The 288,358-nt window shown below is 42.8% G+C and overlaps 11 protein-coding genes and 1 long non-coding RNA gene across 32 annotated transcripts in view; 4 read left to right on the forward strand and 8 right to left on the reverse strand.

Moving 5' to 3' along the window:
• The first annotated feature begins 16,712 nt into the window (after window positions 1-16,712).
• LOC149975545 (uncharacterized) lies at window positions 16,713-29,017 on the forward strand. 2 transcript variants are annotated; one of them, XM_090208709.1, is made up of 5 exons: window positions 16,713-16,996; window positions 24,670-24,753; window positions 24,925-25,067; window positions 27,251-27,367; window positions 27,766-29,017. In XM_090208709.1, the coding sequence occupies exons 1-4, from the start codon at window positions 16,921-16,923 to the stop codon at window positions 27,323-27,325; spliced, it is 378 nt and encodes a 125-aa protein (XP_090064835.1). In that variant the 5' UTR covers window positions 16,713-16,920; the 3' UTR covers window positions 27,326-27,367; window positions 27,766-29,017. The 2 variants fall into 2 exon arrangements, with proteins under 2 accessions (XP_090064835.1, XP_090064836.1); XM_090208710.1 differs by lacking the exon at window positions 27,251-27,367 and having other exon boundaries at window positions 16,840-16,996.
• A 10,559-nt stretch (window positions 29,018-39,576) lies between these two features.
• On the forward strand, window positions 39,577-41,232 carry LOC110496935 (cocaine- and amphetamine-regulated transcript protein). Its single transcript, XM_021572940.3, has 3 exons — window positions 39,577-39,887; window positions 40,639-40,728; window positions 40,942-41,232. The coding sequence occupies exons 1-3, from the start codon at window positions 39,741-39,743 to the stop codon at window positions 41,047-41,049; spliced, it is 345 nt and encodes a 114-aa protein (XP_021428615.1). The 5' UTR covers window positions 39,577-39,740; the 3' UTR covers window positions 41,050-41,232.
• A 5,146-nt stretch (window positions 41,233-46,378) lies between these two features.
• LOC110496289 (protein JTB) lies at window positions 46,379-50,900 on the reverse strand. 2 transcript variants are annotated; one of them, XM_021572102.3, is made up of 6 exons: window positions 50,729-50,900; window positions 49,489-49,676; window positions 49,360-49,400; window positions 48,927-49,012; window positions 48,361-48,440; window positions 46,379-48,038 (listed from the first exon to the last, which is right to left on the reverse strand). In XM_021572102.3, the coding sequence occupies exons 2-6, from the start codon at window positions 49,584-49,586 to the stop codon at window positions 47,882-47,884; spliced, it is 462 nt and encodes a 153-aa protein (XP_021427777.1). In that variant the 5' UTR covers window positions 49,587-49,676; window positions 50,729-50,900; the 3' UTR covers window positions 46,379-47,881. The 2 variants fall into 2 exon arrangements, with proteins under 2 accessions (XP_021427777.1, XP_021427778.1); XM_021572103.3 differs by having other exon boundaries at window positions 48,361-48,437; window positions 50,729-50,857.
• A 1,075-nt stretch (window positions 50,901-51,975) lies between these two features.
• LOC110496291 (uncharacterized) lies at window positions 51,976-64,815 on the forward strand. Of its 6 annotated transcripts, none has more exons than XM_021572106.3 (14): window positions 51,976-52,255; window positions 54,707-54,808; window positions 56,575-56,688; window positions 59,389-59,450; window positions 59,537-59,599; window positions 59,682-59,785; window positions 59,935-60,008; window positions 60,170-60,219; window positions 60,317-60,528; window positions 60,626-61,077; window positions 61,223-62,197; window positions 63,165-63,251; window positions 63,387-63,543; window positions 63,996-64,815. In XM_021572106.3, the coding sequence occupies exons 1-14, from the start codon at window positions 52,082-52,084 to the stop codon at window positions 64,175-64,177; spliced, it is 2,808 nt and encodes a 935-aa protein (XP_021427781.3). In that variant the 5' UTR covers window positions 51,976-52,081; the 3' UTR covers window positions 64,178-64,815. The 6 variants fall into 6 exon arrangements, with proteins under 6 accessions (XP_021427781.3, XP_090064831.1, XP_021427779.3 ...); XM_090208705.1 differs by having other exon boundaries at window positions 59,950-60,008; XM_021572104.3 differs by having other exon boundaries at window positions 51,977-52,255; window positions 61,190-62,197.
• On the reverse strand, window positions 64,555-71,455 carry LOC110496292 (glycosylated lysosomal membrane protein). The gene is given in 9 exon segments (XM_090208711.1): window positions 64,555-66,351; window positions 66,572-66,584; window positions 66,634-66,886; window positions 67,089-67,307; window positions 67,576-67,718; window positions 67,721-67,769; window positions 68,114-68,377; window positions 71,338-71,425; window positions 71,427-71,455. Coding segments are annotated over 9 exon segments (1,257 nt in total). The 3' UTR covers window positions 64,555-66,152.
• A 2,093-nt stretch (window positions 71,456-73,548) lies between these two features.
• On the reverse strand, window positions 73,549-82,965 carry LOC110496293 (T-complex protein 1 subunit gamma). Its single transcript, XM_021572107.3, has 13 exons — window positions 82,751-82,965; window positions 81,770-81,831; window positions 81,252-81,302; window positions 81,081-81,143; window positions 80,869-80,965; window positions 79,570-79,687; window positions 78,377-78,563; window positions 78,009-78,291; window positions 77,819-77,900; window positions 77,401-77,581; window positions 76,897-77,142; window positions 76,609-76,740; window positions 73,549-74,417 (listed from the first exon to the last, which is right to left on the reverse strand). Exons 1-13 carry the CDS (start codon window positions 82,776-82,778, stop codon window positions 74,328-74,330), a joined length of 1,620 nt encoding a protein of 539 aa, XP_021427782.2. The 5' UTR covers window positions 82,779-82,965; the 3' UTR covers window positions 73,549-74,327.
• A 1,238-nt stretch (window positions 82,966-84,203) lies between these two features.
• Window positions 84,204-92,371, reverse strand: LOC110496294 (protein disulfide-isomerase A3). 2 transcript variants are annotated; one of them, XM_021572108.3, is made up of 13 exons: window positions 92,113-92,371; window positions 91,616-91,694; window positions 90,682-90,799; window positions 90,497-90,604; window positions 90,152-90,281; window positions 89,777-89,890; window positions 89,476-89,601; window positions 88,913-89,095; window positions 87,205-87,313; window positions 86,935-87,063; window positions 86,638-86,717; window positions 86,445-86,502; window positions 84,204-85,944 (listed from the first exon to the last, which is right to left on the reverse strand). In XM_021572108.3, exons 1-13 carry the CDS (start codon window positions 92,271-92,273, stop codon window positions 85,855-85,857), a joined length of 1,485 nt encoding a protein of 494 aa, XP_021427783.1. In that variant the 5' UTR covers window positions 92,274-92,371; the 3' UTR covers window positions 84,204-85,854. The 2 variants fall into 2 exon arrangements, with proteins under 2 accessions (XP_021427783.1, XP_090064834.1); XM_090208708.1 differs by lacking the exons at window positions 91,616-91,694; window positions 92,113-92,371 and adding an exon at window positions 91,380-91,469.
• A 261-nt stretch (window positions 92,372-92,632) lies between these two features.
• On the reverse strand, window positions 92,633-111,717 carry LOC110496296 (GON-4-like protein). 3 transcript variants are annotated; one of them, XM_021572109.3, is made up of 28 exons: window positions 111,531-111,717; window positions 110,592-110,875; window positions 110,347-110,448; window positions 109,927-110,132; window positions 109,650-109,724; window positions 109,473-109,523; window positions 109,323-109,373; window positions 108,869-108,964; window positions 108,416-108,532; window positions 108,048-108,245; window positions 107,294-107,492; window positions 104,883-104,984; window positions 104,717-104,757; window positions 104,436-104,554; window positions 103,750-103,960; window positions 101,477-101,563; window positions 101,128-101,305; window positions 100,815-100,965; window positions 100,430-100,580; window positions 98,623-98,739; window positions 97,165-98,403; window positions 96,967-97,051; window positions 96,425-96,606; window positions 95,068-95,265; window positions 94,767-94,910; window positions 94,240-94,568; window positions 93,990-94,092; window positions 92,633-93,735 (listed from the first exon to the last, which is right to left on the reverse strand). In XM_021572109.3, exons 2-28 carry the CDS (start codon window positions 110,860-110,862, stop codon window positions 93,613-93,615), a joined length of 4,926 nt encoding a protein of 1,641 aa, XP_021427784.3. In that variant the 5' UTR covers window positions 110,863-110,875; window positions 111,531-111,717; the 3' UTR covers window positions 92,633-93,612. The 3 variants fall into 3 exon arrangements, with proteins under 3 accessions (XP_021427784.3, XP_036808756.2, XP_090064839.1); XM_036952861.2 differs by having other exon boundaries at window positions 109,650-109,720; window positions 111,531-111,628; XM_090208713.1 differs by lacking the exons at window positions 107,294-107,492; window positions 108,048-108,245; window positions 108,416-108,532; ... (6 more) ...; window positions 110,592-110,875; window positions 111,531-111,717 and having other exon boundaries at window positions 100,390-100,580.
• An 8,039-nt stretch (window positions 111,718-119,756) lies between these two features.
• On the forward strand, window positions 119,757-123,010 carry LOC118941168 (uncharacterized). 2 transcript variants are annotated; one of them, XR_016488515.1, is made up of 4 exons: window positions 119,757-121,358; window positions 121,677-121,830; window positions 121,964-122,024; window positions 122,247-123,010. It is a non-coding gene; the product is annotated as an uncharacterized LOC118941168 (long non-coding RNA). The 2 variants fall into 2 exon arrangements; XR_016488516.1 differs by having other exon boundaries at window positions 119,824-121,378.
• Window positions 123,011-123,663: 653 nt separating this feature from the next.
• On the reverse strand, window positions 123,664-129,020 carry LOC100135825 (tyrosinase). Of its 3 annotated transcripts, NM_001124219.1 has the most exon segments (7): window positions 123,664-124,431; window positions 124,581-124,877; window positions 125,152-125,525; window positions 125,713-125,894; window positions 126,161-126,308; window positions 126,706-126,922; window positions 127,970-128,972. In NM_001124219.1, coding segments are annotated over 5 exon segments (1,629 nt in total). In that variant the 5' UTR covers window positions 128,798-128,972; the 3' UTR covers window positions 123,664-124,431; window positions 124,581-124,877; window positions 125,152-125,271.
• A 9,207-nt stretch (window positions 129,021-138,227) lies between these two features.
• Window positions 138,228-167,675, reverse strand: LOC110496298 (integrator complex subunit 3). Of its 8 annotated transcripts, none has more exons than XM_021572114.3 (29): window positions 167,298-167,675; window positions 166,512-166,595; window positions 165,485-165,568; window positions 163,890-164,003; window positions 163,630-163,714; window positions 163,365-163,431; window positions 162,765-162,906; window positions 162,279-162,408; window positions 162,070-162,167; window positions 161,765-161,956; window positions 161,469-161,556; window positions 161,131-161,210; window positions 160,639-160,730; window positions 160,270-160,400; window positions 159,466-159,594; window positions 158,847-158,979; window positions 158,331-158,385; window positions 157,468-157,571; window positions 157,204-157,368; window positions 156,709-156,862; window positions 153,645-153,713; window positions 153,463-153,538; window positions 153,189-153,302; window positions 143,987-144,035; window positions 143,722-143,889; window positions 141,898-141,998; window positions 141,659-141,731; window positions 141,360-141,516; window positions 138,228-141,137 (listed from the first exon to the last, which is right to left on the reverse strand). In XM_021572114.3, the coding sequence occupies exons 1-29, from the start codon at window positions 167,379-167,381 to the stop codon at window positions 141,060-141,062; spliced, it is 3,096 nt and encodes a 1,031-aa protein (XP_021427789.1). In that variant the 5' UTR covers window positions 167,382-167,675; the 3' UTR covers window positions 138,228-141,059. The 8 variants fall into 8 exon arrangements, with proteins under 8 accessions (XP_021427789.1, XP_021427792.1, XP_090064841.1 ...); XM_021572117.3 differs by having other exon boundaries at window positions 159,472-159,594; window positions 160,282-160,400; window positions 167,298-167,663; XM_090208715.1 differs by having other exon boundaries at window positions 160,282-160,400; window positions 167,298-167,663.
• A 12,911-nt stretch (window positions 167,676-180,586) lies between these two features.
• Window positions 180,587-288,358, reverse strand: part of LOC110496297 (atrial natriuretic peptide receptor 1) — a 125,218-nt gene continuing 17,446 nt past the window's right edge. Inside the window, exons 3-22 of the mRNA XM_090208717.1 lie at window positions 258,132-258,319; window positions 245,318-245,431; window positions 235,107-235,242; window positions 202,977-203,071; window positions 202,636-202,771; window positions 201,030-201,114; window positions 198,522-198,642; window positions 197,946-198,020; window positions 196,621-196,701; window positions 196,349-196,453; window positions 195,889-195,960; window positions 194,949-195,108; window positions 192,626-192,781; window positions 185,971-186,139; window positions 185,533-185,679; window positions 185,140-185,263; window positions 184,765-184,833; window positions 184,351-184,525; window positions 184,104-184,202; window positions 180,587-183,991 (exon numbers count right to left, since the gene is read on the reverse strand). Of these exons, the coding sequence (XP_090064843.1) occupies window positions 183,837-183,991; window positions 184,104-184,202; window positions 184,351-184,525; window positions 184,765-184,833; window positions 185,140-185,263; window positions 185,533-185,679; window positions 185,971-186,139; window positions 192,626-192,781; window positions 194,949-195,108; window positions 195,889-195,960; window positions 196,349-196,453; window positions 196,621-196,701; window positions 197,946-198,020; window positions 198,522-198,642; window positions 201,030-201,114; window positions 202,636-202,771; window positions 202,977-203,071; window positions 235,107-235,242; window positions 245,318-245,431; window positions 258,132-258,319 (2,462 nt within the window). The 3' untranslated portion in view covers window positions 180,587-183,836. The remainder of the gene's footprint in view (window positions 183,992-184,103; window positions 184,203-184,350; window positions 184,526-184,764; window positions 184,834-185,139; window positions 185,264-185,532; window positions 185,680-185,970; window positions 186,140-192,625; window positions 192,782-194,948; window positions 195,109-195,888; window positions 195,961-196,348; window positions 196,454-196,620; window positions 196,702-197,945; window positions 198,021-198,521; window positions 198,643-201,029; window positions 201,115-202,635; window positions 202,772-202,976; window positions 203,072-235,106; window positions 235,243-245,317; window positions 245,432-258,131; window positions 258,320-288,358) is intronic.

Below are 288,358 nucleotides of genomic sequence, written 5' to 3' on the forward strand. Positions count from 1 at the left end.
ATAATACCCATAAAACCTAGCGGTCAAACAAGGAAATTGTTCCAATAGTTTTTTCACCATTCATTTTCCCATAGGGGATTTTAGAAATACTTACAATAAGGGCTGTGTTTTGTGTAGGCTTACCCTGGCGTGACGTTTTGATAACCATGTACATCTCTTTAGGACAAGGTGACTTTTATCAAGATATTTGCCTGTATTTACCCCCTAAAAATGAAATGGTAATTAGCTGCTAATGTGGCTATCATAAAGAACTACAAATGCCATGATGATCTGGATGAGACTGCCGAATAGAGGCAAAGGTAAGAATCTCTGGATTAACTATCTAATTTTAGTCATTCATAAATTGGCTACATTTTTTTTTTAAATGACAATTTCTGTGAACTGTCTTGTGCAAGTTTTAAACTGACAATAACTGTTAGCAAAGGTGTCAGCTAGAGATGACTACGGAATTCATAGTCTTGCATTATGTCTACTTTGACTGTAATTAGCATTTTCGCATCTGAGCAAAGATAGAGCTGAATATATTGATTAAAGTCGCCTTGGCCGGGAGAGATTGACATGGTTATCAAAACGTAATGCCAGGGTAAGCCTACACGAAACACAACCATTAAATTCCCTACGGGAAAAATGAATGGTGTAAAAACGATTGGAGTCATTTCCGTGTTTGACCGCTAGGTTTTGTGGGTATATTATGACACCCCCACTGTGGGGCTCTATTGTCAACCAATCATTAGGATGTTTTTGTTTGCTCACGCAAATGTGACCAAAGACATAACTGAAACAGGAACTAACTTCGCATGATTCATGTACACAGTGAATATGTGAATGTGATATTTGAGTCTCTCACCAATTGGTAGTACAACGTACGCACATGTAGTTATATATATTTTAAAACACTACAAAGAAAAACTGATAAACAATGTTGCACTGAGCCGCATCAGTGTTCGACTTTCGGCTGTCACAGATGCATCCCCCCGACTTCACTCCTGGACTTTCGTCTACTCTAGTCGTTTGCTTTTGCCTTACCATTCAAACGAACCCACTGTCTGCAAGATCGAATCATAATAGTATTCTACATAACATAACCACATATTAGGTTCTGTTATGTAGAATACTATTATATATAACAGAACTGAATATAATAGCGTAGTATTACTTTACTCTAAGACAAAAACGCTACCTCATTTCCCCCTCGTGCGTCCAAAATTCAACAGCGCGCGTCACTCGGCAAAATACACAGGTAAACTAATTTACAGTTTAACACCATCTGCTCTAAAATTCGTTCACTCTACATCATTAAAAACAACACTGAAGGCTAATTCGAAACAACAATGTACAACTCAAGAAGATCTAAATGCATATCTCCGTGAAACTGATTTAGATCGAATGGTTGGTATGCAGATGCTGCATGGACGTTTTACCGGTAAAACTTATATTATAATTCACCATTTACAGTGGGAAATGTGAGGGGAAGGAAACCACAAAAAAAAACATGTTTGCGTAAAGTAGAAGTAAAGAAACGTAAGCTCAGAACCTGAAATATCTGACCCACAGCCTTAAACCAGAACTCCACCCACTCTTTGTTCTCTTTGGTGCCTTTATTCAAGAGCAACAGCCTTTAATTCCCTTACGTTTTACGTTTTATGCATTGGTCAGGAACTTGAGGTTTAAGGTCTAGAATGTGAAACATATTCTAAGGCATTTTAAATACAAGGATTTGAGTTTCATAACCCCCCAATATGTTTTTAAATGTGGAGTCCAAGGCAGCCAACATACTTGCTCTACCATTTGATATTCAAGGCAGAATATCCAGTTGAAACTGTAACAAAATGGCTGACCATGAACCACCCCAAGCATGGGGGCTTAAAGAGGACAGGCAGTAAGCCACACCATCTGTGCAATGTTGCTTTGCTCTCATAGACCAAAGTCCTTTGCACTCAGTCTTGCTTCATATCAAGAATGTGGTGTTTTAAAAGCTATGCTTGCACTCTAATCTTTCATTATTGATCAAATGGGGATGGAGACTCAAAATTACATGTCTGTTCGATGGTATTACTATAAATCTGTGTAGGCCTATTTTGTGTATTTGTCTTGATGCAAAATTGCAGGAAACATAATGTATTCCAAAACATGCACATTAGGCTCAAGCTCTATTGATTTAGTATGTCACGTTATCATAAAGTATCCGCTAACTCATTGTCAAAAATAAAATAATAATGTTTATAGAATGACAAAGGATGAATGCAATGCCTCAAGGTGACCACCAGAGGGACAACCCACACTGACCTCTGAGAGGAGTGAATATCCTGAGACTCACTCACTAAGCTGATTTGTTCATCAAGTTACCAGAATGGAGTTTGATATCCAACGTGGCTCTGTCGCCATGAGCGTTTATTTTAAATGTTTTAGTGTCACTTATGGATCCACAGATATTGCACACCAAGTCATGAGAAATGTAATTGTTTAAGTCATTATTACTACACTCGGGCTCCGGAGTGGTGCAGCGGTCTAAGGCACTGCATCTCAGTGCTAGAGGTGTCACTACAGACCCTGGTTCGATTCCAGGCTGTATGACAACCGGCCTTGATTGGGAGTCACATAGGGCGGCGCACAATTGGCCCAACCACACCTCTAGTAACTGTACAGGAGGAAGTTATCTTCCCAAAAAACAGTGTGCTGTACTATCAGTGTCCACAAGATGGCAGACGGCGCAAGGATGAAGTCAAAACCAGATAAAACTGGATATGTGTAATCACAATGCACAGACATTGCAATGCCTTGTAATCCTGGTGCATGCATTTTTAATTGCAAATCGCTAGAGGGTGCAATAATGCTTCAACCAACGAGTTTATCTGCCTTGTCAACTTTGACTTTGAATAGAGGCTTAATAATGCAGTTGTAATATTCACATAATGTTTACCACAATTTAGCCGTTATTCTAGCTACTAAAACAGTGTTTTTTTTCTCTGCCATTCCACTTCTCATTGAGTACTTGTCAATAATCTGGATTGGTTAATATTCCAGCACTTATTAGGGCGGCTATACATGCTTTGTGACCCGAAAATATTCAGAAGTGCTAAAACTTTCAAGGTAGTAAGATGTCATAGACCTTTTGATTTATGTTCTGAAATTATCATTTCAGAAACATAACAGGTCAAGGGTCAAATTCGAGGACTCATTGCTGGGGAATTCCATTCATGGTGGAACCCCAGTGATTCTCCTCCTTGACCCTGATAGTGGACTGTTCTCACATAGTTGCAGCGTTTCCTACAGTCCTTTGTCCGCCGGCAACGTTGGGACCTACTGCTGTTTGTAGACAGTGGGGGTTGAGGTGAGATCCAACTAGAACAATGCTAAACACACACTTGTGTATTCTCATGGAAAACCTCAACAAGGGTCAGCTCCGACAATGACTCTCTTGGGTCCTCAATGGGTTGAAAATGGGATTAAAATGCATTGAGACACAAAGGAATAAGAGGCTACCACTGCATTTCCTCAACTAGAAGTCTTGTCATTGAGTTAATTGAATGTGTATGTTAAATCGCGGGAGGTTAGTGGCACCTTAATTGGGAGGACAGGTAATGGCTGGAGCGGAATCAGTGGAATGGTATCAAACACATGGTTTCCATTCCATTTGCGCCATTCCGGACGCTGTGAGCCGTCCTCCCCTCAGCAGCCTCCTGTGGTTAAAATATGAACGACCCTAACAATGTGATGGCACTTTTTAGCGTTCACTCAGTTTAGGGTGTATGACTTGTCCAGAAGATTTGCGAGCTGTTGTACTGTATGTGTTGTATTTTAAAACCACAAGCTAAAATAGTTTTTTTCAGCCAAACGGCAGCCCTGCCACATTGTTGCTATAAAGCTTTGGGATTGGGCTTGACAAATGTAATCACTCTCAAATGTATAGATGGAGTATGAATGCAGGGCTGACGGTCCATGACATTAACATAAGCATTTTAAGGATATTTCTCCAGTAAGTTTAAAAATGTACTTGTAAAAAAAAATCCTCTGGACTTTTCATAACATGTAGAATTATTGTTCAATATGAATACATATGACCACATTCCCAAAGCTGTAAAACATTCCCCTCCTAAATGAAACTACATGTGTAGCCTAGTGGTTAGAGCGTTGGACTAGTAACTGGAAGGTTGCGAGTTCAAACCCCCGAGCTGACAAGGTACAAATCTGTCGTTCTGCCCCTGAACAGGCAGTTAACCCACTGTTCCCAGGCCGTCATTGAAAATAAGAATGTGTTCTTAACTGACTTGCCTGGTTAAATATAAAGGTAAAAAATAAAAATTAAAATAAAAATTAAAAAAATTTGTATGCTATTTCGGTCAACCAGATAAACAGTCAAATGATTTGCAAATAAAACTGATTTAAAGACTTACTTTAATGTAAATGCAATGCAAAACACAGCAAACAAATGGGGGCGGAAATAAGCAAAAAGTTCAAAGAAGTTGAAGCAGGCCGATACATTTTCAAAAACATTTTGTGGTGGGACTGCTTAACCTAAGGTGATGAATGAGAGTGCTGTGTTTTAGTTCATTCAATCAACTTCCAAGTCTTTCCTTGTGTAGCATAACCAACTGAACATGAATGACAATTGTAGTAAGTTGTAGTGTATACTGACCAGTGCATGCACAGGGTCTTTTCCTGCGCCCAGGGTTCCCCGAGGCAAGAGCTTGGCTGCAATCAGGCAGTTTGTGTAGGCTTGGAACAGGCACGACTGGCTTAGACAGCTCACTAGAGTTGGTGCTACCTGGGCTGCTCAGCAGAGACCAATTTAAGAGTCTGTGCTGGAGAGATGTTGGCAGAGTTATCACCAGGCTTCAATTATCTCTATGACTGTGACATTTGTTAGCTAGGTAGCAGTCCAGAGCATTTAGACCCAGTGTTATTCAAGGTGTGTAAACCCACTCATAGAACCCATCTCATTGTGATAACATAGGCAAGCCAAAACAGAACTCTTTCATTACTTGATAAATCTGTAGGTTTGGGCTCAGTTTGGAAGGAGAGCAGCAGGCTGGGTTTGTCCTCGTGGTCCTGAAAGCAGAGGAAACTGCAGTTTAACAAATAGCATTTATAGCCTAATTGTTGTCCTCTTAGGCCAGCTATGGTATATAGAGCAAGAAAAGGCCTCAAGCTGACACTGGTTAATGCAAGAAAATATATTTTATAACAGATTGAATAACATTTTCCATAAGAAAACACATTTTAGAGAGGCAGTGAATGCTATGAGCTTTTTGTAAAAAAAAAAAACAACAACTGCAGTATCAGGTGCATTGGTGTAGAACAAACAAACAAATTTAGCTTTACTCACCATTGTAGAAACTCCGATTTTTCTGTTTTCTCTGTCTGAAAACAGTTGAATGCTCCGATGTGGAGTACTACTGCACCTGAAGATGTTTACTGACTACAGATACTTCTAGTTACATGGTTACGTTAGTTACATGGTTACGCCAGTTACATGGTTACGCCAGTTACATGGCATAGAAGTCCATTCGAGGATCCAATACCTAAATAAAGTCTGCGGCTTCAGTCAGATTCTCCACCTTTAATCCCCAAGTGTGCACTTGTACACTCCCCTACATGAATTCAGCCGGTCGTGCACCAGTCCAAACCTTTAAATGCATGAGGAGGAGTGACCGAATGCAGACTTCTGGCTGAATGGTAGATCATTGTAATACACAACCTGCATGCTATCATTGTAATATACAACCTGCTTGCCACACCCCTCTCCATTGTAATATACAACCTGCTTGCCACACCCCTCCCCATTGTAATACACAACCTGCTTGCTATCATTGTAATACACAACCTGCTTGCTATCATTGTAATATACAACCTGCTTGCTATCATTGTAATACACAACCTGCATGCTATCATTGTAATACACAACCTGCTTGCCACACCCCTCCCCATTGTAATGTATGATGTCATTTCAAACAATGGCTGTATAAAATGCTCTGGTGCTTAAAAACAAAAAAGGAATGGTTGTGGTTGGCGTGAGCTATCACAGGTGAGTCCAAAGCTCTTTCACTCTGAGCATTTATGTCAACGACTCACCCTGAATAGAAACACAAACCCGGCAGAAAACACCAATTTGCATCAGCTTGACCACTGATTTACCACTGTAACTTTACAATGTGCCAGACAGTGCTGAAAGAGGTACTACAGCTCCCCCCAAAACGTCCCCACACGGTCCCTTTACGCGAGCCTGCTATCAGCTGATTAGTAGTTACATTTTGACAGTCCTTAGTGTTACTGTTTTGAACGGTTCCAGGTGTGGTTCCATGTCTTGTATCCCATGTGGAGAGATCTGTGTGAAGGATCTTAAATCAAGTCAGAAATGAGCAGAGGTCAACGAGATGGCCTTGTCCCTGGAGGTGTGCCATTGTGTAAAATGCACCACTCTTTACCATAATTCACGGAGAGAGGGATTTCTGTACCGCATAGACTGTCTTTGAATCATTCTAGCGTAACGTACAGTACACAGTATGGTGAGTATGGAAGGTGTTCTATATGTACAGTTTGATGGTGACTCAGGCCTTTCAGACTGCCTGTGTTTTTCTTTAACTCTTCCAAGTCCCATCAGCAGTTAGACTGGCCAGGACTACCGCCAGATTTAGAACCATTTTCAAACCTAAATCAAGAGTTCGGCCTAACTTCTGACATATGGAACACTAACTAACTCAAAACAGTGAGTCAACATGCCTTTTGATTTAATTTGTCTGGTTACGGCTCATGATTTGGCAATGGCCATCTATCCCCGGTGTAGGGCAACATGCCAAGGGCAACGTGCCAACGACATGCATTCACCATTACACAGATGGCATACCCCAAAGAGGAAAACATCTTGACCAGCCAAGTGATGTCATTGTCTATACAGGCGCTCTTGCTGTGAATGAACACTGCCATTCATTATATCATAGATAGAGGAAGTGGAGTGATTCATGTACTCAGTTATGGGGTTTGTGTTTAGCCAGGCATGTGTGTGTTTTGTAGGAAGGTGAACTATAAAAAAGACTGCCTGACACCTTTTAGGGTTTTTCATTTTCTCACGCAAAACAGCCCAAAATTGTGGGAAAAGCTGCATAGCACAATATAATGGTACAATCAGGGTTGGGGATGACAAAAAAAAACGGTAACTGTAAACCGTTACGTTACCAGCCAAAATATTGTAATCAGATTACAGATGCTTTTGAAAAACTGGATGATTACTTTGAGGATTACTTTTAATTTCAGAAAGGATGTTTGCGAGAGAAAAAAAATCTTTGATACCACTCTGTTTTCTCAATGACATTCAAAAAAAAGGCGCAAGTTTTTAAGTTTGTTCCACCTGAGTGAGTCTGACCACAAGTCAGTGACCACTATGATGACGCACCAAATGGGTTTGATGGATTGCGGGAAATTAGCAGGAATATGCTTTTGTAGGCTACAGTCCAAGCTATGACTTCCAATGGTACGACTGCTGTTGGCATCCAAAGATTATTCAACTTGAATAAATGCTTGGAGGTATGGATGACAGCAGTGGTGTAGTCTACGGCGATACGGATGTCACTTATTATTGATATCTACATAGCGCATTGATGTGAATCACACTGCTGTTCTGTCAGTTAGCTATTTGCACCTTACCATTGTGGTTGTTGTGGATGGCTGTTCACAAATCTAAATGTGTATTCGAACCCAATAATGGTTGAATTCAAGAAGTTTAAACTGCATATCAATCATTGTTTTTGAAACCAGTGGACAGCCAGTGAAAAATGCACTGTACAGGATCCCATCGTATGGAATACAAGTGGGGCTGTTATTACTCAGTCTAATTCATGCTGATACATTTTTTAAATCCATATGCCTAATGGGCATGTGTTCAAACTCACACACTTTTGATAGACTTAAAGGGGCAATCTGTAGTTGCTACATCCATTTTTGGACATATAAATTATATATATATATATATATATATATATATATATATATATATATATATATGTATATGTGTGTGTGTGTGTGTGTGTATATATATATATCCATTGATTCTTGAGGAATATAACTTAGAAATGCCTCATGAGCTTAGTTCAACTATCACAATCCAGGAGAACCCAAAATATAAGCTTGTTTCTCTCCATTGTTTTTAAACATTGTAAATGTAAACAAACACAGTATAGCCTCGTATCATTGTTAAAATAATAATTTTGATATCATGGATGGTCAGTCCTTGCATCCATAGCTCTGTCTATTAATCTGAGAGTGGTTACATTTCTCCAGGCCCATCCCTCAGCTTTTTTTATCAAAACAGAGGCGTGGCGACCTTTTTGTTATTGTTTCATCTGTGGATTTGCCCTTTAAACAGCTGCATATTATCAAGATATCAAAGTGTCACCAAGAAAAAGTTAAACAATAGGCCTATAGTAAATGCAGCATATGGCATTCATTTTTCACATGTAAATGGCATTTTTTCAGTAGTGCTCAAAGCATGGCATTCCATGAGCGCAGCATTTATTTTTCAGCTTGAATCAATGAGCTCAATCAGTCCTCCATGACAACAAAATCATAAACAACAGAGCAGGGCTGGCTAATAAGTCCTTCGTTTTGGGGTTATGATCAGATAAAACAATTTGGCAAGTCTATACTTCCATATTTCCAAGTCCTATTCTGAAGATCAAGGGGTATAACATTTATTGGAACGACTGGAATTCTGACTGGTTTTTAATGTAAAAATGTAATTTAATCATATTATATGTAGTAGAAAGCGATGGGTTAGAAGAAGCCTACATAACCAACCCATAAAGTCAAATTTAAATTAACATCTGTATATGGCCAGCTATGGAAACTTTAGTATTGATTTATCCTGCAGTTGGTAACATACATGTTTGTCTTCTTCTAATGCCTGTTAAAGGGAAAGTAATCTAAAAGTAAAGGAATGTAATTCGATTACGTTGCTGAGTTTGGGTAAACCAAAAGTTATGTTACGGATTACATTCACAAAGTAACCTACCCAACCCCGGCTACAGCACAATGTATGGTGCAACTTTATTTCATGATGCTCGCGGTGGCAATTTTTTTGTGAACAACAGTTGAACAGTTGTGACTCTCACCCTTCATCGTTCCCCCTCCTCGTCTTATGATGTAATAATTGTATGATCTCCCTAAATTAGCCCTCATCCACTAGTCTTACAGAGACCATGTCCCTGACCTACCATAGGGAGGACAAGAATGTGGCAAGCTTTCATTCCCTGATCCTTGTAGTGGTCACCGAACAAACAATGTTAGAGAAGTGAGTAAGGGTACAAGCCTTTACGGCCCAGCCTGGCCAGTGGGGGATATGGACCTTGAAGGTCTGCCTCGTGGGTAACTGTTCTCAATGTAAGGCCAAATATAGGCTATGATGGGGGATAGCCAACTGTCATGTAGGTCTACATGCACATCTTGGTAAAAGCATAGTTTGTGGTCCGTTGATTGCTGTCTCGCTGACCGCCTCCTGAACTCTGCTTGACTTGTGCTGGCATTTAATCAAATCAGTACTGAAACGTTGTTAAAACTGCACCAGGAATACAATTGTGTCTGTAGACCTTGTCCAAGCAGTTATAACAAAATCAGAGTTTACAATGTCATTACCTATCCAAATATCATGTAAACTAACTAGGTTTGCGGACAGTGGGACCTTTGCAGAATATACAGTGCCTTCGGAAAGTATTCAGACCCCTTGACTTTTTCCACATGGTGTTACGTTACTGCCTCATTCTAAAATTGATTAAATAGTTTTTTCCCTCATCAATCTACATACAATTCCCCATAATGACAAAGCAAAAACAGGTTTTAAGACATTTTTGCTAAAAAACTGAAATAATACATTTACATAAGTATTCAGACCCTTTACTCAGTGTTATGTTGAAGCACCTTTGGCAGCGATTACAGCCTAGAGTCTTCTTGGGTATGACGCTACAAGCTTTGCACACCTGTATTTGGGGAGTTTCTCCCATTCTGCTCTGCAGATCCTCTCAAGCTTTGTCAGTTTGGATGGGGAGTGTCGCTGCACAGCTATTTCCAGGTCTCTTCAGAGATGTTAGATCGAGTTCAAGTCCAAGGCTCTGGCTGGGCCACTCAAGGACATTCAGAGACTTGTCCCGAAGCCACTCTGCGTTGTCTTGGCTGTGTGCTTAGGGTTGTTGTCCTGTTGGAAAGTGAACCTTCGCTCCAGTCTGAAGTTCTGAGCGCTCTGGAGCAGGTTTTCATCAAGGATCTCTCTGTACTTTGCTCAGTTCATCTTTGCTTCGATCCTGACTAGTCTCCCAGTCCCTGAAAAACATCCCCACAGTATGATGCTACCACCACCATGCTTCACCTTGGGGATGGTGCCAGGTTTCCTCCAGACATGAGGCTTGGCATTCAGGCCAAAGAGTTCAATCTTGGTTTCATCAGATCAGAGAATCTTGTTTCTCATGGTCTGCGAGTCTTTAGGTGCCTTTTGGCAAACTCCAAGCAGGCTGTCATGTGCCTTTTACTGAGGAGTGGCTTCGGTCAGGTCACTCTACCATAAAGGCCTGATTGGTGGAGAGTTGCAGAGATGATTGTCCTTCTGGAAGGTGCTCCCATCTCCACAGAGGAACGCTGGAGCTCTGTCAGAGTGACCATTGCATTCCTAGTCACCTCCCTGATCAAGGCCCTTCTCCCCCAATTTCCCAGTTTGGCCGGACGGCCAGCTCTAGGAAGAGTCTTGGTGGTTCCAAACTTCTTCCATTTAAGAATGATGGAGGCCACTGTTCTTGGGGACCTTCAAATCTGCACACAATCCACAATCCAACAAAGCTCAACAGACAATTCCTTCGACCTCTTGGCTTGGTTTTTGTTCTGACATGCGCTGTCAACTGTGGGACCTTTATATAGACAGGTGTGTGCCTTTTCAAATGATGTCCAATCAATTAAATTTACCACAGGTGGACTCCAATCAAGTTGTAGAAACATCTCAAGGATGATCAATGGAAACAGGATGCACCTGAGCTCAATTTCAAGTCTCATCGCAAAGGGTCTGAATACTTACACTACCGTTCAAACGTTTGGGGTCACATAGAAATGTCCTTGAAAGAAAGCAATTTTTTTGTCCATTAAAATAAATGGCTCTAACCTAAATAGAAAGAGGAGTGTGAGGCCCCGGTGCACAACTGAACAAGAGGACATGTACATTAGAGTGTCTAGTTTGAGAAACAGACACCTCACAAGTCCTCAACTGGCAGCTTCATTGAACCGTAGCCGCAAAACACCATTCTCAACGTCAACATTTTGTGGATTCTTACCATTGTCCCTAGGGGGCTATCCAATTAAATGACACTAATATACAGTGGGGCAAAAAAGTACTTATTTTCCACCATAATTTGCAAATAAATTCATGAAAAATCCTACAATGTGATTTTCTGGATTTTTTTGTTGTCATTTTGTCTGTCATAGTTGAAGTGTACCTATGATGAAAATTACAGGCCTCCCTCATCTTTTTAAGTGGGAGAACTTGCACAATTGGTGGCTGACTAAATACTTTTTTTGCCCCACTGTATTTGTATAGTTCATCCCAGTTCCAATTCCATTCATGTGGGATCTGTATGTGGGATCTGTATGCCTGTTAGTTCTCAACAACTTCTGCCAGGGGACCCCATGACTATATTTAGGCAGCTCAATGTCATGTGCACGTAAAACCATCAGCCAGTGGTTCATCAGGAAACCCTTCACAGTATATGCACATTCCCCTTGTCTGATCAACATAATAGGCGTTAAAAGCTGTAGTGGATTTATTTGTAATGAGAGCAGCTAATGTATTAATTCCTAAGAATAAGTAGCTTGTTTGAAATCACAATAAGCCCAGAGGGACTATTGAGTCATTTTCACAGCTGGGGGATTTTGTACACATCCTCAACACGTCAGACCAAGGACGTAAGAGTCTCACTCTTAAACTCTTGGTCAGACAAACATCTGGTCAATTAGTTTCACACTTCCTTTAGTTTATTGTAAATACAGTTGTACATTCATGATTCCAAGTTGTCCTCTATTGTGGGGAAAATGACTATTTATGTCCTGTAATGGATGCTGTACATTGCAGGTTGCTATGTACAGGATACTCCTTTCTTCCCAGAGAAGCCATCAATAATATCTTTATGTACCTCCTACCAATATACTGTAGGGACTTTCATGACGTCCTACTCTGTGTTTGGGGAGTAGTGAACTACATGTAGCTCAACTAGTAATGTAACTACATTTTGCAGTAGCTTGGTGGTTCATAGTTGACCTAAATTCAAATCTAGGTAGTATTTTCAGTAGCCAATTCGTTTTATTTGGCCATGTAGAGGTGTAGCTAACTACTGGGAGCTAACTCTCCATCAGACCTGCCTAAATCTCACTTGAAAATCGCCTTAGTGTTTAATAGGCAAAATTGCATATGACCTCAAAGTGATCTGTCTTGCAATTTGTCGTCTATGACATTTCAGATTTCCTTATGATAATCTTTCCACAAAGTACGTTTTTTTCACAAAGTAATTCAAAGTAACTTTAGTTTAGTAAACCGATATATTTTTTTAAAGCTGGCTTTAGTGTATCTTAACTTCCTCCAGTGTGAAGTAATTGGTAGCTTGGTAAACTATATTTTCAGACTAGCTTCCCCAACACTCTTCCTACTCAAAATATGCTTTAGTCTCCTGTAACGGCATAAGAGGTTGAGAACTCAGGCGTCACTTTCTTCTCAGTTAAGCCCATTCATGATGTATTAAATGTTTTCTTTACCATGACAATGTTTAACTTCTTTTGAAAAAAAAAACGCCACAGTCTACATTTCAAAGAATTAATCCTTGTGCTTGACAGTTTACACTGCAACACATTTCCTGACCAGCATTTGTGGGAACGGGAGGCCTTGTAGGTGCCTGAGTCTGGGATCTCATCCAACTCCCAGTCCCCCACTCTTCTTTCACGTCATAGCCTCAGTCCTTTGCCTCTGTGGGCAGTAATGGGAACAGACATTTCAGAGCCTAACATACCCACAGGCAAAACCCCCTATCAAATTCCATTTGAATCAGATTTTTATCCCACCTAATTATTCCATTAAAATACTGTAGCAATTTCTCCCGGGTGGCGCAGTGGTCTAGGGCACTGCATCGCAGTGCTAGCTGTGCCACCAGAGACGCTGAGTTCGCGCCCAGGCTCTGTCGCAGCCGGCCGCGACCGGGCGGTCCATGGAAATTGGGGAGAAAATGGGGTAAAATTCAACAACAACAACAATATATATATATATATATATATATACTGTAGCAATACTGTAGCAATTGATCTTTATCCACACAATGATTAGAGATTTGTTGAATCAGACCGTATACAAATGTAATCCTGCCACGGTAATGACTGAACCACATTGCCTCAACATTTGGAAATAGTTTCCAAGTTTTTTTCTTCCACCCACATCAGATGTTGGGGATAGGGTTGGATCGGGATGGGCTGAACAATACATTTCAGAGTTTTTTTGTTCGGTTACGTGCTGAGTCCTCCAGTGAAGGGAGTTGCATTCCCCTTCTACATATAGTTGTTTAATATGACCCCATCTGTATAAGTCACAAAGAATTAAAGTGAAGGGTAGTTCCAGTTTACCACCATTGAATCCTGTCATTGTCTTCTCTCCTTTTGTGTTTATGCTTCCCTGGATCTCCTAGATCATGAGTCTGATGGCTATTCTTATCACTGGTGTAAGCCCCCATCCATCAGCTTTAGTTTCAGAGGATGTCTTGAGGATGGCAAACAGGCACTATTATCTGTGGCTAGATTTGATTCAGGGCTCTAAGAAAAGAGGCGGATAGTTGTGACTTCCACTTTATGGTAGTAGCCAAACGTCTGTCCCTAATTTTGAACAAAAATGGCAAATCTGAGCATGTTTAACACTGCAGTCCAGACTTTCTAATTCATGTGTTTGCTTGAAAATATAAGCCTAGTGCTCAGTATAGGTTCACTCTCAGATATCAACAGTTCATTATTCTCAAGTATCAAAAACCCTTTTAGTCTCATTTGAGAAAGCCTTGGCTATTAGATGGGCCACCGTGGGTGTATTACAGGCTCACTGATCTTTCATGTATATAATGAGCATTGGGAAGATTTTATACGAGGAGATGATTGAGAAGCCATGATGGAGAGGGAGTGCACGTATGGAAAACAGTTGCTGGAACCGTGCCCAGATTCCATGCAAATGTCCAATGGTAAACATTCACAAATGTGTTCTCCCGCTGGGTTGGACCCTCTGCAAGCGCAACAGATCCATCACAACCCCACCCCCAGGGGCCCCCTGGAGCCCAGAGAATTATCTTCTGGATGCTCCCACGGAAGAAAAAAAAAGATTGTAGATTTCCCTCACACCCACACACGTTTTTCTGTGGGAGAGAACAAAAGCTGACTCAGTCTTCAGAGAAAGAGCTCTGGTATTTATAGTTACACAGGGTGTTTGGACTTTATGGCAGTAGGAAGTTGGGATAATAATGAATGGGGGCTTGAGTGTTGTGTGGATAATGAATTTTAAGAGTGAATATCATCCAAGTCTCTAAGAACTCGGATCATATTGTCGAACGTTCAATGAATGTCCAACAGGACCATCCAACAACGCACATAATAGATAGGGCCGCCAAGGAAGCCCTAGAAAGGAAATAACACCTCAGACCTGTCTATCACCTGCTACCCAAACACTTCATTAAACTACCATTCCCTGTCCTCCAGGGGTCCTCTCATCTGCCTTTCATATTTGTACTTCATTGGTAGATAGCACTTCAAGCTGGGCTAGGTTACACTTGCTCTAAAGGAGCACACTCTTGCAGGATGCTGACAAGCCGTGTGGATTAAATTAGATTCTTTGGAATATGTATCAGCCTGCAAAGCCGACACAGTGACAACCACAAAAACCAGTCCCAGGACATGGCCTCGAACCAAGTTTTGTCCACTTCATTGAACACTGCCTTACAGCCAGCCTGGGGCATGTTGGGCGTCCCTGCCAATCCCCCTGTCCATGACTATTTTCAAAACCATTTCCCCCCACTCCTGTCCCATATCTCTCCGTCAGGGTGTCAGCAGCGTGAATTGTTTACATGCCCTTCCCCGCCACGTTGTTAATGCTGAGGTCAGGGATGTCACTCTTGCTCTCGGGGCTGGTTTCCCAGACATCCCCCGGTCACCCTGCAGTCCTGGAACTGGAGACTTGGAGAAGGGTGCATTTGTGCGTATTCCGTTCGTACCATCTGCCCCTGGCAGTGGACCATTCACATCCCTTGACCAGCGGTTCTCTGTGTAAAAAATAACAAAGAGGACAGTTCTGTAAAGATTTTTCCAGGCTGCTGCACTCGCCATTGCCAACTCTGCAGGGAAACAGACGAGACCCTTGGGGTTTGGGCATTTGTTCACATGGGGAAATAAAACAGGCCTCAAGGAGAGAGGGAGCAAGAAAAGAGTTTAAGACCGAACCAAACTCTGACCCCGAGATGTTCTTTGGAACTCAACCCCTGTCGGGAGTCGAAGCTGATCTCGTGAGGAAAGTTTGACTTGGCTCTGGGTCGGTGTACTCTAGGTCATCGCCCGTACACTCCCCATATGCACGACAGTGTCCTTGCTCTCGTACCCACACAAATGATATGAGCTTTCATCCCTTGCAGTTTGTGGGGCCTCTTAGTTTACTGTGATGTGATGCAAGCAGATGGGTTGGACTCGGACACCAGTCAGACCCTGATGCTCACTGGCGGCGAGAAACAAGAGCTGCTTGTAGGAGGCGAACGCGATGGCTCACGTATACACTACAGTAGCCAGTCACCTACATGGTCCCACGGTCCTGCTCACAGCCGGAGGTGCTTTACAGCAACAACAGAAACCAGGCCAACTCTCACTGAGTCATAGAGCTGACAGGGGAACACAGCCAAGACACAATCATCAGGAGAGCTGAGAGAGCCATGGGATGGAGGGGGCAGGATTTAGGCATACCCACCCCTCCTACACCTACCCAACCCCCTTCTCTTCCTCATGGGGCACACTTAAATATACCTTACTCCGCGACCCCCCCCCCCCCTCCCCCCCCGCTGACTGGAGAGGATGGGAGGGGGGGGGGGGCAGTCAACCCCCACCTCTCCTATGTAAAACTCAAAAACATCTGGCATTTGGTAAAGAGCATTTCCTCTACTACAGATACAATAGGGAGAGGGTAGTTGCTTGTGTCTTAACTGGCCGGCTCACAGCAAGATGTCCAAACCACAATGGCTTTTTTTTTATAGGCACAATTTAAACACATGTAAAATATGGATGACTGGATACGCGTCGTTATACTATGTTATCTAATGATCATGTTAGAATGTATATTCATGTATTGTGTAAATTATATGAAACACCGAATATTATTCCTAAACTCTCCACTAGTTGTGAAAGGCAGATACGTTTCAGTGCCTTTTGTACTGGAGTCTGTTTAACTGAACACGTTGTTCGTTTAGTGGACCCACTGACTTAACAATTGACCACAACTCCATGTCCTTTATAACCTAAAGTTTTACAACCCAGAATCAGGTCATCCAAATATAATCCCTAACCCCAGCTACAGTTTGTAAAAAAGTGGTGCTGCCTAAAAATCTGATTAATCCTCTGTAATCCTGACCTCAACCCATCAGTGTTAAAAAGTCACGATGGATCCGGAATAATTTTACCTCACCCTAATCCAGACCACAGCCACTTTGTGTGCCACTGACAATTGTTGAGTATGTTTGGTTTACACCCCTTGGCACATTGAGGCAAAGGAGACTTACTACCGCCTCCTTCCTTTCCCTCTTCCCCCACCCCTCATTCCCTCCCCTAATCACACACACTCACACACCACATTCATTCAGAGCCCAGTTTGGAGTCTGATCACTCACTCTCTCTGTCTGGAGCAACATGCACAGGCTGACCCACTACCGCTTTCTCTTGGTCTGCTTGACTGGAGTGCTGTTGTTGCTACCTCTCTGCTGGGGTGAGTACTGCAATAGGCAGGGTGTTTGTTTGCGGGTGAATAGTACGGTTGTCTGTGCGGAGATTGAGTAACATGAACAAAACAGAATGTAAGAATTGAGAACCTGTGGCATGTGTATCTGTTTGCATTGACCTCTGATAGAGACAGGCATGTGTGTTAGAGCATTATTGGGTGATCTAGAACATAGCTTGAGTGAGTACTGAGGGGGGCAGGTGTAAGAGCTTTCCCACTGGTCACACACTGGTTGAATCAATGTTGTTTCCATGTCATTCCAATGAAATTACATTGAACCAATGTGGAATAGAAGTTGAATTGATGTCTTTGCCCAGTGGATTGTGTATGTAGGTGAATTTTAAGAGACTGGGAACTTGCTGCAAGATCATGTCAACGTTTTTTTTTTTACCTGAAGTTATTGCCAGACTTGTACAATTGGAGTTACAGGGTAATAGCGGGATGAGGTATTGCCGACTATCAGATTTACAAATCTAGTTAATTTCCATCAAAATATTTTATCAGAGGGCTACACAGCTAAAATGCTTAAAAGTCTGCGAAAAGTCTGAAAACACACAAGCCAGTGAATCTAGCCGAGCGTAACAATTAACGTTGCGCGGAACAAGGCTCCTCTCTCAAGCACAAGAGAAACCTGGGGGCAGAACAATCAGCCGGCGATGTAATCCCACTCTACTTCCCAGCACAGCTGTTTTGTGTAGACATGTTTGTAAAGTGAGCACGCTATCCCAGCATCCTCCTTCTCTCCCCCTCACACCAATGTCCCACCGTGGGCTGAGCTGGCTTTTAGTCAGTGAGTGGGAAGTTTGATTGTTCTCAGGATATGTCTGCAAGTCCCTGTCAAACCCTCGGCCCAAACGGATAGCAGTTGTGGGTTCAAGTCTGGATGAAAAACATGTTGCATCTTCTGACATGACCGGATGCTACTCATCTTAATGATGATGAATGGCATGTGTTACTTGACGGTTGCCTTTTTGTTTTGAAATCTCAGTACACAGTGCACATAGTGTTTGATTGTTTTCCCCCATTTCATTATGGTTTGAGGCTTAACATGGCATGGGGTTTTCATGAGGCTTGGCAACTTCCTCTTGTGGGGGTGTGACAGATTGTACCGACAGGGATTTTTTTTCTTTTATATTAATCATAAAAGATTAGATTAGAGCGAATGAGGGAAAAATGCCATGTGTCACGCTAACCCTTTTTGCCAGTCTCAAATGTTGTTGGTGAGAATCTTTTCCCCGTGCTTTGCAATGTTCAGGCTGTTTTCAGGCTCCTTAGAATAAATGTTCCTTGACATTGGCCACCTGCCAGATTTAGGAAATTTGATCATCTTGCAAACCTTGGTGGGAATGACACATAGAGGTTGAAATGAAGGCCTAAAAGCCTAACAAAGCTGTATGGGGTGTTAAAGTCCTACACCAGGCTACTTTTCACTGCAATTAACACTCTACTCTTACCACCTGGGGGCGGCCCGTCAGGAAGTCCAGGATCCAGTTGCAGAGGGAGGTGTTTAGTCCCAGAGTCCTTAGCTTAGTGATGAGCTACGTGGGCACTATGGTGTTGAACGCTGAACTGTAGTCGATGAACAGCATTCTCACATAGGTGTCCCTTTTGTCCAGGTGGGAAAGGGCGGTGTGGAGTGCAATTGAGATTGTGTTATCTGTGGATCTGTTGGGGCGGTATGTGAATTGGAGTGGGTCTAGGGTGTCCGGGAGGATGCTGTTGACCAGCCTTTCAAAGCACTCCATGGCTACCGACATCAGTGCCACTGGGCTGTAATCATTTAGGCAGGTTGCCTTCACTTCCTTGGGCACAGGGACTATGGTGGTCTGCTTGAAACATGTAGGTATTACAGACTCGGTCAGGGAGAGGTTGAAAATGTCAGTGAAGACACTTGACAGTTGGTCCAGGCATGTTTTGAGTAAACGTCCTGGTAACCAATATTTGGTCAAACTAATTTAAGTTTGCCTGCATTAAAGTCCCCGGCCACTAGGAGCGCCGCTTCTGGGTGAGAATATTATTTTCTTATGGCCTAATAGAGTTGGTTGAGAGCGGTCTTAGTGACAGCTTCGCTTTGTGGTGGTAAATAGACGGCTACAAATAATACAGATGAGAACCCTCTTGGTAGATAGTGTGTTCCTTAAGCAAGGGGGAGGCTGATGACATCACGTCTCCCCATCAGTCCAACTCAGTGAATGCCCTACTCCTTGAAGTTTGAAGTTGTGTCTAAAACACACTGCTTTGTCCCCAAAAAATCTTTACCCTTTAGTGTGTGTCCTGTACTGTATTTATACTTGCGATTAAAAACATAGATTTTTATTTATTTTTTATTTCACCTTTATTTAACCAGGTAGGCTAGTTGAGAACAAGTTCTCATTTGCAACTGCGACCTGGCCAAGATAAGGCATAGCAGTGTGAACAGACAACACAGAGTTACACATGGAGTAAACAATTAACAAGTCAATAACACAGTAGAAAAAAGGGGAGTCTATATATACATTGTGTGCAAAAGGCATGAGAAGGTAGGCAAATAATTACAATTATGCAGATTAACACTGGAGTGATAAATGATCAGATGGTTATGTACAGGTAGAGATATTGGTGTGCAAAAGAGCAGAAAAATAAATAAATAAAAACAGTATGGGGATGAGGTAGGTGAAAATGGGTGGGCTATTTACCAATAGACTATGTACAGCTGCAGCGATCGGTTAGCTGCTCAGATAGCAGATGTTTGAAGTTGGTGAGGGAGATAAAAGTCTCCAACTTCAGCGATTTTTGCAATTCGTTCCAGTCAAAACATTGATGGAGGACGTCTTTAAGCTGATGCCTAATTAAAATCTCAGACACACTGGTAGGACTGTCAGATGTTTGCCTGCTGACAGTATTTAGCACCTCTGAAAAAAGATTGCAGTCAGAGTGCAGTACACTGCAGTTATTCTGCAATTACTGCGTCCAAAATACCAGTCGACTGCAGTTACTGCACTTTTACTGCAGCTTCAATACTGCAATCTTTTTTTTTGTAAGGGGAGTGTCGGCAGTCAATCTCTTTTGTGTTCACACAGCAAAGACCTTGGAAGTCGTCAGTCACTCACCCTTATTAAAATACTCCAAACCAGAAGGTGGCAGTAGCGTTGTTTGGCAATGCATATCCGTGCATATTGCTTATGGTCTAGATTCCAAGCTATCTGCGCTAATGTTGCTATTTTGTAGAAATCCCTTGTTGGTACTAGCTAGATGGCCACAGCTGGATAACTACCTAGCAAGATGACGAAGAAACAATTAAATTCACCCTCCATAATCCCATAATGCCAGTGCAAGGCCAAAGCCAAATGTTTAACTAGCTAGCTAACGTTAGCATATTCGCTAGCTAGCACAACACTCGGCAGCTAACACAGGCAGCAGTTTCATGGAAACTCACTAGTCCATTGTAATTTAATTATAATGTCGATACAAAATACAGTGGTTAACTAGCTTGGAGGAAGTATTAAGTGTTGTGTGCATTGTGTCTACCATCCCATAGCCTACATTACATATGAAGTGTGACTGGCCCATCCATGGATGTACAGAGAAAATGCCCTACTTTTTTTCTTAATTTGTTTGTTGGCTGCCAGTGTTTCATGCGAGGCAACATTTTAAATGACTTCATTAATGTTCCCTGTTGGAGGGAGACATGAAAGGACCACTCCTTTTAATAATAGGGTGTGTGGAAAACAGTCCTTCCAGACCTTACTGTCTGTTTGCTAATATATTTTCCCCTACGGGCTTAGCATGTGATGTGGTGGGTATTCTGAACTTGTATCTAGTTTGGTATCAGAGCCCACTAGGTGAATCAGCTGAACCTGCAGCATGCAAAGCAGCAGGAGTGAGATTCTCTTCCCACAGTTCTTTCCCTGTACAACACAGACAGTGACCACAATGGGACCTTGTCTTCCTAAACTGGAGGGCATGGTTAAAACAAGCAGCCTGTCTTCTCAGATGAAGCACAGATCCACTTATACTCACTATTTAAAGGGTTGTGTCACTCACGGTTGTGTATGGGAGGGTTTTTCAACACTTGTTCATTGACTTTCATAGAGGTAGCATACATCTCGGTCCTGAGAGGAGACTGTGACTCACAAGCATTGTGGAGGGATTGAATATAGAGGACAGGAGGCCACACACTGCCTCATTAATGATGCATGTGAGCTTCAATGTAGTTAGCCTTGACCCGAGATTCAACGGTTTTCTTAAGTGGTCCACACAATGGCAATGATACTAGTGCATTGATGTTTAGCTCCGCGTAGCACTCCACTGCCAGTGGAGTCGTGGCGTGTTTAAAGAGAATGGGATTGTATATCTGAAGTCACGATGGCAGCCTGCCACAAGCTAAGGAGTATGGTTCATCTCTGGGTTCAACTTTCTTTTTTTTTTTTTTAAGTTTCAAAAAGAGAAGCTAGAATCAAAGCCCATCTGATACTATTTCTTTGGTAATAACATTTCCCACGTGTATCTTATCGTTTTACACTGACCCTCCCCATCAGTCATTGTAATGTAGGCTATCTCTTCTACTTCAAGGCAGTCGTTATGACTTCACCAGAAACAGATGATCCGGGAGCGGGACTGGTGCATGATTTATTGGGGTCGGCTCAAGTAGACAGATTGAAGCAGGAGGATGTTTGGGGCAGTGGTTGCATGTGGGAAACTGGAATGAGGAGGGAAATTAGCACAGAAAAAAAATGACCCGTGATGATCATGATAAGTCTCACTGATGTTGAGAGCAATTGAACACATCTGGAAAAAAAGTTGATGTAAACTTCATAGCAGGGAGTCCCAGTTCAAGCACAGAGGCAGGCTGATACAGTATATATTGTGTCCTCGGGAAAGGCACTCGACTCACAGTGAAACGAATACAGCTGTATAAATGAATCACGTGCAACTGGTGGATCCCTATTTAGATAGACATTTTTTGGGGACAAGGAAGTGGGGGGGTCAGTTCAGTTCCCATCGTCTGTTCTTCAGAACCTCCGAAACACCAGAGGAGGGTCTAGAGCTTCTGTGATTTCTAATAGTCCCAGAACCACCACAGCGTTGGCGGGCAGGGTGGCCCCTGTCCTGAGGTCTCCCATATCTCTCATGCGGGACAGCCTGAAGTTTTTTTTTATTTTATTTTTAGAAGCAGCCAATCATGTCTTCTTTTCCTGAACTCTAGCCCTGGTTCGCATGGCCTAAGTGAAGTGTGACCTTCCTAACCGTTTGATGACGAGATGTCCCCTGGCTGCCATCGTCTTTCCCTGATGTCCAGGTGACTGGATGGAAGTCCTGCAGCTTGAATGCTTGAGTGCTTGAGGATGTTAGGGGTCCCAGTAACTTTGAGGTGGACAGATCGCTGGTGAAAAATGTTGGTGCAGTAAAGAAAAGTGCACACTGCACTTTCAAAGTGTCACTTATTTAATTCCAATGTTTCGGCCTTACAATCTTCATCAGACCTACAAAGCTAAACTAATCATACAAAATACTCTCAACTGAGCGAGACCGATTCGTAACTGTTTCAACACAACATTTGGGGATGCAGTGAAATGAATGACAGACGGATATTCCAACAAAACAATTATGTCAATACTTATATTGGGGTAGTACATTATTTCCTTGAGTGACATCAGTGCTGTCCAGTTAAAAGCTGACTTCCTGTAACCCTTTTGCCACGTGTCCACCATCATGACTGACTGACAGAACCAGCTTTGCTGTGGCTTTTGTTGTCGCTTCCTTATTTATTTACCTGACCCACCTTAATAACCTGAGTTTGTCTCAAATATTGCCTTACCCGATAAGCTGTTCTAAATTAAGTTTGAGCAACAGCTGACAGAACATTTTGTGAAACCACTGCTTTTAGCTGTAAAAGATGCACAGATTTTACATGTACGTACATTTTTAGTAATTTAGCAGACGCTCTTATCCAGAGCGACGTACAATTAGAGAGATGGCATTCAGCACCCGGTATATTTGGACATATCGTGAGAGAGAGAAATTTCCCTCACAGAAACGTCTGTTGGCCAGGCACGATTCATGGATCCCATGCTAAGCTCCACCCTCACACCCCTGCTTGTGTGACAAAACTAAGCATGATTTCCCTTGAGTCAGCTTCTGTTTTTGAGTCGATCAGCTTTGTTTAGCGCTGGATTCTACATGCACGAATCCTCGTAAATTATTACGGCTGTCATTAACGTTCAACAGCCTCTGCTGAATCTTTACTGACCAAATGGCATTAGATTATTCAAAATATAAAGGTTTATCACATAATTTTAGGAGTGTTAATGGGGTGACTGTAAATACTGATTAAAAACACTTTAATAATGCTTGACGATTAAAGAGCTCAGGGAATTTAGACAGAGGGCGAGATGGATTAACCCATTTTAAAGGTTTACTGAGATTTAGGATTGGCACCATGATCTATTTCCAACCTTTTTTTACTGTCCATTTGGGATCATTTACTCTAAAATCACTGTTTGCGAGACATTTTCAGACCTCTGAAGTCCCAAGCTATCGGTTGTATATATACAGCTATATGCCTCAACCCTAAATGAATATAAGATAGGCCCTGTCTAATTTACTGATTTTATTTGGTGCCTATGTTTCTCATTCTTTTGGAATTGAGGCATATACAGTGGGGAGAACAAGTATTTGATACACTGCCGATTTTGCAGGTTTTCCTACTTACAAAGCATGTAGAGGTCTGTCATTTTTATCATAGGTACACTTCAACTGTGAGAGGAGGAATCTAAAACAAAAATCCAGAAAATCACATTGTGTGATTTTTAAGTAATTAATTTGCATTTTATTGCATGACATAAGTATTTGATCACCTACCTGACAACGACCCGAATCACACAGCCAGGGCAACTAAGGAGTGGCTCCGTAAGAAGCATCTCAAGGTCCTGGAGTGGCCTAGCCAGTCTCCAGACCTGAACCCAATAGAAAATCTTTGGAGGGACCTGAAAGTCTGTATTGCCCAGCGACAGCCCCGAAACTTGAAGGATCTGGAGAAGGTCTGTATGGAGGAGTGGGCCAAAATCCCTGCTGCAGTGTGTGCAAACCTGGTCAAGAACTACAGGAAACGTATGTTCTCTGTAATTGCAAACAAAGGTTTCTGTACCAAATATTAAGTTCTGCTTTTCTGATGTATCAAATACGTATGTCATGCAATAAAATGCAAATTAATTACTTAAAAATCATACAATGTGATTCTCTGGATTGTTGTTTTAGATTCCATCTCTCATAGTTGAAGTGTACCTATGATAATAATGACAGACCTCTCTACATGTTTGTAAGTAGGAAAACCTGTAAAATCGGCAGTGTATCAAATACTTGTTCTCCCCACTGTAGCTGTATCTATACAACCGATAGCTTGGGACTCGTCTTAACATTAGACCCCTTTTTAGGTCTGGAAATATCTGATAAACTTTGCATTTTGAGTGGACTATCCCTTTAAGCAATGCTGACGCTAGCCATGTTCCAGTCAGCACATGGGAAATAAAACATTGTAGGTCAGCTTTCCCCCTCTCATCTTTGACCTTGATTTTCGTTAAATCTTTTTATTTCTTCTTTCTTTTTTTTTGTTTGACCCAAACACAATCTGTTCTTGACTCACTGCATTGACATAACCTTCTGTTTCTGCTCCTTCCCTACAGGCCAAAATGAATATGATGACTACGGTGACACAACGCCGACACCGGACTACGACTACAATGCCACCTTTGAATACACATTTTTCAGTATGTTAAAACATTTACTTTTATACATTTTGACCGATGTGTTTATTCCCGTTTGGGGACAACAGAATTACAACAGAAAAAACTTGAATCTGCTTCTTTGTGTTTGTTTAATTATTTTGAATTACAGTAAGTACTGGAAAGTTACCTCACAAATAAAATGTTGTTCACTAGGTAACACTAGTACTGAGGACCTGGACAGGTTTCTAAGTGGGAGTGAAGAGGAGGATGATGAGGGAGAAGATATGGAGGAAGAGGAAGACACAACCTTCTCGACCACTATGTCGACCACAGACAGCAGCATAGTCATGGCGAAGGTATCCCATAATATTGCTGCAGTCGTTTGTGTCTGATTAGACTCCCTTTTTTATCTCCCAAATGAAATGGTCGACCTTTGAGTCATATCTTTTAAGATGGAGGCTTAAACCAAAACCACATACCTCTGCCCCGAGAACACTTATGTCACACTGACCTGTTCCATGCTTGCGGATGTTACGAGGATGGTTACTTGTGTTTTACGTGGGTGTGTTGATTACCCAGGGGCAAACCAGCACTGGGGAATTTTATGGGTTCATTCGAAACAATACATTTACTAAGAATCACAGCAATTTTTAGAGCCGCTTCTCCTGCTATTTCCACCACAGTACTTTGTTTTTGTTCATTTCAAATAAACAGCATTTCTACATCCAAATCTTAACTGACAGCAAGAACAAACTATGGCAACCCACTTTTGCTGAGTAAACCTAGTCCAAAATGAGTGGATAGCTTTACCAAACTGATAACTGTACTTGATTATTGAACATTTTAAGTCCTCAGACAGGCATACTTTCCCTGGAAAGACAATACAACTTAATGATGACATCTGATACATATTGCTTTGAGGGTACTTATTTTAGAAGTACAAATTCAGCCCATTTCAGTGGCTTAGTCAAGATCTCAACAGGTGGATCCTATTATCGATACGGGTCTGTCTGAAAGCCCCATCCGCTTTATATCTGTAAACTCAAGTCCAGGAAACCCTTATCAACAAACACTCTGGGATTTGTCCAAAGCCTCCCAACCATGAGAAAGCAGGTGGACCTTCTGCCAAAAAGCAATATCAATCGCCAACAGTCAGTGTGTGTGTGTGTGTGTGTGTGTGTGTGTGTTACTACTTTGTCACTATTTTATGTTGGTCCTCTTGTATTGCTTTACCATTCATACAAACAGAAATTCCAATAATAATAGTGATGAAAATACTAAAACTCCCTAGAGTTTACATTAAGAGATACCACAAACGTTTATGTGTAAGTTATTACAGCTGGTCACGCACATTCACGCGCACTTATAACATCAATAAGATGTGATCACTTTATTGGTCAATTGCACACGGGGTCCAACCAAAATTTGACTTCCGCTTATAACCCAACCCCTCCGAAAGGGGAGGCACCCAGTGTGGTAGTAGAGCCTATCTAAAACCTGTATATGTACGTGTATGTGTGTCTTTCATAGGGGTTGGGTTAAAAGCGGAAGTCATATTTTGGTTTGACCCCGTGTGCAATTGACCAATAAAGTGATCGCATCTTATTGATGTTATAAGTGCGCGTGAATGTGCGTGACCAGCTGTAATACCTTACACATAAACGTTTGTGGTATCTCTTAATGTAAACTCTAGGGGGTTTTAGTCTTGACATTTAAACAAACACTAGTATCATTGGAATTCATGTTTAGATAGAAACTCTTTCTGTGTCTGTGCAAGAATAAAGAGAGTGTGGGATGGCCACCTTGCTCAAGGCTCATACAGGACCTTTCCAAGAATTGTCTAGTATATATAACACTAAGGTTAAGTAACAATCCAGCGCCCTTCTTTAGTGGGTGTGTGATTAATTCATTTGAGCGTTGCACATTCATATAGAGTAAGCACTGAAGGTGCAGACTGCAATACAAAGAATATAGACACTGAGTATACGAAACATTAAGAACACCTGCATTGGAGTCAACATTAACCAGAATCCCTGTGGAACGCTTTCGACACCTTGCAGAGACCATGCCCCGATGAATTGAGGCTGTTCTGAGGGGAAAACGGGGAAGGGGTACAACTCAATATTAGGAAGGTGTTCCTAATGTTTGGTGTGCTCAGTGTATTGTATACATAGTAAAGTGTTATGTATATACATACATGCAAACACATTCACATAACTGTCTGAATGTTAAAGGCAACTGTTATTATTGCCTTCTAGCCCAACAAAAACATACTGCATTTATAAGACAGACTTGAACCATACAGCTCTCCCACAGTAGATTACGTCGAATCTTTCAGCTGAACATTCAGCTGTTCATGGCACTGGTGGACATCGGTGGCAGTGGTTGCATCTCACTCAGTTCTCGTCTGGTCACCTTGCCACTCCTCAGTTTATAACTCTCTTGCACGGTTATCTTCTGTTTTTATCCTTGGAAGGACTATTTTATCTGGTTACGGTTGAGAATGACTTACATTGGTGTTGTGTATTGGTTTGTCCAGGGCTCCAGGACCGCTCGTCCTTGTTTGCTGCTGGCCGTGGGCTTAACCGTGCACCACCTGGGCCAACTCCTATGAGCGGGTCGGGACCAATGACGTTATAGGACACACACTTAGGAGGTGGGTCAGACCCACGCTAAAATACATGGACTGAATACAAACTTGAACATACAGTATGTATACACATTGGCGGGTCAAAGACACTAATGCATAATAGTGCATGCTACAGATTTAAGTGTGAAAGGTTCTAATGAGTGTGTTCTACAGTTATAATAATAATAACATGGTAGGTAGATGTAGTGATATTTTGATCAAGTTGATGGTGCTTTCTGCACACTAAATGTGGTGAATATGTCTGATTGCTACAGAGCTATTTGCAACCTACGTGTTGATTATGAAGTGGACGCCATTAGTAGCATGCCTCTTTCTCAACCTATGTGCATTACATCGTGTATAGGGCGATGAGTTCATTCTTATTTTGGCGGAAAAACATGACTGTTTTTCCTCGAACATTTCAGATATCCATGGATCGAAGCATGAAGGCAAGAGCGTGAAAGGACAGCAGTGACTCTGGGGGAAATTTCACCTAAATACTGTGAACTCAAACATTCGTATGTAAAAGAACCCCTCAGTCTATGACTGCGCCCCCCTCAGGACCTGAAGCCCAAACCGGGGACTCAAACCACTGCTCCCACTGGACATGTCACTGCAACACATCACCCGTAGTATTCTATAGCAGTCAAGAGACGAAAACCACTACATAGGATAAACCACTTCACATCCTGTTGTTTTTATGTGTTAAGACGCACGCAACACTGCTTATGTAGCAAACGCTACCACCGCACGATATTCATATGGTTTTGCATCATTCAGGGATGTAGCTGATCTGTGAAGTTGGTACAGGCAATATGAAGCTGATAGAAAGAAATGCCCAACCACGATGTATTAAAGGGCAGCAGGTCTTAGAAGAGAAAGGAGGCCAGGTTAGTGAGATGATATTAAAGTGTTGCTCGAAAAGTAAGAAACAGCTTGGAAATATCTACAATACCGAAGCAACGCATTACCTGTTACGCGCTTTGCCCATCAGGATGTTCAATCGTATTTTTCTTCTGTTTTGGAACTACTTTGATTCATGTGGCTTTGTGTTGAGAAAATGTGTCATTCTGTTAATGAAAAGCTCCCAAAAGACCGGTTTGAAAAGATTGTGAATCTCGATACCATGAGCACAAATATATCTGCTGTTCCGTTTTACACGTGTTCATTCCGAGATTCACTACTTCCCGTGTGTGGCGCATTTACCCTGGTTTGTCTGTGTTTAGGATGTAAGAAACATCACACACAAACATGGCACAGCATCCTAATCTGAGCCATGCTGTTGACCACACACACAGGCACTTTCCTTAGAAAATGGCACTTCTGCATCACCAGTCACCCCCCCTCATAAGGGGCCGGTGACCCTCTGCAGCACACTCTTATTACCATGTTGTGTTTTCTATCATTCTTACAAGTGTTTTATAAGTGTTTTATAGACAGTGAATAAATTAACTCTACAGAGGCAGTCATACACACAGGGTTAATCATGTCAACTGGTTAATGGTTTTGTCAATGTAGTGTATGCATTTATACATATTGTTTATATTTCATAATGAATATTTTTGAATACATTTGTTCTCCTTTTTAATGATTGTTATTTGTCTGATGGACCTATTCATTTTCACATTATATAATGCATTTTTGTGTATTCAAAAGATTAAACTCTGTGAAATTCCACTAAGATGTGTTAAATTTTGACTTCCTACATTGAGTAATCCACCCGGGTTTCATGTATTTGTTAAGGGAAGCATTTGTGTACTTTCTCGTATTTTGTGAATTTCTCAACTGATACATTCAGCAAATTTCAGCACCTGGGTACACTTGTGCACTCCACTCATGACAGCTTTATTGAAGAAAAGTGGCAAATAATTGTTTTTCTTGACTTTGTTTTTATGAATATCAGTTTGTGCAATCATGTTACATTTCTTCCCTTGACTATTCCACCAAACTATTGCACCATAAATAGTGTCTGAGGGGAGGGAGACTTGGGCAGGCTTTGCAGGGTAGAACTACAGGTCAAAAGTTTGGACACACCTACTCATTCAAGGGTTTTTCTTTATTTTTACTATTTTCTACATTGTAGAATAATAGTGAAGACATCAAAACTATGAAAAAACACATTTAATCATGTAGTAACCAAAAAAAAGTGTTAAACAAATCAAAATATATTTTATAATCGAGATTCTTCAGTCACTTCCCTTTGCCTTGATGACGTCTTTGCACACTCTCTCAACCAGCTTTCATGAGGTAGTCATCTGAAAAACATATCAATTAACAGGTGTGCCTTGTTAAAAGGTCATTTGTGGAATTTCTTTCCTTCTTAATGCGTTTGAGCCAATCAGTTGTGTTGTGACATGGTAGGGGTGGTATACAGAAGATAGCCCTATTTGGTGAAAGACCAAGTTCATATTATGTGAAGAACAGCTCAAATAAGCAAAAAGAAACGACAGTCCATCATTACTTTAAGACATGAAGGTCAGTCAATACAGAACATTTTAAGAACTTTGAAAGTTTCTTCAGTGCAGTCCCCAAAAACATCAAGCGGTATGATGAAACTGGCTCTCATGAGGACCGCCACAGCTGCAGAGGATAAGTTCATAATTTCAGCAAAACTGAAAGCGCAAATCACCGCATTTAACCATGGCAAGGTGACTGGAAATATGGCCCAATACAAACAGTGTAGTTATTCCCTCCATATGGCAATCATACAGGCAAAACATCAGTACAGAGACAAAGTGGAGTCGCAATTCAACGGCTCAGACACGAGACGAATGTGGCAGGGACTACAGACAATCACACATTACAAAGGGAAAGCCAGCCACGTCTCGGACACTGACGTCTTACTTCCAGACAAGCTAAACACCTTCTTCACCCGCATTGAGGATAAAAAGTGCCACCGACGTGGCCCGCTACCAAGAACTGTGGGCTCTCGAACTGTGGGCTCTACCTCTCTGTGGCCGACATGAGTAAGACATTTAAGCGTGTTAACCCTCGAAAGGCTGCCGGCCCAGATGGCATCCCTTGTCATGTCCTCAGAGCATGCGCAGACCAGCTGTCTGTAGTGTTTACAGACATATTCAATCTCTCCCTATCCCAGGCTGCTGATTCCACTTGCTTCAAGATGTCCACCATTGTTCCTGTACCCAAGAAAGCAAAGGTAACTGAACTAAATGACTAGGGCACTGTAGCACTCACTTCTGTCATCATGAAGTGCTTTGAGAGGCTAGTTAAGGATCATATCACCTCTACCTTACCTGACATCCTAGATGTCATCCTACATCCTGTCCCCCGCACTGTGTAACTGGGTCCTGGACTTCCTGACGGGCCACCCCCAGGTGATGAAGTTAGGAAACACTTTGCTGATCCTCAACACATGGAATCCCACAAAGGTGCACGCTTAGCCCCCTCCTGTACACACGCCTCAAACCTAATCATCCAGTTTGTAGATGACACAACAGTAGTAGGCAGCCTACAGGGAGGAGGTGAGGGCCCGGGAAAATAACTGGACCAGGGAAAATAACCTCTCACTCAACGTCAACAAAACAAAGGAGATGATCGTGGACTTCAGCAGAGGGATGGGACCGCAGTGGAGAAGGTGAAAGCTTCAAGTTCCTTGACGTACACATCACTGACGATCTGAAATGGTCCAACCACACAGACAGTGTGGTGAAAAAGGTGCAACAGCTCCGCTTCAACCTCAGGAGGCTGAGGAAATGTGGCTTGGCCCCTAAAACCCTCACAAACGTTTACAGGTGTACAATTGAGAGCATCCTGCTACTTAGAGACTGCTACATAGGGCAGCAGTCTCTAAGTCTCAACTACATCGCCCGCAACTATAGGGCTCTCCAGAGGGTGGTGCGGTCTGCCCAACGCATCACTGTGGGAAAACTACCTGCCCTCCAGGACACCTACAGCACCCAATGTCACAGGAAGGACAAAAAGTTCATCAAGGACATTAACCACCCAAGCCATGGCCTGTTCACACCGCTATCATACAGAAGGCGAGGTCAGTACAGGTGCATCAAAGCTGGGACCGAGAGACTGAAAAACAGCTTCTATCTCAAGGCCATCAGACTGTTAAACAGCCATCTCTTGCTGGCTTCCACCCGGTTACGCAACCCTGCACCTTAGAGACTGCTGCCCTATGTGCATAGACTTGGAATCCCTGGCCACTTTAACAACGGAACACTATACACTTTAATAATATTTAAATAATGTTTACTCATCTCATATGTATATACTGTATTCTTTTGTACTGTATTTTAGTCAATGCCACTCCGACATTCCTCAATCTAATGTTCATATATTTCTTAATTACATTCTTTTACTTTTAGATTTGTGTGTATTGTTGTGAATTGTTTTTAGATACTACTGCAATGATAGATACGACTGTGCTGTTGGAGCTAGGAACACAAGCATTTCTCTACACCAGCAATAACTTCTGCTAAATATGTGTATGTGACTAATTTGATTTGATTTGGAGTTAACTGCAATCTGAAATAAATGCTTCACAGAGTTCAAGTAACACATCTCAACATCAACTATTCAGAGGAGACTGCATGTATCAGGCCTTCATGGTTGAATTGCTGCAAAGAAACCAAGAAACACAAGCAATGGACACTAGACCGGTGGAAATCTGTCCTTTTGGTCTGGTGAGTCCAAATTCACGATTTTTGGTTCCAACCACTGTTTCTTTGTGAGACGCAGAGTAGGTGTATGGATGATCTCTGCATGTGTGGTTACCACCGTGAAGCATGGAGGAGGAGGTGTGATGGTGCTTTGCTAGAGGCACTGTCAGGGATTTTTTTAGAATTCAAGGCACACTCAACCAGCATGGCTACCACAGCATTCTGCAGCGTTACGCCATCCCATCTGGTTTGTGCTTAGTGGGACTATCTTTTGTTTTTCAACAGGACAATGACCCAAAACACACCTCCAGGCTGTGTAAGGGCTAGTTAACCAAGGAGAGTGAGTGTAGTGCTGTATCAGATGACCTGGCCTCCATAATCACCCGACCTCAACCCAATTGAGATGGTTTGGAATTAGTTGGATCGCAGATTGAAGGAAAAGCAGGCAACAAGTCCTCAGCATATGTGGGAACTCCTTCAAGACTGTTTGAAAAGCATTCCAGGTAAAGCTGGTTGAGAGAATGCCAAGAGTGGGCAAAGCTGTCATCAAGGTAAAGGGTGACGAATTTGAAAAATATATTTTGATTTGTTTCACCCTTTTTTGGTTACTACATGATTACATATGTGTTATTTCATAGTTTTAATGTATTCACTATTATTCTACAATGCAGAAAGTAGTAAAAATAAAGAAAAACCCTTGAACGAGTAGGCGTGTCCAAACGTTTGACTGGTACTGTATGTCTAAAGAAGAGCACACACACACATCACCTTTGACTGGCTAAAAACAGTCAGTGGCCCGAGCAACTGTCTGCCAAAATGGACATGAAAAGTCACACCGGAGAGAATGCCTGACATTGGTCACTTAGAAAATGACCTAGATTCAGGCAGCAATTATAATCATTTCCCCAGCTTGGCTTTTTAATCTTCACTTTGCATGCTGCCTGTTGTCTGACCTGAACTTTCAAGCCAGGGGAACACACTGTGCTACCGTGCCATAAAGAAATGACTAATCTTATGAATTTGTAGCAGTCTCACACTAACACGAGGTTTTGCCCATCTTATTTATTGTGGAATAAAGTTGCCCCATCTGAATTCTGTAATACACTAAAAGACGCCTCCAGGGCACACATTGACTATTCAGTATTCAGAAACACGCCATTTTTGGGCGGACTATTTCCAAGACAAACACCTAAATGGGGTTGTAGCGCTTGTTTTCAGGGCACGTTCACCATGACGTCTATGGAACTAGTCAGTCAACAATGTCTAATTAGTCAAACCTGAGAAGCTATTTAAATCATCTCTTTGCCTGATGGTAGGTTGTACATGTAAAAACAGCCACTACGGTGCATCAACTCACTGTCATAACGTCTATCTTTCTATATACTGTACTATAGTACATAGCTAGTTGCTGCCACTCCAGCTTCTACCCCCAAGCCATAAGACTGCTGAACAATTCATCAAATGGCCACCCAGACTACTTACATTGACACCCCCCCCCCCCCCCCCCTTGTTTTTACACTGCTGCTACTCACTGTTCATTACCTATGCATAATCCCATTACCCCTACCTCCATGTACAAATTACCTCGACTAACCTGTACCCCCACACATTGACTCGGTACCGGTACCCCCTGAATATAGCCTCGTTATTGTTCTTTTGTTACTTTTTATTTTATTTTTGACTTTAGTTTATTTACTAAATATTTTCTTTAACTTTCTTGAACTACATTGTTGGTTAAGGGCTTGTCAGTAAGCATTTCCTGTGACGAATAAAGTTGGATTTGATCAGATAATTAAGGAACAAAACAAATGGGGAAATGGGCATTGAAACTGTCCCGCTGCTTCGGAAATCATGCGTCAGATACTTTCATTTGGGAGAGCATAATATTCAGGACGCCCGCACGGACTGGAGAAGCAGCGTCAGTGTCAATAGGTCAGAGACTGAATAGCGGTGTCAGAGAGAGAATAGAGGTGTCAGAAGGCATTTAAAAACAAACGCACGGTAAGGTCAGCAGAGATGTACCTGGCCGGCGCGTTGATGTGGAGGAGAGATAAGACGGGTCAGCCAGAAGCGTTTATTAATCAGCTCTTTTCAGCTGGATTCCTCTGAAATCTGAACATCGTGAGGAAGCATTGTGCAAATAACTCAATATAAGCTATATTATATCATTCATCTGGAGCTACACCATGTCCCCATTAAGAAGAAAACCAAGCAAGACCTCTGGGTTTACAGAGAAAGGTATTGCAGTCATGCTTACCCAAACCTAATTGTTGGGCAGAACACTGGACCCCAACTGAAGCGAAATGGCTTTCACAGTGTCCCCTCACATTGTCTCATTCATCTCAAGTCTCTCATACAAATATGTGGTTGTCTTATCTGCGGTCTGCAATTCCACTTTTGACACCAATGTAACAAGGGGCTCGTCTTTAAACCAGCAACCTCATTAATTTCCTATTTGAGAAACAATAGTGTAACATAATCTGTTGGTCCTTTTCATTGCCCTGAATGAATTGTCGTATTCCCTAGAACAATTGAGCACGTACTAAAAAAACGGAAACAAAATAGGTACTGTTCTTTGGAGATAAATTAGTCTTTGTCTATAGTAGAACATCTAGACGTCTTTGCTTACGGTAGACACCTATGGTAGAGATGCTAGCCCACAACAGATGTAGAACCTTCCCCCTTTATTTTCACACATGCTAATCATGTCATTATCGATCCACTTTCAGCAGAAAACCTCCCACACACACACATTGGAACGGCACCATGACATGGCAGAGCATAAATTAACATTCGTATGCCATGGCATTCAAACTACAGTACAGGACTATGTTCCTCCATTTCCATGACATTTTTAGAATGCATCTCTACTCAAAAGAAAATCGTTTAAGTTACTATCACTGGCTGATAATGTGAAGAAATTCATTGTAGTTGTCCAACTGCCTTAAGTCAGGCTCCATCAACATTGAATACTCTCGGCTAAAACAGTACATGCGAGTGAACCAACAGAGACATGGAGATGTCCCTCTGATATACTTTTGTCTCTATTCACAGCTCCCAGACCAAGATCATTCCTGAGGCAAGTTCTGGCCAGACAAAACAATACCTAGCATTTACAATAACAGTACAAGGAGGACTGTCTACAAAATGTTTATAATCATCGATACTGCCCACTGTACACTTCCAAAATAACTACTGCCACTACAGTAAACAATGGAATGAGTATTTCCCGAATGTTGTTTATAATGAATAATAAGTGCCTAGAATTGATCCCTGTGGCACACCTGAATGCAGGTGTAAAATGTCTGACTCATTGCCACCTGCTGATACAATGATTTTAATCAATAAGCCCAGGCTTGTTAAAAGAGACCGTCTTTGAGTTGGGTAATAAATCCCACCCACTAAGCACACGTAAATATAGGCTTGTTTACAATAGAATACCATAAAATTCAGAGTGATATCATCCCATGCCCTTGAATTACACAACCCGAACTGTTCATGTAGATGTGCCTCGTCAGATTAAACAGCTCTTTAGGATTTTTCTTTGAAAACAAATACCATTTAATCCACATTTCACTAGCTTCTGTTAGAATACAGTACTGTATTTATGGAGTTCGGAATTAAGGATACATATATTGAGACATGCTTGTGCCAGCTTTCAGCAGCTTTAAATCCCCACCCGACTACATGTGAGTGTGGTGATGTGCAGACTAAATGGCTATGGCAACTCAGAAGTGAAGTGTAGTAAAACATAAGTCCTTGGTGGACAATTGCAGACTTGTTGGGTCAGTTAGTACTTCATAGAACCCAGTCCAGAGTGCAACTCCTTCCGATGTGAGAGGTCCTTGGGAGGCCTCGCACGGTGCCGGTGACGCACTGCCTTTACATATTTCAGAGTGTTTGTTCCTCTGTGAGTGTGTTTCACAAGGTTATTGCGATAATCAGGTGAGGGAATGAAAAATGACCTGACATCTTGTAGACGGGGGACATGGCAGACCCCACACCTCTGAATAATGCAGGGCTGTCTGTCAAGGGCTCACACTCACACATATGTGCACACACAGACATGTCAACAATCAAAATCGACCAATATATGTTGCCAAGTTTTAATTTACACTATGGTCTTGGTGAACAATCTACTTTCTGCTCTTTGCCTAAATGATTCTCTCTTAGTGATCTTCGACTGCAAACATGTTCAGTAATATCTTCCAAATACTTCAGTAAATTACTTCAAATACTTCAACCAATTGCTGTGTGGCATGTTTTTTTTCTTCCCGTATTGCATTTCGACAGGACTGCATCACTGAAATTGAGTAGTTAATTTGTAAGCTGGGTCACTCCAAAAAAACGAGGGAGAGTGAGTCATCTAGTCAGTACAATTGTAAGTCATTCAATAATCAATAAAAGGCTGGGGGAGCGGATCCCTCTCTATTCCCTATACACGAGGATGCACTGCAGGCTAAAGACCAACTGTCCATTCCTATAGTAGTATAATGAGCGGTAGTAAGGGTGGACCAAGAATTTACCTGGGAATCATTATTAGAAACTGGTTTTGAACTGGCCAGCAAGGCCCTGGCCATTCCACATTCAGGGGAAGGAGAGATGGAGTTAGGAATTGTGATAGCGAGGTCAGAATGAACTCACAGACTGCCAACATGGGCCAGCATCCATGTGGAAAGCTTTCAACACCTTGCATGATGAATTGAGGCTGTTCTGAGGGCAACTCAATATTGGTGAGGTGTTCTTAATGTTTTGTACATTCAGTGTATATTGGGTGTTTGAAATGCAGAATTTTAGATTCGATTACAGGTTGGTTATTTGACTTTGTTTCAATGTTGATAGCGAAATGGTATATTTGAATCATCGTTATTGTTTTAAAGTCATTCTGTCAGCCTCAGCAACAATTATTAGAATAATTCAATGGATTCAATTGGATTAATGAAGTGTCTTATTATAGATTTTCAAATCTGACTTCTCTATGTAGTCATCTACGGAGATTGTCTTTCTGGGCCCGGCGTCAGTTAAGCTGCAGTACCGAAGCAAGACTGTAGGAGCAGTCAAAAACGTGCTCCCCTGGCCCCTTGTTCCAAACTCTGGCTCAACCCTAGCCCTAATTATGAGTCTTTTGTTAAACTCTGGCTCAACCCTTACCCTCACCCCTCTTAAACTCCCCCACATCCAAATACCCAATATAATCCCAAATTATCGCATCAAGAACCACTGTGATGAGGCCAAGCGGTTCACTTTGGAATGACTGAATCCTTTCATTACTTACAACTTTACTTGACCTGTCAATTAGTCAACAATGGATAGCAGCAGCCCAAAGGTGACCAAATGTGAAAGTCCACATCACTTGCACAACAACATGTGCCTTTCTACTCAGCAAGTGCTAATTGCATATCACCTGTAGCCACTTTCCCAATGGACGTCCATCATGGCTCAACACTGCAGTCCAGTTTCCACCTCCACTTGTCTGTGGCTGGGGAGTGTCAGGAAAGTAGGAACTTAATTACGCCTTGGTGATGGAGAGGGATCCTTGAGCTAAACCTTCTGCAGTGAATTATAATGAGACGACAGTGATGACAGCTGTTGAACTACAGTGGCAAGAAAAAGTATGTGAACCCTTTGAAATTACCTGGATTTCTGCATAAATTGGTCATCAGATTTGATCTGATCTCCATCTGTCACAACAATAGACAAACATAGTGTACTTAAACTAAGAACACACAAATGATTGTATTTTTCTTGTCTATATAAACCAAGAAGGGATAATATGCTACTTTTGACAAAGACCTGGAGGCGAACAGTGAGGACGAGTCTGTAGATGTCTTTATAACTTCTAGGTCTAATATAGGATGTATCAAGACCCACGTGGTGCGCACCATAGAGGCCTGAGGCTCCATGCACTTTGAGGTCCACGAAGCGCAAGCTGCTTTCTGACTCATCAAAGTCCTGATGCGAAGAGAGGCCAGTGCATGCTTGGTCCCATTTAACGCTCCTCGGGAGTCCAATCCCAACGCGCCTTACTAAATTTGAGAAACGCACAACTTGCCCTCATTCTCTGAAACAAGCTGTGCACCTGACACCGGTGCTCTTCCTTCCAGATTTACATTGACGAAGGAAAAAAATCAGTATTGACTGTAGGCAAGTTGTTTACGGACCAGAAATTGCTCAGATGTTACCTAGGCCTAGGATATATCTGCTGGATACCATAGATTGAGTCATTTGACATTTATGGTGGGCCTATTCTCTAACCGTAGCCTTGATTGCCCTTACACACTAGCAGATACTTATTGGATTCAATCACACTAGAATAACATTAAAGAGAGGAAATTCCACAGAGGCAATAATTCAAGCCTCAAAGCCTAGAGTGATGCCACCGTCTAGCAAGGGAGGCATGCATGAAGTATCCCAGCAAATTACATATGTACCATTTGCTTAGGTACTTTCGGCACTGTCGGCAGAGTCATTCACACAACATTGAGAAACATCCATAAACCCATTTAGGGGGGGCTGCCATAATCAACGTCCGCGCCCGGGGAACTGTGGTGTAGTGTAGGTCATTTTTGACTGACAATGAGATGATCAGTAATCTCACATTAGGCTACATTACATAATCTTGTCCTATTCGTGACGGTATCAGAAGGCACTTTATGTCCAAGTGATCCATAAATGAATTAACGTAATTCATCAAAATGAAACAATTGCAAAGTAAGTTGTGCTTGATATGCATTTGCACAAGGCATGTTGTAGTTTCCTACAGAATGTTGACTTCTCTTATTTGATGTAGCACCATAGCAATATGGTAACATGACACCTTTCAACCTGGACTCAGGGATAGATGTAACAAAGTAAATATAAATCTGTTTCCCTCCATTTAGTATGATATGTTACATTTCCGTATGATATGTTACGAATTGCAATTCGTACAATATGTAAAAAAAAAAAAAAGTGCAATACGTATGATATGTTATGAATTCCAATTTGTTGTGGCTAACGTTAGCTAGGTGGCTAACATTAGCTAGGCTAGGGTTAGAGGTTGAGGTTAGGGGTTAAGGTTAGGAGTTAGGGGAAAGGGTTGGCTAACATGCTAAGTAGTTGCAAAGTAGCTAAAAAGTAGTAAGTAGCTGCAAAGTTGCTAATTAGCTCAAATGCTAAAGTTGTCTGTGATTGGGATTTGAACACGCAACCTTTGGGTTGCTAGACGTTTGCGTTATATGGCGTGCATCCTCCCCGACCAACCTCCCTCTTTTAGTTTTAGCATAAGTAACCTTCTGTCTTATGTAACTATAACAAAGTAACATATCATACTAATTTGAGTGTCACAGATTTACATGTACTATGTTACGTCTAATCTGAGGCCAGGCTGCAACTTTGGAGGCACAATATAAACATCATGGTAATATATGGATAGGCTCCTAAAGTTTCACCCTGGTCGATGAATTCCTTGGTGTCGCGTGAATGTTTAATATCATTGACCGAGATATCCATCTCACCCAATCCATGCAAAAAAAAAAGTCTGAGGAGACGACGGTGTGACGTTTGAGCGAAACGGGAGCAGCACGGGGTTGGTTCTGTATAAATAGCCATCAAAAGTTTCCAAGCAACAACAGAAGCAAGTGCAGTACCCACGAGAAGAAAGAGTGAGGACCTGAGCTGTGAAATAGAAAGGGAGAGAATAATACCAAAGACACGGATAGTTGCCAAGAGAAATTAGCTGAAATTCGACTTGTTTCGCATTCTCTCAGTTCAAGCGCAATATTTTGAGCACCATGGACAGCATCAGGGTTCGAGCACTCTTCTACCTGGGCGTCTGTCTGTCTGTCTTCAGTGTTGTTTGCCAGGGGCAGATGTCAGATGACAACAGACTCTCTTCACAAGAGGAACAATTTCCACTGGGATATGTCACCAGAGATTTGGTAAGTCACTTTACTAATTCACTTGGTTTTGTCCTTTTTGAGGATTTTAGGATAAAGCAGTTTGTTTCGATTCAAACCAATCCAGAACTTGTTCAAGTTTGATCTATTTTTTTTACCATCAACTGATGTGTGACTATTCTTTGATAGAGATGGAGGATAGTCTACTTTTACCTTACTTATTCAAATTAGCTATGTAGGCTATATGTTATCTATATCAGTGGTTCTCAACTGGTTCTCAATCTTATATTGATATTAAATGTAGCAATTATATGACAAGGGAACAACATTCCCACCTCTTTCATTGTCAATAATACAATTTGGCCCATATTCTTGATGAAGAATGTTAGTAAACTCGCTGGTTTGAGACCACAAAATCAACCAAAATAGTGCTGCTCTTTATTGACAATACTGTGATTGAATAATTATTTTCAGAGAATACATTATTTTAAAAATTACGTCAATTATAATTTCTACACACTGGAATTGAAGTCGTTTAACTTCAGACTATTATTTTTTTAATAAAATAAAAAAATAAAACATTTTTTTACTCAGACACCAATGACCCATTCAAAACTTCACTCGACCCAAATGTGGGTCATGACCCACCAGTTGAGAATCGCAGATCTACATGATACATTTGTGCCCATTCTTTCCCAATGTAAAGTAGCCGATTCTATTGTCCCAACTTCAAGCTAATGTCGAAAAATCATGAAGATGGTTCTAATAATCTTTATTGGGGACTTTTTTTCAGGCTAATGCGCTCGAGAGGCTTCTGGAAGGCGTACAGCAAGACAACAGGATAGGTCAATCAGTGGAGAAAAAAGCAAGTCTCATTCCAAGGGTAAGTAAATTAAGTCAAGAACCTTCGTTCTTTCACATCTACCTCATATCTCTCATTTCCAAAACGCAACAGGTTGTACCAGAGCCATCTATTTGCATAGCCTATGGTGCTGTGAGAAGTCTGTTACATTGAAGATGCTTTGATTTGGGAACAGAAATGTGCAAGTAGGACCTAATGAATTTAGGGAATTTCTCTCTTCTCTCATATATACAGTGTGATGTTGGAGAGAGGTGCGCTATGAAGCACGGGCCGCGCATTGGAAGGCTTTGTGACTGTCTGCGAGGCACCGCGTGCAACACATTTTTCCTGCGTTGTTACTGACCCCGGTCACATACCTATACCCTCAGACGCACAACGTTTCCGAGACCCAGGCTTGTGATACTCCCATGCACGCATGCCATTACCAATGTAAATGTCAGTCTGCATGTATGACTGTCTTGAGTTCCTTTGTCTTCTCGAAGTATAAGTAAATGTATTTCTTTGTTTATTAAAACGTCTTCTTAAGCTCCACGCGTCCTCTTGCATTGTAGAGTACTAGCCTTTTGATGACCCATTGAAAAGACAGTTCACTTACTATTTTCCTATTGCATTTGTAGCCCTACACCTACATTTGAATCAGTTTAGGTTAAACTCCAAATGGGTTGCTTATAATGACATTGAAAATCGAAACATTGGATTAAGTTTCGTCCATCAGAAATACTGTCTAAAATGCTATTTTTATTAGGCCTACATTTTTTTTAGGTCGGAATTTTTAACACATTTTAGTTCATGGATAAAATACCAAGGTGATAACTGCACGTTTGGAAGTAATTTTACATTGTTGCAATAGATCCTAGGCCTTAATCTTGCCCGAGAGATGCATTCACTGCTGTCTTGCTGCAGATGTCTTCGCTCCATAATGACTAGGCCTATGACTAATTGTGCTACCATCATAAGACTTTACAATCAAATATGAATCAAGCTCTCAAGAATTGAGTTGACCTGGATGGACAAGTGTTGATCTTTAATACCAGATGGATTTGGAGTCTGTCTCAGTCATTGGTTAAAGGGCCAGTGTATATACAAACATTTATATGATGCACATTTCTATCACCAATAGTTTATATCAACCTGTCTGACCTTTTGGCTGAGATAATATGAAAATAATGTAATAATGCGTGAGATATGAAGATGACCTATGGCCTTTTCAACCAGCAGATTTCAGATATTAAAGGCCAGGTGTCTTCAAAAATGTGATTCTTATGTATTATATATATCTACTTCCACACTATAAGGTTGGAATAATACTGTGAAATTGTTAAAATTATGATAATGCCCTTTAAGTGTAAGAGCTGTTGGAAAAGACCAACTGAAATATCAGCCTGTTTTGGTGGGATGGAGTTTTGGCCTGCCTGGTGACATCACCAGGTGGTAAATTAGTGGATAGACCAATAAGAAAGAGAGTTCCAAACCTCTCTACCAATAACAGCTAGTTTTCAGTTTCCCCTCCACTCTCAGACCACTCTGGCCAAATTCTTTCTAGAGAAATAGCTTATTTCTAAGAAGTTATTTTTGACCATTTTAATTGAAAACAATCACAGAAACCATGTTTCCTTCAAATATTTTTATGAAAATAAAATAGTGCCTTCAGAAAGTATTCATAGCCCTAGAATTAATCCCATTTTGTGTGTTACAGCCTGAATTCAAAATGGATTAAATAGATGTTTTTATCATGACTCAGTATATGACCCAGATGCAGACACGAGAGGCGGATAGTTTGATTCTCAGAATATTTATTATAACAAAGGGGCAGGCAAAAGGCAGGTCCAGGGCAGGCAGAGGTTTGTAAACCAGGTCAGAGTCAGGCAGGTACAGGACGGAAGGCAGGCTCAGGGTTAGGACAGGCAGAAATGACAGAACCGGGAAGAGTAGATAACAATTACTTGAGAACAGGAAAACCGCTAGTAAGACCTAACAAGGCAAACTGGCAACAGACAAACAGAAAACGCAGGTATAAATACACAGGGGAAAATTGGAGACACCTGGTGGGGGGTGGAGACAAGCACAAGACAGGTGAAACAGATCAGGGTGTGACAGTTTTTCATCTCACCTATCTACACACAATGCCCCATAATGACAAAATGAAAACATGTTTGACATTTTTGCAAATGTATTGAAAATTTAATACAGATATATCTCATTTACACCAGTATGACACTCCAAATTGAGCCCAGTTGCATCCTGTTTCCATTTATCATCCTTGAGATGCCACTACAACTTGATTGGAGTCCATCTGTGACCAATTCAATTGGTTGGACATTTAGAAATGAACACACCTGTATATATATATGGTCCTAAAGCTAACATTGCATGTCAGAGCAGAGACTATATACCAAGTCTAATTTACTATCCGTAGAGCTCCAAGATATAATTGTGATGAGGCATATACAGTATCTGGGGAACGGTATAAAAATAATTTGTAGATTGTTGAAAGTTTCCAAGCGCACAGTGGTCTCCACATTAGGAAATTGAAAAAATATTAAAGTACCCAGACTCTGCCTAGAGCTGGCCGTCTGACCAAACTGAGCAACCGGGAAAGAAGGATCTTGGTCAGGGAGGTGACAAAGAACCCAAAGAACAGAGTTCCTTGGCTGAGACTGCAGAACCTGCCAGAAGGACATCCGTCTCTACAGCACTTCACCACTCTGGGCTTCATGGGAGAGTGGCCAGATAGAAGCCACACTTGAGAAAAAGGCACATGACAGCACTTCTGGAGTTTGCAAAAAGATGTGAAAGGCTCAGAGCATGAGGCCAAAAGATTCTGGGGTCTAATGATACAAAAATGTAACTCTTTGGCCTGAATACAAATCTATATGTCCGGAGAAAACCAGGCACAGCTCATCACCCTTCTAACACCATCCCTATGTAAAGCATGGCGGTGGCAGCATCATGCTAGGTGGATGCTTTTCAGCGGCAAGGTCTGGCAGACTGGTAAGTATAGAGGGAACAATGAAAGGAGCCAAATAAAAGCAAATACTTGATGAGAACTTGCTTCAGAGTTGAACATCTGCAGAAAGACTTGAAGATTGTTGTTCACTGCCACTCCCAATCTAAATGGAGGATAGATGCTTGACTGCCGTTTGACAAATAAAAATATTCTAGTCCTTTTGTCCATAATAATCTCATCATGTAGTAGGCTATATCTGCAAGGTGTTGGCTTGAGCGCACGTGCCAAGACCATGGAGGACACATATACTATATAACGCAAAATGTTTGTGCCAAAACCAACAGTAGAGTTTAAAATGTGATGGAAACCCATTTAAATGTGGGAATTTAACACAAAAGTTATGTCCACTACCTCATCGTGCTTTTATAAGTAAATTAGATGGAAAAACACGGCGCATATTGTTTTTATGCAGATTATTTTGACTATTGGCATGAAAATGTCACAAACTGGATGGAAACCTAGCTAGTAAGGTTGTTACCCAGAAATGATTGGATAGTGATAAAAATGATACACTATTTATTGCACACAGTGATTCCATGCAAATTGTGACTGTAGATTAACAAAAATGAAATTGTGTGATTAGCTAATAGGCAATGTTTGTCCTGTCAAACCATGTTTGATTCATTTGAGCTAAACGCCAAGGCCTACAGCTTGTGTCAACCTGTCAAAGTGTCATTGCACCTGACGTGATCATTAATTCTCTAGGCTAGGGGGCAGTATTTTCACGTCCGGATGAAAAGCGTGCCCAAAGTAAACTACCTGCTACTCAGGCCCAGAAGCTAGGATATGCATATTATTAGTAGATTTGGATAGAAAACACTAAGTTTCTAAAACTGTTTGAATGATGTGAGTATAACAGAACTTATTTGGCAGACACAACCCAGAGGACAAACCATCCAGTATTTCTTTTTTTTGAGGTCACTCTCTTTTCAATGGGAATCTAGAATTCTAAGGCAGTTGCTTGCAGTTCATATCGCTTCAAATGGATGTCAACAGTCTTTAGAAATTGGTTGATGTTTTTCCTTTGTGTAATGAAGAAGTAGCCCTGTTCAGAACGAGGGTCGAGTGAAGTGTACTGTTGTGGTTGAGGCGCGTGACCTGAAAGCACGCTCCACTTTGCTTTCCTCCGGTATTGGAACAGTTTATCCCGTCTTAAATTTGATCGATTATTTACATTAAAAAGTACGTAAAGTTTTTTGAAATGTTTGGACAAAGATTACGGGTAATTTGAGATATTTTGTAGTCATGTTGCGTGAGTTAGAACCAGTATTTTTCTGGATCACCGCCAAATAAATGGACATTTTGGATATAGTACGACAGAATTATTCGAACAAAAGGACCATTTGTGATGTTTATGGGACATATTGGAATGCCAACAGAAGAAGCTCGTCAAAAGTAAGGCATGAATTATATCTTTATTTCTGAGTTTCGTGTCGTGCCTGGCGGGTTGAATTAATATTGTCTGTGTTAGTTTGGTGGGGTGCTATCTTCAGATAATCGCATGGTTTGCTTTCGCCGTAAAGCCTTTTTGAAATCTGACCCGTTGGCTGGATTAACAAGTGTAGCTTTAATTTGGTGTATTGCATGTGTGATTTCATGAAAGTTTAATATTTATAATTTAATTTTGGCGCTCTGCCATTTCACCGGATGTTGTCAAATCGATCCCGTTAACGGGATTTGAGCCATAAGAAACAGGAAGATTACTGTGCAGAGGACAGTGATCGTGTCAGTAATCGACATCGAGACAAAATATTGTTTGGGGACAACGGAGTCAAACGACTCAACATTTGACCAGGAATCCGCTCAGCACCTTGGAGAGTTCTCGCGTGTTGTGAATCGTGTGGCGTGTACAGATCAGCAGCGCAACTGTCTGACCACTGTGGGAATTACCATGAAATTCATCAGTGTATCATTTCTGCTGTGTTGTGCACTTTCTGTCTGTTGGAGTAGAGGCAAGATTACCAGACGTCCCGTCGTTGGAAACGCGTGACTCACACAAGCATAAACTGGTAAATTAGGTTAGGTATCCTGGCTATGATTCAAACAGCATAGTCATTTGATAAGGTTAAGAGAATAACTTAATGCTACAAATCAATTGTCTAGTATAATTGTTTAATGGTAAGAGTATGATGATTTTTATTATGGTCTCGGCCCCAATGTAGCTGTCATTTTCACTCTTCTATTCTAGTTCCAAGATAGGGGACAGCTTCAGACGGAATGGTCTTCCTAAGTTTTGAGAAATACGTTCAACTGCATTCCTGGAGTATCTCAACGTTACGCAGAAAGCGAATCACAATTATTGTACATTATGGTCTGTAACTAACCACAGGCTTAGGCCTATCTTATATGCTTCATAGAGCTGCTTTTTTGTTGAGTCGTTTTGTATCAAAAAATATATATAAAAATATGCAGTTTTTAGTAGCCTAACCCTGTCTCCTTTCCTAATTTTTGTATTTTATAAACTAAGGGCCCAATCAAAACCTTTAACCAGGTTCCTGGGATATCCCAGTTAAGCCCACCAGCTCCAAGTTTCTCTAGTTGCCTTCAGTTTGATTCTGTGGTACTAGAGCAGCATCTAGTGGTTACTCGGAAACCCACACCAACTTCAGTGCCCTTGTTTGGTTATTGCAATCGCTCACAAACAAAATCAACAAAGGAATCAACTTTGTCATTTACTTTTCTCTTTTAGTGCAATTGCAACATGGGCAAGCACTGTTCTGTCAAAGATGGAGCTCAACATGGCCACATTTGCTGCTGTCCAAGAGCATCAAAAGAGTCTGGAGCTCAATCTAGATTGCCCATGTCAGTTGTGCTGTTGTGTCTCCCTCAAACCATTGTTAACAAAACTGCACATTTTCAAGTGAAAAATACAATGAATGCTTTCCTGGTACATCAAAGTGTATTGATACGAATACTGTAGGCTAAGTTGACTCTGGGAAGCATCTTTTTCATATTCAACTTGTGTTGTCCCTTATATCCCTGAAAAGTGGACTTAATTACAACAAAAACCCAGATTCCCCCCCCCCATTTATTTTGTAATCTGTCAGCTGCTGAGGTTTGAAAACATCTTACACCTTTCCTAAAAATACATTATCTACAGTTGAAATGTAAAAATATGATAAAATCATTAGTTTGCCAAGATTTTCCAGATTTGTTCAATCACTAAACTCAGAGACCAACCAACATTAAAAAAAAGAGTCACAATCAGTGGAAATCCAACCGTTTTTAAAATGAATGTGTGTCGTGTATATTGGAAACTCTATAGCCTATCAAAAACACTAGTAGTCAAATGTTAGTGTTTGCATTTAGAACCATGTCTGCAATGGAATCTCCAAACACACAAGATTTCACAACATAGTGATTGTAGACTTTCGGTAGAACACCAATACTGAAATGTGGAAATATGAAACCAGCATTGCAGCATGACACTCATGCTCCAGTACACGGTAACACTATGCAAACCCATCCCCCCTTTTTTTTTTTTTTTTTATGTAACCTTTATTTAACTAGGCAAGTTAGTTAAGAACAAATTCTTATTTATGCCCCAATAAGACTTATTTTTGATCCATTCGAGTCACAGACCTAGTTATTAGTCCATGTTTCCAAGTGAGATAGGGCATTTGACACTATATTATATTCTTGGTTCTCTCAGAGAACAGAAACATGTGCCAGAAACTTGTTTGCCATTTGTCAGACAATTCTGTATACAGGCAAAAAAATAAAAAATTCAAACGTAATTAAAGAACCATGTATGTGGCTTAAACGAATCCATCAATTGTCTTCTACTTAGAATGCAGCCAGTTCCCAACATTCATCAATTTCACAGACTTTGTCTAGATCAAAGTACCGCAAGTTCACTGCTCAGAAGAGCCATTCCCTTTAGGGATATTAATTCCATTGACAAAACGCCAGACACTGTTCATCATTTGTCCTTTGGCAGGGTTATAATTAGGGCTGGAGTTTCATTGTCAATCTTGATTTCATTTTCATTTCTTCAATAACAAAATTTAGAAACCGTTTTCCAGTAAGCCTGGCCCATTGTCGGATATACCGTTCTCCAGACCTCCATGCTGTTGAAATTCATTGTCTCTGTTCATTCTTAAGAGTTTGAAATGAGCTGAGCGACTATGTTGAGGTCTATTAGTCTCTTCACTCTGGTGTACTGTGCTAGATGGACTCGATCTGCCTGCGGACTTTCTCGGAGGCAAGCCGGTCCAGCGAACGTTGCCTAGCGACCACTACGAGGGCGAACAGTATGGTAAGGCCCAACATGGCTCCCTCAAACTTCCAGAAAAGGTGTTCCTCCATCAGGGTAGAGCGGCAGCTATGCGCAGGAGGGAAACAAGCGTCTTTATTATGGAAATATTAGCTTGACTGAATAGTATTTCTGATATGTAAAAATCATAAATAGAGCTTCATTCAAACTTAAATCAGTCTGTGTAGTAGTCTAAACATTTGAGTTTGTCTCCTGTAATCTATGATGAGAAAGTGCTTCATAGTGTACTTTTTATTATTAGTCAACTGTTTACTCAGGTTAATTACATTCAATTCACACAAGATCTGGATCCAACCTGTCAAATCAAGAGATCGCTCGGCATCACAGCAACGATCGCAAAGAAATGTCAATAGCAGCTGTAGGGACTCACCTCTTGTACTCGTCTTTATTAGACTTGGTGCAGTTGATCCTCTCCACGTATCCCGTCTGAGTACATGCTGCCCATGACTTCTAGAGTGAGGACAGGATGGTTAAGGGTGCCTAGTCTACCAACTGTCAAATGATGCATCAACAAACACAAAACAATGTTTTAATTACAGTAATGTGTTGGTGGAAGGTGCAAGGCAATTTGATGGGTTTACACCGAATTTACAAGTCCAACAGAAAAGTTGGGGAGAGGGTTCTATTTTGGCTGGGAAGCATCCTAAACCAGATTACAATACCAGTGTTCTCTTTCACTGAGCTATCTCAAAATCTGTCCACTTTAAAATCAGATACGAGTATCTAAGTTTCTCTATAGCTTACAGTTAAAAGGCCTTGTTGCAGCTTGAAGTCCACTGTCATAAGCAACCATTTGGACTGTGAGGTGGCATAAACCATGACTACATTAATGGCATACATTCACATCACCCAACAATAAACTATCTATTAAGCAGAGAACTATTGGAGGACGAAAGGAAGTGTGGGGAGGGAGATGGACAAAGAGAGAGATCTCACCGACTGGAAAGCGTCGCACCGGGAGCATTCCACCGCAACCACAAACTCCTCCATCTGCCAACAGGGGGTGGTTACCGGCCTGGCCACTAGAAGACAGGCAAAACAAAAAGCCTTGAATCAGTATCTGAAAAGGGCTGAGAATAGTTTTGACAGAAATTGTGCTTAATGACAGAAATTGTGCTTAATGACACGAACAGAGGCACACATTTTCTTATCCTGACAGGAGTCAAGCAAACTGGAGCTTCTACTGGAACATTGATATATGTTGCAAATAGTAGATGCACATATCAGCCCCACGCACAAACATTTGCTTCTCCGTGAAACATGTTGCTAACTTGCTATACTAAAAATGTATGAGCACTCATTTGTGTTTGCAGCACCACATCAATCCTGTTCTCCAACTCATTCTTAAATACAGATAAAAGTATAGTACCTGTGGTCTTCTCCTCACTCAGCAGAGCTGCACCAAACACTCTGAAAGAGACAGTAATGACAGTTAATGCGTTATGCTCTGCATTGCTTCAGAGCTTATCAGCAAGAAGTACAACACCAGTACACTCACCTGAGAGACACCAAACCCCAGAAGAGTGCATGCAAAGCCAGGACTCTGGGCCTCAAGCACAACATGGGGATTCTGCAATCGCTCTCCATCCTCCCCATGCAGGTGTGTGAGATGTGTGCCACAATTACAACCAAGGCTGGAAGCTTGTCATAGTGGAATTATCCTCTATGGTCCAAAATGGCTGATACCTGTCACACAATCAAATGACCACTAAGAGACAAACAATGGGCAAGGGCGATGCTCATGTTCAACAACTAAACACCTCTTTATCCCTTTTATAATTAGCAACCACTAAGACACTGTTTAAAGGTCAAAGAAGCTTATCTAGTTGCCACTGTTAATCTCATTACATGTCCAATTGAAGCATGCTGGTTCAAGTTCAACTGTGTCTAGAGCTGGACCTCAGACCTCTGTCTTCCAGCCCCCCCCCCCCCCCCCCCCCCCCCCCCCCCCCCCCACACAGTAACAGCGTAGGTCGACTGTGGACACCTAACGTTACTTCTGTGGGGAAGGTCTGCTGCTAAACAGCTGTAACCGACTTCATGATGAATACATTAGCCAGGTGTGGTTTATCCAGCAATTTATCTCTGAACTCACCAGTGAATGAGACAATGCAGTAAATATTTCAACAGTCAACTGGACTTCAACCTTGATCTCATCTTTCCATTAGCGATATTAGGTAGCTCCTTAACATTGTGAGCAAAGCGGATAACGCGGGTCGCTTTTAGGGAGTGCAGTTGTGGCCAACTAACGTTAGCTGGCTAACAGCTGGAAACAGTTACAACGCTAGCTAAGTTAGTTAACTATTATCAGTTATATAGTGAGAAGATGGCATAATAGCACACTCACCAAAAGCCCTTATACAAATGCTGAAAGCATTTAACGTAAAAACCACGCCTGGCCAATGTATGCATCACGAAGCTAGCTAGCTGTTAGCTAGGTAACGTCAATAGTAAGCTGGGTTCTCTTTTTTTGACAACGTGAAGGTAATAATTCGTTTAGGCACTAACTAACCAAGTTAGCTACATGACATACCAAACCAGATGATTAGCAGCTGGCTATTTTGTTCCAAATAGTCTCGCTATGTTAACTACTTACTCTACGTTAGCTAGTAACAACGTTATAGTGAGAAGATGGCTAGCCAGCATAACTCACCAAAAGCCCTTCTCATACACATGCGGAAAGGATTTAACATAAAAATGTACCCTTAGATTACGATATTATTCGTTGAAAAACAAACCTTAACAGATGTCGAACAAATTGTTGGTGTAATTAGGTTGCTTTTTCTTTCAGTTCCCGAGTAGCCGTCCAGTGGAGAAGAGCACAGCCATTTTGAGTCATGTTGTAAACGCTGATGAATACGCACGTCATCAAATGCGTTGCACCCGGTCCCAGTACCGACAGCGCCCCCTTAGCACTCGTCTTGAAAGCAGGCCTTTAATAACCTGTGTCTAGGTCTGCTGCTAGTGAAAGAACTGGAAAACAATTTATATGACAAATGATGTTGGATAACTGAAATGACTAGGGGCCCAGTCTGCCCAGATGATGACCAACTCTACTCTATTACACTTTCATTCAAAGGTATCTTTTGGGCATACATTGGCCTTATGTATAATATTGCTCTGTAGTATCTAACTTGATATTTGATCATGTCAGATCAAATGTAGGCCTACTTCATTTCCAGTTGACCGTAGCCAATGCACGTCCCCAATACCTGCCCTTATGGGGGAAAAAAAAACTGTAGTATAACTGTATTGAGAGTGCAGTGTAACTGCAGTATGCTTCAAATACTGCTTCCAAAATAACCGTTTTTTGTACTGCATTAATTTTGCAGTGTGTCTGCAGTTACAGTGCAGCATAACTGCTGTTCAACTGCAGTTATTCTGAAATTACTGCATCCTAAATACCACAGTTGACAGCAGTTACTGCACTTTTAACTGAAGTTTCAAAACTGCCATCTTTTTTTTGTAAGGGTGATACATAAGCAGGTACATCAGATTATTGGAGATACAGGTCCACTGTGTCTCCAATAATGTTATATACTGGTAGACCATGGCTGTGTCTATTCATAAACAATGGTAGATACTATAATGGTAGATATAATATATAACTATAATGGTAGAAACAATGGTAGATACTAGATTCTATAATACAATTATACCAGGTTGGTTGTGGCCAATGATTTGGAAATAAACTCACAAAAGAGAGGACTAAGTGATAAAAAAAAAGGACAATTGTTCTATGGTGAGGTTGATATATAAATCTATAATAAATTAGCCATAGTTAACCTGTAAGAAACTATAAACAGGCACTATGTAACAACAATGTAATTACAACGTCGTCACAATGTCATGGGACACAACACTCAAAACCACATATCCCATATCCACAAAGTTGTTATTGTCTGTGATGAAAAAACTAAGCATGGGTCTTGTAGTTTAATTTTGTGGTTTTACACGCCTCCGCTTCTATTAAAGAACAACATATCCCACAAAGCGCTTCGAAATGACGTGAATAAAGTCGTCCTTCTCGGCTTGCAACTTGTTCTCTGGGGGCTTGTGTCAAGTTAATTGTACACTAATTGTGATCTATTATGTTTATGGCAGGTACAGGCAGCGGGGGCTGCGGGGTAGGCCAGGGGCCAGGCTCTAGTTCTGGGTCCTGCAATCCGCGAAAGTTTAGCGAGAAGATAGCACTCCTCACCCAGCGGCAAGCTGAGGACACCGCAGCCTTCCAGGAGGTTATGATGGACATCACTTCCACCAGGGTGAGTCAAGAGTACAGGCCTACGCGCTTTGTGTTGATAAAACTTGAGTAACCACAAAGCCGTGAAAAAAAATCAAACGTCAGTGATGTTGACCACCAGACAGTCAGAGGACTTTGTTTTTACTTTTCAGAGACGCAATAAATTCCAGGCCATATTAAGCAGCGCGCTCGATTTTGCAATATAGAGACTATCACCGCAAATAGTCTATTCCCTGGTTGACAAATCTCAGTTTAATCCAAAGTGTCGATATAATTTAACTTCAAAACACTCTAACTGTAATCTTTAAACATAATATATGCTTTATATATACTTATACCACATTTATTGCATGCTTATAACACCTGTTGATTTGCCATAGAGCTGCATGGAGTGCAGGCTTCCCACAACCTCCAAGGCAAGAATTACAAATTGCAATCTTGGGGTAGCCTGCATAGTAGATTTGAACAATGTAAATATGTTAAGAGTTATGGGCTATGTCTTCACGTTGCTATTCATGGGGGTGTCTATTAGGCTAGGAGTGTGCTGATTTGTTATTGTGTCAATATTAAATATAATTACTATTCTATTTCTATGGGAGTGTGTGTCATTGTCCCAGTACACAGTTGGAGTGCTACAACCTCAGAGTTCAGTGAGTGTATTAAGTAGTGGATAATATGATACTTTATGTTATCGTTTTGGAATCTAATTGCCTTCTGTGAATTTGACTCCAGCTTTTTGCCGGGGGTGTAATACATATATGTTTGAAACATGGTAGACGTATGTGTAAAGTGCGCAAGTTTGCGTTCCCCTATTCTGCGTTATAGAGCGCACTGTCCATGTTATAGCTGGGCTACATTGCACCTCAATCTTCAATGTTGTGAACACAATGCAGAATCCTATCTGGTGTCGCAACCTGGTCTCAGAGCATTTTGTATTATTCTGTATGTAAATCCGGGACACTCCATTTAGTATGATATGTTACGTTTTGTATGAGAATGTATTAATTTGTGGATGTCCATCACCTATTTCGTATGACATGATACAAATTACAATTGGTATGATATGTTACAAATTTGCAAAACGTACAATATGTTATGAATTTGCAAAACCTACAATATGTTACGAATTTGGGAAACGTTTGATATGTTACGAATTCAGGCTAGGTGGCAAACGTTAGCTAGCTGGCTAACATTAGCTAGGCTAGGGGTTAGGGTTAGGTAAAAGGGTTAAGCTTAGTGTTAGTTAAAAGGGTTAAGGTTAGCGTCAGGGGAAGGGTTAGCTAACATGCTAAGTAGTTGCAAAGTAGCTAAAAAGAACAATGGTAAAAAGGTATACCCAAATGCGCTTCAGCACAGCTTAAATGAAAAAGGTGCTTGAAAAAGGTGCTTGACTGAAGGACTTGAAATTCCAAAAAACATCCCTTACCCTATGGGAGAATAAAGAGCACTCTGTTGCTGCATAAACCGGATCAATTTATTGACGGGACAAACAAACAATAGGCCTATGTTTTGGCATGAATTGCCTTCATCAGAGTGGCCGATGAAGGTGAACCATGCCGATGGCGTAAGCGATTCATGCAAAAACGTAAGCCTATTGTTTGCTTGTCCCGTCAAAAAATTTATCAGATTTACACAGCAACTGAATGCTCCTTTTTCTTTATTCTTTTGGATAGTCACCAGTTGAAGTATCCTGGGATAAGGAAAGTTTTTGGATAAAAATAAGTAAGTAGCTGAAAAGCTGCTAATTAGCTCAAATGCTAAAGTTGTCCGTGATGAGATTAAAACACGTAAGCTTTGGGTTGCTAGATATTCGGGTTCCACCCTAGTTTTGTTTTTTCCTTAAGTAACCATCTGTCTTATGTAACCATACCAAATGGAAAAACATATACAAATTTGAGTGTCCTGGATTTACATTTACTATGTTACGTTTAGTCAACGAGACCAGGCTGGGTGTCAGGTGCAATGAGTTGCAGCCCACTGCTCTGGCTTGAAATGGAGGAGCCTAGACTTCATGGCACTTGTTTTAATGTAGATATTTGACCTCTTGCATAGCCTACACTTTACATATCATTAATACCCTAATTCGACATGTTACCTAACCACCATGCAACACAATCCTTAAAATAGAAATAGGAGACGGTAGTCAGCTACACTTATGGTTTATTACACATTGGCTTTTGAAGTATGCCAGGGTATTTCTCCTGCAGTATCTGATTTCCATGTTCATGCCAAGGGTTGGCAGTATTCTTTCCGAGACTGAGCCAACAGTAACCTTGACTCACTCTTATAGTGTCACTATATACGGAATATACTTTGTCTCAGTTTTACAATTACCAGTAATTCCATTATACAAGTGAGACTATTATAACATTGACTGTAAATGCCATTAGCTTTTTCTGGTAATTAACCAAATTAAACTAGTTGTTGTCTTTATTCACTCCTCCTTTATCGCCCAACTCTTTCCGGGTTTCAGATTCAGGTCCAGAGAGCGCGGCAGGCCAGAAGCTTTGGCACCTATTACGGAGGCTCCCTTCCCAATGTCAACCAGATTGGGAGAAGCACCTCAGATGTACAGGTGAGAGTTATTACTAACATATGACTTTTAACTACATGACTTACTCTTTACAACCATTTGTCTATTTATTAGCCTATTTACGTACATGTAGGCTATAGAAATGGTTATATGAAGTACAGTTGAAGTCGGGAAGTTTACATACACCTTAGCCGAATACATTTAAACTCAGTTTTTCACAATTCCTGACATTTAATCCTAGTAAAAAATCTCTGTCTTAGGTCAGTTAGGATCACCACTTTATTTTAAGACTGTGAAATGTCAGCATAATAGTAGAGAGAATGATTTATTTCATATTTTATTTCTTTCATCACATTCCCAGTGGGTCAGAAGTTTACATACAGCCAATTAGTATTTAGCAGCATTGTCTTTAAATTGTATAACTTGGGTCAAACTTTTTGGGTAGCCTTCCACAAGCTTCCCACAATAAGTTGGGTGTAACTGAGTCAGGTTTGTAGGCCTCAAACCTTGCACACAATTTTTCAGTTCTGCCCACAAATGTTCTATAGGATGGAGGTCAGGGCTTTGTGATGGCCACTCCATTACCTTGACTTTGTTGTCCTTAAGCCATTTTGCCACAACTTTGGAAGCATGCTTGGGGTCATTGTCCATTTGGAAGACCCATTTGCGACCAAGCTTTAACTTCCTGACTGATGTCTTGAGATGTTGCATCAATATATCCACATAATTTTCCTTTCTCATGATGATATCTATTTTGTGAAGTGCACCAGTCCCTCCTGCAGCAAAGCACCCCCACAACATGATGCTGCCACCCCCGTACTTCACGGTTGGGATGGTGTTCTTCTGCTTGCAAGCCTCCCCCTTTTTCCTCCAAACATAGCAATGGTCATTATGGCCAAACAGTTCTATTTTTATTTCATCAGACCAGAGGACATTTCTCCAAAAAGTACCATCTTTGTCCCCATGTGCAGTTGCAAACCATAGTCTGGCTTTTTTATGGCAGTTTTGGAGCAGTGGCTTCTTCCTTGCTGAGTGGCCTTTCAGGTTATGTCGATATAGGACTTGTTTTACTGTGGAAATATATACTTTTGCACTTGTTTCCCCCAGCATCTTCACAAGGTCCTTTGCTGCTGTTCTGGGATTGATTTGCACTTTTCGCACCAAAGTACGTTCATCTCTAGGAGACAGAACGTGTCTCCCTCCTGAGTGGTATGATGGCTGTGTGATCCCATTGTGTTTATACTTGCGTACTATTGTTTGTACAGATGAACGTGGTGCCTTCAGGTGTTTGGAAATTGCTCCCAAGGATGAACCAGACTTGTGGAGGTCTACAATTTATTTTCTGAGGTCTTGGCTGATTTCTTTTGATTTTCCCATGTTGTCAAGCAGAGAGGCACTGAGTTTGAAGGTAGGCCTTGAAATACATCCACAGGTACACCTACAATTGACTCAAATGATGTCAATTAGCCTATCAGAAGCTTTTAAATTCATGACTTCATTTTCTGGAATTTTCCTAGCTGTTTAAAGGCACAGTCAACTTAATGTATATAAACTTCTGACCCACTGGAATTGTGATACAGTGAATAAGTGAAATAATCTGTCTGTAAACAATTGTTGGACAAATGACTTGTGTCATGCACAAAGTAGATGTCCTAACAGACTTGCCAAAACTATAGTTTGTTAACAAGAAATTTGTGGAGTGGTTGAAAAACAAGTTTTAATGACTCTAACCTAAGTGTATGTAAACTTCCGACTTCAACTGTAGGCTACTGAAAGTCAAATGAACCCTTGATCTGTCTGACTGTTAGGTTCAGCTCCCCTGTAGTCCAGACAATGGCTGCCCCATAAGACTTCACCCAATGTCAGAGCGGACACCAGGAGAGGGGCGGCTCAGTTTCCCAGTCAGGCCAAACAGGAGACATGTATCCTTTCTGCTCAGTCAAGGGCAGGCAGTGACGGGTCACTTAAAGTGACAAAGTGAAGTGAGGTCATTACTAGTGTAACAATGTCTGTATTGCTTAGTTGATCCCATAGGACAGTGGTCACCAACCGGTCAAGCCAGTCCTAGTCAATCACCAAACATTTCATTAAAAAAACAACGATAAAGCCTTGCGTTTCTATTTTCGTATTTGTTTCGTGCTGTTGACGGTAGGTGCACTTGATTCAGCAGCCCTAGCGCCGGGAAGGCAAGGTGTTCCCATTTTGAACTATTTCATATCTATGAAGGTAGAACTCCGCCTACCCGGCAGGCCCAGCCTGCATAGTAGATAGCAAATCAAGTGCACCTATAGGCCAATCAGATAGCTCAGATCACTGTGTCCCAGCAGTTTCCTCGCGCCATAGACTGTAAAAAGAAGCCTCAAACGCACAGCGAAGTTGATCATGTGAAATTTCAAAGCTTTTAAAATCATGACTAGAGAGAGACTCAATGAATATAGAAAAGAGCTGCTGTTTTCATGAGTAAGTTGTTATTCAGCACTGTAAACACTTTGTTCAAAAGTTTAATAAGCCATAAAATGTTTGTTTCGATAAAATTGCGTTATTATTTGCGGCTTGTGTCTTTTTTAATATCGAGGAATATTTCACTTTCTCTGGTCATAGGACTAACAACATGAATTGGTGCACGAGGCAGAAGTAATGCAGTTCGACTTAAGTTTCGCCATCAGCTGGAATTTTACCCCTTTTTCTCCCCAATTTCGTAGTATCCAATTGTTGTAGTAGCTACTATCTTGTCTCATCGCTACAACTCCCGTACGGGCTCGGGAGAGACGAAGGTTGAAAGTCATGCGTCCTCCGATACACAACCAACCAAGCCGCTGCTTCTTTAACACAGCGCACATCCAACCCGGAAGCCAGCCGCACCAATGCGCCGGAGGAAACACCGTGCACCTGGCCACCTTGGCTAGCGTACACTGCGCCCAGCCCGCCACAGGAGTCGCTGGTGCGCGATGAGACAAGGACACCCCTACCGACCAAGCCCTCCCTAACCCGGGCAACGCTAGGCCAATTGTGCGTCGCCCCACGGACCTCCCGGTCGCGGCCGGTTACGACAGAGCCTGGGCGCTAACCCAGGACTCTGATGGCACAGCTGGCGCTGCAGTACAGTGCCCTTAACCACTGCACCACCCGGGAGGCTACGTGTGCCTTTTTAAAAATGTATGTAGTTCTGTCCTTGAGCTGTTCTTATCTAATGATGTTCTGTATTGTGTCATTCTGTATTATTTTTCATGTTTCGTGTGGATCCCAGGAAGAGTAGCTGCTGCTTTTGCAACAGCTAATGGGTATCCTAATAAAATACCAAATACCAATACCTCCCCTCAGACTGAGCATCAGATGCAGGCCTTCAGTCCAGTAAAAAAAATGTTTTTCACAAGTAATACATTAAGCGATATATTATCAGTGTGATCCTATACCTTATATACCATTTATTTTAAATATAACTTCAAAAGGGTCTGAGAAGAACAACATTGGCAGGGCAATTCAAGCGTCGCCAATATGCAGTGATAAGGTATTGGGCCTATAGCCTACTGCACAAACCTCATTGCTACATAACTGTTTTCAATGGGTTAATGTTGTATAGGCTTATGTTTTTTAAGTCATGTTTTTATTTATTTTTTACATTTTTTATTTCATTTAAATCTGAGCGGTAGATCTCGGCTTGCATTTTGACTTAGAAAGTGATCTTGACTAAGAAAAGATTGGTGAACACTAACATAGGACTGGCTGTGATTCATAGTTGGCTAAAGCACAAACAGAAGCTATTAAGGGTTTTCTAATGGTCAATGCTAACGTTAGCCATTTGCTACTCTAGTAAAGTAAGCACACAGAAATGATGCTCGTCCTCCATGCACTCCAGATATCTGAAGTGCATGGAGGACGACAGTGCTTGACTTGGACTAAAATAGGGGCCTGTGCTCATTTTGGGTGCCAGCACTGTTTACATTTAGGTGCAGGAGCTCCACAATACTTTTGAGCTAATATTCTAGAAGAGGAACAGGAGCTCAAACAGTAGTAAAATGGTGGTGCCAGTACTCAGCACCGGTGAGCTCCTGCCCAAGTCAAGCACTGGAGGACAACCATAAAAGTGAATGTAAAGCAATAGTTATATATTGCAATAAATATATTGCAATAAAGGGGTGAACTATTGCCTTAAATCCACAGTAGCCTACTTCCTGCCTATTGCAAGATGATCAAACATCTATTGTGTGTAAAAAGCAGGCTGGGGTCAAATGCCACACTACTGTTCTTCGGCTGTCCCCATTTTGGTTCCAGGTAGAACCCTTTTGGGTTGTAGGTAGAACCCTTTTTGGGTTCCATGTAGAACTCTCTGTGGAAATGGTTCCATCTGGAACCAAAAGGGTTCTAGCTAGAACCAAAAAGGGTTATTCAAAGGGTTCTCCTATGGGTACAGCCGAAAGAACCCTTTTCGGTTCTAGATAGCACCTTTTTTTCTAAGAGGTTAAAAGTTGACCCACTTAAGAAACAGATGGAGGGGATTAATCATGCACACCGCACAGTGCAGACAATGCCCTGTTAACTTTTCGTACCATTGTTTGCCAACAGTAGGTCTATGCCTAGGTTTTTCTAAGGACACTGTGTGTAGCCTTAACACTCCGTCACAGAATGACAACTCTCCCTACCGCTCAGTTCATCCGTCTCCACCACCCGAGCCCAGCTGGAGAAGGTAACGGATCCAAACTGATATATTTAGTTCACTTCGTAATAAATATCTTAATACATATTTTGACTCTGATTCTGTCACACGAAAAGGAACTGGTCAAGCACAGTGGACAAAAGCCAACAGATGCACCTTCCCATCACAGCACTTAATAGGTGAGCAATGTATCCATGGTGTTTCTCTGCTGTTCTTCTACGCTCTTGCTTTCCCCTCTAAGATGTGTGCTCTCCTCCCCAGAACTAACTCAGACTCGGCCCTGCACACCAGTGTGAGGAACACCCACACAGGGGACCATTTGAGCCCCAACCAGCAGGCTTTAACCTCACGGAACAGACGTGGTGGTAAGTCCACAATGCCTCCGGTCATATTGAAATAGTCATAGCATTGTGTTCGGTGTTCTTGCGTTAGTCCTTAGTTAATTATAGCGAATGCCTTTATTTTCTATGCCATGCGTTAATCCAATTGGATGGTTTCCTCTTTGTCAACTCAGTCTTTCCATATCCAGTGCCTCCGATTGAGGAGAATGTCCTAGAAGAGGGAAAACCATTAAGAAATACCAAGAAGGTATTATTCTCCTTTTTCCTGCCAATGTAACCATCCACAATGCTTCATATTTCCTATGCGAACGAACGGGTGCGATATTTCTCTATTGAGTCTAGCAGATGCGTGACTATTTTTCCCATTGATGTAGCTGATGTTTCCTTGCTAATTGTTTCTCATCCTAGTGTCCTGCACTTCCCACTGGAATCAAATCACGTAAATTCCCTGGTGTAAAGTAAGATCCGCTTTTCCAAATGAATATGGTCAAAAGGAAAGTCAACCCCTGGGCCCTAGCTGAACCTCCCATCTTTCCCTCTTGTGGTTTTCTCCAGCATCCTGTCCTCGCCAGATCAGCAGTTCAGTGCTCTCAACGTCCCGTCCGCTCTCAATGTGAGTGGCTCCTTGCCCGACCTCTCCAGCCTGCACCTCCCCTCCCCACAGCCAGTAGGTGTGGACCCAGACAAACCCACAGCCTGCAGCACTGGCCACCTACCTGGAACTCCCTCTCACCTTGGAGCCAGGGACGATGAATTTCCCTTGCCAGGTGTGTTTGTCTGTGTGCTAAGTTCTTACTGTATGTCGGTGCCAGTTGAGGTATGTTCACATGGTGATGATGGTGTCCATTTATTCTGTATTCTCAGGTTTGTCGTTGTCTCTCCAAGGCTCATACAGTAACCCATTGCTCCAGTCCTCCCACAGCATCCCCAATATCCAATCCTCTCTCAGCAGCCACTCCCTTTCGAGCTCTCTGAGCTCCACCTCCTTGAACTTCTCACTCAGCAACACTTCCCTGCAGTCATCCCCTAGCAACCAATCCCTCCAGTCCTTCCTCAGCAGTTCTTCCCTAAGCGGCCTATCCCTGCAATCCACAACTAGCCACTGTAGCTACAGCAGTGGGATTGGTGGATCCCGCTCTTGCTCCTCCTCTTCGCTATCCTGCTCCCCACGTCCAACGAGCCAGACGCAGGTGCCGCCATCAAGGAGGCGGACTCCCCTCAGCCCACTGGTCGTTCCCACTGGTGGAGAGTCTCGCTGGCTCCAATCTAAACAGTTTTCACCGGTTGGGTCTCCAAAGTTATCTTCTATAACTCAGGTATCTCCAGAAAACTGGAATTTAAGTGACATCATTGTTTTCGTTAATACGATTATTTCATATAATTCCATATTAAGACAGTTTGATGTATTGCTCTTATTTAAATTCCAAGGGAGTTCTCCTGAACACCAACCAATTACCACAGGAATCAAGGCCACCAGGGTATCGTCACTGCCAACCTCAACACGAGGGTACTCCAGCAGCTCAGCAGCCCATGCATAGAGGTCTGCCACAGCGGCAGCATTCTCTGACAGAGGGGCAGCAGCAACCCAGGCAGGAACCGCAGAAAACGCCACCACCCCACGAGAAATCCAGGGATCTACAACAACGAGGTGTACATCAGCAGCAGCAGCAGCAGCAACAACAACATCCTCAACAACACCCACAGCAACAGCTCCCACAGACACACAATCTCCAACGAGTGGAATATCACCATCAACAACAGTACCAACACCCAAATCAAGTATATCAATGCCAGATCCAGCATGTCCAGACAGAAGGTCAGGACCTGGACACAAAACAGCAACGTCAAAGTGTGTCAAACCAGTGTGAGAACTTACAGCAGCAACACTTACATCAATTACAAAAGGAACAGCATCAACGACAACAAGAGCACCAGCAACAACAGAAACAAGTGTACCAAAACCTCCCACAGCAACAGCAAGAGAAGCAAAGGCAACAATACCAGCTGCACCAGCAACACCCACACCAGCAGAACCCACATCAGCAACAGTATCAACAACAAGCATGCCAAAGACAACCTCAGCAACACCGAGCACTTCGACAAGATGAGGTGCTACAGCAGCAACAGCAGCTTCAGCAGTTTCAACCATACCAACAGCAGCAGCGGCAAAATGGCAACCAGCTGCAGCAACAGCAGCAACATCAGTGGCATCTCCAGTGTGCATACCCGCCATCTCAGAGCCTCAACTTGAGTGGGCAGAACATGACAAACCCACAAAAAGTACCAACGATGCAGATGACTCGTAAGCATCAGACCCAAGTCCAGGGAAGGAGCTGGGCACATCAAAAGGTGCAAGGTCAGAAGGACCAGATTCAGTCGACCAAACTCTCCTCACAGATGAACTCCTTCATGGACAACAGTCCGGACCTCTACAATGTGAGAATAACCCCATCTGTTTTCACTAGTTTGAGTTTGTTTATTTTGACTTTGTGTCAGTGTACATTTTGCACTTTTATCAGCCTCTTTGTTTTGTCTGTGATGTAGGCTATGTTTATGGTCAGTTTAGGCTATGTTTAAGGGTCAGTTTAGGCTATGTTTATGGTCAGTTTAGGCTATGTTTAAGGGTCAGTTTAGGCTATGTTTAGGGTCAGTTTAGGCTATGTTTAGGGTCAGTTTAGGCTATGTTTAGGATCAGTAAGAGGCTATTTGATGTTTGGTCTATCAGTAAGGGATGGTAATGTAGGGCCGCAAAAAATGGAATTGCAATTTTTTTAATCAAATTTTGCGGTTTGATGTGCGATATAGATCAAAACACTTTGGTGAACTGTTGGAATAGAATGTAGAAGAAAAGTGGAAAACAGCATCGTTCTTGTTTGGAACAATCAGTTGAATGCATTTGACCTAACATAACTGCAGGCAAACTTAGATGTAGGATTTTAATTTGATAACCCTGTTACAGGAGAACATACCTGTAAAACTTGTATTGTATTTGAGGTTTAAAAAGGCATTTGAAGTTTGTAATTTCCACTTTGATTTTTGATTTATTTTTCCCTTACCATAAATGTATCAACCCCTAGAAACATGTCCATTAATTATAATCCACATAATAATTCAAATGTCCTGTTGCTGCAGGATTATTCTCCTACTGTAGCAAACTGGCTCAAATTAAGATGCTACATCTGTATAGTGAATCTAACTGGGGAACTGTGCTGCTAGAGTGACAGGGGGCGGGCTTGTTGTGTGAGGGAAGCAGCCGCAAGATAGAAAAAACAAGTCAACTATCAAAACGGATGTATTGCATGCGATATCGATCTCTTGCGATATGGGTATTGCACATGTCAATATTGCAATTTCAATGTGCAGCCCTATTAATGGTTCACTTGCCCCCTTTCTGCTTTCTTAGGACTCTTCCATACTGGATCATTTCCAGAATGAGTCCTACATGGGCCTACACCTCACACCCAGCCAGACTCAGGCGCTTTCCCAGCAGGTAACCTAAGACCTAAAACTGTAAATAATCTAACAGTATTGAAAGGACAACTATTTTACCTGTCGATTCATTCAGTGTCCATAGTTTTAATCTAACGGTCTCTAATCTTTGTTGGTTGTCCACAACTCTGCCCAGCTGGGACAACTGAGTAAGGAGCCTCTCTGGGGAGATTCTGGGCCTCAATCTGTGGTTGGGAAAGATGGAGGGGTTTACTGTGGGATCCAAGTACCTCAGATGTCCGCCCACTGCCATAACCAAAGCAGTGTGGACTGTCATAACATCCTTATGACAGGTAAGACCCACTCCTTCCCCCCTCTTATAATTTTTAATCGCTTGCTGCAGTTAAATAGTTAACATTTGGGGGAAGTGTTACCTTATTTTTTAATTTACACAGGGTGTTGTTTCATCTAGACAGTTACAAGTCCATTTCCTGAAATGTTGGACATGGCAATTGAATCATAAGCATTTTTTTTTTTAATTGCCACCGCGATTTTAACCTTTTATAAAGCTTATCTTGTCTATTTTAAAACTTTTGGCGGGATTCAATCCGATTGCGGGTTACAGGCATTGCGGCTTGTAAAGGCAATTTCCGATTGAGCCGACATATGCGTTTACCATGAATGGGAACTCTGCGTACGGGAGCTTACCTTTAAAAGCCACAATGCCTGTAACCCGCATTCGGGATTTAATCCCGGTCATAATCTTTCTCTCTTATCCACTTTATCTTTGTTTCCCACTTAATAGACAAAACAGCTTTTGAGGATTTCTCTGGAGTTCTGCCTATGCTGGGATTTGATGCAGACCCCTTTGCCCTGGATAACCCCCTTCAGATCGATCCCCTAGACCTGGAGGAGCTTAACAAGCTGGCAGATGGAGACATGGTCGAGGACTCTGTGAAAGGACACTGCTCTAACCTACTTAGGTGACCTGGGGAATTGGATGCATCCAGGAACACTATTTTCAACTAAGATGGCGTTCTTGGTATCCTCTGATGGCAGCAATGTCAGTTGTAGATAAATTACAGCCAACTATGCGTTTCAGGATCTCTCACTGCTGGACATAATTTGATTGGACATGGTATTTCTTACAGCATCCTCATGTGATTGGACAGGTCCCATGTCATGGGATTTGAAAAGCATGTCACTGGACATTGACTGCCTCACATGACTGGTTAGCTGACTGCACTTTTTCTTAGTTGTTATTTAAATGCTTGCCTGCAATGGAAAAATGCAGCCAAGAGCTGGCATCATCTGCGTCTTAGTGATAATGTAGTTGAATAATGAAAACAGATGTGTAGTTTGTAAAGAAAAAATATATTTTGTAATACAATTATGTACATTCTAACAGCCTGCCTTTTCCCATCTCTTGTAGAGATGGAAAAAAATATATATATATATATATATATATATATATAATCTAAAACAATATTGTGTATATAAAATGTGGCCAAGAAACCAGTTATATTTAGAGGTCCTTGTTGCTTTTTTAAAACATGTTGACATTTCTGTAATGACATTGTGTACCAGACACTGTTTAACAAAGAAAATAAATGAGCAGTAAATAACTTGCCTATCCATTTCTTCTTTAAAAAAGAAGACAATTGTATGGATTGAGACAATACATTACCATTCAGTTCATTTAAAAGGTAAAGTCTCCTCAAAATAAAATGAACATGACCTGTGTATTAGATTGCATAATAATATTTCAGGTACTGGTGTTTTTGCATTTAGCTCTGAAATTAAGGTAACATATTGTTGCCTAATAGAAAAGCACAGGTAAAAACTCCACAAGGTAATTTACTCTGTGATTACAACCTGATTATGAAGCATGTTTTAAATTCATTCCAAAGGAGAAGTTTGACAAAAAAATGTTGTGTGGCAACAATCAACACTGGGTGTCAAAGTAACATTAATTACAAGATCATACAAAACATTTTCTAATCCCATACCGATTTCTAACTTAATTTAACTGACACATTGAATCTCAAATAAACATTAATCAATAATTTAAAACAAGCCTAAAACATATTTTAGAATGATCACATTTAAGTTTACTTTGAAGAGCACATGGACCCAAACTATGCTTCCCATTTCCCCAAAGAATAACTAACATCCAGGGGGTTTGGAAAGAAAGCAACAAACCTTGTTTCTATAAGGTTCTTCCCTGAGATTTATTTTCCTCTCACTGCTCCAGGTGTGGGTCTCCTTCAGGTGCAGATCCAGGATTAGCTTATCTTCACCAATTATTAAACCATTACAATAAAAACTGACCTCAGATCAGGGTTTGAGAAAAAAAAACCCTGCTCCCTTCTGACTCTTCTAATGTCGTCAGATATTTATATGTGCGTGAGTCGATCATTAGACAGTGGACCCATGTGAGGTCAGTATATCCTATCTTGGCAGTGCCAAACAGACAGCTTCAGTGTAACATGTCATCGTGTACTGTTTGTTGAGCAACAATGATAAGATAATATACTGTTTTACACAGAACTGAAAGTGTGTACTTAATCATGAGTTTAAAAAAATTATAATAATAAAGTATAACTACAGTAAGAAGCCTTTTCACAATTTGCTGTATTCACAAGCAGAAATAAACGCACTCATTAATTGACTCTCGTCCACAGGATGATTCAGCCTATTCCCAAATTATGCAAGTGGTTAGAAATGAGTTTCTGTCAAAGACTTATTGGTTGATTGTGCCAACAATGGATGGCCGTATTAGACAGAGCTCCGTGCAAGTGGTGTATTCCACATGTATCAGTGCACCTCATATTTTTAAAAAGATTGACACCTGCCGGACACTTTCTCTATGCATTTAATCGTATCCGATAGGATAAATCCAGATAGAAAACTTTTGAAAAACTGTGCCCAGAGGTGTCTCTGTTCATTGGCTAGAAAATGGTTAAAGGCGGGACACATATCCTGGCTTGGCCTGGATTGGCTCGTAAACCTGCGTTTGGGGCCTGTTCTTGCGGACACACGCACACACCCCGCCCAGCAGGATGATCAGCATGGGTGTGCCCAGCCCCACCACCATGATGACCAGAACCAGGGGAGAAAACAAGTCCACAGGAGGAGAGCCCAGTCCCACCAACACAGTCCTGAATTAGGAAGAAGAAAAGGTTAGGCAATAAGACAGAGAAAAAGCAAGAGAAGGAAGAATATCATCAGTGATGACAATTTAATTATAATTTCAGGTAGTTGGTGGTGGTGTGAGATGATTGGTTAACAGTGGGGCTATAAACTGCAATTTACTGTATAATTCATTTCAATTTGCTAAAATGCAACATATGAACCAATAGAATGTAAACAGTTACCTACCAGCTAAGGTAGGTAGGAGTACCCTGATATCGGGGAATTTGTGCCATTCTGGAAAAATTGCCAGGTGGTGTTGTAGAATGGGTCTCCAGTGATACTGAAGGTCATGTTGAGCCCGGTGGTCTGGTGCTCACCTCCAAAATAAGCCCGCACCAGGCCGGAGGGGGGAAGCTGGGCTACAGGGACAGGCGTTGAGTGCCGGCAGGGAGTGGTATCCTCAAACACAGGCGACGGCCTGCGGTAGGCCACGGGCTTCCATTGGGCGTAGCCAAGAACAGGGGAGGTGGAGTTGACTGGAGAGGACACCCACTGAGATACCTAAGGGAGAGGAAAGACAAGATCACTGTAGAATCTGACAGCTTTAGTGACAGTCTACAGAGAGAAGGTTTAGAACAGTGAATCAACCATAAATGATCAACCACACAAAAAAAATTGAAATATAAACATCTAAACACTCTGTTACTCAGTAACACTTACTATAGTATAACTGCATGTCTATAAACACACACACAAACATTACCTTGAATATGGAGGGTGTGTATTCGTCATCTATTGACCGGAGCATGTCCACTCTGCTCATGGGCTGGGAGTCTCCCACGGCCTGTAGCTCTAGGGAAAAGCGGGAGCGATTGGACCTCGGGGCCACGACGTCCAGCCCCATCCTCAGCTGGGAGGAGTTAGCGTTGTGGAGGAGACTGGGCCAGCCTTGGTCACGCCCCTCAAAATCAAAGGCTGAGAACTACGTTAGGAAAATAATGGTTGAATACAGGCTAGCTAACATGCAATAAAATGTACAATCTGCCTGATCAGTAGTACTCACTTCAGTAAGTTTAAAATCATAAAATCAAAGTTTGTCAGACATTTTCAGAACTTTAAAAGTGGTGTAATGTAGAGATGAGACCATGTCCCATGCTATCTGTTGAGTGGATCCAGACAACGGTCTGAATCTCACATGATGAAATGTCTAATTTCATCATGCTGGCTTTAGATGATCCAGTTCCACCTACCTTCAGACAGAGCGAGCCATTGCTGAAGCTCTCGCTGGCGTCTCTTCCACAAAGCAGGGCGGTGTGGCCTGTGGGGTCCAATGTCTTGTTCAGGTCGCCCCAGGTGAAATTCTGCAGCTCGTAGGGCTGGAAAAAGCTGGAGGGGGTAGGTGCTCAGGGTCAGCAGTGTCGTTGACATCGTCATACTCCCACAGCTGATGACAGACAAATTAGTTGGTTTAGTGAAGGAGTTACGTATGGCTGCCCAGTCTGAAATCCACCCGTTTTTAAAACCCAGTTGTTTGTTAGAGCTGTTACCATATTGCTAACAACCATCCAAACATTTATGATCTACAAGAAATGTCTAGAGCTAGAATTTGACCATGCAAAAGATTACTTTCCATAACCTGGATTATGGTTCAAAACCTAGCACCTCGTCTTTATGTTTTATGCATTTGGATGAAATACAGTCATGTGACCTGTATCAGCCACCAGAATATCACCTCAACTGACACTTATGAAAACGATGACCATCCATTTAGAACTACTTGTGACTCACCCTGGTAAAGATGAGTGCGTTGCTGTACAGAACACTGCTCTCTGGAGTCACTTTCAGGCTGCCTGTGGTATTTTGCATGAGGAAGGCAGGCCAGTCTACCTCCACCTTGGATGAAATGGAGCTTATGTGCACCAGTAGTAACGCGGGCGCCCCCTGGCTGCAGAGGAGGTAATGCAGTGTGTTGTTTTTGCCGCGCGCCCGCACATGGAGCAAGCCAACACCAGGGGGCAGCGGTGTCAGCAAGGAGTTCAGACCAGGGTTCAGCTCCAGGGATACATGGGAAGAGGTAAGTAAAACAGAGAGTATGTTTTCTCATTTTTCTATAGCGACACAGGTGAGAATCATACAAGCAAACTGAAATTGTAAACAGAGGTGATTCATGAATCAATAACAGATTTGCACAGAGTCCTGCTCAGGCCAACAACGCTAAAAACATACTGATTGCTCCTGACTTGGTAAGAAAGCAGGTCTCAAATGAGATCGTTCCTAATCAATATTTATTCATATTTGACATGCCTGGATTGCCAGCACAGAGTAGTGTTTGGTTTATATTTGTTTCAGCACCATTTGATTTAGCTATCTCAGCAACTGGGACGGCAGGTACCCTCGTTTTTAGAGCGTTGGGCCAGTAACCGAAAGGTTGCTAGAGTATCCCTGAGCTGACAAGGTAAAAATCTGTCGTTCTTCCCTGAACAAGGCAGTTAACCCACAGTTCCTAGGCCATCATTGTAAATAAGAATTTGTTCTTAACCGACTTGCCTAATTAAATAAAGGTTAAATTAAATAAAAAATTACGAAAAATGCAAAACCCAAACATTCAGAAAGTATTCAGACTCCTTGACTTTTTCCAAATGTCTCTCAATCTACACACAATACCCGATAATGAAAAAGCAAAAACAGGTTTTTAGACATTTTTGCACATATCACATTTACATAAGCATTCAGACTCTTTACTACTTTGTTGAAGCACCTCTGGCAGCGATTACAGTCTCGAGTCTTCTTGGGTATGACGCTACAAGCTTGGCATTTGGGGAGTTTATTTGGAGAGTTTCTCCCATTCATCTCTGCAGATCCTCTCAAGCTCTGTCAGGTTGGATGGGGAGCATCGCTGCACAGCCATTTTCAGGTGTCTCCAGATATGTTTGATCGGGTTCAAGCTCCTGCTCTGGCTGGGCCACTCAAGGACATTCAGAGACTTGTCCCGAAGCCACTCCTATGTTGACTTGGCTGTGTGCTTAGGGTCATTGTTCTGTTGAAAAGGTGAACATTCACCCCAGTCAGGTCCTGAGCGCTCTGGAGAAGGTTTTCCTCAAGGATCTCTGTGCTTTGCTCCGTTCATCTTTCCCTTGATCCTGACTAGTCTCCCAGTCCCTGCCCTGTCACTGAAAAACATCTCCACAGCATGATGCTGCCACCACGATGTTTCACTGTAGGGATGGTGCCAAGTTTCCTCCAGACGTGACTCTTGGCATTCAGGCCAAAGACTTCAATCTAGGTTTCATCAGACTAGAGAATCTTGTTTATCATGGTCTGAGAGTCTTTAGGTGCCTTTTGGCAAACTTCAAACTGTTATGTGCCTTTTACTGAGGAGTGACTTCCACCTGGCCACTCTACCATAAAGGCCTGATTGGTGGACAGCTGCAGAGATGGGAGAACCTTCCAGAAGGACAACCATCTCCACAGAGGAACTCTGGAGCTGTCAGAGTGACCATCGGATTCTTGGTCACCTCCCTGACTAAGGCCCTTTTCCCCTGAGCAGCCAGGTCAAGTAAGTCTTAGTGGTTCCACACTTCCTCCATTTAAGAATGATGGAGTCCACTGTGTTCTTGGGGACCTTCAAAGCTGCAGAATGGTTTTGGTACCCTTCCTCAAATCTGTGCCTCGACACAATCCTGCCTCAGAGCTCTATGGACAATTCCTTCAACCTCATGGCTTGGTTTTTGCTCCGACATGCACTGTCAACTGTGGGAACTTATATAGACAGGTGTGCGCCTTTCCAAATCATGTCCAATCAATTGAATTGACCACAAGTGGACTCCAAGTTGTCAAAACATCTCAAGGATGATCAATGGAAACAGGATGCACCGGAGCTCAATTTCAAATCTCATAGCAAAGGGTCTGAATACTTATTTTTATAAATTTGCACACACAACAAAATACATTTTGCTTTGTCATTATGGGATACTGTGTGTAGATGGATTAAAATCTAATACATTTTAGTATCCGGCTGTAACGTAACAAAAGGTGAAAAAAGTCAAGGGGTCTGACAACTTTTCACATGTCCCTAGTTCAAAATCACACCCACCACAACCAGAAGGGATTGTGTAGCCTCATGTCGCTACAGTATGCATTGTTGGCTGGGGTCCAACAATGGGTAAATGATAGTGGTGGAAAAAGTACCCAATTGTCATACTTGAGTAAAAGTAAAGATACCTTCATAAAAAATGACTTAAGTAAAAGTCATCCAGTAAAATACTTCAGTGAAAGTCTAAAAGTATTTGGTTTTAAATCTACTTAAGTATCAAAAGTATAAGTATTAATAATTTCAAATTCCTTATATTAAACAAACCAGATGGCACGATTTTCTTGTTTTTATTTACAGATAGCCAGGGGCACACTCACACATCATTTACAAACTAAGCATTTGTCTTTAGTGAGTCCGCCAGATTAGAGGCAGTAAGGATGACCAGGCATGTTCTCTTGATAATTGCATGAATTTGAATTTTTCTGTCCTGCTAAGCATTCAAAATGTAGCAAGTACTTTTGGGTGTCAGGGAAAATGTAAGGAGTAAAAAAAATACAGCATTTTATTTAGGAATGTAGTGAAGTAAAAGTAGTCAAAAATGTAAATAGTAAAGTACAGATACCCCCAAAAACATCTTAAGTACATTAAAGTATTTTTACTTAAGTACTTCACACAACTGGTAAATTACAGTTTTATAGATGGTTGGTCATCATTACAATAAGGCTAGAGCTATAAATACAAACCCAAACACGTATATCCAAAATGTTAGTAATCACCAACTAGCTAAAATGTATAACTAGCTATCTAGCAGTAACGTTAGTTAGCTTGCTAACTAAATTCTCATAGCGTCAACTAGCTAACGTTAAAGTAGTAATAACGTACTGGTCAGTACTTATCTGGTCAGTAAAAGATTAGCTAACGTTAGCAACCTTTTATAGCACTTTATCACTGTACAACAGAAATGTAAACAACAATGTACTACCCAACTTACATTCCGACGGTAGTTATTACCATTGCCGATAAAACTAGAAGAAAACCGAACCGTTAAAAGCAAAAATAAGACAAACGTGGATTGTGTACAAAATATCCGCCGCCATCTTTCTTTTACGGCATACACATGGAGGAATCACGTGCCTAGTACTTTATTTGATCAGCTGATTTGTATTCAGCTGACTCGTCAGTATCGAGTTCAGCAGTGGTGGAAAAAGTACCCAATTGTCATACTCTGGTAAAAGCGAAAGTCACACAGTAAAATACTTGAGCAAAAGTCTAAAAGTATTTGGTTTTAAATATACTTAAGTATCAAAAGTAAATGTAATTGCTAAAATATAAAACAAATATATAAAAAAGTATCAAAAGTATGAATAATATCAAATTCCTTATATTAGGCAAACCAATAGGCACAATTCTCGTTTATTTATTTATTTTACAGATAGCCAGGGGCACACTCCAACACTCAAGACATAATTTACAAATTAAGCATTTGTGTTAAGTGGACACTGATGTCTAGCTTCCCGACAAGCTAAACACCTTCTTCGCCGCTTTGAGGATAAAACAGTGCCACCGACATGGCCTGCTACCAAGGACTGCGGACTCTCCTTCTCCATGTCTGACGTACAACCCTAGCTGCATCCTCAGAGCATGCGCAGACCAGCTGGCTGGAGTGTTTACTGACTCTCCCTATCCCAGTCTGCTGTCCCCACTTGCTTCAAGATGTCTACCATTGTTACTGTACCCAAGAAAGCAAAGGCAACTGAACTAAATTACTATCGCCCTGTAGCACTCACTTCCGTCATCATGAAGTGCTTTGGGAGGCTAGTTAAGGATCATATCACCTCTACCTTACATCCTAGACCTACTTAAATTTGCTTACCGTCCCAATAGATCCACAGACAATGCAATCGCCATCGCACTGCCCTATCCCATCTGGACAAGAGGGATACCTATGTAAGAATGCTGTTCATTGACTATAGCGCAGCATTCAACACCATAGTGAAATCCAAGCTCATCATTAAGCTCGGGGCCCTGGGCCTGAACCCTGCCCTGTGCAACTAGGTCCTGGACTTCCTGACAGGCCGCCCCCAGGTGTTGAAGGTAGGAAACAATACCTCCACTTCGCTGATCCTCAACACAGGGACCCCACAAGGGTGCGTGCTCAGTCCCCTTCTGTACTCCGTTTACCCATGACTGCGTGGCCACGCACGCCTACAACTCAATCAAGTTTGCAGACGACACTACAGTAGTATGCCTGATTACCAACAGTGACGAGAAACTACAGGGAGGAGGGGAGGGCCCTGGTTGAGTGGTGCCAGGAAAATAACCTCTCATCACTCAATGTCAACAAAACAAAGGAGCTCATCGTGGATCGTGGACTGATCGTGGACAGCAGAGGGAGCACGCCCCCATCCACATTGACAGGACTGCAGTGGAGAAGGTGGAAAGCTTCAAGTTCCTCGACATACACATCACTGACGATCTGAAACGGTCCACCCACAGTGTGGTGAAGGCGGCGCAACAGCGCATCCTGTCGGGCTGTATCACCGCCTGGTACGGCAACTGCACCGCCCGCAACCGCAGGACTCTCCAGTGGGTTGTGTAGTCCGCCCAACGCATCACTGGGGGCACACTGCCTGCCCTCCACGACATCTACAGCACCCACTAGTCACTTTAATAATGTTTAAATACTGCTTTACTCATCTCATATGTATATACTGTATTTTAGTCAATGCCACTGACATTGCTCATCCTAATATTTTAGATTTTTCTTAATTCCATTTTTTGATTTTGTGAATCCGCCAGATCAGAGGCAGTAGGGATGAGCTCTTGATAAGTGTGAGAATTGGACCATATTCTGTCCTGCTAAGCATTCAAAATGTAAGAAGTACCTTTGCGTGTCAGGGAATATGTATGGAGTAAAAAGTACATTCTTTAGGAATGTAGTGAAGTCGATGTTGTCAAAATATAAAATAGTGAAGTACATACAGCCCAAAATAACTACTTAAGTAGGACTTTAAAGTATTTTTTACTCAAGTACTCTGGATTTCACGATGCAGCAAATGTAATGCCACCTTAGCAATTAATGAAACATTTCACCATAGGCTAAGCTACATTGTTAACAAAAGTGGTGAGAGAATCATAATCAAACACACATCATGGGCGTCAAAGTGAATGAAACAAACATAGGCCTGTGTCATTTGTATCCACTTTTATTGGGGTTGATTCTATCACAGGTAACAGCCCCAGGTAAAGGGTAATGGAGGGAAATGGTCTGGTGGAGTAACAGGATTCAGAACCAGAGACACCGTAACTCCAACTATTTCTTGCAGAAAAAAAGCACTCACTCATTGAAATGCAAGACGATCCAATCCATATAATGCAGCATTTAAAAAAGGACCTTCAGAGGTAGACATTGCAGGCTATAAATCATTTGCAAGGTCTATTTTTCTATAGGATCACAGTGCTTTAGTAGTTCATTCAAATGACTTCGTCACATGATTTGGTCACCATCCATTGGCAACCGTTATTCAACTCAAGTCACGAAGGAGCTCTTCCAAACAAAGAAATGCCTCGTGAGACTAACCGAGGTAAACCTTGATCCCAGGAGAACATATTCAGTCACATCTTACACTTACTGCCATAAATACTGCACAAACACACACCACACAAACAAACCAAACTAAACTTGAGTTCCTTGGTACCAAATCCAGTACATTCATACAGTATGTAATACATGCAACAACCCTATCCCAGTCTGCTTAGTGACCATAACAAATGTCATATCTGAGTGAGAGGTTTATAAAACAGTGCTGTTAAGTTATTAATCATATGTACAGGATACACATGGTATACATCGTCCAACAAAATGCTTACTTGCAGGTTCCTTCAACAATGCAACAACAAGAAATAGCTCAGACTGCCTATTCCTCCATTACCCTCTTCCTCCTCTTTGTTCCCAATCCTTCTACCCCTCTACTCGGCGCCCTGTCCTCCTCCTGTCTGCTCATCTCCCTTCTTATGTCCAGAGACGATGTCATCGATGCGCAGCAACAAGATGGCTGTCTGGAGAGAGAAAGAAGGAGTCCAAGAGAATAGAACTGCATAGCCAAACAATATGTACAGTGCCTTCAGAAAGTATTCATACCCCCTTGACTTACACATTGTTACAACCTAAATTCAAAATGGATTAAAAATCTCACCCCATAATGACAACATGTTTAGATATTTTAGTACATTTACACATGTTAGAATCACATTTGTCTTTCTGGGTAAGTCTAAGAGCTTTGCACACCTGGATTGTATTATATTTGCACTTTTTTCTTTTTAATTCTTCACGCTCCGTCAAGTTGGTTTGGATCATTGCTAGACAGCCATTTTCAAGTCTAGCCATACATTTTTACGCCAATTTAAGTCAAAACTTTTACTAGGCCCCTCAGAAACATTCAATGTCATCATGGTAAGCAACTCCAGCGTAAAAACACATTAGGAACACCTTCATAACCACGAGTGGCACCCCCCCCCTCCTTGCCCTCAAAACAGCCTCAATTCATCGAGGAATGGACTCTACAAGGTGTCAAAAGCGTTCCACAGGGATGTGGGCCTGTGTTGACTACGATGCTTCCCAGTTGAGTTAAGTTGGCTGGATGTCCTTTGGGTGGTGGACCATTCTTGATACACATGGGAAACTGTTGAGTGTGAAAAACCCAGCAGTGTTGCAGTTTGACACAAACCGGTGCGCCTCGCACCTACTACCATATCGCGTTGAAAAGGCACTTAAATATTTTGTCTTTCCCATTGATCCTCAATGGCACACATACAATCTTTCTGAAGGCTTAAAAATATCTTTAACCCGTGTCCTCCCCTTCATCTACACTAATTGAAGTGAATTTAACAAGATACATCAATAAGGGATCATAGACTGACAAGGTGAAAGCGATGTCACGGAAAGAGCAGGTGTTCTTAATGTTTTGTTCACTCAGTGTATATTTGGCCTTGTGTTTAAGTTATTGTCCTGCTGAAAGGTGAATTTGTCTCCCAGTGTTTGTTGGAAAGCAGACAACCAGGATTTTGCCTGTGCTTAGCTCTATTACTTAATTTTTTTAGGATAAAAATAAACTGTAGTCCTCACCAATGACAAGCATACCCATAACATGATGCAGCCACCACCATGCTTGAAAATATGAAGAGTGGTACTCTTGTGTTGTGTTCGCACCAAACACAACGCTTTGTATTAGGACATAAAACAAATTTCTTTGCAGTTTTACTTTTAATGCATGTTGATACATCTTCAGTTCTCCTATTACAGCCTTTAAACACGAACTGTTTTAAAGTCACTATTGGCCTCTGAAATCCTTGAACGGTTTCCTTCCTCTAAGGCAACTGAGGTAGGAAGGACGCCTGTATCTTTGTAGTGACTGGGTGTGTTGATACACCATCCAAAGTGTAATTAATAATTTCGCCATGCACAAAAGGGATATTCAATGTGTGCTTTTTATTTTATACCCATCAACCAATAGGTGTATTCTAGTCAAGGCTCATCCTATAAAACTACTGCTGTACACACCTTTTCTATTCATATACTGTCCATAATGTCTATACACACACCATCATATAAATATATATTTATTTTGGACTGACATTGCTCGTTGTGATATTTCATATATATAGTTTTGTTAGTTATTACTGCACTGTTGGAGCTAGAAACAAGCATTTCACTGCACCTGCAAAATATGTTTACGCAACCAACATTTGATTTGAGGTGCCCTTTGTGAGGCATTGGGAAACCTCCGTCTTGGTAGTTGAATCTGTTTGAAATTCATTGCTCAGTTGAGGGACCTTACAGATAATTCTATGTGTGGGGTACAGAGATAAAGTAGTTATTCAAAAATCATGTTAAATTCTAGTATTGACATGCAACTTATTATGGCGCTTGTTAAGAAAATGTTTTACTCCTGAACTTATTTAGGCTTGCCATAACAAAGGGGTTGAATACTTATTGCCTCAAGACATTCCAGCTTTTCATTTTTTATTTATTTGTAAAAATGTCTAAAAACATTCCACTTTAACATTACGGGGTATTTTGTGTAGGCCAGAGACAAAATCTCAATGTAATCCATTTTAAATTTAGGCTGTAAAAAAATGTGGAAAAAGTAAAGGGGTGTGAATACTTTCTGAAGGCACTGTAACTAATGAACACTTGTGTAGCGCATCAATGCCTTCAACATTGTATTGAGCAGGTGGTTGGAAGTCTCACCTCTACTGCAGTCTTGTAGGTCTGGGCCTTGACGGCCAGTGGCTCCCAGATGCCCAGGGAGGTCATGTCAGCCAGGGTGCCAGTCTCTCCATTCACCCCCCACGACACACTGCCCTTCTGGGTGTGCTTGGCCTGGAGTGGGGATGGATCTCAGTGAAAAGGCCACTATAATGTACAGTAAAACCTCCATCTCCTTTTCACACTTGCACACACACGCTCCCATCGGTCTTCCTCCGAGATGGTATGAGGTTCTACCTTTGACTCTCTCAGTCTCTGTCGCTCTCTTACCCTGAGGGAGGTGAGCACACGGATGGTGGAGGCGCCACAGTTCTGGATGAGAGTGCGGGGGATGACCTCCAGGGCCTGGGCCAGGGCACGGTAGGGCCACTGCTCCACGCCAGTGAGGGCCTTGGAGAGCTCCATCAGCCGCTGGGATACAGCCATCTCGGCAGCGCCACCGCCAGGCAGCAGGCTGGGCTCCAGCAGCACATTGCGGGTCACCTGCATGGCATCCTGCAGGTTACGCTCCACCTCCTGGGAGAGAGACGTAAATGGGGGAAAGAGAGATTTCAGAACACAAGTAAAACCTAATTTAGTCATCTTTGCACTGATAACTTGTGACTTACAAAAAAAAACAAAAAAACAACAGGTTCTAGAAGGGGAGTGGGGGAAGCAGAGACTCATCCCATTAATGTCATTCTTTACATTATCATCCCTCTCTTTTAGCACTTAGTGATTGTTGCACAATAAAAAGAGCATATTATTTTGAAAGCTTTATTCTCAGTTTCTCACCGCCAGGATTTCCTTGCTGGCTCCTCTCAGCAGGATGGTGCAGGCTTTAGGGTCTTTGCACTCTGTGACGAAGGCAAAGTACTCGTCTCCAATCTTCTTGATCTCAAACAAGCCCGCCCCCAGGCCCACGTCCCCTTCGCGCAGCTCGTCCGTACGGCTGGCAATGCGTGCGCCACACGCCCTGAGGGGTAACAAGGAAATAGGTTAGAGCAGTAGTTGTGAAGACCATACACCCTGTTAAAGAAGCAGAAATAAACCAATACGCAATGAAAGTGCTCGGTCATTCGCTAGCTATGTACATAGTAACATGACACAGAGCAAAACGGTGAAATGTAAACATGTTTTTGTTTGCGATAATTGTCTCCGATAATTGATGTAACGTCAACAAATTTAAAAAAATTGCTTTCAATTGGCTTACCTGGCGATCCGGTTGTTGTCAGTCTTTCTTACACGGCGAATAGCCGTGATGTTAGCCTTCATTAGGTAGTGCTGAGCCAAGTCTGAAGAAAGAGGCAAAATATAGTTGAGGTAAAAAAAAAAAAAGAAAGTCAGTTGCATCAGACATAGGCCTTAACAAGAACAATGCATTTTGAAGCAGCGTGGGATACCCGAGATGCCCTTCTCTGTGAAGATGAGGTCTGGCTTGAGGCGGATGATGTCTTCACAGATCTGCTGGATGTACTCCTCCTCCATCTGCAGGATGCGGGCAAAGTCCTCCTCACGAGTGATCTCAATATCAGTCTGGCTCTCTCCCTTCTTGTACTCCAGGGAGCAGTCCAACAGCACAATACGAGGATCCTTGATCATTCTGCGCATGCGCGGGTGGGTCACGTCCTTGTTTACCATCACACCTCTGAGCACGCACGAGTCCTCGATGATCCCACCGGGAACCTGGACAAACACATTAACACAGAGGATGAAGCAGAACTTGGACTGCACAGGAAAACAAACATAAAAAATACACTTTGACCCTTACCTTTTCTACTTTGGCGTACTTCTTGATGTCGATCTCCTTGCGTCCGTTCTCCTCCATCTCCACAGTTTTGACGGCGTCCAGGGCGATGCTGCAGGCCATGTCAGACCAGCGGCTCAGAGCCTTGGTGTTGATGGCAGAGTTGATGATCTTCAGCATCATCTCCCTGTCACTCACGTCCACTGGGGTGCTGGGAGGAGGAGAAGAGAGTTGTTAAACAAACGTTATGAGTGTGAAAGCGGTTGCCATCTAAAACAGTGGTTCTCAACCTGGGGGCACGAGAAGGTTTTTGTGGGGGGGTTAAAACTGAATGGGAAAAAATACATATTTTCCCTACAATTTAATAGGCTACAGATACCATATGTACTGTATATTTATACATTTGCCTATTCGATCTGGTTACTAACAAAATTATTTGGTACAATACTGTAGGCCTGTCTCAAAAACATCTCATCTGTGCCTCAGAACCAAAAAGTGTCTTGACTCTTGACCAGTCATCAGCATTTGGCACGCAAAGGCAGGCATGCATATCCAGGTTAATGACCAGAAAGCACTGGTTTAATTTTCTCCAGTTTTTGCTGGCAAAAACATAGTATGTTTAAATAAATAAAAAGTTTAGCAATGTGCTACAGACGCATCTTTGCCAGAATAGGCTTTCTGGCGATTCGTTGATCATTTTCATACTTCAGACAGATCTAGGCCAAGTTTGGGTGGCAACTGGCTATCTGTCTAAAGATAACATGGCTGTAACGTCGCACTGCCTTCAATACTTATGGGATGAAGATGTAATACATTTACCAGAATATGTTACAATATTTGTGAGGAAGAAGGCTGCAGACAGACCATGCTTTCCAGCCGATCCTGCAACATACAACTCGGCCGTAACCTGTTTGCTCTGGACTCCAGAGAAGTAAGATGACAATGGCTGCTAAAATTAATGACTTTCACCTTAAAATGCAGGTCTAAAACATATCTTGCATTTTGAAAGTGGATCACTGTTTGACATGAAACATGCAGTGACCAGAAAAAGTATTTGGGCCAGAGCTCTAGACTTCATATAAAATCACAGATTAATGGCAATCACAGATTTGCATAAGAAGTGAAGTTATACAGATGTCAAGTTTGAATTCAGCCCTTAACGATTAAAAGGTTGTGTGTGTGTGTGTGTGGGTGGGCGGTAGAGGCTGGAACAGTACCTGATATCTTTGAGCAGGTTGAGCATATCATCCAGGGCATGTCTGTAGGCGCTGATGACAACCGTCGGGTGCATCTGCTGCTCCAAGAACTGCTCTGACACGGACAGCATCTCACCCGCTAGAGAGATGCACAAAATGTATGGATGTCTCCCCGGCCATGGCTGTCGATGCCCCCTTCTGTAGCCGAAACGCCCCCTAAAAAAATCCCTGCCTTGCGGCCAAAGTGGCCGGTGTGCCCTTGGACTGAATATAATAATACAAATTCCCTTCTCCCAGATGCCAATCGCCCTGCTCCGAAGCACCCCTCACTCACATGGCTCTCTCAGATATTTATATTCTTATTAGTCAATGCCCGTCACGTGATCAGGGCCTTTTCACAGGCATCGCAGCTCCGAAGTAGACTACTAGTGATGTAAGAAACATTGGGGATGCAACGGCGCGTGCATCCTTACGGAATTCCGAGTCACATATTGAAGACGTTAGATCTGTCCATGTTTACTTTGTCAGCTAACAAGATGAGTAACAAACAGCAAAAGCACTAACCTATGTCAATCTACTATCGCACATATTACATAAGTTGACCTATTATATGGGTCAGCTTGTCGTTCTGTACAAGAAAGAAACATTCCAAACAGACGCTCTGGGACAGTTGTGGGATGATAAGACCCCAAATGAATACTACTACCGTACATCAAAACAACATTTTAAAAGCAATGAGGCTGATGCAACAGATCAGAATTTCTATATTAAAAATGTTGATAACCTATTATTTCTTCACATTATAAGCGCAGCAATGCGCACACGGCAGCAGGCTATAAATGTTCCAACATACTACTAGCAGGAACGGTCTATCAGGTTGCGTGGAAAACACAACTAATGGGATGCAGAAATGTACATTTAAAAAAATAAAATAAAAAATAACATCAATCAGGCCCTATTCATTTCTGCAAACTTTTAACTCAGATCTCGTACATGGACAGATAATTGCGTAGTTGGTACGCAAAACGTGTGCATGTTGGCAGGTCTGCAATTGGCCCAACATCGCCCGGGTTTGGCTGGTGTAGACCGGCATTTTAAACAATTTTTTTTCTGAACAGATTTGCCTAGTTAAATAAAATGTTTTTTTAAAAATCTAAAAAATGGCCTTGCCCCTAAAACCACTAAATTATTGGCCTGGTTGAGACACAGGAGTAATACATGAAGAATAGGCTGGATTGGATTACTAGTGTACTACTACTATGAGAATAGACCTGATGGTGCAGTGTATTTATTCACAGTATTGGGCATGTGGTGACTCACCCAGGATGATGACAGAGGTGGTGCCATCTCCCACCTCCTCGTCCTGAGTGCGGCTGATCTCAATCATGGACTTGGCAGCCGGGTGCTGGACCTGGATCTGTGGAAGCAGAGACAGGGGGAAGGAGGTGGGCTTTGCACTGGGGCACTGAACATTGATATTTTCTGTATGGAAGTAGAAGTATTGGGAATCATAGCAAGTGTGCTCTTCTCACCTCTCTCAGGATAGCGTTGCCATCGTTGGTCATCACAATCCCACCCATGGGGTCCAAAAGCATCTACACACAAAGCATGTTATGGTTTCCCCAATTCAAGTGCTACCATAAAGTATGTTTCAAGCAAAACTGTGACAAAAACCTGAGGATAAAAATAAACCTATAGCTCACTTTCATCATGGCCCTTGGTCCCAGGCATGTTCTGATGACGTCTGCAATCGTCTACAACACACACACGAAAAAAGGTTTATCTATATAGTTACAACAAGCAATGCATCATAGCTATCCTACATTCCTCATCAATTGAGCTACAGAAGCAATGTAATGGGTAGGGATGTGAAGACACCAGTATCGCAATATTTTTTCCATGGCAAAAATGAAAAAGCAGACTCTCTTTGGTCCTTAAACACCTGCTGTATGTAAAATAATGTGTGCTATAGCTTGGAAAATAAATGTGACTCTAGATGACAACATGTTCGTTTCCAACACTAGGGCTGCTTTCCAAAATAAGTTTAGATCGCTTCATGCCCCCCCCATGCTAGCAATTATCACAATACTGGTATCATCCCAGCCCTAGTACTGGGCCCCATAGTCAGCAATTAAACATACAATTATGTTGAAATAACATAGCTAGAAACCATGTTAATTCAACCAAGTACAGTGGAAGACACCAACTAATGGGACCTCACCTTGGCTGCACTGATATTTCCGGTCTGAACCTTCCGTCCAGACTCCCTCTTCATATTCTGGCCTGTAGGGAACATGAGAATGGAGTTAATACTATATTGTGTAAAATATTGCTGCAAAAACACAGCAGACCAAAACATCATTACAGCAATGAGTCTAGTTACCTCTATGATCCAACCAGTCTACGTTTGTTCTACACCTTTTGATTTCCATGTACAAATTAAGATCCCACATCTAGCTCACTAGCTACCTACCTACATCATACAATAGCTAGCTAGGCGTATCGTGTGTGGATTATGGATGTCTCGTATTTTGGAAGGCTGACATTTTACACTGTAATAATATGCCTTGCAGCTAACATATACATAGTTACTAAACGACACACAAATACAGCACCAAAGTTGGCTTAAATCATCTGACATGCTAGCTACTGACATGCAGGAGCTGTCGGATGTTCACATGCCTGGAAGCTCCGACGATCAGGTTCAAATTGCAGTGATTTGAGTCAAACTTTGAGTTTCACTAATGTTGCCGAACAGATGGGCAGGACTCCCATGTTTTTAGCCCCAATTGGTCAACAGCAACCAAACTAGCTCAAATTTGCTAGCAATAATTGTCAATGTGTAACGTCATTGCAAATTTTATTCTTGAGAACAGACATTTTAGTTGAGCACTTAACGTTAGCGGTTGTGTAAAATGTACTGTAACCAGCCAGATAGGTTTTTGTAACGTTACGGCCAAGAAAGTCATACAAAGAGCAAATTAGCCTACTAGCTAAATACCTTGCTAACGCTAGCTAGCACTGTCAGTGGTCGGCAAGGAAGCAGAAGCACATGCTTTGTTGCTGGCTACCTGTGTAGCCGGTACTGGCCGCTTGTCAGGATATTACAAACGACAAAAACATCCAAATGCGTCACATTTCCACCGAAATCAAATTTAAGATGTTACATTTGTCGTTGCTTATGATTTTTCTATCAACTTACTCAGCACGAGAACCTGTTGGCCCATCATCGTGACAGTGTGTGTGGGACAACGGCCTGGAACCTTCTGGGCAGCACAAGAGGAAGAAGATCCAGATGCGGGGCGGATTTCTTCCAGTGTGTTAACCAATAACCTTCGAGCAAATCATAATGTACTGTGACTTCCACCAGTTGGGGAACCGGGGTAAACGCAACAGGATTAAAGGGGAGGCGAGTATGTACAGGCATCATTGTGAGACACACCCTGTACCATATATTAATTGCCCTGTACAAAACCAAGCAACTCCATATTCAGTAATCCAATATTGGCTAGACCTTTTCTGAAATTCAAGGATACCTGTATTACAGGATGTTTCGCTTCTTGTTATTTTATTGAATATTTTTTTTTTATATAATGACAATACCAAACCACTATGTTGTATTTATTTGACCTTTATTTAACTAGGCAAGTCAGTTAAGAACAAATTCTTATTTACAATGACCGCCTAAACCGGACGACGCTGGGCCAATTGTGCGCCGCCCTACTAATGCTGGGATCAACTAGATTCAGAAGCAAGCCATTTTTTCTGGAGCGAAACATAATTACAAATAATTTGTAGACTGCAAATTGACCGCAAGAAGCCCAAACATATATTTGTCTAAAACAATCATTTCAGACCTTCCTTACATTTCTATACGATCACGTCTCTCTATTATGTGTGGGAACACTTCGGAACAGATTTCTTAAAATTAAAATAACTTTGAGCTGATTTCCTAGTGTTTTTAGTTTTTTATACTGAACAAAAATATAAACGCAACATGCAACAATTTCATTGATTTTACTGAGTTTCAGTTCATATGAGGAAATCAGTCAACTGAAATAAATTCACCAGACCCTAATCTATGGATTTCACATGAATTGGAATACAGATATGCATCTGTTGGTCAAATATACCTTTAAAAATGGGCCTCAGGATCTCTTCATGGTATTTTGTGCATTCAAATTGCCATCGATAAAATGCAATTGTATTCAATTGTGTTCGTTGTCTGTAGATTATGCATGCCCATACCATAATCACACCACCAGAATGGGTCACTTTGTTCACAATGTTGACATCAGCAAACCACTTGCCCACACAACGCCATACACGTGGTCTGCGGTTGTGAGGCCAGTTAGACAGAAAGCCAAATGTTCTAAAACGACTTTGGAGGTGGCTTATTGTAGAGAAAGTAACATTAAATTATCTGGCAACAGCTCTGGTGGACATTCCTTCAGTCAGCATTCCAATTGCACGCTCCTTCAACATCAGTGTCATTGCGTTGTGTGACAAAACTGCACATTTTAGAGTTGCCTTTATTGTCCAAAGCACAAGGTGCACCTGTGTAATGATCATGCTGTTTAATCAGCTTCTTAATATGACACCTGTCAGGTGGATGGATTATCTTGGCAAAGGAGAAATACAAAATTTGAGCAAAATTTGTGCGTATGGAACATTTCGGGGATCTTTTATTTCAGCTCATGAAACATGGGACCAACACTTTACATGTCGCGTTTATATTTTTGTTCAGAGTATATCCGACAATGAGTATGTCCAACACAAAAAAACATGTTTGTTTAAATATATTTTTTTTGGGGGGGGGGGCTCGCCAGTTGGGGAACGCTGCACTGTGTCCAGAAAACAAAATATGTATTCACTGATGGTAAGTATGGTAACTGTCTTACTACGTTGTACGACAGTAGACTATTGTCTGACTGTTTTCCAGAAGAAAGTCAAAGAAACAACAAAGACCGATTTTTTAAAAATGGTACCAGAATCTTTTAAGTGAGAAAACGCCAAAGACATATCTCAATTTCTTAGCAGATCAAAAATAAATATACTAAGGATAATGGGTCCTCTGAGTGGAAAACTCTAGCAACATGTACATCAATAAATTATAAGGCTCTGTCCAAAAAGAGACAATTAAGATAGCAAATATCCTTCGTTTTCACACATTATGTACAAAGTATGTTGCTTCCTGTATACTCTATTCAATAAATATGACGACTACACACACACACACACACACCTGTCCTTCATAGCCACATCCAGACATTGTATAGGCCTTTCAGAAGTTAGTTGCTCTAAAAATTCCTGGCAAAATGGCATATAATGATAGAAACATAAATAGAAACCTGAATATTCAAAAACATAGGGTGCAAACATTTGTTTTCAAGAACACCATGGTGGTACTTGTAATTTTTGCCAATCTGAATATTGCCTTTACAGTATTTCCAATATGGTTAATTTGATATTGGCATGAAAAAAAAAAAAAAAAGGAGAATGGGTTGGGATGTTTTGGGTTTTGTATGCAGTCAGGAGGCAGATCAGGAGTGAAGTGGTTGGTTGGTTGGTGCTGTCTGGAATGACACCAACTCAGTAGCTCAAGCGCACATATAAAAAGACCAGCGGGTATATACCCGTCTGAACTTTTTTTTTTAGAACTAGGAAATATGGAGCCATTTTAGAGTATTTTACACAAGCAAGCATCATTGGTGGAATGGATGGTATGGCTTACGATGGTAAGGAAGACGGATGGTTCTGAGATAGAGGAGAGACGATAAGTCAAGATCTATATAGAAATAGATGTTATTACAGTATCATTATACAGCATATATTAATCTCACTGTATTTGATGCATGACAAACCTGCAACACACTGATCCTTGGTGAGTTCATGCCGTTGATGTACATTTTGATTTAGCCTTTATACGAATGGAAATTGGGAAGGTTTGGTTCAGTCTTATGACAAGAAAATCAGCCTCATCTCTCTTCCAGGTCACTTGACATTAGAAGCCTTCAGTCCTCACTCATTGTTTCTCTTCTTCTGTAGAAATGCTATTCCTCCTCCTGATCAATTACAAGAAGCTCTGTTCCTGGAGAGTCAAACATGTAACTTGGATTTCCTTCAAATCTGTTGTTTCAAGGGAAAAAAACTTTGTGGGTAGAGTTTCTGGAGTGTTATTTCATCAGAAATAAAGAATCTCAGCAGAAGTTGTGACTCTTCAGGAACAGCGTATCCACAATCGCAATTCCAGGGGTCTCAAGCTACATTTCCCATCATACACCCCTGCCATCGCCTAACTTCTGTTCACAAGTCTTCTCTCACGCCGCTGACAACGGGGATGTGCGAGGCTTCTCTCTTCAAGTACTTGATGAAGTCCTTCACTTCACGGGCTCCCTGGAATTACAGAGGAAAACATTTTAAGCTCCCTTTGTAACCCGACATATACAATCTTTGATACATCAGTATATGCAGTGTTTCCCCTAGGATTTTTTTCAGCAGCGGTGGCAAATCTAGTGGGTGAAGTAGTTTTGTGAGCCATTGCTTTCAGTCATTGCGCTAACGCCAGTTAGCAACTTCCTTCAAACTGCACACAGACATAAAAATGGTATCCATTAGTTTATTTGACTCGGTAAGTACAAAAAGGGATTCATTGCGAAAATCGTGCACTATCCCTTTAAAAGCACGTTTCGGCAGAAATATCTATAGATGCAAAAAAATATCTCTCTCTATATATATATAAATAAAAATAAATATTATATATATATAAATCTTTTAAATATATTTTTGGGGAGTGGTGGGCCGCCACTGCTAAATGAATATAGGGGAAACACTGGTATATGACTAGTTTGTGTCTGCTTATGTAAAATGGAAATAACAGTTTTGGGAGATTTCACCTCATATCGTTTGGGTTGGTCCTTCTTGTCTGCCCGAGCAAAGTAGATGGTGGGAAACCTACAGAACAACACATGAGAGAGTGAGAGAAACACAATGAATGAATGACCAGAGACAGGGTGAAAATGAATGGAAAGATAAGTGAGAGCTAATAGAAGGGAAAGGATAACCAGGTGATAAAGTGTGGTGTCTCACCCTTGCACATCAAAGCCTTGTGGAACATCATTGGCTGTAGCATCCATCTTGGCAATGACAATATTAGGGTCAGAGTAGAGCTGAGAAGAAAACAGAAGAAATAACCAATGAGAACAAAAGGGTTACTTGGCTTTAGCTCTTTTCCTTAGTTTACTGACAAGTCACAATTTTTAATGCATACAATTGTTCTGAGGAAAGCCATAATAGTAAACAGTGGCAGTAAATAAAATATTCTGTTCTATATTTAAATTACTTAAAATGTGGCATTGGTGGGTCTGTGTATGTAGTCTTTCTCACCTGTTCTGCCAACTCCTTGTACTTGGGCTCCAGGCTCTTACAGTGACCACACCAGGGGGCATAGAACTCAATCAGCACATCCTTCTCAGGGTCATTCACAATCTCCTCAAATGACTCTGCTACCACTACCTGGGAGTGGGCGCGCACACACACACACAATTAATGTGAATTGTCACGACAACAAAATCAGAAACACAAATGTACTGTGATTGAGTATTGAATAATAACACAGAAATACAGACACTCGTTCACATAGACAAACAAACATACCTTGACGGGACCCTTGTTTTTCTCAGGGATGGGCTCCGACTTGATGTAACGTTTTAGTCGTCCAGCAAAGTAATCCTCCAGGAATCTTTCCAGGGACTTCCCATCTCTCCTGTTAAATAGATTCAACAACAAACATAATTAGTAGGGTTGTACGTGGTGGAACTTAAAGGTTAGACTTAGAACCTCAACTAAACTCAGCAAAAAAAGAAACGTCCTCTCACTGTCAACTGCCTTTATTTTCAGCAAATTTAACATGTGTAAATATTTGTAGGAACATAACAAGATTCAACAACTGAGACATAAACTGAACAAGTTCCACAGACATGTGACTAATAGAAATTGAATAATGTGTCCCTGAACAATGGGGGGAGGGGGTCAAAATCAGAAGTAACAGTCAGTATCTGGTGTGGCCACCAGCTGCATTAAGTACTGCAGTGCATCTCCTCCTCATGGACTGCACCAGATTTTCAAGTTCTTGCTGTGAGATGTTACCCCACTCTTCCACCAAGGCACCTGCAAGTTCCCGGACATTTCTGGGGGGGAATGTCCCTAGCCCTCACCCTCCGATCCAACAGGTCCCAGACGTGCTCAATGGGATTGAGATCCGGGCTCTTCGCTGGCCATGGCAGAACACTGACATTCCTGTCTTGCAGGAAATCACGCACAGAACGAGTAGTATGGCTGGTGGCATTGTCATGCTGGATGGTCATGTCAGGATGAGCCAGCAGGAAGGGTACCACATGAGGGAGGAGGATGTCTTCCCTGTAACGCACAGCACTGAGATTGCCTGCAATGACAACAAGCTCAGTCCGATGATGCTGTGACACACCGCCCCAGACCATGACGGACCCTCCACCTCCAAATCAATCCCGTTCCAGAGTACAGGCCTCGGTGTAACGCTAATTTCTTCTACGATAAACGCAAATCCGACCATCAATTCTGATGAGACAAAACCACAACTTGTCAGTGAAAAGCACTTTTTGCCAGTCCTGTCTGGTCCAGCAACTGTGGGTTTGTGCCCATAAGTGACAGTGTTGCCGGTGATGTCTGGCAAGGACCTGCCTTACAACAGGTCTACAAGACCTCAGTCCAGCCTCTCTCAGCCTATTGCGGACAGGCTGAGCACTAATGGAGGGATAGTGCGTTCCTGGTGTAACTCGAGCGGTTGTTGTTGCCATCCTGTACCTGTCCCGCAGGTGTGATGTTCAGATGTACCAATCCTGTGCAGGTGTTGTTACACGTGGTCTGCCACTGCGAGGATGATCAGCTGTCCGTCCTGTCTCTCTGTAGCGCTGTCTTAGGCGTCTCACAGTACGGACATTGCAATTTATTGCCCTGGCCACATCTGCAGTCCTATTGCCTCCTTGCAGCATGCCCAAGGCACGTTCACACATATGAGCAGGGACCCTGGGCATCTTTATTTTGGTGTTTTTCAGAGTCAGTAGAAAGGCCTCTTTAGTGTCCTAAGTTTTCATAACTGTGACCTTAATTGCCTACCATCTGTAAGCTGTTATTGTCTTAACGATCGTTCCACAGGTGCATGTTCATTAATTGTTTATGGTTCATTGAACAAGCATGGAAAACAGTGTTTAAACCCTTTACAATGAAGATCTGTGAAGTTATTTGGATTTTTACAAATTATCTTTGAAAGACAGGGTCCCGAAAAAGGGACATTTCTTTTTTTTTGCTGAGTATATGTCTAACTCACGTGAACTCCTCCCTCATGGTGTACTTGAAGCCCTGTTGTGTTCTGATGGTTACGAAGGGCAGATCTCCTCCGTCCGATGCACCCAGACCAAACTCCTCCTCTAGCTCATCCACAAAGTCCCTGCGATTGGCCACGGCAAAACTCAGGCCCTGGGACGCAAACTGATAACCCACCTTCATCACTCTGAGAAGAGAAAATGAACGACATTTAATAATAATGATAAGAGACTTATATACCACCTTGTATACAATATTTGGAATTCAGGTATTATATGTACTGTATGTAGGATAAAATCAAAATACATATCTACATTACTACTTGGTCACACTTTACGTTGCCCAATGACCATGTAAGGTAATAATAGTCTCTCAATATCATCCCATAAAAAATAAAAAAATTGTGTAACAATTGTAACCAATACAATAATAACATACCTACTATGAATTCAGTATCAAATTAAAAACAGAACTGAACTAAAAGAGAAAGTTGCTATTAAGTGTGGGTCATCTAATATTAGTGTGGTTTAAAGTGTTAAAGTGTTGTGGTATTGGAGGTGTACCAACCTGTTCCTCCAATAGTTGGAGCCTTTGGGGTTCCGAAGGTAGTCCAAATCATAGTACGCAGTCAACAAGTCCTGCCCCTTCAGCTTATCTCTGTTCTCATTGGTCAGATGGGGGCACATTCCGAAACTGACAAAAGGAAACAGGAAGACCAATAACGTTAGACACTCAAGTAGAGGTAGAGAGGGAAAGAGAGATGGGGATATGAAAAAGAGAGAGTGATATGATAGAGAGATAGAGACACTAATGTAACAGACATTCAGGTGATGGATTTAGAGTAAACAGACAGGAGCAGTACTCTTACATGTTGTCTCTGATGAAGCGGCGCAGTGTGTGGGTGGTGATGGTCTCTGTAAAGCGCAGCACGCTCTCCTCAAACTTACCGCTCAGCCTTGGAGGCCTGAACAGCAGAACACTCCTGGAGAGACGCAGGGGAGAGCGATAAGACGATAGTTGATCAGTCTGTTGGTAACACCTTGTACAGTCACACTAGAGCAGTGTTTCTACGTCCATTCCTGGGTGTACACAATTTTGCTATAGCCCAGCACTAAGACACCTGATTTACCTCAACGGGGTTATCTTGATCTCACTCTCTATCACGCTCACTTCTTCCCATTCTCTTCCTATCCCTTCCCCATCTCTCTACACCTTCCTCCCACTCACTCACTCACTCACTCACTCAGTGTCCACCCCGTGTTTGAGGCCCAGGGTCATGTTGATGGTGTGGGCGAAGCGGAAGTGGTCCCTCATGACGCCGGCCGCCTTCAGAAACTCTGCCAGCTGAGCACTGTCAGGCCCAGAGAAGAAACCTGGGAGGAGAGAGATAAGTATGGAGAGAAAGTACATTAGCCCATTCCAACACTGCCAGTGTTAGCTTCCACCATGTTGCATTCACCTCTCACAAGGCTTTTCAGAGCAGTGGACATCAATTAAATGATGGGCAATGTGAAAAGTACAGATTCAGGGAACCAAAGATTCAGTTAAGAACAAACAGGTAACTATACTCTTCTAGAGTATGACGTACCCACTACACTGGCGTCAAAGTGGTTGACAAAGGCCTCGACATCTGCCTCGCTACGCAGGGTAACCGAGTTGGGCCCAGCCTGCTTCTTCATGTAGTGGACAATCCCATCTGTTTGTATGCAGACAAATGCATTAGTAGGCCTACGTGATTAGTGTACTTTAAATAACGCTTAAAATCACACACACCTGCTGAGCGTGGTCCGTCATAGGACGAGGAGTCTTCTCCGTTTCTGAATATCTTGAGCGTGGGGTACCCTGTGACTCCGAAACGCCCGCATGTGTCTGGGCTCGCTGTGCAATCCACCTGAGGGGTGAGAGAGTGAGATGGACAGAAGAGATACAGAGGATGGGGAGGTAGAGAGAGAGAAAGGGATAGATAGTCAGAGTAAAACAATTATAGAAAGCAAAGGAGGAGTGAGAAAAAGTGGGAGAAAGAAAACGATAGGGAGATGCCAATGGCAATAGACCCATCTGTGTTTTCAAACATTGCTGCAGGAGGGCGATATGCACAAGTTGGTGGCAAAACACATTGGAGTTCTTTTTTGGGGGAAAGGCTCTATTTTGGAGTGCATTTCACACTACTTTTGGATTACAATTATATTTTAAGGCTCGCGTGAATGTCCTGCTTAATAATATAGTGTCATCATCGCAAATAAACTGCATTATACTCTTTTTTTTTTTTAAACACTTCAACCAGAAAGATTGCTCTTTGGCTAGCTTTAGCTACAGCCTGTAGCAAAACAACTGCTGCATCCAAGTTATTTTGCAAAGATCAAAACCAAACAGAAACGTAGCAACTTTTCAAGCAAGAATCGAAACATCATTGTAAGCGTATGAGAACCCCGAATAGTGATTTTGTTTAGAAGTAATAAAAACGTAAATACATGATGTTTCATGGGCGCATACGTCGATGCCTTTTTTACTGCAGCCAAGAGTAGGGTGCATCTGTGCGTGAACGTCGACGTCACTGTGTCGTGCACTGGAAAGGGGTCTATATAAAGTACATTAGCCCCTTTCATATAATGTGCCTGGGTTATATAAATAGCAACTGTACCACAAATTGGCAAACAAAATAAATTGGTAACTATTCTGACAAAGTGGTGTGGTAGCTTTATCATACCTTAGCAAGTGGCACTGTCCCTTTCAGTCGACTGGCTGCGGTCTCAAAATCTGGGGCTAGTTTCTTACAATGTCCACACCTGCGAAGCAAATAATGATCAAATAGATTACTGGAGATATAATCCAAGGAACTGAATATGAACTGACAGGCAATACAAATGTTACCATAGTTATGCGTGGGTATAAATGTGTTATACCTGTAAAACTCATAAGCAAATTGGGGTTATAAAGACATAATATTACCAATTTTGAAAACATATCAATAGCTGATACTATTTGCACAGAGCGGCCAACATGCTACTAGCTAGCTTGCGTTGATACAGTAGTTACTTGCCTTGAGTTTGACAGCTGAAACAAAGAATATAGTTAGCTGGCTAACGGAACACGTCTTGGACAGTTGCCTAGAGTAGATAATGTACTACATATTTGCCTTAAATTACATTGCACGTCTATAAATGACAATGGATATAGACATAAGGGAACGTTTCTATTTCTCACCACGGAGCGTAGAATTTCACTAACATCGTCTCGTGCTCCGCTGCCAGGTAATCGAAATCCGCGTCCCCTAGCTCTAGCACATCACCCCGTGCGACTACCGCGCCAGAAAATATTACAACCGATAACATGAAAGCAGAGATGAGCGACAAAAAGGAAGCCATATTTCTAAATCCTTCAAGTGAACAGGATTATCAAATAAAATACAGAAACAAAGAGCACATATGTTGTGGAAAAAGAGGACCCTTGCTGTCACCCTGCGGCTCCTCTTTCCGTAAAAAGACGAGTGGACAATTGAAAGGCGGGACATAAACGGAATATGAAGGAAACTGACCTTGTCATTGGTCGATGAGTACATACATTGATGCGATGTAAGTAGTACATCGGTCCACTTTGATGTCAATCATAGTGCAACCAAGGTCCATATCATCACACATGACCAAATGACAGGCTTCATACAGTTCAAGTACAGAGCACCTGTCCCAAATATACGCCATCAATTTACAGACATCAAATAGTATAAGTAAGAATCACATTCATGTTTTATTTCAACACAACAATAAACTGGAAGGCACCACTGTAAAACAAATGTGCATATTTTATTCAAATATACACAATTGCCCACTCAATACCAGTAGATTCATTACAAAACACAATGGCAAACTGTACAATTGGAAAAAGGGCTGCCCTAGGCAAGAATGGTAAATTAGTCTTGCCAGCCCCCCCCAACCCAATCTAAAAATGGTTAGCTGACATAGCTAATTTAGTGACTGTCAGTAACTGATATGAGAAAAACTGCTGATGCACAACCAAATTTCAAAATTGCACCTTGTGTATTCTACTATTCTAACTCAACAGTAAGTTTAAGTAACAGTAAGTTGAGATCCCAAGGCGACCGAATATGTCGCTTATGCATGGGGCCTGACCTGGTTGTTGGAAATCAATGACCCGTTTTCCCCTTTAACAAAATATTACATATATATTTCAGCTGATCATTTCAACATGATTGTGCTACTGTATATGTGTCCGTTTTCATTTAAATCCCCTCAACAGCAAACTAAATATTATGTGGAGCCACGACCAAATTAACACATTCTGCAATCGGCCTTTTTTATACAATCAAGACAATTGTACTTCACATTTGCTGCACCTCCTCCCACCTACATGGTTCATAGCACCAGGAACCTCATGTGGCCTGCACATGGCACTCATGCACATAATAGTAAAAAATCATCTCATTAGTGGACCCATATAGTGCCATCAAAGGGAGACATGTCTTTGCAGTCCCCTATAGTGTTGAGTCAGAGATTCTTATACAGTCCCAGCCAAGTATTCAGAGATTGTTAAATCAAGTGCTCCTCCTTTTCTGTAGCTTGGACTGCTCCCAGGTCAGTCCAGCTGACTGTTATAACAGTACTCCTCCCCTGGGCCACGCTCAGTATATGTCCATTTGAACGTTCCACATTTTTCCCCGCTGATCGCAGCCTTGGTGTTGGGTCCGGTTCAGTCCAGTTCTGGCTCTCTGCTGCTGGTTGGCTGCTCTGTGTCACTAACGTCCTCATCGGAGCAGACCCGTTGCGTGGAGAAACGGAACAGGCGCATGAGGTCCTGGAAACGGGCGCCAACCTAGAGGAGACATGTTTAGGGAAGTTACAGTAAAGGGATAAAAGGGTAAAATGGCCACCTCCTCAAAGGAAACATCTTAAAAATCACACACAGACCCAATTCCATTTTAGTACCCATTGGTCTAGCTGCTGGCCCTTCACAGATCTAAATAGGAAGTAACATGGTTATGGTTCTATCCTGTTCTTTCAGCCCCATAGTGGGGCTATGGGAAGTGCTATGGGGTAGAAATAGAAGTGGGTGTGGTTCTCGCTCACCTCATTGGCTGTCTTGTTGTCAAGTTGGGTGGAGACAGCCTGAAAGGTGCTTTTATTAGCTCCCTTCTGTTGGCAGGCGGTCAAGATGGCACGGTCCGCCTCCCTGTTAAAACATAACAATAATGAAACCATATTTAATACAATTATTTCTATTGCGAAGCATCTATTTGACAATCCACCAGAATGGTAGAACACACTTTGCACCCCACACCTTAAAACGAGCATACAACAGGAGGACAATGGCTCTAACCTGGTCCAGAGGATGACTTTCTCTCCACTGGGTGTAAGCAAGATGTTTTTAGCACAGACTGGGCGGTTAGAGCGATCCCCTTCTTTCTCCTCGTCCGCTTCATCCTCCCTTACTCGTTTGGCTTTTGGGGTTTTAGGACCTTGGCATCTCTTGGCATTTGCTGCTGATGACCTCTGGGAAGTGGAGTTTGTGTTGGTCACATCACCACAGCCTCTGTTCTCAGTCTGACACTGTGGCGAGGGCCGTATGTGGAGCTCGTTGAAAAAACCCCAGAACTCACCCTGCAGGTGGGTGTGACCTTGGAGAAGGGTGGCCACCTGAGCTTTCATCTGAAAGATAGAGAAAGAGACATCTAATGTCCTAATAAACTACCTTTCGAATCTGATGAATAAATGGACCCTCCTCCACTATGATATTTCACTCCCGTCTGCTTCGCTAGCTTTGATATTATGTTATATTGCCGTTTTCCAAGACAAAAAGCAGAACATGCTGCTCATGTGAAATCAATGTAGCACCCCCCAGCACACCTCCTTGATGCCAGCAGGGCTGAGAGTAGGGCCTCCTTGAAGGACGCTCACTATCTTGCAGTAGTGCGAGGAGGTTTCCCCAAAGCTCAGCTCCAGTTGTCGCAGGAAGCGCCGGCTCCGCTCAAATGCCTGCTGTTCTGCGAGCTACGACAGGTGGAGGAGAAGGAATATTAACACTGACCACTGTCTGTCACACACAAATAACAGACCAGTGGGCTTTAGTTTTGATGAAATTACACACACACGACAAGTTTCAAAGTGTGTATTTACAAAGTGAATAGAAGGCCAAGCCAGCACATACCAGTCCACACTCCTGGGCTTGTTCGAGATGGAGGAAGGCAGCAAAGTCTCGGAGCAGCTCCGGCCACTCATTCAGAACAGGCTTTAGCCTGGTGAAGAGTTCCACAGAGGTGTGCTCATCTCCGTCCTGCTCAAACTCATAAAGTACCTCCAGAAACTCCTTCACACGCCCCGGCACCTCCTGCAGGGCATGGCACACCTGGTCATAAAGAGCAAGAGAGTTATATTTGCTGTAGGATTAAGGATTTCTTAACCTCTTAGCTGTCAAGTCTCCTATATAGGAGATTTTGGGCGGTTCTGGACTGGTTCCGACTGACATTCTGGTGTACAAAGTGCTCTGTGAATGTCATAAGGTCCTGTTCCTTCTAGTGCCAGAAACCCCAATCTGTCTGCTCTGTGCTACCACTCTCTCAGCGGCGCTGACTTGAAGTGTCAGGTTTTAGACCCCACATTTGCATAAGGAGTGATTTTCTGGCCTATTCAGACAAATAATCGATTTGTTCTTCCTCTGAGTGACTGAGCCCAGCCTGGGAGACGGTATATGAAAGGGGACAGTCTAGCGAATACAACAGTTGAGGTTTCATTTCACTGTGATATTCTCAGTCAGATTGACAGCTCTCAACATGAAAATACTACATTTCATAGAATTTAAACAAGACCACTTTCTCTTGGGTCACAGATGGCCAAAATTAATTCCTGCTTAAAGCTGCAGTTGTAACAAATCTGCACACATTTGAATGGCGTCTCTACGCCGCTCAGTGGACGTTTAGGAGAAAGGTCTCTCGTCAGTTATATGAACCTGTGCCAATATTGTACTGTCACTAAGTAGGATCATTCACTGTTCTAAGGTGAAATCTTATAGTAAGTCGCTTAAAATTGGATTGTTTCTATATTTAGAAATCATTATGAAAAATCTGATATTAGTGCAACGTACTTGAACTTGTGTCCTCAAAGTGAGTACACCTCAGCAATTTATAACTCTAACTTTTTTTTACCAGAAAGGTGAGTTCCAGACCTTTCTGAAACTACGCAACAGTTGTTAACAGCCATCTCAGGAAAAATAATCACGTTTGGGTATGTCTATTTAGACAGAAATCTAAATGATGTTGATGAGAGGGTGGCTATAACTGTAAATAGTGCAACAACGTATTGCAAGTGATACACTGCATGCAATCGCAAGCTGCCTTATTCCGATGTAATATCGGATTGAATGCTACCCCAGTCCATTTCAAATGGTTATTTTGGCCAACTTCGCTCAATGCTAGGGGTGTTAATCAGACAGAAATTGTAGCCCAAAGCCTTTTAAGCACTTTGGGTGCGAGAAATGAGCTTTATAAATAAAATTAATTATTATTTACCCTGTTGAGATAATTCTGAGCGAAAGCCATTTCCTTCTTCTCCCTCAGGGGGTCGCTGTCGAGTACGTCGTCATAGTCACAGAGGAATGGTGGGATTTTGGACATGCCCTCGCTGCCAACTTCTCCCGTGTGATGCTGCTCGTGCTTTGAGCTGGGAGGGTTGAGGGTGTTACTACAGCAGCCTGGGAAGGACATCAAATCCAGCAGGTGTGGTTAGATGGGAGAAGAGAAAGACTCCCCCCTAATTCCAAACAGACCCCTAGGACTTTGTAGAAATCTGATAGCATTGATATATTTCATAATCCTATTCAATTCTATGTGAAGTGTTCCCCCCTATACACATTTAGCAGCGGCTGCATCTGCAAATTGTGGCCTATACTGCAAAAAATGTATAATATTTATAATGGAGACCTATATGCCCCAGGAAGAGCGCATCCGCCTCCCTTGCTAACTTTGACACTGCTGCTGAAAAAAACCCTAGTGGAAAAACTGTGTGTCTCCCCCTACATGTTGTGGTTTTTAAAGATTGGCGGGACGCTAACCTGAGGGTGTGCCTGATCGTTCGCCTTCTTCCGAGTCCTCTGACCTCCCCCCCGACGCCAGCCATGACAGTTTCTCCATCGTCTCCTAAAAGGTAAGATAACACACAAACCAAAACTATGAGGCGTGTGATATACGTGTAAAGAACTTACAATTTATTAATATGTTGTAATATCAACGTGTCGCATGATCTCACTCACTTGCAGCTCTGGCACGGACAACGTGGACACCTCGGAGGCTGGTGATACCGCTTCCTCTACCTCCTGATCTCCCATCCCCTCGTCACCCTCTCTCCCTCCGTCCCCCATGCCCGACGGTCTAGGTGATAGGGTCAGCGTTATCTCCTGCACCTCCTCTGACTCCTCCATGGGGTTAATGCAATCAACGCTCCCCAGGGGACTGGCCGAGGACTCAGACAGGGCCAGGAGGGTCATTCCAAAATCATCCCCTTCCTCCTCTTCCCTGCCACAGTCCTCTTTCTCTTCATCTCTCCCCTCTTCCTCCATTACAGCTGTGACATAGTCGTCAGGGGTCAGAGCCTGGTCCAGGGCAGGGGGTTCCGGGGAGGCTGAAGGCTGGGGCTGACCCTCACTCTTCAGGCTGCTTTTGAGTTCCTTCGTCACCCGCCGGCTGGTCCTGGTGGATTTGTCCTTGAATTGTTCGATGGGACTCGTAGTAGAGACAGACGTTTGGGTTTCGGTACTAGTGGAGGCGGTTCTACTATTCATATGTGAAAACCAAAGGAGGTTTGCGCCACTGTTAGGGGTCACAGTATTCAGGTTTGTTTGTGGAGGGTTCTTGTTGTTGGGTGGAGGAGCTGGCAGCAGCCTGGGCAGCCTGCGGAGGTTGGCGAACGTGCTGAACTTCCCAGCAACCTGGTCTTCGGCCAATGGAGCGGAATGGGACAATCGGGAGGCCAATACCCTGGCGGAATGAGCGGGACAAAGGACAGCTGCAGCCACTGGGGCAGGCAAATTGAGAATGACTTGCAGGGGCTTCTGGGAAGGTTTGGGTTGAGGCCTGAGGGGATGTTTCAGATGAGGCTTGGTGGGATGCTGAAGAGGAGGAGGTTTGGATGTTGCAGGGTGGATGGGTTGCAGTTCGTGCTGAATCACAGCACCCGTCTGCAAATTATTTTCTGAGCGTGTAGTTCCACTTTTCAGACTGTGGGGGGCACTGTGCGATACAGCAAGGGACAGCGAGAGGTCACAGTCTGGTGGAGGGTGACAGCGCCTGAAGCCACAGCGCTGGAATGAAAGGCTGTCGGGGAGTTGGGGCGGGTAGCGAGTCGCGGGTGGGAAGCTGTAGTCCAAGGTCCTGGAAGAACTGAAGAGAAGCGTGTTGAGTGGGGCTTTCTTTGATTGACAAGCCGACATGGTTTCTGTATCTGGCGAGCTGTTGAGATCTTCGATTGCCTCGTAGATATAAGGCAAACTTCTCTGTAGGAATAGAACATGTATTTAAATCAATATGAACTATTTAGTTATCCAAATATCCAAACAAAGTTGACTTTTATCTTAACTGATACAAACAAACTTTCAGTCCGAAACAACCTTTATTGTTAGCAGACAATAAGTGTTTGCAATACGGTGGAAGCTCCCCTAAGAAAATTGGAATGCTAGATAGCCAACAATATAGTTTCTAATGTTGGTTGGTACCCCCAGCCATCCGGGCATGGCTCTCTCCTCTCTCTCCACTGAGGGGCGCAGGTCACCCGGGTTCACTCGTTCACAGGCCACTGGCATGGGCTGAACCACCTTCTGGAGCCGGTAGGCCTGAAAAAGACGTAGGGAGAGGCACTTTTTGAAGCCCATTCTTTCGTATTGTTGATGGTCAACGCTAACATTTAGTTGAGTATTAGTTCATGGTAGTGGATGCAGTGGCAAGAGAAAGTATGTCAACCCTTTGGAATTACCTGGATTTCTGCATAAATTGGTCGTCAAATTTGATCTGATCTTCATCACAACAATAGACAAGCACAGTGTGCTTAAGCTACCAACACACAAATTATTGTATTTTTCTTGTCTCTATTGAGTACATCATTTAAACATTCACAGTGTAGGTTGGGAAAAGTATGTGAACCCCTAGGCTAATGACTTCTCCAAAAGCTAATTGGAGTCAGGAGTCAACTAACCTGTGGTCCAATCAATGAGACGAGATTGGAGATGTTGGTTAGAGCTGTCCTGCCCTATAAAAACACTAAACATTTGAGTTTGCTATTCACAAGAAGCATTGCCTGATGTGAACCATGCCTCGAACAAAATAGATCTCAGAAGACTAAGAATTGTTGACTTGCATAAAGCTGGAAAGGGTTACTAAAGTATCTCTAAAAGCCAGTCCACAGTAAGACCAATTGTCTATAAATGGAGATAGCACTGTTGCTACTCTCCCTAAGAGTGGCTTTCCTGCAAAGATGACTGCAAGAGCACAGCGCAGAATGCTCAATGAGGTTAAGAAGAATCCTACTGTCGGCTAAAGACTTACAGAAATCTCTGGAACATGCTAACATCTCTGTTGACGAGTCTACGATACGTAAAACACTAAACAAGAATGGTGTTCATTGGAGGACACCCCAGAAGAAGCCACTGCTGTCCAAAAAAATACATTTCTGCACGTCTGAAGTTCGCAAAAGTGCACCTGGATGTTCCACAGCGCTACTGGCAAAATATTCTGTGGACAGATGAAACTGAAGTTCGGTTGTTTGGAAGGAACACACAACACTATGTGTGGAGAAAAAAAGGCACAGCACACCAACATAAAAACCAACTGTAAAATATGGTGGCGAAAGATGGTTTGGGGCTGATTTGCTGCCTCAGGGCCTGGACAGCTTGCTATCATCGACAGAAAAATGAATTCCCAAGTTTATCAAGACATTTTGCAGGAGAATGTAAGGCTATCTGTCCACCAATTGAAGCTCAACAAAAGTTGGGTGATGCAACAGGACAACGATGCAAAACACAGAAGTAAATCAACAACAGAATGGCTTCAACAGAAGAAAATACGCCTTCTGGAGTGGGTTATTGCTGTCAAAGGAGGGTCAACCAGTTATTTTAATTTAACTATTAAATCCAAGGGTTCAACATACTTCTTCCACCTTGCACTGTGAATTTTTACATGGTGTGTTCAACAAAGACATGAAAAAGTATAATTGTTTGTGTGTTATTAGATTAAGCAGACTGTGTTTGTCTATTGTTGCGAATTTTATGACCAATTTATGCAGAAATCCAAGTAATTCCAAAGGGTTCACATACTTTTTCTTGCCACTGTATGTCTATGTGAAGAAATCTAGAGTGTAGATTGTAATCTCTCCTGGCCTATAGAACAGGTCCAAGTTAAAGAAACTGGCAAACTAACTAACTAGAAACAAGTCATTTAGAAAAATGTGTGCACTACCCCAAACAATAAATAGTCCCACTAACACTTACTTTAGTAATACTGTATAGAATTTGTAGATCCAGGTTCTACCTTGATGACGTTGTTGGCATGGGTGGGTTTACACTTCTCCAAAATGTGGTCACGGAGCTGAGAGACCTTCTTGGCACGGAGCAGGTAGTGACACAGCAGCTCCTTGGGCTGGAGGGTCTCCTCCAGGTTCCTCAGGCCCAGGACGATCAGGCTGGAAAAACAAAATGGCGAAGAGCAAAAGACTCAGCCTACGGACTTAGTTTATTTCTCAGAGTTGTTAACACAAAAAAGCATACAGAAATCAAATTAATTTAGATTCCAAGTTTACGGACTATGGAAACAAATTGGTTTAGGACGGTGTGCATATAACAGAGCATATACAGTGTAATATGGCATTCTAGGCGGGTATAACGTTTAGTCATTATATTTAATAGGTGATTCTTACCAGTCCTCTCCTGCGGTGAACATGCTGACGGAGCGAGCAGAATGCAGGGCTGGGTCCAGGCTGACGTGGGGCAGCAGCTCGGGGTACAGGAACACGGGCCGCGTGGCAAACAGCCATGCCAGCTGGGGGGGCATCGACGGATGCTTCCGGACTGGTAACACACAATGAACCAGTTAGTGTGAGAAAGATTAAAACAAACATGAATTAGGCCCAACATCCTAAGTGAGTCCAAATATTTTCAATTGAGACGGTTATGTTGTAATGAAACAGTATATGTTTGTCAGAAGTCGCCATTGCTCTCGCGATCGCTTACCTCTCCTGCGTGTTCGTGGCTCGTTAGGGGCTTCTTGGTAAGGGATTGGGGACAGTGAGAGCTCCTCTAGCAGTGACAGTGCCCCCTGTAGGTTACAGGCGTTGAACACACTGGTGAAGCCTGGCTCCACTGGGCCCCGGGTCAACTCCCCACGCTGGGCAAACATCTGTAACTCCATCTGAGGAAGAGGTAGGGAAGGAGTACATTAACTATTATATATATATATTTTGAGAGAGATGAAAAGGGGGGAGATATGGTGGGAGTATCAGCGAGAGAATGAGAGTATGTTTATAAGTTGGTGCAGCTAAAGGCACCAGTGAAAGTGTGTTTGTCAGTATGTTTCTCTCACCAGGAACTGCTTGGTGGTGGCAGCTTCGCTCTGCAGTGCAGCCACTGGGCTGGTCAACATTTGGACCTGGGTTAAGAGCTGGACGTGCTGCAGACAGAGGAAAATACAGTCATTACTGATCAAGAAACAAACAAAGGTTATCTTCATTGTGATTCCAGGATTTTACTACGTAGGTTGATTTAGATATTTTTGTTGTTGTTTACACCTTAGCCAAATAAATTTAAACTCAGTTTTCCCAATTCCTGACATTTAATCCTAGTAAAAATTCCCCGTTTTAGGTCAGTTAGGATCACAACTTTATTTTTAAGAATGTGAAATGTCAGAATAATAGTAGAGAGAATGATTTATTTCAGCTTTAATTTCTTTCATCACATTCCCTGTGGGCCAGAAGTTTACATGCTACCAAATACTAATTGAGTGTATTGCCTTTAAAATTGTTTAACTTGGGTCAAATGTTTTGGGTAGCCTTCCACAAGCTTCCCACAATAAGTTGGGTGAATTTTGGCCCATTCCTCCTGACAGAGCTGGTGTAACGGAGTCAGGTTTCTAGGCCTCATTGCTCGCACACACTTTTTCAGTTCTGCCCACAAATTTTCTATAGGATTGAGGTCAGGGCTTTGTGATGGCCACTCCAATACCTTGACTTTGTTGTTCTTAAGCCATTTTACCACAACTTCGGAAGTATGCTTGGGGTCATTGTCCATTTGGAAGACCCATTTTCAACCAAGCTTTAACTTCCTGACTTATGTCTTGATGTTGCTTCAATATATCCATATAATTTTCCATCCTCATGAAGCCATCTATTTTGTGAAGTGCACCAGTCCCTCCTGCAGCAAAGCACCCCCACAACATGATGCTGCTACCCCCGTGCTTCACGGTTGGGATGGTGTTCTTCAGCTTGCAAGCCTCCCCTTTCCTCTAAACATAACAAATGGTCATTATGGCCAAAAAGTTATATTTTTGTTTCATCAGACCAGAGGACATTTCTCCAAAAAGTATGATCTTTGTCACCATGTGCAGTTGCAAATCGTAGTCTGGCTTTTTTATGGCAGTTTTGGAGCAGTGCCTTCTTCCTTGCTGTGCGGCCTTTCAGGTTATGTCGATATAGGACTCGTTTTACTGTGGATATAGATAATTTTGTACCTGTTTCCTCCAGCATCTTCAGAAGGTCCTTTGCTGTTATTCTGGGATTGATTTGCACTTTTCGCACCAAAGTACGTTAATCTCTAGGAGACAGAACGGGTCTCCTTCCTGAGTGGTATGACGGCTGCGTGGTCCCATGAAGTTTATACTTGCATACTGTTGTTTGTACAGATGAACGTGGTACCTTCAGGTGTTTGGAAATTGCTTCCAAGGATGAACCAGACTTGTGGAGGTCTACAATTTTTTTTCTGAAGTCATGGCTGATTTCTATTGATTTTCCCATGTTGTCAAGCAAAGAGGCACTGAGTTTGAAGGTAGGCCTTGAAATATATGCACAGGTACACCTCCAATTGACTCAAATTATGTAAATTAGCCTATCAGAAACTTTTAAAGCCAAGACATAATTTTCTAGAATTTCCAAGCTGTTTAAAGGCACAGTCAACTTAGTGTATGTAAACTTCTGACCCACTGGAATTGTGATACAGTGAATTATAAGTTAAATAATCTGTCTGTAAACAATTGTTGGAAAAATTACACGTGTCATGCACAAAGTAGATGTCCTAACCGGCTTGCCAAAACTATAGTTTGTTAACAAGAAATGTGTGGAGTGGTTAAAAAGCGAGTTTTAATGACTCCAACCTAAGTGTATGTAAACTTCCCACTTCAACTGTAACAACGCAGGGTTCAGGTCAATTCCAATTTAATTTTAAATTGCAATTCAATTCACTCATGAAGTGGAGAATTTGGATTCAATTGGAATTTAGAATTGAAATTAAATATTTGTAAATTTCCCAGTTAATGGAATTAATGCACTTAGTATAAAACAATTGACTGTAATTATTTCAACATGTATTCCTATATTTCCAGTATAGCTAGGCTGTCTAAACAGTGACATAATCAGCCCGAAAGCCTGAGGCTATTTAATTCATACTTGTGTAATTGTTTGGGATAATATTTAATTGGGAATAGAATTCTTGGAATTTACCTAACATTGGAATTGAGAGGAATTGAATCATCTCTGAATTCAAAGACTGACCTGGAATTTGAATTGAATTCAATTAATTTACAGGGAATTTAAGTAGAATTGAATTTGTGGAATTAACCCCAAAACAAAGACAAGGACCACAGACCTGCTGGACTTGCTGCTGCAGTTGGAGTCTCTGGCAGTGGGAGAGGGTGGGTGTGAATGGAGGTGGGGGCTCACGGGGCTTGGTGACAAGGGCCCTGGGGGCCAAAAGGCCCTGGCTCTCCAGCAGGGCCCGGTGATGCCGGATGGCGGCCAGCTGCTCCTTCACCGTACGGTAGCGCCCTGCTGTCACCACCGCCATGGGGTCCCCCAACCTAGAGATCAAAGGTCAAACTGGGTCAGCTATACAGCGGTCAAATCAGACGAGGTTGAAAGTTGTCACTCAGAAGTATGAAGGTTGTGATTGGAGATTGAAAAAATGTCACTGGGTGGGTGAGTTGAAGGTATAAAGGTTGGTGGGTGAGTTGAAGGTTGAGATTAGAGGTTGACATGAATATTCAGAATTACATTTTGAACCGACTATGAATTTGTTATTCACTGTGTATTTATTCCTTGTGTCACTATTTCTGTTTTATTTTTGTTGCTTCTTTAACACGGCATTGTTAGAAAATGACCCGTAAGTAAGCATTTTACTGTTAGTCTACACAATTAAAAATGTGATTTGAGAAATGGAATTCAATTGACCCCAAAACTTCCTGCAGCAGAGTGTACTTGTGAAGATGACACCGTAACAAAAACAACAGCAGAACAGTGTGTATATGACGTGCACAAGTGTGCGGGTATACTAACGGGATATCTGGCGGGGTACTGAAGGCGGGCTTCCCCAGGGCAGGCGCCTCTTCCTCCCTCTCCTCCTCTTCCTCGTGTCCTTCCTCATCTTGCTCCTGAGCAGTGAGCTCATCCTGGAACTGGAACACACAGAGAGAGATAAATACACCACACATAGACAACCACACAGACAACATAAACACATAGACAACCACACAACAGAAACACATAGACAACCACACAACAGAAACACAGGGGTAAAGAAAGAGACTAACGAAACAACATAACACAGAATCTCTTACGGTCTCAAACAACTCCTCCATCAACTGGTTCACTTCCTTTTCTGAAAAATAATTACGAAGAATGGGAGATGAGGGTCAGCGCCCAACATGGTCACAGCCTAGATGAGTTGACTCCATCTCTTGGCTGCTAGGCAGCTCCGTCCCTAGGGTCCCCATGGTAACTCACTGGGGATGCGGACGGCTCGGTCGTTACGATAATCCTCCACGTCGGGTTCGTCAATCTCTGCCAGGAAGTTATACTCCGGGTCGTCGTCATCGTCGCCTTCCTCTGAAAAGAATAAGAGAAAAGACATTTGAGAAAGAGGAACAGAGTGCAAGAGTTTGTGTGCAAGAGTCAGTAAGTCAGAGAGTAGTGTCGTGGCGGAATCAGAATTATTTAGGTAACATTCATAGATATGTTTTATTATTTTTATTGCAGGCTTATGTGAGATATGTCATTAGAATGTCTATTTTTGGATAATACTGTTGGCCGGTTGCAGTTATCTGTTCTCTGTCAGGTTTCAGTTACTTGGGCCGCAGAGAGGGGAGAGGTCAAGCTTGTCTTCATATGTAAACATATCTTTTAAACCAATTATCTCTTGGCTCCACAATGTCTGTGTGCCAGTCACTGTGTCTCTGTGATCTTGTCCAGGAGGGGTGTATTTGATATATGCCTGTTGATGAGGTTTTGTTTTATGGTCCTGAGAGCGAGATAAGAACATAGTTTAGGAGACAAAGATGAACGATAATTTATAGCCAATGCTGTCTTGCTATGTGTGTCATTGCTATAAAGGATCTCAGTTGCAATGTGTAAGGACTCACAGAGAATTCATTTATAGACACTGAATTGATCTGAGAGTCACAGGGTTGTGATGGAGCTCATATAATTAAAGATGGACTTTATGATAACTCTGACTTGTGTGTGGTTTGCTCTCATGATTTGGTAAATACAGGAAATTTCCACTACAGTAGTAACACTATATATTATATAGATCAGAGATGGACAACTCCAGTCCTCGTTCGTCTGATTGGTGTCAATTTTTCCTCAGCCCTATAACTAACACAACTGATTAAACAAATTGCATTAGTTAATTCTTGGCGTCAGGAGTGTTAGCAGGGGCAAAAGTATGTCACCAATCAGGCCCCTGAGGACTGTTGCCCATCCCTGATATATACTGAGCTATGACAGGGCTATTCAACTACTGAACAAAAATATATATTGGTCCCATGTGTCATGAGCTGAAATAAAAAAACTCCCAGAAATGTTCCATACACACAAAAAACGTATTTCTCTCAAATGCACAAATGTGTTTACATTCCTGTTAGTGAGCATTTTTCCTTTGCCAAGATAATCCACCCACCTGACAGGCGTGGCATATCAAGAAGCTGATTAAAGTTCTGGGGACAATAAAAGGCCATTAAAATGTGCAGTTTTGTCATACAACACAAGTTTTGAGGGAGACTGCGGGTATGTCAACCAGAGCTGCTGCCAGAGATTTGAATGTTAATTTCTCTACTATTTCTCTTCAACATAATTTTAGAGAATTTGGCAGTACATCCAACCGGCCTCACAACCGCAGGCCATGTGTAACCATGCCAGACAAGGACGACATCCGGGTGCTGAGGAGTATGTCTGTAATAAAGCCTTTTTGTGGAAAAAAAACTCATTCTGATTGGCTGGACCTGGCTCCACCCACCCCTGCCCAGTCATGTGAATTTCATAGATTAGGACCTAATTTATTTATTCCAATTGACTGATTTCCTTCTATGAACTGTAACTCAGTAAAATCATGTTGCATTTATATTTTTGTTCAATATTTTTTTATTTTATGTTTGTAAATATTTCCGCTTTTATTTTCATTTGTTTTTTCCTTTTTCCTGTCTGAAATGTGCTGTATTAATAAAGTTGGATTTGATTATAGATAGAATAGAATTGTCATAGTGCTTATAACCAGTCCTTTCACATCTGGGTAATTGTTTCCCAAAGTTTATTTCGCCTTTATTTAATTAGGCAAGTCAGCTAAGAACAAATTCTTATTTACAATGACAGGGTTTTAACCTTGTCCGCTTGGGGATTCGATCCAGCAACCTTTCAGTTACTGGCCCAATGCTCTAACCACTAGGCTACCTGCCACCTCCATAAGTTAACTTATTTGCTTATAGGTCTTCAGAATTAGGTTTATATTTTCAAAACACCCCTTTTACCCCACTTGTCCTTCTCATTACAGAACTGGCTGAAGAGCTCAAATTGGGAAAAACTTCAATTTTATTTTCAGTGTTATGTTTAACTCATTAGGGGAGCAATGTAAAAATTCTTAGGAATATTGGTTTGCTATTTTTGGACTTATAGGATAATGCGAATTTTGTGAAAATGTTGGTAAAACACATATGATAAACAAACTATAATAAATTATGAAATAGATAAGTACAGATCCTAATCGCAGTGATTCAAGAGGACATTTTGTGAAAAATGACACTTGAGAATTGGTTTTGTTTTTTGACAGCTTCGTGAGAATGTCCCATCTTCACTAGCTGCCGAGAATAGTAGTTTGGAGTGGATTTGGAATTGAGCAGCGCACACACGCTCCACCCACTCACCATCATTGTACATGTCAGAGGTCATGATGCCCTGAAGCCAGTGGGTCCACTCAAGGTCCTCGGGGGCGGAGCCACACCCGTACATGTCAGGCGTGATGTCGGGGGCGCAGAGCTCTGCCTCCAGCTGGCCCATGGGGACGTCCCGGAGGGGCCTCTTGGAGCGAGTACGACACGCCATCAGACCGTCCGCCATGGGTGGCTGTGATAGGGGGAGGGAGACAGAGGGTGGTGGAGGGAGAGGAATAGGGAGGAACAGACATAGGAAAGACAAAATGGAGAGGTGGACGGGGTTGGGAGAGCAAAAGCAGGAGGTTACCAGATCAAATCATACCGTCAGAATTAGCAGAAAGCCCCCACTGTAAATGTGATAGAGTATATTGTCCTCAGCAATATGTCTTACAATAAACAAAATCAATTAGGGTATTTGAGATATTAATAATTATAAATGCTGAATAAATGAATGTGAATTTTTTTGACATTTTAGAGCACAATATAAGGAGGATAATGACACCAAGAGTTTGTATGTATCATGTTCGGTTGACAAATCATAGGGTTTTACAGGAGGCATGTACAGTATAGGTCTAAAAAGTAACCTACAATTAAGATTTTCCCAACAAAAAAAATAGTGATACAAATGTAAAAAAGCATGTGAAATATCATTCCTCCCAATTAAGTTTCTATGTGAGAATTGCCCGAACAATCTGAGACAGCGCAAATATTTTCACCCTATCATGGCGTGGAATCACCCTGGTACCTGGTAGGGCTCCAGGCAGACTGGACTGATGGCTAGCTCCTCCTCGACGGCATGGAGCTTCTCCAGGAAGCTGAAGTCTGGAGGGGCCCTGGTGGTAGAAGGACCCTGGGGGCCATGGGAGGAGGAAGGTTGGGGGGGAGGGGGAGGGCCCATGGGGACTACCTCCACCGTCAGGTGTCTGGACCTGCTGCGTTGTACCTAAGAGGAAAGGAGGAGTTCCATAAACATATCTCACAAGAATAGAATAACAAGAGCATATTATGCTATTTACAAAAAGCAATATTCTGGATTTTATTAAATTTGACATAAAAAAAGAAATATTTTTACAAATAAAAAAATCTTTAAAATTGTATTTTAGAGTGTGTCACCTGCATGGGGCTGACGCTCCTGTCGTCGTCCCACTGTGTGTGTATTCCCCTGTAGAAGCCTCCTCTGATTCCTCTAGGAGACAAGGCCATGCTCTCCATGTCACTCTCCTGAAATGTCTACAACACACACAAAGTTCAATACAGTCACTTAAATAAATAAAAAAAAAAATATATATATATAGAGAGAGAGAGAGAGAGAGAGAGAGCAAGATAGAAATAACACATTTTCTATTTAAAGAACTGAAATATTTTCTATTTAAAGAACTGAAATATACAATCATAACATATCTATGGCATTCTAAAGGTGATACAGTGGAACCACTTTGTATAGGTTATTTAACTACAACAATGACTCCGTAAGCATGATGAATGCCTTACAATGCATTAAAAAAACTAACATTTTCAGGCCACAAGCTCACAACAAGACACAGACAAATCCTATGAATCTCTTACATCTTCCGCTGTCTCGTCCTCCTCCTCTTCGTCTGGGCAGTACTCTTCATCAGAGGAGTCTTCCTCCGCTAGTTGAATGTCAACAAACTGTGGGGCCTGAAAATGGACAAGCACTTCAGCCTTTTCTAGTACGGTGCCATACTTTCCAGTCAGGTATTAAGTGTTTGATACTAAACTTTAACAGCATTAGCAGGACGATTGATTGATTTTCATTGGTGGTGGCAGGTCGCCTAGAGGGTAAGAGCATTGGGCCAGTAAACGAAAGGTCGCTGGTTCGAATCCCTGAGAAGGCAAGGTGGAAAGATCTGCCGTTCCGCCCTTGAGCAAGGCAGTTAACCAACAACTGTCCCCAGGCGCCGATGACCTGGATGTCGAATAATGCAGCACCCCGCACCTCTCTGATTGTGTTGGGTTAAATGGATTCAGTTGTGCAACTGACTAGGTATCCCCTTACCTTCTCTTTATTGACCTTTTTAATGGGTGAGATGTTCCAAGTGGGAATTACCTGAAATTACACAAAGATTGAATTTCAAGAGGCTCAATAGCTTAACATGGCAAATCTAAATATATGCTAAAACGCACACACTAGAGGCAGTGAACTCACCACTCCTTTTTCTACCACTTCCTTGAATTTGGAACGTGTCATCTTGGGTTCCTAAGAGGTAGATGAGAAAGATGTTAAATGTAAGTGCACACAGAGACTTGAACGTGTCAATTCTCAACTGAAACCAACTGAAGAAGTCTTCATTTGGGACATGGAAATGCAATGGTTGACACTCACAAAGACAGGCACGGCCTCCGTCTCATTGATTGCGGCTTTCATCATAGCCACCACATGCTCATTGGTGATCACTTCCTGTGGGTCAAAGGTCAAAAACCAGGCATACAATCAGTCTGTCTGTATTTGTCTGTCAGTATGTGAGGTTGTAGGCAAATTGTTTTTGTAGGAAATCAACGTTTCCACAGTCCACACTAGCTGCATAAGGAACATTGGCAAGGTTGCAGCTATGAGTGAGTTAGTGGTAGGGTCGTAGTGAGTGGTCCCTCTCTGCACTCACATGAATGATGTTGCGGACGTTGGCCGTGGTCAAGTTGTGTTGTCTGGACTTGTTCTCTAGTTCACGGTCCAGCTCCCTGTCAATCTCCAGCTCTGGACTGGCCCCTTCCTGCTCTCCGCCCCCCACCTCTCCGTCCGCAGCTCTCTTCTTCCTCTTTACCCCTCCCTTCTTCCTGCTGCCTTTGTGTCCCCCGCCCTGCCTGTCATCTGACAGAGAAGGAGAGAGAGTCAATCAGTCTTGCCTTCCTACAGTATGCTTTACTCATACTATAAAAGGAAAATGGTTAGCTGAGATAACTTCAGGATCGATTGTGGTTAAGGTCCTTGTGCACCGTTCCTTATCTTGTTCATGTTGTATACAAGATGTGAGTACTGTTTCAGTATTAGTTGCAAATAGTTAATAGATATAGGTTCTCCTCACCCATTGTGATGACCAGGTCTGTTTCCTCTTCTGTCTGAGGGGGGCACTGTGCAGGGCTGCATTGGCCTGCCTCCTCTTCATTCTCTACCTGACCTGGAGATCCTGCAAAGCCAAGAGCCTCACATATTTACCTATATATCAATTGCTTAGGTAGGAGGCACAAAATATAGATAAAACGTATCATTAAAAGCTAAATGTGAAGTGAGAACTACTTTCCTTTGCCCATCTCCCTTTCCTCTACTTACCCTCAGCAACTAAAAGGTCTGAGCTGGGAACCTGGCCAATCAGGCCATGACTCTTGAACCTGGGAGACCGTCTCCATGGCGATGATGTCCCATGGATCTCCGGGACTCTCTCCTCCGTGGAAATGGTAACGATGGCACTGGCCTCTGTTGTGAGTGGTGATGATGCATTGTAGGATGCTGGTGTTCTAGTAGACTGTAGTTTCCCTGTCCTAATAGACTTGGTAGGGCCGCCTTTGAGAGAGCTGGACTTGCGTTTGCGGACCAGACTCATTGTGTAGTACCATCTGTGAGATTGATTGAGAACAACCATGGAAAGAGTTTATGGTGTGCATGTACAACTAGTCTCGAGTATCTCCCCATCCTTGTGTCCTCTGGAACCTTTGATCTGCACTGGTCTGACAAGATGGGGGGAAGCCATATGGCAGAATAGAATATCCTAGCTTGTAAGTACAGATAATTCGATTTTACCTGTCCAGTTGTCAGCTAAGATTGGTTTAAATGAGACGCACACTATGTTTTGTACACATATGGGCACTAGTGTTAGCTAACGTTACTCCTACTAGTATTATCTAACACTCAAAGCTAAATGTAAATACTTATCTGCCCAGCTCCTTCTGTAAAGTACTTACGTTAGCTAGCTAGAGGTGGTATGTATATGAACACGTTTGCATACAGTTAGCTTTAGTTGAGAAATGTTAGCTCTCATTGAGTGAGCGGTGTTGGCCATGGCATCAATCAGTGGCAATGGCATCCTCATAGTGCCAGTTGTGATGGTATGACGGCTAGCAACCTAAGCTAGCTAGCTAAGTAGCTAACAAACTGCCTTTGATATTAGCTTGGAAATTATTCTCAACAGAACAACATTTAAACAAACGAATAACGTTACTATGTTCAAATTAATTGATGAATAGGAGTTTTCAAAACAACACTTCATCTTACCCGCCACAAAACCGCTAGCTCCATCAGCAGTAAACGCAGAAAACTACAACTAACATTATGTTTCCGGGTGCAACACTGAGTTAATTCCTGTCAGATACACTTTTGAGGAGATGGGAAACTCAATTTCAAATCGTATTAACTCCCATTGTGTCCGTTGCCCATGCGAGGTCAATGGGCCGCGCGGTGCATTCTGGGCGATTATGTGACAAGGAGAGCTCTCCTTCAAAGAGGGAATGGGAGTCTATTGAGCGCTAGCTCGAAAACCCAACATTAGCATGAATTTCGTCAACAAGAAGTACAACATTACAAATATTTTCAGAGATGTGAGATAATTGACTTGCTATATGTAATATCGTATATAGGAATATAGGCACTTTCTTGACTCATACACTGAGAAGGAATAGAGTCCCACAGTGGTGTCATTATACCCCCAAAAAAGGGAAATGGTCCACATTTTTTTCCCACCATTTAAGAAACACTTAAAATAAGGGTAGTGTTTTGTGTAGGCTTACCCTGGCGTGACGTTTTGATAACCATGTAAATCTCTCTAGGACAAGATTACTTTTATAAATTTATTCGGTTCTATTTACTCTCAGATTCGAAAATGCTAATTAGCATCAAAGTAGACATAATCCCTGCAAGCTCCTGCACGTCATCTCTAGCTGACACCTTTGCTAACAGGTATTGTGACCATTTAAAACTTGCACAAGACAGTTCACAGAATTGTCCATTTAAAGAAATGTTGCCAATTTTTTTATTACTACATTTAGTTAATATTAGATGGTTAATCCAGAGATTCTTACTTTTGCCTCTATTCGGCAGTCTCGTCCAGATCATTATAGCATTTGTAGTTCTTTATCATAGCCACATTAGCAGCTAATTAGCATTTCATTTTGGGGGGTAAGCGAATATATTGATAAGTCACCTTATCTAGAGAGATTTACACGGTAATCAAACTACAGCCCTTATTTGAAGTGTTTCTAAAATCCCTTATGGGAAAAATGAATGGTGGGAAAACGATTGGAACCATTTCCCTGTTTGACTGCTAGGTTGTATGGGTATTATGACTCATACTGTGGTACTCTATTGCATGATGATTAAATTAGCAACCACAACGCAACATGACAAGGTGAACACGATTGGTCGACAGTCTGCTGTGTTGGGCGTTATACGTTCCTTCATTTATTGGCCAATGGGATTTCTATCTCCTCCTTGATCTAATATCTCTGTTCCCACCCCATAAAGTGCCATACAATGCTGCTGCTGCTTCTTCTCCTTCTTATTCTTCTATAGAATGGTGGTCCTCAAACAATTGTTATAGGTGTATGCTGCCACCTACTGTATTGGCTGTGTATCAGCCTACTTTTCTAAAATCAGCTGCCACCACATCATCTATCATCTGTGATTTACGTCCCATTCCTGCACTACAGTTGACAACCATGGCCACGAACGCCAAAACAAACAACCTCCTTGAAGCACATGTTATTCCTATCTCTCTCTATTGGTCTCAGCCTACTCACAAGGATCCTCTTAGGATCAGGCTGGTCATGGCTCACAACACCGTTATCCCAGAAACCCTAGCCCACTCCAATTTGCATACCGCCAAAACAGATTCACAGATGATGCAATCTCTATTGCACTCCACACTGCCCTTTCCCACCTGGACAAAAGGAACACCTATGTGAGAATGCTATTCATTGACTACAGCTCAGCGTTCAACACCATAGTGCCCTCAAAGCTCATCAAACAAAAAGCTAAGGACCCTGGGACTAACACCTCCCTCTGCAACTGGATCCTGGACTTCCTGACGGGCCGCTCTACAGGAGAAGGAGGAAAAGGAGGACTGAGCACGCCCCCATTCTCATCAAATGGGCTGTAGTGGAGCAGGTTGACAGCTTCAAATTCCTTGGTGTCCACATTACCAACAAACTAACATGGTCCAAGCACACCAAGACAGTCGTAAAGAGGGCACAACAAAAACTATTTCCCCTCAGGAGACTGAAAAGATTTGGCATGGGTCCTCAGATCCTCAAAAGGTTCGACAGCTGCACCATCAAGAGCATCCTGACTGGTTGCATCACTGCCTGGTATGGCAACTGCTCGGCCTTTGACCGCAAGGCACTACAGAGGGTAATGCGTACGGCCCAGTACATCACCAGGGCCAAGCTTCCTGCCATCCAGGACCTCTATACCAGGTGGTGTCAGAGGAAGGCCCTAAAAATTGTCAAAGAGGCCTCCCGGGTGGCGCAGTGATCTAAGGCACTGCATCACAGTGCTAGCTGTGCCACCAGAGACTCTGGGTTCGAGCCCAGGCTCTGTCGCTGCCGGCCGCGACCGGGAGGTCCATGGGGCAATTGGCCTAGCGTCGTCCGAGTTAGGGAGGGTTTGGCCGGTAGGGATATCCTTGTCTCATCGCGCACTAGCGACTCCTGTGGCGGGCCGGGCGCAGTGCACGCTGACCAGGTCGCTAGGTGCACAGTGTTTCCTCCGACACATTGGTGCGGCTGGCTTCCGGGTTGGATGCGCGCTTTATTAAGAAGCAGTGCGGCTTGGTTGGGTTGTGTTTCAGAGGACGCATGGCTCTCGATCTTCGTCTCTCCCGAGCCCGTACGGGAGTTGTAGCGATGAGACAAGATAGTAACTACTAACAATTGGATTCCACGAAATTGGGGAGAAAAAGGGGGTAAAAAAAAATAATAATAATACAAATACAAATAAAAAATTGTCAAAGACTCCAGCCACCCTAGTCATAGACTGTTCTCTCTGCTACCGCACAGCAAGTGGTACCGGAGCGCCAAGTCTAGGTCCAAGAGGCTTCTAAACAGCTTTTACCCCCAACCCATAAGACTCCTGAACATCTAATCAAATGGCTACCCAGACTATTTGCATTGCATTGGATTAGATACAAAGTATCTAAGATGAGAAAAACATGTCTAGACTTTGGTTTGTCACTCTACTATCTCAGGCCTTAAGGCTGCGTGACTATCAGCAGGTGCAGACAATTCTCAACCTGAGAACTAAAGCAGTACATCTCCATTTGCCCAGTACTTTTCCATCATTGCGCAGTGCAAGCATACAAAGGTTATCACATATATACACAGTAATCATGGCATTGGTGTAACACTCATAAAATGCACATGGGCAACTAACAGCTTACTACGCAACATACTTAATAGCTACAGTCTACATATCTCCCTGGCATATTACATCATTTATGCAGCAGCATACAATACATTTTTGGACTGACCTTTTGTGAATATTTTTTCATCAAACTTTCATCAAAGTCTGTCATTCTCTGGATTTATGGTGCATTCAAGACAACTGGGTCGAATCATGACGTCAGTGATCTTCAGGTCGATGCTTTAAAAAGAGGCCAGAGTTCCCGACTTGGAATTCCGAGTTGGATGACCGTTCAAAACTTTTTTTCCCAGTCGGAGCTAGTTTTCTCCCCAAGTTCCCAGTTGTCTTGTCTTCACTGAAGTCTGAGATTTCCCAGTTCCGAGTTTCTAGTTTTTTGAACGCGGCAGAAGTCATGCTGAATTGACAGCATGGCCAATGTATTCAATCTTTTCTGGTCCATGGTGTTGAATGTTTATATTTTTCAGCTTGGAAAAGAGACCCTTAAACCCACATTTGGACCACACACCCACTACACAAAATAACAGGCTAGTGATTGCTTTGCAACGCTTGCAGTTAGCCACTGATTCCTTTCAAACCACTCATTGTTGAATTTGCAATTTCCAACTTGTTGTGTAATGTTTATGTACAATGGCCGATGAGCACGGATACATTTTATCTATCATTTCTCTTCATATGACAAGGATTGAAATGGATTTGCCAGTAGATTGTCAACTTGGTTCATGATGATGACTGCTTGTCCAGCTTAGCTAGCTAAGATTGATGTAAGATTGAAAGTATGATGCCGACATGATCAGCCCAATCAAAGCTACGGTAGATATAATGTGATTTGACATCCTTCTATCTGTGGCCAATGACCTCGAGACTTCTTGGATGGGCACTTCTAATGTAACTCTATGGCAGCACCCAAGGGGCTTGAATTGTCGAGCTCTCCCTCTAGATTCTGCGGGGACGTAGTGTCCCCATGTGTGACAGAACACTGAGCCAGTCACGGCGCAACTAGAGAACATCATCAACCCCTATGCTCCGTATTTGCTGGATGGCTGACCCACCACCACAGAAAGCACTGAGCTAGGCTGAAACACCTGCCCTTTGGAGCTGCCTTACTCAAGAAAGCAACAAAAAAAAGAGACCATGTTTGTATGCAGCTTTATTAATTCAAAGATGTATTCTTTTTTTTTGTTACATGGTTTGCAAACTGATATGTGACATGTATTAATGGCAAAATACCATGCAAAACAATGTATTATTATTATTTATTTATGTTGCTAAACAGGTGGGGCTCAAAACAGGTGCCCTGAATGATGGGTCCCCACTGAGCCTTGTACGTTCCAGTCTCAGTCTCACACTTTCCTCCCTTCTCTCTTGACCTGATGACCTCGCTGCCCCCACCTTTTCCTGAATCTTATACAGGCACCTTTCCCCTTTCCACAACTCTTGCCATTTATTTTTAACCTCTGCTATCATCAACCCCTTGGCTTCTGCTTTACTGATGGACAATTCCATGTCAACATTAGGATGTTTAAAAAGAGCCTGCTTGGTGATAACATCCACCTCCTCATTCCCCTCTACTCCCACATGAGCTGGTACCCAGAGGAGCATCACAAATACCGAGAGGTTCATTGGGCAAAATAGTAAGCAGCATCATCTGGATATGTGTGCAACAACAATTCAACAGTCACCTTCTGCTACCATTTCTGTCAAGCCGTCTACGCATACAGTTTGACGCACATGTTCGATAAATCCAACGAATGCACCACACAGAACGCACTACAACGCAATGCTGCAAGGCAAACGCAGCGTTCCATTGGAAATAAGTGTACCGTCCGGTGTACCAAAATGCAATGACACTGTCGGTGTGATCGTAGATTTGTTTTTTACAGAAACGTTTGGAATGCCTTGGCCAGACTTCGGTCAATTAACAGAACCTGTGAAATTGTCTAATTAGTTTAGGCCATTGGTTAATTAAATTCACCTGGTGCTCCATTAGCCTAGGCTATGAAAACACCAGGTGGGTTGCCCAATTGAATACTACGGTCATTACGACGTTTTTAGAAAGGTCTTTGTTTGAAAATATACAAGTAGGTTTGGCTCGAAGTCTGTCGCACATTGTTTTACCAGCTTAAGTTGAACGTTACGCACACCAACTATCGAAGCTTTCTGACCATGCAAGCATCAAAGGCAGGTGTGTCTCTGCGTAACATTGCTCTAACTCCTGAAAGGATTCCTACCTTTATAATTCCGTCAAGGCTGCGATATCCCCGTGCACAGCTAGATTCAGAAACGGATCAGTCAAGACTGATGTCCCCGATTAGCCCCAACCAACACCTGTCCACATCTACTCCGTCCTCTCGGCTCCCTCGACTACCATCGACACCAACTATGAGGGCCAAGCTTCACCGGAACCTCTCACCTGGAGAGGACCTATCTGACCCATCCACCCGAGCTGCAATGTCCCTGCCACACGTTGACAAAGTCACCACCTCATACGGCTTCCGTGCGCTCGCCCAGAGTCCATGTACGCGGCGAAGGGAATCGCTATTCCACAAGGGTGCGACGGCCACAGGACCTTCCTTTGAAACCAACATGGACTGTCTCTCTCGCACAACTTGTCCGAGTTCTTCTGTAGACCTTGGAGACCAGCGCAGGACCACAAGCACCAACTCCAACCTGGCTGACGTGCCCCCAAGCACGGCAGCCCCTTCTCCTTCTGTTCAGATTCTGAAGACCGGTAGAGTGGCTGGTCTACAGGTACTGTTCACCAAACCTCTCGCTGCTTTGAAAGCCTTAACACCAGTGCGTAGACGGAAGGACCAGGTCAAAGCCCATGGATGGTCGTAGGAGAGCTAGGGGCCCATTTTGCTACAACAGTGCCAGTCCAATTTGTTTCAATCCAAATGTATGTCATTTTTGTGAGCTTTGTCAAAATAAATTTATTTTAATACGTGTCTCATCTTTCCATTAAGACTAGTTTTTAGTGTCTACTTTCATCTTTGGCGTATAGGCCTATTGTCAATATTTGAAAATAACTTTGGCTTGTCGACATACAGCATGCCCTTGCTCATTTCCAATAATGAGGCAAGCCCAGGGGCCAAAGGCTAACTTATAAGAATCCCATGGAAAAAGCTGAAGTGTTTTTCAGAGTCTTATTTAAATGATCCCTGTGAAGACAAAAAAAAATGTATCTTCTAAAGTAGAACTCTATTTCAGAGCTGTGGGTTGAGTATCATATTCTGTTTTATCCATTTATAAAAAATGTATTCATCTACATACAGTGGGGCAAAAAAGTATTTAGCCAGCCACCAATTGTGCAAGTTCTCCCACTTAAAAAGATGAGAGGCCTGTAATTTTCATCATAAGTACACTTCAACTATGACAGACAAAATGAGAAGAAAAATAAATCCAGAAAATCTCATTGTAGGATTTTTTAATGAATTTAGTTGCAAATTATGGTGGAAAATAAGTATTTGGTCAATAACAAGTTTCTCTATACTTTTATATACCCTTTGGCAATGACAGAGGTCAAATGTTTTCTGTAAGTCTTCACAAGGTTTCCACACGCTGTTGCTGGTATTTTGGCCCATTCCTCTATGCAGATCTCCTCTAGAGCAGTGATGTTTTGGGGCTGTTGCTGGGCAACACGGACTTTCAACTCCCTCCAAAGATTTTCTATGGGGTTGAGATCTGGAGACTGGCTAGGCCATTCCAGGACCTTGAAATGCTTCTTACGAACCCACTCCTTCGTTGCCCGGGCGGTGTGTTTGGGATCATTGTCATGCTGAAAGACCCAGCCACGTTTCATCTTCAATGCCCTTGCTGATGGAAGGAGGTTTTCACTCAAAATCTCACGATACATGGCCCCATTCATTCTTTCCTTTACACGGATCAGTCGTCCTGGTCCCTTTGCAGAAAAACAGCCCCAAAGCATGATGTTTCCACCCCCATGCTTCACAGTAGGTATGGTGTTCTTTGGATGCAACTCAGCATTCTTTGTCCTCCAAACACGACGAGTTGAGTTTTAACCAAAAAGTTATATTTTGGTTTCATCTGACCATATGACATTCTCCCAATCTTCTTCTGGATCATCCAAATGCTCTCTAGCAAACTTCAGACGGGCCTGGACATGTACTGGCTTAAGCAGGGGGACACGTCTGGCACTGCAGGATTTGAGTCCCTGGCAGCGTAGTGTGTTACTGATGGTAGGCTTTGTTACTTTGGTCCCAGCCCTCTGCAGGTCATTCACTAGGTCCCCCCGTGTGGTTCTGGGATTTTTGCTCACTGTTCTTGTGATCATTTTGACCCCACGGGGTGAGATCTTGCGTGGAGCCCCAGACCGAGGGAGATTATCAGTGGTCTTGTATGTCTTCCATTTCCTAATATTTGCTCCCACAGTTGATTTCTTCAAACCAAGCTGCTTACCTATTGCAGATTCAGTCTTCCCAGCCTGGTGCAGGTCTACAATTTTGTTTCTGGTGTCCTTTGACAGCTCTTTGGTCTTGGCCATAGTGGAGTTTGGAGTGTGACTGTTTGAGGTTGTGGACAGGTGTCTTTTATACTGATAAGTTCAAACAGGTGCCATTAATACAGGTAACAAGTGGAGGACAGAGGAGCCTCTTAAAGAAGAAGTTACAGGTCTGTGAGAGCCACAAATCTTGCTTGTTTGTAGGTGACCAAATACTTATTTTCCACCATAATTTGCAAATAAATTCATTAAAAATCCTACAATGTGATTTTCTGGATTTTTTTCTCTCATTTTGTCTGTCATAGTTGAAGTGTACCTATGATGAAAATTACAGGCCTCTCTCATCTTTTTAAGTGGGAGAACTTGCACAATTGGTGTCTGACTAAATACTTTTTTGCCCCACTAACAGGAAAGTCTTAGGTTTTTATATCACTGATTGTTCTTCCATGGCTGCGCAGTGCCAAATAGTATGTCTGCTTTGAGTCCTTTCAGAAAGGACCGATATACATTCTAATGATTTATATTTGAGAATGTTTCCATGTTTACTTAATGTTAAAAGGCCTTACACCTAATTAAACCCCCTATGTCTTTCAGTTGCTTGCTCTTTCTAACCCCACCCCTCTGGCAGAACCAGGAAGTCGCTCCTACAAACACCCCCCCCCCCCTCCCTCTTTCCCTTTTGAAAGAGAAACTGATTCTAGTCTGTCTTTGTGAGTGAAAAGCAGTCCAAATGGCTCAACAGGGAGTTCTGCTTGACCAGGAACAGTTCTGTTGTTTGGTCTGTCTGGATCTACTAAAGGAGCCGGTAACTACTGGCTGTGGACACAGTTACTGTAGGAGCTGTATTGAGGGCTGCTGGGATCAGGATGACCAGAGGGGCGTCTACAGCTGCCCCCAGTTCAGACAGACCTTCACTCCAAGACCTGCTCTGAGGAAAAATGGCACGTTGGCTGAGGTGGTGGAGAAACTGAAGAAGACAGGACTCCAGGCTGCTCCACCTGTTTTGTGCTATGCTGGACCTGGAGATGTGGCGTGGGATTTCTGCACTGGGACCAGAAAGCAGAAATCCCTCATGTCCCGTCTGGTGTGTTTGGTGTCTTACTGTGAGACTCACCTCCAACCTCACTATGATATTCCTGGCTTAAAGAAGCACACGCTGGTCAAAGCCACTGCGCAACTACAGGAAAAGATCTGCTCTCATCATGACAAACTGCTGGAGGTTTACTGTCGTACCGACCAGAAGTGTATCTGTGTGCTGTGTATGGATGAACATAAAGGCCATGATACACTGTCAGTAGCAGCAGAGAGGACTGAGAAACAGGTAAAACTAGATCAACCTGTTGGTGAATCTCTGATGAACATCTAATCAGCCCTGGCTGGGTTAATACTATTTACCAACCTCAAACCTTGAATGCATGTCGATTTTAACCTAGATTCTCCAAATGTATCACAATTTTACAGTCAAAAGCCATTGCTATTATTTTTATTTAACTGGGCAAGTCAGTTAAGAACAAATTCTTATTTACAATGACGGCCTAACAAAAGGTGAAATACCTCCTGCGGGTACGGGGGCTAGGATTAAAAATAAATATAGGACAAAACACACATCACGACAAGAGAGACAACACTACATAAAGAGAGACCTAAGAAAACAACAGCATGGCAGCAACACATGACAACACAGAATGGTAGCAGCACAACATGTTAGCAGCACAAAAATTGGTACAAGCATTATTGGGCACAGACAACAGCACAAAGGGCAAGAAGGTAAAGACAACACATCACGCGAAGCAGCCAGGAGTGTCCATGATTGAGTCTCTGAATGAAGAGATAACTGTCCAGTTTGAGTGTTTTGTTGCAGCTCGTTCCAGTCGCTAGCTGCAGCGAATTGAAAAGATGAGCGACCCAAGGGTGTGTGCGCTTTGGGGACCTTTAACAGAATGTGACTGGCAGAACGAGTGTTGTATGTGCCTATTTTGACTATGTGTTTCTTTCTCTCTCTCTGTCTCTCTCTCGCTCGGACTCATTTTTACTTGTGTACTTTGGAGCATAGGCCTAATGTCCATTTCTGAATGTAAATGTCTGCTCGCAAGAAACATTTGGATTGTCCACATACAGCATGCCCTTGCTCGGTCGCACACTTCCCGTAACAAGGCAAGGGCGGCAAGCCCAGGGGTCATAGGCCATCAAACATCTAACACCTAAGAATCCCCCGGAAAAAGCTGAAGGTAAAACGTTCTTCACTAAAGTCTGTGATTCTTCTCTTCTGAACTATTACTGTACTTCAGGGCTGTGGGTTGAATATTCCGTTGATGTGTCAGTGCATTAACCTGTAGGCCATTGTTAATAATTTATTCCTCTACAAGACAACAGGAAAGTCAGAGGTTTTTTAGAATACTGATGGCTTTTGTTTCTTGTGTCTGCAGTGTTTAAAAATAAATAAAAAATTCAGAAAAGACAGATAATACAGTACGTTCTATACTTGAGAATGTTTCTACGTTCATTTATTTCATGTTCTCTCTGTGTCTGTCTCTGTCTTCTCTCAGTCTTACTCCAATCCTAGTGTATCTTCTTCAGACTTACCCCCTATCGTTGCTAGTCCTCATCAGTTCTTTGGAGACGTGAGCGAGGCTGTGTCTGAGCTGAGGGAGAAACTACAAGGCTTCCTTAAAGGACAACGGACCAAGATCTCCAGCGCAGGTGGGAGAAATAATACACGTCGTCAAAACATTCAACTTTAGACCAAAGGTCCCAGACTTAACGTTATACATGTGTAATATTGTAGATGGGATGGTAACATTCCCCCTCTCTCTGTGAACATGTTTGTGTCTAGTGAATACAGTGGATGTTCTATTACCTCCTGAGCCCAAGACCAGAGAACAGTTCTTTCTAATGTGAGTCTCTTCATCCTGACGTAACTTACAATCTTACACTTCTCACACACCCTCGTATTGAATTATACAGCAATGGTAGATGTAGTCAAAAACGAGGTAGCTATCTGACTCCTGCACCGATTGGATCTCTGCTCTGCACTAATCAAACACAGGGTACAGGCCAGGGTACAGTATAATATTATAGTATTATTCTCCCCTCATTGGACTCTGTTCTTCTTCCAGATTCCTGTCAGCTGACTCTGGGCCTAAACACAGCACATCACAACCTATCTCTGTCTGATGGGAACAAAAAGATAACAGCTAAACCAGGCCATTCATATCTTGACCATCCAGACAGATTCACTGACCGCTGCCAGGTGCTGTGCAGTGAGGGTCTGTCTGGACGATGTTACTGGGAGGTGGAGAGGAGTGTTAAAGGTGTTTCTATAGCAGTCTCATATAAAGATATTAAGAGAACAGGTATTAGAACAGGACTCAGTATTAGGACTCAATGACAAGTCCTGGAGTTTACGGCATCATCATGGTGGTTATCATTTCAGACACAATAATGTTGCCACTCAAGTATCAGGCCCTCTGTCATCCAGAGTAGGAGTGTACCTGGATCACAAGGCAGGTTCTCTGTCCTTCTACAGTGTTTCTGGTACAATGAGCCTCCTCCACAGAGTCCAGACCACATTCACTCAGCCCCTCTATCCTGGGTTTGGCTTTGGTTATTTTGGAGATACCGCAGAGCTGTGTAAGTTGTAGAGGTTGCCTTACTGGATGTGCTTTATCATGTACTTTAACCCTGTGCAGTTATTGCATTCTATGATTTAAGACGATATCTTGATGTTTAGTCAATGTTTCAGTCTTGTACATTCCCATTCATCTCCATGTATTCTCACTTTGATATAAATGAGTAACAACTACTGTGCTGCTATATTTTTTTATTATGAATTTTTTACTATGGATTTCAATAAATGAAGACTGATTGTCTGGTGTTTTTACTCACTGATCCTTAGATTTGAATGTGTTAAAGGACATCTTTACTCTTTTTTTAGACTTAATGTATCTCTATTTTCCTATTTAACCTGAAAGTAGTGTATTGGGCCAGGAGAAGCTATCATCTAGCCATTAAGCCAACTGAAGCCACTTCTAACCAGGAAGTTGGAATGAATGGGGCTTTTGGATCAAGTTCACAATTGCAGGCTATGTTATTCTCATGCAGTGAAACAACATTAACAGGTCCCAGTTCAGCGATTTCGTATCGAGTGGAATAAGACAACAATGGAAACAATTGGAGTGAATGGGGCATGCAGACCAAGTTTACCACTTTGAAATGATTTGGCCAGAAATGTTAAACTTGGTCTGCATGCCCCATTCAATCCTATCGTTGTTGGGTTTAAAAAAAAAAATCTCGATCCACTTAAAATGAAATCACTGAACCGGGAGGGGGAATGTTGTTTCACTACAAGAGAACAACATCTCTGAGCGAAGGGAACTCTTGTTAGTGTAATTGTGAACTCTAGTCCTCGCTGTTGTAATACCACTTCAGTGTGTAAGCTCAACCTGAATCAACAACCTCAACATGTAACATTCAATCTCTTATTTCAAGATAATAGTCAAACACATTACATAAGACTATATCTCCACACCACAGTTATTTTTTAGCCTTTTTTCTTTATTAATATCATAATCATTTAACATAGTTATGACCTTTTGAGAGAGAGAGACTCCATGAACTCTTGCACACTTTTTAGACTAACGGGGGAGGAATCTAAAACTAACATTCCACATGTGCCAGAACACATCTCGTTGCTGGTGATTCAAGTGACGCACCCAACACATGCTCCTCCTGATTCGTGTGCTTGTCAATCAATTGGTGCGCTTGGTTGAGCTCGGGCGGTGTGCCGGTAGACAGAGATCCCGCTTTGGAGCCAACAGAATGACCCAAGAATGCACAATCCGATGTAAATCAAGCACATCTACTGTAAAAGGGTGTCTTTTTATTGTATATGTTTACCACAGGAGGTTGGTGGCACCTTAATTGGGGTGAATGGGCTTGTGGTAATGGCTGGAGTGGAATTGGTGGAATGGTATCAAATACAAACACATGGTCTCCTAATGTTTGATGCCATTCCATTGGCTCCATTCCAGCCATCATTATGAGCCGTCCAATGCAATACTCCTTTTTCAATATTTCATTCCTCTATATTCCTACTAAAGTCAAAGGCAGTGTGAGTTGACATAGCACTGTAAAATATAAGTATAACATATGTTCATGGCACAACTCCTAACATAGCCCAATAAAAAGTATGAGCTGGAGCACCCCCAGAGTACATGATTTAGTGTTGAGGTGCTGACTAACGGAGAATAAACTGGAAGCTAGAAAAACAAAGAGAGTCGCACACTCTCATTGCTCATTGGGCTAAATGGGGCTAAACAGTGTGGTAGTTGGGGCTAAATAGTGTGGTAGTTGGGGCTAAACAGTGTGCTCGTTGGGGTAAATGGGGCTAAACAGTGTGGTAGTTGGGGCTAAATAGTGTGGTAGTTGGGGCTAAACAGTGTGCTCGTTGGGGTAAATGGGGCTAAACAGTGTGGTAGTTGGGGCTAAATAGTGTGGTAGTTGGGGCTAAACAGTGTGCTCGTTGGGGTAAATGGGGCTAAACAGTGTGGTAGTTGGGGCTAAATAGTGTGGTAGTTGGGGCTAAACAGTGTGCTCGTTGGGGTAAATGGGGCTAAACAGTGTGGTAGTTGGGGTAGTTGGGGCTAAACAGTGTGATAGTTGGGACTAAACAGTGTGGTAGTTGGGGTAGTTGGGGCTAAACAGTGTGGTAGTTGGGGTAGTTGGGACTAAACAGTGTGGTAGTTGGGGTAGTTGGGACTAAACAGTGTGGTAGTTGGGACTAAACAGTGTGGTAGTTGGGGTAGTTGGGACTAAACAGTGTGGTAGTTGGGGTAGTTGGGACTAAACAGTGTGGTAGTTGGGACTAAACAGTGTGGTAGTTGGGACTAAACAGTGTGGTAGTTGGGACTAAACAGTGTGGTAGTTGGGGTAGTTGGGGCTAAACAGTGTGGTAGTTGGGGTAGTTGGGACTAAACAGTGTGGTAGTTGGGGTAGTTGGGACTAAACAGTGTGGTAGTTGGGACTAAACAGTGTGGTAGTTGGGACTAAACAGTGTGGTAGTTGGGACTAAACAGTGTGGTAGTTGGGGTAGTTGGGACTAAACAGTGTGGTAGTTGGGACTAAACAGTGTGGTAGTTGGGACTAAATAGTGTGGTAGTTGGGGGTATCACTATCACTGCTGATGATGAGCGGTTCCCTCTCTGGTAGGTGGAATGCTGAACTCTTCTCCCCGAGTTGCCATGGCCACGCACTCCAACACATCCGGGTCATAGTCGCAGCTACTGCAGCCACAGTCATGGTAACCAGCGCCCCCAGGACCAACGCCCCTAGCAACCAGGGCCACGCCTCCATCATTAGCTCCAGGTAAGGACTGAGAACCTCCGATATCCTCTGATCTGGAGGGGAGGAGCAAGGGATGAGAGGAGAGGAGAAGGAGAGGGGAAGAGAGGAGAGAAGGGTAGAGGAGGGGAGAGGGAGGAGTCCTTTAAAATCATTCAGCTGTTCACGATTAAAACATGCATATTACTAAATTAGTCAGTCAAACAACACACACCCACGCTGACACTCACACACTGTACTTACCTGAGTTGAGCATGTAGGAGTATTGGTACCCCAGTTCTTTGCTGGAGGTAAAGTATTCTATGTTTCTGTGTAGAGGTATGAAGGGCACCATGTGGTACTGCCTATTGTGGCCAATGGGAGCATTGAACTCTGGGTAGTGGGTCTGCTCTGGAGCATGTCTCCTCAACCACTGCTCATAGATACTGAAAACAGAGAGAGAGACCGAGAGAGAGAGAGAGAGAGAGAGAGAGAGAGAGAGAGAGAGAGAGAGAGAGAGAGAGGGAGGTGTGTTTTGGGGAGAGTAAGCGAGAGAGAAAGAGAGGGAGTGAGGGGCAGGGAGGGTGTGTGTTGGGAGAGAGAGAGAGAGAGAGAGAGAGAGAGAGAGAGAGAGAGAGTGAGCCAGAGAGAAATAGAAAGAGAGATATAGTGAAAGAGAAACAGGGTGTGGGAGAGGTGTGTGTATGCGTACCTGTCTACGTAGGCATGGTGCAGTAGGAAAATAGGGTCGTTAGCTGACCCCTGGACTGAAGACATTGAGCCGTTCATGAAGATATGAAGAGAGGCGTGCATCCCCATCACCCTACTGTTACCCAGGCCTGTCTGAGGGTTCCCAAAACCTATAGGTCAGGGGTTAGAGGTTAGATGTCATCCCGATCACCCTACTGTTACCCAGGCCTGTCTGAGGGTTCCCACAACCTATAGGTCAGGGGTTAGAGGTTAGATGTCATCCCGACCACCCTACTGTTACCCAGGCCTGTCTGAGGGTTCCCAAAACCTATAGGTCAGGGGTTAGAGGTTAGATGTCATCCCCATCACCACACTGTTACCCAGGCCTGTCACAGGGCTGCCCAAACCTAGAGGTCAGAGGTTAGAAGTCAAGGGTTAGAGGTCAGAATACAACACCAGAGTTAGGGTTAGAACAATGCTCTCTAGAGTGTTCTAGAACTACTGACTTTCTAGAGGTCTAGAACTAATAACACAAACACAAACACACACACATACACCCCTACTTACCTTCTAGTGTGTTTCTGAAGCTGAAGTTAGCGGAGCGGTCCATGGCTCCCGTGTCGTAGTCACGGAGACTGACCGTGAACTCCACCTCTGCTGCCGTCGGCAACCGCGCAACCAAGTTATGGTCGTGGTTGCCAGGGTTACGCAGCAACGGCCCCTCGTCGTTACCGTCACACAGAACCCCCCTCACACTGTAGTCTTCCGCCCGTGAACACATCACCTACACAAACACACACACAAAATAATTTAATCAGGACGACTGCATGCCACATGATTGTGTTAGCCTGCTAAGCTAAAGCCTAGGCCAAAGCATTGAAGTAACTGTTCAGTGAATATCTCACTTTAAAAAAACATCTCACTTTTTGTGTGTTATTCACAGAACATGGCCTCTGGCAGAAACATAAGGTTGTCAGACATTCTCCTGATCACCACCCTCCTCTACCCGTCTTCTCTCCTCTTTTCTCCTCTCCTTCCCTCTCCTCACCCCACTCTCTTCTCCTCCCCTCTCATCTCATCTCCCCAGTCCTCTCCTGTCCTCTCCTCTCTCATCTCCTCTCCCCAGTCCTCTCCTCTCCTCTCCCCAGTCCTCTCCTATCCTCCACCCCTCCTCCCTCCTATCTAGGTTACAGCGGAGCTCAACAATGATAGTATATCATCACAGTATTCATTCAAGTCCTCACATGGAAAGTAATGAAGAAAAGTTAAATTATGAAAATGTCTCTTCACGTTTTGTGAGTTGAGAAGCATACACTGTGTGATTGATTACATCTCGATAGTCTCTTCTCCTTGACCAAGTCAAGGGCCTATACATAGATATAGATAGACAGAGATTTGCATAAGGCACCAAGCAAATATACCACGAAACAACACTCTAACTTGTTTTCTGGGAGTTTGAGCCTCTGTGTCATTAGTTTAAGTTCAAGTTTAAATTTGAGTTCAATTTGAACTGGCACACATGTTGATGTGATACATACAGATGTAGGCTCTTAATTGGATCACTCTTTGGTTGCTGTTCATGGAGCAGTTTGGACTACTGTGACTATTAATACCGTATATAATCAAACCTGTATAGTGGACTCCTCCTCTCCAGACCTCCCCTAACCATGAATTAAAATGCAACACTTTGGAGACTATTGTGAACTTCTAAGAACAATGTCAAGGTGACAGTGAGAGTGAGATGAAGGGAGGAGAAAAGAGGAGGAGGAGTGAAGATAAATGAGAGAGGAAGATGATGGAAGAGACAGGAAGAGGATGAAAGGTGTCTCACCCTCCAAGAAGAGAACACTGAAGCAGGGCTGATGAGGTTGGGATCTCGCGGGCTCTGGGCGCCCATCAGGTCTTCGGTGCAGATGTCACAGCCCTGCGCGTCCCGCCAGTCCCAGTACGGGATGGAGAACTCAAAGTCCCCTGTCAGTTTTCGGATCTCGCGCTCCCAGTGCAACAGGTACACACGGTGCCACGGCAGAAAGGCGGGAGCCCAGTGGGCGAAGTCCACATCGGTCCAGACATTCCCCGGTCCACCGAGAAGAGCATTCCTGGAGACATAGTAGTGCATCCACACAAACACGTCATAGGTCGAGACGTCAGAGAACAGCGGGGTGCTCCCGTTATTCATCTCCCGGTAGGTCCCGGTGGCTATGACATAATCCTGGCTAACGGTGTGCTTGGCCAGGTTGAGGTAAGAGATGAGTTTCCGCCGTTCCGCTGCCGACAGGTGAAACACGTTCCGCCGCACGGACTCTCTCCTCTCCTCGCAGTTAGCCCCAAACAGTCCGAACTGGCACTCTCCGCAGTTGAACCCCATGTAGTTGGAAGCGCACTGGCAGGTCCGGTTATAAAATACCAGAGGCCACCTCTCTCTGTCGTCCAAGCCGGAGAAGGGGTAATTCAGCCCGTTGGGGAGATCCGATACCTCCACGTCCCGGCAGAACCCCCTGCCAGAGCTGGCCCCGCAGGCCGAACCATCCCCTTCCCAGACCGGGCAGCATTCTTTAGAGAGCAGGGCCTCCGTTGTGGCGCAGAGCCTGGGAAACTGCTGCTGGGAGAACCGCAAACACTGGAGGAAAAACACACCGTGGATGAGAAGGAGCCGCATCGCAATACATCACACCTGTCCCGTCCCGTCCCGTCCTGTCACACACACCAGCCCGGTGATGTGTCTTGATAGTAATGGAGAGAGGAGTTGGTAAGTAGAAGTGAGAGAAGGGGAAACACATGTGCCTAGTAGTCCAGCCATGTCAGAGTCCCCGCGGCTCTTACTTGACTTCTCCTCCCACACCCGCCCTCCCCCCATCTCTGGCACGGCGGTCACATGCCTCATGACCCCGGTGGTGAGTTTGTTTCATGGGTGGCTGGTTCCCTGAACACACACACACCGATGGTCTTTCTCACACTAACCAACGGATCTAATTGATTTAATTACACTTCAGGTTTCAAGGGGTGAATAAATGTAGAGAATAAGCATACACATAGTTTTTTTTTAAATCACAAAAGCACTTGCCTACAGGTTTCAGTGAAGGCAATTGAAATGTGACTATAAAAATAATGGCATTTTGGTTTCTTCAAGTTTCTTTAAATCATAAAAGATGATTTTTTTTCTGACACTGTGCTTCACTGCAAGTTTCACAACCACAGAGTTATGTTGTCGTTATGAAAATGTTTTCACGTTTCTCCTTTTCTAATCCGTTCTGGTATTTCCCTGCATAAAGGTTGCGCAGCCAGGCGAAGCCAGGATCTCGCATAGCATAGATTAGACAGCATTACAGCCAGGTTGTAATGATTTGCCTACATTTTCGTTTTTTTTAGGTTTTTGATTGCTTAGGTTTCCGTTCTACATGTGTGAGTTTACAAAAAAATCGTCTAGTCTATAACCCAGATTTTCCAATTTTCCCTTCAGACAAAAGAGTCGCAGTTCAGAAGGCAAGCTGTTATCATAGAGAGAAATAGAAGGACAATCATCTGGACAAGCATAATCATTCATGATTCATGATGGTGAATAAATCAGAAATTAATGTCTCGGCACAGCATTATCACACTTGAGTTACTTATTTGTTTTTTTCAGACACCTTGTGTGAAAAAAAAATCTCTCTTAATACAATATCGTTGAAGAATGATTCATATATATTTTTGGCCTAATAATAAACGTCGCTCTCTTACAAAAAGGCTTTCATGTTTAATTTTCAAAATACACCGAAAATTCCAATCAAAACATCATTTCTTCTAATTCCACCCACTGTGACCCACAGGCAAAGCAATCATCTCATTTGAGTCATTTTTCTAAACCCCTCGCCTGTAAATTCCTAGTTAAAGGCAAGTACAGGTTTTTACCGCTGGTACATAGCCTATATGTGTCGATACCAGGATTATATTGACCCACCCGCCACAGCACGAGGCGTCGCAACATATACAGAGCATTCGGAAAGTATTCAGACCCCTTGACTTTTTCCACATGTTGCTACATTCAATTGATTGGACATGATTTGGAAAGGCACACACGTGTCTAGATAAGGTCCCACAGTTGACAGTGCATGTCAGAGCAAAAACCAAGGCATGAGGACAAGTTGTCCATAGAGCTCCGAGACAGGATTGTACCAAAACATTTCTGCAGCATTGAAGGTCCCCAAGAACACTGTGGCCTCCATTATTCTTAAATGGAAGATGTTTGGAACCAGCAAGATTCTTTCTAGAGCTGGCCGTGCTGCCAAACTGGGAGGTGACCAAGAAATCAATGGTCACTCTGACAGAGCTCCAGAGTTCCTCTGTGGAGATGGGAGTACCTTCCAGAAGGACAACCATCTCTGCAACACACAACCAATCAGGCCTTTATGTGTGAGTGCCAGACAGAAGTCACTCCTCAGGAAGGGCACATAACAGCCCGCTTAGAGTTTGCCAAAATGCACCTTAAGGACTTTCAGATCATGAGAAACAAGATTCTCTGGTCTGATGAAACCAAGATTGAACTCTTTGGCCTGAATGCCAAGAGTCACGTCTGGATGAAACCTGGCACCATCCCTACGGTGAAGCATGGTGGTGGCAGCATCATGCTGTGGGGATGTTTTTCAGCAGCAGGGACTGGGAGACTTGTCAGGATCAAGAGAAAGATGAACGGAGCGAAGTACAGAGAGATCCTTGATGAAAACCTTCTCCAGAGAGCTCAGTACCTCAGACTGGGGCGAAGATTCACCTTCCAACAGGACAAGGACCCTAAGCACACAGGGTCTGAATAATTATGTAAATGTCATATTTTTAATACATTTGCAAAAAAAAAACTGTTTTTGCTTTGTCATTATGAGGTATTGTGTGTTGCTTGATGAGGGGATTTTTTTTTTTTTAATAAGGCTGTAATGTAACAAAATGTGGAAAAAGTCAAGGGGTCTGAATACTTTCCGAATGTACTGTACCTCTCTCTGCCATCACAGGAATATCACGCGACCGCAGCGCAGAGTGAAAGCGAGTCATCCGCTTGAGATAACACTAAATGCCTTTATTGTCCAAACCCAGTCTATGCACAGTGGTACATGCTATATATATATATAAACTCCTGCACTTGGTAACATTTAAAGTTGAACTGAGTCTTTACAGTTGATTTCAGGGGCGTCATGCACCCCAAAAATCTGAGGGGGGACTAAGTGTGAGGCTGGAGGGTCATCCGCTGTCTGGAATTTGGAGAATTACACTGGAAATAGCTGATTCCTGCACTCTAGAGCCATAATCATTATGCTTAATTCTATGTAAAAAAAATGTTTTTGATTTTTCTGCCTATCTAAGCATGCCTCTTTGAGTTTTCTGGTGTCTCTTTTTTTAAAGAAACAAAAAATGTCTGCTATCTGCTCAAATCTGGGTAAAAGATTGAGAGGATTGTGAGTTATTCAGTACATTTAGTTATTGCTTGCTTTTCTAAAGTCTACCAACCTTGCCAGCAGGCATGCCAGGTAAAAGACAGTTGAATAGCTACTCGTGTTTGATAACCTGAAATGGCTTCTTGGTAGCTAGTTATGAGGTTGGGAGAGAGGTTCCCAGTCTGTTCTAGCTAAAGCCAACTTTGCTAAAATTGCTACGTGGCTAGTAGTAGGCCTATTACAGAGAAACATTTGTTTGAGGCGGCACATGCCCTTGTGCCCCCTGTGGGCATGATGCTTCTGGTTGAGTTTACAAAAGGGACATATGCTGACCAGATTTTGGTTTAAGGCCTCAATCTGAGGCGAAAGCCTTTTTATGGAAAGCAATGGATGAAATAGACACCTTCTGGGACACATACGTTCTATTTGACTCCCAGAGAAATTAATATATTTTTAACAGTAAAAAAAACACTTATGTATTTATTTAGGCCTATTTGAAATTTTGCACAATGGAATCTCTTGAGATGCACCATCTCGTTTTCAAGAGTCAGAATGAAAGAGAAAAAAACTATACTTAGTAGACACCGTATGTCAACTATTGTCTAATAATTATAACAATGAAATAATAATAATTAAAAACACACACACTTTATAGGACTATGCTTGCTTAACGAGTACCACTTCCCCCTGATTCAGTTCATACCGAGACTTGACCTCTGACTCGCAAACACACGTGACCTCCCTCCTGAAGTGTTCCAACCCACCGTGCGTTTGAAAAAGGCCTTCTTCAATTACTCAACAGAAAGTGTTGTTGTTGTGCAGTTGGCCTGATTTCGAACCCAGTCCGTTATATTGGTGCAGTGATCTCTGAGTATGAGGTCAAAGGGAGGTTAAATGTAACTTAGGGGGTTTGATGAACTGTGCTTTTGGAGATGAGTAACCTTGCTGGAGATTGAAGACTTGTGTTAGCTTCCTGCACTCATCCCTATGGGCTTTAGCTAAATGGACTAACACAGTCTTGTGACATGAAGGAGACTTGTTTGGAACCCCGTCAGTCACAAGTGTAAGATTAAATAGGTGGTGGAATGACTATCCTTAGAAGAGCTATGACAGGGCTATTCAACTACTGAACAAAAATATAAATGCAACATGTAAAGTGTTGGTCTCATGTTTCATGAGCTGAAATAAAAGATCCCAGAAATTTTCCATACGCACAAAAAACGTATTTCTCTCAATATTTTGGCACAAATGTGTCTACATCCCTGTTAGTGAGCGTTTCTCCTTTGCCAAGATAATCTATCCACCTGACAGGTGTGGCATATCAAGAAGCTGATTGAACAGCATGATCGTTACACAGGTGCACCTTGTGCTGGGGACAATAAAAGGCCACTCTAAATGCCACAGATGTCTCAGGTTTTGAGGGAGTGTGAATTGGCATGCTGACTGCAGGAATGTCCACCAGAGCTGTTGCCAGAGAATTGAATGTTAATTTCTCTACCATATACCACCTCCAATGTCGTTTTAGAGAATTTGGCAGTATGTCCAACCTGTCTTACAACTGCAGACCACGTGTAACCACGCCAGACCTCCACATCCGGCTTCTTCACCTGAAGGATCGCCCGAGACCAGCCACCCAAACAGCTGAAGAAACTGTGGGTTTGCACAACCGTTGGATTTCTGCACAAACTGTCAGAAACCGTACCAGGGAAGCTCAGAGAACGCTGGAGAAGTGTGCTCTTCACGGATGAATCCCGGTTTCAACTGTACCAGGCAGATGGCAGTCAGCGTGTATGGCGTCGAGTGGGCGAGCGGTTTGCTGATGTCAACATTGTGAATAGAGTGCCCCATAGTGGTGGTGGGGTTATGGTATGGGCAGGCATAAGCTACGGGCAACGAACACAGTTCATTTTATCGATGACAATTTGGATGCACAGAGATACTGTGGCGAGATACTAAGGCCTATTGTCGTGCCATTCACCCGCCGCGATCACCTCATGTTTCCGCATGATAATGCACGGCCCCATTTCGCAAGGATCTGTACACAATTCCTGGAAGCTGAAAATGTCTCAGTTTTTCCATGTCCTGCATACTCACCAGACATGTCACCCATTGAGAATGTTTTGTATGCTCTGGATTGACTTGTTCGACAGCGTGTTCCAGTTCCCTACAATATACATTAACTTCGCACAGCCATTGTGCACAGCCATTGAAGAGGAGTCGGACAACATTCCACAGGCCACAATCAACAGTCTGATCAAGTCCTCTGGCAGAAACATAAGCTAGTCACACAGTCTTCTGATCACCACCCTCCTCTCACCCTCATCTCCTCCACTTCCTCTCCTCTCCCCGCCCCCCTCTCTTCTTCTCTCCCCAGTCCTCTCCTCTCCATTCCTCTCGTCTCCTGATGCCTCTTGTCTCCTCTCGTCTCCTCCTCTCACTCTATGTGAAGGAGATGTGTTTAGCTGCATGAGGCAAATCAAATCAACGTTTATTTGTCACGTGCGCCGAATATAACACTGTAGACCTTACAGTGAAATGCTTACTTACATGCTCTAACCAATAGTGCAAAAAAGGGTATTAGGTGAACAATTGGTAGGTAAATAAATAAAACAACAGTAAAAAGACAGGCTATATGCAGTAGCGAGGCTATAAAAGTAGTGAGGCTACATACAGACACCGGTTAGTCAGGCTGATTGAGGTAGTATATAGATATGGTTAAAGTGACTATGCATATATGATGAACAGAGAGTAGCAGTAGCGTAAAAGAGGGGTTGGCAGGTTGTGGGTTGTACACAATGCAGATAGCCCGGTTAGCCAATGTGCGGGAGCACTGGTTGGGCGGTCCAGTTGAGGTAGTATGTACATACAGTATGTACATGAATGTATAGTTAAAGTGACTATGCATACATGATAAACAGAGAGTAGCAATGTAAATAGTCCAGGTAGCCATTTGATTACCTGTTCAGGAGTCTTATGGCTTGGGGGTAAAAACTGTTGAGAAGCCTTTTTGTCCTAGACTTGGCACTTCGGTACTGCTTGCCATGCGTTAGGAGAGAGAACAGTCTATGACTGGGGTCTTTGACAATTTTTAGGGCCTTCCTCTGACACAGCCTGTTGTAGAGATCCTGGATGGCAGGCAGCTTAGCCCCAGTGATGTTCTGGGCCGTACACACAACCCTCTGTAGTGCCTTGTGGTCAGAGGCCGAGCAATTGCCGTACCTGGCAGTGATGCTCTCGATGTTGCAGCTGTAGAACTTAAAAAAAAAGAATTGTTAGTAATTACTATCTTGTCTCATCGCTACAACTCCCATACGGGCTCGGGAGAGACGAAGGTCGAAAGCCATGTGTCCTCCGAAACACAACCTAACCAAGCCGCACTGCTTCTTAACACAGCGCGCATCCATCCCGGAAGCCAGCCGCAACAATGTGTCGGAGGAAACACCGTGCACCTGGCTACCTTGGTTAGCGCGCACTGCGCCCGGCCCGCCACAGGAGTCGCTGGTGCGCGATGAGACAAGGAAATCCCTACCGGCCAAACCCTCCCTAACCCGGACGACGCTAGGCCAATTGTGAGTAGTGAGGCTACGCTAAGCCCTGCCACATAAGATGAGCGTCGGAGCCGGTGTAATATTATTCAATCTTAGCCCTGTATTGACGCTTTGCTTGTTGAATGGTTCGTGGCAGGGCATAACAGGATTTCTTTTAAGCTTCCGGGTTAGAGTCCCACATCTTGAAAGCGGCAGCTCTACCCTTTAGCTCAGTGTGAATGTTGCCTGTAATCCATGGCTTCTGGTTGGGGTATGTACTTACAGTCACTGTGGGGACACCAGATACTGACTGGTTTTCTGATCCACGACCATACTTTTTTTAAAGATACTGTATCTGTGACCATCAGATGCATATCTGTATTCCCAGTCATGTGAAATCCATAGATTAGGGCCTAATTTATTTATTTAAATTAACTGATAACCTTATATGAATTGTAACTCAGTAAAATATTTGAAATGGTTGCATGTTGCATTTATACTTTTGTTCAGTATATACACTATATATATATAAAAGTATGTGGACACCCCTTCATATTAGTAGATTCGGCTATTTCAACCACACCCATTGCTGACAGGAGTATAAAATTGAGCACACAGCCATGCAATCTCCATAGACAAACATTGACAGGAGAATGGCCTTACTGAAGAACTCAGTGACTTTCAACGTGGCACTGTCATAGGATGCCACCTTTCCAACAAGTCAGTTCGTCAAATTTCTGCCCTGCTAGAGCTGCCCCAGTCACCTGTAAGTGCTGTTATTGTGAAATGGAAACATCTAGAAGCAACAACGCTCAGCTGTGAAGTGGTAGGCCACGCAAGCTTTGCTGTCCTCGGTTGTGAACACCCACTACTAAATTCAAAACTGCCCCTGGAAGCAACGTCAGGGGTTTCCATGGCCAAGTAGCCGCACACAAGCCTAAGATCACCATGCGCAATGCAAAAAACATCTGCTGGAGTAGTGTAAAGCTCGCCGCCATTCGACTCTGGAGCAGTGGGAACGTGTTCACTGGAGTGATGAATCACGCTTCACCATCTGACAGTCCGATGGATGAATCTGGTTTTGGCGGATGCCCGGAGAAAGCTACCTGCCCCAATGCGTAGTGCCAACTGTAAAGTTTGGTGGAGGACTAATAATGGTCTGGGGCTGTTTTCATGGTTCGAGCAGGCCCCTTAGTTCCAGTGAAGGGAAATCCAGTGAAGGCCCTTTCCTGTTTCAGCATGACAGTGCCTCCGTGCACAAAGCAAGGTCCATATAGAAATGGTTTGTTTAGATCGGTGTGGAAGAACTTGACTGGCTTGTCCTCAACCTCATCGAACACCTTTGCGATGAATTGGAACGCCGACTGCGAGCTAGGACTAATCACCCAATGTCAGTGCCCAACCTCACTAATGCTCGTGACTGAATAGAAGCAAGTGCCTGCAGCAAAGGGGGAACCAACTCCATATTAATACCCATGATTTTGGAATGAGATGTTCGGCGAGCTGGTGTCCACATACTTTTGGTTATGTAGTCTATTCTTGTGGGACAAATTGTGATTTTTGTGACACTCCCTTCTAAAGCGATTGAGATCATCATAGATGGGAACAGAAAGCACATCCACATTCCAGAGAGTCTTAGTTGATAACGTGCCAAATACTAGAGCCAAACTCATAGGAGATAATAAATTAAACATGCCACATTCACTTCAGAAACCACCAGAACCTTTCTTTTTTTTTACCATAGTGAGCGTTTAATTATATCTGTTGTTCTCTAATTTTCCTGTCTGGCAAAGTACCAGCACAGAGTTTCTAAACCCAGAGGCGCAACATTGCAAACGCTTGCGAAGTAGACCAAACAGACTAGGCCGTTGTTTGGGTTTTGAGAAGTCAATGAGAGAAGTAAACTATTATTCCTTAGTTGTTAATTTTCTCGAAATCTAAAGGCACAACCTAGGTTCGAGCCAATGTCTGAAGTAGTTGAACATGTTAATTACTCCAACCTCGGGAAAGTGACAAACTGACACGTTTTAATTTTCGTCAAAAATAACTTTATTTCGAAGCAGTGCATTGATGATGGCCTGCACATGCGCAATTCGGCGCGAGACGACCCTTAGACCCAATGAGGTATTTCTACGTGTGAGTCACAGATACAATGAGTGTTCGTTTAAAAAGTATTTGTGTGAGCTTTGCTAGCCAATGTCGCCATGACATCGCTTGCAAGTGTGATCTGGGATTTCTATTGCAGAAGCAATTTTAGCCTATCTTCATACTGTACGGTCTTTGGTAGCAGGATGTCGTCTCTGTTTTTGAATCTGCATTTAGAGAACTAAATTGGAAAACTGAATCTGGCTGCATCTGAGAAGTTGAATATATGAAACTTTGATAAACTTGAAAAAATAGTCTGTAAACTTGATACACGGCAAATGAATGCAATATCTACCATATTCAAACTGAATATATACATATGCATTTGAATATTAAATTAAATTTAAATATTCACTCAATTCAGTTTAAAATCATGAAATACAAGTTACATTTGTACACATGGAAAAATATTACATTCAAATTCAATATCCTAGTACAAATATTATAATACAAACAGAGCCATTCAGCAGTTTTTACCTGATTAAGTACAATACCATTGGAAATAAACATAATTTAACCGTGCACTCTAGACTAGTGTCTGTGCAGCAGCCTGAATGTTTGACGTCCCTACATACAGACAGACTAAACATTGTACTAATTAAAAACAAAAATGTACGTTTTAAGTGAGAAGTAGGCATTGGTCTGAAGCCGAAAAATAAAGGAAATCCCCATGAGCACCACAATGCTTACTTCACCCACACTCTCCCTAAATCATACTCTTAGATGAGGTGCTCCCACAATAATGTGATTTGTACTGCATACAAGGTCAAGTATTGGATTCTTCACATACCACACTAAGACATTATCCCATTCCACTACATTTTATAACTGAAAAATGTATATATATTTAAAGCTTTGCATTTATACTTATAATACAATCAGGCTTGATTGAGTGAGCCGTTTTGTCTTGTAGTATGTGGTGCCTGCCGTTATTTCCTTAAACCTTTATTTTAGCAATACATGTTATATTTTCTGGTCAGTAGGTGTCCAACATAACAACAGGTGGGGGCGTGTGTTGGGCACAGTCACTCATGTTTGTATTTTTATTTATTTTTGCAATAAAGATGGTAACACTACAATAATACACATTTACAATAGGCCTGTATCTAAAAATACATACAGACTAATGATATATATATATATATATATATATATATATACACACACACACACAGTGGGGTCCGAAATGATGGACACCCTTGATAAAGATAAGCAATAATGACTGTAAAAAATGAATTCAAATATTGAGCTATATTGTATGCAAAAAAAAATTGAAAATGTTATTATATACTAATACAATTGCTTTGCACAATAGATTTTGTTTAACAAGTATTTTTTTTTTCTCAAAAAGGTAGGGGTCAAAATTATTGACACCCCTAAAGATTCTTATGAATGAAGTAGAAGTTGAGTGTTTGGTCCCATATTCCTAGCACACAATGACTACATCAAGCTTGTGACTCTACAAACTTGTTGGATGCATTTGCAGTTCATTTTGGTTGTGTTTCAGATGATTTTGTGCCAGATAGTAATGAATGGTAAATAATGTATTGTGTCATTTTGATGTCACTTGCGTTTTTAAATAAGAATATAATATGTTTCTACACACTTTACATTTAGGGCTCCTGAGTGGCGCAGCGGTCTAAGGCACTACATCTCAGTGCAAGAGGTATCACTACAGTCCCTGGTTCAAATCCAGGCGGGGGTAGGCTGTCATTGTAAATAAGAATTTGTTCTTAACTGACTTGCCTAGTTAAATAAAGGTAAAATAAAAAAAATGTGGATGCTACCATGACTACAGAAAATCCTGAATGAATTGTGTATAATGACGAGTGAGAAAGTTAGAGGGTCAAAGATCATACCCCAAAGACACACTAACCTCTCACCAATTACAAGGGAAGTTAGAAGATAGTGTCAACTATCACACCCCCAAGACATGTTAACTTTCTGCTCTTCACCCAGGTTTTCATATTCCACAACATGGGGAAGCTGTTACTGGGAGGTAGAGAAGAGTGGTCCGGATGTATATAGCAGCCTCATATAAAGATATTAAGAGAACAAGTGGTAATGACTCAGTATTAGTGTTATCGTTTCAGACACAATAATGATGAGATTAAAGTATCAGACCCTCAGCCCTCCAGAGTAGGAGTGTACCTGGATCACAAAGCAGGTTCTCTGTCCTTCTACAGCGTTTCGGACTCAATGCCTCTCCTCCAGAGTCCAGACCACATGCACTCAGCCCCTCTATCCTGGGTTTTGGACATAAAAAGATAGAGCTGTGTAAACTGTGATCGAGGAAGCCTTACTAGAGAGATGCTTTATGTTCTTTAACCCTGTGCAATTATTGCATTTTGTGATCGAAGATGTGATCTTAAGTTTAGTCAACGTTTCAATCTTGTACATTCACCTCAATGTATGATTTGATGTACATACTGAATAACAACTTGATAGAAACTTATAAATAAGAATATGTTCTTACTTGACTTGCCTGATATTGAATTGCTTGTCTGATAGATACAAATGACAATACTTTAACATTGATATCTTGAAACAAATGTAAATAAATGAAGACTTCTAATCTCAACCTCAGGTCTCACTGGATACATATGTAGTATTTCATTTTTTGTATATATTTTTTTGAGATAGCCTATGGGGCCAGGAGAAACTAATCTACGGTCCGGATTGGTTTAAATAGCTACTGCTAAACTTAGCCAGATAATTAAATGGCCTACATTATGAGACATCTCTAAGCAGAAGGGTACTCCAGTAATGTTCTGGGTAGTGTTACAGCATTGACTGGTGTGAGCTGTGCTGCAGTGTGTAAACTCAACCATAAGCCTGAATCATACATGCAACATTCCATTTCTTATTTAAAAGATAATAGTCAAACACATTACATAAGACTATATCTCCACACCACAGTTATTTTTTTAGCCCTTTTTTTTATTAATATCATAATCATTTAACATAGTTATGACCTTTTTTATGAAAATAGTTCAGTAGAAAGACATTTCCATTAAAAAGTTCAGCGACTACTTCTGGCTCCTCCATTCATACAGTCTTTATTTCTGACCTCGCATACAGTCCAACCATCTGTGGTTAAAATGATCCAATGAGAGAGTGTGTGTGTGTGTCCATGTTCTCGCCAATCAGAAATGAAGAGTGAACAGGAACAGGCGACAGGTATGTTTATCAACCAATAGTTAAAGTTTTTTTTCAGATGCAGGAAGGATTTTTCTTTGTTTTCTTTCTGAGGGGGTGGGATTGTGACAGAGGTGACTTTTCTTTCTAGGAACGGGATGAATCGCCTAAACCTAACCTTCCACATGTGCCTCTTAAAATTGACTGGACTGGATGGTCTTGCTGGTTGGTCGGTCTTCATAGCCATGGCTTATAAAATGCTTCGTCGTTCTGATGTCTCCAAGTGCATTGTGATAGGCGGACCACTAAGTGACAATAGGGCAACACGTTCACTCCCCCTAAACATCCTAAGTCTAGTCATGTAATCCTTTCCTCAAGGACACAGATGGTCTGGTAACAGTATTTCTGTCAGTCTGTGCCACGGCGACTGGCATTTCCCCTCGCTTCTCGAGCACTTTGGAATGCCCCCCCTGACCAATCCAGCCAGACCAACTGACACAAAGCAGCCAATGACCAGTGAGAGGAGAGGAAGAGCGTCTCCATGGCTCCGGCCAGTAGCATTAGAGTCCACGTGGAGGAGTCCCGCCCCCTCTTGTTGAGTGTCTTTGGGGGCGGGGTTTCCTCTGTGGTTTGGAGAAGCTGGTTGGCTGATGGTCCTGTCTTCAGGGATGTCACTATGGCAGGTGGGAGCAGGTTGGTTGTGGGGCTCTCAGTCGCTGTCCGAGGCCACCGCAGATGAGCCTTTCCTCTTCCTCTTGGGAGCTTTGGGTTTAGAGTCCTCTTCCTCCTGGAGTAGGGGTGGAAATAAAAAGGACATTATTTTATTAATATAATTACACAGCTGAGCGAGACACAAAATAGTTCCTGATTAACAGTTTAGGTTCCGTTAATCAGCAATTAATATAACCTAAATCTAATCCTGGTGCTGGAGTGTAAAAGGTTATGGGACTATGGGAGGCTCATCTTAACACAGAGTCTCTAAACAGGAAGTGGTTATAGGAGGACCTACCGAGGCACTGCTGGATGCGCTTTCTTCCTCGTTGCTAACAGGGGTGGCCGCTCCCTTACGCGACCGCGGAGAGGAAGCGGGGGCCTTGCGCCGTGACTTGGGAGGCTTGGAGGAGGGCTCTTCATACTCCTCTGCCAATGAAAACAGGTCGCTGAATCTGAGTGGCGGAGACAGAAAGAGGGGACACATTTACAATCCTGTCATACTCTTAAACCCCTATAAGACACTCCTAGTAACTGTGTTATTCATAGGCTCTTTAAATTATCCTCCGAGGACAGGAAGAGAGTCTGGGGTCTCACCTCATCTTGTGGGCCTCGTCACAGCTGGCCTGGACGTGCTGCAGTGCCTGCAGGATGGGTGTCTGTGTGAAGACTGGGGACACACAGACAGAAGGGTCAGAGTTCACGGTACGGTACTTATCACTGGGTTAGACATGTGTTTGGGGGATACTAAGGTAAGTGTATAAGGCGGTGTTAGTTTGTTGCTATTGCAGGAGAGATGTGTTTTAGAATAGTAAAACAGTGTGTGTGTGTCTCACAGCTGTTCTTGGTGTTGCTGAGGTTCAGCCTCAGGTTGTCCATGTGCTCCAGGATCTGTTCCAGGGTCAGCTGGGCCAGTTTACTGCTGGAGCTACGCAGACTGGGGGAAACACACAGGCAATAAAACACTCCTTCCTTATACTCCAGTGAACAGGAACACTACTGTGACCAGGCTTTAAACTAACGGTCATCAACACAGTGTGCAGGCTTTTGTTCCAGCCCAGCATTTAAACAACCAATTCAACTTATAATCAAGACCATGAGTGCAGTTAAAATCACCAAAAAATATCACTAAAATCACCAAAAGCTCACGTCAATGAACAGAAACACTAGAACACCATTCTGAAGCATTTAAACCCATGTGTCTTCAGTTAAAGAGATTAAGACTTTTACACCAATGATAATTGTTTTCCTTACCTCGAGAAAATAAACGGTGAAGTAAACAATGCATGGAACATGAGTATGAAAAGGGATCCTTTAAATCTTTGGAAACAGTTCTGTCGAAAAATATTAAATTCTAAGTCGAACCCGGATCTTCTGGAGTGAAAGTGTTGCGCTATAGGTTGAGTCGAAGTACACTATATGACCAAAAGTATGTGGACATCTGCTCGTTGAACATCTCATTCCAAAATCATGTGCATTAATATGGAGTTGGTCCCCCTTCCATTCAGCCATAAGAACACTAGGGAGGTCGGGCACTGATGTTGGGCGATGAGGCCTGGCTGGCAGTCAGCGTTCCAATTCACCCCAAAGGTGTTTGATGGGGTTCAGGTCAGGGCTCTGTGCAGGCCAGTCAAGTTCTTCCACAGACATCTCGACAAACCATTTCTGTATGGTCCCCACTTTGTGCACGGGGGCATTGTCATGCTGAAACAGGAAAGGGCCTTCCCCAAACTGTTGCCACAAAGTAGGAAGCCTAGAATGTCATTGTATACTGTAGCATTAAGATTTCCCTTTACTGGAACTAAGGGGCCTAGCCCGAACCATGAGAAACAGATAATTATTCCTCCTCCACCAAACTTTACAGTTGGCACTATGCATTGGGGCAGGTAGCGTTCTCCTGCCATCCACCAAACCCAGATTCGTCCGTCGGGCTGCCAGACTGAAGCGTGATTCATCACTTCAGAAAATGCGTTTCCAATTGCGACGAGCTTTACACCACTCCAGCCGACGCTTGGCATTGTGCATGGTGATCTTAGGCTTGTGTGCGGCTGCTCGACTATTGAAACCCATTTCATGAAGCTCTTGAAAAACAGTTGTTATGCTGACGTTGCTTCCAGTGGCAGTTTGGAACTCGGTAGTGAGTGTTGCAACTGAGGATAGACAATTTTTATGCGCTTCAGCACTCGGCGGTCCCGTTCTGTGAGTTTGTGTGGCCTACCACTTCGCAATAACTGCACTTACAGTTGACAGTGCAGCTCTAGCAGGGAAGAAATTTGACAAACTGACTTTGGCATCCATATGACGCCGCCACGTTGAAAGTCACTGAGCTCTTCAGTTCGGGCCATTCTAATGCCAATGTTTGTCTATGGATATTGCATGGCTGTGTGCTCGATTTTATACACCTGTCAACAGTGGGTGTGGCTGAAATAGCCAAATCCCCTAATTTGAAGGGGTGTCCACATACTTTGTATATTTGGTGTATGTGTGAGATATTTTAGAAAGTGTAGCGAACCAATAAACAATTGGATGCCAACATTAGCAATATCCAAACAGTGGATTGACGTAACATCAAAGATCTTCTCTGAAGGTGAAGAAAACCATTAAGATTGGGGTAAAAACTCCATCTCTTTAAAAATGGAAAGCAGTGGACTCGTAGTCACCTCTGGCGTTTGCGTGGCAGGTTGTTGTTCTTGATGAGTAGGGCCTTGATGTGTTCCCCCAGGACATCGTCGTGCTTGGCCGCCCAGTGGCGCAGGATACTGGTGGTGAACTGGTCCTCCGGGTGGCAGGGCCGACTGAGCACCATCTTCACCATCTCCCCACTGGGCCTAAAGGGGGAAGGAGCACCACAGGGATCAGTACTGGTTCCACTGTAGTCTTGTTTTTATTCATTTGCAGAGATATGTACCCGTAACTATAGCTTACTTTTCCCTGCGTAGTTGCAACAGCAAACAGGAGAGTGCTTCTGGGTGTTCTGGAAAGGAAGAGATACAACATGAGCATATTATGCCAGTGGTAATATCAGGAAAGAATAGTGTAGAACCATTAACACATTTTAGTGAAGGTCAATAGCATACCCAGCTCAAATATTCTAAAGATAAGCCGGTAGTAGCTTAACTGTCAACTATTAACATAACATTAACATGCTATACATGATGTCAGAACTCAGGTTCTCCGCTTCACAGCACTGTGAGTTTTGACTTACAGCCAGTACAAACTTGAGCACCGCGCGCAACAAGAAGATGCCCACCCCAATAATTGGGCTACTTTTACATGTGTTGTCTGAGTGAGGGAAATGCCCCTGTAAGTCCAAATGTGCACTTCACATATCCACACCAAACTCATGTCATTTACAGTGTCAACATTTATGATTGCTATGTTTGAACCACAGGATGACATGCGTCATACCCTGGGTTGTCCTGAACAGAAAGAGACGGTTTGTCATATTGTAGAGAACATTTGCCGCAGAACACACACACTTCAGTGCACTCATGACATTCTATGCGCACTAAAATGACCATCTGATTGTCTGAAGTGACTTTTGAAAGCTTAACACTAAGACGTCATTTTTTAATAATGGTGCCGGAGGGGATGGCTGACGTTTTACGGGCTCCTAACCAACTGTGCTGTTTGTGTGTTTTTTCACATTGTTTTTTAACTTATTTGGTACATAATGTTGCTGGTACCGTCTACTATGACCGAAAAGAGGTTCTGGATAACAGCAATTACTCACCTCGATCTGGACAAATATTATTTATTTAATGAGTCTGACACGAAGGATTTACTGCTTCTACGAGACCAGGCCCAAATCACCGTCATTCGCATGAAGAAAAGACGGAAATACAGGGGGCGGAGATCGGAGTGCCGTTTGAGAATTCTTTGGCGAGCGGGTAACCCGCTTCTACCATCTGTTCAAAATCAAATCAAATCAAATTTTATTTGTCACATACACATGGTTAGCAGATGTTAATGCGAGTGTAGCGAAATGCTTGTGCTTCTAGTTCCGACAATGCAGTAATAACCAACAAGTAATCTAACTAACAATTCCAAAACTACTGTCTTATACACAGTGTAAGGGGATAAAGAATATGTACATAAAGATATATGGATGAGTGATGGTACAGAGCAGCATAGGCAAGATACAGTAGATGGTATCGAGTACAGTATATACATATGAGATGAGTATGTAAACAAAGTGGCATAGTTAAAGTGGCTAGTGATACATGTATTACATAAGGATGCAGTAGATGATATAGAGTACAGTATATACGTATGCATATGAGATGAATAATGTAGGGTATGTAAACATTATATTAGGTAGCATTGTTTAAAGTGGCTAGTGATATATTTTACATAATTTCCCATCAATTCCCATTATTAAAGTGGCCGGAGTTGAGTCAGTGTGTTGGCAGCAGCCACTCAATGTTAGTGGTGGCTGTTTAACAGTCTGATGGCCTTGAGATAGAAGCTGTTTTTCAGTCTCTCGGTCCCAGCTTTGATGCGCCTGTACTGACCTCGCCTTCTGGATGATAGCGGGGTGAACAGGCAGTGGCTCGGGTGGTTGTTGTCCTTGATGATCTTTATGGCCTTCCTGTAACATCGGGTGGTGTAGGTGTCCTGGAGGGCAGGTAGTTTGCCCCCGGTGATGCGTTGTGCAGACCTCACTACCCTCTGGAGAGCCTTACGGTTGTGGGCGGAGCAGTTGCCGTACGGTGATACAGCCCGCCAGGATGCTCTCGATTGTGCATCTGTAGAAGTTTGTGAGTGCTTTTGGTGACAAGCCAAATTTCTTCAGCCTCCTGAGCTTGTAGAGGCGCTGCTGCGCCTTCTTCACGATGCTGTCTGTGTGAGTGGATCAATTCAGTTTGTCTGTGATGTGTACGCCGAGGAACTTAAAACTTACTACCCTCTCCACTACTGTTCCATCGATGTGGATAGGGGGGTGTTCCCTCTGCTGTTTCCTGAAGTCCACAATCATCTCCTTAGTTTTGTTGACGTTGAGTGTGAGGTCATTTTCCTGACACCACACTCCGAGGGCCCTCACCTCCTCCCTGTAGGCCGTCTCGTCGTTGTTGGTAATCAAGCCTACCACTGTTGTGTCGTCCGCAAACTTGATGATTGAGTTGGAGGCGTGCGTGGCCACGCAGTCGTGGGTGAACAGGGAGTACAGGAGAGGGCTCAGAACGCACCCTTGTGGGTCCCCAGTGTTGAGGATCAGCGGGGTGTAGATGTTGTTGCCTACCCTCACCACCTGGGGGCGGCCCTCAGGAAGTCCAGTACCCAGTTGCACAGGGCGGGGTCGAGACCCAGGGTCTCGAGCTTGATGACGAGCTTGGAGGGTACTATGGTGTTGAATGCCGAGCTGTAGTCGATGAACAGCATTCTCACATAGGTATTCCTCTTGTCCAGATGGGTTAGGGCAGTGTGCAGTGTGGTTGAGATTGCATCGTCTGTGGACCTATTTGGGCGGTAAGCAAATTGGAGTGGGTCTAGGGTGTCAGGTAGGGTGGAGGTGATATGGTCCTTGACTAGTCTCTCAAAGCACTTCATGATGACGTAAGTAAGTGCTACGGGGCGGTAGTCGTTTAGCTCAGTTACCTTAGCTTTCTTGGGAACAGGAACAATGGTGGCCCTCTTGAAGCATGTGGGAACAGCAGACTGGTATAGGGATTGATTGAATATGTCCGTAAACACACCGGCCAGCTGGTCTGCGCATGCTCTGAGGGCGCGGCTGGGGATGCCGTCTGGGCCTGCAGCCTTGCGAGGGTTAACACGTTTAAATGTTTTACTCACCTCGGCTGCAGTGAAGGAGAGTCCGCATGTTTTCGTTGCAGGCCGTGTCAGTGGCACTGTATTGTCCTCAAAGCGGGCAAAAAAGTTATTTAGTCTGCCTGGGAGCAAGACATCCTGGTCCGTGACTGGGCTGGTTTTCTTCTTGTAGTCCGTGATTGACTGTAGACCCTGCCACATACCTCGTGTCTGAGCCGTTGAATTGAGATTCTACTTTGTCTCTATACTGACGCTTAGCTTGTTTGATAGCCTTGCGGAGGGAATAGCTGCACTGTTTGTATTCGGTCATGTTACCAGTCACCTTGCCCTGATTAAAAGCAGTGGTTCGCGCTTTCAGTTTCACGCGAATGCTGCCATCAATCCACGGTTTCTGGTTAGGGAATGTTTTAATCGTTGCTATGGGAACGACCTCTTCAACGCACGTTCTAATGAACTCGCACACCGAATCAGCGTATTCGTCAATGTTGTTATCTGCCGCAATACGAAACATATCCCAGTCCATGTGATGGAAGCAGTCTTGGAGTGTGGAATCAGCTTGGTCAGACCAGCGTTGGACAGACCTCAGCGTGGGAACTTCTTGTTTTAGTTTCTGTCTGTAGGCAGGGATCAGCAAAATGGAGTCGTGGTCAGCTTTTCCGAAAGGAGGGCGGGGCAGGGCCTTATATGTGTCGCGGAAGTTAGAATAACAATGATCCAAGGTTTTTCCAGCCCTGGTTGCGCAATCGATATGTTGATACAATTTAGGGAGTCTTGTTTTCAGATTAGCCTTGTTAAAATCCCCAGCTACAATGAATGCAGCCTCAGGATGTATGGATTCCAATTTGCAAAGAGTCAAATAAAGTTAGTTCAGAGCCATCGATGTGTCTGCTTGGGGGGGGAATATATACGGCTGTGATTATATTCGAAGAGAATTCTCTTGGTAGATAATGCGGTCGACATTTGATTGTGAGGAATTCTAAATCAGGTGAACAGAAGGATTTGAGTTCCTGTATGTTTCTGTGATCACACCACGTCTCGTTAGCCATAAGGCATACGCCCCCGCCCCTCTTCTTACCAGAAAGATGTTTGTTTCTGTCGGCGCGATGCGTGGAGAAACCCGCTGGCTGCACCGCCTCCGATAGAGTCTCTCCAGTGAGCCATGTTTCCGTGAAGCAAAGAACGTTACAGTCTCTGATGTCCCTCTGGAATGCTACCCTTGCTCGGATTTCATCAACCTTGTTGTCAAGAGACTGGACATTGGCGAGAAGAATGCTAGGGAGTGGTGCACGATGTGCCCGTCTCCGGAGTCTGACCAGAAGACCGCCTCGTTTCCCTCTTTTACGGAGTCGTTTTTTTGGGGTCGCCGGCTGGGATCCATTCCGTTGTCCTGGTTGAAAGGCAGAACACAGGATCCGCTTCACGAAAATCATGTTCTTAGTTGTACTGATGGTGAGTTGACGCTGATCTTATATTCAGTAGTTCTTCTCGACTGTATGTAATGAAACCTAAGATGACCTGGGGTACTAATGTAAGAAATAACACGTAAAAAAACAAAAAACTGCATAGTTTCCTAGGAACACGAAGCGAGGCGGCCATCTCTGTCGGCACCATGGCAACCCCTGTTCTATTGGCCATTGTGCAATCACTGGAGAATTAACTGGATGATCTCTGCTCAAGACTATCCTACCAAAGGGACATTAAAAACTGTAATATCTTATGTTTCACCGAGTCATTGCTCGCCTGAGATAGCATAACTCATGATAAACTGTAGACCACACTATCTATATTTTTCGTAGCCGTCTATTTACCACCACAAACCGATGCTGGCACTAAGACCACACTCAACGAGCTGTATAAGGCCATAAGCAAATAATAAAATGCTCATCCAGAAGCGGTGCTCCTTGTGGTCGGGGACTTTACTGCAGGCAAACTTAGATCCTTTTTACCAAATTTCTACCAGCATGTCACATGTGCAACCAGAGGGGAAAAAAACAACCTCTAGACTAGAGGGCAACCGATTAATCGGAATGGCCGATTAATTAGGGCCGATAGAGTTTTCATAACAACATTTTTGAACACCGATTATGGCCGATTACATTGCACTCCACGAGGAGACTGCATGGCAGGCTGACTACCTGTTATGCGAGTGCAGCAAGGAGCCAAGGTAAGGTGCTAGCTAGCATTAAACTTATCCTATAAAAAACAATCAATCTTAACATAATCACTAGTTAACTACACATGGTTGATGATATTACTAGTTTATCAAGCTTGTCCTGCATTGCATATAATCAATGTTATGTTATGTTATGTTGTTATGCATGTTAATTTATCATTGAATCACAGCCTACTTCGCCAAACGGGTGATTTAAAAGCGCATTTGCGAAAGAAGCACAATCGTTGCACGAATGTACCTAACCATAAACATCAATGCCTTTCTTAAAATCAATACACAGAAGTATATATATTTTTTGAAACCTGCATATTTAATTAAAATAAATTCATGTTAGCAGACAATATTATCTAAGGAAATTGTGTCACTTCTCTTGCGTTCATTGCACGCAGAGTCAAGGTATATGAAACAGTTTGGGCCGCCTGGCTCGTTGCGAACTAATTTGCCAGAATTTTACATAATTATGAAATAACATTGAAGGTTGTGCAATATAACAGCAATAGTTAGGCTTATGGATGCCATCCGTTAGATAAAATACGGAACGGTTCCATATTTCACCAAAATAATAAACTTTTTGTTTTCGAAATGATAGGTCATTAATATGGTCAAATTCGGAAACTAAGGCTCGTATTTCTGTGTGTTATTATATTATAATTAAGTCTATGATTTGATAGAGCAGTCTGACTGAGCGGTGGTAGGGAGCAGCAGGCTCGTAAGCATTCATTCAAACAGCACTTTCCTGCGTTTGCCAGCAGCTCTTCGCAACGCTTCAAGCATTGCGCTGTTTATGACGTCAAGCCTATCAACTCCCGAGATTAGGCTGGCAATGCTAAAGTACCTATTAGAACATCCAATAGTCAAAGGTATATGAAATACAAAATCTAAAACTTCTTACCTGGGAATATTGAAGACTCATGTTAAAAGGAACAACCAGCTTTTATATGTTCTCATGTTCTGAGCAAGGAACTTAAACGTTAGCTTTTTTATATGGCACATATTGCACTTTTACTTTCTTCTCCAACACTTTGTTTTTGCATTATTTAAACCAAATTGAACAATTGATTTTCTTGATGTATCATATTAAGTTAAAACAAAAAAGTGTTCATTGTTCATTCAGTATTGTTGTAATTGTCATTATCACACACACACACACACACACACACACACACACACACAAATCTGCCAATTAATCGGTTTTGGCTTTTTTTGATCCTCCAATAATCAGTATCGGCGTTGAAAAATCATAATCGGTCGACCTCTACGCTAGACCACATTTACTCCACACACAGAGATGCATACAAAGCGCTCACTCGCCCTCCGTTTGGCAAATATGACTGTTTTGCTAGCACAGACTGGAATACGTTCTGGGATTCATCCAATGGCACTGTGGAGTATACCACCTCAGTAACCGTACGTACATAGCCCAACCAGAAGCCATGGATTACAGGCAATATCCGCACTGAGTTTATAACAAATCCCGCTATGCCTTCAGACGGACCATCAAACAGGCAAAGCTTCAATACAGGACTAAGATTGAATCCTACTACACCGGCTCTGACGCTCATCGGATGTGGCAGGGCTTGCAAACTATTACAGACTACAAAGGGAAATCCAGCCGCGAGCTGCCGCGAGCCTAGTGACGCGAGCCTAGCAGATGAGCTAAATGCGTTTTATGCTCACTTTGAGGCAAGCAACACTGGAGCATGCATGAGAGCACCAGCTGTTCTGGACGACTATGATCACGCTCTCCGTAGCAGGTGTGAGCAAGACCTTTAAACAGGTCAACATTCAGAAGGCTGCCGGGCCAGACAGATTACCTGGACGTGTACTCAGCATGTGCGGATCAAGTGTCCTCCCTGACCAAGTCTGTAATACCTACATGTTTCAAGCAGACCACCATAGTCCCTGTGCCCAAGAAAGTGAAGTTAACCCGCCTAAATGACTAACGCCCTGTAGCACTCACTTCGGTTAGCCATGAAGTGCTTTGAAATGGTCATGGCTCACATCAACACCATCATCGCGGAAACCATAGACCCACTACAATTCCAACAGATCCACAGATAAGGCAATCTCAATCACACTCCAAACAACACTTTCACACCTGGACAAAAGGAACACCTATGTGAGAATGCTATTAATGGGTACAGCTCAGCGTTCAACACCATAGTGCCCACGAAACTCATCACGAAGCTAACACCTTCCTCTGCAACTGGATCCTGGACTTCCTGACGGGCCACCCCCAGGTGGTAAGGGTAGGCAACAACACATCTGCCACCCTCATCCTCAACAGTGGGTCGCCTCAGGGGTGCATGCTTAGTCCCCTCCTGTACTCTCTGTTCACCGACGACTGGGTGGCAAAGAACGACTCCAACAACATCATTAAGTTTGCTGACGACAACAGCAGAGGAGGTCTGTGGTGCCAGGACAACAACCTCTCCCTCAACATGGGCAAGACAAAGGAGATGATTGTGGACTACAGGAAAAGGAGGGCCCAACACACCCCCATTCACATTGACAGGTCTGTAGTGGAGCGGGTCGAGAGTTTCAAGTTCCTTGCCGTCCACATCAATAATAAACTATCATGGTCCAAACACACCAAGACAGTCGTGAAGAGGGCACGACAATACCTTTCCCCCCCCCACAGGAGAAAATATTTGGCATGGGTCCCCAGATCCTCAAAAAGTTCTACAGCTTCACCATCGAGTGCAAACTGACCGGATTAAAATGAACCTTTATTTACTAGGCAAGTCAGTTAAGATCAAACCCGGACGACGCTGGGCCAATTGCGGGACTCCCAATCACAGCAGGTTGTTATACAGCCTGGATTCGAACCAGGGTGTCTGTAGTGACGCCTCAAGCTCTGAGATGCAGTGCCTTAGACCACTGCGCCACTCGGGAGCCCCAGTTGCATCACCGCCTGGTATGGCAACTGCTCGGCATCCGGCCGTAAGGCGCTACAGAAGGTAGTACATACAGACGAGTACATCGCTGGGGCCAAGCTTCCTGCCATCCACGACTTATATACTAGGTGGTGTCAGAGGAAGGCCCAAAATTTTTTTGAAGACTCCAGTCACCCAAGTCATAGACTGTTCTCTCTGCTACTGCACGGCAAGCACCAAGTTTAGGACTAAAAGGCTCCTTAACAGGTTCTACCCCCAATCCATAAGACTGCTGAACAATCAAATGGCCACCCAGACTACTTACATTGACCCCCCCACACACACACACTGCTGCTACTCGCTGTTTATTAACTATGCATAGTCACTTTCCATGTACAAATTACCTTGACTAACCTGTACCCCCACACATTGACTCGGCACCGGCACCCCCTGTATATAGCCTCAATATTGTTATTTTATTGTGTTACTTTTTATTTGATTTATTTAGAAAATAATTTCTTAACTTTATTTCTTGAACTGCATTGTTGGTTAAGGCTTGTAAATTTGATTCTAACTTAGATAGCCATGTTGGCAATAGAAAAAGCTTTTCAATGATGCCCACCTGATGCAGATTGCGATTAATAATGGAATGTTTATGTGTGATGGGGACGAAGGGCTGCGTTCCAAACAAAAACACTACAATGGTGCCTTCTTCAGTTCCACAATGGCAAAGCTAAGAGCGCTCAAAAAACACCTTACAGTTGAAGGATCTTCCTTCAGTCGTAAAAGTGCATTGAAATGACTTAGGAACTTGTGCACGGTTTGGAGAGATGTGTGACCACGTGGCGACACCAGTTAGACCTCTCACTCAAACCTTCGTCATCGTTTTTTCTTATCTATTCCAAAATGTCAATGAATATTCTTATTGTGTTACTGAACGTATCCAGAGTATTATCAGATGTTGTTATTGACAAATTATGTGAAAAGTACAGTGTAAAGTGTAAAGTGTAAAATGCACATAAAATCAACATTGTAATATTTGGATTCAGTCTTGTGTAAGGTTAACTGGTGTGTCCTCACCATCATCATCATCATCATCATCTGATAATTACCCCACCTCCAAAAAGTTATTTCAATTGCTGCCATGGTCATGCATATGACTTGTGAGGTTCTTCTGTTGGAAACATTTAAACTTGGCCCCATCTATACAGGTCAATTTCCATGAGTGTAAGGGGGTCAACAGTCTTAGTGATTTAGCTAAGAATAGTGGAGAGCAGTGTCTAGGCCTTTATGTGTGTGTGTATCTCACCTTTGTACTTTAGGTGCTGCAGGATGGGGATAATGGTCTCCAGTGGGATGCTGTGGGCCAGGAAGAGCTGCCAGGTGCTGTACTGCTCAAACGTCTCCCAATCCAGAGATTGGACTGTAAACAATATTTCACACAGTGAGACACAAATACACAGTTCATACAATACGGAGACTGACAACATTCAGCAGACACAAGCACTGCGAGTCTGTGTTTTTAAGTCTGGGTGTGTGTGCCAGTATATGAGTGTGTGTGTCTGACGTTATACGTGACTCACTGAGGATATTGAGGACAGAGTCCTTGCGGAACATCACCAGATTGCCAATCATCACATGACACATCAGCTCCTGCAGCTGAAAAAAAGAAAACAAAGAGAGATGGAGGGAGTGAGATGGGAGGGTTGAAGGAGAAAAATACTATGCAGTACTGCATATTTTTGTGTGAGTGTGGTTGAATTACCTGTGTTGAATCAATGACAGCTACAATCATGTTGAGTAGCTCTGCGCTGCGCAATGTCTCATCTGGGAACTACAGAGAGAGGAGGGAGATATCAGCAGTCAAACGGTGGTATGCTAGAGTGTGTTGGGTGAATGAGTGTTTTTTTTATGTAAATGAGATGGTCTTGACCTCAACATATACAGTACATTTGGAAAGTATTCAGACCCCTTGACCTTTTCCACATTTTGTTAAGTTACAGCCTTATTCTAAAATGTATTTTTTTGTAAAAAATTGTTTAAATCTACACACAATACCCCATAATGAAAAAGCAAAAAAAGGTTTATACATTTTAGCAAATTTATACATTTTTTCTATATCTATTGATCACATTTACATAAGTATTCAGACACTTTACTCAGTACTTTGTTGAAGCACCTTTAGCAGCGATTACAGCCTCGAGTCTTCTATGTTGCTACAAGCTTGGCACACCTGTATTTGGGGAGGTTCTCTCATTCTTCTTTGCAGATCCTCTGAAGCGCTGTCGGGTTGGATGGGGAGTGTTGCTGCACAGCTATTTTCAGGTCTCTCCAGATATGTTATATCATGTTCAAGTCCGGGCTCTGGCTGGGCCACTCAAGGACATTTAGAGACTGATCCCAATAGCCACTCCTACGTTGTCTTGGCTGTGTGCTTAGGGTTGTTGTTCTGTTGGAGGGTGAACCACCTTCACCCCAGTCTGAGTTCCTGAGCGGTCTGGAGCAGGTTTCCATCAAGGATCTCTCTGTACTTTGCTCCGTTGATCTTTCCCTTGATCCTGACTAGTCTCCCAGTCCCTGCAGCTGAAAAACATCCCCAAAGCATGATGCTGCCACCACCATAGGGGGGATGGTGACAGGTTTCCTCGTAGGGATGGTGGCAGGTTTCCTCGTAGGGATGGTGGCAGGTTTCCTCCAGACATGACACTTGGCATTCAGGCCAAAGAGTTCAATCTTTGTTAGTACCCATTCCCAGATCTGTGCCTCGACACAATCCTGTCTCTGAGCTCTATGGACAATTCCTTCGACCTCATGGAAACTTTGGGACCTTATATAGACAGGTGTGTGCTTTTCCAATCAATTGAATTGACCACAGGTGGACACCAATCAAGTTGTAGAAACATCTCAAGGATCATCAATGGGAACAGGATGCACCTGAGCTCAATTTCGAGTCTCATTGCAGAGTCTGAATACTTATGTAAATAAGAAGTTTATCTTTAATACATTTCCAAAAATTTCAGGTATAATCCTAGAGAGGAAAACAACTATTTAACACATTTTATAATAAGGCTGTAACATAATAAAATGTGGAAAAGGGAAGGGGTCTGAATACTTTCCGAGGAATATTCACACCCCTTGACTTTTTCCACATTTTGTTGTGTTAAAGTGGGATTAAAATGGATTTAAATTGTCATTTTTTTGTCAAAGAAGAATTCTAACGGAACATAATTTAAGGAAAATAAAACACTGATATATCTTGATTAGATAAATATTCAACCCCCTGAGTCAAGACATGTTTGGCAGTGATTAGAACTGTGAGTCTTTATAGGTAAGTGTCTAAGAGATTTGCACACCTGGATTGTACAATATTTACCCACCCAATCTACCTACCTCATCCTGTTTTTATTTTATTTACTTTTCTGCTCTTTTGCACACCAGTATCTCTACTTGCACATCATCATCTGCTCATTTATCACTCCAGTGTTAATCTGCTAAATTGTAATTATTCGCTCCTATGGCCTATTAATTGCCTACCTCCTCATGCCTTTTGCACACACTGTATATAGACATTATTTTTTCTACTGTGTCATTGACTTGTTTATTGTGCTATTGGCTTGTTTATTATTTACTCCATGTGTAACTCTGTATTGTTGTCTGTGTCACACTGCTTTGCTTTATCTTGGCCAGATCGCAGTTGTAAAAGAGAACTTGTTCTCAACTAGCCTACCTGGTTAAATAAAGGTGAAAAATAATAATAATACTAATTTTAAAAAATTAAGCTCTGTCAAGTTGGTTCTTGATCATTGCTAGACAGCCATTTTCAAGTCTCTTGCTAGACAGCCATTTTCAAGACTGTAACTAGTCCACTCAGGAACATGCAATGGCGTCTTGGTAAACAACTACAGTGTATATTTGGTATTTTAGGTAATTATCCGCTGAAAGGTGAATTTGTCTCACAGTGTCTACTTGAAAGCGGACTGAACCAAATTTCTCTAGGATTATACCTGTTTATTTTTACCTTAAAAAAAAACTCTAGTCCTTGCCGATTACAAGCATACCCATAACATGATGCAGCCACCACCATGCTTGAAAATATGAAGAGTGGTGCTCAGTGATGTGTCGTGCTGGATTTGCCTCAAACATACCGTTTTGTATTCAGGACAAAAAGTTAATATCTTTGCTACATTTAAAAAATAATATTATTTTCCCTCTTATTTATGTTAGTATTGTGGAGTAGCTACAATGTTGTTGAACAATCCTCAGTTATCTCCCATCACCATTGGCCTCATGGTGAAATCCTCTCCTGCAACTGAGTTAGGAAGGACGCCTGTATCTTTGTAGTGACTGGGTGTATCGATACACCATCCAAAAAGATATTCAATGTCTGCTTTGTTTTACCCATCTACAAATAGGTGCCCTTCTTTGCGAACCATTGGAAAACATCCCTGGTCTTTGTGGTTGAATCTGTGTTTGAAATTCCCTGCTCAAATGAGGGACCTTACAGATAATTGTGTGTGGGGTACAGAGATGAGATAATCATTTAAAAATCATGATAAACACAATTACTGCACACAGAGTGAGTCTGTGTGACATTTTTACTCCTGAACTTATTTAGGCTTACCATAACAAAAGGGTTGAATACTTACTGATTCAAGCCATTTCAGCTTTTCATTTGTAAACATTTTCTAAAACATAATTCCACTTTGACATTATGGGGTATTGTGAGTAGACCAGTGACTCAAAATCTCAATTGAACCCATTTTAAATTCAGCCTGTAACACAACAACATTTGGGAAAAGTCCATCTTTGAAGATGGTGTTTGCGTGTACCTCAGTGTAGATGGATGGTGTGAGATAGCAGAGGAGCCTGATGTCGTCCTCTTGGCAGGCCTTCATATCCATCATCAGACAGGTGTGCAGGTCTCCTAGCGCTGTGGCCTGGGCAAAAGACTCATACAGACTCATCTTCCCCATCGCCGCTTTACTGTGGTGGGAGACGATGTTACAACAATGTTAGAACTAGGTTTCAGCTACGACCAAACAATGGTGCAACACCACTAGATCAAATGATGTTAAACCTACGGAGCCGTTAGATGGCAAAAATGTGTCTCCAATGACAGCTTTATCGCAGTAGAAGGAGCATTACCAGCAGCATTAGAGAAACTAAAAAAGTGCACGGTTATAGGAAAGGAGCTAGATAATCAGTAACTTCAGGCAGACAACAAAATCTCTAACGCACGACTCCCTCAGCCTCCCTGAAGCCAAGGGGTCCTCATTCATTTTTAAAGCTAATGCTAAGCAGTGTGTTGGGCCCAGTGCCCTCACCTGGCCTTGAGGTAGTAAAGCAGGTGGTAGCCGATCTTGGGCTGTTTCTGGTAGAGCTCCGCCAGCATCTCCAGCAGCACTGAGAAGCCACTGTTGTCCTCCTGCATCTGACACAGGTTCCTGAACACCAGGCACACAGGCTTACACACAGACTCCTCCAGCGACCTGGGAACAAACGAACACACAGTTAATATTTAAAAATACATTTTTAAAAATCCTCTCATGTATACACAAATGTACGGCAGAGGCCGCACACACACTTACTCTTCTGTGATCTCGTCGGGAAGCACGTCTCCTCTGAAGTGGCCCTTGAAGAGCTCGGCCAGACAGGAGGCCAGAGTTGACATCTGCTCTGAGTCAAAGTCCTCCTGAGAGAGAGCGAGAGAGAGGGCGAGCGAGAGAGAGGGCGAGCAAGAGAGAGGGCGAGCAAGAGAGAGGGCGAGCAAGAGAGAGGGCGAGCGAGAGAGAGGGCGAGCGAGAGAGAGGGCGAGCAAGAGAGAGAGAGCGGGAACATCAATAAAACACAGAGAATTCTCATTTCCCCCCACAAGATACACTGAGTGTACAAAACATTAAGAACACCTGCTCTTTCCATGACAGACTGACCAGGTGAAAGCTATGATCCCTTATTCATGTCACTTGTTAAATCCACTTCAATCCGTGTAGATTAAGGGGAGGAGACAGGTTAAATAAAGATTTTTAAGCCTTGAGACGAGACAATTGATTGTGTATGTGTGCCCTTCAGAGGGTGAATGGGCAAGACAAAATATTTAAGTGCCTTTGAACAGGGTATGGTAGTAGGTGCAACACTTCTGCGTTTTTCACACCCAACAGTTTCCTGTGTGTATCAAGAATGGTCCAACACCCAAAGGACATTCAGCCAACTTGACAACTGTTGGAAGCATTGGAGTCAACATGGGCCAACATCCCTGTGGAACGCTTTCAACACCTTGCGGAGTCCATGCCCGACGAATTGAGGCTGTTCTGAAGGCAAAAGGGCAGGGGTGCAACTCAATATTAAAGAGGTGTCCTTCATGTTTTGTACCCTTAGTGTATGATGACCCCCAATAAATATCTGGATTTAAGCCCATGTTATTCAGACGACCTTGTTCTTTTAGTTCACTCACCTCCAAGATCAGATCCACGATCTCCTGCATGACTTCACAATGTGTCTCAGTGTCACTGTTGGGGGGACAGATGGGAAAGGAAATAATTATTAACGAGCCCATTTCGAATAAAAGACTTCCAGGGCTGCAATCACCAATGTTGTTGCAATCAGCAACGACAGCAATGGGATTGATTGGGGGGAGGCTGAGAGATGAAGTATGAAAGCTGCTCTCCAAATCAACAGACGGAAAATGGCAGAAACAACCCAACCTACTAGTGAGCTAGGCAGAGGCGTGAAGCGAACGGCATTATTGTCAACGCCTCCTCATTCTATACGTAAGCTAACAGTGTGAACGGGAAGAGCAGGGATCTCCCAACACTGGTCGTGAACAGCTCCTGGGCGTGCAAGCCTTTGTTCTAGCCCCACGGTAACGCCAATCACGCTAATTGAATTGAATTAAATGGAGTGTGCTTGTTTGTTAGACAAATAAGGTTGTGATGCGAGGGCATTGTCAAGTCACATCCACTCAACTGACCTTCCTTTCTGTAACTGCAACACCTTCTCCTTCATCATGTCGTCCAATTGGTCCACGTAGGGAGTGATGTCAGCGGGCTCCTCAATAATGGCCTCTTTGATTGGGTGGAACCTGAACTCCCGCTTTTTATTTCCTGTAATAACCAAAATGAGAGGTCAGCCAATGACTTGAAGTGGATGAGTAAGAAGCAGAGTGAGATTGAGGCCCTAATATGTTTCCAGTCTTTTGAATTGGTTTGTGGGTTTCTAAATTGCTTTCACATGCAAGTTTCTGATTTGGTTTCATCGAAGCTAAAAGCAGTGTTAATGTATTAAGCTGCTGATCTATGTTGAAAGGGGGGTTGAAAGCAAAACTAATCTAATGTGGTGATAATCAGAGTTCAGATTATGCTAGTGATAGCCCAAACAGATCTTGGACTAGGCCTGTCTAGCCAACTCATATGGTCATTGTCATCCATAGGAGTTGGCATGACAGCACAAACAGATCTGGGACCAGGCTAGATCACGTTAGAGGTAATTTGGTGTAAAATGCAGTGGAATAGATTGTACCTGGTCTGGTGGTTATAACACAGTATCTATTATATGGGTTGAGTGCAGTAATAAAATGAGTCCTTCCTTACCCTCACCCTTGTTGTTAATCTCCTCCTCATCGTCGCTGAAGGCAGCCTCCGTGTTGTCATAGCAACCGCCCTCCTTGTCCAGCAACACATGATTGTCCATCTCCAAGGAAACAGACTCCTCCATTTTCACTGATGAGCGACGGGTGATTAGACGGCATTGTAGAGTAGAGGCAAGGAAACAGAAGTTTCTCAGATAAAGGTAACACGAATAACGGCTTAGCTAGATATATCCCTCAAAAAACACACACACCACACACACAATTTTCCTGGTTAACCTTATTCAAAGTAGTTAAACATTAACACTAGGAACAATTATTTAATCGTGCGATATTTAATGGGGGCAATTCACGTTTTAAACTGTCAGTTGCACACCAATACAATTCAATAAAGTCATATTGAATTGAAAATGCTCTACTTTACAGTTCCTGTTCAAGATGGAACATGCTCTAATTCAGCAGACACTTTTACCCAAAGCCACTTTCAGTTGGCACAACAGCCTGAGCTCTAGGGACTAGAGTCTATTCAAAAGACAAGGTCTAGTTTCCCAGCTGTTGCTAGAAAGAGGCCATTTCAACTCTACCAATATCATAAAGCATGATTCAAAGGTTGCTTCTTTATGATTCCCAACCTGACAATATTCATTAGTGTTATTGTACATGCCCGGGGGAGGATGGTTGCAGATGAGGGATGTTTATTTTGCATGTCTGTAACTGTAATGCGCTGTGGAAAGAAATGCCTCTTTAAGGACCACCAACAGTGTTGATTTATTCATTCATTCATGTTAATAAATAAAAGTTTCATTACTTTCATTTGTACCTTCATCCCTTCCCTCTGTGGGGGGTGAGGGGGAACTGCAGAACTCTGGGAAGCGTTCCCTCAGCATGGAGCGCAGCTCCCGGTCCAGTTTGGGGTTGTCAAAGAGTGGGGCTAGGTGACTGAGGGAGGAAAAGACCGGCATATATGTGGTTACAATAAGGCTGATGAAGATCCACTTACACAAAATGGAATAAAATAACTAAATCACTGACAATACCAAAATCATTGGATCAAATATATAGGTTCAATTGAAATATAATATTACATTTGTTTATGCATAACTGTGACAAGGTCTATGGTCAAATATATCCTATGATGGCGGTGGTGTGTGCAGGTATGCCTGAGAGAGAGACTCACGCCAGCACTCTTTTCTCCATGATGAAGGTGAGAGAGTTGAAGACTCCCTGACGCACCTGGCCTTCCAGAGGGGGGAAAAAGTGAGGGATGATCTGCGAGGGAGAGAGAGGAGGGGCGGGTGAAGAAAAGAGAGCAAAACAGAGTAGGATCAACTGAAGTCAAGAAGGGGTCAAAAGAAGAGATGGGTCAAACATCTGAGAGAAGGCCAAAGTACCACACAACTAACGTCTCTAAAGCATGGCATGACGAACACTAAATAAAGTTGCCATTAAACTTCCCCACTGCTGTAAATTTACCACTCGTTTCCCAAGTCAGACCAAACGGGTGAACACTGCAGGAAATGTAAAAACATCTCTTCACTCTCTAATGCTTTGCTAACACACGGAGCATGAAGCACGTGTCAAAAAAGTCTATTCCACTTTGAATAGCTAAAATTCACCATAGCTAAGTGATATGAATGAGCTCCATTGTGTAATGTGTGCATCCACTCACCCGACACATGAAGTCCAGGAGAGTGGCAGTGATGGCTGGATGAGGCTTCATGGAGTGGTGCATCACCAAGATGGCCGGCTCTGAGAGAGGGAGGGGGAAGAGAGAATGGATGGGTAAACCATGAAAACAGAAAGGGAAGAGAAAACAGTGCATACTGTGGCAGAGAGAAGGTGATAGCAGAAAGGCGTCCATCTTGTAAACTCTGTTTCCGTTATTCTAATATACCACTAACCCAGCACCCAAAAACATGTTGTCCTACTTCTATACATTTGGTTGAGCACATTGGCCCCTTACATGAAGAGATACAGGTGGTGTTTTCCGCCCTCCCCCCGTCTTACCTATGTTCATGATGCTGTCCTTCTCTGGGCTGAAGAAGAGCCAGTCGTAGAACAGGGCCAGCTTGGCGTTGGAGGCCGCCACGTTAGACTGAAGACATAAGTAATAAAAAATGTATTTATTACAATGTGATTACTATTTAACAATGTTATTTATGGGTAACGTCCAGTTAAATAGCTGTAAATACTAGGTAAATTCAAATTAAAAAAGCTTTATTGTCTACTTAATTAACAGACAGGAAATCATCATTGGCATAAGTGCAAAATAAAGCGCTAGCCATCTTTGCCCCGCCCCTTACCGTGCAGGTGGTGAGCAGCCAGCCAATGATAGCCCAGCGGGGCAGGATGTCGGAGCTCAACACCTCATTGGATGGGTGCACCACGCCGCAGATGTAGCGAATCAGGTCGCAGCGCAGCGACTGGCTCTCTGCCGTGGACAGGTATTGTCTCTGGAACCAGTCCTGGTATCGCTTCTGCTGGCCAAAACGCACCTACAGGGAGAGAGGGACAGGATAGGCATAAAGGAATGTGCATATGCATGTACTATACATGTGTTTGTACTGTTCTGAGAAGTGTTGTAGTGTGTGTGTGTGTGTGTGTTTACCCTGGAGGTCATGAAGAGCAGTTTGGTCTCCATGTCCGGTGTGAGGCGACAAGCCAGGAACTTCCGGGATGTGCGAGCGGTCAGGAGCTGCAGCAAGCCTATAGAACCAGACGGAGAAGGAGCGAGAAAGAGAGAGGTTTAGAGCTGAGCCACGAGTCTCTCAGACACCACCCCCCCCCCCATTCTGAGCGACACTCTCTTACCCTTACCAGTGAACTGAGGGCTCAGGGCCTGGGGGTTGTGGAGCAGGTCTTTCCACAGCAGCTCCATCTCCGGGATCCGGGCCACAATCTGCAGCAGACGCACCAGGTCTCTCCCAATGATAAAACACTCCATAAACTAGACAGGGACGAGGGTAGAGGAGAGAGAGGAAAATGTCATTACTCATTCAATTACTTCATTGCTGTGTGGAAATTCCTCCATGTCAAACCTAGCTACAGTATAATAACAGTCTGTGTTCTTGGGCATATAGAATATGACATGAATGCTCTTTCTTATCAGTCCTCCTTCCATCAAGAATCCATATGAATCTTCACTCCAATTCTGCCCCCCCTCTGGGATTTAGCTTAACTATACTCCACCCGCTTTCCTCTCCCTCCTTCCAACCTTGAAATGTACTCCTCCCACAATCCCTTACTCACTATATTGCTCTTCTCCTTACCTCCCTGATCACATTACATCACTCCCTCCCTCACCTTCTCTCGAAGCAGGCCGATACAGAAGTCCACCTCCTTCTGTCTGAGGACCAGCAGTGCCGGGGTGCCGTGGTCCACGATGAGGCGCAGGTAGGTGTACACTGACATGGCTATCAGCATGCCACTCTTCAGCACCCACTCTCTGAGAAAAAAAAAAAAAGACAAAAAAAGAGATGGAGATGATTGTAGTTCTAATGGGTTTGTTGTATGGTAAACCAGATGAGTCCAAACTTCCACAAAGTGTGAGTGTGTTGAGCAAAAAAAGGAACAGAGGGGTGCTCAATAGCAACAATCACGAAAAGGGCTGACCAAGGAAAACTTCCAAAAGGACTAACTTGAGGCAGAAAAGAGTTGGAGCACCCAACAACAAAAAGCAGAGACTGATTTCTGTTGAATTTCTACCTCAAATGTAGTCCTTTTGGAAGTTTTTCTTGGTAAGCCCTTCTCATATGTTATGAGCCTACTTCAAAGCATGAGATTATTTTAAAAACAAATAATTGTGTGAGATATGTTTTTGCCCTATGATCCAGTTGGACTTTTATTACATGACAATACTGTAGTGAAAGAGTGTTTCCTGTTGAACTCCACTTGCCAACACACCTTTGCTCCACCACTATGTCCAGCACATTCTCTGCCAGCCACAGGTTCTTATTGGTGATGTCTCCTCCTGGACACAGAAGAAAAGCCACATAGCTGCTCAATCAAGCAAACCAACACACAGATTAAAAAAAATAAACAAAAAGGCGAGGAAGCCATTTTGAGCAACGGTGAAACAAGACAAGACACTACTTTGTGCATTGGCAGAAATAATTGCTCTGCATCTCAAAGCAGTGAAACCAACAGTGCACATGGTGAATGGACCAACCTGCAATCTGCTTCATAAGGGTCATGAGGATGCCGTCCGCTCCGATTACGCCGCTCTTCACCAGCTCCCTCACCAACCACACCAACTGAAAGGAGAGAGAGAAAGAGAGAGAGAGGAGGGGGGGGGGGGGGTCATTAGCCAATCACTTACTCATTAGAAAACATAAAAATGTACATGTGTATTTTGTGTCAATAAAGCTAATTAAAATTGAGAGCACAGAAACCGTTTCTGCCTTTTCTACACGGAGACAAACTGTTGACCTGTGTGCGGCACACGTCTTGCAGCTTGAGGAACTTCTCCATGAGGATCTGGTTGATCTTGATCAGGATCACGTTCATGCCGTCCCTATTCACCAGGGTCAGGTCTCTGTAGCACTGCGGAGGGTAGAGTGGAGAATACAAATGTGTTATATGACGAAAGGCTCATTTGCTTTGCAGCATATGGACATACTGTACAGTGTACATACAACACAGTGTGATAACGAACAGCTTTGTGCATCAATAGGGGCTATGTATAAATACTGTAATGTGGATTCAATTGGGCACCCAGTCAAACATGTTCAGGTGACAAGGATTTAGAGGCGCCACAGGAATATTATAGAAGTTCACCATTCTTTAAAAAATATATATATTTTTTAAGAATGGTGATCTTCTATAAACAATAATAATAAAAAGTATATATATATGGACAGTGAAAGTCAGAATGTATAGGGGAGACGGATAGAGGAAGACAGACAGGAAGGAGATGGGATTAGTAGCCATGTTGTCAGGGTGATATGTGGTCCGGAGTCTGGCGGGCTAACCATTACAGCAGACTCTGGATCAGAACTTCACCATTCTATAAATCATTTCTATAGATTTACCCAACAGCCCCATTCTACAGAACCTTACGGTGGAAATGTTCATGTCTCATCATAAGGTGTAATGATAATCTACAGTCTGAAAGTGTGTGTGTGTATATATATATATATATATATATATATATATATATATATATATATATATCTCACACATACATACATATACACACACATATATAATAGTGTTGTTAGAGGAAGTGAGATAAAGTGTGTGTGATACTGGTAATCACACACAGTGGTTTAGGAGGCACAATTGTATTTGTTTATTTTTTATTTACAGATAGCCAGTGGCACTCAGACATAATTTACAAACAAAGCATGTGTGTTTAGTGAGTACGCCAGATCAGAGGCAGTAGGGTGACCAGGCACGTTCTCTTGATAAGTTTGTGAATTGTAACGAGTACTTTTGGGTGTCAGGGAAAATGTATAGAGTAAAAGTAAAAGTTGCCAAAAATATAAATAGTAATGTAAAGTACAGATACGCCAAAAAACAACTTAAGTAGTACTTTAAAGTATTTTTTACTTAAGTACTTTACAACACTGGGTGGTAGAGTATTTGGAGTCTATAATTCCATTCACATATCCTGTAGCCTAAAGTATTCAAGGTATTAGGGTGTTGATAACAGCACACTATTTTTAGTGCACTCACAAGAGTCACTATGTAAGCGAATTCAAACCATGTGAGGTGTGTATAAATATTGGTGTGTGTATAGTGAATGCAATCAATGGAGACATGATCATGAGAGCTTTCCGACACTCCTGGTTTGACCCGGAGTCTCCCAGAATTGGCTTTCGACTTCCGGCGAACAGGAAAACTATTCCAGAGTATTTTGAAAATGCAATAACGAAATTAGACTAAGATGTAAAAATGTTGAATCTACCCGAAATGAGCTCCGTCTGACTTGGCAACCATAATGATCATATGAAATGGTAACGCGTTTGATAATGATATGAAGTATGATAATGATCATGTATATGGTAGTAATGAGGCCTTACCCTCTGTGCCTGTGAGGGTTCTGTGAGCAGCAGAGCGAAGAGTCCCAGACACACCTCCTCGTGCTGCTGTGGACCTTTACACACCTAGAGAAGGGAGGAGATGAGGACAATATATCATACCATGTAACCTATACCTGACCAAGGTATGTGTAATTTATTATTATTTCTCTCGCTCTCTGCATTGTGGGGAAGGGCCCGTAAAGTAAGCGTTTCACTGTTAGTCTACACCTGTTGTTTATGAAGCATGTGACAAATAAAATGTCATTTGATGGGGCTGTAGCCTCCATTATCATGGTGTTGACGAAGGAGGCTTCAGCCGTATTAGGGCTTCATGTAACTTGAACCTATTCAATCTTACATTCCTTGTCATTTCAGCCGGCCATGACAACCACCATCTCAGATTGTCTTGAAATTGTTTTTGTAGTTAGAAACAGGTAAGATTGGCATTCCTGAAATTGTTTTGATCAAATGTAATTTTAATTGAGAAATTAAGCTAACTGTGTAGTGCTTTGCAATTGTAATGATAGTAGGTTGTGTTTAATAGTACATGTCACAAATCACAATACATTTAGAGCTGTTTCCTAATAACTTTATTGAAAAACATAAGAGTGCCATGCAAATCATTATTTTATTGGAGTTGTCACTACATTTTAGTCCCTGGCCCATTTCGCCATCAAAGTTTGGGCTTGTAGGAGAAGTTCTCACCTAGCCTACAAGTAGCATACTGTATAATCTTACACATTTCAATATGCTTATGTAGCATATGCGTCACATCCTTTGAGTTCTAACATTTACAAAGGGCATTGCAGAAATGTGTAGGAGAACAGCTCAATTGCTAAGCAACTGATGACTCTGACCATAGTCACATTCTATTAGATTCAATTCAATCATGTGCTATACAACTAATCTAATGTAGAGCCTAAGGCTCAACTAAAATATGTAAGTAGCTACATCTCATCTGCATATTCTAGTATGCAGAGTCCCATCCCATGGTGGTGGACTATTAGTGAGAGGGTGAGGGACTCACATTAGCTGTGATAGCATCGTTGGCTTCACGCTCCGACAGGCCATTTGTCAATGAAGTGACGATCGCCACACACCTCTCCAACCGCTAATGAACACAACAAAAAAAAGGAATGTTAACCACAAAGACAGAAAGACACCCAGAAGCATAGATAAGCCTAATTGTTCACAATTCACAATGTGGGCATACACACACACAGACAGAAACACACACAAGTTGCCACACAAAGAACAACACAGCACACTAAAACACATGGGAACAACAAGTCAGAGAAATCATACACACAAATCACACAGAAAAGCACAAACAACAACAGATCGATGATCACTGTCAATTGAGCTAGCTACTGTATGAAAATACCTTAACCGTGTGGGGGTTAGGCTCTTGATTTTTTTTAAGGGAAGGATCACTACAAGGGTTGTCAGAAAAGGTACTTTATGTGTATGATGAGTTTTGCGCATGTGCACAAACTCATCATATGTTTACCATCTATGTTTACCAAAATAGCATGCTAAATGATACCCTAAATTCTGCTGGATTCCCCATCATTTAAACTCACGTCAACAGAGCGCAAATACGTACTGCAAACATACACATGCCAGGCTATAAAATGCAATTTCGAATTAGTAACCAAACTTGCTGAATGATAGCTAGCTAGCAACATACAGGCTATGTTGTAAAAAATGGTTCCGTGTCTTTGTAGTGAATGTTTTATAACGTGCTGTATGGTTGAACAGCTGTTCGTATGATGTAGCAAAGCTTCTTGAGAATGTTTTATAGTAGCCCTACCTCCTCCAGCTCATCTTTTGCGTCCAGGGTCGTGGACACCAATAGGCGACCCTGTGGTTTCCCCTTTGCCGGTGAAGGCTCCATCACCTCCCGCCTCGCTTCGTCTGGCCCCAGAGGACTTGAGGGGTTAGACACTAGGGTTCGGGGAAAATTCTAAATGGCTTTCTCGTAGCAATGGATCGGCTCTAACAATAGACAGTTGTTTAGACTATTTTTACACGGTCTTCGTCGGACACCGTGTTTTTTTGACTTGGTTAGTCCACCTTTCAGTCTCACTCCGGTGCTTTCGACAGTGTCCGAATAAAACAAACTAACTTCCGGAGGGCATGGTGGCCTAGCGGAAGTATTCGTTCACAGAGCTAGCAGAAGGGAGGGCCCATAAGGCTCTTTTAAGCCAATGATTGATCTACTTATTTTGATTGACATAATGGTTTACCAATGAACGCAGAGAAAACCGGCCAATGAGTGGCAACGTAACTTGAGCATTGAAATGAAGACGTTTGTGTCATTTTGTAAGTATATAATAAAAGAGGCGCATCGCCTTTTTTGTTGTTGAAATGTGTGTATTGAAAATAAATCAGGATAATTGTTCTTCATTATCATGCTAAGTTAAAGCAATAGCATTCAGACCAATTACCTTCTAAATAATACATTTTACAGTTCATTAAGCAAAACGTTGGAAACATGCTTGAAATTCGCTATAGCTGCCTACATTAGCCTACTCCAAGGAAAATGTGCTTAGTGACAAGAAGAATGTTGTGGCAACTACTAGTTATATATTTGTACCACTGAGGGCGCAACAACCCATGTCAACGAACAACAACATTCATCCAAGCAAGCCAGACCAAATGTATTAAACACATTTTTTTGCAAATATACTTTCATGTTTTACATACACGGACCATTTAGCCATAACAGTTATCCCGTTTTTCAAAGTTTCAAAGTTTCAAAAAAACCAATGCACAGTCATTAATTCAGTTTAATCTAAACACAAACTAAGGACACAGGAACACAGAAAGCGACCAAGAAGTGATCGAAGATTAGTTGAATCTAGATTAGTTAAATTAGTTGAATTCCATTAGTTTAGTTAGTTTAGTTTTAGTTCACGAGTTATGTTAGTTTAGCTTAGTTTAGTTGTTTATCTACAGGGAAACCAAACCAGCTGTGGATATGGTAAATAAAGGACCCCAGCAGGGTAAAGAGGGCAAATGAGGTGTTGGTGATGAAATAGAAGAAGCCTGATATGTCTTCCAAACAGGAGTGGATGTCAAGGTCCAACAGTTTAGTGCCTTTCTTATCCTCTGGGAATTTGAAAACAAAATCATGAGCATAAACGACTTGTGTTTGTTACAGTCATAGGTGAAAGAGTTATCTCTAAATTAAGGAAATGTAAGGCAGGAAGAGAACATATCACTGTCTCACGGATCTCTGTAACCTCGTTCTGAGCTACTTGTAAAAGCCTCTTACTTGAGTGAGTTTGGCTCATATGAGGAAATCTGAAGACAGAAGTCTGGAATTGGACAGGTAGAGCTGTTTTAGCATTGGGGTTGGGTGAAACAGCTCTGGAGGGTGGGCTGTGAGGTCATTATAGATTATGTGCACCAAGTGGGGTGTGTGAATGAATGTGTCTGGGTGCAGGGAGATAAGAAAAATACCTCTTTCAAGAAAGTTAGAGGCTATATAATGAGGTATTTTCGCATTGGGACCCTGATTGTCAACATTGAGGTTTTCCAGGGATAGCAGGTTAGAGAATGTTGGAGAGATTGGTTTATTTTGTGTCATAGAATATAGCATTCATATAGCATTCATATCAAGGGTTAGTAAGCTTCTTAGTCCTGTGAACACAGCGCCTGTTATATGATCTTCATTAAGTTTGTTTGATGACAGATGAAGATACAGTATGTAAGGCTGGCCAGTCTCTCAAAGTCCACAGGTTCCAAATTGACAATTTGATTGTCAGGTGAAATCAACTCCCTACGTGATTGTATGCTTTAAAGTCTTCTTTTCTGATTGATTTAATATTATTTCATGCCAAATCCAACATCTTGAGTTTCTGCAAACCCTCCTTGAAAGTATCACCAAAGGTCAGGCTCTCTATAAAGGCCCCCAAATCCTGGAAAAAAAACTGCCCTCAAGGTTTGTTGTTATTAAGATTGAGTTCTGTGAGTCTGGTGAGATTGGCTAAATCTGAACAGCCTAGATTATTGATGTTATTGCTGCTGAAATCCAGAATTTGCAGTGTGGCGATTGCTTGTGACGTTTGGCACAGATGAAAGCCTATTGTCATTCTCAGCTGCTTCATTGATTAGGAAGATAACTCAAGACAGTTCACTAATAATGTTAAATGACATGTTCAGCTCAGTCAGCAGGGTGCATGACTGCAGCAGTTCCTCAGAGACAATAACGATGTTGTTTTCTGTCAATCTGTGTCTGTACACTACCGGTCAAAAGTTTTAGAACACCTACTCATTCAAGGGTTTTTCTCTATTTTTTACTATTTTCTACATTGTAGAATAATAGTGAAGACATCAAAACTATGAAATAACACATATGGAATCATGTAGTAACCAAAGTAAACAAATCCAAATATATTTTATATTTGAGATTCTTCAAAAAGACACCCTTTGCCTTGATGACAGCTTGCACACTCTTGGCATTCTCTCAACCAGCTTCACCTGTAATGCTTTTCCAACAGTCTTGAAGGAGTTCCCACATGCTGAGCACGTGTTGGCTGCTTTTCCTTCACTCAGCAGTCCGACTCATCCCAAACCATCTCAATTTGGTTGAGGTCGGGAGATTGTCGAGGCCAGGTCATCTGATGCAGCACTCCTCCACTCTCCTTCTTGGTAAAATAGCTCTTACACAGCCTGGAGGTGTGTTGGGTCATTGTCCTGTTGAAAAACAAATGATAGTCCCACTAAGCCCAAACCAGATGGGATGGCGTATCGCTGCAAAATGCTATGGTAGCCATACTGGTTGTGTGCCTTGAATTCTAAATAAATCACTGACAGTGTCACCAGCAAAGCACCCCCACACCTTAACACCTCCTCCTCCATGTTTTACGGTGGAGATCATCCGTTCACGAACACCGTGTCTCACAAAGACACTGCGGTTGGAACCAAAAATCTAAAATTTGGACTCTAGACCAAAGGACAAATTTCCACCAGTCTAATGTCCATTGCTCATGTCTCTTGGCCCAAGCAAGTCTCTTCTTATTATTGGTGTCCTTTAGTAGTGGTTTCTTTGCAGCAATTCAACCATGAAAACCTGATTCACACAGTTTCCTCTGAACAGTTTATGTTGAGATGTGTCTGTTACTTGAACTCTATGAAGCATTTATTTGGGATGACATTTCTGAGGCTGGTAATTCTAATGAACTTATTCTCTGCAGCAGAGGAACTCTTTCCTGTGGCGGTTCTCATGGGAGCCAGTTTCATCATAGCTCTTGATAGTTTTTGCGACTGCACTTGAAGAAACTTTCAAAGGTCTTGAAATTTTCCATATTGACTGACCTTCATGTCTTAAAGTAATGATGAACTGTCGCTTCTCTTTGCTTATTTGAACTGTTCTTGCCATAATATGGACTTGGTCTTTTACCAAAATAGGGCTATCTTCTGTATACCACCCCTGCCTTGTTACAACACAACTGATTGGCTCAAACGCATTAAGGGAAGAAATTCCACAAATGAACTTTTAACAAGTCACACTTGTTTATTGAAATGCATTCCAGGTGACTACCTCATGAAGCTGGTTGAGAGAATGCCAAGAGTTTGCAAAGCTGTCATCAAGGCAAAGGGTGGCTATTTGAAGTAAATATAAAATATATTTTGATTTGTTTAACACTTTTTTGGTTACTGCATGATTCCATATGAGTTATTTCATAGTTTTGATGTCTTTGCCATTATTCTACAATGTAGAAAATAATAAAAATATAAATGGAATGAGTAGGTGTGTCCAAACCTTTGACTGGTACTGTATATACACATATATACTGTGTGTATGTATAAATATAAATATGGGTATAACATTTATGTTGTATATACAGGGTGCTTTTGTAAAAGAGACCTAGCTCTCAATATGTCTTCCCTGTTAAAATAAAGGTTAGATAAATTACTGGATTGACAAGAACCCAGCAATACAGCAGAAAGCATAGAAAGACAATCAGATGAGTGTGAAGACCCACTTCATATTCCTGCTATGGTTTTCTTTAGTTTCAAAATGAGGAGCTTGGTTGGGCCAGATCTTTTTTAGAGCAATTAATGGCTAGTGACCCAAGGCATGTTTGCTCCCAAAGGATTCCTTTCAAGACTCTTCTGTTCAACTGATAAATGTGTTCAACTTAATCTGTTCAACAATATCGCATAACTATAGAAGATAACAGACAGATCTTTTAAGAGGCCATTTTAAACAACTGTTACACCATGCTGCTGGGGAAAATAATATTATTGGAGAATGGAAACAAAGTAACATAGCTATCCAAAGTGGGTATACATATTTTCCTAGTTAAGGCAGAATATTTCCTGAACAAAGAAAGACGTGGTGTAACAGAGGAAACACATTTGCAATCTCCACCCTTTACCCAGTTTCATTGTAAACCAAATAATTGAGCAACACAATCCATTTAACAGATTATTTGGGAATGAAAAATAATAACACAGGAGACATGAAAAGTCAATAAAAAAAGTTTTATTTATTTTTATTTATTTTTAACGATTTCTCAATATACTGAGGAGAAACTTCATCGAAAATGTATTTTTTCTGATTGAAATTTAATTGACGTCAACTCCGGTCAGTAATGTAGCTAAACTGTATAATCCACACTTGTTTTATTTACAATCATAAGTAGTCAGTAGTGATGACTGCTTCCCCCTCCATCAGAGAACTGTAGTCATGGAGAATGTGTAGTGGACATGAGTCGGTCATGGTCTCACGATAAAGCAAGCCCTGCCTGCGACTTCAAAATCTGTCGGCCCTCGACTCAAAAGGAAATTTCCTCTGACAATGGTATGGAACCTCTCTCTCTATCACTTCCATTTTCAAAATAACATTTTGGAGTTTCACGTCTCCACATTGTTTATTTTTATTTTTAAAAGAGATCGGAAGGTCGGATGAACCTTATATATTAGATGTTGTCGTAGGCCACCCCCTTTGCCCGGTGTGGTCCGGAGTTGACAGCGTTACCGACCAGATTCCAGCACTCACTTCTCCAAATGAAACAAAATAGAATCAGAGCTACGAGGAAAACATATAAATAAAACTAGAAAAGGGATCTATGCACAAAGGACTTTTCCAAGACCAGACTCTACATTCAGCCTTCAAGCTCTGGCTGTATTAGTGTCTTTGTGCGTTATTCCATATCCATATGATTCAGAACTTATCGTGTTGTGCTCCTGATGCCGCTCCACCTACTGTACACCCTCCTCACTAGTGACCATACCCCTCCTGTGACCTGCCTGTGGTCTGCATCCACTGGATCTGCTGGAGTTTTACATTGTGATTTTAGATTATTAAACCATGTTAAGCCTTTGGAATCTCCCCCTTCTGATATGGTCCAAAGACATGGACAAGATGGCCCCTCCAAAACCTGGAGGTACCATCTTGATAGGTTGTGTTGAAAACATTTTTTTTGACAGGTATGGACTGTAAAACACATTGAAACGCTCAGACCTGGGATAGACAGCACTACATTTGTAAAAATATTAGCAATGGTTTTTAAGACAGTGGTTTTTGAAGATGATGGTTTTTGAGCAGGGATTAGAAATGCCTGTAATTGCTTAGTACTTCTTGCTTTCTCCAAAAAAAATATTAATTGTAAAGAAATGAAGTAGTGTTGCTTTCCTTATGTGTTCAATCTCATGAAACTGGAAGATTTACAGTGCCTTCAGAAAGTATTCACACCCGTTGACTTTTTCCACATTTTGCCGTGTTAGAGTCTGAGTTTAAAATGGATTCAATCAAGATTTTGCACCACACTTCTAGACACAATACACAATAATGTCAAAGTGGAATTCTATTTTTGAGAAATGTTGACAAATTCATTAAAAATGAAAAGACAAAATGTCTCGAGTCAATAAGTATTCAACCCTTTTGTTATGACAAGCATAAATAAGCTCGGAAGTAAAAATGTGCTAAACAAGTCACATAATAAGTTGCATGACTGTGCAATAATAGTGTTTAACATGATTTTTAAAATGAGTACCCCATCTCTGTACCCCACACATACAGATAATTGTAAGGTCCCTCAGTCGAGGAGTGAATTTCAAGCACAGATACTATCACAAAGAAAATGAAAAATTGTGGTTTTCCAATGGTTCACAAAGAAGGGCACCTATTGGTAGATAGGTAAAACAAAATAGAAATTAAATATCCCTTTGAGCATGGTGCAGTTATTAATTACACGTTGGATGGTGTACAAAGATACAGGTGCACTTCCTAACTCAGAGGAAGGGAACCGCTCATTGATTTCACCACGAGACCAATGGTGATTTTAAAATCAGTTATAGAGTTTAATGGCTGTAATAGGAGATACCTGAGGATGGATCAACAACATTCTAGTAACTCCACAATACTAACATAAATGACAGAGTGAAAAGAAGTAAGCCTGTACAGAATAACAATATTCCAAAACATGCAACCTGTTTGCAATAAGGCACTAAAGTATTACTGCAAAAAAAATGTAGTAACGAAATGTACTTTTTGTCCTGAATAAAAAGTGTAATGTTTGGGGGAAATCCAACACAACACATCACTGAGTACCACTCTTCATATTTTCAAGCATGGTGGTGGCTGCATCATGTTATGTGTATGCTTGTCATCAGCAAGGACTAGGGAGTTTTTTTCAGGATACAAATAAATTGAATGGAGCTAAGCATGGACAAAATCCTGAAGGGAAAATTTGTTTCAGTCTGCAGTACACCAGACACTGGGAGACAAATTCACCTTTCAGCAGGACAATTACCTAAAACACAAGCCAAATAAACACTGGAGTTGCTTACCAAGACGACATTGAATGTTCATGATTGGCTTAGTTACAGTTTTGATTTGGCAAGACTTGAAAATGGCTGTCTTGCAATGATCAACAACCAACTCCACAGAGCTGGCAGAATTTTGAAAAGAATAATGGGCAACTATTGTACAATCCAGGTGGGCAAAGCTCTTAGAGACGTACCCATAAAGACTCACAGCTCTAATCACTGCCAGAGGTGATTCTAACATGCAATGATTCAGGAAGTTTAATACTGATCTCTCGACATTAACAAATTACTAACCTTCAGGATCATATAAAATCTGAACTTTCAGCTGACTTGCCAGAGAAAGATAGACCCCTCATTTGGTTCCTCTTCCTTTCCAGTGGTGTAAAGTACTATAGTAAAAATACTTTAAAGTACTACTTAAGTCGTTTTTGGGGGTATCTGTACTTTACTATTTATATTTTTGACAACTTACTTATTCCTAAAGAAAATAATTCACTTTTTACTCCATCCGTTTTCCTAGACACCCAAAAGTACTTGTTACATTTTGAATGCTAAGCAGCACAGGAAAATGGTCCAATTCACGCACTTATCAAGAGAACCTCCCTACTGCCTCTGATCTGACAGACTCACGAAACACAAATACTTTGTTTGTAAATTATGTCTGGCTCTCCGAGTGCTGGCTCTCCGTAAAAAATAAAATAGTGTCGTCAAGTTTGCTTAACACAAGCAATTTTAAATGATGTATACTTTTACTTTAATACTTAAGTATATTTAAAACCAAATACTTCTACTCAAGTTGTCATGTATTGTCATGTTGTGTCTTGTTTCTGTTCTTTCCCTTCACCCTGTCTCCCTCTGCTGGTCGTTATTAGGTTACCTTTTCTCCCCCTCTTTCCCCCAGCTGTTCCTTGTCTCCTCCTAACTACCTCGTCACCCCTTTTCCCACCTGTTCCCTTTTTCCCTCTGATTAGTCCTCTATATCTCTCTCTGTTTTTGTTCCTGTCTTTGTCGGATTCTTGTTTGTGTTTTTCATGCCTGAACCAGACTATCGTCATGTTTGCTGCAACCTTGTCCTGTCCTGTCGGAATCTGCCGGTCCATCTGAGCCTACCTATGTTTTGTTATTAAAGAAGTTCTGTTTACGTTAATTCGCTTTTGGGTCCTCATTCACGCACCGTAACAGAAGAATCCGACCAAGAATGGACCCAGCGACTTCGGATCCTCTCCACTCAGCCGTCGAGATCCAGGGAGCGATGCTAGGCAGACACGAGCAGGAATTGTCTGCTGCTCGACATGCCGTTGAGACCCTGGCCACCCAAGTCTCCAACCTCACAGAACAGGTTCACCATCTCCGCCTCGATCCACCGGCCACTTCCAGGGCTTTCGACTCTCCGGAGCCCAGAATCAATAACCCGCCGTGTTACTCTGGGGAGCCCACTGAATGCCGCTCGTTCCTCACCCAGTGTGATATTGTGTTTTCTCTCCAGCCCAACACTTACTCCAGGAGCACTGCTCGTGTCGCCTACGTCATATCGCTCCTTACTGGACGGGCTCGTGAGTGGGGCACGGCAATCTGGGAGGCAAGGGCTGAGTGTACTAACCAGTATCAGGACTTTAAGGAGGAGATGATACGGGTTTTTGATCGATCTGTTTTTGGGGAGGAGGCTTCCAGGGTCCTGTCTTCCCTATGTCAAGGTAATCGATCCATAACAGACTACTCTATTGAGTTTCGCACTCTTGCTGCCTCCAGTGGCTGGAACGAGCCGGCTTTGCTCGCTCGTTTTCTGGAGGGTCTCCGCGCAGAGGTAAAGGATGAGATTCTCTCCCGGGAGGTTCCTTCCAGCGTGGATTCCTTGATTGAACTCGCTATTCGCATTGAGCGACGGGTTGATCTTCGTCACCGAGCTCGTGGAAAGGAGCTCGCGTTCTCCGTTGCCCCCCTCTCCGCATCACTACCATCTTCCTCTGCCGGCTCGGGTGCTGAGCCTATGCAGCTGGGAGGTATCCGCATCTTGACTAAGGAGAGGGAACGGAGAATCACCAACCGCCTCTGTCTCTATTGCGGTTCTGCTGGTCATTTTGTCACTTCATGTCCAGTAAAAGCCAGAGCTCATCAGTAAGCGGAGGGCTACTGGTGAGCGCTACTACTCCTGTCTCTCCTTCAAGATCCTGCACTACCTTGTCGGTCCATCTACGCTGGACCGGTTCGTCAGCTTCCTGCAGTGCCTTAATAGACTCTGGGGCGGAGGGCTGTTTTATGGACGAGACCTGGGCTCGGGAACATGACATTCCTCTCAGACAGTTAAGGGAGTCCACGGCCTTGTTCGCCCTGGATGGTAGTCCTCTCCCCAGGATTCAGCGTGAGACGCTACCTTTAACCCTCACTGTTTCTGGTAATCATAGCGAAACCATTTCTTTTTTAATTTTTCGTTCACCTTTTACACCTGTTGTTTTGGGCCATCCCTGGCTAGTTTGTCATAATCCTTCCATTAATTGGTCTAGTAATTCTATCCTCTCCTGGAACGTCTCTTGTCATGTGAAATGTTTAATGTCTGCTATCCCTCCTGTTTCCTCTGTCTCTTCTTCACAGGAGGAGCCTGGTGATTTGACAGGGGTGCCGGAGGAATATCACGATCTGCGCACGGTGTTCAGTCGGTCCAGGGCCACCTCTCTTCCCCCACACCGGTCGTATGATTGTAGTATTGATCTCCTTCCGGGAACCACTCCCCCCCGGGGTAGACTATACTCTCTGTCGGCTCCCGAACGTAAGGCTCTCGAAGATTATTTGTCTGTAGCTCTTGCCGCCGGTACCATAGTCCCCTCCTCCTCTCCCGCCGGAGCGGGGTTTTTTTTTGTTAAGAAGAAGGACGGGTCCCTGCGCCCCTGCATAGATTATCGAGGGCTGAATGACATAACAGTGAAGAATCGTTATCCGCTTCCTCTTATGTCTTCAGCCTTCGAGATCCTGCAGGGAGCCAGGTTTTTCACTAAGTTGGACCTTCGTAACGCTTACCATCTCGTGCGCATCAGGGAGGGGGACGAGTGGAAGACGGCGTTTAACACTCCGTTAGGGCACTTTGAATACCGGGTTCTTCCTTTCGGCCTCGCTAACGCTCCAGCTGTCTTTCAGGCATTAGTCAATGATGTCCTGAGAGACATGCTGAACATCTTTGTTTTCGTTTACCTTGACGATATCCTGATTTTTTCACCGTCACTCCAGATTCATGTTCAGCACGTTCGACGTGTCCTCCAGCGCCTTTTAGAGAATTGTCTTTTTGTGAAGGCTGAGAAGTGCTCTTTTCATGCCTCCTCCGTCACATTTCTCGGTTCTGTTATTTCCGCTGAAGGCATTAAGATGGATCCCGCTAAGGTCCAAGCTGTCATTGATTGGCCCGTCCCTAAGTCACGCGTCGAGCTGCAGCGCTTTCTCGGCTTCGCGAACTTCTATCGTCGTTTCATCCGTAATTTCGGTCAGGTGGCAGCTCCTCTCACAGCCCTTACTTCTGTCAAGACGTGCTTTAAGTGGTCCGTTTCCGCCCAGGGAGCTTTTGATCTCCTCAAGAATCGTTTTACATCCGCACCTATCCTTGTTACACCTGACGTCACTAGACAGTTCGTTGTCGAGGTTGACGCGTCAGAGGTGGGCGTGGGAGCCATTCTTTCTCAGCGCTCCCTCTCTGACGACAAGGTCCACCCTTGCGCGTATTTTTCTCATCGCCTGTCGCCGTCGGAACGTAACTATGATGTGGGAAACCGCGAACTGCTCGCCATCCGCTTAGCCCTAGGCGAATGGCGACAGTGGTTGGAGGGGGCGACCGTTCCTTTTGTCGTTTGGACTGACCATAGGAACCTTGAGTACATCCGTTCTGCCAAACGACTTAATGCGCGTCAGGCGCGCTGGGCGCTGTTTTTCGCTCGTTTCGAGTTCGTGATTTCTTATCGTCCGGGCTCTAAGAACACCAAGCCTGATGCTTTATCTCGTCTCTTCAGTTCTTCAGTAGCCTCCACTGACCCCGAGGGGATTCTCCCTGAGGGGCGTGTTGTCGGGTTGACTGTCTGGGGAATTGAGAGGCAGGTAAAGCAAGCACTCACTCAAACTCCGTCGCCGCGCGCTTGTCCTAGGAACCTTCTTTTCGTTCCCGTTCCTACTCGTCTGGCCGTTCTTCAGTGGGCTCACTCTGCCAAGTTAGCCGGCCATCCTGGCGTTCGGGGTACGCTTGCTTCCATTCGCCAGCGTTTTTGGTGGCCCACCCGGGAGCATGACACGCGTCGCTTCGTGGCTGCTTGTTCGGTCTGCGCGCAGACTAAGTCCGGTAACTCCCCTCCTGCCGGCCGTCTCAGGCCACTTCCCATTCCCTTTCGACCGTGGTCTCACATCGCCTTAGATTTTGTCACCGGACTGCCTTCGTCAGCGGGGAAGACTGTTATTCTTACGGTTGTCGACAGGTTCTCTAAGGCGGCTCATTTTATTCCCCTTGCTAAGCTTCCTTCTGCTAAAGAGACGGCACAAATCATCATCGAGAATGTTTTCAGAATTCATGGCCTTCCGTCAGACGTCGTTTCGGACAGAGGTCCGCAATTCACGTCTCAATTTTGGAGGGAGTTTTGCCGTTTGATTGGGGCTTCCGTCAGTCTCTCTTCCGGCTTTCACCCCCAGTCTAACGGTCAAGCAGAACGGGCCAATCAGACTATTGGTCGCATCTTACGCAGTCTTTCTTTTCGCAACCCTGCGTCTTGGTCAGAACAGCTCCCCTGGGCAGAATACGCCCACAACTCGCTTCCTTCGTCTGCGACCGGGCTATCTCCTTTTCAGAGTAGCCTCGGGTACCAGCCTCCGCTGTTCTCATCTCAGTTCGCCGAGTCCAGCGTCCCCTCCGCTCAGGCTTTTGTCCAACGTTGCGAGCGCACCTGGAAGAGGGTCAGGTCTGCACTTTGCCGTTATAGGGCGCAGACTGTGAGAGCTGCTAATAAGCGTAGAACTAAGAGTCCTAGATATTGTCGCGGTCAGAGAGTTTGGCTCTCCACTCAGAACCTTCCCCTTAAGACCGCTTCTCGCAAGTTGACCCCGCGGTTCATTGGTCCGTTCCGTATTTCTCGGATCATTAATCCTGTCGCAGTGCGACTTCTTCTTCCGCGATATCTTCGTCGCGTCCACCCGGTCTTCCATGTCTCCTGTGTCAAGCCCGTTCTTCGCGCCCCCGCTCGTCTTCCCCCCCCCCCATCCTTGTCGAGGGCGCACCCATCTACAGGGTCCGTAGGATTTTGGACATGCGTCCTCGGGGCCGTGGTCATCAGTACCTAGTAGATTGGGAGGGGTACGGTCCTGAGGAGAGGAGTTGGGTTCCCTCTCGGGACGTGCTGGACCGTGCGCTGATCGATGATTTCCTCCGTTGCCGCCAGGTTTCCTCCTCGAGTGCGCCAGGAGGCGCTCGGTGAGTGGGGGGGTACTGTCATGTATTGTCATGTTGTGTCTTGTTTCTGTCCTTTCCCTTCACCCTGTCTCCCTCTGCTGGTCGTTATTAGGTTACCTTTTCTCCCCCTCTTTCCCCCAGCTGTTCCTTGTCTCCTCCTAACTACCTCGTCACCCCTTTTCCCACCTGTTCCCTTTTTCCCTCTGATTAGTCCTCTATATCTCTCTCTGTTTTTGTTCCTGTCTTTGTCGGATTCTTGTTTGTGTTTTTCATGCCTGAACCAGACTATCGTCATGTTTGCTGCAACCTTGTCCTGTCCTGTCGGAATCTGCCGGTCCATCTGAGCCTACCTATGTTTTGTTATTAAAGAAGTTCTGTTTACGTTAATTCGCTTTTGGGTCCTCATTCACGCACCGTAACACAAGTAGTATTTTAGTGGGTGAGTCCTTTTCTATTAAGGTATCTTTACTTTTACTCAAGTATGACAATTGGGTACTTTTTCCACCATTGCAGATTTCTTCCTTAACTCTGTGTGAAGAATCTGCCTCTTCAGCATCTTTTTTAAGCACTCTGTGACAAATAACTTTTTTCAAAGTGCTACACAGTACAAATAAAAGTAGTCAAAGTGTTAAGTCTTTGAAGCTGTTTTTTTTACTGTGTTGTTTGTACTTACTGTTTGACCTTGTACTTATATCCCTATTATTTCAAGTTTATATATAGTTAGAAATATGTAACCTGTAGATTAGACTACGAGTATGTGGGTTGTTGTGCCATACTGTGATACAAAATGCAATTGTATGCATGGACAATCCCACTTAGATTGTAACTAAACATGGAAAGTACATCACGTTTCGGCCAAAATGACATCAAGCACAATAACACATTGCTATTGACTCAGAAGAAAATGTGGGTTATCAACTGATTTTATAAAGACATTCAACTGACCCGAAACAAGACAGGCAATGTAACTGAACATTTCTTTCTCCCCCCAAAACAACGCCAATGTCATATTTTAAAACACAACAGTACATTGTAACATACAGTAATTCAAAGACCAACCCACTCTTTGAAAATACAGACACGGCAACCAAAACAACACAATACAATACATTTTACTGCATCAGAAACACATTTAAAGAAGCCATGTGACCACATTCATAGTGGACACATACCGTATGCAGATGGACCTGCCTTGGAATTATCTTAATGATGTCATTTTCTGTTGGTAAAAAGGTTTTCTGGTTGACAAGAAATCATACAACCACATTACAAGCAACTGGTCTCAACCAGTTTCTGGTCTCAACCAATTGCTTGTTACAACCAGGTAAAGACACATTTTTCACGACAAGAAGACATAATGGGAAAGACGTCATATTTTGGTTGTTATCTGGTCAGATTACAACTAGACAAAGACTTGATTTTCTGTTTGCTAAAAATAATTAACTTCTGCATAAACTTTCACACCACCAGTATACAACCTGACTACGACGCCATAAAATAGATTATACTGAAACCAGTTTTGCCCGCTGGGTTACCTGTCAGATCAAGCCTGACATTGGGTGAGTTACTACTGATGAATGACGTGTCTCCCTGACATCACACAGAGCTGTTATCATTTACAACTCCACATTACCAATCCTGATTATTTCACAGTATTGGCTTTGACTTAGGTGATACATTCACTCATGGAAAATGAAATGATCAAATCATTTAGACTTAAGTTGGAAAGGGGATATTCTCACTGATGATAAGTTTAAGGTTTAGGGCCATTCAAGTGAGAGCACATTCACATGGTCCATAGCGCTGGTTGGTATATGGGTGCCTGCTGCCTATCAGTGATGCTCCACTTCTGAGCCAAGTAGCGAGCTGTTCCTTTCAGATAGACAACAAGCAGAGCCACCCAAAAACACCAACGAACAAAAAGCAAAAGACTCGTTTGTTGTAGCATGTTTGCAAATCACAAGCCAAACCTGTATCCTCAGAGAGTCAACTTTGAGAGTTTATGGGCATATATCCAATATATAATTTTTCACTATGCTATGTATGCCATTTAGAAGGACTCCCAATCTGCAATAAATCTGACCTTTCTTATCAGTAACAGAAGTGAAGAGCTAGACTCGCTCATTCTTTTGTACCCTTGAGTATAACATCATCGTGTAAAAAAGAAAGAAGGAAAAAGGACAATTAGAAAATCTGAACTTCAAAATGAGTCTGTAATATAAGAACTTCGTGTGAGAGGACTAGCTGGTTATAACCATGCAGACAGCATTACCTGTGACTAGATAGTAATACTTAATTCACCCAAAAGTTGACATTCGTGGCCAACTCTAATTCTCAATTCTTCATTGTCATCGCAGTTTATCTTGAGAAGATTAACGCAAATTGTTTTTTTTATGACCAAAAATATTCGTTTTGGCTGTAAAATCTCTTTTTGAACAGTCCTGTTGAATGCACACGGACTTATTTACAAGCACAATGTCCTTAACAGCCATAAGTGTCCATTTGAGACATTTCACCAATGTCAATTAGATCGCCTATACTTGCATGGTGGTGATTGCCTCCACTACTTCCCCCTAAAGCACATAGCCTACTAGGTTGTGGGACACACTTTGTTGACTCGTATTATTATGGATTACCGAGCCCTATTCTACGAATCTGGTTTGAGGAGTTAGCGAGGAAACTTTGGTCAACTCTGAGTTCAAACGGTGACACAAATGTGGCTCACCTTTTAGCCAGGTACATTTCTGTGGCAACGAATCCTTCAGAACTAATCTGCTCCCGGGATGGCCAACTCAGTGTTTTACTCAATTTATCCCGAATGAAGTGGTTGAGTCAAACCTGTGTGTTATAAATAGTAACATTCAAATACATTACACACAACACATTTAGTAACGACGGGATGCATTTGAAACTTCACGGGCAGTAAAACTGTCGTAGGAATTCATACAATGATTTTATCTATATGAGTGGGGAGTCATCGTGCATTGCTAAGCACACCAAATAAACGATATGCGCAAGACAGACGGCACTTGTAATAGCCCATTTCACACCATAGCCTGCTGTATTTGCAGGTTAGTTTTTCCTTTCATTTAGATTTTGGCAAAAATGAAAATGTGTCACTGACTCGCGCATGGACTAATGTTTCAGTATCGTCTCAGTTTGGCTTTCGACTAGCAATGTGTGACATGTACGTGCAGTTACAAGCCCGGCTCGAGCAGGCTCAAGTAAGCGGCGAGTGAACGATCAACATCTGCCTGATCTGCCTTCATAACATACGTGAAGCTGACTGAAGCTAGCTAATATCAGAAAATACTGAATACATCTAGCTACATTCGTAGTGTACCCCTCTGGACTTCAGTTGATTCATGTTTGACTGATATAGAACAAACTGATATAGTAATATAGAACACAAACCACTTGTGAAATAAATAGAAAACACCAGGGAATGCTTCACATAACACTAAGGACTCTACACAAATGTTAGAGAACACCAAGTCAGTCACAAAGTCAAATAACCACAAAATAGCACATTGGACAACTCTCGTCACCACAAACAACAGGTCCAAACAAGAATGTCCAAAATGTTTGTTCACAAATATCGAGTTACAACTCTGGAACACAGAGTGGCGTCGTTCGCAAATGCCCATCGCCTGTGTCAATCAGAGGTGGTGCCTCGCCAATCGGCACATGGCGGTGTAGCAGTGATATCGTTCCTTTGGTTGGAAAGTCTACAAGTCTACAGCTGTCCATGGATGATCCACCATGGTAAGTCAATCTAGACAGGGCTTGTCCACCTATAGGAACCAAGGTATCCCCATGAAGAGCAGTGAGACTCTGTCGATGAGACTATCATTAAGAAGGGAGTTGTCAGTGGTACAGTTTTTTGTTGTTGCTTATTTCCATTTCACTCCATTCCCATGTGCATCTGTATGCATGTCTTTTCCTTTTACCTCAGCCCTCCCTTCCCTTACATCTCTTTTCTACCACGTCTCTCTAATACGGTCTAAACAGTATGCATCTCTCTCTCTCCCGTGTGTGTCTCTCTCTCTCTCTTTCTCTCGCTCTCCCCGTCTCTCTCTTTCTCTCGCTCTCCCCCTTCTCTCTCTCTTTCTCTCGCTCTCCCCCTTCTCTCTATCTCTCTCTCTCTCTCTCTCTCTAGTAAGCCATGTTGCTGGTGCTCTCTCCCAGTAGCCAGTAGGTCTTCATCCTCCCTTTGCCCTTCATCTCCACGTCTCCTCTCAGCTCCAGCTGGAAACAGTTGAAGTCGTCCAGCACCGTGCGCGTGGCCTCCGACACGTGGATCTTCAGGGCTGAGGGATGAGAACATGACAGAAATGTGGTCATTGAAGCCAGAGAATGACTAGTGTATGTGTACCCTGATAGGTCATGAGATTGTAGATAAAAGAGATGGGTCACTCTCACCCTCCCCATTGGACTCCATGCGAGAGGCTGTGTTGACTGTGTCTCCAAACAGACAGAACCGAGGCATCTTCAGTCCTACAACACCAGCACACACTGGGCCTGGAGAGAACACACACACACACAACCTATTCCAATATTCCACAGACCCTAATGATTCCACAGTGTCAGACAAGCTCAAGGAAGTGCATTTGTCAGAAAACAAATACAATTTGAACCATACACCCCCCCCCCCCTTCCCGCCGCTCACCACTGTGGATGCCACTGCGCAGAAAGAGCTGCTGGGCAGGTCGGTGGCGGATTCTGAAGGAGTGTACGGCCTCCAGCAGGGCTAGCGACATGCGGGCGATCTCTCGTCCGTGCAGATTGCCGTTCCTCACGGGCAGCCCAGACACCACCATGTATGCATCGCCTATCGTCTCCACCTGAGGGCGCCACAGAGTGAGAGACGGTCACACTGTCACCAGGCTTCTTAATAAATATGTCCTTGACTCAGTGGCGAGTAACCGTGGTACAGGAGGCTCACAGCATGTCCAGGTCTTTGTGTCCTTCTAGCTCCAACACACCTGATTCAACTAGTCTTCAAGCACTTGAGTAGCTGGATCAGTTGCATTAAATGTGTGCACACCCTGTGTGAAAAACAAGGTTCAGACTCTGACTTCACCTTATAAACATCGAAGTTGTCGATGATGGCATCGAAACACGTGTAGAGGTCATTCAATAGGGTCACCACCTACAGGGAAACGTGAGGATTATCAGCCACTGCATAAAATATGTGTCCTTTAAGTAGAATAACAGTCAATTCATTTGCCTTGAGATATGAGGCAATTGTAATACAGTTAACGTCTGAAAAGTACACATTGAACACAAGTATGCTTAAATTAAGTGCAGTTCATCGATCCCAACTCAAATATTTTATTTTAATTTGCTCAGAAAAACGGCATACTCCACTTCTCATTCATGACAGCCTAAAGCCATTGCATATCAGGACTAGACTGTATTGTCAAGCGTCTGTTGACTACGTTCATTCTGGACTGACCTGCATGGGCGTGCTCTCTGCTGAGATGGCGGTGAAGCCCACAATGTCACTGAAGTAGATGGTGACCGAGTCAAAGGCCTCAGCCTGCACCGTCTCCCCTCTCTTCAGCTGCTCCGCTACAGAGCTACATCACACACAGACAGTGTTAAGCAGAGTGAGTTGGGTGTGTGTGTGTGATTCAGTCAAATCACCAAATTATGTTTGTATGTACTAGTCCTCTGCAGAGTACAGCCTTTGATGAGCCTTTCTGTGTGAGGGTGTGTTTGTGTGTGTCATTTTTGGACCTAACTATTCAAAAAAATGACACAACCTAGTACACTGTCTTAAAAATCATTTAGGATAACAAAAAAGCGAAACAACTTATTTCCACTGTGGTCCTCTTAATACACTCACTGTGGAAGTATCTGGTAGAGCAGTGCCTCGGCCTTGCGTTTCTCTTCATGGTAAGCCTGTGTCCTTTCCTCCACCAGTTCTTCCAGGTTATTGGCGTACTGCTCCATCCGAGACAGCAGGTTGTCCAGGATATTAGACCCATAACCTCTGGGGAGGGAAGGGTGGCGAGAGGGATGGAGGAGAGGAGAAATGAACGGGTAAAATATGCGGCGGGAGGTTTTTGAAGGTAGTTGTCAGAGCAGTGCAAACCTGTTGTGAGTACATCAAGTCGTTGGGTAAAATGAATCGCACACATGTTTGTGCGTGGAGAGTTATTGTGAACGCATGCAGATCTTTAACTCGAGGGGATGGGTATCAGTGCATGTCTGTAGATCAGGCACCATATAACGTGCATGGTGTTAATGGCGGTTTTAAGCAGTGCGTACAGACATGGTGTACCTGTTGTGTTTGCGCAGCAGCAGTTTGATGTGGTGGAACTCGGGCCTCTCGTTCACGTCCTCGCTCCAGCAGCGCTGCATGAGCTGGCCCACCTCTTCACTGTGACTCTGGGGGCAGAGGGAGGGCCGCAGGTAGGGCCACTGGCCCAGCGCCACGCGCTCTACGATTTCTGGTGGAGAGAAAGAGTGTGGGAGGAAGAGACAGGGGTGAGAGAATATGTGAGAATCCATAAAACCATATTGTACTATTGTACAGTCGTGGCCAAAAGTTTTGAGAAAGACACAAATATTAATTTCCACAAAGTTTGCTGCTTCAGTGTCTTTAGATGTTTTTGTCAGATGTTACTATGGAATACTGAAGTATAATTACAAGCATTTCATAAGTTTCAATGGCTTTTATTGACAATTACGTGAAGTTAATGCAAATAGTCAATATTTTCAGTGTTGACCCTTCTTTTTCAAGACCTCTGCAATCCGCCCTGGCATGCTGTCAGTTAACTTCTGGGCCACATCCTGACTGATGGCAGCCCATTCTTGCATAATCAATGCTTGGAGTTTGTCAGAATTTGTGGGTTTTTGTTTGTCCACCCACCTCTTGAGGATTGACCACAAGTTCTCAATGGGATTACAGTCTGGCCATGGACCCAACATATCAATGTTTTGTTCCCCGAGCCACTTAGTTATCACTTTTGCCTTATGGCAAGGTGCGTCATCATGCTGGAAAAGGCATTGTTCATCACCAAACTGTTCCTGGATGGTTGGGAGAAGTTGCTCTCGGAGGATGTGTTTGTACCATTCTTTATTCATGGCTGTGTTCTTAGGCCCAATTGTGAGTTTGCCCACTCCCTTGGCCGAGAAGCAACCCCACACATGAATGGTCTCAGGATGCTTTACTGTTGACATGACACAGGACTGATGGTAGCGCTCACCTTGTCTTCTCCGGACAAGCTTTTTTCCGGATGCCCCAAACAATCGGAAAGGGGATTCATCAGAAAAAATGACTTTACCCCAGTCCTCAGCAGTCCAATCCCTGTACCTTTTGCAGAATATCAGTCTGTCCCTGATGTTTTTCCTGGAGAGAAGTGGCTTCTTTGCTGCCCTTCTTGACACCAGGCCATCCTCCAAAAGTCTTCACCTCACTGTGCGTGCAGATGAACTCACACCTGCCTGCTGCCATTCCTGAGCAAGCTCTGTACGTACTGGTGGTGCCCCGATCCCGCAGCTGAATCATTTTTAGGAGACGGTCCTGGCACTTGTTGGACTTCCTTGGGCGCCCTGAAGCCTTCTTCACAACAATTGAACCGCTCTCCTTGACGTTCTTGATGATCCGATAAATGGTTGATTTAGGTGCAATCTTACTGGCAGCAATATCCTTGATGTGAAGCCCATTTTTGTGCAAAGCAATGAAGACGGCACGTGTTTCCTTGCAGGTAACCATTGTTGACAGAGGAAGAACAATGATTCCAAGCACCACCCTCCTTTTGAAGCTTCCAGTCTGTTATTAGAACTCAATCAGCATGACAGAGTGATCTCCAGCCTTGTCCTCGTCAACACTCACACCTGTGTTAACAAGAGACTCACTGACATGATATCAGCTGGTCCTTTTGTGGCAAGGCTGAAATGCAGTGGAAATGTTTTTTTGGGATTCAGTTAATTTGCATGGCAAAGAGGGACTTTGCAATTAATTGCAATTCATCTGATCACTCTTCATAACATTCTGGAGTATATGCAAATATGCATACAAACTGAGGCAGCAGACTTTGTGAAAATTAATATTTGTGTCATTCTCAAAGCTTTTGGCCACGACTGTACTAAGGGACATTTCAATTTGAGAGAGAGAGAGGTGGAGCTCAAGTGAACTTCATTTAGAAAAGCTACCTTGGACAGACAAGCCTCTTCTCCTTCCCAGTAACAAGAACGAGACACGTTAGAATCGTCCCAAGGCTGCAGTAAAACCAGCCTCTTTCTCAAGGTCAATAGTTTCAGAGACATAACTGTATCAACAACAAAAACACTCCTTTTAAGTCTCTTCTCTGTTGTCAAGTCTCCTATCCGCCATTAACCTATTACAACTCTCAATCTCCTTCCCTCTCTCCTTCTTTTCTGTTCCGAACGAGGCGTCACTTCAAAGGCAGAGGCATCCTAATAGACTTGAATATGAAAGGCCAAGGCAGAATGAGGTTGAAGGAAACAATGTTCTGTCAAACGCGTCAATACTTGAATGACTGTATCTGGGTCACCTCTCATGTTTGCTCTCCATATCAGCGCTTTTCCATTCAGTAAATAAACAATATCTCCATCCGGGGACCGACTCTTCCAGTGCCAATGTCCTGAACTCATTGTCCACCACCCCTCTCTCCTCATTTCATTGATTTTCCTCTTATCTTATTTTTAGTTCCCAACTTCTGTCTCTTGTCTCTCACACATAAATTATATGACCCCCCCCCCCCCCCCATTCAATTCAATGTGTGTACTGTATAACCACAGTCAGTGAGCTAGCTTAGCATATAGCGCTGCCTCCCTGAACCAGGGTCCTCTACCTCAAGGGTTCCCAACCTAGGGGGCCTGCACACCCCATACAGAGCGGCAACGTTTCATGGGGGGTGAGAGGGGGGAACCTTTTTTTTTTTTTTACACAATTCTCGAAGGTTTATACCGATCTAAATCTGCAAGGATAGAAACGAGTGGTAAAATGCCAGAGGAAGACGCGCCTGATGCACACGGGAATATCTTTGGTTTGTCTCTATGACATTCATATGAAGCTGAGCTACGACCTGCTAAAGTCGAGGAGTCACAGTAACTGGACTTTGCTTGGAAAGTAATCTTATACAATGTGTGATCAATTGATCTAATCACTTTCTGTAAAAGAGAATGTGTAATTAAATTGAGTGTTCATATAAATTATCAGAATAAAACATATTCGGTAGCGGAATAACATTTGGGGAAATCGGGTCTAGACTTGATTTCCTTATCCATTATTATTATTATCATTATTATTATTATTATTATCATTATTACTATTTTTATTACGATCATTATTATCATTATTATTATCATCATCATTATTATCATTATTATTATTATTATTACCATCATTATTATTATTATTAATATAATCATTATTATTATTATTATTATGATCATTATTATCATCATTATTAACATCATTATTATTATCACCATTATTATTATAATTAATATAATCATTATTATTAATAATAATAATCATTATTATTGTCATTATTATCATTATTATTATTATTATCATCATCATTATTATTATTATCATCATTAATATCATCATTATTATCATTAATATTATTATTATTATCATTAAATAGCCTCCCTAAAAGATGGGTCTTGTTAAACTATGTAGGAATTGCAAGAAAATAGCTTAAAAACACATTTTCCTAGGTTCCTCCAATTAAACAAAATCAAACTGGTGGTGTATTTAATATAGGGAATCTCAATAAACAATGAAAATGGGAAAAAAGGCTGGGGACCACTGCTTTACCCCACCAACACACATGACCACCCCCGCTTGACAACATACGAACCGATTGGCCACATTTCAAGCTAGCTGTGGCGTGAGCTTACAGCACATTCTTAACTCTGTGACATGTACAGAATTTGAATGTGCTTCCATAAGAGCCCGCCTAGGTATTTCTACTGACAGCAACTAGGGAGCTAGCTCTTTATGACCACTGGGATCTACTTTTGATCCTACATAATTAGGGGAATGTCAAAGAGTCCTGAGCAGATTTTCCTATGCAGGAGATGTATGTTTCCCTGGGGAATAAGGTGGATGGCAGCAATTTACAATGTGTAAGTATGTGTACTTATACATTGTGTCTGTGTGTGTGTGTCTGTGTGTCTGTGTGTGGTGAAAGATATATGGTGACAGAGAGTCGGCACCTTAGAGATATGACAGAACCATGGCTGACAGGACTGGAATGTAAAAGGGAAGATGGAAGGTGAAGATTGATTTAAAAAAACACCTGAGGGAGAGAAAGAGAGAGAGAGAGAGAGAGAAGGGGGAAGGAGAGAGAGAGAGAGAGGGGGAGGGATAGAGAGAGAGAGAGAGGGGGAGGGAGAGGGGGGAGAGAGAAAAAGAAAGAAAGATAGAAAAAAAGAGAAGGAAAGAGAGTACTACATGATTTACTACATTTAGCATTTTAAAGAGTAATGTATCACAACTACGGGTTATCACTGCTGGGGTGGGCACATTATTAGTATATTAGTAATTATAGGTATTACTAGACCTGCATGAACAAACACACACACACACACACACATGTTCATAGTACTTTCCGAGAGAGAGAGAGATATAGAGAGAGCGACAGGAGGAAGGAGGGTTGAGAAACCCACACACTTCTCAGAATCTAATTGGATTCAGTGCCATGCTTCTTGGAGAACACAAATAACAAATGACAAATGTGTAAAAAAAGAGAAAGTGTTGTACATTTTCCCTCTCCAAGATGCCTTTCAAAATGATTTGTGTTCTACACAGAAGCTAATATAGTCCAGGTCTCTCTTGAATTATTTTTTATTTTTTTTATCTCAATGAGACTAACCTGGTTAAATGAAGTTAATAAAATCAATATATATGTTGTGCAATTAAATGCTTTGTCTTTCCCCAAAATAATCAAAATAAAAGATGCTAACCTCATCCGTTTTTCTCTCTTCATTGTTTCAAGTACCATTCCATATGTCTGTACTTCAATCTTCAAGTCTAACCCTATTTACCTTGATATGCATTCTATATAATTATAGTGCCTTAGAAAGTATTCATACCCCTTGACTTATTCCACATTTTGTTGTGTTACAGCTTGAATTCAAAATGGATTAAATCAATTTCTCCCCCCCCCCCTTCAGCCATCTACAGGCAATACCCAAAGTGAAAACATTTTTCTATACGTTTTTGCAAATGTATTGAAAAATAAATATCTCATTCACATAAGTGTTCAAACCCCTGAGTCAAAACTTTGTAGAGGCACCTTTGGCAGTGATTACAGCTGTGAGTCTTTCTGGGTAAATCTAAGAGCTTTCCACACCTGGATTGTGCAACATTTGCCCATTATTCATTTCAAACTTCTTCCAGCTCTGTCAAATTGGTTGTTGATCATTGCTAGACAACCATTTTCAGGTCTTGCTATAGATTTTCAAGTAGATTTAAGTCAAAAATGCAACTTGGCCACACAGGAGCATTCATTGTCTTCTTGGTAAGCAACTCTAGTATAGATTTGGCCTTGTGTAGGTTAGCATTGTGGAGTAAGTGCAATGTTGTTGGTCCATCCTCAGTTTTCTCCTATCACAGCCATTCAACTGAAACAATTTTAATGTCACTATTGGCCTCATGGAGAAATCCCTGAGCGGTTTCTTCCTATCTGGCAAATTAGTTCGGAAAGACGTCTGTATCTTTGTAGTGACTGGGTGAATTGATACACCATTCAAAGTGTAATTAAAAACTTCACCATATTCAATGTCTGCTTTTGAAAAAATGTACCCATCTACCAATAGGTGACCTTCTTTTTGAGGCATTGGAAAACCTCCTTGGTCTTTGTGGTTTAATCTGTGTTTCAAATTCACTGCTCGACTGAGGGACCTTAATTGTATGTATAGGGTACAGAGATGATTCAAAAATCATGTGAAATACTATTATTGCACACAGAGTGAGTCCACGCAACTTATTATGTGACTTGTTATGAAAATGTTTACTCCTGAATTTATTTAGGCTGCCCATAACAAATTGACTCAAGACATTTCAGCTTTTCATTTTGAATTAAATGGCAAACATTTCGAAAAAAAATAATTCGAAAAACATTCGAAAAACATTTCGAAAAAACATAATTCCACTTTGACATTATGTGGTATTGTGTGTAGGCGAGTGACAAAATCTCAATCTCAATTTAATTCATTTTAAATGCAGGCTGTAACACAACAAAATGTGGAAAAAGTCAAGGGGTGTGAATACTTTCTGAATGCACTGTACTTGACTGAAGAACACGCACAGACACAGACACAGACGCAGGCACAGACACAGACGCAGGCACAGACGCAGACACAGACACAGTCGCAGACACAGACGCAGGCACAGACGCAGACACAGGCACAGACGCAGACACAGACACAGACGCAGACACAGACGCAGACACAGACGCAGGCACAGACGCAGACACAGGCACAGACGCAGACACAGGCACAGACACAGACGCAGACATAGACATAGACACACACACACACACCTTTGGGGCTGAGGGTGTCCCCCTCGACGTGGAAGACCCCTCGGAGCAGGGCCAGCTCTTGCAGAATGATGCCGAAGCTGTAGATGTCACCTTTCTGTGTGCCACATGGCGGTGGGGGTGTGTGGTGTGGGTGTGAATACTTTCTGAATGCACTGTACTTGACTGAAGAACACGCACAGACACAGACACAGACGCAGGCACAGACACAGACGCAGGCACAGACGCAGACACAGACACAGTCGCAGACACAGACGCAGGCACAGACGCAGACACAGGCACAGACGCAGACACAGACACAGACGCAGACACAGACGCAGACACAGACGCAGGCACAGACGCAGACACAGGCACAGACGCAGACACAGGCACAGACACAGACGCAGACATAGACATAGACACACACACACACACCTTTGGGGCTGAGGGTGTCCCCCTCGACGTGGAAGACCCCTCGGAGCAGGGCCAGCTCTTGCAGAATGATGCCGAAGCTGTAGATGTCACCTTTCTGTGTGCCACATGGCGGGGGACTATCTGCCCTCAGTAGCTCTGGAGCTGCCCACAATTTCCCTATAGAGGGAGAGGGAGTGAAGGGGGGATGGGAGAGAAGGAAAGAGGAAGGTAAACCTTTATTTTAACAGGGAAGACATTGTAATGGAAATTGTAATGTTTGTGCTTTTCTTATAACTCATTTCTGTCTTCTACTCATGTGCTGTTCTAATAACCAATTTCTGTGTTCATGCAAGTGGCTGACTGTACACATCCTCATTGTCAGTAGCTGCAATGTGTCAGTACGTCCAGACTGTGTTGTGTCCTGTGTTTTGAGAACATCCTAGATATCTCGGTTTCAAGGTCTCAGCTTAGAGAGAAGAAGCCTTGCGAGGTATTGGTCTGTCACGTGTTATAAACCAGTATTTGTCGGTCACAAATGGTAATGATTCATTAATTATGCTAAATCATGCAAATATAACTTGTCTGTGTATAGTCGTATATAAGACAACTGCTGGGTCTGCCCAGGCAGAGCTCCTGATTGACATGTGTACAATTGACATGTGGTGCATTAAGCCGGTTGGAACCTCTCCAGCGCGCTGACAATAAACAGTGATTCATTTAAGATTGACTTCAAGGCCTCCTGGGTGGCGCAGTGGTCTAGGGCACTGCATCGCTGCGCTAGCTGTGCCACCAGAGACTCTGGGTTTGCGCCCAGGCTCTGTCGCAGCCGACCGGGAGGTCCGTGGGGCGACGCACAATTGGCCTAGCATCGTCCGGGTTAGGGAGGGTTTGGCCGGTAGGGATATCCTTGTCTCATCGCGCACCAGCGACTCCTGTGGCGGGCCGGGCGCAGTGCACAGTGTTTCCTCCGACACATTGGTGCGGCTGGCTTCCGGGTTGGATGCGTGTGTTAAGAAACAGTGCGGCTTGGTTGGGTTGTGTTTCGGAGGACGCATGGCTTTCGACCTTTGTCTCTCCCGAGCCCGCACGGGAGTTGTAGCGATGAGACAAGATAGTAATTACTAACAATTGGATTCCAAGAAATTGGGGAGAAATTACATTTTAAATTAAAAAAAAGATTGACTTCAAGTGTCCCTGTGCAAGAATTTCTACAACAACAGGTCTCTTTTTCGAATGTGCACATTATACATTATATATGCAGTACCAGTCAAAAGTTTGGACACACCTACTCATTCAAGGGTTTTTCTTTATTTTACTATTATCTACATTGTATTCTACATTGTAGAATAAAAGTGAAGACTTCAAAACTATGAAATAACACATATGGAATCATGTAGTGGGTCTTCCTTTCCTGTGGCGTTCCTCATGAGAGGCAGTTTCATCAAGTTCTGGAAATGTTCCGTATTGACTGACCTTCATGTCTTAAAGTAATGATGGACTGTCGTTTCTCTTTGCTTATTTGAGCAGTTCTTGCCATAATATGGACTTGGTCTTTTATTAAATAGGGCTATCTTCTGTATACCACCCCTACCTTATCACAACACAACTGATTGACTCAAATGCATTAAGAAGGAAAGAAATTCCACAAATGTACTTTTAACAAGGCATACCTGTTAATTGAAATGCATTCCAGGTGACTACCTCATGAAGCTGGTTTATAATGCAAAGCTGTCATCAAGACAAAGGGTGACTACTTTGAAGAATCTCAAATATAAAATATATTTAGATTTGTTTAACACTTTTTTGGTTACAACATGATTCCATATGTGTTATTTCATAGTTTTGATGTCTTCACTATTATTCTACAATGTAGAAAATAGTAAAAATAAAGAAAAACCCTGGAATGATTAGATGTGTCCGAAATTATTATTATTATTTTTTTTACACAACATAAGAATAAAAGGCCATTTCAAAGATGTACTTAGAGAGAAAGATAGAGTTTTAATACCATCCCTCTCAATCAGTAACTAATAAATACTTTTATCAGCCTGGTGATTTGATTGTTGAGCCACATCAATGACAAGTAATTAAATGGAGCCAGCAAGGGCTTTCTCAGGAGGGGACATTGTTACAGAACATATAGACAGAAATATCTTGTGTAAAACAGACCATAGTATCAGAAAAATGGCATGTTTAGTTTTTTTTGAATAACAACAACAATAGCAGGGATCGTGCCGCTCAATCACTTGGTTTGAGTTCATGTAGAGTGTGTGTGTGTTTGTTTGCTCATGCGTTCGAGTCTTTGTCTACGCGTGAGTGTGTCTCTGCAGCTCTGGTAACTCACGGGCATAGTAGGCGTGTGTGTCCTCCATATTGGACTTTTCGCGGAAGCTAGCCAGCCCGTAGTCAGTGATCTTCAGGACAAAGCGACTGTCCACCACGCAGTTAGAGGACTTCAGGTTACCATGGGAAACGATGACGCTGTTGTGAAGGAAGGCCATTCCCTAGAATCAAAGAGGATGTGATTCATAATATTTCTCCAACCTGAGGGCGACCCTGTGTAAAATGTTTCCTGCACAGGTCACTGTAGAGGGGCAGGAGCTGTCACATGCTTTAAGCCAATGAAATTGCATTCGCTGAACAACCTACGCATTACAAGTCAATAACCCCAAAAATGTGTACCCTCCCATTAACTTCCATTGAAAATAGGCATAACTTCCTCTGCCAAGCCTTGGACTTCCTGTGGACAGAAAAAAAAGTACGGAGCTAGCCTTCTCACAACAGCTATCTCTGCTAGAAAGGACATTGAGGGCATTAAATTGAGACTAACTCAGGTAAAATGCATGACTTCTTCATTCATCATTCTAACCAGGACACCAGGAGGAGTCAGACACCATCTGTCTACCCTTCATTATAAGCGTCACGACACATGCCCGGCCGCACGCATGCACACACACTCACACACACAAATCTCATGCAACTAAGTGGGAGTGACAGGTAACAGGCTTGGCATAACTTTCTTCATTGACAATACAAAAAATCTATCGAGGTATGATAGAATAAATATGAGTTGAATATTTTCGACCTCTCCCCCAGCCCCAATACTGTGAAACAACATTAAGTACCAGTTTAGTGGTCTGGGGCCTTCAGCACATAGACATATTATGCTCGTGACCCGGTTGGTTTGAATCCAGGACCCAAACTCTCTCCTGTCTTTCCTCCTACATTGTCCTCTATCTGAACGGAAAAGATCTCTGGATGGAGGATGAAGGATGGAGATGCACCTTAACAATGTCGTTGATCAGAGAGTATCTGAACATCCAGTCCAAAGTGATGGTCTCGCTCTCCATAAGATCCTGCAACACATGAACAGAACCGTGACTATTTAAACACGCACACGCGCGCGCACACACACACACACACACGCTAATATTCAGACCATATTCCATGCTTCAAATTAGCTATACATGAAGGTCACCAACAGGTTAATCCCAGGCCCCAATGACATGACATGCCATATCCATCCACACAGGCTGTTGGTACTCAACAACATGTAGCGTAGATGGCAAACCAGCCATCTCAAGACCCAAGGGTAGCTACTGTAAGCTAGATGGCTCATTACTTACTCACTGTGTGAATTGTGTGGTGTGGGAGATAAGAGAACAAAAGGGGTTTCAGTTGACAACGCTAAGGTCGTAAGGTTAACGAATAGAACAACGAGACCCGATAGGCTGTGTGAAGTACCTGCAGGCTGCCCCGGGGACAGTACTCTGTGATGATACAGATGTTAGGAGGATCGATACAGGCTCCGATAAAGCGAGTCAAGTGCTCGTTTTGAACATCACGCATCTGGAGGCAAGAAGATGAACATACACAATCACCAACATACTTAGTTACAATTGAATTAACACCTGAGCGAAGTATACACACCAGGAACGTGATAAGTAGAAGAAATGGTAGAAAGGGCATTGTTGCTCTGGTAACATGTTTACAGGCCTACTGAATAAAACACTCACATGTTTGAGCTCAAAGAGCACCCTCCTGGTGAGCTCGATGCGCTTCTTGTTAGTGACATACTTAATGGCCGAAATGTTTCCCTGGAAAGGAGGCCACATTAACACAATATTTCACCATCCTTTGACTTTAAGTGTCCTTCAACAGTATTATATACTATCTATTTATTTGAAAGTACTGTTAAAAGGAGTGTAATGCACTTGTAATTCCTACTCCAAGGATGTAAACAACGCAACGGCCCACGTGAACCCTAGCAGAATCCTGGTACGAACACTTCTCCCTGGCAAATATTGGGTCTCACTTTAAACGAGGTAAAACTCATAAAGGCTTCATAAGCACTACATAAGCGCTTCACAAATCATCTGCAAGCATATGTCATACACTATAAATGGTTTATGAAGGGTGACATAACCATTCCCACTGTAGGGCGAATTGCCAAATGTGACATAACACATAATGTATGTTTATACACCATTTATAGCAGGGGTTCTCAAAGTGGGGTCCAGGTACTGCAGGGGGTCTGCGGCCCAATGTTTTTTTAAAATGAATATTACTAACAACAACAAATTCAAGTTATTATGGCAAAGGGATCCGTGGAATACGTTTCGAGGGTGTACTACAATACAAGACAATGACATATTATTCAACTACAGCCTCTGTTCATAACCCTGGGCAACATCGGCCTAGGAGGGTCACATGGATATTAGTGATCACCAAACTCCACCAATTATACATTTTTCAACTCAATTCTTCTTGTATTCCCCAGAAATGTATTTTTTAAACATAAATGTCCTGCAATTAAATAATTAAAATGGTAGTTTTCACGATATTAGCTTTAAAGCTGCAACAACAAAACATCTCTCTGCCCCATGACAAAATGTGTAGAATTGCAGGTGATTAGCTTGAAAACAGCAAAATGTTCTCTCCGATGCTAAGAAGGGGCCTTTAAAATGTTCCTTCCCAGGGCCCGAGACTTGGCTCATCTGGCAATGCACTGCCAACGTTTGTAAAACGTCTATGCTATTTTAATCTCACTGTGTGAGTGTTGTGTTCTGATGGGGCCCCTAATGAATTTGCTATCACAAAAGGAGTCCCTGGCCCCAAAAGTTTGAGAACCCCTGATTTATAGAGTAAAACCTACGCTTATAGACGACTTGTGAAGCATTTATGTAGTGCTCATGAAGCCTTTATGCATGCTCTATAAAGCCTTTACACATTGTACTTTGTTAAAAGTGGGAACAACTATTGCACGACACAAATCCTTAACAAAGCAAATGGCATAAGCATTGTCGGTGTACCACAACAAGCCCAGTGTAAAAGAACAGACCTTGTAGTAGCCAGTTTTGGCGTAGATCTGGAAGTTTCCTTCCATGGTCAGGAAGGAGCCATAGTTGGAGCCTCTCTGTGGACCATACCGAGAGGGAATGAGGACTTTTCAGCGTGCATATCTGTGCTTCTATGTATCGGTGTGCGTGTAGGTGTGCTTAGGTGTGTGTAGGTGTGTGTGTGTGTAGGTGTACTGTATTTTATGTCTCTGTTTATCTTTATGCAATGCATGTATCACTAGCCACTTTAAACTATGCCACTTTATGTTTATATACCCTACATTACTTATCTCATATGTATATACTGTACTCGATACCATCTACTGCATCTTGCCTACGCCATTCTGTACCATCATTCATTCATATATCTTTATGTACATATTATTTTTCCCTTTACACTTGTGTGTATAAGGTAGTAGTTGTGGAATTATTAGGTTAGATTACTCGTTTGTTATTACTGCATTGTCGGAACTAGAAGCACAAGCATTTCGCTACACTCGCATTAACATCTGCTAACCATGTGTATGTGACAAATCAAATTTGATTTGATTTGATGTGTGTGTTTCTCCATGCAGTACCAGAGACAGGGTGAGTCTGCTGCAGGCCCTGCGCAGCACTTTCTCCAGGTCACTCATCTGCACGTCTTCCCATTGCACTCGCCAGAGCTGAGCAGCCAACTCATTCTCCAATTTCAGCTTCCTGAGGGAGAGAGTGTGGGGGGGAGTGAGAGAGGGTCAAACAGAGAGAGAGAAGGGGAGACCAAAGGGTGATGGAGAGAGGAGGCTTGAGAGAGGTTCAGCGATAGGATGAAGCGACAGCGAGCGAGAGAGAGAGACAAGGAAGGAAGGAAATATAGAAGGAGAGAGTAGAGAAAGGAGAGCAGCCTCTGTCGTGTGAGGGCGACGGAGAAAGAGAAATCAATGAAGAGAACGAGAGAGAGAGCGTGTAGGGAGAGAGAGGGAGAATGAGAATCCGGAATAAAGGACAGAGAGATTAAGGAGAGGGATGGATGTGTTTCAGTGTGAGTGTACACTGTGTAAGACTGTACCTCTACCCAAACAGCCCATCAATACCTCTGTCACCCCACCCATTACAAGCTACAAATGGTATTCACACACACATTTCTCAGAAACACGTGCAACCCAACTATAGTATTGGGGATGGGATTAATTCATTGAGTATTGATAGAGATTAATATCTGCCATTGAGTGTCGCCCCTCAATTTGTGATTACAATTTAAATCGAGTCATCATTCACCAACAGTGCTGTATGTGTGAAATTGTTTCGACATGTACCTTGATATCACAGGCGGCTGGTGGCACCTTAATTGGGGAGGACAGGCTCATAGTAACGGCTGGAACGGAATGAATGGAATGGTATCAAACACATCACACACATGGTTTCCATGTGTTCAATACAATTCCATTCAGTCCATTCCAGCCATTGTTTTGAGTCATCCTCCCCTCAGCAGCTTCCTGTGCTTGATATAACATTCTTTACTGTAATGGAACGTTATGTAAAAGAAAAAGCCAAAAAGTCACTATTCATGTGTAATAATAACACATTTATGTTGTTGTTGTTGTTTTGTTTTTTTTTAAAACATACAAACACATCATACAGTAGCTTCCATTTACAATAAACAACACATTTCCAGATACACTTCACACAGACTAAGTCATCCATAGATTAAGTCATTAATATAGTAAGCGCTTATCCTACAAGAATATGAAAATGAACATTCATAGATGTATCCGCCTAGGGCTATGTGCTATTCAAATGATCTGCACCTTGCTGTATGTGTAACGCGGGACAAAGTGTCAAAAGGGTCTGTGTTTTTACAGCACATCACATCACTGTTTTTACAGCACATCACATCACTGTTTTTACAGCACATCACAACTGTTAAAGGGATACTTTGGGATTTTGGTAAATGAGGCCCTTTATCCACTTCCCCAGAGTCAGATGAACTCATGGATAAAAAAAAATGTATGTCTCTGTGTCCAGTAAGAAGGAAGTGAGAGGTAGTTTTTGCGAGCCAATGCTAACTAGCGTTAGCACGAGGATTGGAGGTCTATGGGTATCTGCTAGCGTGCTCATCTGTTCATCTGACTCTGGGGAGGTAGATAAGGGCCTCAGAAAATGTGAAATATCGGAAATACCTGACAAAAGTAAAGTTACAGGATAGCTTATATCAAACACAAAGGGAGCATAATTATTTGCAAGAAAATGGAACTGATACTTGAACTGTTTCACTTTTCACTTAACTTTTCACTTTCAAACTTAACTCTAGAAAATGTAAAAACATATTGTTTTTTTTTAAATATTTGATATGAGACATAATATACTTTGACCTTAGGCATGATGTTCCTCCCGGGACACGTTTTCTTTTAGAAAGTAAGGTAAACTTTCACCTGGACTTGCACTCGATGTTCAACAATTTTTATCAGAAAACATAATAAAGCTATAAAGCAAGTGACATTTTCAGCTGCGAGTCTGATGGAGCTGGATACAGGACAGAGAGAAAAGTCAAAGGGCAAACACTGAATATATTCAAACGCTTTGAAACAAAAAACGAAAATACATTTTTTTCTTATTAAACAACTCCAGGTAGTCACTCCCTGTTTCAGTGTTTATTTCTGTTTGGTGCCTGATGAACATGACCCTAGTGGTGAGTCATCATTGAAGAGGAGACAGAATCACATTATTTTGCTCCTTCTTGGCCTGATCTAATGTGTGAAGAAAGAGTAAGGGAAAAGAGGGCAGAGGAAGAAAGATAGTGAAAAGTGAAGAGGACAAGGGAGAGATAGACAGAGTAACAATGTGGGTAAGAAAGTTTAACATGGAGAAAAAGAACGGTAGAAAACGGAAGAAAAGCAAACAGAAGAGAAAGAGATGGGGGGGAGGAAATAAAATTGAGAAAATGAAAGAAGAGCAGAGTATGGGAAGAGAGTGAACAGAATTGAGAGAGAGCGATAGAGGAAGGGTGGAGGAGGGGTCGGGAGTGGAAAGGTGTCATCAGAACCCATACCATCGACCGGTGTCTTCCTCAGCGAAGAGGGACGGTAAAAAAAGGGGGCACCACTGACCTGTAGATGAAGACGGTGACAGTGACGATGATGACGAAGATGAAGCAAGCCACGATGGCCACCATCTGGTGCATAGTGACTGTCCCTGGGAGGAAAGGAAAATTATTGAAGTGATATGACATTTTACCCAGGGCCAAATTCAATAGCACATGTCATAGCATGTGAAGCCTATGCCATGAAATGATATGTGTATTACATTTAGTTACTTAGCAGGCACTGCTATCCAGAACCACTTCTAGTCAGTGCCTTCAACTAAGGTAGGGAAAAATAGCCAAGCAATAGAAGTTTCTGAAACAACAACAGGTTTGTTCGACTAGGAAATATGTATTATGTCTTCAACATTTTGTTTTGTGTGTTTTGGCAGTGTACTGAAGTGTTGGTTTCCCGCAGTGTATGTTTGATTGGATTCCATAAATATTAATTGAACTTTCACGTCTCGAAAAACACCTAAATCATGACACAGCGGGAAACCTAATCTCTTGATGTTCCTGATCTTACTAGCGAAGCAGCTGCCAAATACAAATGAAAAACAAACGCCACCATGCATGATAACGAGGCTGTTATGATAATGAGATTGTCATGATAATGAGACCGTTATGAGACTGCTATGAAAATGAGACTGTCAGATATTTCTGTGGATATTCACAAATAACATTTACTGAATGAGAACAATCCTATTAAATTGTTTCTGCAGATAATGTTACCGTGCAATAATCAAAACCTAAGGGTCAAATCCTAACTTGAGATGTCTATGTGTACAGTGACATCATGCAAATAATGTAATTTGGTCAATGGGGGATTTGTGTGCAACTAATTGAGTTACACTATATATACAAAAGCATGCGGACACCCCTTCAAATTAGCGGATTCGGCTATTTCAGCCACACCCGTTGCTGGCAAGTGTATAAAATTGAGCACACAGCCATGCAATCTCCATAGACAAACACTGGCAGTAGAATGGCCTTACTAAAGCGCTAAGTGACTTTCAACATGGCACCGTCATAGGAAGCCACAAGTAAGTTTGACAAATGTCTACCCTGCCACAGCTGTCCCGGTCAACTGTAAGTGCTGTTATTGTGAAGTGGAAACATCTAGGAGCAACAAGTGGTAGGCCACATAGAGCGGGACCAGCGAGTGCTGAAGAGCGTGGAAGCAACGTCAGCACAATAACTGTTTGTCGGGAGCTTCATGAAATAGGTTTCGATGGCCGAGCAGCTGCACACAAGCCTATGATCACCATACGCAATGCCAAGCCTTGGCTGGAGTGGGGTAAAGCTTGCCGCCATTGGACTCTGGAGCAGTGGACGAATTTGGGTTTGGCGGATGCCAGGAAAACGCTACCGGCCCCAATGCATAGTGCCAACTGTAACATTTGGTGGAGGGGGAATAATGGTCTGGGGCTGTTTCTCATGGTTCGGGCTGGGCCCCTTAGTTCCAGTGAAGGAAAATCTTAATGCTGCAGCATACGATGACATTCTAGACGATTCTGTGCTTCCAACTTTGTGGCAAGAGTTTGGGGAAGGCCCTTCTTGTTTCAGCGTAACAATTTTTATGTGGACAATTTTTATGTTGATAAATGAGGCCCAAGGGGTTCTTTGGTGCATACGTGCTAAGCAAGCGGGCTTGTCGTTCTTGAAGCCACAGTCAGGGATGTCTTGGGGGGGGGCGCCCCCCGGCCACTGGACCTTCATGCCCGGCACTGGAACCAGCTCCTTCAGGCTGCTGTTGTAGACGGACACGATCTGGAGACACACAGTAGAAAACTACTGTAACTTTGGGTGTTGCCTGTGTAATGAAAGTGCCTTGTCATTGTAGGTTTTGTATAGCTGCTACACTTGAAGAGTGTCTAGGACAAAGAACACAGCTACAGAGTGAGTGTGTATTTATGCACCAGTGTGTGTTTGTGCTTGACCACCACTTTGTGCGAGGAGCAGTCAGAGTGCCTACCTGAAAGACCCCAGAGTCAAGATCAGTCATGTCCCACAAGGCAAAGTCAATCTCCCGATCGCCTGCCCCATCAATCTGAACCAAGCCAGTAACACCTGCCACAGAAGAGAGAGAGAGAGAGAACAGAGAGATTAACACAAAGGATTGAGGTGCACAATCTGGGCGTGAGCTCTGCTATTTCCTCATTGCTTTCAAGAATGAGAGATGGGCATTTTGTATGATCCTGTTGGTTGATTTGGTTGTCCTTTACAAAATAAATGAACAAACCATAGCCAGTTGGGTCCATAATGTGTAGCACCACCTGTTGCCAGTCCCCATGTGTTGCTACATCCTTTCCCCCCACAGTATGACAAACCAACAGGATCAAAGTAGAAATTCCAAACTTCAAAAGCCTTTTTAAACCTCAAATACACAACACGTTTCACATTTACTGCATTGCAGGTGCAGGGAAATTCTCCTGCAACAGGGTGATCAAAACCAAGAGAGGTATTTTAAACAGATATCCATCATTTTAGCTACCGTAGCTTTACACATCACACTAATACATTTCCTTTCATCTCAGTTTCTCCACTCACTGTGTAAGCTGGGAGCTAAAGCATGCAGGTCTTGAGTCAAACCAATATTCCAAGGCAAGGCGATCGTGCCCACTTGGGGGCAATGTCATGAACTAAAAATGTCTGGAACGACTTCTCCCACATATACAGTATCATGCTGGCATAAGAGGGTAATGTGATTGGGAAATATAGATACTGTAAAAAATGTATTGTTAACCTCAAGTCCAAATTTGAAGTAAATTAGCAACTTTACTTCTGTACACCGTCTTTAATGTTTGGGAGGGGGTAGTTGAAAATATGAGCATAATGTGATGCAAATCCCCTCTCTTGGATCAAGTCCTGGGTTAAGTCACCCACATGGCTCATTCATCTACACTGTGCACACTAGAGACGGACATGGTTTTGAATATCAATCGGGGAAATCCAAGGAAAACATATTAGTTGATTCAAACTGACGCCATCCCTTAGTTTGGCTATTGGCCCTACAGTTGTGGGAGCTACAAACTTAGATTGTCACAAAAAAAAAAAAAACGAAAAACAAAACCCAGTACAGTGTTTTAAAAACACAGTTGCTGGAAGATGTTAGGGTGCTGTGTTGCACACGCATTGCAGAAATTGTTCTGCTAATAACATCAAGTGAGCTGACTTTTATTCCCCATCATCTGTTAACTTCACAGGCATCTTTCCCATAATTCACCTCTTTGGCTTATTTTATCAATGCCAGAGACACACAGTGGCTGGGAACTGAACCTGCAACCTCAATGTCAAAAGCCTGGCCTCCAAACCCAAACACCCACTTGTTCACCTCTTCAGACCACCGTGGCGGAAGAGTCTAGTAACAAAGTTTTGGGAAAAAAAAGCTCTCTCTCTCTCTCTCTTTCGGGACTCTCAAATTCCTCTATCTTCTGTAGTCAGAGTTGAACAGATTTTTAAATGAGCCTATAGAAATATGTTCAGTTTATCATGTATTATTTAGTATTTCTACCTTGCTCAACGTCATAAAAAGAAATGAATCATTGCATAATCTCTTAATTTATTTTCTCTGTGTCCAACATTCTGCCGCCTACATGTTCTACTGCTCTGACCTCAGATCAGATATGTGCAGTATCACAGCAGCTGTCCCTGACCTGAGTCTATAAGGCTGATAGTTGACTGAGGGTAGTACAGCTCACTCGGAGACAAAATGTATCAAACTACTGCTTATATACTAAGATCTCTAAGCTTTACAGGGTGAATCCCGGATGGAATGCATTTATATGACACTCAAGGCTTAGGTTTCAAAGCGCTTTACGTTGTATGGGGGTTAATTATCACATCATTCGTCTACGGTCTTACTTCAAAGGGCATTCAGCCCAGATGGCCATGGTTCTTTCAAAACCGTCATCATTTCACCAGACGTGCACAGACTGATCTGTTCTGACATGTACATATGACGCACGCCAAAGGACATAACGTCCATTACAGTGAACTCGGTCCCTAAAAAGGAAGTCATTTGTCGCTACCCCTACATGAAGTCTGTCTATATAAGGAATCCTGACGATACTGCCGATTTATGACCTCTCAGTGTCAAACTAGATAGAGCAGCTACTCAACGTTGAATCTACAGGACTGATATCCATCACTTGTAAATCTGGCAACAAAAAAAACACGTTTTGAATAGTTGTCAAATGTGTCCCTCTTCTCCCTGCCTTGAAGTAATCATCACTAATCGAACACGACTGGAAAGGTGAAAGCAAGGGTTCCACTACATAATTTAACCTCGTCCAAAAATGTCAGATCTAGGATTACTTCAAGGAAGGAAGAAAGGAAGGAAGCAGGGAAATACTAAAGGAAGAAAGGACTGAAGGAAGGAAGGACTAATAGAAGGAAGGACTAATAGAAGAAAGGACTGAAGGAAGGAAGGACTAAAGGAAGAAAGGACTGAAGGAAGGAAGGACTAAAGGAAGAAAGGACGGAAGGAAGAAAGGACTGAAGGAAGAAAGGACTGAAGGAAGAAAGGACTGAAGGAAGAAAGGACTGAAGGAAGAAAGGACTGAAGGAAGAAAGGACTGAAGGAAGAAAGGACTGAAAGAAGAAAGGACTGAAGGAAGAAAGGACTGAAGGAAGAAAGGACTAAAGGAAGAAAGGACTGAAGGATGAAGGACTAAAGGAAGAAAGGACTGAAGGAAGGAAGGACTAAAGGAAGAAAGGACTGAAGGAAGGAAGAAAGGATATATTTGAAAAGTCTTCTAACAGAGCCATTTGTTTAAACGTAAAATATCTTCACTCTTTCTGTCCTTCTGTTCTAAAATCTCTATCCCTTGTGTTGTAAAATACCTGGCTAATTAGCGTGGGAGTAAAAAGCACAGTGGCAGCAGCGCTCATCTCTGACAGTACTAATCGTGGTAGCAGGGGCATGTGGTTTGGCCCTGTGCTGACAGCTAGGCGGGGGAGCGGTCGAGGGGTGCATTGAAAACAGAACTGTAATTAAAGCAAGTAAAGTGTGTGTGTGTGTGTGTGTGTGTGTGTGTGTGTAGGGAAAGAAAGGAGAAAGAGAGGAAGAGGAGCAGATCTTGTCTGACATGTTTTCCCAGCTGTCTGTCAGACAGGCAGAGCCCGAGGGTTGGGTCGTGCACCACCACAGTGAAATAAAGAGAATTTGCATTTAACTGAATTATAACAGGGATGCTGCTTTTAATCTCACACCGAGTAATGTGACAAAATTGATCAAGCTTTCTGGCTTTCAGTCTCAAATGTAGAAACAGATACACACAAATATCCAGATCTCCTTACATGTTTCAAATCAGCCATACACGAAGGTCACCCACAGGTTAAAACACACATACATCAACCCCTGGTCCATTAGTCATTGTAATAGGAGCCCCTCTGTGTATAAGCGGAAACTCGATGCCCTGCCCCTGACTCCTGGTGCCTGTGCTACTCCATCAGTCCTGCCTGAACACTGTCATCCACTTCACAGGACCACTCTGCCTCATTCCCTCTCTGTTTGGCCCAAAATTCTGTTTCCCTTATATTTGTTTGCTATGAACAGTCAGATCTCCTTCTTTTTTTTCATTTGTATTAGTTTAAAATAATATAATTTCCATGTTTTCTTGAGCATACAATATATCTCAGTATGTATTTTTCAAGTATTTTTTAAATTTTTATTTATCAAGGGTGCCAATCATTTTGGACCGGACTATTTCTCTCTCTTTTAATTCCCTTCACTATCTTCTTATTTCTGTGTCCTTCAATGTTTTTTCCCCCCCATCTCTCTCACCTCACGTTTCACAATTTCTGTGATTTCTCATCTCTCCATCTTGCTTCCTCTCTCTGCTCCACTCGCCATCTTATTTACCCACTTTTTCTAAAAACCCACTCTCTCAACCTTTTATCTCTTCTCTTTCCCCCTCTCCTTCTTTCCACATCTCTCCTTTCACTCTCGGTAACCACCTCAGTCCATCTCTGCTCTCCACCTCTCCTCTTCACCTCTCTCCCCACACTTTCACAATCTCCTCCTTCAATCTCTCCATCTATCTGTTGCCAATCTGCCTCAGTCGCCAGGCTCAGCGGGCTTCAGTATAGATCTCTATAAGAGAGCTGGCTAACCCGCTGTAGTGATTACATAGACCAGTCCACTTATATCTCCCTGCTCCTCCGCCAATCTGTCTCTTTATGATGAGAGCAGAGCCCTCTTCCCATCTCGACCACATCTGTCACTCACTACTCAGATCAATGAAGAGGTACCTTGTTTACCCGTTCTATGAAAACTCCATTAATGGAGTCTCTTCCAGCGTAGGTCCCGCTTGTTATCAAAGCTTAATTCATGCCTTATTCATGTATTACAAATGATTCATAAATTACAATGGAAGGTCACTCGGTAACGAGCTAAGTTTACATTTCCTTTGTCATTTTCACTGTAAAATTAACCAATTGAATACGATGCTTGTGTTTGCTTTAGAAATGTCAACACAACCCACTGATAATTATAAAGTCCATCTCTCACATATTATATATAGGCCATTTTAATTCAATTCAAATTCCTTTCTTTTAAGTCCTCTGTGGCGCAGTTGGTAGAGTATGGCGCTTGCAAAACCAGGGTTGTGGGTACGATTCCCACGGGGGACAGGTACGAAAAAGTACGACAAATGTATGCACTCACTACTACTGTAAGTCACCCTGGATAAGAGCATCTGCTAAATGACAAACAAATTAAATAAATCCCCCGTATGTTTAAAAGCTATACATTCCACATGTAGTGGCCTCTTCCATGTCACATTGAAACAATCAGCCAGGAAACACACAGGAACCCATGGCTGTTAGACAACCCAAAACATGCATGCCCCAACGTATCTGGGGCCTCTTAAAACTGTAAACACGGAAGCAACCAGCCGAGAAGTCACAAAGGAACCAACCACACACATGAGCTAATGTAACATAGGGGCCCATTTATCATGGAGTAATACAGGCTTTTCCTTATGAAATGCAACAGTGCCGCACCGTATCGTCACCGAGGGGGTTGTGGGTAACTGAAGAGCCATGAGAAGAGGCTTGTGGAGTTCACAGAGAGTGGGCTGTGGGAATAGGAGAAACCGAGCGATCCCACTCCCAGGTTGGGATTAGGAGAAGACAAAGATGGGAGTCGCAGGAGAACAACATCAACCTCCAGCCTCGATGTTCCCATGGACCCCCGCTGGGTAGCCGCCTTCTTATCTCTGTGGCGATTGGTTGATGAGGCTTAACTGATGGAGTAAAGAGGGGAATTTATTGGTTGAGCGTTCTTTGCTACACAAGTCTGTTGATATAGTTAGGCGAGTGGGTCCAGGAAATGCAAACTTGTAGTGTATTCAAGGTTTAAAAAGGCTTCTAACATGAATAATTTCAAGTTTAGACTTGACTTGATTTGCCCGAAACTAAAAATGTATCCTCCCCTACAAAAAAACCCCATGAATTATAATATATATATATTATATATATATAATATATAATTATAATATATATATTATACGCATAATAATTAACATTTCCTGTTGCTGCAGGATTATTTTCCAGCTGTAGAAAACTGGCTCAAATTAAGATCCTACATCTGTATGTACTCAATCGATACAACTCCTCTGAAAATGTACTCTCATAATGATGCAGATAGTTGGTATTGTACAGTGATGCTAAATTGGCCACAAGGTCGCTGTTGAATGTTATGCTGAGAATAGATGTAAGACAGACTGGTTGTTTTTCAACAGATATTTTTAACATGTTGTAGCTCTGGACGGCTCTTGGCACCCAGTTAGCTGGGTTATATCATATCTTGAAAAAATATAATGTCCTTGTTTTTCTCAAGGCCCTGTGCGTTCAGAGTGCTCACTAAAGTACAGAGGGCATGTAGCTACAATGTGCATCAGGTAAGGGTGTATTGTGAGCTTTGATGTGGTACATGGTTATTTGGTTGAAATGACACTATTATAAAAAAAAACATTTTTAACAAAATACATTTATTATTTTATCTTTATTTAACTAGGCAAGACTAGGCAACAAATTATTATTTACAATGACGGCCTACACCAGCCAACAATGGGCCAATTGTGCGCCGCCCTATGGGACTCCCAATCACGGCCGATGGTGATACAGCCTGGATTCGAACCAGGGTGTCTGTAGTGACCCCTCTAGCACTGAGATGCAGTGCCTTAGACCGCTGCGCCACTCGGGAGCCAAATTTAAGGTAATCATCCAAATAATTATCATCAGATAACTGGGATTGTGACTGATTTCCAGTCTCGCCTAATATTGCCATTTTGGTTCAGTGATTGAGATTTCTCCAGATAGGTGATAGAAATGTAAGATTTGTTTATCACCCGAGCTAGTCAGTGTGTGTGTGTGCGTGTGTATGTGTGTGTATGTGTGTGTGTGTTTCAGGCCCTCTTGATCTATCTATATTAGAAGTGCATTGTCCATAATGCGCACGGCGCTGAATAGACTATATTTACGGCTGATTACTGCTGATTAGAGCCCTAATGAAAATCTGTACTGGTTGATGTCACACATCAGGAATAGGAGGGAAGGCAGACTGGCAATGATTGGTAGCAAGAAAGATGATCACACTGTTGGCGTGCTAGTGCTTCTCCAGTTTCAATCATTCCAATGCTTCTTCGGTGCCTGGAATAAGAACAGGCAATCTGATAATCAAAACATTTACGTTCGTGTCCTTTACAAATATGAAGACCACAGGCTTGTGACATTAGCCAGTTGTCCTAATGAAAATATAAGACCAACTCAAAATCAACAGTGCGATGGAAACATCAGACGCAGTGGAAAAGTACAGTGCCACCAGCCACTTATGACAAGGGCATTTCTCCCATTTAAAATACAACTCATACCAGCTGTCCTATACCGTAATAAAACTGTTAAGTATATACCATATGTAAAACATTTGTACAATCAATACCATGAGAAATCAAAAAAACTAAAAGTACCACCAGTGCTTAGGCAACCAACAACAGGAGACACGGACTCTCCATTCTCCTATTCAAAACATACGTGTGCGTTCCAAATGTCCCATAGGACTCTGGTCCAAACGAGTGCACTGTATAGGGAATAGGGTGCCCCGTGGACACGCACATGGACACAGGGTGTGTGTCCATCAAGGGAATTGACACACGCGCTGGGTACAGCTGCGGGTGGCGCCTAATCTAATCAGTGAGAGGAGAAATGGGGAGGTGGAGATACACAGTGCGGTCCGAGGGACAAAAATGTATGGATTTGGGAGGATGGTCCTCTTTGGAAAGGGCAAAGTCAATAATGTGAGTGTGTGTGTCTGTGTGTGTGTGTGTGTGTGTGTGTGGGAGGGGTGGTGCACAGCACACTTTAGGACCATAATTCAAGGAGGTACCTGAGAGGTGGTTGTTAAATTGAACATTTGGGAGCTGGAAATATCTTCTTATTTCCATACCAGAAAGAGACAAAAGAAAGTTGTTTGTTTTGTTAATTTTGCAACACCGCATTGTAATTGGTCATGCCAATCAAACAACTTTAATAAGAGCGAAATAAAAAGATAGGAAGAGACACTGAAAAACAAAGAGAGAGGGAGAAGGGGGATTGAAAGAGAGAGAGAAATCAACAGTCATCAATGAGCTACCTATAACACACGGCAGCACAGAGGGGATAGATGCACACAGGGGAGCAGGCTGAACTCAGTGTAATAGGAGCCCACAATGATTTAGTAGTCAGCAGCACACCACTGAGCTCACATTACCCACTGGCAGCCTCTGGCAACATCATGGCTGTTTAGGGTTTAGCCCACTTCCCACAGGGTTGAATTGATTCAATAACCACATCTAACCAGCTTGGAAGACTTAATCAAAAATAATAAACAAGCGCCAAGGGTGTTTTTTAAATATTTTTTTTATAAATGCAGGGGCTGAACTGTTGTCAGATTCTTGGGTCATGAGGACCGAGTGCAGTTTGTTTTGCTTTGTTAAGTTTGCAAAATTTTGACACTTGTTCTCAATAGAAACGAACCAGACTGGATCCAAAACAAACCCTGAAGTCAGCTGAATGATCACATTCTAAAACTGTGCTGCCATGAACTGCAAAATAATGTTTCATTTTCTGAAGGACAACTCTACCAATGTGCCCCTGTAAACTGTTTCACCTACACACATAAGTCCTCATTACAAAACACCATTTAGAGCCTTTTAACACTTAGTAAAAAAATGGGTTTTGGAGGTACTGCAAAAGGGACGTTAGTCTTAGTACATTGGTTAAGTAGTAAAAGATGCAGAAACTGAGTCCCTAGAGGCTGTCACTCCATTGCGAATGGAAACTCACAGCCATGATTCACAGACCTCAGACCAGTTTGGCTGTTGCTGAAGAGAATAGATAGAGTGGTGACGTCAGGCTCAGACCACTTAGAGTAATGTGACCCATGGTTGTTTATTGCTGTTCTGAAGTTGACTTCTGACCTCCACTATCAAATACCTTTGTGGTGAGATAATAATTATCATATATATATATATATACAGTGGGGCAAAAAAGTATTTAGTCAGCCACCAATTGTGCAAGTTCTCCCACTTAAAAAGATGAGAGTGGCCTGTAATTTTCATCATAGGTACACTTCAACTATGACAGACAAAATGAGAAAAAAAAAAAAATCCAGAAAATCACACTGTAGGATTTTTAATGAATTTCTTTGCAAATTATGGTGGAAAGTAAGTATTTGGTCAATAACAAAAGTTTATCTCAATACTTTGTTATATTCCCTTTGTTGGCAATGACAGAGGTCAAATGTTTTCTGTTATACAACAGGTGGGTCTAATACTGGACGCTGATGGGTTAAAACCACATTCCAGCTGGTGTCTATTCCACAAGTTACCACCGGCTAAAGCTATGGCGTTGAAATGCCTACTTTCTCTGTTCCATCTCACTGAGCGATCCACTGTGTCATCAGCCCAGTCAGGCAATTTATAAACTTGATCTCCACTGTAAAAAGCATCTAGACATGATCTCACATGTCTTGTAGACTAGCAACTGGATTTCAATAGCGGAGATTTTATAAACCATGCTGTCTGTCTCTGAAATGTTCAACATTGTTTCAATACCGAAATTCGATCTCCAGCTGTCCCATAGTAATGAACGTATAGGGGTCGAGAGCCGGGGCGAGACAGACAGGCAGGAAGCTTTTTTCAGCCAGTCAAAATCATGAATCAGCATAATTTTTATGGATATGTACAAAGAAATGTCAATAGAAAACAGGCCAAACTAAACAAAATGCGGCTAGTTTGCAGTCTTTCCAGCTTCAGTTTGAAGTGATTGTGTTAACTGTGTTGTTGGCTAGCTCCTCTAAACAATAGTGTCCTGATGAGAGAGCACATGTTCTATGCCAGGTGAAATCATGCATCATTAGCTCATTGTTATGGATGTGTCCAAATAAATGTCACTAGAAAATAGCTTAAACTAATGCAAATGCAGCTACTTTGCTGTTATTCTGACCATAAGTTAGCCATAGTTGGCTAACTAGCAAGCAAGGGATAAGAACATTGCCAGCCAGTATGGCAATAGAACATTTAGTATGAACAATGACCGTCCATAGATGCACAACAAAAATACTTAACGACTGGGTCAACCGAACCAATAGAACAAATGACCAGCCAGCTTGGGTAGCAACCTTAGATTTATGTCGGGACTATATCTCATGGAAGGATGAAATAATATTAATATTTTACCCTCTTTTTCTCCCCAATTTCGATCTTGTCTCATAGCTTCAACTCCCTAACAGGCTCGAGAGAGAGGCAAAGGTGGAGTCATGCGTCCTCTGAAACATGACCCGCAAAACCGCGCTCCATAACACCCGCCAGCTTAACCGGGAAGCCAGCCGCAGCAATGGAAACACTGTTCAACTGGTGACTGGTGTCAGCCTGCAGGCACCCGGCCCGCCATAAGGAGGCGCTAGAGCGCGAAGAGCAATGTAAAGGAGTGATGGTTGCTGATGTAGATAAATAAAATGATGTAGATAAATGTAAAAAATCTGCCATTTCCAGCTACAATAGTCATTTACAACATTAACAATATCTAGTCTGTATTTCTGATCAATTTAATGTTATTTTAATGGACAAGAAAATGTGCTTTTCTTTCAAAAACAAAGACATTTCTAAGTGACCCCAAACTTTTGAAAGGTAGTATACACCGCGTGTAATATAGACCACACTGGGATAAGAAGGACACTATATCTATGACTGACAGACTGACATCACAGTACTGCCTTTGTTTTCCTTCCCACTGATGAGGGTGACTAGGCGACCTGCGTCCATTTTGTGCCAATCAGGAGCAGCTGACTCTGGCTCTGGTGGCCTGACTGTGTGTGTCTGCTCTTTGCTCTGTGAGTCCAAGCTGCCTTTGATATCAAACACTCTGCCAGCTAGAGCAAGCCAATAATGAGGGGAGAAAAAGAGAGAGGGGGGTGGGGGGAATAAAAAGAGACTGTGGTGTTTGACGCAATGAAAGCCTAAAATACATTTTTAAGGATGTGATAGTAAAGTTGGAGAAAGTTGAGGTTACATTGAGGCCCGAGTTGCTGGCAGTTTTCGGTTGGGGGTAGGTGGCGGGTGGCGGGTCAGAGAGAGTGAGCCCACTGTGTAATATTAGAAAGGAAAAGGAGAAGAGACAGGGAGAAATAGAGTGGGAATGGATAGCAAAAAAAAGTGACAGAGACCTCAGAAGGCGGGGAGCGTCGATAAAAGAGAAAGAGGGAAAGCGAGCTTAGAGGAACAGACCAATGGGGAGAAGGAAGGAGAAACAGATGGCGTAATGAAAAGACAAGATAGACAAGACAAAGTAGCCAGACAGACCGTAAAAGTAAAGGAGCAAGATAGTAACAAGAGTACAAGATGAACAAGATAAAGAAGATAGACAGGTACAGAAAAGGGGTAATAAAATAAAAGAGAGTAAAATAAACAATAAGACTGTGAGCCTGGACAGAGAGGAACAGAAAGAAACCAATTTAAATGGATACAACAGTTTTGAGGAGGGACAAAATACAAGAGTAGAGATGTAGGCCTAACTAGCTGACAAAATGTAGCCTAATGACGCTGTTATCTGGTTGTAAACCAGTTTTCTGGTTGTAGAGATGCGATCTCGAGGCTTATTTTTTCATGACGTCATCCAGACGATCTGGTCAGATTACCAGATTACAACCAGTTAAAGATGTATTTTTCTGATCGCTTTAAAGATGTCTCAAAAACGTCCTTTTATAGCTAGTAAACAACCTGAACGTGACGTCACGAAACACCTCATAATAACTTAATTGCAACCAGCACACTGGGTAGGATTAGACGCAACAAGACAGAGACCAAGTGTGAGGGTAAAACTGATTTAAGAGGGGAGGGTGCTGCTCTGCTGTGCTGTTCTCTGTATGACAGAGGCAGAGGGCGAGGGGGCCCAGATGGGAGAGATAAACAGGATGCTCTGTTTCCCTTTTATTAGATTTCCTTGCTTTTATTCTGGTCCTGCAGCGTCGTGTGTTCTGACCGAACCCACATGTGTTGTAGCCCTTTCCTGCTGTCAAATGACCTAGTGGCCTCATGGGTGGAATGTTATTCATATTTTTTTATAAACATTTATTTTATTTTTTTTAAGCTGCCAAAAATCTGGTGTTTCTATGTCAAACGGTTTTGTTATATTTCAGTTTTCTGTGTATAAAGTGCAATATTGGGACGCAAACTCAAAATGTAATACATTTTAACTCTATATCTGACATGGCACAGGTGTCTTCTTTTTTCAAACCCATAACCATGTTTGTGAGGTGTATACTTTTGTTTCAAAGTAGATTTGTTTAAGACAACCAAGAAACACTCTATGTGACCTTGATTTAGCCCACTGCAGTAAAAGGTTAATCGGCACACATCCAGGACTGGACGTGGAGGATGGATAGAGCCATGATTATTTGGGGAAAACGAAGAAGAGACTACACACACTATGCACTTGCATGCATTTCTCTCTTCACACACACACACACACACACACACACACACACACACACACACACACACACACACACACACACACACACACACACACACACACACACACACACACACTAATTCCAGTGTCTGTGTACTGTCCCTGAGGAGTTCACCTCTACCCTACTGCGTATTAACTCATGTCACCGTGTGTTTACTCCTATCAGCCGACACATGAAGACAACCCAGCAGAAGACTACCGAACTAGGCCAAATTCTGACACTGCCAAATTCATCAAACTTAGTAACCAGTCACAACACAGAAAAACGTCACACATTCTATATCATCAAGTTCAAATTCACTCAGGCCCCATCAACTAATGTGATAAGTGGGGATCGCTCCAATTCTACACCACATCCGTCTCCATCTCTCCTCTGGCTATTTTACATACGCTAGTCACAGAGGAGCGATTAGCTGACCGGACGATCTCTCATGACGCAAATCCAATGCAAACTTTCTCAAATCCCAAATTTAGGGGCTCCCAAGTGGCATAGCGTTCTAAGGCACTGCATCTCAGTGCTAGAGGCATCACTGCAGACCCTGGTTCGATTCCAGGCTGAATCACAACCGGCCGTGATTGGGCGGCGCACAATTGGCCCAGTGTCGTCTGGGTTTGGCTGGAGTAGGCCATCATTGTAAATAAGAATTTGTTCTTAACTGACTTGACTAGTAAAATAAAGTAAAAATAAATAAAAACAACAACTTATTTGCTCCAATGGTGCTGTACTTCTATGGCTGACCCTGTAAAACAACACATCGCTGCACCAATCCAGTGTATGTGACAATAAAAGGGTGCAACTCAACTTTAGAAAGGTGTTCCTCACTTTCCCCTCTCAGGTCTAAAGGCGTTATGACTGCTTTCTGATGGCTGGTCCGTCTTCAGAACAGCATCAACACAAATAGAGCCGGATTCAATTCTAGCAAGACGTGGTGGCTAAACATTTGAATTAAGGCGCCTGTCAAAGGGAGACTGTTCTCTAGGTGTGATAACAAGCATCAAGCGGTGGCGGTGAGGAGAGGATGGAGATGAAAGGGGTGAAAGGAAGGAGGGATGATTATAACTGGAGGAGAGAGAGTAAAGCAGACAGGTCATTTAGGCAGCAGGCTGAGCGTCTGTTTTTTTTATTTATTTTTAAATTGCCGACAGATTGTGTCTGTCTGTGGAGAGGAAAAGGGATTAAGCCACAATGAGGTTTACTGTTGAGTGGCATTTTGTGGGATTGGATAGCTTGTGAAGAAGTCAGTCATTGTCCTGCACACAAAGACTACATGTCCCAAGAGCACACATAACCTATCCTCTTAGAAAAATAAGAACCTAAGAGGGTTCTTCAGATGTCCCCATAGGACAGGGGTACTCAAGTCTTAGCCTACGAGGTCCGGAGCCTGCTGCTTTTCTGTTCTACCTGATAATTCATTGTAAATAATAATTCATTGTAAATCAGTCCTTGATTAGAGGGGAACAATGAAAAAATGCAGTGGAACTGGCTTCGAGGTCCAGAGTTGAGTTTGAGGGCCATAGGAGAACCCTTTGAAGAATCCAGGTTCCAGGTTGAACTCTTTTGGTTCCAGGTAGAACCATTTCCCCTTTACAAAATGGCCGATTTGGTCTCTGACAAGCGCATAAATAGGAACATAGTGTCTGTGTACAGTAACATGCTATACATCAGGGCTAGGCAACCCTGATCCTGGAGTGCTGCAGGCAATTCATTGTTTTTGGTTTAACTGACCTGGAAGATCAGGAGTGTTGAATTTAGGCAATCACTGAACTGATCAATTAGCTCAGTTGGTCAGGTGAAAATCCTGCTGCACTCCATGAACAGCGTTGCCTACCCCTGCTATACCTGATGTCAGAGCTCAAAGTCTCTGCTTTACAGCGCTGTATGGTATTCAACTGTAAGTGGGAGCAACACCTGCAGCAAGAAGATGCCCCCATCCTTCCCGCCAAAGGAATTACTTTTGGTGTTGTCTGAGTTAAGTGAGGGGAATGCAGTAAATCGAGAGGATGTGTTCTGAAAGATGAAACGCTGAGGATTATAATAAATAAGGCTTTGAATTCATACAAGCAAACCACACACCCATGAGTTCAAATGTGCTCTTCACATTTCCATACAACAAACTAATTTAATTTACAGTATCGACATTTATAATTGCAATGTTTGACGTACAGTTAAAAAGAAGACATAGCGTCATACCCTGGGTTGTTCTGAACAGAATATGCCTATGTTCGCCCTTTTGTAAAAAACATTTGCCATGGAACAAACACCTAAATCCTGCAAACCGCTCACCAATTTAAAAAAATATGTTTTTTTTTTAACCTCAAATCTGAAATCCACAATAGAAGCTAGCCAGAAGCTAACCAGAAGCTAACCAGAAGCTAACCAGAAGCTAGCCAGAAGCTAGCCAGAAGCTAGCCAGTTTACTGGCTAACGTTAGTATTCAGCTAACCACGGTTGATGGTCATCAGCTAACCTTTAGCTCGAAAAGCTATCGCCAGTTTTGTACTACGCGACTCAGACCAGAACATACCCAACCTATTTTTCTCTCCATATCCCCAGATTTCAACCGAAAGCTCCGGACATTTACACCTGGATCTCGCAGATAGCAAGTTGTTATCCGTGTGACTATTGGCTTACGTCGATCCCGGAGCAAACATCAATTATTCCGGAGCTAGCCAGCTGAAGAGTTCCATCAGCCACTCCTGGGCTACAATCACCTCTCCGGACCCGTTTTACTGTCACGACGTTACCTCAAATCAAATCCAATTTTATTTGTCACATACACATGGTTAGCAGATGTTAATGCGAGTGTAGCGAAATGCTTGTGCTTCTAGTTCCGACAATGCAGTAATAACCAACAAGTAATCTAGCTAACAATTCCAAAACTACTACCTTATAGACACAAGTGTAAGGGGATAAAGAATATGTACATAAAGATATATGAATGGGCAAGATACAGTAGATGGTATTGAGTACAGTATATACATATGAGATGAGTATGTAAACAACGTGGCATAGTTAGAGTGGCTAGTGATACATGTTTTACATAAAGATGCAGTAGATGATATAGAGTACAGTATATACGTATACATATGAGATGAATAATGTAGGGTATGTAAACATTATATTAGGTAGCATTGTTTAAAGTGGCTAGTGATATATTTTACATCATTTCCCATCAATTCCCATTATTAAAGTGGCTGGAGTTGAGTCAGTGTGTTGGCAGCAGCCACTCAATGTTAGTGGTGGCTGTTTAACAGTCTGATGGCCTTGAGATAGAAGCTGTTTTTCAGTCTCTCGGTCCCAGCTTTGATGCGCCTGTACTGACCTCGCCTTCTGGATGATAGCGGGGTGAACAGGCAGTGGCTCGGGTGGTTGTTGTCCTTGATGATCTTTATGGCCTTCCTGTGACATCGGGTGGTGTAGGTGTCCTGGAGGGCAGGTAGTTTGCCCCCCCCTGTGATGCGTTTTGCAGACCTCACTACCCTCTGGAGAGCCTTACGGTTGTGGGCAGAGCAGTTGCCGTACCAGGCGGTGATACAGCCCGACAGGATGCTCTCGATTGTGCATCTGTAGAAGTTTGTGAGTGCTTTTGGTGACAAGCTGAATTTCTTCAGCCTCCTGAGGTTGAAGAGGCGCTGCTGCGCCTTCTTCACGATGCTGTCTGTGTGGGTGGACCAATTCAGTTTGTCTGTGATGTGTACGCCGAGGAACTTAAAACTTACTACCCTCTCCACTACTGTTCCATCGATGTGGATAGGGGGGTGTTCCCTCTGCTGTTTCCTGAAGTCCACAATCATCTCCTTAGTTTTGTTGACGTTGAGTGTGAGGTTATTTTCCTGACACCATACTCCGAGGGCCCTCACCTCCTCCCTGTAGGCCTGAACGCCCATCAGAGACCCGCTAATCGTTAGCTGTCTTGTCGGCTGCTATCTGAATAGATCTATCGGACAATTTTTCTTGGGTCACTATAACTATATCTATTTTTGCCAATTGGATTGATCCCCTCTACCACACGAAACTCCACTAATCTACCGACAGAAACGCACAAGGTGGCTAAAAACAGACCTCCATCCTATGCTAGCTTGCTACCGATGGCACGGCTAGCTGTCTGAATCGCCGTGAACCCAACCAACCTCACTACTAACTGGACCCTTATGATCACTCAACTAAGCATGCCTCTCCTTAATGTAAATATGCCCTGTCCATTGCTGTTTTGATTAGTGTTTATTTGCTTATTTCACTGTAGAGTCTCTAGCCCTGCTCATTATACCTCATATCCAACCTTTCAGTTCCACCACCCACACCCACACATCACCTGGTTTCAATGATGTTTCTAGAGATAATATCTCTCTCATCATCACTCAATACCTAGGTTTACCTCCACTGTATTCACATCCTACCATACCTTTGTCTGTACATTATACCTTGAAGCTATTTTATCTCCCCCAGAATCCTCCTTTCACTCTCTGTTCCGGACGTTCTAGACGACCAATTCTCATAGCTTTTAGCCGTACCCTTATCCTACTCCTCCTCTGTTCCTCTGGTGATGTAGAGGTGAATCCAGGCCTTGCAGTGCATAGCTCCACTCCTATTCCCCAGGCGCTCTGTTTTGATGACTTCTGTAACCGTAATAGCCTTGGTTTCATGCATGCTAACATTAGAAGCATCCTCCCTAAGTTTGTTTTATTCACTGCTTTAGCACACTCTGCCAACCTAGCCGTGTCTGAATCCTGGCTTAGGAAGACCACCAAAAATTCTGAAATGTTCATCCCAAACTACAACATTTTCAGACAAGATAGAACTGCCAAAGGGGGCGGTGTTGCAATATACTGCAAAGATAGCCTGCAGAGTTCTGTCCTACTATCCAGGTCTGTACCCAAACAATTTGAACTTCTACTTTTAAAAATCTACCTCTATAAAACAAGTCTCTCACCGTTGCCGCCTGCTATAGACCACCCTCTGCCCCCAGCTGTGCTCTGGACACCATATGTGAACTGATTGCCCCCCACACTTCAGCGAGCAGGCCTTTCTAATCGACCTGGCCGGGGTATCCTGGAAGGATATTGATCTCATCCCGTCAGTAGAGGAGGCCTGGTTATTTTTTTTAAATGCCTTCCTAACCATCTTAAATAAGCATGCCCCATTCAAGAAATTTAGAACCAGGAACAGATATTGCCCTTGGTTCTCCCCAGACCTGACTGCCCTTAACCAACACAAAAACATCCTATGGCGTTCTGCATTAGCATCGAACAGCCCCCGTGATATGCAGCTGTTCAGGGAAGCTAGAAACCATTATACACAGGCAGTTAGAAAAGCCAAGGCTAGCTTTTTCAAGCAGAAATATGCTTCCTGCAACACTAACAGGGCGGCAGGGTAGCCTAGTGGTTAGAGTGTTGGACTAGTAACCGGAAGGTTGCAAGTTCAAACCCCTGAGCTGACAAGGTACAAATCTGTCGTTCTGCCCCTGAACAAGGCAGTTAACCCACTGTTCCCATGCCGTCATTGAAAATAAGAATTTGTTCTTAACTGTCTTGCTTAGTTAAATAATTTAAAAACTCAAAAAAGTTCTGGGACACTGTAAAGTCCATGGAGAATAAGAACACCTCCTCCCAGCTGCCCACTGCACTGAAGATAGGAAACACTGTCACCACTGATAAATCCACTCTAATTGAGAATTTCAATAAGCATTTTTCTACGGCTGGCCATGCTTTCCACCCCGGTCAACAGCACTGCACCCCCCACAGCAACTCGCCCAAGCCTTCCCCATTTCTCCTTCTCCCAAATCCAGTCAGCTGATGTTCTGAAAGAGCTGCAAAATCTGGACCCCTATAATCAGCCGGGCTAGACAATCTGGACCCTTTCTTTCTAAAATTATCTGCCGAAATTGTTGCCACCCCTATTACTAGCCTGTTCAACCTCTCTTTCGTGTCGTCTGAGATTCCCAAAGATTGGAAAGCAGCTGCGGTCATCCCCCTCTTCAAAGGGGGGGACACTCTTGACCCAAACTGCTACAGACCTATATCTATCCTACCCTGCCTTTCTAAGGTCTTCGAAAGCCAAGTCAACAAACAGATTACCGACCATTTCAAATCCAGACGAGCTTCAATGCCATACAATTCTCCTTCCGTGGCCTCCAGGTCATTTACAAAATAGCCTCCAATACCCTACTCAATAAATTGGATACAGTCTATCACAGTGCCATCCGTATTGTTACCAAAGCCCCATCCGTATTGTCACCAAAGCCCCATATACTACTGCGACCTGTACGCTCTCGTTGGCTGGCCCTCGCTTCATACTCGTCGCCAAACCCACTGGCTCCAGGTCATCTACAAGACCCTGCAAGGTAAAGTCCCCCCTTATCTCAGCTCGCTGGTCACCATAGCAGCACCAATCTGTAGCACGCGCTCCAGCAGGTATATCTCTCTGGTCACCCCCAAAACCAATTCTTCCTTTGGCCGCCTCTCCTTCCAGTTCTTTGCTGCTAATAACTGGAACGAACTACAAAAATCTCTGAAACTGGAAACACTTATCTCCCTCACTAGCTTAATGCACCAGCTGTCAGAGCAGCTCACAGATTACTGCACCTGTACACAGCCCATCTATCATTTAGCCCAAACAACTACCTCTCCCCCTACTGTATTTAAATATTTTGCTCCTTTGCCCCCCATTATTTCTATCTCTACTTTGCACATTCTTCCACTGCAAATCTACCATTCCAGTGTTTTACTTACTATATTGTATTGTATTGTATATATTTTTTGCCTTTACCTCCCTTATTTCACCTCATTTACTCACATTGTATATATACTTATGTTTCTACTGTATTATTGACTGTATGTTTGTTTTACTCCATGTGTAACTCTGTGTTTTTGTATGTGTCGAACTGCTTTGCTTTATCTTGGCCAGGTCGCAATTGTAAATGAGAACTTGTTCTCAACTTGCCTACCTGGTTAAATAAAGGTGAAATAAAATCAAATAAATAAATGCACTCATGACTATCCTCTACGCACAAGAAAGCATAACACTGAAAGATTGTATTTGATAACTTAGCAAGTAATGTTGACAATAGATACTTTCAAATTATGCCCACCTGACCCAGTTTGCGATTTGTAAGGAACTGCTTTTGGCTTGCGAAAAAAACAACAGTAATTGTGTGATGGTGGGGATGCTGGGCTGTGTTCCAAACTAAAAGGAACAAGCTTGCGTGCAGCAGATCTGAAGCCAAATATGGTGATGAGAGGAAGCTCAGTAGCTGGCAGTGGGAGAAGATGGAGGGAGACTAATTTTGGCCGACATTTCGCAAATTTTCTCAGCGATTAAACATTTTATCTCAATTCATTTTTCTGTTCCCAAAACTAGAATCTATTATGACCAGAGTGGACTAAAATCTGTAGACTTTACCCTTTGCCAAAGTTTTTAAAAATTGCGTTATTTAGAAAGAGCACACGGGTGAATTGAGTTATTGCACATGCACACTTCTCATAGTAGGCGTTCCCCAACGGAAATATGCAAATACATACTAGAACGCACCAATAGGATCTCGCTAGCTCATGCTTGGCTCCGCCCACCTCCTTGTTTGTTCTGTGATTAATTTGCTCCCATTGGAAACAACTGTGGTCTATCTTGGGTTAGTTTAAAAAAAAATCTGTATTGACCATGCCTCCACAGCCAAAGTTCTGTGGTTTGCATGCCCTGCCGAAGGAGGGCATGCACCAGTAATGCTAGCGTGGTGTGCAACAACTGGTGGTGGTGAGCATAACCAGAGATATTGGTGTATAATGACCTCTGGTTTAACTTAGCTAACGACGTTAGACGTTATTGCTGGTCATGTAGCTAGGTACCTATCATTTGATAAAGCGAGGCAGGCTAACTACCGTTAGCTAGCGAGGCAGAATAGCTAATGTTTAGCTAACATTAGCATAGCTAGCTAGCTCGATAACTAGCTAGCTACCTCATTACAACTTAGTTAGGTCGTAACTTATTGTGTTTAATATAAGTTTACAGTTGAAGTCGGAAGTTTACATACACTTAGGTTGGCGTCATTAAAACTTGTTTTTCAACCACTCCACACATTTCTTGTTAACAAACTATAGTTTTGGCAAGTTGGTTAGGACATCTACTTTGTGCATCATACAAGTCATTTTTCCAACAATTGTTAACAGACAGATTATTTCACTTATAATTCACTGTATCACAATTCCAGTGCGTCAGAAGTTTACTTACACTAAGTTGACTGTGCCTTTAAACAGCTTGGAAAATTCTAGAAAATTATGTCATGGCTTCTGATAGGCTAATTGACATCATTTGAGTCAATTGGAGGTGTACCTATGGATGTATTGCAAGGCCTACCTTCAAACTCAGTGCCTCTTTGCTTGACATCTTGGGAAAATCAAAAGAAATCAGCCAAGACCTCAGAAAAAAAACCTCCACAAGTCTGGTTCATCCTTGGGAGCAATTTCCAAACGCCCGAAGGCACCACGTTCATGTGTACAAACAACAGTACGCAAGTATAAACACCATGGGACCACGCAGCTGTCATACCGCTCAGGAAGGAGACACGTTCTGTCTCCTAGAGATGAACGTACTTTGGTGTGAAAAGTGCAAATCAATCCCAGAACAACAGCAAAGGACCTTGTGAAGATGCTGGAGGAAACAAGTGCAAAAGTATCTATATCCACAGTAAAACGAGTCCTATATCGACATAACCTGAAAGGCCACTCAGCAAGGAAGAAGCCACCGCTCCAAAACCGCCATGAAGAAACAGACTACGGTTAGCAACTGCACATGGAGACAAAGATCGTACTTTTTGGAGAAATGTCCACTGGTCTGATGTATCAAAAATAGAACTGTTTGGCCATAATGACCATCGTTATGTTTGGAGGAAAAAGGGGGAGGCTTGCAAGCCGAAGAACACCATTCCAACCGTGAAGCACGGGGGTGGCAGCATCATGTTGTGGGGGTGCTTTGTTGCAGGAGGGACTGGTGCACTTCACAAAATAGATGGCATCATGAGGGATGGAAAATTATGTGGATATACTGAAGCAACATCTTAAGACATCAGTCAGGAAGTTAACGCTTGGTCACAAATGGGTCTTCCAAATGGACAATGACCCCAAGCATACTTCCAAAGTTGTGGCAAAATGGCTTAAGGACAACAAAGTCAAGGTATTGGAGTGGCCATCACAAAGCCCTGACCTCAATCCTATAGAAAATTTGTGGTCAGAACTGAAAAAGTGTGCGCGAGTCATAAGGCCTACAAACCTGATTCAGTTACACCAGCTCTGTCAGGAGAAATGGGCCAAAATTCACCCAACTTATTGTGGGAAGCTTGTGGGAGGTTACCCGAAACATTTGACCCAAGTTAAACAATTCAATGCATTTTTGAGTCTGATTAATATAGTGAATTAGAACCAACAAACCATAACTACATGACAAGCAGGAATCTAATCCAATCTTGAGCTACAATCAGTCTACATCTGTAAGCATTGAATTAGGGTTTCCACTAGTTGCCACAGCCACAAATTCTAAATTGTCTATATCATAAAATTCATGAAAACAAACATTTGCTTTTCGGTCATAATTTAAGGTTAGGGTTTGTCTAGCCGTGTCGAAAACCAGAACCAAAATGGGAAAAATTGCTAAATAGTGGTGGGAACCCGCTGTAAATCAGTAACGCCTCGCAACACGTCAAACCAATCAAATGTCTTGCTTGGGCGGAGCGCCAAAGGTGCTCACTAAATGAGTGTAGTAGGTGCAACAGTGCGTGAGGATGGCCAGGAAATCTCAAATTAAAACCTTGATTTTGTTTATAGAGCACACTTTTGGAAAAACATAATTCAGTTTTTCCTGCAGGTTTTCTTTCATTTTCCGCAATGCTGCAAACTAGCATTCGGGAAACTCTGCAAAATGTGTCCTACCCAGTCTGAAAACAGTGATGAACACACAGCGGTCAATTCAAACCGTTTTGGCTAATACAAAATTCTCCAGATCTCCAAGGGAGGTGTGACAACGACGTGATTTTGGAGGCATGACTACACAAGACTGGGATTAGGCACAAGGTTAGCAGTGTGGTTAAGGTTAGGGTTAAGGTTAGGGTTACCAGCAAGTGGAGGCTCAGCATCACGCAGACATGCCCTGGCTGTGAGCATTCCTGTAAATGGAACAGGGAGGAAACTTGAATGAAGTTAGTGACATCTGACCTGGTCAAAGGTCAAAACAGTTTCAAGTTTTGTCCCAATTGACCTTCATAACCTAGCCTGGTGGAACCAGCCTGATCGCTGCATTTACCATTATATTTCACATTACATATCATGACATCTGAAGTGAAATAGAAAGGTGAATGCAACGATCAGGTTGGTTCCACCATGCTAATCATAAACAAATTTGATAATGTATGTAACTTTGTGCTTTGTGTGTGTGTGTTTGTGTGTGACCAACCAGTATCTTTGATTAGGGGCCAGGAGCTGATCTACGCTGCCATGCGCATAAATGGGGCGCTGGCAAAGACCTCACCTCCAGCCTCACCTCTTGCCTGCTCACCAACGGTTGTCGATGGGGAGAACAGAGTTAGGTATGTTCAGTCTGATCTGTTCAAAAGTCAACATATCACCTGTTTGTGTGTCAGATATTACCTATCCTAACTGACATTGGTAATAGAACAGTGACTATGTGTGTATGTTTTCACAGAAACATGTATGGAGCCAGTACATGGAGACTTGCAAGATGATGTGATGATGTCCAGACTGACAGACGGGCTTGATACTGAGGTCTCTAAACAGAAAGAGACCTGGCACTCAGCATTAACATTTTACCAGACACAACTTTTACTTGTGTTGTCTTTTTTTAAATTGTTGAATTGAATGGTATCAGTCAATATAGGGAGGGAGGAACCCTGTGTATTCTGCAACAGGATCAGATAACTCCTGTTGTATACGAGACACCACACAGGAAGATATGACCACTGTTTGCCAAGGCAGCCCCATTACCACCAGACAAAATGCTGATAGACACAGTATCTGTATCGGCTGGGAATGACAATGGAACGACAATACTCCTATCAGCCGACACATGAAGGCAACCCAGCAGAGATGGCTTAAAATAACCTGTAGAACAGGAAGAGAGAGAGCGTCTTTCCTCCCACTACGTAGTCTCATACACACACACTCAGGACCCCAGGAAGAGTAGCAGCTAATGGGGATCCTAATAAAATACTAAATACTAAACATACAAACACACACTCTCTCTCTTTCTCTGTTACACACGTGCGTGGGGGGTGACTGCGGTAGGTCACTGGCTCTTGTGTGCCTTGGCCGGAGCAGACACGAAGTCCCTGAGGGACTGTGCTGTTCCCCTCAGTGAGTCAGTCAGGGGCAGACAGACTGCTGGTCAATACAATGGAAGAAAAATAGAATAGAGCTGAAGTTGGTGCTCTCCCCTCAGGCTGGAGCAGCCAATAGCTCCGACAGTTAGACACCTGTTAGACCCTTAGTCAAGATTTGCTGTACTACTCAGTGTCCGTCTCCATCTCTCTCTCTCTCTGTCGCTCTCACTCATCATTTTCTATCCTTCTGTCTCCTTTCTTCCCTCTATTTATCTCTTCCTCTCTCTCTCTCTCCCTACATGATGCTATTCCCTGTCAGCCACCAAACACAATGTACCCAATATAAGTCCTTCGAGGCGAACCGTCAATTTGACAATGCACCATACGACATCTTACAATCCAATCCTATCAAACACAGATATGAATCATGGGTGCTGTAACAGGCTGTCGCTGAATGTCGCCATCAGCCGCTGTGAGCTTATCTTCATGATGAAGAGAAGGCCCGCTGGTGAAGCGACGCAAACGGTGCCCAGTGACTCGTTAGGGAAGTTTGCATGATGACATCAAGAATAAAAGCAGAGATGAGAGCTCGGATAGGCCTCAAGTGAGAAAGATGGACTTTGGCATGACGAGTGAATCATTCCGTTGGGGTCAAGAGACCCTTGAGGGTAATTTGTAATCTTATTATTGTATTTTCTCGTTCTACGCAATCAAGTCATGGTTTACCTGTGAGGTGATTTGCAGGGCGGGCCCTGGGCATAAGCGACATAAGTGGTCACACAGGAACCCCGGCCGCTAGGGTCCCCCGGACCCCCCAAAAAACATTATATTATGTATACAGTGCATTCGGAAAGTTTTCAAACCCCTTGACTTTTTCCACATTTTGTTACGTTACAGCCTTACTTTTCCCCTCATCAATCTACACATAATACCCCATGATGACAAAGCAAAAACAGGTTTTAGACATTTTTGCAAATGCATAACAAAATAAACAACTGAAATATCACATTTACATAGGTATTCAGACGCTTTACTCAGTACATTGCACCGTTGGCAGCGATTACAGCCTCAAGTCTTCTTGGGTATGACGCTGCAAGCTGGGCACACCTGTATTTGGGGAGTTTCTCCCATTCTGCTCTGCAGATACTCGCAAGCTCTGTCAGGTCGGATGAGGAGTGTCGCTGCACAGCTATTTTCAGGTCTCTCCAGAGATGTTCTACCAGGTTCAAGTCCGGGCTCTGGCTGGGCCACTCAAGGACATTCAGAGACTTGTCCCAAAGCCACTCCTGCATTGTCTTGATTGTGTGCTTAGGGTCGCTGTCATGTTGGAAGGTGAACCTTAGCCCCAGTCTGAGGTACTCCACTGAAACATCTCAACAGCATGATGCCGCCATCACCATGCTTCACCGTAGAGATGGTGCCAGGTTTCCTCCAGACGTGATAGCTTGACATTCAGGCCAAAGAGTTCAATCTTGGTTTCATCAGACCAGAGAATTTTTTTTCTCATGGTCTGAGAGTCTTTAGGTACCTTTTGGCAAACTCCACAGGGGCTGTCATGTGCCTTTTGCTGAGGAGTGGCTTCTGTCTGGCCACTCTACCATAAAGGCCTGATTGGTGGAATGCTCTCCATCTCCACAGAGGACGTCTGAAGCATTAGCAGAGTGACCTTCAGGTTCTTTGTCACCTCCCTGACCAAGGCCCTTCTCCCATGATTGGCTGGCCAGCCAGCTCTAGGAAGAGTCTTGGTGGTTCCAAACTTCTTCCATTTAAGAATGATGGAGGCCACTGTGTTCTTGGTGACCTTCAATGCTTCAAACATTTTTTGGTACCATTCCTAAGATCTGTGCCTCGACACAATCCTGCCTCGGAGCTCTACAGACAATTCCTTCGACTTCCTGGGTTGGTTTTTGCTCTGACATGCACTGTCAACTGGGGGTACTTATATAGACAGGTGTGTGCCTTTCCAAATTATGTCCAATCAATTGAATTTACCACAGGTGGACTCCAGTTGTATAAGAATGCTCATTGGAAACAGGATGCACCTGAGCTCAATTTCAAGACTCATAGCAAAGGGTCTGAATACTTATGTAAAAAAAGTATTTTATGTTTTCTCTAAAAACGTGTTTTTTCTTTGCCATTATGGGGTATTGTGTGTAGATTGATGAGGAAAAACATGAATTTAATATATTTTACAATAAGGCTGTAACGTAACAAAATGTGGAAAAAGTCAAGGGGTCTGAATACTTTCCGAATGCACTGTCTATTTTGTGGCAGACCAGGGGGGTTTGATCAAGACGTGTTCACAGAACAGACACAAGTGTGATACCTCAGTTTCAAGGGTGTTTATTTAAAACAATAAAGAAAAATATGGGGAATGCTGTCTCCTCTAGGGTAGAGCACCGAGCCCCTCGGTTCCAGTCACTGACAGTCACTCAATGTCAGCTAATATTTTTAGATTGTAAGTTAGTCTAGCCAGGTATCTAAACTTGTAGCAATCATGATCGAATTACCAACCGGGCAGGCAGGGTACATGTCCAGACGCCCTGACTTCCAGGGGGCCCACATTTATTTTGTTAGTTACTCTGACTCAGATATCATATTAACATGGCATAAGTCAAGGCAAAATATTTTGTAGAATAGCAGGAAATTTGCTTTAAAATGGCAAAAAGGTCTCGCCACCCTATGGTAAAATGTGTATAACTGCAGGAAATTAGTTATAAAATGGCTAAATCTTCTCACTGCCCCATGGACAAAATGTGTAGAATTGCAGCAAACTTGCTTTAAAACTGAAACATTTTCTCTACACTCCATGGCAAAATATGTAGATTTGCAGAAAATTAACTCTAAAACAAACAAACACATTCTCCGCTGTCAAGAAGGGGGTCACAAATGTCTTCAGTCCCTTCAGGATTTTCTCAGGATGTTTTTGTGAAATTTGCAGAAAAAAATGCTTGATGTTTTGCTGCATCAATTCTGACATTTTGCATAGCAATATTCAATGACTTTATTCAATTTGGAGCAGAAATGTGCTGACAAGGGAAAATGTTTTTGACGTGTAGCTTGATTGAAACATATTATACGGTATACAGTTGAAGTCGGAAGTTTACATACACTTAGGTTGGAGTCAATAAAACTTGTTTTTCAACCACCATAAATGTATTGTTAACAAATTATAGTTTTGGCAAGTCGGTTAGGACATCTACTTTGTGCATGACACAAGTAATTTTTCCAACAATTGTTAACAGACAGATTATTTCACTTATAATTCACTGTATCACAATTCCAGTGCGTCAGAAGTTTGGAAAAAAAACAGAAAATGATGTCATAGCTTTAGAAGCTTCTGATAGGCTAATTGACATAATTTGAGGCAATTGGAGGTGTACCTGTGGATGTATTTCAAGGCCTACCTTCAAACTCAGTGCCTCTTTGCTTGACATCATGGGAAATCAACAGAAATCAGCCAGGACCTCCACAAAAAGAAATGTAGACCTCCACAAGTCTGTTTCATCTTTGGGAGCAATTTTCAAACGCCTGAAGGTACCACGTTCATCTGCACAAACAGTAGTACGCAAGTATAAACACCATGGGACCACGCAGCCGTCACACCGCTCAGGAAGGAGACATGTTCTGTCTCCTAGAGATTAACGTACTTTGGTGCGAAAAGTGCAGATCAATCCCAGAACAACAGCAAAGGACCTTGTGAAGATGCTGGAGGAAACGGGTACAAAAGTATCTATATCCACAGTAAAACGAGTCCTATATCGATATAACCTGAAAGGCTGCTCAGCAGGGAAGAAGCCACCGCTCCAAAACCGCCATAAAAAAGCCAGACTACGGTTTACAACTGCACATGGGGACAAAGATCGTACTTTTTGGAGAAATGTCCTCGGGTCTGATGAAACAAAAATAGAACTGTTTGGCCATAATGACCACCTTTATGTTTGGAGGAAAAAGGGGGAGGCTTGCAAGACGAAGAACACCATCCCAACCCGTGAAGCACGGGGGTGGCAGCATCATGTTGTGGTGGTGCTTTGCTGCAGGAGGGGCTGGTGTACTTCACAAAATAGATGGCATCATGAGGGAGGAAAATTATGTGGATATATTGAAGCACCATCTCAAGACATCAGTCAGGAAGTTAAAGCTTGGTCGCAAATGGGTCTTCCAAATGGACAATGACCTCTAGCATACTTCCAAAGTTGTGGCAAAATGGCTTAAGGACAACAAAGTCAAGGTATTGGAGTGGCCATCACAAAACCCTGACCCCAATCCAATAGAAAATTTGTGGGCAGAACTGAAAAAGCGTGTGCGAGCAAGTAGTCGTACAAACCTTACACCACCTCTGTCAGGAGGAATGGGCCAAAATTCACCCAACTTATTGTGGGAAGCTTGTGGGAGGCTACCCGAAACGTTCGACCCAAGTTAAACAATTTTACTACCAAGTACTAATTGAGTGTATGTAAACTTCTGACCCACTGGGAATGCGCTGAAATAAATAAAAGCTGAAATAAATAATTCTCTCTACTATTATTCTGACATTTCACGTTCTTAAAATAAAGTGGTGATCCTAACTGACCTAGGACAGGGCATTTATACTAGCATTAATTGTCAGGAATTGTGAAAAACTGAGTTTAAATTTATTTGGCTAAGGTGTATGTAAACTTCCGACTTCAGCTGTATGTACGGTGGGTGATTGGTTGAAATTGAGAGCCCTTTTTTTGTACTGTGGTGATGGGTCCGTTTTATGCGATAATATTGCGATGCTTTGACTGTTTTATGTGGAAATAGTGTAGTGATTCGTCAAATTTGCAATGTCTCGCATAATATGCAGAAAATTGTTGATTTTGAAAAACATTATTGCATTCAAAGAATTGCAGAATCCTGGAGGGACTGTGTTTTGCCCCTATGTACGGGGACCCCCCCAGAAAAAAAACCCCATTTTGTTAGTGGCCCCAAAAGGCTGATATTTTTTTCTATAAGTGGACGTTTAGTGGCCAGCACACACATGCTCACGTTAGTTAAATATTTTTGTTTCACTGATTTAAAATCTTCACAAATACATGTGATTATACATCATGTGTGTGCTTGCGCTGCCATCTTTGATATTGAACATTCTTTAACTGCTTAAGTTGCTTCGCTGTATCATATCAATGCCTTTTGACCCTTTGATTAGCTGGTGAGTGCTTATTGGAGACAGCAAGAGGTGCTTGTGAGTTCTCTACAGTGGTCAGTGTAATTAGTTTTAGAAGTAAGGGGACGGGTGGGTAGTCGGTTTGTGGGTTAGGTTGTTGTTATGGAGACATGGAATGGCAACGGGTGGTCTTTTGTGCAGAGCAGGTAGCGCATTGTGAGTAGTAGACTAACATTTCAGCGTTTAAAAGCACTGACAGTGTGTGGTCACTGCAGGTCTCCAATTACTGCACTTTAATTTATTTTAGCATATTTTATGCATATTTAAGCACTTTGAAGTGCGTCATTACATTGTAATCACACGGAGAATGCCTAGGTAACAGGATTACTCTATTTAGAATTTACCCAATTACAGCTTATTCTGAAAGTTTTCAGACCCCTTCACTTTGTCCACATTTTCTTACATTACAACCTTATTTTAAAATGTATTAAATATTTTTTTCTCTCATCAATCTACACACAATACCCCATAATGACAAAAATAAAAACGTTTTTTTTTTAAACAAGAGAAATACCTTTTTTACATAAGTATTCAGACCCTTTGATATGAGACTCGCAATTTTGCTCAGGTGCATCTTGTTTCCATTGATCATCCTTGAGATGTTTCTACAACTTCATTGGCGTCAACCTTTGGTAATTTCAATTGATTGGACATGATTTGGAAAGGTTCACCTGTCTATATAAGATCCAACAGTTGACAGTGCATGTCAGAGCAAAAACCATGCCAGACAGGATTGTGTCTGAGGAAGTGTACCAAAACATTTCTCCAGCATTGAAGGTCCCCAAGAACACAGTGACCTCCATCATTCTTAAATGGAAGAAGATTGGAACCACCAAGACTCTCTTAGAGCTGGCCTCCCGGCCAAACTGAGCAATCAGGGGAGAAGGGCCATGGTCAGGGAGGTGACCAAGAACCCGACAGAGCTCCAGAGTTCCTCTGTGGAGATGGGAGAACCTTCCAGTAGGACAACCATCTCTGCAGCACTCCACCAATCAGGCCTTTATGGTAGCCAGACAGAAGCCACTCCTCAGTAAAAGGCACAGCACAGCACGCTTGGAGTTTGCCAAAATGTACATAAAGGACTCTTAGACCATCAGATGAAATGAAATCAAGATTGAAATTAAGGATTTTTTTGGTTGCTATTTTTTCATTAATGTTTACCCCTTTAACTCCCCAATTGGTAGTTACAGTCATCTCATCGCTGCAACTCCTGTACGGACTTAGGAGGCAAGGGTCGAGAGCCATGCGTCCTCCGAAACACGAACCAACCAAGCCGCACTGCTTCTTGACACAATGCCCACTTAACCTGGAAGCCAGCCACACCAATGTGTCGGAGGAAACACTGTACACCTGGCGACCGTGTCAGCGTGCATATGCCCGGCCCTCCAGGAATCGCTAGAGCGTGATGGGACAAGGACATCTCTGCCGGCCAAACCCTCCTCTAACCCGGACAATGCTGGGCCAATTGTACGCTGCCCCATGGGTCTCCCGGTTGTGGGCTGCGACAGAGCCTGGACTTGAACTAGGATCTCTAGTTGCACAGATAGCAACTGCGATGCAGTGCCTTAGACCACTGCGCCACTCGGGAGGCAAGATGTAACTATTTGGCCTGAATGCCAAGGGTCACGTCTGGAGGAAACCAGGCATGGCAGTAATACGGCATGGCAGTAATACGGTCACCATAAAATCCATAGGTAGAGCTCTTTTAGGTTCTAACAGTATACAGATGATAGGTGACCTTTTCTGTCCAATGAACAGGCCTTAAATTCAGCAAAAGTCACTTCAAATGGACGATATGGCACTACTCAAAACAAGTTTGGAATATTGTATTGGTACGGGCATTGTGCGTGTGTATACAGTGCCTTGCGAAAGTATTCGGCCCCCTTGAATTTTGCGACCTTTTGCCACATTTCAGGCTTCAAACATAAAGATATAAAACTGTATTTTTTGTGAAGAATCAACAACAAGTGGGACACAATCATGAAGTGGAACGACATTTATTGGATATTTCAAACTTTTTTAACAAATCAAAAACTGAGAAATTGGGCGTGCAAAATTATTCAGCCCCCTTAAGTTAATACTTTGTGGCGCCACCTTTTGCTGCGATTACAGCTGTAAGTCGCTTGGGGTATGTCTCTATCAGTTTTGCACATCGAGAGACTGACATTTTTTCCCATTCCTCCTTGCAAAACAGCTCGAGCTCAGTGAGGTTGGATGGAGAGCATTTGTGAACAGCAGTTTTCAGTTCTTTCCACAGATTCTCGATTGGATTCAGGTCTGGACTTTGACTTGGCCATTCTAACACCTGGATATGTTTATTTTTGAACCATTCCATTGTAGATTTTGCTTTATGCTTTGGATCATTGTCTTGTTGGAAGACAAATCTCCGTCCCAGTCTCAGGTCTTTTGCAGACTCCATCAGGTTTTCTTCCAGAATGGTCCTGTATTTGGCTCCATCCATCTTCCCATCAATTTGAACCATCTTCCCTGTCCCTGCTGAAGAAAAGCAGGCCCAAACCATGATGCTGCCACCACCATGTTTGACAGTGGGGATGGTGTGTTCAGGGTGATGAGCTGTGTTGCTTTTACGCCAAACATAACGTTTTGCATTGTTGCCAAAAAGTTCAATTTTGGTTTCATCTGACCAGAGCACCTTCTTCCACATGTTTGGTGTGTCTCCCAGCTGGCTTGTGGCAAACTTTAAACAACACTTTTTATGGATATCTTTAAGAAATGGCTTTGTTCTTGCCACTCTTCCATAAAGGCCAGATTTGTGCAATATACGACTGATTGTTGTCCTATGGACAGAGTCTCCCACCTCAGCTGTAGATCTCTGCAGTTCATCCAGAGTGATCATGGGCCTCTTGGCTGCGTCTCTGATCAGTCTTCTCCTTGTATGAGCTGAAAGTTTAGAGGGACGGCCAGGTCTTGGTAGATTTGCAGTGGTCTGATACTCCTTCCATTTCAATATTATCGCTTGCACAGTGCTCCTTGGGATGTTTAAAGCTTGGGAAATCTTTTTGTATCCAAATCCGGCTTTAAACTTCTTCACAACAGTATCTCAGACCTGCCTGGTGTGTTCCTTGTTCTTCATGATACTCTCTGCGCTTTTAACGGACCTCTGAGACTATCACAGTGCAGGTGCATTTATACGGAGACTTGATTACACACAGGTGGATTGTATTTATCATCATTAGTCATTTAGGTCAACATTGGATCATTCAGAGATCCTCACTGAACTTCTGGAGAGAGTTTGCTGCACTGAAAGTAAAGGGGCTGAATAATTTTGCACGCCCAATTTTTCAGTTTTTGATTTGTTAAAAAAGTTTGAAATATCCAATAAATGTCATTCCACTTCATGATTGTGTCCCACTTGTTGTTGATTCTTCACAAAAACAGACAGTTTTATATCTTTATGTTTGAAGCCTGAAATGTGGCAAAAGGCCGCAAAGTTCAAGGGGGCCGAATACTTTCGCAAGGCACTGTATCTGCATTGACTCACCATGTTACGTGTGGTTCCACATCCTCTGTGTGTGTGTGTGTTCGTGCGCACACATGTGTGTGTGTATCTGCAATGACTCACCATGGTACGTGCGATTCCACATCCTCTTGGTGACGGTGTCCCCTCGCGGCCGGCCCCCTGCCTCTGTCATGGTCTCATTCAGGGCCTGAGAGTAAAGCATCACGCCGTCATAGAATCCTCCTGCTATCAGGTTCATCTAGTTGAGAGAATGCCAAGGGAGTGCAAAGTTGTCATCAAGGCAAAGTGTGGCTATTTGAAGAATCTCAAATATAAGATGTATTTTGACACTTTTTTTGGTGACTACACGATTCCATGTGTGTTATTTCATAGTTTTGATGTCTTCACTATTATTCTACAATGTAGAAAATATTAAAACTAATGTAAAAACCCATGAATGAGTAGTGTTCTAAAACTTTTGAGTGGTAGTGTATACAGATAAATAAATACATACAAATGAAATGGAAGGCATTTGAACCAACTCTGGCACAAAGAGAAGATTCAAGTGTGAGACAGGCCTACACAATATATAAGTGCCATTTGCCATATAGGAGCTAAAGATTTTTTATAATTGAATTATAAGTCACCATTTTTCTTTTATTCCAGGCTTTATCAAAAAATTCCACAAATGGAAATACACAATGGACAAAAAAACATTGCCGTTTTTCCTCATCGCTCAGCCACATAATGCCAGGGTAAATCTGGTGGATTTTCTAGAATAAGGACAAGCATATATCGTGGTAGAAAAGGGAATAAAACTCATTTCAGCCTCTATTTATTTGAGGTCACAATGTTGTTGTTTTTTTTTTACCTTTATTTAACTAGGCAAGTCAGTTAAGAACAAATTCTTATTTTCAATGACAGCCTAGGAACAGTGGGTTAACTGCCTTGTTCAGGGGAAGAACGACAGATTTTTACCTGTCAGCTCGGGGATTCAATATTGTAACCTTTCGGTTACAAGTTCAACGCTCTAACCAATAGCTACATAATCTTTCCTCTTCTATTTCACCATTATACCAACCTGTTTCAACGCCCATCAGCAATTTCCCTGATTTTACCTGTGCACATAGCGATATCTTCCTTTTAGGTAGGTTATACATAATATATCTCCCACATATACACTACATGACCAAAAGTATGTGGACACCTGCTCGTCAAACATCTCATTCTAAAATCATGGGCACTAATATGGAGTTGGTCCCCCTTTCGCTGCTATAACAGCCTCCACTCTTCTGGGAAGGCAAGATGTTGCAGGGACTTGCTTCCATTCAGCCACAAGAGCATTAGTGAGGTCGGCATGGATGTTGGGTGATTAGGCCTGGCTCGCAGTCTGCGCTCCAATTCATCCCAAAGGTGTACGATGGGGTTGAAGTCAGGGCTCTGTGCAGGCCAGTCAAGTTCTTCCACACCGATCTCGACAAACCATTTCTCGCTTTGTGCATGGGGGTATTGTCATTCTGAAACAAGAAAGGCCTTCCCCAAACTGTTGCCACAAAGTTGGAAGCACATAATTGTCTAGAATGTCATTGTATGCTGTAGCAATAAGATTTCCCTTTACTGGAACTAAAGGGCCCTGATAAACAGCCCCAGACCATTATTCCTCATCCACCAAACTTTACAGTTGGCACTATGCATTGGGGCAGGTAGCGTTCTCCTGGCATTCACCAAACCCAGAATTGTCCGTCAGACTGCCAGATGGTGAAGCTTGAGTCATCATTCCAGAGAACGCGTTTTCACTGCTTCAGAGTCCAATGGCAGCAAGCTTCACACCACTCCAGCCGAATCCACAAATTTGAAGGGATGTCCACATAATTTTGTATATACAGTGTATTTACATGTTTGTGTGTGAGAGTGTGTGTGAGTGAGTCAAACACACGCCTGCATGTGAGTCTGTGTTCGTAGAGGTCAAGCTGAAATAGGGATTTCCTGAACCTGAATGTAACTGTGTAACTATAACTATTATAGAATGCTTAGCACAGGCTCATAAGTCCTTTATTTGTTTGTGTTAGAGACCAGACTAGGAGTTGGGATTTACACGTGTGGCCAAACTGGCCATATATCCACATCACTCAGACATGGAGAAACAGATTATATTCCCCTGTGGTTAGAACTGTCTAACCTCCCACTGTGGACATGGGACATCTGGAGAAGCCCTGCAAATTAACCTTGAGAGATGCTTCAAATGGTCCACTGGAATATCCTCTGAGTACCTTCCAATCTTTCAGTGAATCATCATTCATGCAACAACAAAAGAAATTGGGAAAACAATATCATTTTTCATTTCTCAGAGAAAGAGATTTTGTTCAACAAGCAATATTTTTTGTTCCTAAAAAGATAGGGGTCAAATTTATTGCCAACCCTGTTTTCAATACCTTTCAATACCTCACATTGCGAGGAAAACGGCACTGAACGTTTTTCTAACATGTTTTATGAGAATGGAGAACCATTCCTCCATACAGAATATTTCCAGATCCTTGATATCCTTCATCTGCACTTATGGACTACCTTCTTCAGTTCATAGGTTTTTGGCTAAAATGTCCTGGTACTTGGTAGAGTTAATGATGCCGTTGACCCTAACAAGGGCACCAGGACCAGTGGAAGCAAAATAGCCCCATAACATCAAAGATCCACCACCATATTTTACAGTTGTTCCTTTTCTGCTTATGCATCATTAGTTCGACGTCAAACCCACCACTGGTATGAATTCTTTTTGTATTACATGTTAAACTAAATCTATTCCTTTTGGCAAGTGTATTTGTGTAAAAATAATATCATAAAAAAAAACATTTGGATCATACAAAGGCTTAGGTTGTCCAAAACAGTGGCCAGGTGGATTCATTCAAGTCTTGTTCCAAATTTTGTTGCGTTACAGCCTGAATTCAAAATGCATTAAATGTATATTTTTTCTCACCCATCTACACACAATATCCCATAATGACAAAGTGAAAACATGTTTTAGAAATGTTTGCAAATTAAAAGAAAATGAAATACAGAAATCTCATTTACATAAGTATTCACACTCCTGAGTCAATACATATTGCAAATCACCTTTGGCAGCGATTACAGCTGTGAGTTGTTTTGAGTAAGTCTCTAACAGCATTGCACACCCGGATTGCACAATATTTGCCCATTATTCTTTAAGCTCTGTCAAATCCTTTATTGACCGGGCTTTCCGGTCTAAGGCACTGCATCGCAGTGCTTGAGGTGTCACTACAGCTCCGGGTTCGGTCCTGGCTGTGACTGGGAGTCCCATAGGGTGGTGCACAATTGGCCCACCGTCATCTGGGTTAGGGGAGGGTTTGGCTGGGGCAATTTACTTGGCTCATTGTTCTTCTATCGACTCCTTATGGTGGGCCAGGTGCCTGCAGGCTGACTTCGGTTGTCAGTTGGAACAGTGCTTCCTCCGACAGGTGGGTGTTAAGGAGTGTGGTGTGGCAGGTCATGTTTCAGAGGATGCAAGACTCGACCTTTGCCTCTCCTAAGCCAATTGGGGAGTTGCAGTGATGAAACAAGATAGTAATTGGGGAGAAAAAGGGGGTACATTTTTTTTTATTGATCATTGCTAGAAAGCCATTTTCAAGTCTTACCATAGATTTTCAAGCCGATTTAAGTCAAAACTGTAACGAAGCCTTTCAGGAACATTCAATATTGTCTTGGTAAGCAACTTCAGTGTATATTTGGGTTATTGTCCTGCTGAAAGGTGCATTTGTCTCCCAGTGTCTGTTGAAAAGCAGACTGAGCCATGTTGTCCTATATATGTGCTTAGCAGGCAAAATAAGTACATTTGTATTGTAAAAAACTCCCTAGTCCCTGCCAGTGACAAGCATATCCATAACATGATGCAGCCACCATCATGCTTGAAAATATGAAGAGTGGTACTCAGTTATGTGTTGAGTTGGATTTGCCCTAAACATACCGCTTTGTATCCATGACAAAGTTAATTTCTTTGCCACATTTTTTGCAGTTTTACTTTAGTGCCTCAGTGTTTTCCTATCACAGCCATTAAACTCTAACTGTTTTAAAGTCACCATTGGCCTCATGGTGAAATCCCTGAGCGGTTTCCTTCCTCTCAGGCAACTGAGGAAAGACGTCGGTATTTTTGTAGTGACAGGGTGTATTGATACACCATCCAAAGTCTAATTAATAACATCACCATGCTCAAAGGGATATTCCATGTCTGCTTTTTAAAATATTTTACCCATCTACCAATAAAAGCCCTTCATTGCGAGGCATTGAAAAACCGTGCTGGTTTTTGTGGTTGAATCTGTTCTTGAAATTCACTGCTCGGCTGAGGGACCTTCACAGATAATTGTATGTGTGGGGTACAATCAAGGTAAGACCCAAGTGCGGACCGTGTGAAGTAACAATGTTTATTGCAACCACAGGGACAGGCAAATGACAGGTCAAGGCAGGCAGGGGTCGATAATCCAGAGTAGTGGGACCAAGGTACAGGACGGCAGGCAGGCTCAGGGTCAGAGACAGGCAGTGGTCAGGCGAGCGGGTACAGGGTCAGGACAGGCAAAGGTCAAAAACCATGAGGACGAGAAAAAGAGAGACTAGGGAAACGCTGGAGCTGGTACAAAAAACGCTGGTTGACTTGACAAACAAGACAAACTGGCAACAGACAGACAGAAAACACAGGTATAAATACCCAGGGGAAAAGCAGGGGAAGATGGGTGACACCTGGAGGGGGGTGGAGAAAAGCACAAGGACAGGTGAAACAGATCAGGGCGTGACAGGTAAAGAGACGAGGTAGCCGTACATTTCTTTTACTGAATTAGTAAAATTGTCTAAAAACAAAATTCCACTTTGAAATTATGGGGTATTGTGTGTAGGCCAGTGAAACAAAATGTCTATTGATTTTAAATTCAGGCTGTAACACAACAAAATGTGGGGAAAGTAAAATGTGGAAAGAGCTGAACAGAGAGATATCAGAGTAGCAGACATTGTTCATTGGCAAAAGATAGACTGACAGACGGACGGACAGACAGACAGACAAAAGCCCAATTCATGTTAGAAAAGGCAAGTATTGTCCTGGTGGGTCGCAGACCAAAGTGACGGCAACGCAGACTAAATTAAGGGCATGTTGGTCACAGTGGAGTGGCACAGAAGAGTGTCTGCGATCCAACAGGACAAAATTTGTCTTTTCTAACCTAGATTTGGCTTAAAGCTGCAATATGTAACTTTTTGGATGACCCAACTAAATTCACATAGAAATGTGAGTTATAGATTTGTCATTCTGGTTGAAAGCAAGTCTAAGACACGATAGATCTGGTCCATGTGCACTATTTTTATGCTTCCCGTTATTACGTTTTGTTTTTGCGTATTTTACTTTCGATTTTGTACACCAGCGTCAAACAGCTGAAAATACAATATGTTTGGTTATTTCAACGCGGTTTTGATGGTACAATGATTGTCTACACATTGCTTGTTTTGTCACATACACTGAAATTAGGCAAACTATTCTAATTTTAGCAATCAGGAAATGGCGGAGCGATTTCTTTATATTGCACCTTAAAGGGCCCATTGTGATTTCCCTGTGTTTTATATATACTTCCACACTATGAGGTTGGAATTATACTGTGAAATTGTGAAAATTATGATAATGCCCTTTTATTGTAAGAGCTGTTTGAAAAGACTGAATGTTTTGGTGGAATGGAGTTTTGGCCTGTCTGGCGACATCACGGTAAATTGGTTAATAGACCAATAAGAAAGAGAGTTCCAAACCTCTCTTCCAATAACAGCTAGTTTTCACCTCCCCACTCAGACCACTCCCAGACAATTCTAGCAACATTCTTGCTTGAGAAATTGCTCTTTGCAAAGAAGCTATGTTTGCTTCTTTTTGTCCATTTGAATTGAAAACAATCACTGTAAGGTACTTCATTGTTACCCAGAAAGGATTTGACATTGAGATAAAAACGGCTCCATTGGACCTTTAACAGGCAGACAGACAGACAGACACAAGTACTTGAGCTTGTCCCTGAGCGAACAACCGTCCCCACAGACCATCTCTCACTGGCTCTAACAAAGGTAGAGCCACCCACACCTCTCGTTCAGCACTTTAGCAGGCGCCACCCAGGGACGTTCAGTACAAATTTAAGCTCTCTTACAGAGGACACCCCTGAATATTAGCCAGGTAGCTCCATACACCCACACTCCCCGTTAGCCACACAGTCACTCTACCACATACAATTCAAACAAAATAACAGCATTGAAATACCTTTTTTTCCATAACTTTTTTATAACCCCCTTTTTCTCCCCAATTTTGTGATATCCAATTACTATCTTGTCTCATCACTGCAACTCCCCAACAGGCTCGGGAGAGGCAAAGGTCAAGTCATGCATCCTCCGAAACATGACCCTCCAAACCACACTCCTCAAAACCTCTTAAGGATCCCGCCCCTTTTTTCCCCCAAATTTCACCTAAAATGACATACCCAAATCTAACTGCCTGTAACTCTGGACCTGAAGCAATATGCATATTATTATTTTTTTTTCTTTCACCTTTATTTAACCAGGTAGGCTAGTTGAGAACAAGTTCTCATTTGCAACTGCGACCTGGCCATGATAAAGCAAAGCAGTTCGACACATACAACAACACGGAGTTACACATGGAATAAACAAACATACAATCAATAATACAGTAGAAACATCTATATACAGCATGTGAAAATGAGGTAGGATAAGAGAGGTAAGGCTGGATTTTTGAAAGTAGAAGTTCGAATTGTTTGGGTACAGACCTGGAAATTAAGACAGAACTCTGTAGGCTATCTCTGCAGTAGATTGCAATACCGCCCGCTTCGGCAGTTCTATCTTGTCGGAAAATGTTATAGCTAGGGATGGAAACTTCAGGGTTTTTGGTGGACTTCTTAAGCCAGGATTCAGACACGGCTAGGACATCCGGGTTGGCAGAGTGTGCTAAAGCAGTGAATAAAACAAACTTAGGGAGGAGGCTTCTAATGTTAACATGCATGAAAGCAAGGTTTTTTTACGGTTACAGAAGTCAACAAATGAGAGCACCTGGGGAGTAGGAGTGGAGCTAGGCACTGCAGGGCCTGGATTAACCTCTACATCACCAGAGGAACAGAGGAGGATTCTTGATACCATTTGAAAATAAACACTTTGAAGTTTGTGGAAATGTGAAATGAATGTAGGAGAATATAACACATTAGATCTGGTAAAAGATAATACAAAGCAAAAACCATTCGTTTTTTTGTATTTGTTTTGTACCATCCTCTTTGAAATGCAAGAGAAAGGCCATATTGTATTATTCCAGCCCAGGTGCAATTTTGATTGCAGTGTACGTGCAAAGTTTTGGACTGATCCAATGAACCATTGGATGTAAGACTGCCCAAATGTTCCTAATTTATGTTTATTAATAACTTTTCAAGTTCATAACTATGCACTCTCCTCAAACAATATCATGGTATACTTTCACTGTAATAGCTACTGTACATTGGACAGTGCAGTTAGATGAACAAGAATTTAAACTTTCTGCCAATATCAGATACATCTATGTCCTGGGAAATGATGTTACTTACAACCTCATGCTAATCGCATTAGCCTACGTTAGCTCAACTGTCCCGGCAGGGGACCCACTGATCCTGTAGAGGTCACCTGCCTGCTTAACCCGGAAGACAGCCGCACCAATGTGTCGGAGGAAACACTGTTCAACTGACAACCGAAGTCAGCGGAGTCACTAGAGTGTAATGAGGGCCAATTGTGCACCGCCCTATGGGACTTCCGGTCACGGCCGGATTGGGACTGAACCTGGGTTCGGTTTGAACTTGGGCGGCCAAGCATTTATATACCTTGACATGGTTTCACACTATGAATGTCTCACAATTTGTGTAATCGACCAAATTTTCATAGAGGCATTTTAATTTGTGTATTTAGGTGAAACTTGTCTACCGCATAAATGCAATGTGATCTAAAGATGCATGGAACTGTTTTCACGAGCTGACAAATCCACATAGATGTTTTGCCTGAACTATAGCCCCTGTCTCATAGTGTAATAAGTGGGGCTGCCCAAGTACACTGTGCAATAATGGCTGCCATTTCTACATTAGGGTCCGTGTTGCTATGACAATCAGTATATCAGCAAATTTTCCCAAGTGCCTAATGGGAGGAAAAGCATTACTTTCTACCTTCCCTGGACTGCTGCTGCACTAATTAGTGACTGGCTTTCTAGCTTCCTAACTGAGGTGCCATTGATTGGGCTGAGACTAGAGACACTGGAGTGTGTCACACAGCCCTGTCACTCGAATTAGCTTAGCCCAGCTGTGGCTATAAAGCAATGGTTTGTTATTTTCCATAAACAATATGATGCCGCAGACCTAAAAGACCCGTAATCTTCCCAAGAGGAGATATGTAACTTTACAGGCTCTATTTGATGGATAAATCCCTGTTTGCAGTATAAAAACTGTGGCATAACTTCAACCATCGAAAGCAAGGTTTGTGTGGAAAATATACACTCCAGCAAGCCCAATAATCCACTTAGAAAACAGGGTAACGGCACAGTTGTAAAAGATATCGTGACACCTTGCAATCATGACGCAATACGCGCCTGCACATGCAGACCGTACTTGCTACAAAGTTACAGAAAGCTAAACCAACAACCACACAAACTGAAATTGGATACATTGTAAACACAGGTCCAACAAGGAAAACACATAGCTTGCTAGCATCAATTTGTTTTTCCAGAGACTTACTTTTTGGAGCATCTGATGACCTACCTAACGTGGTGTGATGAACATATAGTTCTCCGGTCCCCTCCGCCGCTATGCTGTCAAATCCTTCCACATGTTTCTAGTTTAATCCAGCTGTTTACAGCTACTGATATTTTTTTATTCAGTTGTCATATTGTCAGGTTTGCTAGCTACAAACTATTTAGCTAGCTTCTACCCTAGTGTTTGTTATGCAATGTGATCCCCTCGCAATTAACAGTCAGTGTCAACGAGTGTCCTGATGGGAAGGCAAACTTTTCTAGTTATGCCAGAGAAAATCAGCATTATCAGCTCATTGTTATGGATGTATTGAAAGGAATGTCAATAGAAAACAGTGTAAACAAATACAAATGCAGCTACTTTGCTGTTATTCTGGCTGCAGAGGCCTTGACTGCCTTGACTGTAGCCGTAGCTAGTCAGCTAGCTAGCAAGCAAGGGACAACAGTCTAATAAAATAGTAATTTTACTTGACAATCGTACTTAGGGATTATACAAAAAGTGCAAGGAAATGACAATTTCTAGATGTCCCACAGCGATTGCTGACTGACTTGAAAATGTTGGAATTGAAGTGTAATACGTACACTTAAAATTTGATAATTGCATACCGGTAAACAGGTTTCCTAAATCTGAACATTGAGAACCTGCAAATGTCATGTGGTTAAGGTAATTCTATACTAGCAAATCCAAACGGAGCCAGATGGAAAAACGCCAGAATGTTCATTCTCTACATTCTTACAAAAACGGGTTCCAAATGGGTTATTCGTCTGTCCCCATAGCAGAATCCTTTTTTGTTCTAGGTAGAATAATAATAATATTTTTGGTAGAAGGGTTCTACATGGAACTCAAAATGGTTCTACCTAGTTCTAGAGAGCACCTTTTTTTCTAAGAGTTCAGATTCAAAGCATAGAAGGGTAAAAACTATTTCAATCTTCACCTTTAATCAATCTTCACCTTGTGTCGGCCATCACTCTGTTGACTACAATACAGTGTAAACAACCTGACACACATCACATTGTAGAACATCCCTATTGGCAAAGATTGAACCCAGCCTTTGTTTTTTTTACCATGAGATCCATTAGGACTGAGGAGAAATTATGAAAATTCTACAAGCTCTTGTCCCAGCAGCATTTGAAAGGTCATGCATTGTGAAGGCAGATAGAGGTGGTACAGTTTGGGCCCACATCAGTAACTGTGAGCCAGCAGATAAGCAGCAAGAGGCGATGCCATTTCTGTCGGTCTACGAGTCTACCTGTGAATTTATCGGTGTGTTTGTACATCTAATAAAACAACTTTTTTTGTCTATTTAATTCTGCCTGTGGGTCTGAAGGAGGTACAATCCTTTCCAACGTTGGATGTTCTTGAGTGTCCATCCTATGTATAAGAAAGGCACCCTCTTTGTCTCTACCAATCTCCTGCCAACATCATATACAGTTTTACTTTTACTGTCTTATTTCTACCTTATTTCTATTCTGGTATCACCCTGCCTGTCAATCAATTTATCAATCAATCAACCAACAAGCAAGCAACCAATTGGCCATCCTCACTTACCAGCGAGTCTTCTACGGTGAAGTTGAACATGTTCATGGCGTCCGTCTTCAGGTTGGAAACAAACTCCTTGTACTCTGGGTTCTGTGGCTCTTTGTAGGTCAGGATCTTCACACTCTGTCAGGATAGATGAATGACAACCAGTCAGAAAAACGCAAAAGCATAACACACAACATACAGATTATACCATACACATTGCCATAGTCTCATGTTACAGACGGCACAAACACTCATCAACTCCTGCGTCTCATTTTAATTAGAGGTTCACAGCGAAGATGTGAAACCTATTGTTATTCTTAGATTAAAAAAAAAATAAAAATCCTGGACATGTTCAAATAACTCTAACCTTTTTTCTAAATTGGCACACATACACTAGAGCCCATGACTTGGTCAAAAAGAATGCCACCCACAGATGCACAATCGAGAGCATCCTGTCGGGCTGTATCACCGCCTGGTACGGCAACTGCTCACAACTGTAAGGCTCTCCAGAGGGTAGTGAGGTCTGCACAACGCATCACCGGGGGCAAACTACCTGCCCTCCAGGACACCTACACCACCCGATGCCACAGGAAGGCCATAAAGATCATCAAGGACATCAACCACCCGAGCCACTGCCTGTTCACCCTGCTATCATCCAGAAGACGAGGTCAGTACAGGTGCATCAAAGCAGGGACCGAGAGACTGAAAAACAGCTTCTATCTCAATGCCTTCAGACTGTTAAACAGCCACCACTAACATTGAGTGGCTGCTGCCAACATACTGACTCAACTCCAGCCACTTTAATAATGGAAAAATGTATGTAAAAAATGTATCACTAGCCACTTTAAACAATGTCACTTAATATAATGTTTACATACCCTACATTACTCATCTCATATGTATATACTGTACTCGATACCATCTACTGCATCTTGCCTATGCTGTTCTATACCATCACTCATTCATATATCTTTATGTACATATTCTTCATCCCTTTACACTTGTGTGTATAAGGTAGTTGTTGTGAAATTGTTAGGTTAGATTACTCCTTGGTTATTACTGCATTGTCGGAACTAGAAGCACAAGCATTTCGCTACACTCGCATTAACATCTACCAATTTGTGTATGTGACAAATACAATTTGATTTGATGTGGCGCTGTAATAAGCAGGCTCAATTATTTTATTTTTATTTATTTAACCTTAACTAGGCAAGTCTGTTCAGAACAAATTCTTATTTACAATGACGGCCTGCCCCGGCCAAACCCGGACGACACTGGGCCAATTGTGTGCCGCCCTATAGGACTCCCAATCATGGCCGGATGGGATACAACCAGGGAATGTAGTGACGGCTCTTGAAATGAGATGCTGTACCTTAGACCGCTGCGCCACTCGGGAGGCCAGAGCCCATATTGACCGAGAAACTTGAAATGTTGTATGTAGGTGTCTTTCCTCATGCTGAAGAAATTTGTCTCAAGGACACATAAGGTCCGTCAGGATAAATTTTCCTCCATCTTGGAAATTTTGGAAAACTTTTGAAAAATGTATTCTCATTAACCATACATCTCTCAACTTTGTTTGAGTTAAGGGATTGGTTAAGAGATGCTTGAGGTATTGATGAATCAGGAAATCAGACTTTGCATGCCCATTTAAATCATTTGTAAATCCACTCCTTTGTAAATCCACTTCACACTTGAAACTTTTTAGGGGCATCCTTTGCTCATTGTGCTCTAGCAACTCCTTGTGACAGGGCCGCGCACCTGCAAGCTGACTTCAGTTGTCAGTCGAACTGTGTGTCCTTCCGACACATTGGTGCGGCTGACTTCTGGGTTAAGCGAGCATTGCAATAAGAAGTAGGCGCCCAGGTGGGTCATGTTTTGGAGGATGCGTGACTTGACCCTTGCAGAGATGAGCCAAGGGATCTAATTCAGGGAGAAAACTGGGTATGCTTCTGGCAATACCATACCAGTGTGATAAGTACTGGGACGGGAGACCGCCTGGGAATACCAGGTGCCGTAAGCAAAAAATTAAATAATTGACATTATCGATCATAGTCTGCTGCCGGAAAAACGTATGTGTTATGGCTTTACACCCCCTGCTATATTGTGGATAAAGAGTTACCTGCTAAACAGAACACAGAGGGTGTTCTTTAATGGAAGCCTCTCCAACATAATCCAGGGAGAATCAGGAATTCCCCAGGGCAGCTGTCTAGGCCCCTTACTTTTTTCAATCCTTAGTAACGACACGCCACTGGCTTTGAGTGAAGCTCAACACTATATATGTCAGCTACTACAGAGTCTGAAATGACTGTAACATTTAACAAAGAGCTGCAGTTAGTTTCAGAGTGGGCGGCAAGGAATAAGTTAGTCCCAAATATTTCTACAACTAAAAGCATTGTATTTGGGACAAATCATTCAAAAAAACCTAAACCTAAACGAAATATTGTAATAAATCATGTGGAAATTGAGCAAGTTGAGGTGACCAAACTGCTTGGCGTAACCCTGGATTGTAAACTGTCGTGGTCAAAACATATTGATACAACAGTAGCTAAGATGGGGAGAAGTCTGTCCATAATAAAGCGCTGCTCTACCTTCTTAAAAGCACTTATCAACAAGGCAGGTCCTACAGGCCCTAGTTTAGTCACACCTGGACTACTGTTCAGTCGTGTGGTCAGATGTCACAAAAAGGGACTTAGGAAAATTTCAATTGGCTCAGAACAGGTCAGCACGGCTGGCCCTTGGATGTACATAGAGAGCTAACATGAATAATATGGATGTCAATCTCTCCTGGCTCAAAGTGGAGGAGAGATTGACTTCATCACTACTTGTATTTGTGAGAGGTGAGAGGTGACATGTTGAATGCACCGAGCTGAAATACTGACACACAGCTCGGACACTCATGCATACCCCACAAGACATGCCACCAGAGGTCTCTTCACAGTCCCGAATTCCAGAACAGACTATGAAAGGCGCACAGTACTACATAGAGCCATTACTACATGGAACTCTATTCCACATCAAGTAACTGATGCAAGCAGTAAAATGTGATTAAAAAAACATATAAAAATACACCTTATGGAACAGCGGGGACTGTGAAGCAAAACTAACATTGGCACACACTCATGCATACACACACACAATGACATACGCACTATACACACATGTACACATTGATTTTGTATTGTAGATATGTAGTAGTGGTGGAGTAGGGGCCTGAGGGCACACAGTGTGTTTGTGAAATCTGTAAATGTTTTGTAAAATTATATAACTGCCTTAATTTTGCTGGACACCAGGAAGAGCAGAAAATGGGGATCCATAATAAATACAAAATACAAACGTGGCCACACTATACCAGTAGATGCATATCAGCACATAAGCTAATATGCTTAAATATTCTCAAAATACTTCAAAATTCTTCTACTCGTGAACCATAAGACCAAATAACACCAAATGTGGAATGTAAGTCCATGGCACATGTCTTAGTTTAGTTTTAAAAAAGGGATTGGTCAAAAGGTGGCTGAGTTATTGACAAATCAAAAATCTGATTTGAAACCACTGTAAATCCACTCCACAGTGGCTTATGAGCTTGTCATTGCTATCATATACATCTCTAAGATGAACCACACTGAATTTGGTATTGATATCTCGAAAAACAAGGAAACTATAAACAACTAATTCCTTGCATATGTAACGCCAATGCTCAAAATAATCTTCTCCTCATGAACCATGGTCAGTTTCACTCCATATTTTGTATTTAGACTTATGATTGCACTTTTTTTTTATTTAGATTTTTTATTTCAACTTTATTTAACCAGGAAGGTCAGTTGAGAACCAGTTCTCATTAACAACTGTGACCTGGCCAAGATGGATGGAAAGGCACACACTTGTCTGTACAAGGTCCCACAGTTGAAAATACATGTCAGAGCAAAAACCAAGCCATGAGGTCGAAGGAATTGTCCGTAGATCTCAGAGACAGGATCTGGAGAAGGGTACCAAAACATTTCTGCAGCATTGCAGGTCCCCAAGAACACAGTGGACTCCATCAATCTAAAATGGAAGAAGTTTGGAACCCCCAAGACTTTCTTAGAGCTGGCCGCCCAGCCAAACTCAGCAATCATAGAGAAGGGCCTTGGTCAGGGAGGTGACCAAGAACCCAATGGTCACTCTGACAGAGCTCCAGAGTGCCTCTGTGGAGATGGGAGAACTTTCCAGAAGGACAACCATTTCTGCAGCACTCCACCAATCTCCACCAATCAGCCACTGAGGAGTGGCTTCCAAAAGGCACATGCCAGTCTGCTTGGAGTTTGCCAAAATGCACTTAAAGTACTCTCAGACCATGAAAAACAAGATTCTCTGGTCTGATGAAACCAATATTGAAGTCTTTGGCCTGAATGCCAAGCGTCACCTCTGAAGGAAGCCCATCACCATCCCTACAATGAAGCATGGTGGTGGCAGAATCGTGCTGTGTACAGGTGTACCAAGCTTACAGTGTCATACCCAAGAAGACTCGAAGCTGTAATTGCTGCCAAAAATGCTTCAACAAACTATTGAGTAAAAGGTCTGAATACTTATGTAAATGTAATATTTCAGATTTTTTTTAAATACTTTTGCAAACATTACTAAAAACATGCTTTTGCGTTGTCATTTTGCGGTATTGTGTGTAGATTAATGAGGGGGAAAAAACAATTTAATCAATTTTAGAATAAGGTTGTTACGTAACAAAATGTGGAAAAAATCAAGGGATCCGAATACTGTTTTCAATTTCCAAACAATCAGTGTCTGAAATAAGACCATTACCAACCAGGAATACCTGGTGCACTGAAAAATTTGAATAACAGGAGACTGGTGTTTGGGGACAGAAAACCAATTTCAACACATCATTGGCACATTGGCCCAATGCTGTACTCAAGATAGCGTCTGTGACATCGGCAGATGGGACTTGTAAAATTTGAATTAAATCTAAATAGCATAATAATTGTGTTCATCAAAGTCTGTGTGTTTAAGAGAGACTTCTGGGCCGCGTCTCAATCAACTGCTTCCGCCGGTGTCTGTAAAAATGACTGGAGATGAATAGGTTCTTTCCACATCATAAGAGTATGTGTCAATCCACATATTTTTTTAGATATATAAATCTGAGCTTTCTATATCTGTCAGATAAAGGATACATACTTCAAAACACTTCCTTTTGATTTATTTTTTGACTATCTGTTTTGCCACGTATGAATGTGTCATTCAATGCGTTTCTAAATATATTTTTCTGACACAGTTGAAGTCGGAAGTTTACATACACCTTAGCCAAACACATTTAAACTCAGTTTTTCACAATTCCTGACATTTAACCCCAATAAAAATTCCCTGTCTTAGGTCAGTTAGGATCACCACTTTATTTTAAGAATGTGAAATGTCAGAATAATAGTAGAGAGAATGATTTATTTCAGCTTTAATTTCCTTCATCACATTCCTCAGTCAGAAGTTAACATACAATCAATTAGTATTTGGTAGCATTGCCTTTAAATTGTTTAACTTGGGTCAAACGTTTCAGGTAGCTTTCCACAAACTTCGCATAATAAGTTTAGTGTATTTTGGCCCATTCCTCCTGACAGAGCTGGTGTAACTGAGTCAGGTTTGTAGGCCTCATTGCTCGCACACGCTTTTTCAAGTCTGCACACACATTTTCTATAGGATTGAGGTCAGGGCTTTGTGATGGCCACTCCAATACCTTGACTTTGTTGTCCTTAAGCCATTTTGCCACAACTTTGGAAGTATGCTTGAGGTCATTGTCCATTTGGAAGACCCATTTGCGACCAAGCTTTAACTTCCTCACTGATGTCTTGAGATGTTGCTTCAATATATCCACATAATTTTCTTCCCTCATGATGCCATCTATTTTGTGAAGTGCATCAGTCCCTCCTACAGCAAAGCACCCCCACAACATGATGCTGCCATCCCCGTGCTTCACGGTTGGGATGGTGTTCTTCGGCTTGCAAGCCTCCCTCTTTTTCCTCCAAACAAAACGATGGTCATTATGGCCAAACAGTTCTATTTCTGTTTCATCAGACCAGAGGACATTTCTCCAAAAAGTACCTCTTTTTGACCCCATCTTTGACCCCATGTGCAACTGCAAACCGTAGTCTGGCTTTTTTTATGGCAGTTTTGGAGCAGTGGCTTCTTCCTTGCTGAGCGGCCTTTCAGGTTATGTCGATATAGGTCTCGTTTTATTGTGGATATAGATACTTTTGTACCCCTTTTCCTCCAGCATCTTCACACGGTCCTTTGCTGTTGTTCTGGGATTGATTTGCACTTTTCGCACCAAAGTACGTTCATCTCTAGGAGACAGAACGTGTCTCCTTCCTGAGCGGTATGATGGCTGCGTGGTCCCATGGTGTTTATACTTGCGTACTATTGTTTTGTGCAGATGAACGTGGTACCTTCAGGCGTTTGGAAATTGCTCCCAAAGATGACCCAGACTTGTGGAGGTCTGGTTCATCCTTTTTTCTGAGGTCTTCTCTGATTTCTTTTGATTTTCCCATTATGTCAAGCAAAGAGGCACTGAGTTTGAGGGTAGGCCTTGAAATACATCCACAGGTACACCTCCAATTGACTTAAATCATGTCAATTTGCCAATCAGAAGCTTCTAAAGCCATGACATAAATTTCTGGAATTTTCCAAGCTGTTTAAAGGCACAGTCAACTTAGTGTATGTAAACTTCTGACGCACTGGAATTGTGATACAGTGAATTATAAGTGAAATAATCTGTCTGTTTACAATTGTTGGAAAAATTACTTGTGTCATGCACAAAGTAGATGTCCTAACCGACTTGCCAAAACTATAGTTTGTTAACAAGAGACTCCAACCTAATACCTTGACTACACTGCTCGAGTCGCGTGCGCGAGCATTGCAAAATAAATTTAGGAATCTATGTTATTCAATTATTCCACCCACACTGCTCGCGCACGTCAATGGGCGTCTGCGTTGCCAAGGGCTAAAATAGAATTAATTCCTATTGCTGACGCAGATCGTGCTGCAAGTCCTGCCTCTCCCATTTCCTCATTGGTTTATAGAAGCAGGTACCCACGTGCCATCTCCTCATTGGTTATACCCATGTGGGTGATTGAAAGACAAACTGTTGCCGGTTGTCGTGGTAATATTATGTAAGTTTACATGCCAATCACCATATAAGTTAAATGATGAAAATGCCTGGAAGGAGGAGAGATGACTAGAAATGATTCGGTTGACCATTTTTATGTGTGGATTAATTGTCGGAGAAGAGGACCTTGTGCATTTCAGGTAAAATAACAACCTAATGTTTATATCCCAGGACAAATTAGCTAGCAACAGCAAGATAGCTAAATAGGACAAATTAGCAAGCAAGTGCAAGCTAACTAGCTAAATTGCCATAAATGTTTAATGCTTTTTGACCTGTCCCCAAATGAATGTAATTGGTTCAGAGTTTGTTTTGATATTTTAACTGGCGTGTCGTGATCGCATTTGGTGTAGGGGGACAAAATACATTTATGCACGATGGCGCACGATGGTGCAAGCGCGCAGCCGGTTTGGGTTCCGTGTAGGTGTATGTAAACTTCCGACTTCAACTGTGCCTACAGGGGTCCTAAAATTCCAAATCAAATATCTAAATGGCCCATGGTATTGTATGACCATCTTGCCTGACGAGTCAAACTGAATTCTTCCACAGCTCTATGTTTGCTACATTCTTCAGACTGCCGTCGTTGAAACCTTTTGTGATGACGTCAAAATGAGGGGTGCTGTACAAAAACAAAGTCATCAGTGATTGGATCATCTCTAACCAATCAGAGTATCAAAGCCAATGACGAATTCTCAAATGCCGTATACCCCACCTGTGTTTTAAAAAAGACTAGGCAAGTCAGTTAAGAACAAATTACAATGATGGCCTACACCGGCCAAACCTGGACGACGTTGGGCCAATTGTGAGCCGCCGTATGGGACTCCCAATCACGGCCGGTTGTGATGCAGCCTGGATTCGAGTGCCTTAGACCACTGCGCCACTTGGGAGCTCCAAGAAAGGGAAAGGGAAGGAGGATACCTAGTCAGTTGAACAACAATGTATTCAACTGAAATGTGTCTTCCGCATTTAACCCAACCCCTCTGAATCAGAGAGGTGCGGGAGGTTGCCTTAATCAACATCCACGTCTTCGGCGCTTGGGGAACAGTGGGTTAACTGCCTTGCTCAGACCGAACCAGTGTTGTTTTTTCTCATATCATTCTCTCAGGCAGTCTGTATAATTTGGTTGATGACAAGTCAGACTGCAAGTGAACATGCATCAAACTGTTGCGTGATGATGAAATGAGTGTTCAGTCATGATGAAATGAGTGTTCAGTCATGATGAAATGAGTGGATGTTAAAATCCCAAATGGAAAATATTTACACAAGAAGCAATCTAATATCACACAGTCAAACTCTCAGTCGTTTAGTAAGTTCGCCATTCTGCGATTCTCACTCATCCAGCCACTCGGGTCATGTGACAGTGTTGATGCCCATTCGGTGTTCTTTTTTTCTCCCACATTCTGTGTTCTTTTTTTCCCCCCACATTCCATCATCTGAAATAGCTAATAGTGAGGCAAAATCCCATACGATTAGCATAACTCCTTCCCTCTGTTTCCCTACCGCAGACTCATCATCCTTTTCTTTTTTCCCCCTGTCTTTCTGTATGTTCAGTGCATTCACTCTTTCTTCGTGACATGCTGCCTTCTTTCACTTTTCCAATCTACTTTATTTTTCCATTTCCTTGCTCGCTCTTCTTATTGTATTGTAGACGTTACAACAATAGTGAATGACGCAAGAGGAGGCGGCAATCAGTATTTAAAAAAAACTGAACTGAACATACTGACCAAGTAATTAAACATGGCTTTACACATTTAGGCAAGAGATAATCTATAATACTCATGGCGTGAGTCATGTTCTACCTATGTAATACATAGGAATGTATGACAAATGGGCTCTGTGCTACATGTGACACTTTTAAGAGGAGGAGCCCGATCTTCCACGAGCTTGTGAGTAAAAACATGGCTGTAATTTAAGAATGTGGCGATATTGGTCAGATATTGGCCTGCATTCTGTAAAAACTCAAGGATCTAAAAATCATACCAAACTTTATGCTGCACACTCTTAGAAAAAAGGGTTCCCAGAGGGTTCTTCGGCTGTTCCCATAGGAGAACCCTTTTGGGTTTCAGTTAGAGCCCTTTTTGGTTCCAGGTAGAACCCTTTTGGGTTCCAGGTAGAACCCTCTATGGAAAGGAACCTGGAACCAACAAGGGTTCTCCGATGGGGACAGCTGAATAGCCCTTTTAGGTTCCAGATAGCACCTTTTTTCTAAGAGTGTACGTAGAAGGTGTAGCACACACAAAGCTCTAGACTTTATTTGTGAAGGAGTGAGATACATTTGATTTACAGTACAGACTAATGTACATGGCTAATTAGGGTTAGAAAACATGCGGACAGCGCTGTACACAGCTAGAGGTGCACGTTTTTTCCCCACTATTGTGTTCCAGCTTGCATCTATTTAAAATGTCCGCCAGAGGGACAAACTTGACATAACTTCCATTCACTGTGCAAGTTTGTTTTGTCAAATGGTTTAGTATGCTGGGAAAATGGATTAGCTTGGCTTAACTGACCATAATACCAAGTGGTAACTGGCCGTAACATTGTAGGTGTGGTTGTAGTTTTGCTGTCTGGGTACTGTCATCAAGACAAGTCATCTGCATGCTAAACACACTATATTTCTCATACAGTGTTACTGTGTATTGGGAGATATAATCAGACATATTCAGCTGTAGCATGTTTTTGGCATAGTCATATTTTCCTCATTCCTTTGTCTCATCCATTCCTCTCTTGAAAAAAAAAGGTACATAGAGTACATTGCCTTCAGAAAGTATTCATACCCCTTGATTTATTCCACATTATGTTGTGTTACAGCCTGAATTCAAAATGGAGTAAACTGATTTGTATTCTCACCAATCTACACACAATACCCAATAATGACAAAGTGAAAACATGTTTACAGACATTTTTGCAAATGTATCCCAAATGAAATACAGTATTATCTAATTTACCTAAGTATTCTCACCCCTGAGTCAATACTTTGTAGAAGCACATTTGGCAGTGATTACAGCTTTGAGTCTTTCTGGGTAAATCTCTTTTGCACACCTGGATTGTGTAAAATTTGCACATGATTATTTTCTGTTAAATTGTTTGGTTATCATTTCTAGACAACCATTTTCAAGTCTTGCAATAGATTTTCAACAATATTTAGGACAAAATTGTAACTGGGCCACTCAAGAAGATTCAATGTCTTCTTGGTAAGCAACTCCAGTGTAGATTTGGCCTTGTGTTTTAGGTTATTGTCCTGCTGAAAGGTGGATTAATCACCCAGTGTCTGGTGGAAAACAGACTGAACCAGGTTTTCCCCTAGGATTTGCCTGTGCTTAGTTCCATTCCGTTTCTTTTTACCCTGAAAAACTCCACAGTCCTTAATGATTACAAGCATACCCATAGTGTCATGTCGTGTGTGTAGGTGGGAAGTCAGGCGCAGGAGAATCAAACTTGGTATAATGGAGTAGTTTAATAACGTAAAACAAACTCCAAAACCAAAGTACATAATAAAATAAACGTGGGTACAAGAACCCGTCACACACCAGTCCATAAATCACGATCACAACAATAAACAATCTCTGACAAGGACATGAGGGTAAACAGAGGGTTAAATACACAACAATAAATGAATGGGATTGGAACCAGGTGTGTAGGAAGACAAGACAAAACCAATGGAAAATGAAACATGGATCAATGATGGCTAGAAGACCGGTGACGTCGACTGTCGAGCACCGCCCGAACAAGGAGAGGCATCGACTTCGGCAGAAGTCGTGACACATAACATGATGCAGCCACCACTATGTTTGAAAATATGGAGAATGGTACTCAGTAATGTGTTGTATTGGATTTGCCCCAAACATAACACTTTACATTCAGGACAAATGTGAATTACTTTACCACATTGTTTGCAGTATTACTTTAGTGACTTGTTGCTAACAGGATACATGTTTTGGAAATGTTTTATTCTGTACAGGCTTCCTTCTTTTCACTCTGTCAATTAGGTTAGTATTGTGGAGTACCTAACTCTTTAACTGTTTTAAAGTAACCATTGGCATAATGGTGAACAACTGAGTTAGGAAGGACACCCCGTATCTTTGTAGTGACTAGGTGTAATGATACAACATCTAAAGTGAAATGAATAACTTCACCATGCTCAAAGGAATATTCAAGGTCTGCTTTATTATTTTACACAGAACAAAAATAAAAACTGTGTGTTGGTCCCATGTTTCATTAGCTGAAATAAAATATCCCAGAAATGTTCCATACGCACAAAAAGCTTATTTCTCTCAAATGTTGTGCACAAATTTGTTTACATCCATGTTAGTGACTATTTCTCTTTTGCCAAGATAATCCATCCACCTTACAAGTGTGGCATATCATTCCTATTGATTAAACAGCATGATCATTACTCAAGTGCACCTTGTGCTGGGGACAATAAAAGGCCATGCTAAAATGTGCAGTTTTGTCACACAAAATAATGCCACAGATGTCTCAAGTTTTGAGGGAGTGTGCAATTGGCATGCTGACTGCCGGAGTGTCCACCTGAGCTGTTGCCAGAGAATGGAATGTTAATTTCTCTATCATAAACCACCGCCAATGTCCTTTTATAGTATTTGGCAGTACGTCTAACCGGCCTCACAACCGTATGACGTCGTGTGGGTGAACGGTTTGCTGATGTCAACTTTGTGAACAGAGTGCCCCATGGTGGCGGTGGGGTTATGGTATGGGCAAGCACAAGCTATGGACAATGAATACAATTGCATTTTATCGATGGCAAGTTCAATGCACAGAGATACCGTGTCGAGATCCTGAGGCCCACTGTCGTGCCATTCATCTGACGCCATGGAATGCATTCCATTCTACCTCATGAAGCTGGTTAAGATAATGCCAAGAGCGTGCAAAGCTGTCATCAAGGCAAAGGGGGGTTACTTAGAAGAATCTCAAACGCAAAATATATTTTAATTTGTTTAACACTTTTTTGGTTACTACATGATTCCATATGTGTCATTTCATAATTTTGATGTCTTCACTATTACTCTACAATGTAGATAATAGTAAAATAAAGAAAAACCCTTGAATGAGTAGGTGTGTCTAAACTTTTGACTGGTACTGTATATTTAATCCATTTAAAATTCAGGCTGTAACACAACAAAATGTGGAAAAAGTCAAGGGGTATGAATACTTTCGTATTGCACCGTATATCACAGAAAAACCTTGCCATTTTTTGGCAAACACTCCAATTTTTCACCGGGTTAATGCGATTTCCTTGAAATTCCGATGAAACTTCTTGTTTCACAACCTTATCAAAATAATGTAACATGAATCTCTTATTACCTACAGATACAGCTGCATGATTTAACACTTTTTTTCTTATCTCTTGCTCAGTCATCACTCATTTACCCTCCCTCCCATCATAATATCACTCATAACTACAGTACCCCACTAAATCCCTCTCCTATATCCTCTACTCATTCTACCCCCCTTCCATTCCTCTTTTTTAGGCTACCTGGTAAAAAAAACTCTCATCCGCCTTCATACCAGTCGTATATTACTCATAACTACAGCATAATAATAAATCAGATTTTTATTGCGCTTTTCCCAGACCCAAAGACGCAGTCCCCACTAAATCCCTCTCCCATACCCCTTACTCATTCTCTCCCTCCCTTCGTTCCTACAGACCTCCCTCATTCCTCTCTGTCATCCCCCTCTCACCCTGAAGGCCTTCTTGGCGGCGTGGTCGTCTGAGTCTCCTCTGTACCAGGGCCTAGCGGGCTGCTTCCTCAGGCTGTGGCCGAACAGGTCAATGAAGAAGAAGGCATAGTCCTCCGGGGGCAGGCCTTCCCTCCAGAACTGTACCATCAGCCTCCGGAAAGTGTCCCATGAGCAGCACATGTACACCACTGAAGAAAAAGTAGAAGAAGAAGAATGTATCAATGACATGTACAGTATATCAGTGGAATGTACCACTGTATGCTACTGTTTGTGTGCCACAGTGTAATTTACCAATGTGCTACTGTTTGTGTACCACAGTGGAATGTACCAATGTGCTACTGTTTGAGTGCCCCTACAGAGGGTGGACAGAAAACAATAAGGGGAATTGGCTAGTACTGTTAATGGGCAATGCAGGTGCAACACTAAGGAAAAAGGACATAGGTGAAAGACTAACAACCACTGCACTGCAACCTGTTCTCAGAGCATTTCCTATTCTGTACGTAAATCCAAAACACTACATGTAGTATACGTTATGTTTCGTATCGTAGGCATTCATTTGTGGGTGTCCATCGACCAATTCCTATATGTTATGAATTACAATTTCTATTATATGTTAGGAACTTGCGAAACATACTATACAGTGAGTTCAGAAAGTATTCAGATACCTTTAATTCTTCCACATTTTGTTACTTTTCAGCCTTATTCTGAAATGGATTTAAAAAAAACATCTCATCAATCTACACACAATACACCTTAATGACAAAACAGGTTCTTGGAAATGTTAGCAAATTGATAACAAATAATTAACAGAAATACCATATTCAGACCCTTTGCTATGAGACTTGAAATTGAGCTCAAGTGCATCCTTTTATTAAAATTCTACAAAGTTACAGAAAAAATGACTGTCATGACGTTGCCCTCTTTGGGTACAGCAAGCCCATCCCCCTCTCCCTGTCTCCTACACTCAGGCTGCTGCGACCTCAGGTCGTAAATTCCTGGAGGAGATTATCTCCTCATGGCCTCAGTATAGAGAGAAAATGAAGTTTTCATAGAGAACAAAGGAATTTATTCCACCTCACAGAACTTGAGGTCCGAACAACATTTATGTTCTGGAGAAGGTATAAAAGACTGGTGAAGAATCCAGCTACAAACTGGTCCTTTTGGTATAATTTTGTGAAACTCATGAGACAATATGGACACATTACCATAACGCTGTTTATAGAATAGCCTCAGTTATGAGGATTGCATCTAATTGCTGTACAGGATGAATGAGGAAAGATTAAACTATTTTGGAAATTATGGGATGCTGTGTAAAGATGTAATGTGAGAGAATTATATTTCTTAAGTTTCACTTAAGTCACTGGCACGCTCCCATGAACACAGCCAGGACTTGGCGTCATGAGACAGCTTTTTCTGCTCTTCCGAGTAAAACCCCCACCTTGAGAATTTCTTAACAGACCATGTTTCTCTCAATTACGAGAGGACAAAGGTTGCAGACCAGCTTACCTCGATAACGAGAGGGCCAAGGTTTGAGACGATTGCTGAATCTTTTAACCATCCCACGTGGTTAAACTCTTAGACTATCGATACCGACAGAATAAGAACAAGTCTTTGATATTAATTACTAGTCTGCAGCTAGGAATTCGCTATCATTGAACGCGAAGACCGACAACCGCCGAAACATCGATTCTATAACGACATGAATGAATGTCACTCTGAACTACCCATTCTAACTACGACAGAGAGCGAGAGCGAGACGGACAACTCTCCAACAGAAATGAACTTTTCAACAGAGATCCCGACGACACACTGAGCATAAATATATATATTGATTGCAATTGTTCCCAAATGAGTGAGCGTTCATGTGCAAAGGATTAGCATTTCAATTGTTATAATTATCAACTCTGTAGTGACTTCTCAGGTGACTAGTGTGCTGTTGCAGAAAATAAATAGGTCCATGTTAAAAAAGAAAGAGGGGTGCCCTTTTTTAATGAGCATCTGACCCCCCCATAGGTCTGTGCACGGCCCTGCACTAGATATACAACTAACCACTAGAACTGTGCCTCTGCTTTAGCCATTTTATTTGCCTCCCTGTTGTACCGTCTATCTGTCTCAGCATCTTCTCTGCTGTCACTCTGTGCTTCGTCTTGTTCTGCCTGTCTGCTTAAGCCTTATAAGTTATAAAAGCCAAGCTAATGTCTTAGGCTGTATTGCAAATTAGTGCCTGTCATATTTGTTTCCATGAATCAACACCTACCCTAAGTGTTAACATTTTCCCCGGGTGTCACTAACTTTTACAGTTGGTGGCATCAGCCCATGATTTGGTTGGATCCAAATCATGAGTAATCATCTTAAAAAGTAATTCAGGGCTCAACATACAGGGCTGCCCGCTGGCCCGGGGAGGTTTTGGAAACCCTCCGGGCCAGATGACCATCCCTGTCAGATGCCCGCTTTTGCCAGTGAAAAAAATATTGTAATAATGCCATTTTTAACCGAAGCTATATAATTGACTATTAAACAGATGGATTCCTGAAGCTGTGCGTTCCTTATGTCGATTATTTATCATGCGTGCGCTGCACACATTCAGCCTATAGATAATATGACGGGCAGAGAGAACATCAGCTCTTACACAGCTGGTTGTTGTGTTAGCTGTTCAGGAGTCTTATGACTTGGGGGTAAAAGCTGTTGAGAAGCCTTTTGGTCCTAGACTTGGCGCTCTGGTACCGCTTGCCATGCGCTAGCAGAGAGAACAGTCTATGACTGGGGTAGCTGGAGTCTTTGACAATTTGTAGGGCCTTCCTTTGGCACCGCCTGGTATAGAGGTCCTGGATCGCAGGCAGCTAAGCCCCAACTGGGCCGTTGGCACTACACTCCGTAGTGCCTTGCAGTCGGCGGCTGAGCAGTTCGGTCCTCCTTTTCCTGTAGCCCACAACCATCTCCTTTGTTTTGATTGCGTTGAGGGATAGGTTGTTACTCTGGCACAACCCGGCCAGGTCTCTGACCTCCTCCTCATAGGCTGTCTCGCCATTGTCAGTGATCAGGCCTACCACTGTTGTGTTGTTAGCAAACTTAATGATGGTGTTGGAGTCAGGGGACTGATCACGCACCCCTGAGGGGCTCCAGTGTTGAGGATCAGAGTGGCAGATGTGTTGTTACCTACCCTTACCACCTGGGAGTAGCCTGTCAAGAAGTCCAGGTGTAAAGGGTGCGTGTTGGTGCCAGGGAAGTCAGGCGCAGGAGAATTGAACTTGGTATAAACAGAGTTGTTTAATCAGTGCTTCACAAAACTCTAAAACCAAAATGACAAAATAATAAAAAGTGGGTACAAAACCCGTTGCGCACCAACACATAATGCACAAAAATACACTCAAACAATCTCCGACAAGGACATGAGGGGAAACAGAGGGTTAAATACACAACATGTAATTGATGGGATTGGAACCAGGTGTGAAGGAAGACAATAAAAAAACAATGGAAAATTAACAATGGATCAGTGATGGTTAGAAGGTCGGTGACATAGACCGCCGAACACCGCCCGAACAAGGACAAGGACCGACTTCGGCGGAAGTCGTGACACCAGGATCCAGTTGCAGAGGGAGGTGTTTAGTCCTAGGATCCTTAGCTTAGTGATTAGCTTTGAGGGCACTATGGTGTTGAACGCTGAGCTGTATTCAATGAATACAATTCTCACAGCATTCATGAGGTAGTCAACTGGAATGCATTTCAATTAACAGGTGTGCCTTGTTAAAAGTTAATTTGTGGAATTTCTTTCCTTCTTAATTAATTTGAGCCAATCAGTTGTGTTGTGACAAGGTAGGGGTGGTATACAGAAGATAGCCCTATTTGGTAAAAGACCAAGTCCATATTATGGAAAGAATGGCTCAAATAAGCAAAGAGAAATGACAGTCCATCATTACTTTAAGACATCAAGGTCAGTAAATACGGAACATTTCAAGAACTTCGAAAGTTTCTTCAAGTGCAGTCGCAGTTTCTTCAAGCGCTATGATGAAACTGGCTCTCATGAGGACCGCCACAGGAAATGAAGACCCAGAGTTACCTCTGCTGCAGAGGATAAGTTCATTAGAGTTATCAGTCTCAGAAATTGCAGCCCAAATATATGCTTCACAGAGTTCAGGTAACAGACACATCTCAACATCAACTGCTCAGAGACTGCGTGAATCAGGCCTTCGTGGTCAAATTGCTGCAAAGAAACCACTACTAAAGGACACCAATAATAAGAAAAGACTTGCTTGGGCCAAGAAACATGAGCAAGGGACATTAGACCGATGGAAATCTGTCCTTTGGTCTGATGAGTTCAAATTTGAGATTTTTGGTTCCAACCGCCGTGTCTTTGTGAGATGCAGAGGAGGTGAATGGAGGATCTCGGCATGTGTGGTTCCCACCGTGAAGCATGGAGGAGGAGGTGTGATTGTGTGGGGGTGCTTTGCTGGTGATTCATTTTGAATTCAAGGCACACTTAACCAGCATGGCTACCACAGCATTCTGCAGTGGTACACCAGCCAATCTGGTTTGTGCTTAGTGAGACTATAATTCGTTTTCAACAGGACAATGACCCAAAACACACCTCCAGGCTGTGTAAGGGCTATTTGACCAAGAAGGAGAGTGGTGGACTGCTGCATTAGATGACCTTGCCTCCACAATCACCAGACCTCAACCTAATTGAGATGGTTTGGGATGATTGCACTGCATAGTGAAGGAAAAGCAGCCTACAAGTGCTCAGCATATGTGGGAACTCCGTCAAGACTGTTGGAAAAGCATTCCAGGTGACAACCTCATGAAGCTGGTTGAGAGAATGCAAAGCGTGGTTACCTTTAAGAATTCAAAATATATAACATATTTATATTTGTTCAACACTTTTTTGGTTACTACATGGTTCCATATGTGTTATTGCATAGTTTTTATGTCTTCACTATTATTCTACAATGTAGAAAATAGTAAAACAACTAAGAAAACCCTTGAATGAGTAGGTGTGTCCAAACTTTTGACTGGTACTGTATTTATTTTATTTTATTTCTGATTTAATTTCTGATCAGAGATGTAGCCACTTTCATTTGTTTACCACCATTTCAATTGAAGGGTGTTGCGCTAGTCTGTAGCGCTTGTTGTGGTGAAACCATGTGCGGTTGTTAAGAGCAAGAAAACATTGAATGTTGGCTTCAACTTGGTTTCATCTAACACATCCAAGCCGGAATGCATGAATGTGCAGCCTAATCCAGTGATAGTCATGGATTTTGGGTTGACAATTAGACTAAAGTTGCTTTATTTTACTGTTGAAATACACTGCTTGACCAGAAGTATGTGGACACATGCTCATCGAACATCTCATTCCAAAATCATGGGCATTGATAAGAAGTTGGTCCCCTCTTTGTTGTTAAAACAGCCTCCACTGTTCTGGGAAGGCTTTCCACTAGATGTTGCGGGGACTTGCTTCCATTCAGCCACAAGCATTAGTGAGGTCAGACACTGATGTTTGGCGACTAGGCCTAGCTTGCAGTTGGCGTTCCAATTCATCCCAAAAGAGTTCGATGGGATTGAGGTCAGGGCTCTGTGCAGGCCAGTTAAGTTCTTCCAAACCGATCTTGACAAATCATTTCTGTATGGACCTTGCTTTGTGAACGGGGGCATTGTCATGCTGAAACAGGAAAGGTATCACGCCCTGATCTGTTTCACATGTCTTTGTTATTGTCTCCACCCACCTACAGGTGTCACTTGTTTCCCCATTAGTCCCCGGTGTATTTATCCCCGTGTTTCCTGTCTCTCTGTGCCAGTTCGTCTTGTTTTGCCAAGTCAACCAGCGGTTTTCCTAGCTCCTATTTTTCCCAGTCTCTGTTTTTTCCTAGCACTCCTGGTTTTGACCCTTGCCTGTCCTGACGGCATATCCACCTGCCTGATCACTCTGCCTGTTCTGACCTCGAGCCTGCCTGACCACTCTGCCTGTTCTGACCTCGAGCCTGCCTTTCCCCTTGTACTGTTTGGACTCGGACCTGATCACTGAACCCCTGCCTGTTCTGACCTCGAGCCTGTCTATCGCCTGGTACTGGTTGGACTCTGACCTGGTTTATGAACTCTCGCCTGTTCCCGACCTGCCTTTTGCCTACCCCTTTATTTATAATAAATATCAGAGCTCAACCATCTGCCTCCTGTGTCTGCATTTGGATCTCACCCTAAACTGTTGCCACAAAGTTGGAAGCACAGAATCGTTTAGAATGTAATTGTATGCTGTAGCGTTAAGATGTCCCCCTCACTGGAACTAAGGAGCCCGAACCATAAAAAACAGCCCCAGACCATTATTCCTCCTCCACCAAACTTTACAGTTGGCACTATGCATTCGGGTAGGTAGTGATGGTGAAGCGTGATTCATCATTCCAGAGAACGCGTTTCCACTGCTCCAGAGTCCAATGGCGGCGAGCTTTACACCACTCCAGCCGATGCATGGCAATGCGCATGTTGATCTTAGACTTGTGCTCAGCCACGGAAACCCATTTCATGAAGCTCCCGACTAACAGTTTTCTGCTGAACTCAGTAGTAAGTGATGCAACCAAGGACAAACAGTTTTTACACGCTACAACGCTACACGCTTCAGTACTCTGCGGTCCTGTTCTGTGTGGCCTACCACTTCGCGGCTGAGCAGTTGTTGCTCCTAGACGTTTCCATGTCACAATAACAGCACTTACAGTTGACGGACAGTTGACGAACTGACTTGTTGGAAAGGTGGCATCCTATGAAGGTGCCACGTTGAAAGTCACTGAGCTCTTCAGTAAGGCCATTCTAATGGCAATGTTTGTCTGTGCGATCGATTTGATAAACCTGTCAGCAACAGGTGTGGCTGAAATAGCCAAATACACTCATTTGAAGGGTTGTCTACATATGTATATATAGCATAGGAGTCCAGAATTTTTAAAATATAAATTACATACATCTTTATGTCCTCTAACTAATATCATAGGCCAGGAATCATCAACTAGATTCAGCCGCGGGACAATATTTTCTTGAGCGGATGGTCAGGAGGTCAGAACATAATTACAAATAATTTGTTGACTGCAAAGTGACCTCAAGCAGCCCAAACATATATAATATTTGACTAAAACATAATAATTTCAAACCTTACTTACATGTGTATACTATCACATATTCTGTATTTGTATTTATTATGGATCCCCATTCTTCCTGGTGTCCAGCAAAATTAAGGCAGTTTACAACATTTAAAAAACATTACAATACATTCAAAACAGGCCACTTTTCTACTATCACATATCTACAACACACAATCCATGTGTACATGTGTGTGTATAGTGCGTATGTTATTGTGTGTCTGTATGCATGTGTCTGTGCTTGTGATTGTGTCTCTTTACAATCTCCGCTGTTCCATAAGGTTAATTTGTATATATTTTTTCATCTGATTTCACTGCTTACATCAGTTACTTGATGTGGAATAGAGTTCCATGTATTCATGGCTCTATGTAGTACTGTGCACCTCCCATAGTCTGTTCTGGACTTGAGGACTGTAAAGAGACCTCTGGTAGCATGTCTTGTGGGCTATGCATGGGTGTCTGAGCTGTGTGCCAGTAGTTCAAACAGACAGCTCGGCGCATTCAACATGTCACCTCTCACCTCTCACAAATACAAGTAGTGATGAAGTCAATCTCTCCTCCACTTTGAGCCAGGAAAGATTGACATCCATATTATTCATGTTAGCTCTCTGTGTACATCCAGGGGCCAGCCGTGCTGCCCTGTTCTGGGCAAATGCAAATCTCCTAAGTCCCTCCTTGTGTCACCTGACCACACGACTGAACAGTAGTCCAAGTGTAACAAAACAGGAGCCTGTAGGACCTGCCTTGTTGATAAGTGCTTTTAAGAAGGTAGAGCACCACTTTATTATGGATAGACTGCTCCCCATCTTAGCTATTGTCGTAGCTATCAATAAGCTTTGACCACAACAGTTTACAATCCAGGGTTACTCCAAGCAGTTTAGTCACCTCAACTTGCTCAATGTCCACATTATTCATTACAATATTTAGTTGAGGTTTAGTGTTTAGTGAATGATTTGTCCCAAATACAATGCTTTTCATTTTTGAAATATTTAGGACAAACTTATTCCTTGCCACCCATTCTGAAACTAACTGCAGCTTTGTTAAGTGTTGCTGTCATTTCAGTCGCTGTATTAGCTGTAGTATCTGACGTGTATAGTGTTGAGTCATCCATATACATAGACACACTTTACTGAAAACCAGTGGCATGTCATTAGTAAATATTTTTTTTAAGTAAGGGGCCTAGACAGCTGCCCTGGGGACTTCCAGACTCTTTATTATTTACTCTCTTATTTCGTGGTATCAAATTGGTAGATACAGTCTTGTTTCATCGCTGCAACTCCCGTATGGACTCGGGAGAGGTGAAGGTCGAGAGCCATGCGTCCTCCAAAACACAACCCAACCAAGCAGCACTGCTTCTTGACACAATGCCCGCTTAACCTGGAAGCCAGCCACACCAATGTGTCGGAGGAAACACCGTGCACCTGGCGACGTGTCAGCGTGCATTGCGCCCAACCCGCCACAAGAGTCGCTAGAGCACGATGGGACAAGGATATTCCTGCAGGCCAAACGCTCCCCTAACCCGGACGATGCTGGGCCAATTGTGCGCCACCCCATGGGTCTTCCGGTCGCGGCCGGCTGCGACAGAGCCTGGACACGAACCAGGATCTCTAGTGGCACAGCTAGCAACTGCGATGCAGTGCCTGAGACCACCGCGCCACTCGGACGATCAGACTTCCTGATTCTACCTGGATTATGTTGGAGATGCTTCCATTAAAGAGCACCCTCTGTGTTCTGTTAGACTGGTAACTCTTTATCCACAATATAGCAGGGGGTGTAAGGCCATAACAAATACGTTTTTTCCAGAAGCAGACTGGAATTATAATAATAATAATGTCAAAAGCCGCACTGAAGTCTAAAAAAAACAGCCCCCCAATCGTTTAATCATCAATTTCTCTCAGCCAATCAGTAATTTGTGTAAGTGCTGTGCTTTTTGAATGTCCTTCCCTATAAGCGTGCTGAAAGTCGGTTGTCAATTTGTTTACTGTAAAATAGCATTGTATCGGGTTAAAAAAAAAAAATCAAAAAGTTTACTAAGGGTTGGTAACAGGCTGATTGGTCGGCTATTTGAGCTATTTGTACTTTCTAGTAGGCTAAAATTGAAGATATGGCAGGAGTGGCAATATCGTCCCTACTATCCTCAGTCATTTTCCATCGAAGTTGTCAGACCCCCGTTGATATACAACAATAACGTTTTTGTTTTTTTTCACCTCTTCTACACTTACTTTACAGAATCTCTCTATTATGCGTTGGAATACCTTGGAAGAGATTTCCAAAATAAAAATATTTTATTCCCCCCCCCAAAAGTAAATCCATGTAAAAAAATAATATATATGTATTTTTTTGCTCAGAAAACTGGGGGGGGGGGGGGGGAATCAAATCAGCCACGGGCCGCCAGTTGGGGAACCCTGTCATAGGCTAATTAATGAGGGTTCAACACCTGAGAAAGTGGAAACTCAAAACACATTAGTCGTTAACTCTAAATACTGCTAGTGGGTATCTGATCGGATGAGCTAAGGTCAAGCAAACTCACATTCAAAGTCCTATGCGGCATCAGCAAAGAGACCTGCCCAGACTCTGTTGCCAGTTAGATAGCCAAGAATATGGATCTAAAAAGGGGAAACGATGCGTATGAACGTAGAAAAAGCACACTTTATTAACTAACTATTTTACAACCAAGATATTTAGGACATTACCTTTTCTGTTGGATGGACATGCAACAGTCAATTTCATGTCCTAAAAAAACTTTGCAGTAATGGCCGGTGCGTATTTCTCATGCACCGCGCCATATCTCAAAGCCATATCAAATATCCTGTAAAATAGGTAGTTGTCACGACTTCTCCCGAAGTCGATGCCTCTCCTTGTTCAGGTGGTGTTCGGCAGTCGACGTCACCGGTCTTCTAGCCATCGGCGATCCATTTTCCATTTGTTTTGTTTCGTTTTCCCACACACCTGGTTCTCATTTCCCTCATTATGTGTTCTGTATTTAACCCTCTGTTTCCCCCCCACATGTCTTTGTGTGGTATTGTTTATTGTAAGTGCTTGTGCACATTTTGTTTGACTGGTGCACGTCGGGTTATTGTGCCCATACTTTGTATTTCTTATGCCGTTGGTTTTACTATTAAACTGCTCCGGCTATTATTAAGTTCTGCTCTCCTGTGTCTGACTTCCCTGCCACCAGATACGCACCCCTTACAGCAGTTAATATAATGTTCTCTTTCTCTGTTTATGGGCATCCTTTCCATTTTTTAGATCCATGATCTTGACTGTCTATCTGATGCCATAGAGTATGTATCTTTGCTGATGTCACATTGGACTTTGAATGTGAGTTTGCATGACCTTGTGGTAGCATGGCAACCACTGGAGAAGGAGGACAGCGAGTATAGCAGAAGAAAGTAAATTGCCAGAGGAGATCCTCCCACAGCTAAGATGCTTATGGTATTAAAATATAAATCAATTCATGATAGACAGGAGAAGACACTACTTCAAGTCTCAGGGGGGATGACATCACATCATAGTGGCTACTAGAACTCACCTGCAACTCACCTCTGCTACAGTCACACTGCTTTCCCCACCTCCTACCCCACCAACAGTATTACTCAGCCACCGACAATGTGATCGGAGTCAATTTAGCAGAATTAAATACTCACAAAATGTATTCTGTGGGTGCTAGATTGACTCAGTTCACACAGTCTGCTCTGCTGGCTGCTGAAGATGACACAGAAAAGGAGGTCAGGGAGTGTAGCAGAAGGGTTTCTGTAGCACGTGAGCTAGTTGACAGGTGAGTGCTAGGCTATTTCTTCATTCATCCTTCCTCGATTTGCCTACTGGAGAAGGTGAGAGGGTAGTGACCTTGTACGTTCTCCTCCAATACAGTTGCGATATAATACAGGTGAGGAGATAGCAACGAAAGTAATCAAGAAAGACAAAGTAAGACAAAGCCATATTGTGATGTCACCCGCCCTGAGAACTAAAGTACTGTTATCCTAGCCCAACCAAGATCATAGTTTTGGTAGGATAATCAATATCAATATTTTATTTCATTTCATACAAAAAATGCCTATGCAAATTGTTAGTGGGTTTAGACATACATCTTACTCCAAAACAAAAAATCATTGACTAGCTAAATCAATAGTGTCTAATACAAATAATAAGCAGAACGGCAGGGCTGGGCTAGACCAGAAACCTGCAGACCCGGTAGATAGATCTCCATGCATGTTCTAGGTCAATGCATTGGTACTTTTAACAACATTTTTGTTGTCGTACAACCAATTCTAACAGTCAACCAATAGCATATATAGCCCATTGGAGATACAGTGCCTTCAGAAAGTATTCACACCCCTTGTAATGGCGCCGACAGAGATGGTTGCCTCGCTTCGCATTCTTAGGAAACTATGCATTATTTAGTTTTTTTATGTATTATTTCTTACATTGTTAACCCAGGAAATCTTAAGTCTAATTATATACAGCCGTGAAGAACTATTGGATATAAGAGCAACATCAACTTACCAACATTACGACCAGGAATACGACTTTCCCAAAGCAGATCCTCTCTTCGGACCACCACCCAGGACAATGGATCTAATCCCAGCAGCTGACCGAAAACACCGGCGACACAGAAGGGGCAGACGGACCAGTCTTCTGGTCAGGCTTCGTAAATGGGCATATCGCTCACCGCTCCCGAATATAATACTCGCCAATGTCCAGTCTCTTGACAACAAGGTAGACTAAATTCGAGCAGGGGTTGCCTTCCAGAGAGACATCAGAGATTGTAACATTCTCTGTTTCACAGAAACATGGCTCTCTCGGGATATGTTGTCAGAATCGGACCAGCCACCGGGCTTCTCCATGCATTGCGCCGACAGAGATAAACACCTCTCTGGGAAGAGGAAGGGCAGAGGTGTATGCTTCATGATTAACAACTCATGGTGTGATAATAATAACAGACAGGAACTCAAGTCCTTCTGCTCACCAAACCTAGAATTCCTTACAATCAAATGCCGGCAATTATACCTACCAAGAGAATTCTCGTCAGTTATAATCCCAGCTGTGTACATCCCCCATCAAACGAACACCAAGACGGCTTATAGGCAAAAGCTCAAACAAGATGTACCTGTGACGAGAACCATTCAACACTGGTCTGACCAATCGGAAGCCATGCTCCAAGATGGTTCTGATCACACGGACTGGAATATGTTCCAGTCAGCCTCAGAGAACGACAATGCTGACTCGGTGAGTGCGTCTATAAATAAGTGCATTGGAGATGTCGTACCCACTGTGACTATTAAAACCTACCCTAACCAGAAACCATGGATGGATGGCGGCATTCGCGAAAAACTGAAAGCGTGATCCATTGCATTTAACCATGGAAAGAGGTCTGGTGATATGGCTGAATATAAACCGTGTAGTTATTCCCTCCGCAAGGCAATCAAACAAGCGAAATGCCGGTACAGGGACAAGGTGGAGTCGCAGTTCAATGGCAGGGGATACAGGAAATCACAGTACAAAAAATACAAAAACAGCCGCGTCACGGATACTGACGTCACACCTCCAGACAAACTAAACACCTTCTTTGCCTGCTTTGAGGATAATACAGTACCACCGTCGCGGCTCGCTAACAAAGACTGCACCCCCTCCCCTCTTCTCCTTCTCAGTGGCTGATGTGAGTAAAACATTTAAACATGTTAACCCTCGCAAGGCTGCTGGCCCAGACGGCATCCCTAGCCGCATCCTCAGAGCATGGGCAGACCAGCAGGCTGGTGTGTTTACGGACATATTTAATCGCTCCCTATCCCAGTCTGTTGTCCCCATATGCTTCAAGATGGCTACCATTGTTCCTATACCCAAGAAGGCAAAGAAAATGGATCTAAATCACTACTATTCTGTAGCACTCACTTCTGTCATCATGAAGTTCTTTGAGAGGCTAGTCATATCACCGCCACCTTACCGGCCACCCTAGACCCACTTCAGTTTGCATATCACCCCAACAGGTCCACAGATGACGTAATCGCCATCGCACTGCACACTTCCCTATCCCATCTGGACAAAAAGGAATACCTATGTAAGAATGCTGTTGATTGACTACAGCTCAGCATTCAACGCCATAGTACCCTCCAAGCTCATCATCAAGCTTGAGACCCTGGGTCTCAAACCCTCCCTGTGCAACTGGGTCCTGGAGTCTCTGATGGGCCGCCCCCGTGTGGTGAAGGTAGGAAACAACATCTCCACTTCACTGACCCTCAACACTGGGGCCCCACAAGGGTGTGTGCTCAGCCCTCTCCTGTACTCCCTGTTCACCCACAACTGCGTGGCCATGCACACCTCCAACTCAATCACCAGGTTTGCAGACGACACAACAGTAGTGGGCTTGACCACCAACAACTACGAGACAGCCTACAGGGAGGAGGTGAGGGCACTCAGAGTGTGGTGTCAGGAAAACAACCTCTCATTCAACGTCAACAAAACAAAGGAGATGATCGTGGACTTCAGGAAACAGCAGAGGGAGCACCCCGCTATCCACATTGAAGGGTCAGCAGTGGAGAAGGTGGACAATTTTAAGTTCCTGTGCGTACACATCACAGACAAACTGAAATGGTCCACCCACACAGGAGGCTGAAGAAATTTGGCTTGTCATCCAAAACCCTGACAAACTTTTACAGATGCACAATTGAGAGCATCCTGTCGGGCTGTATCACAGCCTGGAATGGCAACTGCACCGCCCTCAACCGCAAGGCTCTCCAGAGGGTGGTGCGGTCTGCACAACACATCACTGGGGACAAACTACCTGCCCTCCATGACACCTACAGCACCCAATGTCACAGGAAGGCCAAAAACACGATCAAGGACAACAACCACTCTAGCCACTGCCTGTTCACACAGCTATCATCCAGAAGGTGAGGTCAGTACAGGTGCATGAAAGCTGGGACCGAGAGATTGAGAACCATCTTCTATCTCAAGGCCATCAGACTGCTAAACAGTAATCACTAGCACAGAGCGGCGGCTGCCCACATTGAGACCCAATCACTGTACACTTTAATAAATGGTTCACTAGTCACTTTAAACAATGCCACTTTAATAATTTTTACATATCTTACATTACTCATATCACATGTATATACTGTATTTAATACCATCTACTGCACCTTGCCTATGCACCTTGCCTCGCTCATCCATATATTGAAATATGTACATATTCTCATTTACCCCTTTAGATTTGTGTTTATTAGGTAGTTGTTGGGGAATTGTTAGATTACTGTTTAGATTTGTGTGTATTAGGTAGTTGTTGGGAATTGTTAGATGATTTGTTAAATATTAATGCACTGCTAGAACTAGAAGCACAAGCATTTCACTACACTCGCATTAACATCTGCTAACCATGTGTGTATGTGACCAATAAAATTAGATTTTACTTTTTCACATTTTGTTGTGTTACAAAGCTGAGCAGGGGGCCTCCCCCAGGGGGCATGGAGCTGGGCAGTCAGGACGGTTCCGGTGGAAAGCCAGGATCATGGCTGGGTCGAGGATGACCTGAGGAGGACCCAGGACCCTTCATCAGGTCCGTACCCCTCCCAATCCACCAGGTAGTAGATGCGACCACTCAGGCGCTTGGTGTCAAGGAGGGCTTGGATGGAATAAGCCGGTGCACCGCCAATGTCAAATGGCAGGTTGGAGAGGGCTGTACCTCACAGGCTTGAGGAGGTAGGCGACGGTAGGTGACAGGATTGATGAGGTGTGTTATTTTGAAGGGACCAATGAACCGGGCACTGAACTTTTTTCAGGGGTCACGATGCCAGATGTCCCGGGTAGAGAGCCACACACGTTGCCCAGGGTGGAAGAGTGCAGTAGGTCGGCGACGCCGGTCAGCGAACCGTTTCTGGGAGAGTGACGCTTGATGGAGGTGCCGATGTGTGGTCTCCCAAACCTGCTCACTCCATCAAAAACACTCGACGGCAGGCACAGTTCCGGGCTTGGTCTCCCATGGGAACACGCAGGGTTGGTACCCGAGGACACACTGAAAAGGAGTGAGATGGAGTGAGGAGGAATGCACCAAGGAGTTCTGTGCGTATTCGGTCCAGGCTAGATAGCGACTCCACTTGTGTGGTTGGTGGGTGCAGTGTTGACAAAGGTATTTCCCTATTTCCAGATGCAGATGTTCCGTCTGCCCGTTGGTTTGGGGATGGTATCCGAAGGATAGGCTGATGGAGAGGGGGGGGGGGTCATGCACTCGGCCATTTCACTTGGAACATGCACTCGGCCATTTCTATGGCATTAGTTAGATGCGGAAGGGGGATGAGTCGGCACATCTTGGAGAACTAGTCCACTACAACTAAAATAGTCGTGAAGCCTGAAGAGTCCACCAGATCCGTGAAGAAATCCATGGCGATGTGAGACCATGGTCTGTGTGGTGTAGGTAAAGGCTCGAGCTTACCGGTAGGTAGTTGGCGAGGGCTCTTGCCCATGCACAGACGAGACAGGAGAGAATGTAATCTCGGACGTCTGCTGTTAGGGATGACCACCAGAACTTGCGTGTCAGTATCTCCGTGTTCCGGGTGATTCCGGGATGGCCAGAACTCAGCAAGGAATGGCACCACTGCCTTAGTTGGGGTGTGACGGGCGCTGGAATGTAGGTCTTGCCTGCAGATGCTGGGTCGTGGATTAGAGCCTCTTGGATTGGACTTCCCACTGTATGGGTCCCACGAAGCAAGACGGAGGCAGGATGGACTTGGGAGCTGGGTTAGAGGAAGGGGAGTCAAATAGACGGGATAAGGAATCAGCCTTCACATTTTTCTTGATGGGCAGATAGGTGATGGTGAAGTTGAAGCGGGTGAAGAAGAGTGCCCAGCAAGTCTGTCTGGGGTTGAGCCTCTTAGCACTTCTTAAGTACTCCAAATTGCGGTGCTCGGTAAGGACAAAGAATGTGTGATGAGCTCCCTCTAACCGGTGGCGCCACTCTAACCGGTGGGACCCATACTCTAACTGGTGGCGTCTCAGCGGGTGACAGTTTCTTGGAAAAAAAGCCACATGGGTGTAATTTGGGAGGTGTCCCGACCCACTGAGAGAGAACCGCTCCTACGCCAACCTCGGAAGCATCCACCTCCAGAACAAAAGGAAGGGTAGGATCTGGCTGCCTAAGGATGGGTGCAGAGGTGAAGAGGCGTTTCAAGGTCTCAATTGCAGTAAGGGCGTGTTGGTCCATTGGAGGGTACAGGTTTTTTGGCTGGTGAGAACAGAGAGGAGCGGTTGTGCTGCTTCAGATTCAGATGAACCGGCAGCAGTAAACTCAGCAAAAAAAGAAACGTCCTCTCACTGTTAACTGCGTTTATTTTCAGCAAACTTAACATGTGTAAATATTTGTATGAACATAACAAGATTCAACAACTGAGTCATAAACTGAACAAGTTCCACAGACATGTGACTAACAGAAATGGAATAACGTGCCCTGAAAAAAGGGGGGGGGGGGGTCAAAAACAAAAGTAAAAGTCAGTATCTGGTGTGGCCACCAGCTGTATTAAGTACAGTAGTGCATCTCCTCCTCATGGACTGCACCAGATTTGCCAGTTCTTGCTGTGAGAGGTTACCCCACTCTTCCACCAAGACACCTGCAAGTTCCCGGACATTTCTGGGGGGAATGGCCGTAGCCCTCACCCTCCAATCCAACAGGTCCCAGACATGCTCAATGGGATTGAGACCCGGGCTCTTCGCTGGCCATGACAGAACACTGACATTCCTGTCTTGCAGGAAATCACTCACATAACGAGCAGTATGGCTGGGCATTGTCATGGTGGAGGGTCAAGTCAGGATGAGCATGCAGGGAGGGTACCACATGAGGGAGGAGGATGTCTTCCCTTTAACGCACAGCGTTGAGATTGCCTGCAATGACAACAAGCTCAGTCCGATGATGCTGTGACACACCCCCCCAGACCATGACGGACCCTCCACCTCCAAATCGATCCTGCTCCAGAGTACAGGCCTTGGTGTAACGCTCATTCCGAATCCGACCATCACCCCTGGTGAGACAAAACCAAGACTAGTCAGTGAAGAGCACTTTTGCCAGTCTTGTATGGTTCATTGAACAAGCATGGCATACAGTGTTTAAACCCTTCACAATGAAGATCTGTGAAGTAATTTAGATTTTTACGAATTATCTTTGAAAGACAGGGTCCTGAAAATGGGACATTTATTTTTTTCCTGAGTTTAGTTGGAGAACCCTAGGAACCGTAGTAGAGCCTTTACGGTGGTAGGTTTGGGCCAGTTAAGCACGGCCAGGACTTTGCCTTTGTCCATGTTGACCCCTCCTGGTGTCAGTACGAACCCTAGGAAGGTTACCATAGTAACGTGAAAGGCGCTCTTCTCAGCCTTGACATAAAGATGGTGGTCCTGTAATCGTTGGAGGACCTGTTGCACATGCTGTACGTGTTCTGCAAGGGAGTGAGAGTAGATCAAGATATTGTCAATGTACACGATGAGGAACTGGTTGATCATGTCCTGGAAAACTTCATTCATGAAGGACTGGAAGACTGCGGGAGCATTGGTGAGACCGTAGGAACCACAACTAGGTATTCAAAGTGACCCCTAGCGGTGATGAACGCCATCTTCCACTCATCCCCACTTCGGATACGGACCAGGTTGTAAGCACTACGTAGGTCCAGTTTGGAGTAGATGGTAGCCTGTCCAACTTTTTCTTGTGCTGCCGGAATCAGAGGAAGAGGGGAGCGATTGTTTATGGTAAGGTCATTGAGGGGTCGGTAATCTATGCATGGACGGAGACCACCATCCTTTTTCTTCACAAAAAAGAAACTGGATGCAGCCGGAGACATGGATGGACTGATGAATCCCATGTCGAGGGCCTCTTTTATATAGATGTCCATAGCCTCATTCTCTGGGATGTACAAGAGGTAGATCTGACCCTTAGGGGGTGATGCCCCAGGAAGGAGTTAGATTGCGCAGTCCTCCGGGTGATGAGGGGGCAGAATGGACGCTTTTTTCTTGCTGAAGACACTCAGAAACTGGGTATATACAGGTGGGATGTGGGTTGGAATGGCAGACTACAATCCTTCTATGAAGGTGGCTCGACAGGGTAGACTGAAGCAGTTCTTAAAACAGGCGGGGAGACCATGACAGCAGTTCCCCTTGCCGCCAGGAGATGCAGGGTCGTGAAGGCTTAGCCAGAGGTGACCGAGAATGAGGGGTTGTTTAGGTGAAGACAACACCAATAACTGAATGTCCTAAGATTGAAGGAGGCCAATCTGAAGGGTGAAACTTTTGGTCATGTGAGTCACGACCAGTTCCGAGAGGTTGTCCATCCAGCGCATTAATCCTAAAGGGAGGATTAACAAGAATTAGTTTCACTCTTAACTGTTGTGACAATTGTTCGTCAATGAAATTTCCTGCGGCCCCCGAGTCCATTAGTCCCTCCACAATCTGAGTGACCCCATTAGCAGAAAGAGGAGCCGGGATACTAAACTGCCTTTTGGTAATATTCAAAAACGTACAGGTGCTTATCCTGGCGGAAGTGGAGGGACTGTGGTCACCCCTTCGTCGGGGACGAATCGGATATCTAGTGAGTAGGTGGTTACTCTCTCCACAATAGAGGCACAGGTTTTCATGTACCCTCCGTTGTCTCTCGGCAGGCGTGAGAAGGGCACGGCAGAGTTGCATGGGTTTGGGGCTATTGGACCGTGGTGGACAAGAGAAGGGCGTGGAAGACTCGCAGGCAATGGGAGACTGTATGGGTCTGCGGTCCACCAGTAGGTTGCCAATGAATATGGACATCCGGATGTATTGATTTAGGTCCGTTAAATCTCCTCTGCAGGCCAGTTCGGTCTGTAACTTCCGATTAAGACCACTCCGGTAGACTGTAAGGAGAACTGGTTCACTCCATCCACTGCCGGAAGTCATGGTGCGGAACTCAAGGGTATACTCAGTGGTGGAGCGATGGCCCAGTCGCAGCTCACATAACAAGTCCCCAGTGTGATGACCTGAAACTGAATGGTCGAACACCTCCTTGAAGAGGGGGTGGAAACGTGATTCAGAACTTTGAGCAGCCCTAAGGGCTACGACCCAATCCAGAGCTTTGCCTGTGAGTAGGGTGATGACGAAGTCCACCCTGTCTTTGTCAGAGGTGAAGTCAGCAGGGTGATGGTCTATGTACAGGTTACACTGCATGAGAAATCATTGACATTTCCCTGGGGCCGTCATATTTATTAGGCATGGATATAGGGGAGGATGAACGAGAGGAGGCTGTGGCACCTAATAACGGTGAAGCAGGAATGGACTGGCGAAGGAGGTCACAGAGTTCATCGATCCGTTCCTCCTGTCGGGTTAGACTGGGGCGGTGGGGCGGCAGCGTAGCCTAGTGGTTAGAGTGTTGGACTAGTAACCGAAAGGTTGCAAGTTCAAATCCCCGAGCTGACAAGGTACAAATCTGTCGTTCTGCCCCTGAACAGGCAGTTAACCCACTGTTCCTAGGCCGTCATTGAAAATAAGAATTTGTTCTTAACTGACTTGCCTAGTAAAATAAAGGTAAAAAAAAAAAAAAAAAAAAAAAAAGACGTAGCTGCAGCTCTGCTGAATTCATCTGTCGTTTTTGGTGAGATTCTGTAATGAACACGATATACAGAGCGCAGCAGGTGTTCATTGGAAGGGACCATAGGAGGCAGGTAGCTGGGTCCAGGGGCAGGCAGAAGGTCATACACGGGAGGAGTGAAGAACAGGAAAAAACAGAGCTCCGAAAGAAGTGTGTCTCAAAACAAACAATACCTCACAGTTATTGGGTGCAAGGAACTGAACTAAATAGTGTGGGATGATGACATGCAGGTGTGTGAGCAGGTGATTAGAATTCCGGTGATTGGGATCTGGAGTATGAGCTAGAAAGTGGGCTGCGTTCCAGGGATCTAAGTGTTTGGGAGTGTGAGTTGGACGCAGACGTTACAAAATTCAAATGGATTTCATTGTAATTTCTTTGTTAACAATTTACAAAAACTCAAATGTCAAAGTGGAAGAAAAATAAAGAATTATTGAAAAATACTAGATAAGTATTCAACCTCCTGAGTCAATAAATGTTGGAATCACCTTTGGCAGATATTACCTCTGTGAGTATTTCTGGGTAAGTCTCTAAGAGATTTGCACACCTGGACTGTACAATGTTTGCAAATTCTTCTTCCTTTTTTTATTCTTCAAGCTCTGTCAAGTTCATTATTCATCTTGGTAAGCAACTACAGTGTATATTTGGCCTTGTGTTTTAGGTTATTGACCTGCTGAAAGGCAAATGTCTCCCAGTGTCTGTTGGAAACCAGACTAAACCAGGTTTTGCTCTCAGATTTTGCCTGTGCTTAGCTCTATTCCATTTATTTTTATAATAAAGAACTCCTTAGTCCTTGCCAATGACAAGCATACCCACAACATGATGCAGCCACCACCAAAACATGGAGTGTGGTACTCAGTGATGTTTTGTATTGGATTTTCTCCCAACATAACATTTTGTATTTAGTACATAAAGTTAATTTCTTTGGCATATTTTTTAGCAGTTTTAGTTTAGTGCATTAATACAAACAATATGTATGTTTTGGAATTTCTTAATTCTGTACAGGCTTCCTTCTTTTCACTCTGTCAATTAGGTTAGTATTGTGTAGTAACTAAAATGTTGTTGATCCATCCTCAGTTTTCTCCTATCACAGCCATTAAACTCTGTAACTGTTTTGAAGTCACCATTGAAATCCCTGAGCGCTTTCAGTCCTCTCTGGCACTGAGTTAAGAAGTTAAGACGTTTCCTTGTATCTTTGTAGTGACTGGGTGTATTGATACACCATCCAAAGTGTAATGAATAACTTGACCATGCTCAAAGTGATATTTAATGTGTTTTTTTTTTTTACCCATCTACCAATAGGGGCCCTTCTTTGCGAGGCACTGGAAAACCTCAAAACATAATTCCACTTTGACATTACAGGGTATTGTGTGTAGACGAGTGACATAAAATCTACATTTAAAACATTTGAAATTCATGCTGCAACACAACCAAATGTGTAAGAAGTCCAGGGCTGTGAATACTTTCTGAAGGCACTGTATGCGAGAATGCTGTTCATTGACTACAGTTCAGCATTCAACACTATTGTTCCCTCCAAGCTGGACATCAAGCTCAAAGTCCTGGGTCTGGACACCACCCTCTGCAACTGGATCCTGGACTTCCTGACGGGCAAACCACATGCTGTGAGGATTGGCAACAACACCTCCTCCACACTGCATCTTAACACAGGGGCCGCCCAGGGGTGTGTCCTCAGTCCTCTGCTGTACTCCCTGTTCACCCACAACTGCATGGCTTTGCACGACTCCAACTCCATCATAAAATTTGCTGATGACACCACGGTTGTAGGACTGATAACAAACAACGACGAGTCGGACTATAGGGAGGAGGTACAGCGAGGGAAAAAGTATTTGATCCCCTGCTGATTTTGTACGTTTGCCCACTGACAAAGAAATTATCAGTCTATAATTTTAATGGTAGGTTTATTTGAACAGTGAGAGACAGAATAACAACAACAAAAATCCAGAAAAAAACACATGTCAAAAATGTTATTAAGTGATTTGCATTTTAATGAGGGAAATAAGTATTTGACTCCCTCTCAATCAGAAAGATATCTGGCTCCCAGGTGTCTTTTATACAGGTAACCAGCTAAGATTAGGAGCACACTCTTAAAGGGAGTGCTCCTAATCTCAGTTTGTTACCTGTATAAAAAAGACACCTGTCCACAGAAGCAATCAATCAATCAGATTCCAAACTCTCCACCATGGCCAAGACCAAAGAGCTCTCCAAGGATGTCAGGGACAACATTGTAGACCTACACAAGGCTGGAATGGGCCACAATACCAATCGCCAAGCAGCTTGGTGAGAAGGTGACAACAGTTGGTGCGATTATTCGCAAATAGAAAAAACACAGAAGAACTGTCAATCTCCCTCGGCCTGGGGCTCCATGCAAGATCTCACCTCGTGGAGTTGCAATGATCATGAGAACGGTGAGGAATCAGCCCAGAACTACACGGGAGGATCTTGTCAATGATTTCAAGGCAGTTGGGACCATTAGTCACCAAGAAAACAATTGGTAACACACTACGCCGTGAAGGACTGAAATCCTGCAGCGCCCGCAAGGTGTTCAAGAAAGCACATATACATGCCCGATTGATCAAATACTTTTTTCCCTCAGTGTAAGTGAACTGGCATTGTGATGTCATTGGCAACAACCTCTCCCTCAACATCAGCAAGACAAAGGAGTAGAGAGAGTGCTTTGGCGTCCACTTCACCGAGGACTTGTCATGACAAGTCTTGTTAAGAGGGCGAAATTCGGCATGCCGCCCCGGGTCCTCTCCAAATTCAACCGTTGCACCATCGATAGCATCCTGACCAGTCACGTCCTGGTACGGAAATTTCTCCATCAATGACTGTACGTATCATAACGCACTCTGTTACAGAAAATCTCAATATGGGAAGCACCAGATGATTTGAAAGCCGGCCAGCCACATCAAAAATTGCTGGGGAAAGACAATACGCCTATTAATGAAATACTTAAAGAAATACTAAGGCAAAACACATCCTAAACAAAGTACTTTTTGGTAACTCTAGATGGAATATATTTTTAAAGAAAGTTAGACTAGGACAAACTTGCATATAGCATTTATTTCCTGTATTAAAAATGGTCTGAATGGTCACCCATTGTTATGTTGCACCATTTTTTACAATTATCTGTGAAGGCAGATACAAAAATGTGCTCCTAACACATTGAAAAGCGGAATCATTCATTAATTTCACGCTGTTGAAACACATTTGTCACACTCTGTTAGCTAAAGGCATTACGCTCTGCCCTCCATTTACATTGGCTCACAGTTGATCAGCCGGCACCTGCCGAGAAGAAGAAGCTATGAGTCTAAAGACGATAGACCATTGAAAATAGCTCTCTTCACCACACAAGTTGCACGTTTTCAGAAACTTCGTTCTATATACAACCAGGCCTGGCTTCAGATGGTATAGTATTTGTTGTCTTTCAAATACTTCGGCTGCACTTGAGTGCACTTGTCTGGCTAAATGGAATAGTCCCAAAAGTACAAACCCCATCAATTTGGCATTCCTGGCATGATCAATCAAATGCCCAAATATTTTTAAGAAAACTGTTTGATTCTAGATCTGCACACAACACTTCTGTTAGAATAAACAGAATAAGAATAACTGGGCCCAAAATCTTTCTTCTCGAGCAGGTGGCGTCTTTTCTTTTTTTCCTCTCTTCAAGCGAGGAGTGTTTGTATGGAGGTCAATAAGACTGTTGAATTTGGTTAACAAAAAATGTAATTGCTTATTTGCTTAATGTGGCTTATTTGATTGAATAGAAGTTTCATAATGATTAGGTTGTGACCAGTGTACTGATTAAACAGTGCATTCGGGAAAGTGTTCAGACCCCTTGACTTTTTCCACATTTTGTTAAGTTACAGCCTTATTCTAAAATTGATTGAATTGTTTTTTCCCCCCTCATCAATCTACACACAATACACCATAATAACAAAACGAAAACATGTTTGTTAGACATTTTTGTTGTTGTATTACAAATAAAAAACTTATATCACATTTACATAAGCATTCAGACCCTTTACTCAGTATCAATCAATCAATCAGTACTTTGTTGAAGCACCTTTGCAAGCGATTACAGCCTCCAGTCTTCTTGGGTATGACACCAAAAGCTTGGCACACCTGTATTTGGGGAGTTTGTCCCATTCTTCTCTGCAAATTCTCTCAAGCTCCGTGAGGTTGGATGGGGATTGTCGCTGCACATCCATTTTCAGGTCTCTTCAGAGATGTTCAACCGGGTTCAAGTCCGGGCTCTGGTTAGGCCACTCAAGGACATTCAGAGACTTGTCCCGAAGCCACTCCTGTGTTGTCTTGGCTGTGTGCTTAGGGCCATTGTCCTGTTGGAAGGTGAACCTTCACCAGAGTCTGAGGTCTTGAGCATTCTGGAACAGGTTTTCATCAAGGATCTCTCTCTCTTTCGGCAAACTCCAAGCGGGCTGCCATGTGCCTTTTACTGAGGAGTGGCTTCCATCTGGCAACTCTACCATAAAGGCCTGCTGGATGGTGCAGAGATGGTTGTCCTACTGGATGGTTCTCCCATCTCCACAGAGGTTCTCCCATCTCCACAGAGGAACTCTGGAGCTCTGTCAGAGTGACCATCGGGTTCTTGGTCACCTCCCTGACCAAGGCCCTTCTCCCCCGATTGCTCAGTTTGGCCAGGTGGGCAGCTCTAGGAGGAGTCTTGGTGGTTCCAAACTTCTCCATTTAAGAATGATGGAGGCCACTGTGTTCTTGGGGACCATCAATGCTGCAGAAATGTTTTTGGTACACTTCCCCAGATCTGTGTCTCAACACAATCCTGTCTCGGAGCTCTACAGACAATTCCTTCGACCTCATGGCTTGGATTTTGCTCTTACATGCACTGTCAACTGCGGGACCTTATATAGACAGGTGTGTGCCTTTCCAAATCATGTCCAATCAATAGAATATTTCACAGGTGGATTCTAATCAAGTTGTAGAACATCTCAAGGATAATCAATGGAAACAGGAAGCACCTGAGCTCAATTTTGCATCTAATAGTAAAGGGTCTGAATACATATGTAAATAAGGTATTTCTGTTTTTTTTATTATAAATCTGCAAAAAGTTTTAACTTGTTTTTGGTTTGTCATTATTGGGTATTGTGGGTAGATGGATGCAGAAAACAATTAATTTAATCCATTTTAGAATAAGACTGTAATATAACAAAATATAGAAAAAGGTAAGGGATCTGAATGCTTTCCAAATGCACTGTAAGTACGACATGTGACATCTCGGCAACTTTGAGAAAAAACACTTTATCAGTGTTATGCCTGGTCATCACGAGTTACCAAAAAGCAAACCCTACCTAATTCTACAGTTTCTCTTATTAAATTTAGATTTTAAACCTAACCCCAACCACACTGCTAACCGTATGCCTAACCCTATTTAACATTTTTATTTTCATGAATTATTACGATACAGACAATTTTGACGTTGTGCCTGTTGTTCACACGCATTTCTGCCCTCTCATTGGCTAGAAGGGTCCAAACTGATCTTGCCTCCTCCCTACTGCCTTCCATTTTTTAATACACCTATTCAGTGTTAGAGCGGCCATTTGAGTATCTGGTCAATATAATGGATAATCTGTGGCATAAATCAACCTTTCCTGATCCTGAAAGAATCCATACTATACCTGGCAAAACAACCAGATGTACAGTCGTGGCCAAACGTTTTGAGAATGACACAAATATTAATTTCACAAAGTCTGCTGCCTCAGTTTGTATGCATATTTGCATATACTCCAGAATTTTATGAAGAGTGATCAGATGAATTTCAATTAATTGCAAAGTCCCTCTTTGCCATGTAAATGAACTGAATCCCAAAAAACATTTCCACTGCATTTCAGCCTTGCCACAAAAGGACCACATCATGTCAGTGATTCTCTCGTTAATTAACACAGTGAGTGTTGACGAGGACAAGGCTGGAGATCACTCTGTCATGCTGATTGAGTTCTAATAACAGACTGGAAGCTTCAAAAGGAGGGTGGTGCTTGGAATCATTGTTCTTCCTCTGTCAACAATGGTTACCTGCAAGGAAACAGGTGCCGTCTTCATTGCTTTGCACAAAAAGGATATTGCTGCCAGTAAGATTGCACCTAAATCAACCATTTATCGGATCATCAAGAACTTCAAGGAGAGCGGTTCAATTGTTGTGAAGAAGGCTTCAGGGCACCCAAGGAAGTCCAGCAAGTGCCAGGACCGTCTCCTAAAGTTGATTCAGCTGCGGGATCGGGGCACCACCAGTACAGAGCTTGCTCAGGAATGGCAGCAGGCAGGTGTGAGTGCATCTGCATGCACAGTGAGGTGAAGACTTTTGGAGGATGGCCTGGTGTAAAGAAGGGCAGCAAAGAAGCCACTTCTCTCCAGGAAAAACATCTGGGACAGACTGATATTCTGCAAAAGGTACAGGGATTGGACTACTGAGGACGGGGGTAAAGTCATTTTTTCTGATGAATCCCCTTTCCGATTGTTTGGGGCATCCGTAAAAAAGCTTGTCCGGAGAAGACAAGGTGAGCGCTACCATCAGTCCTGTGTCATGACAACAGTAAAGCATCCTGAGGCCATTCATGTGTGGGGTTGCTTCTCAGCCAATGGAGTGGGCTCACTCACAATTTTGCCTAAGAACACAGCCATGAATAAAGAATGGTACCAACACATCCTCCGAGAGCAACTTCTCCCAACCATCCAGGAACAGTTTGGTGACGAACAATTTTCCATCATGATGGAGCACCTTGCCATAAGGCAAAAGTGATAACTAAGTGGCTCGGGGAACAAAACATTGATATTTTGGGTCCATGGCCAGGAAACTCCTCAGACCTTAATCCCATTGAGATCTTGTGGTCAATCCTCAAGAGGCGGGTGGACAAACAAAACCCCACAAATTCTGACAAACTCCAAGCATTGATTATGCAAGAATGGGCTGCCATCAGTGGCCCAGAAGTTAATTGACAACATGCCAGGAAGGATTGTAGAGGTTTTGAAAAAGAAGGGTTAACACTGCAAATATTTACTCTTTGCATTAACTTCATGTAATTGTCAATGAAAGCCTTTGACACTTATGAAAGTGTCACGACTTCTACCGAAGGTAACTCGGCGTCGCCGGTTTACTAGCCGCCACCATCCCTTTTTCCTTTTCTGGTTGTTTTGTCTGTGTTCCTTTTCACACCTGGTTTCATTTGCGTATACTTCTGTGTGTATATAGTGCACCTGTTGCCTGCCTTAGTTCGTGTGGGATTAAGCTTGTATGTATTTGCGCTCGATTATCTTGGATGTTAATTGTTTTCACTATTACGCACGTGTTTGTAAGTGTCGGAACTGTGGTTGTTCCTCCGTGCGTTTGCACGAGTTTCTGATTCTTCTAGAGCGGAGTTTTTGGATTTTCGTCTGTGCCATTTTTGTATTGGTGGACTATATGATTAAACACGCTTCTCAAAATTCCCTGCTCTCCTGTGCCTGGCTCCTACACCTCTCACCGATACGCACCTTATCACAGAAAGGCTTGTCTTTATACTTCAGTATTCCATAGTAACATCTGACAAAAATATCTAAAGACACTGAAGCAGCAAACTTTGTGGAAATTAATATTTGTGTCATTCTCAAAACTTTTGGACACGACTGTACAGTTGAAGTCGGAAGTTTACATACACTTAGGTTGGAGTCATTACAACTCGTTTTTCAACTACTCCACAAATTTCTTGATAACAATCTATAGTTTGGCAAGTCGGTTAGGACATCTACCTTGTGCATGACACAAGTAATTTTTCCAACAATTGTTCAAAGACAGATTATTTCACTTATAATTCACTGTATCACAATTCCAGTGGATCAGAAGTATACATACACTGAGTTGACTGTGCCTTTAAACAGCTTGGAAAATTCCAGAAAATTACGTAATTGCTTTAGATGCTTCTGATAGGCTAATTGACATCATTTGAGTCAATTGGAGGTGCACCTGTTGATGTATTTCAAGGCCTACCTTCAAACTCAGTGCCTCTTTGCTTGACATCATGGGAAAATCAAAAGAAATCAGCCAAGACCTCCGCAAGCCTGGTTCATTCTTGGGAGCAATTTCCAAATGCCTGAAGGTACCACGTTCGTCGGTACAAACAATAGTTCGCAAGCATAACACCATGGGATCACGCTGCTGTCATACCGCTCAGGAAGGAGATGCGTTCTGTCTCCTAGAGATTAACGTACTTTGGTGCGAAAAGTGCAAATCAATCCCAGAAGAAGAGCAAAGGACCTTGTGAAAATGCTGGAGGAAAACTGGTACAAAGTATCTATATCCACAGTCAAACGAGTCCTATGTCGACATAAACTGAAAGGCCACTTAGCAAGGAAGAACCCACTACTCCAAAACCACCATAAATAAGCCAAACTACAGTTTACAACTGCACATGGGGACAAAGATCATACTTTTTGGAAAAATGTCCTCTGGTCTGATGAAACAAAAATAGAACTGTTTGGCCATAATGACCATCATTATGTTTGGAGGAAAAAGGGGGATGCTTGCAAGCCGAAGAACACCATCCCAACCGTGAAGCACAGGGGTGGCAGAATCATGTTGTGGGTGTGCTTTGCTGCAGGAGGGACTGGTGCACTTCACAAAATAGATGGCATCATGAGAAAGGAAAAAGATGTTGATATATTGAAGCAACATCTCAAGACATCAATCAGGAAGTTAAAGCTTGGTCGCAAATGGGTCTTCTAAATGGACAATGACCCCAAGCATACTTCCAAAGTTGTGGCAAAATGGCTTAAGGACAACAAAGTCAAGCTATTGGAGTGGCCATCACAAAGCCCTGACCTAAATCCTATAGAAAATGTGTGAGCAGAACTGAAAAAGCGTGTGTGAGCAAGGAGGCCTACAAACCTGACTCAGTTACACCAGCTCTGTCAGGAGGAATGGGCCAAAATTCACCCAACTTATTGTGGAAAGCTTGTGGAAGGCTACCCGAAACGTTTGACCCAAGTTTAATCATTTAAAGGCAATGCTACCGAATACTAATTGAGTGTATCTAAACTTCTGACCCCCTGGGAATGTGATGAAAGAAATAAAAGCTGATATAAATAATTCTCTCTACTATAATTCTGACATTTCACATTCTTAAAATAAAGTGGTGGTCCTAACTGACCTAAGACAGGGAATTTTTACTAGGATTAAATGTCAGGAATTGTGAAAAACTGAGTTGAAATGTGTTTGGCTAAGGTGTATGTAAACTTCCGACTTCAACTGTATGTGCACAAAAAAAAATACCTCAACTGCCACAAGCAATTCCCTACCCTGAAACAACCTATGCGTTAACGCCAAATGTAAAGCATCCAAGAAAGAGTCATTATTCTTAACAAATCCTGCCTGATTAAATTATTCTGCTGGATGTGGTCGTGAGGCGGGCTTGCGTAAATTAGACGGGGTGAGGAACTTAAGACTGAGGAGCTGGGAGACCACTTCATTACTGGAGGACGAGCTGCTCCATTTCTCACACACATTCGGTCTCTATTTATCTCTCCTTCCTTGTCCTCTCTTTCTTTATAATCACTCTCATTACTTATACGCGGTCGTCTATCTCCTCTTTCTCTTCCATCCCTCTCTCTCTCTTTGCCTGTCTCTCTCACTCTCTTTCTTTTTCCTTTCCCCCTTGTGCCCTTTTTCTCCGTCTCTCATATGGTCTCGCTTTCCATCTCGCCCCTCTCCCGTTCCCTCTCCTGTCCTCTCTGGGTAGATGTGGATGATGTCGATGGGGTGGGGATGTCCTCTGAGTGTCATCTGTCAGTGTTGATATGTGGCTGCCCTGTGGAGAGGATTAATGAGGGTTGGGATGGGTGGGGGTTGCCAGATCTGTAGGGTCATTTCTGGTTAATGAAAGCCACATGTCAAACAGACTATTAACAATACATAAAAAAAAATAATCTGAAAAACTGGATTTTATATATCAGTATTAAACCTGCCAATCTTAATCACTATCCTATATACATGGATTTGTGTTGGTAAGATGCTTTTGTTTCACATAAGTGAAATGCAAAGTGCCCTAAGTATTCTGTACCCAATCAATACATCGACTAGGATATAAAACCTCACAATCTAAATGTCTACTTATCTTATCTTGAATAATCTCACATTCGCTCTTCGAAGGGGAAGGCTGGGTCAAAGCTACTATCAATCTTATATACAGGGATTTGCATGATTTAATATGCATTATCTTTACATACTGCAAAGTGCCCTGCCTAAATAATTTACAACCACAAACTGTACCTGGCTCGATGTACATAATACATCTCTTCTAGGGGTGAAGGTGAACAAGGACTGACTTTGTGTTAGTAAGTCATTTTATATTTGCTTCTTGCCAGGGAATATTAGCAGGTTGACTAAACTCTCCGACATCGTTAAAATGTTTAGCTCAGTGGAACATTTCCATTCCGTCAAATCCATTTCTCTTGTGTCGAGGAAGCATCTCTGGCAGAGTTAGATTCTAGGTGGTGAAAGAAATGCAGCA

Source organism: Oncorhynchus mykiss, chromosome 18 (assembly GCF_057628025.1).
Source record: "Oncorhynchus mykiss isolate SJ-2025 chromosome 18, ASM5762802v1, whole genome shotgun sequence".
Lineage (NCBI taxonomy): Eukaryota > Metazoa > Chordata > Actinopteri > Salmoniformes > Salmonidae > Oncorhynchus > Oncorhynchus mykiss.

Coding starts and splice junctions, on each gene's coding strand:
- LOC149975545 (XM_090208709.1), top strand. CDS start 16,921: ATGCACAGGCTGACCCACTACCGCTTTCTCTTGGTCTGCTTGACTGGA. Junction 16,997..24,669: donor GTTGCTACCTCTCTGCTGGG/GTGAGTACTGCA, acceptor CCTTCCCTACAG/GCCAAAATGAATATGATGAC. Junction 25,068..27,250: donor GCAGCATAGTCATGGCGAAG/GTATCCCATAAT, acceptor TGGTTTGTCCAG/GGCTCCAGGACCGCTCGTCC.
- LOC110496935 (XM_021572940.3), top strand. CDS start 39,741: ATGGACAGCATCAGGGTTCGAGCACTCTTCTACCTGGGCGTCTGTCTG. Junction 39,888..40,638: donor GATATGTCACCAGAGATTTG/GTAAGTCACTTT, acceptor ACTTTTTTTCAG/GCTAATGCGCTCGAGAGGCT. Junction 40,729..40,941: donor AAGCAAGTCTCATTCCAAGG/GTAAGTAAATTA, acceptor TCATATATACAG/TGTGATGTTGGAGAGAGGTG.
- LOC110496289 (XM_021572102.3), bottom strand. CDS start 49,586: ATGGGGAGGATGGAGAGCGATTGCAGAATCCCCATGTTGTGCTTGAGG. Junction 49,013..49,359: donor GAGTGAGGAGAAGACCACAG/GTACTATACTTT, acceptor CCTGTCTTCTAG/TGGCCAGGCCGGTAACCACC. Junction 48,441..48,926: donor GGTGCGACGCTTTCCAGTCG/GTGAGATCTCTC, acceptor TCCTCACTCTAG/AAGTCATGGGCAGCATGTAC.
- LOC110496291 (XM_021572104.3), top strand. CDS start 52,082: ATGTTTATGGCAGGTACAGGCAGCGGGGGCTGCGGGGTAGGCCAGGGG. Junction 56,689..59,388: donor TCAGGCCAAACAGGAGACAT/GTATCCTTTCTG, acceptor ACTCCGTCACAG/AATGACAACTCTCCCTACCG. Junction 60,220..60,316: donor CGTAAATTCCCTGGTGTAAA/GTAAGATCCGCT, acceptor GGTTTTCTCCAG/CATCCTGTCCTCGCCAGATC.
- LOC110496293 (XM_021572107.3), bottom strand. CDS start 82,778: ATGATGGGCCAACAGGTTCTCGTGCTGA. Junction 80,966..81,080: donor GCAACGCTATCCTGAGAGAG/GTGAGAAGAGCA, acceptor CTGCTTCCACAG/ATCCAGGTCCAGCACCCGGC. Junction 76,741..76,896: donor GTGTGCTCACCTCCCTCAGG/GTAAGAGAGCGA, acceptor TCCCCACTCCAG/GCCAAGCACACCCAGAAGGG.
- LOC110496294 (XM_021572108.3), bottom strand. CDS start 92,273: ATGGCTTCCTTTTTGTCGCTCATCTCTGCTTTCATGTTATCGGTTGTA. Junction 89,096..89,475: donor TCCAACTATTGGAGGAACAG/GTTGGTACACCT, acceptor TTCTCTTCTCAG/AGTGATGAAGGTGGGTTATC. Junction 87,314..88,912: donor ACCATGAGGGAGGAGTTCAC/GTGAGTTAGACA, acceptor TCTATTTAACAG/GAGAGATGGGAAGTCCCTGG.
- LOC110496296 (XM_021572109.3), bottom strand. CDS start 110,862: ATGAGTCTGGTCCGCAAACGCAAGTCCAGCTCTCTCAAAGGCGGCCCT. Junction 98,740..100,429: donor ATGCCAACAACGTCATCAAG/GTAGAACCTGGA, acceptor CGTCTTTTTCAG/GCCTACCGGCTCCAGAAGGT. Junction 97,052..97,164: donor TGTCCGTGCCAGAGCTGCAA/GTGAGTGAGATC, acceptor CTTACCTTTTAG/GAGACGATGGAGAAACTGTC.
- LOC100135825 (XM_036951025.2), bottom strand. CDS start 128,797: ATGCGGCTCCTTCTCATCCACGGTGTGTTTTTCCTCCAGTGTTTGCGG. Junction 126,309..126,705: donor CTTCAGAAACACACTAGAAG/GTAAGTAGGGGT, acceptor CCTGACCTATAG/GTTTTGGGAACCCTCAGACA. Junction 125,526..125,712: donor CTCCTACATGCTCAACTCAG/GTAAGTACAGTG, acceptor CCTCCCCTCCAG/ATCAGAGGATATCGGAGGTT.
- LOC110496298 (XM_021572112.3), bottom strand. CDS start 167,381: ATGGAGCCTTCACCGGCAAAGGGGAAACCACAGGGTCGCCTATTGGTG. Junction 162,907..163,364: donor GACATAGTGGTGGAGCAAAG/GTGTGTTGGCAA, acceptor TTTTTTTCTCAG/AGAGTGGGTGCTGAAGAGTG. Junction 158,386..158,846: donor TTGCAGTTACAGAAAGGAAG/GTCAGTTGAGTG, acceptor TCCCCCCAACAG/TGACACTGAGACACATTGTG.